This window comes from Cnephaeus nilssonii (genome assembly GCF_951640355.1).
Source record: "Cnephaeus nilssonii genome assembly, chromosome: 20".
In the NCBI taxonomy this organism is placed as follows: domain Eukaryota; kingdom Metazoa; phylum Chordata; class Mammalia; order Chiroptera; family Vespertilionidae; genus Cnephaeus; species Cnephaeus nilssonii.
Window position 1 is genome coordinate 20,458,911 of NC_137091.1, and position 248,307 is coordinate 20,707,217.

At 43.8% G+C, this 248,307-nt stretch overlaps 4 protein-coding genes and 2 pseudogenes across 9 annotated transcripts; 1 reads left to right on the plus strand and 5 right to left on the minus strand.

Annotated features, from left to right (window-relative positions):
• Positions 1–12,301: 12,301 nt before the first annotated feature.
• Positions 12,302–25,320, minus strand: CLEC18B (C-type lectin domain family 18 member B; the record flags this gene model as incomplete). The annotated part of the gene is made up of 12 exons (XM_079799312.1): positions 12,302–12,339; positions 12,832–12,923; positions 14,045–14,141; positions 14,409–14,538; positions 15,131–15,237; positions 15,598–15,690; positions 16,330–16,437; positions 16,610–16,731; positions 17,117–17,214; positions 21,979–22,218; positions 24,489–24,580; positions 25,182–25,320. The coding sequence occupies 12 exons, from the start codon at positions 25,318–25,320 to the stop codon at positions 12,302–12,304; spliced, it is 1,356 nt and encodes a 451-aa protein (XP_079655438.1).
• A 14,668-nt stretch (positions 25,321–39,988) lies between these two features.
• On the plus strand, positions 39,989–86,209 carry PDPR (pyruvate dehydrogenase phosphatase regulatory subunit). Of its 3 annotated transcripts, XM_079799560.1 has the most exons (19): positions 39,989–40,300; positions 53,737–54,023; positions 56,972–57,105; positions 59,210–59,343; positions 60,678–60,759; positions 60,852–61,015; positions 61,900–62,021; positions 62,799–62,916; positions 63,613–63,762; positions 64,982–65,174; positions 66,270–66,394; positions 68,787–68,942; positions 69,114–69,247; positions 69,587–69,735; positions 70,199–70,311; positions 71,590–71,684; positions 73,185–73,274; positions 79,238–79,420; positions 81,223–86,209. In XM_079799560.1, the coding sequence occupies exons 2-19, from the start codon at positions 53,850–53,852 to the stop codon at positions 81,625–81,627; spliced, it is 2,721 nt and encodes a 906-aa protein (XP_079655686.1). In that variant the 5' UTR covers positions 39,989–40,300; positions 53,737–53,849; the 3' UTR covers positions 81,628–86,209. The 3 variants fall into 3 exon arrangements, with proteins under 3 accessions (XP_079655686.1, XP_079655687.1, XP_079655688.1); XM_079799561.1 differs by lacking the exon at positions 59,210–59,343 and having other exon boundaries at positions 39,990–40,300; XM_079799562.1 differs by lacking the exons at positions 39,989–40,300; positions 53,737–54,023; positions 56,972–57,105; ... (2 more) ...; positions 62,799–62,916; positions 63,613–63,762 and having other exon boundaries at positions 60,878–61,015.
• Positions 84,106–106,047, minus strand: LOC307115978 (pyruvate dehydrogenase phosphatase regulatory subunit, mitochondrial-like). 2 transcript variants are annotated; one of them, XM_079799568.1, is made up of 6 exons: positions 105,728–106,047; positions 96,554–96,840; positions 92,077–92,210; positions 88,654–88,775; positions 86,991–87,183; positions 84,106–84,239 (listed from the first exon to the last, which is right to left on the minus strand). In XM_079799568.1, exons 2-5 carry the CDS (start codon positions 96,775–96,777, stop codon positions 87,172–87,174), a joined length of 492 nt encoding a protein of 163 aa, XP_079655694.1. In that variant the 5' UTR covers positions 96,778–96,840; positions 105,728–106,047; the 3' UTR covers positions 84,106–84,239; positions 86,991–87,171. The 2 variants fall into 2 exon arrangements, with proteins under 2 accessions (XP_079655694.1, XP_079655695.1); XM_079799569.1 differs by lacking the exons at positions 84,106–84,239; positions 86,991–87,183; positions 88,654–88,775 and adding an exon at positions 89,803–89,971.
• Positions 106,048–121,920: 15,873 nt separating this feature from the next.
• On the minus strand, positions 121,921–242,436 carry GLG1 (golgi glycoprotein 1). The gene is made up of 26 exons (XM_079799556.1): positions 241,951–242,436; positions 181,937–181,969; positions 179,176–179,262; positions 175,417–175,632; positions 168,541–168,744; positions 167,608–167,679; positions 165,403–165,586; positions 159,315–159,529; positions 154,540–154,661; positions 153,045–153,146; positions 150,617–150,770; positions 148,856–148,993; positions 146,692–146,778; positions 144,911–144,973; positions 143,884–143,997; positions 139,837–139,925; positions 138,800–138,917; positions 138,000–138,092; positions 135,763–135,900; positions 134,330–134,453; positions 133,492–133,634; positions 133,200–133,301; positions 132,166–132,273; positions 130,269–130,389; positions 129,581–129,687; positions 121,921–126,977 (listed from the first exon to the last, which is right to left on the minus strand). Exons 1-26 carry the CDS (start codon positions 242,416–242,418, stop codon positions 126,810–126,812), a joined length of 3,570 nt encoding a protein of 1,189 aa, XP_079655682.1. The 5' UTR covers positions 242,419–242,436; the 3' UTR covers positions 121,921–126,809.
• LOC307092407 (polyadenylate-binding protein 4-like) lies at positions 191,310–192,428 on the minus strand (annotated as a pseudogene). The gene has a single exon. The product of its transcript is annotated as a polyadenylate-binding protein 4-like (transcript).
• Positions 192,915–193,499, minus strand: LOC307092408 (polyadenylate-binding protein 4-like; annotated as a pseudogene). The gene has a single exon. The product of its transcript is annotated as a polyadenylate-binding protein 4-like (transcript).
• Positions 242,437–248,307: the final 5,871 nt, after the last annotated feature.

Below are 248,307 nucleotides of genomic sequence, written 5' to 3' on the forward strand. Positions count from 1 at the left end.
CCGATTGCCGGATACCCGGGACCCTCAGAAACGGCCCTGCAGCCCTGGATTGCGAGGACTAGCAGGTCATGGATGGTCAGAAGCCGCTTGCTCAGCGCCAGTGGAAAACCAGCGCCTGCCTAGAGCAGCGATGGACCCAGAGGAGTGGCTGCTCTCACCCACTTCCACTCGCCCTGTGATCCGTCTGCATGCCCAACCCAGCCGCCTCCCAGCTCAGCCCTCCTACACCCCTTTTCTCCTGTACCCCATCCCTGTCTCCCAGTGGCCCAACTCCAGCTCAAGCTTCTTCTATTTCTCAAAGGCCAGGGCGGAGGTGGGGAAAGAGAGGGAGAAACAACCTTCCTAGGTTGGGGCATCTGCGAGCCAGTGGAGGGTGGTCAGCAAAAACACCCTGTCCTGGGGGTGGGGGTGGGGATGGGAGTTGAGGCTAGAAAATCAAGAAGACAGGGAGCTGCCCACAATGCAGGGGCTCAAAAATGGGTACAGAAGGCTTAGTGGAAAGGCTGGGGGGACCCCAGATAGGACCCGGACCTCACACTTTTATTTCCTCTGTGTGTAGCCACAGGAGGACCCCGCCCCTGAGACTGAGAAACCTCTCTGCAGGCGGTCACCACTCAGCAAAGAGGACACCCGGTCCTTTGTGCCTGTGCCAGGCTCGGATCCCGGCTTCCCTTCTAGCTGCATGACCTCAGGCAAACCCCACCCACCCCACAGAGATGCCTGGAAAGCACTGGCATGGGCCTGGTGACTTATAGCTCCAGGTTGCCCTTCCCGAACGGAGGATGGTGTGCGCGCACCAGAGGTAGGAGCAGCCCTGGCTGGGAATGGCTGAGCCCACGTGGAGCCTGCAATGACTTTTTCTTCCTTTGTCACTACCCCAGTGACTGGATAGAGTGTCGGCCTGCGGCCTGGGACCCTCCCTCCAGTCCTCTCCCTCCTCTCCCTCATTCACGAACCACCGAGGCCCCGAGAGCTCCCACCTGGCCCTCAGCCTCTGCACTCCAGCCTGGGCCCAACTCGTGCCGTGAATAAAGCCTGGAGGCTCAGTTTCAAGTCCTAGCCCTTTGATAACAAGGGACCACAGCCTTTCTCTGCCCCTCTCAGGGCCTTAATTCTCCATCTGAAGCAGAGGTCTTTTTTTTTTTTTTTTTACTCTTTAATATTACAGTTTATTTATTTATTTTTCCAATTTTTTTTATTAAGGTATTATATGTGTACATATCTTACCATTGCCCCCCCACCCCACTCCCATATATGCCCTCACCCCCCAGAGTTTTGCGTCCATTGGTTATGCTTATATGCATGCATACAAGTCCTTTGATTGATCTCTTATCTTCCCCACCTCTCCCTAACCTTCCTGCTGTAATTTGACAGACTGTTTGATGCTTTACTGCCTCTGTATCTATCTTTTTGTTCAAGTTTATAATGTTCTTTATTATCCATAAATGAGTGAGATCATGTGGTATTTTTCTTTCATTGACTGGCTTATTTCACTTAACATAATGTTCTCCAATTCCATCCAGGTTGCTGCAAATGGTAAGAATTCCTTCTTTTTTATGGCAGCATAACATTCCATTGTGTAGATGTACCATAGTTTTCTGATCCAGTCATCTGCTGATGGGCACCTAGGCTGTTTCCAGATCTTAGCTATTGTAAATTGTGCTGCTATGAACATAGGGGTGTATATATCCTTTCTTATTGGTGTTCTCAGTTTCTTAGGATATATTCCTAGGAGTGGGATTACTGGGTCAAATGGGAGTTCCATTTTCAGTTTTTTGAGGAAACTCCATACTGTTCTCCACAGTGGCTGCACCAGTCTGCATTCCCACCAGCAGTGCAGGAGGGTTCCTTTTTCTCCGCATCCTCGCCAACACTTGTCGTTTGTTGACTTGTTCATGATAGCCATTCTGACAGGTGTGAGATGGTACCGCATTGTTGTTTTGATTTGCATCTCTCGGATAATTAGTGACGTTGAGCATGTTTTCATGTGTCTCTTGGCCTTCCTTCTGTCTTCTTTGGAAAAGATTCTATTTAGGTCCGTTGCCCTTTTTTTTATTTTCTTTTTTTTTATTACCGTTGCCCATTTTTTTATTGGATCATTTATCTTCCTTTTATTAAGTTGTATAAGCTGCCTGTAGATGTTGGAGATTAAACCTTTATCAGTGATGCCATTTGCAAATATGTTCTCCCATGCAGTGGGCTTTCTTGTTGTTTTGTTGATAGTTTCTTTTGCTGTAAAAAAGCTTTTTATTTTGATGTAGTCCCATTTGTTTATTTTCTCTTTAGCTTCCATTGACCTAGGGGCAGTATCGGTGAAGAAGTTCTTTTGGCATATGTCTGAGATTTTGCTGCCTGTGGATTCCTCTAGTATTTTTATGGTTTCCCGTCTTATGTTTAAGTCCTGTATCCATTTTGAGTTTATTTTTGTGTATGGCGTAAGTTGGTGATCTAGCTTCATTTTTTTGCATGTATCTGTCCAATTTTCCCAACACCATTTATTGAAGAGACTGTCTTTATTCCATTGTACGTTCATGCCTCCTTTGTCAAATATTAATTGAGCATAGTGGTTTGGGTCAATATCTGGATTCTCTATTCTGTTCCATTGATCTATATGTCTGTTCTTGTGCCAGTACCAGGCTGTTTTGAGAACAGTGGCTTTGTAATACAGCTTGAAATCTGGTATTGAGATCCCTCCTACTTTATTCTTCTTTCTCAGGATATCTGTGGCTATTCGGGGTCTTTTTTTATTCCAGATGAATTTTTGGAGAGTTCTTTCAAGGTCTGTGAAATATGCCGTTGGTATTTTAATGGGGAGTGCATTGAATCTATACATTGCTTTGGGTAGTATGGACATTTTAATGATATTGATTCTACCAATCCATGAACATGTATGTTCTTCCATCTGTTTACGTCTTCCTCTATCTCTTTTTTCAGTGTCCTGTAGTTTTTCGTGTATAGGTCTTTTACCTCCTTAGTTAAGTTTATTCCTAGGAATCTTAATTTTTTTGGAGCGATGGTAAATGGGATTGCCTTTTTAGACTCTGTGTCTGTAAGTTCACTATTGGTGTATAGAAAGGCCATAGATTTCTTGGCGTTAATTTTGTATCCTGCTACATTGCCGAATTCATTTATTAAGTCTATTAGTTTTTTGACGGAGTCTTTCGGATTTTTTATGTACAATATCATGTCGTCTGCAAATAAAGACAGCTTTACTTGTTCTTTTCCAATTTGGATGCCTTTTATTTCTTCTTCTTGTCTAATTGCAATGGCTAATACTTCCAGTACTATGTCAAACAGGAGTGGTGAGAGTGGGCATCCCTGTCTTGTTCCTGTTCTTAGGGGAAATGTTTTTAGTTTTTGTCCATTGAGCATGATGTTTGCTGTGGGTTTATCATATATAGCTTTTATTATGTTGAGGTATGAGCCTTCTATTCCCACCTTGTTGAGAGTTTTTATCAAGAAAGGGTGTTGGATTTTGTCAAATGCTTTTTCTGCATCAATTGATATGACTATGTGATTTTTATCTCTCAATTTATTTATGTGATGTATCACGTTTATTGATTTGCGGATATTGTACCATCCTTGCATTCTTGGGATAAATCCTACTTGGTCATGATGTATGATCTTTCTGATGTATTGCTGGAGCCGATTTGCTAGAATTTTGTTGAGGATTTTGGCATCTATGTTCATGAGGGATATTGGTCTGTAATTCTCTTTCATTGTGTTGTCTTTATCTGGTTTTGGTATTAGGGTGATGCTGGCTTCATAGAAGGAGCTTGGAAGTGTTCCATCCTCTTGAATTTTTTGGAATAGTCTGAGGAGGATAGGTTTTAGTTCTTCCTTGAATGTTTGGTAAAACTCTCCTGTGAAGCCGTCAGGCCCTGGGCTTTTGTTTGCCGGAAGCTTTTTGATGACTGCTTCAATTTCGTCCATAGTTATTGGCCTATTGAGCTGTTTAGATTCTTCTTGATTGATTTTTGGAAGGTTATATTTTTATAGGAATATGTCCATTTCCTCCAGGTTGTCCAGTTTGTTGGAATAGAGTTGTTCGTAGTATTTTGTAACAATCCTTTGTATCTCAGCGGGGTCTGTTGTTATTTCACCTCTTTCATTTCTGATTTTGTTTATTTGGGTCCTCTCTCTTTGCTTCTTGGTGAGCCTGGCTAGAGGTCCATCAATCTTGTTTATTCTTTCAAAGAACCAGCTCTTGGTTTTGTTGATCTTTTGTATTGTTTCTTTGGTCTCTATGTCATTTATCTCCGCTCTGATCTTTGTTATTTCCTTCCTTCTGGTTACACTGGGCTTTTCTTGCTGCTCTTTTTCTAGCTCTTTGAGTTGTAGGGTTAGGTAATTTATTACCATTTTTTCTTGTTTTTTGCAATAGGCTTGTAGAGCTATGAACTTCCCTCTCAAGACTGCTTTCGCTGTGTCCCATAGATTTTGGATTGTTGTGTTTTCAATTGTCATTTGTTGCCATGATGTTTTTTATTTCTTCCTTGATCTCTCTGGTGACCCAGTCCTTGTTTAATAGCATGCTGTTTAGTCTCCATGTGTTTGATTTCTTTGGATTGTATTTATTGTAGTTGATTTTCAGTTTTATGCCACTGTGATCTGAGAAGATGCTTGATATAATTTCTATCTTCTTGAATTTGAAGAGACTTTGCCTGTGACCCAGCATATGGTCTATCTTTGAAAATGACCCATGTGCACTTGAGAAGAATGTATATTCTGTGGCTTTGGGGTGAAATGTTCTGAAGATGTCAATTAATTCCATCTGGTCTAGTGAGTCATTTAGGATTGCTGTTTCTTTGCTGATTTTTTGTTTAGAGGATTTGTCCAATGGTGATAGTGGGGTATTAAAGTCTCCTACTATGATTGTATTGCTATTAATCTCTCCCTTGATATCCTCCAGGAGTTTTTTTTATGTATTTGGGTGCTCCTATATTGGGAGCGTATATGTTTACCGGAATTATTTCTTCTTGTTGGATTTCTCCTTTTAGTATTATGAAGTGGCCTTCCTTATCTCTTGTTATGGCATTTACTTTGAGATCTATTTTGTCAGATATAAGTATTGCTACCCCGGTTTTTTTTTTCATTTCCATTTGCCTGAAAGATATTTTTCCATCCCTTCACTTTCAATCTGTGTGAGTCTCTTGTTCTGAGGTGGGTCTCTTGTAGACAGCATATATATGGGTCATGTTTTTTTTATCCATTCAGCCACTCGATGTCTTTTGATTGGAGCATTTAGTCCATTTACATTTAAAGTTATTACTGAAAGGTATTTGTTTGTAGTCATATCTATTTTTGTGTCTGTATTTCTTCTTACCTGTTTATTTCTTCTTTTTACAGTATTCCCTTTAGCAATTCTTGCATTGCTGGTTTGGTGGTGATAAACTCCCTGAGCCTTTTTTTGTCTGCGAAGCTCCTGATTTCCCCTTCAATTTTGATTGATAGTCTTGCTGGATATAGTATTCTTGGATTCAGTCCTTTGCTTTACAACACTTTGTATACCTCCTTCCATTCACTTCTAGCTTGTTGTGTTTCTGTTGAGTAATCATTTGACAATCTGATGGGTGTTCCTTTGTAGGTAACTCTCTGTTTCTCTCTTGCCACCTTTAAGATTCTCTCTTTATCATTTATATTTGCCATTGAAATTATGACATGTCTTGGTGTGGGTCTTTTGGGGTTGATCCTGCTTGGGACTCTCTGTACTTGCGTAACTTTTATCTTTCCCATATCCGGGAAGTTTTCTGTCATTATTTCTTCAAATAGATTTTCTAATCCCTGCTGCTCTTCTTGTCCTTCTGGCAGCCCTATTATACGCATGTTACTTCGTTTCATGTTGTCCCGAAGCTCCCTTAGGCTTTCCTCCTGCTTTTTAATTTTTTTCTCCAATTGCTGTTCATATTGAGCTTGTTTCTGTACCTGATCTTCTAACTCACTAATTCGGTCCTCTGCTTCTTGTAGTCTACTGTTGAAACTTTCCATGGTGTTTTTGATTGTAGCTATATCACTTTTCATTTCTTCCTGATTCTTGCATAAGTTGTTGATTTTCTCATCCATCCGATGTATAAATTCCATGACCATTACTCTGAATTCCTTTTCGGTCATGTTGCAAGCTTCAGTTTCACTAATTTCCTTTCTTGGCGACTCCACTATTTCTTTCCTCTGTGAGTTATTTCGTTTCCCCATGCTGGCTATCACCAGAAAGCTCAAGCTTCCGTTTGCGTGGACCTGGGCCGTGTGCTGTGGGGACTTCGCTCCACCCGAGTTTCACTGAAGTGCTCTGACACTAGGACGTGTGGCTGCCTTTGGTTGGTGGGAACCAGACTTTCCCAGGGTCAGTGTCCCCTGTGTTCCGTGTGGTCTCGTGTGCACACTTAGAATCAGGGGCCCTGTCTGCACCACACTGTTGGTATGTGCCGAAAATGAGATCCTTAGCATGTGCCAGGAGTCAGAGTTTCCCTGTGTCTGCACCAAGAATCGAGTGTCAGAGTCTCTGTTGCCTTGTGCGGTTTCTTGTTGAGAATCAGGGTCCCTGTGTGTGCATGCACCAACAATTGGGGTCGCTGGCTCTTAGTGTGAATGCGCTGTGAGTCAGGGATCCCAGGCAGCTGTGTCCAGCGTGCCAAATTCCCTGAAGTGGAGCTGCGTCCTGTGTGTGCTCTCTCTACTGAGCCAAACTGGCTAGGGCGCACACTCTCAAATTCCTGAAGGTGAGCTGGCTCCGTGCACTCTCCCAGATTCCCCGAAGGGGGTCGGAGTCCGTCCTGCACGCCAAATTCCCCAAAGGGAAGCCCCTCTGTGCACGCTCTATGATTCCCGGAAGGGGGAGCTGTGACCCGCAAGCCAAATTCCCCCAAATTCCCCGAAGGGGAGCCCTCTGTGCGCACTGACAGATTTCTCCGACGGGGAGCTGCTTCTGTCCCACGCACCAACTTCCGTAAGGGGGAGCACGTCCCTGCGCAAAGCTCTGCAGCTTGGGTGAGGGGCGGGTCTATCAGTTACTTTGGCGCTATCCATGCGCCTGCAGGGAGGGGCATAGGCTCTTTGACTCACGGAAATCTGCCAGGAAGTCTGGATTCTTGTTGTTTGTTGGTCTGAAGCTGTGATAGCAGTTCTCTGTCCCCAGTGGCTGCAGGGTCCTGGTTTGTGTCAGAAGCCAGGATCCGAGTCTCAGGCAGCTCTGTTTCTCAAGATGGCGTGGTCTCCGCGTCCGCACCAGCCGCCAAGAAGTGTCCGCTTTGTGCGCGGGGCTCTGCCGTCTAGGACTGCCAGGTTAGGCAGCCCCTTGGAAGACCTGCAGAATCTAACTGACCCTAGCTCATACACACACACACACACCACACACGTCTACACTCTCCTGTATGGGTTCCTCACTCACACTCTCTCTTTCCCTACCTTCCTGCCGGTCGCCATCTTTTTTTCCGAAGCAGAGGTCTTGACCCCTGATCTCCAAAGGCCCTTAGAGACCTGAGGCTCTGATTCTGGGAAGGTGACAGGATCGATCCACATCTCCTTCTCCCTCCGCATCTCTCCTGGCCTCCAGCCTGCTGCCCTCCTGCCTCAGTCTGCGTTCTCTTGGTTGTAAGTGACAGGAACGGCACAAACTGGCTTACGCAGCTGCGCTATGCACCTGGCCACACACACAGGTACCTCTCTCACCTGTCCCATATCTGATGCGACTCTCCTTCTCTTAGAGCAGGGGTGGGGCATGTCCGGCCTGTGGGCCATATACGGCCTGGGAAACCATTTGGTCTGGCCCTGCCAAGGCAACTGCATGCGGGACTCAAAATTCAATAAATCTAGAAGGTTTCTTTCATAGCAACATAAATTTATATTAAGTGAATTACAGTAAGCAAATGGTGATATAAATATCCAAATGGCCCTCGGCAGACAGTGAAAATCCAGCTCGAATTAAGGGACAGACAGTGAAAATCCAGCTCGAATTAAGGGACAGAACGCCAGCAGCCCATGGGCTGCGTGGTGAGGCAGTTAATCCTGTGCCCCCAAACAGAGCACCCATCAAAGTCAAGGCTTTGAGGGCCTGGTGCCTCTTGCCATAGAAGAGGATAAAGATAACCCTGAAGTCAAGGGCTGTTGGGCAGGGTGTTGTGCTAATGGCACTGCACAGCTTAACGGACAGATAAAGTTCACCGTCCAAATTCTCAGCTCAAGGCACGGGTAGAAAACCAGGGGATTTTGCAACTTGCAACTAACTACAAGGCTGAGAGAGCAAACCAAACGTAAAGCTTGATCGGTGGTTATACAATGACACCATCAGGTGGCTTCACACCCTTGCTAGGTCTCTAGTCAGGAAAGAATGGAGAACAGAGGCCATCCAAATGGGGCTCTGTGGGAAGGTGTGGAGGACTTAGTTACCCGCTCCCTCACGGAGCTACCCTCTTGCTGGCCAGAGTGACTCCTCTTGGTCATTCTGAAGGTCCTGGTGGCAGAAACTCACCAGCTCTTTGTCAAGCCCACATCCCTTCCCTCCTGGGCACACATCTAGCTGGAGTTTCCCAACCTCCCTTGTAGTTAGTGTGCTGCACGGATGAGGGTTGGCCAATGGCTGTGGGTGGGCGGGATATGCACCACTTCCAGGCCCATAGCATCCTCTGAGCAGGCTTCCACCCTCCTGCCTCCCCAGTGACCACCTGAATGCGAATGCCCTGGGGAAGCAGGGAAGCCAGGTGCTGCAGGTGACAGGGCCTTGCTCGGCCTGGGCTGCCCTGTCCCCCATTGCACATGTGTGACCATGGCCAGCAGCTGGCATTCCCCTGGTGTACCCTGCCCCACCACCTTCCATTGTCTCCAGACTGAAATAACAGGTCAGATCCGCCAAAACCGGTTTGGCTCAGTGGATAGAGCGTCGGCCTGCGGACTGAAAGGTCCCAGGTTCGATTCCGGTCAAGGGCATGTACCTTGGTTGCGGGCACATCCCCCGTAGGGGGTGTGCAGGAGGCAGCTGGTCGATGTTTCTCTCTCATTGATGTTTCTAGCTTTCTATCCTTCTCCCTTCCTCTCTGTAAAAAAATCAATAAAATATATTTAAAAAAAAAAAAAAAAAAAAACAGGTCAGATCCCTGCAGGCTGCAGGGCTCCAGTGACTTCCAATCTGGGATGAGGATTGAATCGCCACAACAACTGTGAGATTTGGCAAAAACCTGGCAAAGTGACCCAGGAATGGATTCTGGGGAAGGAAGAAAATAACGTTAGTGGGGTTGACTGTATTGGTATTTAGGATTCCACAGAGCTGGCTCGAGTTGCTGGGATGGTTCTGTTGTTTGCTCTGACGGTTGCTTGAGACAGACTCAATTGTGATAAAATAATATTAGCTAATAGGTGATTATAAGAAGAATGAGAATAGTTAAGACGTACTGAGCATTTACTATCCACCAGGCACAGTTTTAAGCACTTTTCTTATTTAAAATGTGCTTAGTTAACAAATGACGTTTTGATGGATAATATTCATCAGTGTTGTCTCACTGTTCCAAACACTTTAATATACGAACTCATTTTCTTATCCTCATTTTACAGAACATGAGGCAGAGCGATGTTTTAGGGTGACCAACTGCCTTAGTTTGCTTGGGACGGAGGGGTTTCCCAGCATGTGGGACTTTGACTGCTCAAACTGGGACAGTTCCAGGCAAATTGAGACAACTGGTCCCCCTTGGTGTTAAGTAACTGGCCAAAGTCAGACAGTTAGCAAGTGGCAGAGCGTGGCCTCAAATTCAGGTGGTTTGACTTTAGCCTCAAGCTCTTTGCCTCTCTCTGCCAGTGGTTCTTGAGCCAGAGCCTGTGTTTGAAGTAGCTGAGGTCTTGTTAAAGCCCAGATAACCCTCCTCGCCATCAGTTTCCCCGGGACAAAGCTAGATTTGGGGCAGCTGAGAATTTGCTTTTCTCACGTGTTCCCAGGTGATGCCAATGCTACTGGTCAGTGGACAGACATGGAGAAGCACGGCATTATGCTAGCGTGCCCGAGGTTGCCACGGACTTTTCAGGTAGGACCAGCGGATGGCCACCCCCACCCACGAACCCTGAGATGGCCCCAAAGGCGAGTCCTTTGCCATGGCATTGAGGGACCTGTGGTTGTGGCTCCGAAGGGCACTGGACTGCCAGGGTCAGAGCCCCAGCAGAGGCGGGATTGCCAGAAGGTGGCGCCAGTGTCATGGCTGCTGGAGTACACTCAGCATTCCTGCGCCTGCGGCAGTGACCGGAGTCCCCAGACGGGCTGTGCAGCAGAATCTGGGCCACTATTTCCGGCCCCAGAGATGCCCAGCCTGGCTCTCTGACTCTCCCCGGGATCCCGGGACCAATCATTATCCCGTTTTGTTTTTAAATTGAGGTGAAATTTTTGTAACATGAAGTCAATCAATATGGTGGCGTTTAGTACATTCACAATGCTGAAATTTACCTAAGTTCTACAGCATTTTCATCATTCTAAAGTAAAATCTGTACCCATTAAGCAGCTAATCCCATTCTCTGGCTGCTTTATTTCAATGGATTTTCCTGTTCTGATTATGCCTGCCCAGGTCTTTGCACCACTGCAGGGAGAGGAGGGAGACAGGGCCACAATATTTCATTTTCACATATAAATGGAATAATGCAAGATGTGGCCTGTTGTGATTAGCTTCTTTCACTTAAAATACGTGTTTAAGGTTCATCCACCTGGGGTATGTGTCAGTACTTAATTCCTTTTCATGGCTGGATAGTATTTCATTATATGTATATGCGTATACGCCACAATTTTCTTTAAATATGTTTTTATTCGTTTTTAGAAAGAGAGGAAGGGAGTGGGATAGAGAGAGAGAAACATTGATGAGAAAGAATAATTGATCGGCTGCCTCTCGCACTGTAACTCGGGCATGTGCCCTGACTGGAACCGGCGACCTCTTGGTTCATGGGTTGATGCCCCACCACTGAGCCACACCAGCTGGGCCACAATTTTCTTATGTATTCATCCATTGGTGGACATTTGGGACATTTCTACCTTTTGGCTATTGTGAACAATGCTGCTATGAACTTTCTGTGTAGGGATTTCCTTGTTTTCAGTCCTCTTGTGTACATACCTATGAGTGGAATTGCTGTGTCATGGTAGTTGCGTGTAACTTTTGAGGAATTGCTGCGCTATTTTTCACAGTGGCTGCACCATGTGACCGTCCCACCAGCAGTGCATGAGGGTTCCAGTTGGTCCACATCTTCACTAACCCTTGTGATTGTCTATTTCTTTGGAAACATCCACCCTCATGGGCGTGAAGTTGAGTCTCCTTGTGGTTTTGGTTTGGATTTCCTAATGGCTAGTGATGTTGAACATCTTTGTCTATCATTTTGGAGAACTACCTATGCAAGTCCTGTACCCATTTCTAAATCACGGTCCTTAGGATAAATTACTTTTCTGCCATGATTAGCCAGAGCTGTTTCTATTGGTTGCAACTAAGAACTGTGACTGATACACTTCTCCCCATCCATGGTCCCAGGCCACACTTCGACCTCCTACCAACAAAGCAACTCAACGTGTGCACACGGCAGTGTGCCAGTGGGCCGTGGCACAGTCTGGACCCGAACGACAGTGCCTGCCTGGGTCTTTGCACCACTGCAGGGTGAGGAGCGAGACAGGGCCACCAGAGACCCCCGTGTAGACAATCACAAAGAAAAAAGAAACACGTGGCGCTGCAAAGAGACTAAAGGGAGAGGGTGTGATCGAAACACAAAGCCACAGAGGCCGTGATGAGAGGAGCTGGAGCAGGACATTAGGGACACACATGAGCCTTCCAAATCTAGGCGTCATTCAGGGACTAAGAGCCTGAAGACATCACTCGGGTGACAGGGAAGGGACCAGGCTGGGCGGGAGGCAGCGGCAGTGGAGCCTGGGGCTCTCTGGTCTCCCAGGGTCCTCCTGGCTCATCTGAATCCCCTCCCAAAGGAGCATTCACAAGTTTGGCTGTTTCATAACTTAGTTTAATCTCTTGTGGGGTGCATCCTGGGCAGCGAGGAGCCTCCCTCTGCCCCAGAGGGTCCAGCCCAGATGGAGAAGTGTGGTCTCATCGGACCCTTCTCCCGTTTCAGCACCTAATTAAGGCCCATCTCCCCAATCAAAAGCAGGCTGAGCGCCTCCCCTCCCCCTATGCCAGGCTTCCTGTGGGCCCTGCCCCACTTCCTGCAAGGTGTGGACCTCTTTGGGTGTTGGGCTTGAGGTCCTGACCTGGCCCGGGTTCCGGACCGATGGGCAGGCAGGCAGGCAGGCAGGCAGGGCTGGTGCGCCTCCAGGTAGTGGCAGGGGAGAGGCCTGGCAAGCGTCTCAGGGCCCTGGGTCCCACCGGGAAATGTGCTCCTGAGCTGGGAAGGAAGCAGAACAGAGCGAGGGTCCCTGGCCGCCCAGGGCACCCTGGGATGGGGACCCGCTGCACCTGGTCCAGAAGCACCCAGGGCCGTGGAACCCTGTGTAGTTCAGGACCCTTCCAGCAGGTGCTGCTGGGAGCCGATTCTGGGCTTGGCTTCACCTCTGCCCCCCACCACTGGGCTCTAGAGAATCAGGTAACATTGAGGAACCCGACAGGTCCCCCAACAGCAGCTTTAGTGACAGGAGGAAGGGACCTTGGAGAAACCTCCGCCAGGCTGTTCCTGGTCCTGCCCGTGTGGATGTGCTGTGTGAGGCTGGGCCCACCTTCCCCTGGGCTCTCCGCTGGGCGTCATGCAGGGCGTTCTCCAAGGCCCTGTGAGCTCAGACGCTCTCTAGGCCTGTGACCTGCGTGTCCAGGCGCCTGGATTGGGCCAGCAGCCACCCCCGGGGACAGGCACCACGGGAGGGGAGCCGGGGAGGGCCCTCACCAAACTGGCAGATGTAGCGGTTTCGGGTTTTACAGCGTTGGTCGTTCCAGTTGAAGGCGGCCGAGGCCTGCAGCTCCACGCAGTTGCCAAACCTGCTGGGCCAAGATGTCGGGTGCTCAGGTGGGATGACGTTAGGCGTCCGGGAGTTACAGATCCTCCTCCCCAGCAGGCCACCTGCATCTAAGAGGCCTCAGTGCCTCTAGCCTGTATATGGGGCTTCTGGCAGCCAGACCAAGCCAAGCTCCCATCCCTGCCCCAGACCACTGCAGCGTTCTCAGGGAAGCCGGGAAGTCCTGGCGCACCGCCTGCCTGGGGCAGCAGCTCCACCTACCCACTGCCGGCACTCAGCCTCACCAGCCAACGGGGGTGGGGAGCGGACCTGGAACAGGCATGCCCTCCCTCCCGGGAGGAAGCGTGTGTCTGGGAGCCCAACCAGGCTGCCTTCCTCTAGGTCAGTGGTCGGCAAACTCATTAGTCAACAGAGCCAAATATCAATAGTACAACGATTGAAATTTCTTTTGAGAGCCAGATTTTTTAAACTTAAACTTCTAATGCCACTTCTTCAAAATAGATTCGCCCAGGCCATGGAATTTTGTGGAAGAGCCACACTCAAGGGGCCAACGAGCCTCATGTGGCTCGTGAGCCGCAGTTTGCCGACCACGGCTCTAGGTGATGGGCCAGGGGCATAGGCCTGGCTGCCATCAAGGAGAGGGGCTGGGTGAGATAGTTGGAGCCCTGGGGGGGCCACACAGCCTGACCACCTCCACCCATGTCACCCCGCCCTGGGCATTCCTAGGCTCTGAAGACCAGGGCAGGGCCACATAACCAGAAGGCCCTTCGTACAGGCTGGCTGGTGGGTGGATGTTGTGTGAATGGATGCAGGTGGGTGGATGGCTACAGAATCCAGGAATCAGGGTACTGATACAGACACAGGGCTGGGGAAGGGGGATGGACAATAGATGGAGAGGACGATGGGGATGGGTGGATGGATAAAGCCTTCTTGGGTTCCCTGGAACATGCCTCATCTCACACCATGCCCACACCCGGCTGTGCCCTGACCTCCTGGGCACCCGGGTAGCAGGGGAGGCTCAGACCCTCAGAGGGCTCGGCCAGGCAGCAGGCTGGTGGAGGTTCTTCAGTGGCATCTCAAGGCTTAGTGAGCAGGCCCTGGGGAAAAGGTGGGCCCAGGGGAGGGAGGGCACCCCAGACTCACCCCTGGTTGTCAGGCTGCCCAAAGGCAAAGCTGGTGAAGGACTGGTGCTCCCCAGTGGTCCAGCGGAAGGCGTCCTTAGCGGTCTTGTAGGTGAGCCCTGGGCCGGGCAGTCAAGGTTGGCCCCATGACCCAAGAAAGGAGGGCTGGAGCCCAAGCCCACTGCCTCATGCCTGCCTGGTCCCAGCCCTTAAGCCCCTTCCCAGCTCTCGCTTTCCCCTGGTGGTTCTCTCTCACTGCAGCTCGAGCCAGCCTGACTGCTGGCCCCATTGGGCTCCAAGCCTTCACCCCAGCCTTACTGTCTGCTGGTGGGTGCTCCGGTTTCCACGGCCCACATTCCTGGGGGCATCCCAGCCCCGACACTTACCGATCCAGAAGTTCCTGGTCTCAAAGTCACTGTCAGTCACCTCGTTGGTAGTCTCTAGGCGGCCCAGGTAGAAGGCGAGGATGTCCTGTACTTTCTGGCTCTCAATCTGGGCGAGGACCCCGCCCTTTCCCTGTAACCCCCATTCTGGGTCATGCCGGCAGGGACCCAGAGCTCAGGCAGCCCTTGCTGTCACCCCACCAAGGCCATGAGTGACAAATACGTGTGCTGGCTGTGCTGTTGTCATCCCCCACCCCACAGCCTCCTGCTTCTTAGAGGAGGGGTCCCCATCCTCTCCCCCGCCTGCACCGGGGCCCAGCCTGGCAGGGTCCTGCCACTGGGAGGGTTTTGGTTTACTTGCTCAGTGCCTTAGATACACTTGAATTGGCTGCCAACATTAATAATTCTAGAGATGCCAATGAAAATTTGGATTTCTGGTTCTGAAAAATCCCGAGTTCTGGCCTCCCTGACTCGTATCCCTGTTGGCAGCCAGCAGCTGGAGCTGAGTCAGGACAGCTCCTTAGATGGGGGCTGGGTGGGCCTCGTTCTTGGTCCCTCAGCTCATTACGTGACCTCTTGGTTTCCATGGGCCTCTGAGTGGACCCCTGCTTTATGCTAACGATGAGAAGATGTCGAAGGAACCATCTCTTAGTCCCGGATCCCTCCTTAGTCCTTGAGACCCTAGAGGGGCGGGGCTTTCTGGGAAGGCAGGGGTCAGCTGTCACCTGGCATTTCATCTTGGCTCCGTAATAGGTGTCTGCCTCTGAAGACACCATGAAGCAGTCTCCATCGATCCTCAGGTCACAGGTGTGGAAGGGAAAGTGCACCTTGGCTGGGGACAGGGAGTGTGAGTTTGCGTGTAAGCATCTCCTGTCAAAATCGTCACCCCTCCCACCCTGCCAGGGAGCTGAGCTCAAGGTACCACCCACTGGAGAGTGGGTGGGGTCAGTGGTGTGCTGGTAAATGTATAACAGCCAGCTCTCTGCCTCAAAATCAATCAATCTATGATTTGTAGCATTTGCCAATTCCCATGGTGTAAATACCCATATCATGGCCCATTTCAAGCTACCAATATCACTGGGAAGAAATGTGTACAATAGGCAATTATGAGGTGGCCCGAGCCAGATCCAGCATCCTATTGAGGGGATTCTGGGAGGGCCCGACTTGTTGGGGGCCTTGGGTCAGAACTCACTGGCACATTGGGCTCCCCCATAGCCGACGTCACAGACACAGGAGCACTCCTCTTCCCGGAACCGGCCATGGACACACTGCATGCTGCACCGCACTGCAGGACGGGGCGGGAGGGGACTGCGCTCAGCCACAACCCTCGACCCCATGCTGCCCCTCACAGACCAGGCTGCGGACATGCAGGGACTGGCCAACCACAGAGAGATCCCCTCTCAGGGACTCAGGGACGAAAGCCACAGGGCTCCCAACTGCTGCCACTCTTGGCATCTTTGGTTTGATCTTGTAGAGAGAAGCAAATTGGGGTTGGGAAAGTGACCTGGCCATGGTCACAGAGCTGGGGAGGGGAGACAATGGGAGAAGAATCCACTTTGAATCCTAAATCTGTCTTCCACCACCTCAGGATGTATGGGGCCACTCCTGATTCTGTTTTGAACCCCCTGCACAGCTCAGGGTCTTCCAGATAGTCGGTGCTCAATGGATGCTTGTTGAATGACTATAGGCAGTGCTCAGATCAGCAAGCACCCCCTAGCACACTTGATACTCCCTCAAAACTCATTCACTGAGTGCAACACAGCCCCTGGACACACCACACGGCATTTGTGTGCACGCATGCGCCCACATGCATTGGGCTCAGCCCCTCCTCACCCCCAGGGGCTGCCTGAGTGTGCGCCAGGCCCAGACTCCACCTCGCTGGGTCCCTCAGGCCGTTGTGGTCTGCAGCTCCAGGGCTCCTCACCTTGGCAGAATCTGCCTGTGTAGCCAGGGGGACAGTGGCAGTGGCAGGTGCTGACGTTGAGCTGTCCGTCGTTCCGGCAGCTCATGCGACAAGGATTCCTGGGGACCTCTGGTCAGATAAGGAGGGACCTCTGAAAGGGGCTTCCCCCAGGCAGGTGCCTCCTGGGTGCCGGGCCCAGCCTTCTGGGACAGCCCCTCCGGACGCTGCCACTTCCTCTAATCACCCATCAAGCTCTCAGCTACCCACTCCCACAGGAGGAAGCAGGTAAGGGGGCACTTACCACAGAGCCCCCCTGCATGGTCCCAGGCTTTGAAGCAGCCCGAGACGCTGGCCGTGCAGAGAGAACACCAGGCGCCCTTCTTATAGGGGACGATTGGCTGCCCGTTGACCTCCCAATTGCCTCTGTGAGAACAAGCACCAGAGAGGGCTGGAAGGACGTGGCCATCGGCCTGCCCCATCCACCCCTCAACTCAGCCAGGGAGTCAAGGAGCTAGGTGAGACTGGGAGATTTCCTAGAAAAGAAGAGAGGACCTCCCAAGGAATACTGGGAAATCTCCTGCGAGCAGAGAGTGCTTCCAGGAGGAGGCATCCGAGGAGACTCCACATCCTGCCTGGCCAGGATCGTGGGTGCTGCCACCTCTGCACCCAACCCCTTACCCCCTTCTTCCCTCTCTCCCACAGGGTGGAGATCTAGTGGTAAAGGCCTTTTGGGTGAGTGGGTAGATGCCTCTCCCAGGGTGAAAGTGTCCTCACCCCAGCCTGACAGCCCAGGAGTGGCGGAGCTTACCCAGGAAAGTAGGCACAGACAAAGGCTTCCATCCCGGCCTGGTCCCCCGAGCAGGGATGATGCCCACAGCCCAGCTGGCTCGAGGTGGCCCACACGAGCTGTGGGAGACACAGTGGCTCAGAAGTCCTATTGGGCCACCCCCAGACTGGGGCCAGCCGCACAGGTGATGCTCACCTGGGAGGGAGAACATAGCTCTGGCCCCAAACAAGGCAGGCAGGCAGCTCCCTCACCTCCCTGGGGGCCTCAAGAGTAGCAGCTATGATGATCAGGGCTGTGAGGATGGGTGGGAATAGTGTAGGAAGGCTGTCTGGGTGTTCAGGGGAGTGGAGGGTGAGGGCAGGCAGATACCTGAAAGGAGGGGAGATGGTGGATGGGTGGAGGAGAGATGCTACAGAAAGACTTGGACGTGAAAACCTTGGGACAGATTGCAAAAACGGCCGCACTTCTCACTCCAGCTCCTTTTAAATGTGGCTTTGCATTTCTTTGTATCAAGAGAAGTACTCTCTTTCCCACACCCTGAGTCTGGCTGGCCCTGTGGCTTGCATCAGGGGTGATATTGAGCCAGTTTTGAACCTAGGCCTCAGGAGACCCTGCAATTTCTACTCACTCTCGTAACACCATGCTCAAGCCACTTCATGAACAAGCCTCCTGGAGGCTGAAAGACCTCCTAGGGCGGAGATGAGGCAGTTAGAGCCACTCTAGACAGCCAGCTTCTGCCAACCCCGCAGCTGATTGAGTTGCATGAGTGGGTCCAGCCAAGACCAGAAGAACCTCCCAGCTGATCCCAACCCAAATTGTCCACCTGCAGAACTGTAAGATGCTACATTCTGGGGGAGTGTGTGTGTATCAAAAGCTAATGGATACAGGTTGCTAACAGTATTCAAAACTTAGATTTAAAGTTTTAGAATCAGTGACAATGTGGAAATAGAACAAATGGTCAAAACACAGGAAGAGCTAAGCAAATTGGTAGCCATTAAAAATGACAGGTATGGCCCTAACTGGTTTGGCTCAGTGGAGAGAGCATTGGCCTGTGGACCAAAGGGTCCCGGGTTCGATTCTGGTCAAGGGCACGTGCCTTGATTGCAGGCTCCTCCCTGGCCTGGGCCCTGGTCAGGGCTCATGCGGGAGGCAACCAATCTATGTGTTTCTCTCACATCGGCGTTTCTGTCTGTCTTTCCCTCTCTCTTCCACTCTCCCTGAGAATCAATGAAAGAATATCCTTGAGTGAGGATTAACAAACAAACAAAAGACAGGTATGAGGCAGGGAGAGGTGAACATGTGGTCATACATATGTGTCCAACAATGAAAGAATATGCATTCTTAAAAAAATATATATTTAAAGAGGAAGGGAGAAGGAGAGAGAGAAACATCAATGATGAGAGAGAATCATTGATCTGCTGTCTCCTGCATGCCCCTGGATCGAGCCCACAACCTGGACTTGTGCCCTGACTGGGAATCCGATTATGACTTTCTGGTTCATAAATCAATGCTCAATTACTGAGCCATACTGGCTGGGTAGAATATGCATTCTTTTTAGGAATTCATGGAATTTTTCCAAACGTTGACCCCCTCAGTAAGCCACAAAGCAAGATTCATCCATTACCAAAGAACCAATATCCTATAGGCCATGTTCTATGACTTCCATGCAATAAAATCCAGAGTAAGTAATTTAGAAGTAAGTAAAGAAGAAAGTATAGTTTGGAAATTTAAATATACATTTTAAAATCAAAGGCAACATCATGATGGAAAATAGGAAACACTTAGAACTTAAATGACATTGAAAACACTATCAAACTTATAGAATGTGGTTAGCAAAGTTTAGGGGGAAATCTATAGCTTTAAATGCATAAAGCAGTAATGAAAAATACTTAAAATTAATGAGCTAAGAACCCATATCACGAATATAAAAAGAGATAATAGAGTAAGTTGAATAAAATAGAAGAAAAAAATAAAAATATAAACAGAAATGAACAAAAAATTTTAAATGAAGACAAAGAAAAAGCGGATTTGTTCAAATAGAGAAACCTCTGGGAAAATTGGTCAAGACTAAAAGAGAGAAGGCACAAATAAATGTGGGACTTTTAAAAGGACATTAGCTACACAGTAAATACTTTAAAATCTCTGTTTAACTCTAGTTTTAAAAAATCTCTGTTAAATAATGAACAACTATGAAGTATTTGTTTTCTCACTGTCACCATCCAACTGCCATTCTATTGTACAGACTCAAGGAGTTTATATTACCTTTAGAATTGGATGTTAATGAAAAGCAAACCACCAACTCACTTTTTTCTATTACCAATACATTTTTTAGAATCTGAAAGACTAGGAGTTCTAAAAGTCAAGATAATGAATGGCTATCTATTTATAACTAACTCATAAAATAAACTTTGCAACAAATTTTTTGAAAAGAACAATTATGACCAATAAATTGGAAAACACAGAATGGACAGTTTTCTGTGAAAGAGAACTTGGCAAAACTCTCTCAAGAAGAAACAGAAAATCTGAAATGATTTATGACCATTTCTTCCTTTTCCTCTTTTTTAATATATTTTTATTGATTTCAGAGACGAAGGGAGAGGGAGCGAAAGATAGAAACATCAATGATGAGAAAGAATCATTGATCGGCTGCTTCTTGCACTCCCCACACTGGGGATCAAGCCTGCAACCCGGGCATGTGCCCTTTACTGGAATCAAACCTGGCACCCTCCAGTCTGCAGGCTGACACTCTATCCACTGAGCCAAACCAGCTAGAGCTTAGGACCACTTCTAAAAATTGAATCAGTAGTTAAAAATCCACGCATATACACAAATACATACACAAAACAAACAACCAAAAACAAGAACAAGGCCCAAATCGTTTTACAGGAGAGTTATAGCAGATACTAGAGGCCCAGTGCATGACATTCGTGCACTGGGGGGTGGTCCGTCAGCCCGGCCTGTGCCCTTTCGCAGTCCAGGAGCCCTCAAGGGATGTCCAACTGACGACTTAGGCCCACTCCCGCCACTGCTGCTGCACTTGCCAGCCTTGAGCCGGCTTCTGGCTGAGCGGAGCTCCCCCTGTGGGAGCGCACTGACCACCAGGGGGCAGCTCTTGTGTTAAGCGTCCCCCCCCCCCTCCCCGCCCCCCGTAGTCAGTGCACATAATAGCAACTGGTCGTTCTGCTGTTAGGTTGATTTGCATATTACCCTTTTATTATATAGGATTACAGAAATTACTCCAGGAAATGAAAAATGAGGCTAAGCTTCCAGCTCATTTTATGAGGTCAGTATAACATTGCCATAACCCAGGTAAGGGCAGTAGAAGAAAAGAAAATCAGAAGACAATTTCACTATCAAATAATATTTAGCAAAGCAAATCCAGCAATGGGTTAAAAACAAAACAACACCCACACACACACACACTTATTTCACATCACGTGACATGCAAAGTAGGCAGATACTCAAGGTATTCAACAAACAGGAGGCATGGGTATTTGCCAATAGAAACAGACGCTGGGCTGGAGCAGGATTCTGTAGGCTCCCTACTGTGCCTGGCATTCATCCTTCTAGATCATAGTAGAGACCCCAGGGGTCCCAGGGAAGGGGCTAGGCCAGGTGCATTTTGGGAATTTGAGGTAGTAACTATTTACTAAAACCTAAGTGTTTTAGCATTTGAATTACTGTTATAACAGACTAAAGGCCCGGTGCATGAAATTCATGCACGGGGGAGGGGTCCCTCAGCCTGGCCTGCACCCTCTCCAACCTGGGACCCCTCGGGGTTTATCCAACTCGCAATCTAGGGTCGCTGGCTCCTAACGGCTCACCTGCCTGCCTGCCTGATCGCCCCTAACTGCTTCTGCCTGCCTGATTGCTCCTAACCCGTTGGCCTGCCAGCCTGATCGCCCCTAACTGCCTCTGCCTGCCAGTCTCATTGCCCCTAACTGCCCAACCCTGCCAGCCTGATTGCCCTTAGCCTCTGCCTTGGCCCCGCCACCGTGGCTTTGTCCGGAAGGAGGACTGGATGACCAGAAGATATCCTGTCAACCCAGTCTAATTAACATATTACCCTTTTATTAGTATAGATGGTGCACAGATAAATGACAGCCTTGCAAGTAGGAAGACAAGGAAGAATTCACATTTAAAAATACATATTAATGTTGGTATTGTGATTATGTTTTTAAAAGTCATCTGTTAGAGATATATACCTCTTTATAGATAAAATTATATGATGTGTGAAATTTGCTTAAAAATAATATGGGAGGAAAGGGAATTGGGTAAGGGTATAGATGAAAGAAGATGAGCGATGAAACCACGAGTTGATAATTGTTGAAGCTGGGCGACAGGCACATGGGGGTTCATTATATCATCTGACCATTTTGTATATGTTTGAAATTTTCTGTAATAAAACTTTTAATCCTCACCCGAGGATATCTTTTTACTGATTTTGAGAGAGACAGGAAGGGGGAGAGAGAGAGAGAGAGAGAGAGAGAGAGAGAGAGAGAATAAATCATCAATCAGTTGCCTCCTGTTCGCACCCCAACCAGGGGTCAAACCCACAACCTACGTATGTGCCCTGAAAAAAGTAAAACTGCCCTGCTGGTGTGGCTCAGTGGTTGTGAACCAGGAGGTCACGGTTTGATTCCCAGTCAGGGCACATGCCTGGGTGGCGGGCTTGATCCCCAATGTGGGGCGTTCAGGAGGCAGCCGATCCATGATTCTCTCTCATCGTTGATTTTTCTATCTTTCTCTCCCTCTCCCTTTCTCTCTGAAATCAATAAAAAAATATATTTTTTTAAAAAAGCAAAACCACACAAATTGGAGGAAAAGCAACCACTAATTTTAGGACAAACCCTAGCCCTTCTGAGCCAGTACCCTGGCCTCACCTGTGTGTAGTGGGTGCAGGTGGCATTGAGAGCACACTCCGCCGCCTCATGGCCGTACCGCTGGCCTTCTGCAAACCACAGGCCCACCACGTGGACGAAGGATGCCATGCCCACAGGCAGCAGCTGCACATTCCAGCCCACCTGTGAGGTGGCCCCCTGAGGGGGCACCCGGCTTGAGGCTGGGACGCCACAGAGGGCTGCCCTGGCCTGAGCCTGTCGGGCTAGGCTCTCACTCCAGTCCTGGGGGCAGTACAAACAGAAACATCAGCAGGGGGCCCTCCCTTGCCATCTCCCCCACATTCCCGGGGTTGCTAGTTGCAGAGAGCACTGGACCAGGTGACCTGCTTGGCTGCCTGACCACTCTGAGCGGGTTTTACCCAGTTCACCGGGCCGGGGAAGGTCCGATGGGACCGGCTCAGAGCTCTCCAATGTGTGCTGGGAAAGGCCTTGGTGTTGCCTGGACCCCCAGCCCAGAGCCTGCTCCACCCAGGACTGGGAGCCTCCATCCTCCTGACTCCTGTGGGCACCCGTAGGCCCTGATCATGGCACCACCAGCCTGGGGGGACAGGTGCCCCGGAGGGAGTAATGGCAGCCCAGGCGGAGGGATGGGTTTCTGCAGGAATCTTTCCCGCCTGGGAATGTGAGCCGGGCAGTGCCCAAGCCTTTCACACTGGTTCTGTGTTGGCCATTAGGTACACCTGGCCCTGGCCTTGCTCAGCTGCTCCCACGCGGCTTCCCTTCTGTGATGCCAAAAGCTGCAGCAGCCGCGCCTCTGTACCCTATTCCCCCACCCCGGCCTTGGCGTGTGAAGGGCACCCACAGGGAAGGGGGCCAGCGAGGGCGCTGGAGGTCTCCTGGTCCCAGCCAGGGCTTTGGTCCCAGAGAGCAGGGTTTTCTGGAGCAGTTGTAATCTGCTCTCCCTACCCAGGCACCAGCTGACCTCCCCGCACCCCCACCCTGCAGCACCCCCTCCTCTAAAACAAGGCCCTCTGCAGGCAGGATAACGTATATAATCCTGTCGCCATGCCCTGGTCCACCTAGACACCTCATCACAGCTATGTGACCTCCAGCAGTCCCCTAAATCTGCATAAGACTCAACATCCTCATCTGTAAAATGGGAACACGAAGGGACCTATAGGCTGAGATTGTCGTGAGGATTAAATGGATGCAGGGCCCAGCCGGCGTGGCTCAGTGGTTGAGCGTTGACCTATGAACCAGGAGGTCAGGGTTCGATTCCCAGTCAGGGCACATGCCCAGTTTGTGGGCTTGATCCCCAATAGGGGGTGTGCAGGAGGCAGCCGATCCATGATTCTCTCTCATCCTGGATGCTTCTCTCTTTCTCTCCCTTCCTCTTTGGAATCAATAAAAACATATTTTAAAAAATAAAGTAAAATAAATGGATGCAGGGAGGAGAGCGCATTGCTGAGGGCCTGACTTACAGCAGGCCCTGGGCCTGGGGCCATAGTGACTTTACTGCCGATGGGGGCTAGAGCTGGGAGCAACAGGGCCCACTGGGGCCCCTCTGCAGCCCTGAGCCACCCCCAGGGCCTAACCCCACGGGAAAAAGCTGTAGAAGCCCACGGGGGTGCCCAGGACCAAGCCATAGGGTAGGAGGGAGGCTGCGTGGGGGATTCTTTTTGCACCTTTTATGAAACGCTGTTTTCTAAGCGTTTGGCAAAGAGGGCATGAAAAGTGTAGAAACCGCTGATGAGGGGTGCCCTCACACCAGTGTGGGGAGGGGCGTGGGCGCCAGGACCTGGGCCTGAAGGAGGGGCAGAGCTGCTGCAGCGCAGGGAAAGGGGGAGAAGTGACCCCTCCCATCTCCCTGTCCCACTCCCACCTCCTGGGAAACTGACCCCGGAGCTCTCAAGGTCACCCGTGCTCAGCCAGCGGAGGAGGAGTTTGTGGGAGGCAGTCATGGGGAACCCTGCCCGCTCCCACCCTGCCCCTCCCTCGCTCCCAGGCCTGTTAGCGTGGGCTGGGGTAGCTGAGGTCCCACACCGTGGGGGCAGAGTTTCTGGGCCCCAGGATGACACCTCCAACCCCAGAGCCCCAGGCAGGGGTGATGGGAAACCCGGCACCACCGACCGCAGTCCCAGGGAACGAGCAGGGAACTGGGAGGGGCCCCTTTACCCAGACAAACCCGTGAGGAAGCAAGCACTGGGTCCCAGCCCCACACAAGCCCCTCCCCTGAGCAGGATGCTTCTCCCTCCATCCCTGCTGGGACTCCTTTGTGAAGCTCCTTCCATGCCTCCTGGTCTCCAGGACAACGGGATGGGATGTGAGGAAAGGCCAAAGGACTGCCCTTCTGGGAAGCTGGAAGCTGTGGAGCCCCCCCCCCCCCCCCCCCCGCCCCCAACCACCAGGCCCGGTCCCGCTATGGGCCAGGTGACTGGCTACCCCTTCTGCCCTGCTCAGGTGGAAGGCGCCTGGTGCCAGCAGGGCCTCCTGAGCCCTCTTCAGGACTTCCCCTCCAGCCGCCCCCTCTGTGAGCTGGGCCGGGCACTCACCAGTCTCTGCATGTTGGCCGCAGGGGGGTGCACCCGGCTGCGCAGGCGGTTGTGCAGGGAGAGGAGCAGGAAACCCTCCTTCCTGCTCAGGGCTGGGAGGGGAGACAAGGTTAGGGCCACCTGAGTGGCAGGGCCGTGCCCTGGCTGATGGGGTGGGGTCACCACGTCAAGATGAGAATGCAATCCTGCCCTTAGGGAACAAGACCTCAGGCGGGACAGGAGGACGGTGCGCATGTGTGGGAGGACCCGGAGCAGAGAGATGGGGGGACTAAGAGGTGGAGAAGAGTCGGGGGTGAGAGGGACAGGTGTAAAGGAGCTTGGCTGAGAGCCGGGCGTGACGAGATAGGGGCAATAGGGGCTGGGGGTTGGGTGTGGGGAGGACGCCGGCCCTGGGCTCGCAGAAGCCCCCTGGCTCGGGCTCCTCTTGGCCACTGGGGTTCTCCTAGGGCCCCAACTGCAAACTCTAGGCTGTATTCCCCCTTGACCCCCAAGCCTGGCCCCGCTCCCCTTCATTCTTCCTCCTCCCCGGCGCAGCCTCCCCCATTCATCTCGGCCCCTGGACTGGCCTAGGGTTGCTCTTTAGACCACATCAGCATGCCCAGGGCTCAGGCCTCGAACTAGCTTCTAGAAGCCCCCTGGAACCCCTGTGCCACATCATAGCTCCTCCATCTTGCCTCACCCAGGGCCCCTTACCTCCGGGCATTGGCGCCTGCTCCTCCCGCAGCTGGAGCGGCTGCACCTCTGCCCAGGCCACGCAAAGGAGAGCCAGGAGCATGGGCAGGAGGCCAGGCCCGTGGCCCCCCACCCCAGAGGAAGGCTCCAGCCAGAGCATGGGTCTGTAGGGCGATCTGGGAGCAGCCTGGCTCCGCCGACCAGCGTCCAGCTCGCTTCACAGGCTGGACAGAGCTATTCACAATCTCGAGGAGTCAGGCTGGGCTGGCAGACAAAAGGAGGAGGCTGGTGAGTAATCATTGTGTCCAAACAAGCCTCCCATCCAGGCTGGCATGAAAAGGATAGACAGCTGCAATCCCGGCCGCCCCCCAACAGCCGACCTACCAGCCAAGCGGTGTGCACTGACCCCGTGGCCCCTGCTAATCATTGCAGGGTTCTTAGAGCCCTCAGGAGCTCTTGCAGACCTTGCTGATTGGCCCACAGACATTCCAGGGCTGCGGATTAACAAGCGATGGCGGTGTCCTGGCCGGGACAGTGTCCTTCATCAGTGGCTTCCACTCCCTGCCCCAAGCCCAGGCAGGAGGCTGGGGCCTCAGCCATGTGCCCTGCGTGCGGGCAGGAACTGGGCAAGACCCCAGGGGAATTCTTTTATTTCTTGGGAAGCTAGTCCCAACCCCCATCCATGAATTAAACATGGGCAGGTGGTAACTGTACACCAGACAGGTGCCATCGGTGGGTGGGCACTGGGGCCGTAGGCTCGAGGGAAGTGGGCTGGGAGGAAAGGGTGCTGTAGGAGAGTCTGTCTGGGCAGTATGGGGGCTGGCCCCCCTCACCCCCCCTCCCACGGTCTCCCATGTGACTACTGGCCAGGAGCAGGCAAGGCAAGAGGCAGGAGAGCACATGACACCCTTGGCTGACCTGAGTCCTGCAGGGAACAATTTGGCCCCTAGACAAACAGCCGGTGTAGTTAGGGGGCAGCAAATTGCCATGATGCTCGGGGTCTGGCCACGGCTACACAATCCGACAAGATTATATTGAAGCAGATCTGCGCCATGGCTCACATTTCTTAGAAAATAAAAGGCTGTCTTGCAGGCCACAGGCAAATGTCCACATTCCCCACAGCGCGGATCAAAGGTTATTCAGCCATGCAAAGGACAGCCTTGCAGGCCAACTACCTCTTCCTTCTGGAGTTTGTGCGACCCCTGACCCCTGGGCTGGCACTCTCTGAGCCCGGTGTCAACTCCCTGGGAGCTTTGCTGAGATGCAAGTGGGCTTGGTTTTCCGGGGACGCTGATGGAACATGGATGTCATTGTGGGTACTGGGGAGTGAGGCCAGGCCAGGCACAAGGACCCCTAAGCCAGCCTGGGGTTGCAAGTCCCCCTGAATACCCAGAACCTCAGGAGCTTCTACTCCCGCAAAGCACGACCAGACCACCTCAACCGTACCCCGTTTAGATCCCAGCAACGCTTAATAACAGTAACCTTTCCTATGGAGCTGACAATGCATATTCACATGTGTGAGTTCATTCAACTGTCACAACCCTGTGAGATGTGGTGCCCAATGTTGTAGATGAGGAAGCTAGGCTCAGTGTGTCCAAGGGACTTGTCCAAGGTCACCTGGCAAGCGCGAGGTATGTGCCAGCTAACCAGAGTCTTTGTCTTCACATTCCCAGATGCTGGTGAAGATCTGATTTAATTCACATCTTGGCCCCATGAGTTCAGTTTCCCCTGCCCTGCTAGATGGTAACAAAGGACGCAATCCCTGCCTCCGGGCTTCGATGATCAATGTGGCTAGCTCTCTCGTAGCACAATGCAGGCACGTGGGACAGGTGGCAGGAAAGTATATTTTGGGGCCTGGGGTGGAGCGACTTTTGAGGGGCCCTGGCTCACTGCAAGAGGAGGTCAGGGTGGATAAAACAGCAGACCAGACATCCGAGGGCCTGGGTGCTAACTCAGACTCTGTATGACACTGGGATTGTCACTTCCAAGCCTGGGCCTCCTTGCCCAGTGGCGTGAAGCAGGGATGACAACCTCTGCCGGACTCCCTAACCAGGGCATTGCACTTCAGCTTACATGAGGTTTCCTCATGGATCCAGACTTTTCACAGGATCCTGCTGTGTGGTGGGGATGGGTTTTGAGAATGGGTATCCTCCGCCCTGCTTTTTTAAAAATATATTGTAAAGTATTTTTTATTTATTTATTTTATTATTTTTAGAGTTTAGTGCATTAACTTTTTTATTTTTAAAATAGTTCTTCATTGTTGCAAGTATTACCTATGTCCTCCTCCTCCCCCCATTGAACCCCTCCAGCCCCAGGCCTTCAGCATCCTATTGTCTGTGCCCATGGGCCATGCATATATGCATACAAGGTCTTTGGTTGATTACCTCCTACCCAACCACCTTCCCCCGCCTTCCCTCTGAGATTCCGCACTCTGTTTCATGCTTCTATATCTCTGGATCCACTCCGTTCATCAGTTTATTTTGTTACTTGATTCTGCATGTGAGTGAGATCATGTGATACTTGTCTTTCTCTGACTGGCTTATTTCACTTAGCACGATACTCTTCAGGTCCCTCCATGCTGTCTCAAAGGGTAAGAAATCCTTCTTTTTTACTGCTGCATAGTATTCCATGGAATAATTGTACCACAGCTTTTTGATCCACTCATCTACTGATGGGCACTTGGGTATCCCCTTTCTTGTAAGGTAAATTTCTCCAATAAGCAACCTCTATTTTTTTTTTGTCAGAATGTCCTTCCTTTTTAAAAAATGCTAAAATTCTTACATATTTATTTTATTTATTTTATTTATTTTAGAGAGAGAGACAGAAACAGACATTAATTTGTTATTCCACTTATTTATGCATTCATTGATTGATTAATTCTTGTATGTGCCCTTGTGCCCTGACTGGAGATCAAACTTGAATCCTTGGCATATCTGGACGATGCTCTAACCATCTGAGCTACCTGACCAGGGCAACAACCTCATTCTGATTTCTGTCAGCATAGATTTGCTTTATTTGTTCTGAATTTCATATACACGGACTCATAGAACATGCACACTTTTAGGCCCGGATTCCTTTGCTTCACATCATGTCAGTGAGATTCTTGCACGTTGTTTCCTGTATCAGTAGGTTGTTTTTGTTGTTATTTGTTTTTCATTGCTGGTAGTATTTCACACTTTCATTCTCCTAGTGATGGACATTTGAACTGTTTTAAGCTTTTATGATCAATAAAGTTGCTATGAGTGTACAACTTAAAATTTTCTCTTTTTTTTTAAATTTTTTATTGAGGTATTATATGTGTACATATCTTACCATTACCCCCCCCCACCCCACACCCACACTTGCCCTCACCCTCCAGAGTTTTGCGTCCATTGTTTATGCTTATATGCATGCATACAAGTCCTTCGTTTGATTTCTTATCTCCCCCCTCCCTAACTTTCCCCCTGTAATTTGAAAGTCTGTTTGTTGCTTTACTATCTCTGTATCTATCTTTTTGTTCAAGTTTATAATGTTCTTTATTATCCATAAATGAGTGAGATCATGTGGTATTTTTCTTTCATTGACTGGCTTATTTCACTTAACATAATGTTCTCCAATTCCATCCAGGTTGCTGCAAATGGTAAGAATTCCTTCTTTTTTATGGCAGCATAACATTCCATTGTGTAGATGTACCATAGTTTTCTGATCCAGTCATCTGCTGATGGGCACCTAGGCTGTTTCCAGATCTTAGCTATTGTAAATTGTGCTGCTATGAACATAGGGGTGCATATATCCTTTCTTATTGGTGTTCCCAGTTTCTTAGGATATATTCCCAGGAGTGGGATTACTGGGTCAAATGGGAGTTCCATTTTCAGTTTTTTGAGGAAACTCCATACTGTTCTCCACAGTGGCTGCACCAGTCTGCATTCCCACCAGCAGTGCACGAGGGTTCCTTTTTCTCCGCATCCTCGCCAACACTTGTCGTTTGTTGATTTGTTGATGATAGCCATTCTGACAGGTGTGAGATGGTACCGCATTGTTGTTTTGATTTGCATCTCTCGGATAATTAGTGACGTTGAGCATGTTTTCATGTGTCTCTTGGCCTTCCTTCTGTCTTCTTTGGAAAAGATTCTATTTAGGTCCGTTGCCCATTTTTTTATTGGATCATTTATCTTCCTTTTATTAAGTTGTATAAGCTGCCTGTAGATGTTGGAGATTAAACCTTTATCAGTGATGCCATTTGCAAATATGTTCTCCCATGCAGTGGGCTTTCTTGTTGTTTTGTTGATGGTTTCTTTTGCTGTAAAAAAGCTTTTTATTTTGATGTAGTCCCATTTGTTTATTTTCTCTTTAGCTTCCATTGCCCTAGGGGCAGTATCGGTGAAGAAGTTCTTTTGGCATATGTCTGAGATTTTGCTGCCTGTGGATTCCTCTAGTATTTTTATGGTTTCCCATCTTATGTTTAAGTCCTGTATCCATTTTGAGTTTATTTTTGTGTATGGCGTAAGTTGGTGAGCTAGCTTCATTTTTTTTGCATGTATCTGTCCAATTTTCCCAACACCATTTATTGAAGAGACTGTCTTTATTCCATTGTATGTTCATGCCTCCTTTGTCAAATATTAATTGAGCATAGTGGTTTGGGTCAATATCTGGATTCTCTATTCTGTTCCATTGATCTATATGTCTGTTCTTGTGCCAGTACCAGGCTGTTTTGAGAATAGTGGCTTTGTAATACAGCTTGAAATCTGGTATTGAGATCCCTCCTACTTTATTCTTCTTTCTCAGGATTGCTGTGGCTATTCGGGGTCTTTTTTTATTCCAGATGAATTTTTGGAGAGTTCTTTCTATGTCTGTGAAATATGCTGTTGGTATTTTGATGGGGAGTGCATTGAATCTGTAGATTGCTTTGGGTAGTATGGACATTTTAATGATGTTGATTCTACCAATCCATGAACATGGTATGTTCTTCCATCTGTTTACGTCTTCCTCTATCTCTTTTTTCAGTGTCCTGTAGTTTTCCGCGTATAGGTCTTTTACCTCCTTAGTTAAGTTTATTCCTAGGTATCTTAATTTTTTTGGTGCGATGGTAAATGGGATTGCTTTTTTAGTCTCTCTTTCTGTAAGTTCACTATTGGTGTATAGAAATGCCATAGATTTCTTGGCGTTAATTTTGTATCCCGCTACATTGCCGAATTCATTTATTAAGTCTATTAGTTTTTTGATGGAATCTTTTGGGTTTTTTACGTACAATATCATGTCATCTGCAAATAAGGACAGCTTCACTTCTTTTCCAATTTGGATGCCTCTTATTTCTTCTTCTTGCCTAATTGCGGTAGCTAATACTTCCAGTACTATGTCAAACAGGAGTGGTGAGAGTGGGCATCCCTGTCTTGTTCCTGTTCTTAGGGGAAATGGTTTTAGTTTTTGCCCATTGAGTATGATGTTTGCTGTGGGTTTATCATATATAGCTTTTATTATGTTGAGGTATGATCCTTCTATTCCCACCTTGTTGAGAGTTTTTATCAAGAAAGGGTGTTGGATTTTGTCAAATGCTTTTTCTGCATCAATTGATATGACTATGTGATTTTTATCTCTCAATTTGTTTATGTGATGTATCACGTTTATTGATTTGCGGATATTGTACCATCCTTGCATTCCTGGGATAAATCCTACTTGGTCATGGTGTATGATCTTTCTGATGTATTGCTGGAGCCGATTTGCTAGAATTTTGTTGAGGATTTTGGCATCTATGTTCATGAGGGATATTGGTCTGTAATTCTCTTTCATTGTGTTGTCTTTATCTGGTTTTGGTATTAGGGTGATGCTGGCTTCATAGAAGGAGCCTGGAAGTGTTCCTTCCTCTTGAATTTTTTGGAATAGTCTGAGGAGGATAGGTTTTAGTTCTTCCTTGAATGTTTGGTAAAACTCTCCTGTGAAGCCGTCTGGCCCCGGGATTTTGTTTGCCGGAAGCTTTTTGATGACTGCTTCAATTTCTTCCATAGTTACTGGGCTGTTGAGCTGTTTAGATTCTTCCTGATTGAGTTTTGGAAGGTTGTATTTGTCTAGGAATATGTCCATTTCCTCCAGGTTGTCCAGTTTGTTGGAATAGAGTTGTTCGTAGTATTTTGTAACAATCCTTTGTATTTCGTCAGGGTCTGTTGTTATTTCACCTCTTTCATTTCTGATTTTGTTTATTTGGGTCCTCTCTCTTTGCTTCTTGGTGAGCCTGGCTAGAGGTTCATCAATCTTGTTTATCCTTTCAAAGAACCAGCTCTTGGTTTTGTTGATTTTTTGTATTGTTTCTTTGGTCTCTATGTCGTTTATCTCCGCTCTGATCTTTATTATTTCTTTCCTTCTGCTTACACTGGGCTTTTCTTGTTGCTCTCTCTCTAACTCTTTGAGTTGTTTGGTTAGGTAATTTATTACCATTGTTTCTTGTTTTTTGCAGTAGGCTTGTAGAGCTATGAACTTCCCTCTCAGGACTGCTTTCGCTGTGTCCCATAGATTTTGGATTGTTGTGTTTTCATTGTCATTTGTTGCCATGATGTTTTTTATTTCTTCCTTGATGTCTTTGGTAACCCAGTCATGGTTTAATAGCATGCTGTTTAGTCTCCATGTATTTGATTTCTTTGGGTTGTTTTTATTGTAGTTGATTTCCAGTTTTATACCACTGTGATCTGAGAAGAAACTTGATATGATTTCTATCTTCTTGAATTTGGAGAGACTTTGCCTATGTCCTAACATATGGTCTATCTTTGAAAATGTCCCATGTGCACTTGAGAAGAATGTATATTCTGTGGCTTTGGGGTGAAATGTTCTGAAGATGTCGATTAATTCCATCTGGTCTAGTGAGTCATTTAGGATTGATGTTTCTTTGCTGATTTTTTGTTTAGAGGATTTGTCCAATGGTGATAGTGGGGTATTGAAGTCTCCTACTATAATTGTATTGCTGTCAATCTCTCCTTTGATATCTTCCAGGAGTTTTTTAATGTATCTTGGTGCTCCTGTGTTGGGTGCATATATGTTTACCAGAGTTATTTCTTCTTGTTGGATTTCTCCCTTTAGTATTATGAAGTGGCCTTCATTATCTCTTGTTATGTCCTTCACTTTGAGATCTAATTTGTCAGATATAAGTATTGCTACCCCAGCTTTTTTTTCATTTCCATTCGCCTGGAAAACCTTTTTCCATCCCTTTACTCTCAGTCTGTATGCGTCCTTTTTTTTGAGGTGGGTTTCCTGTAGACAGCAGATATATGGGTTTTGTTTTCTTATCCAATCTGTTACCCTGTGTCTTTTGATTGGGGCATTCAATCCATTTACATTTAAAGTTATTATTGATAGGCACTTATTTGTCGCCATTTTTATTCTATACTCCTGTGTTCCTTCTTTGCTTCCTATTTCTTTCTTTCTTTTTTTTCACACTTTCATTCTCCTAGTGATGGACATTTGAACTGTTTTAAGCTTTTATGATCAATAAAGTTGCTATGAGTGTACAACTTAAAATTTTCTCTTAAAAAAAGATTTCTTTATTGATTTTTAGGGAGCGGGAGAGTGGGAGAGAGAGAAACTTTGATGTGAAAGTGATAAATCCATCAGCTGATTCTTGCACATTCCCTACGGGGGATTGAGCCTGCAGCCCGGGCATGTGTATTGACTGGGAATGGAACCAGCAACCTTTCAGTGCAACCAACTTAGCCACACTAGCCGGGCTTCTTTTCTTTTAATAAACACCTAGAAAAGGAAGAAAAGACAAAATTACCCAAAATGGAAGGAAAGGGGGGACATCATCACAACTGATACTCCAGGAAACAAAAAGTTGTAAGAAAATGTCGACAAAATGAACAACGTAAGCACAATGGCCAAATTCCTAGAAAGATAAATTACCAAAATTGACTCAAGAAGAAATGGAAAATCATGATGGACATATCACGATAAAAGAAATTGAATGATTGATTAAAAGTCTTTCCACAAAGAAAAGCTTAGGTGTAAATCACTTCTCTGATGAATTCTATCAAATATTTAAGGAAGAAATAATGCCAATAACACATAGACAACAGGTGAATTTCATGGCATGTAAACTATATACCAGTGAAGCTGTTTAAAAAACAAACATAGGAAACACTAACCAACTCATTTTATGAGTCCAACAGTACACTGATACCAAAACCAAAAATATTCTAAGAAAAGAATTTAGGGTGAAGTATACTGATGTCTACAAAGTACTTTGAAATGAACCAAAACCAAGATAGATTCATGAATGAATATAGGAATTAATAGATGAATCAATTTGTGATAAAGGATGTTTAGTAAAATGATAAAATCCAGCATTAGGTGTTTGGGTGTTCACTGTAAAATTCAACTTTGCAGTATATTTAAAATCTTTAAAAATAAAATGAGAGAAATGTAATTATAGGGCATGACATGGTTCAGTTGAGAATAGCTTTTATGAAATCAGACAATGTAAATAATAATGATTTAATCCAAGAAGGAAAATAAAAACAAAGTTAAAAAATAGGTGGCAAGTGGGGAAAAAGAGGGAGTGTGGTATGAGAGCTCATTTTCCAGGTCAGTAGAGAATATCTGAATACTGAATACTTGAATGGTGGCATTCAGACCCAGGCCAGGTCAGCTCCAAAGTCATTCTCTTGACCAAACTCAACAAACCCTTCCATCTTGGACTCTGAGGGCCTTGAGTCCAAGGATGCTCCAGATCCAAGTGTCTGAGGGTCCCTAACTCCACAGAGCCTTGCTTGGGAAGGACAGTGGGAGGGGACAGGCCCTCCTTCAAGGCTTCACCAAAGGAGCGTCTTCTCAGTCCTTGCTGTGCACAGGAGCCACGCTGGGTTATCTCCTCTCCGGGGAGATTTGATTAGTCTGACATAGGTTTCTAACTAAACCGGACATCCTGCCCACCGTAGGAGGGGCCTGTGAATCCAGGAAACCTTAATTCATATGCCACAGCGCCACCTACTGGTCAGTTAATATGGCCAAAGGCAGTAAACTAATCATAGCACTACAGGATTAGCCCCATTTCACAGATGGGCAAACAGAGCTTTTGCTCTTCTCTTTTCCCAATTCATTTAATCATATATTAAATGCCAGGCATGAAGCTAGGTGTTGGGGCTTTAAAAACGCCAAGTCCTCATTAGAGGGATTTACGGAACCAGTAGGGGAGAAAAACGACATATGTGCCCGAAAAGGGTACAGTGGGGACACCAAAGGGAGGCAAACCATTGTGGGGAAGGAAAAGCTTCCCTGAGGAGGTGGTGGTGATATCGGGCTGAGTTTTTGAAATCCCGGAGGGGTCTGCCAGGCTGACGGGAGGGGCTGTGGGGGGTCATTTGATTCTAAATTCAGAACTATTCCACAAGCACAGCACAGTGGGTGCCAGAAAGGGCATCTTAGTGAGAAAAGGTGGGTATGGCAAGGATCTTAGTGCGACTGGAGATACAGCTACACGGGGGTGTTGGGTGTTGGGGGTGGGGGTGGAGAATGGCCCAGGATTCAGGCTCCAGCACAAAGCACAGCGTGGGCCATGATTAGCCTCCTCCAGTCCCACTGTGAAGACTTTTGTCTGCCATGATAAGGAGTCTGAACACTATCTCCCCAACAAGGGGTCACATGAGGGTGTTAAGCCAGTAAATTATCTGATGTGTTTTAGAAAAGTAACCCTGTAGATTGAGGACAGGGTGACCTGAGCATCAGGAAAATCATCTAAGAGATTGTCACCGAAGCAAGGGATGCTAACTCTGAACTCCAGCAACAAAAGTGGGGAAAGAGGTCAGGAGAGACAGGAGACATGGAGGAGACCAATTCTGTAGAGCTGGGGGAACTGGAGGTGCAGGGAGAAGCGAGTGGGGTGTCCAGTTGACTCCCAGGATTCTTGGCCATTCATACACTGGAAATAATAAAGGAGCAGATTTGGAAGATGAGGTTGTTCTTGACATGTGAGCCTGTGGGACTCCCAGATGTAGCTGTTCAAATATTAGTCAATGAAGACCATTGACTTCAAAGTTTGCCATAAGCGAAGAATTCCTTAAGGGGATGTAGGCCTTGGTTTTGTAATCTATATATATAAAAGGCTAAGCGACTGTCTGACCGGTAGCTATGACACGCACTGACCACCAGGGGGCAGACTCTCGATGCAGGAGCTGCTGAGCTGTGGTGACTTGGCAGCTGCGGTTCTCAGATGATGAACCCAGAACCAGAGAGGAGGGAGCCTGATTCCAGGGTGTATCACCCGAGAACAGCCCTCTCGCAATCCAGGACCCCTCGGGGGATGTCAGAGAGCCGGTTTCAACCCAATCCCCACAGGCCAGGCCAAGGGACCCCCCCACCTGTGCATGAATCCGTGCACCGGGCCTCTAGTTCCTATATAATGACACTATTCAAAGCTCCTTTATTTGAGGTGCAAAAAGGCTGCATAATAAAGCAGCCAAAACCACAGTGCCTTACAACAAGCATTTAGTCTCATGCTCATGAGCCTGCGGGGGACTGTGGTTTGGCGGGGATCTCTGTTTCAGGGTGTGGGTCAGTGGGCTTGGCTGAAGTGGGCAGCTCTCGGGTCTGTTTCACACATCTCTCATCCTTCATGATCCAGTGCCACGAGTATGATGCCTTCATCTTCTTATGGTGAATGGCAAGCGTCCACAAGGCCTAGTGAAAATGCACAATGCCTCGTAAGGCCTGGCTCCACACTTGTACACTATGGCTAATGCCCAGCTTAAAAAATGTCATAGGAATGGCTGAAGCCAACTGACATCAGTGGGACAAAAATATACTACAGCCCGGCCGGTGAGGCTCCGTGCTTGAGTGTCGACCTATGAACCAAGAGGTCACAGTTCAATTCGCAGTCAGGGCACATGCCTGGGCTCTGGGCTCGATCCCCAGTAGGAGGGGATCTAATCAATGATTCTCTCTCATCATTGATGTTTCTATCTTCCTCTCACCTCTCACTTCCTCTCTGAAGTCAGTACAAAAATATATTAAGAAATATATACTACGGCCTTACATGCGCTGCAAGGTCACATGGCAGATGGAATAAGCAATTGAAAACAATAGTCAATCTCTGTGTAAATACTTCTTGTTTCCAATGAGGCAGTTTCTGGTACTCCTATGCAATATTAATCAGCTTTTTTTATTGTAAAAAAAAAAAAAAGAATCAACCCACTGTTTAGTACTGAGAAGGGATTTTAGGCACCTGGGGCGGGGCCTCAAGGAGCTGCTGTGAGATCACCTCAATGCTCCTCCTCTGGGCTTTAAATCTGTGTTGAGATCCATTTTGGTGGTTGGTTTTTAACCCAAACTCAGTACATTTTTTATAATATAAATATAAGGTAAGTGTAAGGTTCAAGGTGCAGGAAACGAGAGTCGGAGACCAAGGCAAGTTAAAAGAGGAAGTTTATTCTGCACCAACGAGCAAGATAGAAAAACCAGGATTAGAGGAGAAGGAGGAGGAGCCAGCCGGGCTGTCTCGCTGGGAGAGAGGACAGCAACACGTGCAGAGGTGAACATGCCTTTTGAGGGGAGGAACGGGAAGGGGTGGTACCCAGGGCGCTCGGCACACGCTGATTGGTGGTTCAATGTCTCAGGAATGTTCTGGCGGCAGACGAAGGTTAGGTCATACTTCGCCCACCAGTTGGGGGAAGGGAGGATCTATCAGTAAGGAGACACTTTAACACAGAGAAGGGAGAAATGTGCCTAGTAATGGCTTGAGTCCAGTCTGCCTGTGGGCTGTCTCCCATCTGGAGCGTGCAGTGGGCCGAGCCAGCCACAATACATTCTGCATGGTCACTTACGGTGCCTGATTGGCTTTGTCTCGCTGGGTCATCTGCATCCCATAGCATTCGTGCTTGTACCTGTGCTCACACCACTGCCTATGGGGTGGGCTGGGGGCTGCGGCCACTACTCAGACCCCTTGGAAGGACCCCAGCCTTCCCTTCGGTCAGTGTGGGTCAGCGTAGGTGCTTTGGTGGGACCACTCTGGCTAGAACAGGAGACCCGCATGGTCCCTACACACACTCACTTGCTCCAGGTTGTCTGGGTCTCACCAGTAGGAACGCAGACAGGGGACCCGTCATCTTAGAGCCTAGCTCCTCAGAGCCCCCGTCCACACATGTGCTTTCACTCCCTCAGCCTGCAAGGGTCAGATTGACATCAAGAACAACCACCTCTACTTTTTTTCTTTTGTATTTTGATAAAACACTGAAGAAACTAGAGCTGTTAAAAGTTATCTTGGGGAAAACCTCAGAACTGGTTTATCTGGTGTCGTGCAACCTCTTACTGCTTTCAATACACGATTAGTAATAATAACAAAACAAAAAAATAGTCAACCTCTGACAGCCAGCCAAGCTCCTTACATTGATTGCTCTTTTCCGTCTCTCTGCTTCTAGTCATTGGGTCAACTCGGCCTTAAATGCCCTCCTAAAAGAGATTACTAGGTTTGTGAATGAATAAACAAGTTTAATTACTCTTACCATGTCCGTGAAATATCCTTTGTCTGTATGTGTTTGCCATCACCAAAGATAGACATCACACATAAAACCGTTGATTCCCATGTTACCAAGTGTAAAACAGAATGTGGAAACCGAGGTGCGGTAGATTGCTCTTACATTCAATTAAAGAGAACCTTCATTGACATCTGGCTTGATAGGAATACAGTGCACTTGTTCTACAGGAAACGGTAGAGGTCACTGGCTTCAGACATATAACCTTGGCTCCAGTCCCAGACCTTCCCACTAGCTGTGTGATCTTGAAAAAGTCGTGTTACAGCCCTAGCCGGTTTTTCCTCAGTGGATAGAGCATCGGCCTGTGGACTGAAGGGTCCGGGGTTTGATTCTGGTCAAGGGCACACGCCTGGGTTGCAGGCTCAATCCTCAGTACGGGAAGTGCAGGAGGCAGCCGATCAATGATTCTCTCTCATTATTGATGTTTCTATCTCTCTTCCTCTCCCTTCCTCTCTGAAATCAATAAAAATATTTGAAAAGAAAAAGTCATGGTACATCTGAGTCTACTAGTACATCATCTACTAAAAACTTACCTCATAAGATTGCCATAAAGATGAAATGGGACGCCGTATAAGATAAACCCTTTTCCCTTGTAAAGCACACTCTTAAAGAACCAGCTTCAGGCCTTTGCTGGATAGGCTCGGTGGATAGTGTTTTCCCATGCACTGAAGGGTCACAGGTTCGATTCCCAGTCAAGGGCAGGTTCAAGGGCATGTACCTGTGATGCACATTTGATCCTGGGTCTGGGGGCATGTAGGAAGCAACCAATCGATGTGGCTCTCTCACATCAATGTTTGTTTTTTCTCTCTCTCTCCCCTCCCTCCCTCATTTCTACTCTCTCTGAAAAAGCAATGGAAAAAAAATATCCTTGAGTGAGGATTAAAAAAAAAAAAAAAAAAGAAGCAGCAGCTCAAGTTCTCCCTCATCCACATAGCTTTACATAACTATCATTTCTTCTTCTAATTAGTTGGCACCCGAGCCTGCAGGGGAAGGCACTTCAGGCTTACTGGGCCAGTAGGAGAGGGCAGTTGGGGGCAATTGGGCCAGCAGGGGAGCAGTTAGGCGTCTATCAGGCTGGCAGGGGAGTGGTTAGGGGGTGATCAGGCTGGAGGCTGGCAGGCAGAAGTGGTTAGGGGCAATCAGGCAGGCAGGCGAGCGGTTGGGAGCCAGCAGTCCCAGATTGTGAGAGGGTGCAGGCTGGGCTGAGGGACACCCCCCCCCCAGTGCATCAATTTTGTGCACCAGGCCTCTAGTATAATAATAAAATCATAATATGCTAATTAGACTGGACATTCTCCCGGACGACCTTTGGGACGAAGTCACGACGGGGGGACGGGGCGGGGGGGGGGGGAGTCTCAGTGGCAGGGGCCGAGCTCCTTGCACGAATTTTGTGCATCAGGCCTCTAATATATATATATCTATATATCTATAGATATTGGCTTTTGTGGTGAGATGGGCTTGAATCCAAGAAATGGAACAGGAGAGTGTGGCCCAATACTCAGGGGCAGCTATACCATTAGATTGCTTTCATGCAAAGGAAGTTTTACTGAACGATTGTGCCAAACACTATTCTAAGTGCTGCGGATACAGCCATGCATTAGATTAAGGTTTTGTGTGAGGGCAGGGCTCACAACTAGTTGGTAAGGCAGTCAACAAACACTTTCCATAGTGATGAATTTTATAAAGGAAAGAAAACAGGGCAATGTGATAGTAAAGCGGGGAGGGGAGTGTTCTAAGATGATGGAGTGAATGATTCCTCTTTCCCAGGCTAGAAAAGTGCAGAGTAAGATCCTGCCTCCCAGGTGGCAGCAGGCCGGATTTGTTTGATTGACTGACTTGTAAATATACTTTTATTTATTTCAGAGAGGGAGAGGGAGAGATCGAAACATCAATGATGAGAGATAATCATTTATTGGCTGCCTCCTACACACTCCCTATGGGGATCAAGACCGCAATTCGGGCATGTGCCCTTGACTGGAATCGAACCTGGGACCCTTCAGTCACAGGCAGCAGACCCGATTTCTAATCTGCTGTGTTTGAGACTTGCCCAGAAAGAACGGAATGATTCCAAGAAACAAAGTGACTGTCAGTCCAAGAAGCCTTCTTTACGTCCTGAACAAGAGTGGCTTTCGGCTGCGGTCCCTCCCTGGGCCAGACCGATCCACACCTCCGAGAGCAGAAATAACCCCGCCTCCCCACACTCCAGCGGGGCTGCCGCCATCTCGGACGTCCTGGTTGCACCTGCAGAAATTAACAGCGTGTGAGGCTGCAGTTCCAAAGCGGCCTTGAGAGGAGATGCCTCCAAATCGCCTTCACCTTGGCTGAGGCAGAGGAGGGGCACAGCGAGGCCCCAACAAGCCCCACGTGCAGGGGCGGGGCCGCGGCGGTGACGTCATGGCGCGCGTGCGCGTGGGAGATCACGCGCGGCGTCCCCTTGCTCGGGGCCGTAAAGCGCGGAAGGTCGCGGCCCCCCCTTCCCAGGAGCCCTTCACTCTCTCTGCCCCACCCCCTCCCGTTCCCGGCCCCCCACTCCCTTCCCGGCCCCGGGACCCCAGGACCCCAGGACCCCCGGACCCCCGGACCCCCGTGACTGTGGAGGCTGCTGCCGGTCTCCCGCCGGGTGTTGCTGAGCGCGGAGCCCGCGGGGCCCGTGAGGTGAGGAGACGGCGGCGGGCGCTCTGACGTCCCCGTCCGCGCGGCCTTAGCGCCCCGGGACCCCTGCGCCCCTCTTTCCGCTTCGGCCTGGCTCAGGGGTGTTCCCCGCGGCCCCTCGTTTCCCGTCGGTTCTGCCTGGTTCTCCCGGGAAGGCGCGTCCTGGCGCCAGGACTCGGCGGGCCCGGGCGAGTCTCTGCGGCGGTGCCCGGGGCGGCGGAGGTTGTCCGGGCCCCGGGGACCCGTAAGCGGCTGCCGCGCACCCGCTCCCCAGCGCTCGCGGTGACCTCGCTTCTGGCTCCCCGCCTCGGGCTCGCCCAGCCCCGCAGCGCAGCTGAGGCGCGTCTAGCCCGGTCTTCCCTCTGCAGGTGGCGGTGTTTTCCCGCGTGGAAACGGGCGGTCCACCTGGGCTTGGCTCACGAGTCAGACTGCAGAGCCCTGCAGTGAGCCGCCTGGGAACGCCTAGGCCGGGCAGTGCCTCATGCTGGTCCCCTCGGGTCTGACGTGGATGACACGCAGATTTGATTCAGGAATCTTCAAGTCCATTTTGCCCAGGCCTGTGAGCCTGACGCTGGAGGATGCAGGCGGGGCTAGGAGGTGGGGTGAGTCGGCCCAAGGGGCACCCTTTTCCGGTGCAAGGGATTTATAATAATTTCTTACACTTGCCTGATCACCTGGCACACTTGTTTGAAAAACACAGCACCCTGAAGCAGGAGGATCAGACCCTCCAGAGAGGGAGCCGGGGAGGGAGTGAGAGAGTGCGTGCGTGTGTGTGTGTGTGTGTGTGTGTGTGTGTACAGAAGTGTCCCAGGTGGCTCTTATGCGGAGGCAGGTGTGGGAAATGCTCTCTTGATCTGTAGTCCTCAGTTTTCCTTGGGGCCCGCCGCCCATGAGTACACGAGGCTGTATCACACAGAGGAACAACTCAGAGGGAGTTAGAGCTATCCTCTTGCTCTTGGTGAGAGCAGATCTGAACCAGCCCAGTACTGAAGTTGTTTAGCAGAAATTATTCCTCTCAGCAGAGAATATTATACAGTTTATTATTTTTTTAATACAATGTATTTTGCCTTTGACATCTTAAGTGTCTTCCTTGCTGGTTTTCCTTCCGTTGCTATCAGTCCTTGCTTTGCTTTTGCTATCAAACCTACTAGAATAGACTCTAGTTCCTTCTTTTCCTTTGTTGTTTGCATCTGTTTTGAATCTGTCTTCCTTCCTTCCTCCCTACTTTCTTTTTCCTTTCTTCCTTTCTTTCTCCCCCTCGCATTTTACTGACTGTTGAAGGCCATGATAAACTCATTTGTTATTATGTTTCTTCTGTCATCTTTGCAATTCTCTTTTCTCTGTTGGGGATGTGCCATGTGTCCTCGTAGCTACCCTTTCTTTTACTCATCTGGTTTAATTTTATTTTTTTTAAAGTATATATGTTTTTATTGATTTCAGAGAAAGGAAATGAGAGGGATAGAAACATCAATAATGAGAGAGAATCATTGATAGGATGCCTCCTGCACGCCCCCTACGGGGATTGAACCCGTAAACTGGGCAGGTTCCTGGACAGGGAAGTGAACCTAGACCTCTTGGTTCATGGGTCCACACTCAACCACTGAACCACACTGGCTGGGCCAATTTTATTCTTTTTTCTTTTTTAATTAAAAAAATTTTTAGCCTTGGCCAGGTGGCTCAGTTAGTTGGAGCATTGTCATGTGCAAACATGTCCACACCGTTGCATGTTTGATTCCTGGTCAGGGCACATACCTAGGTTTTGGGTTGGCAACCAAAAGATGTTTCTCACATCAATGTTTTTCTCTCTCTCTCTCTCTCTCCCTTCCTCTCTCTAAAAATAAAAAATAAAATCAATGAGGACATATGCTCAGATGAGGATTTTTTAAAAAATTAAAAATTTTTCAAAATTATAGTTTGATATACAGTATTACATTACTTTCAGGTGTACAACATAGTGAGTAGACATTTATATAACTTATAAAGTGATCACCCCAATAAGTCTAGTACCCAATTGACACCATACATAATTATTACAATATTATTGACTATATTTCTATGCTGTACTTTACACCTCCATTACTGTCTTATAACTGTATATTTCTACTTTTTTGTACTTGCTGTTAATCCTCACTTGAGGATATTTTTTCCATTTATTTAATTTTTTTCCATTTTTTATTAAGGTATTATATGTGTACTTATCTTATCATTGTCCCCCCTCCATTTATTTTATTTTATTTCATATTTTTATTGATTTCAGAGAGGAAGGGAGAGGGAGATTAGAAACATCAGTGATGAGAAAGAATCATTGACTGGCTGCCTCCTGCACTCCCCCTAATGGGGATTGAGCGCAACCCAGGAATGTGCCCTTGACTGGAATCGAACCTGGGACCCTTCAGTCTGCAGGCTGACGCTCTATCCACTGAGCCTAACCGGCTAGGGCTCCTTCCATTTATTTTTATCTTTTCAGTTCTTTTTGATTTTGATTTTTTTTCTCTCTCTCCCTCTCTCTTTTTTCCAGCTGTGACTCCAGACAGGATCCAAAGAGTAATTTTACCAGCTCTTCTCTGAGTTTTATGGAGACTTACTTTACCCTTTTGTGTTAGCCTCTTTTTTAAAAAATATATTTTTATTGATTTCAGAGAGAAAGGGAGAGGGAGAGAGAGATAGAAATATCAATGATGAGAGAGAATCATTGATCAGCTGCCTCCTGCACACCCTACACTGGGGACCTAGCCCACAACCCGGGCATGTCCCATGACCGAGAATCAAACCATGACCTCCTTGTTCATAGGTCGCCACTTATCCACTGAGCCACTCTGGAGGGTTATGTTAGCATCTTAAGGCACTGTGTGAACCTTAAGAGAGCACAGGAAAGGGTGTTCAGTTTCTTTTTTCATTGTCTTATAGCTTTCCAAATACAAGTCTTTTAATTCCTTCATTAAAATATTCCTTGGGCCATAGCCAGTTTGGCTCAGTGGATAGAGCATCGGCCTGCATACTAACGGGTCCCAGGGTCAATTCTGGCCAAGGGCACATGCCCAGGTTGCAGCTCGACCTCCCCCTCCCCTGAGTAGAGGGTGTGCAGAAGGCAGCCAATCAATGATTTGCTCTCATCATTGATGTTTCTATCTCTCTCTCTCCCTTCCTCTCTGAAATCAATAAAAAGTATATACATATATATATATTTAAAAAATATTCCTTGGTATTTTGTTCTTTTTGATGCAGTTGTAAATGGTATTGTTTTCTTTAATTTCTCTTTCTGATAGTTCATTATTAGTGTCTAAAAATGCAACTGATCCCTGGCCCGTGTGGCTAAGTGATTAGAGCATTGGCCCAAGAGGGTTCAATTCCAGTCAAAGGCCGTCGGTTGGGACTGGTTGGGGCTCGTAGGGTGGGGACCAATTGCTATGCCTCTCACATTGATGTTTCTCTCTCTCTCTGTCTCCCTCTCCACCTCTCTATACGATATCATGCTAACTACAAGTAATTACAGTTTTACTTCTTTCTTTCCAATTTGGATGCCTTTTTTTTCTTCTTGTCTGTTTGCTCTGGCTAGGACTTCCAGTACTATCCTATCTAATAAAGAGGGAATATGCTAATTGACCCTCACGCCATTGCAAATATGGCGGTGCCCACAGCCAATAAGGAGGGAATATGCTAATTGCTGCCACACCCTCAAAGATCGCGGTGCCACAGCCACAAGATGGTGGTGCCCAGTCCGCTCAGCCCCGCCGGGGCAGCAGGCGTGCCGCTCTGCGCGCCTGCCTCCGGAGTCCCCCAGTCCCCTCAGCCCCCTAGTCACCCAGGGTCAGCCCAAGGCGCAGGCATGCCTCAGATGGCAGCTACCCAGCCGCCTAGGGCCACCCGAGGCTCAGGTAACCAGGGCCGGCAGTGGCAGCAGCAGAGGTGTGATGGGGCATCACCTTCCCCTGATCGCCGTGTCACCTTCTGCCCCTGAGGTTCCCGGACTGTGAGAGGGGGTAGGCTGACCTGAGGGACACCCCCTCCAGTGCGTGAATTTTCATGCACCGGGCCTCTAGTGTTGAATAAAAATGGTCAAAGTAGACCATCTTGTCTTGTTCCTGAACTTAAAGCTTTCAGCTTTTCACTCTTGAGTATGATGTTAGATGTGGGTTTGTCATATATGGTCTTTATTATGTTAAGGTATGGTTCCCTGTATTCCACTTTGCTGAGATTTTTAAAATATCTTTAATAGATAATGGATTGTGTTAAATGTGTTTTCTGAATCTGTTGATATGATTATATGATTTTTATCCTTTATTTTGCTTATGTGGTATGTCATGTTACTTGATTTTCAGATATTGAACCAAGCTTGCATCCTGGGAATAAATCCCACTTGATCATGGTGTATAATCTTTATATAATGTACTAGAGGCCCAGTGCACAAAATTCGTGCACAGGGGGAGGGGGTTCCCTCAGCCCAGCATGCACCCTCTCTAATCCGGGACCCCTCGGGGGATGTCCGACTGCCAGTTTTGGCCCTATCCCTGGGACCGCAGGCTCCCAACTGCTCACCTGCCTGCCTGCCTGATCACCCCTAACTGCACCCCTGCCAGCCTAATCACCCCTAACTGCCTCTGCCTGCCAGCCTGATCGCCCCTTAGTGCCCCCTCTGCCAGCCTGGTCACCCCCAACTCCCCCCCCCCCTGCCAGCCTGGTTGCCCCCAACTGCCTCCCCCCCGCTGGCCTGGTCACCCCTCACTGCCCCCCCTCTGCCAGCCTGGTTGCCCCATGCAGCCTGCTGGTCAGTCATTTGGTCATCCCTTGCTAACCCCCCTACCTGCCTGGTCGCCCCATGCAGCCTGCTGTTCGGTTGTTACTGTGAGGGCGTTGTGACCAATTTGCATATTACCCTTTTATTAGTATAGATTGCTGGATTTGGTTTGCTAATACTTTGTTGAGAAAATTTGTCTCAAGGTATCTTTTGATTTCTTCCTTAATTGTTTTTTCTTTTTATTATTGATTTTTTACAGAGAGGAAGGGAGAGAGAGAGTTAGAAACATTGATGAGACAGAAACATTGATCAGCTACCACCTGCACACTCCCCACTGGAGATGTGTCTACAACCAAGGTACATACCCTTGACTGGAATCGAACCTGGGACCCTTTAATCCACAGGCTTATGCTTTGTCCACTGAGCCAAACCAATTAGGGCTCTTCCTTGATCTTGTTAACCCATTCATTGTTTTAGCAGCATGTTATTTAGTCTTCATGTGTTTGTGTGTGTGTGTGTGTGTTTTTCCCCAGTTTTTTTCTTGTCATTGATTTCTACTTTTATACCATTGTGGTGAGAGAAAATGCTTGATATGATTTCAATCATCTTAGATTTATGGAGACTTGTGTTGTGGGCTAATATGTGGTCTATCCTAGAAAATGTTTCACGTGCACTTGAAAAGAATGTTTATCTGCTGCTTTTGGGTGAATTGTCCTAAAAATATCAATTATGCCTACCTGGTCTAATGTGTCATTTAAGGCTACTGTGTCCTTGTTAATTTTCTACCTGGATGACCTATCCATTGATATTAATGGGGTGTTAAGCCCCTATTATAGCCAAAACCGGTTTGGCTCAGTGGATAGAGCGTCGGCCTGCGGACTCAAGGGTCCCAGGTTCGATTCCGGTCAAGGGCATGTACCTTGGTTGTGGGCACATCCCCAGTAGGGGGTGTGCAAGAGGCAGCAGATCGATGTTTCTCTCTCATCGATGTTTCTCTCTATCCCTCTCTCTTCCTCTCTGTAAAAAATCAATAAAATATATTTTAAAAAAATACCCTATTATGACTATATTATTGTCAGTCTCTTTATCTGTGAATATTTGTTTTATATATTTAAATACACCCCACACACACACTAGTGGCCTGGTGTATGGATTCGTGCGCATTGAAAAGAAATTAATTAGAAAAAGTACTTTAATATCACTATTCTCCCATCCTCTATAATAGAAGTGTCAACCAAATTCACGATCAACAATGACAGATGGAAACACACACATATGCGAGTCAACTTAGCCTTTTATATATATAGAATAAACTTGCTTAATTAGACCTGCTTTGTGATGTAGCTAAACTTTTTCCAGCCCAGTGAAGCACCCCAACTTCTCTTTCAGGTAACTGTCAGCAACACAGCAGTAAATATCAACACGAAGCAGATTATTATTGTAGATCACGCAGGGAGAACAAAGGGTAAAATATTTAACTACAGCAGTGTTTGACTATATCCTGCACAGTGAGAAAACCTGAAGTCATTTTCAAGGTCCACCATTTCTTACTTCTTTTCAGTCAGGTCAAATTTATATATAAACTTTCTAAATCTTCGTTTTCCGGCTAATGAAAAGAAAATAGGATTTTACTGAGTTTCCTATCTACCTACTCCAGGATTTCTATGAGGATCAAATTAGATGAGGCATAGGGAAAATGCTTCACAGACATTTGTTTAAAGTGTAAAATGTTTGCACCTGGCTATAAAGCAAGTCGTATTCCTGGGCTGAAGAAACTGCAAGGAGGCTAGTCATCACCATTAACAGCAACCATTTCCTAGCTGGGCTGGGCTGGGCTGTGGGCTGCATTTTGCGCCATGGGGTCTCAGCAGCATTGGCTGCAATTTGTGTGCTCTGGGGTGTTGCCAGGGCCTGTGTCCCACCTGGGGGAAGCTGAGTGTTGCTTTGTGGGCACCAGGTCCGTGGTGCTGTTTCTCTGTAAATGGCCAGTGCAAATCATGGAAGCTCCTGCGTTGAACGTCTGCACCCTGGTGGTCAGTGCGCATCATAGCGACCAGTTGAATGGTCGGACACTTAGCATATTAGCCTTTTATATATGTAGATATATGTACACACATATACACATTGGGTGTGTAGATGTTTATGAGTTATATCATATTATTAGATTGATACCTTTATCATTATGGAATGCCCTTCTTTGTCTCTTGTTACATTCCTTGTTTGAAAGTCTATTTTTCCCAGCTGGTGTGGCTCAGTGATTGAGCATAGACCCATGAACCAAAAGGGCACAGTTCAGTTTCCAGTCAGGGCACATGCCCAGGGTTGCAGGCTCGATCCCCAGTAGGGAGTGTGCTGGAGGCAGCATATCAATGATTCTCTCTCATCACTAATGTTTCTATCTCTCTCCCTCTTCCTTCCTCTCTGAAATAAAAACATTTTTTAAAAGGAAGTCTCTTTTGCCCAATATAAGTATTGGTACTTCAGCTTTGTTTTTCATTTTCCATTTGCATGAAATATCTTTTCTATCCCTTTACTTTCAGTCTATGTATGTCTATCTGAATGGGTCTCTTCATGGCAGCATATATATGTACAGTTCTTGTTTGTTTGTTTTTTTCATTCAGCCACCCTATATCTTTTAAATGGAACATTTAGTCCATTGATATATAAAGTAATTACTTATAGGTAAGTAGTTATTGCCATTTTAATTGTTTTCTGATTGTTTTTTGTAGTCCTCTGTTCCTTTCTTATTTTCTTGCTCTCTTGTAGTTGGTGACTTTCTATAGTGTTGTGCTTGGATTCCTTTCTCTTTATTTCTTGTACTAGAGGCCTGGTGCACAAAATCCGTGCATGGGTAGGGTCTCTAGACCTGGCCGGTGACCAGGGCCAATCAGGTTCCCCACCTCCCCACCTTCTCCTTCCCTTGCCACACACGCACCGCCACCACACAGTTTACCGTTTCCCCACCTCCTCCTTCCCTCGCTTCTTCAGCACCAGCCGCCACTGGTCACCCACCATGTTCCACACCACCCTCTGGTGGTCAGCGCATGTCATAGCGAGCGATCGAACTCCCGTTTTCCCGGTTGAACTCCTGAGGGGACATTTTGCATATTAGCCATAGTTAGATAGATAGATAGAGATAGATAGATATATAGATAGATAGACTAGAGGCCCGGTGCACGAAATTCATGCACTCAGCGGGGGGTCCCTCAGTCTGGCCTGTGCCCTCTCTCAGTCCGGGTGCCCTTAGGGGATGTTGGACTGATGCGGAGGTGGGAGAGGCTCCCACCACCGCCACTGTGCTTGCCAGCCATGAACCTGGCTTCTGGCTGAGCGGCGCTCCTCCTGTGGGAGCACACTGACCACTAGGGGCAGCTCCTTTGTTGAGCGTCTGACCCCTGGTGGTCAGTGCACGTCCTAGCGACTGGTCGTTCTACCCTTTGTTCGATTTGCATATTAGCCTTTTATTATGTAGAATATCTCTAGTAGATTTTTGGTTTGTGGTTACCATATGCTTTATTTATACCAAATTATGTTTATTATAGTCTATTTTAAGTGGATGGTTGCTTAACTTTGAACACATTCTAAAATCACTACAATTTTTATTTATCCCCTCTCCGTTTTTTTTCATTACTTTTAACTTCTGGTATGTGTGTGTGTGTGTATCCCTTGATTTGTTGTTGGAAATATTAGAGGCCCAGCGTGCACAAAATTGTGTGTGAGTAGCTCACTTCCGCTTGCCTCAGCTGGCTGCCCTGCCCATTGCTGCTCATAGCTCGCACCCGGCCCTCCACCACTTGTAGCTCTCCGCTGCTAGCAGCTCGCTGCCCTCCGCGCTCGTAGCTCTCCGCCACCGCTAGTAGCTTGCACTCCGCCCTCCGCTGCTCGTAGCTCTTCACCTCTAGTAGCTCTCTGCCCCTAGTAGCTCACTCCCCACCCTCTGCCGCTCCTAGCTCTTCGCCGCTAGTAGCTCTCCACCACAAGTAGCTCACATCATTATGGCGTCACAACCACAGGCCTTTTATGATATAGACTAGAGGCCCGGTGCACGAAATTCATGCGCTTGTGTGGGGGGCGAGGTTCCCCAGCCTGACCTGTGCCCTCTCACAGTGCGGGAGCCCCGTGATCGATCTTCCCAAAGAGATAGGTCCCGCCCATCCATCCGGGGATCCTCGATGGATTGCCCCAAAGAGGTAGGCTGGAGTCGGGGGTCCCGCCTCCGTGCCGCTCAGAACTGCCGGGACTCCCGGTGTTGCCACACAGAGCCACCAGGACCTGCCTCCACGCAGAGCTGACTCCAAGCCATGCACGCAGTGTCAAGTCCTCGCCCACCCGTGCACACACCCGCTGCACACGCGGCTTCCTGGTGATGGATTGTTACAGCGTGAGGGCATCATGGTGTGAGGGCGTGATGGCCACATATGCTTTTATATACATACATATATATACACATACATACATACATACATATGTGTGTGTGTGCGCGCACGCGTGCATGCGTACACTAGAGGCCCGGTGCACGAAATTCATGTATGGGTAGGGTTCCTAGGCCTGGCCAGCAATTAGGGCCGATCAGGGCCTTCTGGCTGCAGACCAGGGCCTTCCTTCCCTGACTGCCGGCTGCCAGCCGAGGCGAGGCCTTTCTTCATTCCACACTGGCCCCTGGTCAGTGCATGTCATAGTGAGCAATCGAACTCCCAGTCTCTGGGTCAAACTCCTGAGTGGACACTTTGCATATTAGCCTTTTATATATATATAGACTAGGGGCCCGTTGCAGGAAGATTCCTGCAAGACTTCTGGCGGGCTTCCCTCCCGCCACTGCCACCTCTCCTGCCCCCGCACCTCTCCCGCTGTGGCGGGCGGGGCGGGGCAGGCAGGGTACACCCTGCCCCGCCATGCCAGCGGCCACCACCGCTGCTGCCGCCGCCACCTCCATGGCCACGCGCGCCGCTGCCGCCGCTGTGTGCCCTGACCCACCGCGCCCGCTGCCCGCAGCTGCCCGCCTCTGCGGCCGCAAGCGCTGCCCGTGCTTTCCCTCCAGCAGCCACCTTGCTTTTCACTTTCCCTCCCTCTTCCTTCTATGCTGTCTTCAGTCTTCACTCCTCCCTCCCTCAGCATATGCAAATTAACCGCCATCTTTGTTGGGTTAATTTGCATACTCGCTCTGATTGGCTGTGGGCATAGCGATGGTACGGTCAATTAGCATTTTCTCTTTTATTAGTGTAGATATGCTTCCTACTTTTACCTTTATATTTTATAGTTGGTTGATGGATTGCTTTTACTAAATGTTTGCCTTTTTCTGTAAGAATTTTTCTTTCCTATATTTTCTTCATATTTTTTTATCTTTTCTACTTACAGAAGTACCTTTAACATTTCTGGTAATGCTGGTAAAGTAGTGAGCTCCTTACCTTTATCTTCTCTAGGAAACTTTTTCTCTTTCCTATTCTAAATGATAGCCTTGCTGGGTGTGGTAATCTTGATTGTAGGTCTTTGCTTTTTTCATCACTTTGATTGTGCCAGTCCCTCTGGCCTGCTAAGTTTCTGTTGAGAAATCAGCTGATAGTCGTCTTATGGAAACTCCCTGGCATGTAACCAACTACTTTTCTCTTGCTACTTTCAAAGTTATTTCTTTGTTTTTAACCTTTGGTATTTTAATTATGATGTGTCTTGGTTTGGGCCTCTTTGGGTTCATCTTGTTTGGAACTCTTTGCACTTCTTGGACTTCTGTGTCTATTTCCTTCACCAGGTTAGGGAAGTTTTCTGTCATTAGTTTTTCAAATAGGTTTTCAATTTCTTGCTCTCTTTCTTATTCTGGCATCCCCATGATGAGAATGTTGGTACACGTGAAGTGGCCCCAGATTATAGCTTACAGGGAGACTAGCTGTGTGGAGAAGCAGCTATCTTAAGACAGTTTCACAGGGACCATGGATGGGAGACATGGTGGCAGTCACAAGGTGGTCAAAATAATTAGTCCCCAGTTGGATGGGATTTCTCTTGGGACACTGTCTCAGTTCTGGAAGTCCTCTCTGATGGATGAGTGTCAATACCTTGGCCTTAGACAGTTTGGGTTGATGTGGAGCCGACTGTGGGTGCTGAGGCTGGTATGGAAGGTGGTGGTGGTGAGTTTACTAGCCATGTGCTGCCCTGATGTCCACTTGTTTGCCCCCTGTCATCTTACATCCTCATCTCATACCTCAATGATTGCATAGTCCGCCAGTGGGTCTTACTTCAGTTCTGTTTTGCAGTTTTGTTCAAACCCTGCCTTTGTCCCATTCAGCCTGTAGTAATTCATTACGGTATAGTGGACCAAGTCGGACCAAGTATCCAGAGTCTTACATGGTCTGGGTCCACCTTACTCCAGACCCTGCTACCAGCATTCAGAGACCGAGGCCTCCAAGTCTGGTCCCTTACTCTCATCCACAAGTACCCGTGTCGGACTTGGCTGTAACAATTGTGTGTACTTCTTGTCCCTCTTTGTCCAGATCTTACCCCTTCAAGACTCAGCTTAAGTCCTACTTCTTATATGAATACTCTCCCTTCTCTAACTTCCATTTAGTGGTCTGTAGAAAGGTGTGCTTGGTTATAACCTGTGTCTCGTGTGTAACTGATCGGCCTGACTAATCATCCTGTGCTTTTCTGGAAGAAACATCTGCCTTAATTCTGCACCACATCACCCGTGGAAACACAAGGCAGGCCATCCTTCTCTTAGGCCTGAGCCCCAGTCTCTCTTTCCTTCTCCAGGACCTCAGTCTTCTAATTGACTCTGCTTTCTCACCCATCTCTTTCCCTGTACTGGGTCATCCCATAGCAGTGAAATATATTTTTTTAAATATGTTTTCATTTATTTTCTTTAGAAAGAGAGGAAGGGAGAGGGTGAGACGATAGAAACATCAGTGGTAGAGAAACAGTGACTAGCTGCCTCCTGCATGCCCCCTACTGGGGATGGAGCCCACAACCCAGGTATATAACCAGACTGGGAATTGAACCAGCGACCTCTGGGGCATGGGATGATGTTCAATCTATTAAGCCACATTGGCCGGCCCAGTGAAATATTCTTAACAACTCCCATCCTTAAAAACAATCAGCTAACCTTGCTCTACCCACATCCTTCCCTCACTTCTGACCCACTTTTCTGCTCCTTGTCAGAGCAAACTATCGGAGCTGTCCCCACTCCCACATCTTGCTTATCTTCAGTTTGCTCTTGTCCGTATTTCCTCCCTTCCTCTCCCCTGAAATGTTCTTGAGGACATCAGGACCTCCGTGCTGTCAGATCCCAGTGGACACTCCGCCACCTGCTCCACCCTCAGCACTGTCTGTAGTTAGCCACTTCGTGGAACCTGTGCCTGGTTTTCCTTCTACCTTACTAACCGCTCCTTCTTCGTCTCTTTAGCCACTTGCCTTTGTCTGTACACTCTGATTCTGCCACAGCGTCCAGTCCTGTCTCTAGTCTCGTCTTTCTCTGCCCAGTCTGAATGCTGGGGAGCCTCAGAGTTCTTGTTCCTCAAAATATTAGGGCTTTCAACATTGTGCATATGCTAATGACTCCCAGCGTCCTTCCCATTTCAGACTTGTGTATCCAACTGCTACTAGTGTTTCCACGTGGATGCAGATGGGTATATTGTACTTAACTCTAAAAGTTCAAATGTATACACACACACACACTCACGTACATACATGTACACACCCACCCTCAGCCTCCCAGGCTCACTTCTTGTTCCTTCCTGCTCCTTAGTGGCCCAGTTGCTTAACCCAGACACATAGGCATCGTCTTTAATTCTCCCTCTTTGCATGTTAACATCCATTTTGTTGGCAAGTAAGTTCTGTCATTTCTACTTCCAAAACAGTCCAGTCATGTCTCTGACTCCACTGCCCCCTCCTTGTCTCCGCCACCATGACGTCCCCCTGGAATACTGCTATAGCTTCCCAACCCATCCCTGCTATTCCTCTCATTCTGCAATGCAGTCTCCACCATGGAGCCAGACTGATCTTGGAAAATAGATCAGATCATTTCATTCTCTCCTTTAGTATTTTTCTGTGCACTTAGAATAAAATTCCCACATCCAAGGGTGGTGTGTAGTGGCTTTCTACCTGCCTCTCCAGTTTTCTCTTAGATCCTGGCTCCCTTGCTCCTCATGCTGGGGAGAGGCTGGCTTCCTCTCTGTGCTTGGGCTCATCAAGGTCTGTCTCACATCAGGGCCTTTGATAACACTTGTTCCAGCAACCTCTTGGTTCAATCCACTGAGCCACAGTTTCCTCACCTTCATACACACTCACCCTCAGCCTGCCAGGCACATTCTCTATTCCTGGGAAACCAGGCAGAGGTATCACAGAAGCCAAGAGAGGGACGATGTTCAATCTACTGGAACACTCGGATAGCTGGTTCCATTTCATCTATCACATCTTTTCACAATGTCACCTTCTTTCCTGATCACGGTATTAAAATTAGTTACTCTTTGTGACTTACTTTGTTTATAGCCGCCACTTTCGCATACACATTCACACAGACTCCCTTCCTCTCAAATGTAGCTTATTAAAGACTGGGACCTCTTTATTATTGCTCGCTGCTGAATCCAAGTTAGCTCAATGTATGGGACTCAGTCCTCACCTGCTTGCTAAATGAACAATGATGGTTTTTATTTCATCCTTTTCTCATGAATCGTATGCACTCAGCACAGTGGAATGAAATATGTTTGTTTTTTCTGTCTAGGTCAAGTGCTTGGGATCTCCTTCTGACTGAGTGAGCGCACACCTCTCATTGCTGACAGACGTGATGTTTTACCGGTTGTTATCGGTGGTCCAAAGACAAAGAACCAGCCGAGGATGGCAGAACTGGTCCTCAGCCAGAAGCGGTGCATCAGCGGCCGAGGCGCATTCTGTCGCCCTGCCTGCCCAGGCGCAGGTGGTCATCTGTGGCGGGGGAATCATGGGCACATCTGTGGCCTATCACCTGTCCAAGATGGGGTGGAAGGACATTGTCCTTTTGGAGCAGGGCAGGTAAGGATCCCCTGGGCATGAATTCCCTCCTGCCCTCTCCTCCTCCTCTTGGTGATGCTGTCCCACCACCAGCTGATCAGTGTTGCTAGGAGCATGAGAAGAATCACAGGTGGAAATCCTATACTGGGTTTTGTTTGTTGATGCCTAAAACTCATGTTTCCTGGTTTTGGAGAGCTGGCAGAGTCCAGCAAACTAAGTCTCTAAAGCATGTGTTTATTCACGTTCAGAGCACATCTTGCCATCTGTTCTCCTTCTTATACTAGTAGTCAGGCAGCAACACAAATCCTGGGGCCAAGAGTTCCCCCTAGGAGTCAGACTGAAATTGCCTGCATCCTGCTCTATTTGTTTGTTTTTAATATATATATATATATATATATATATATATATATATATATATCCTTTCTAATAATAGACAAATATGCAAATTGACCGCACCTTCGCTACGCCCAAACCACGCCACCAGCCAAGCCACGCCCACCAGCCAATCAGGACAAATATGCAAATTACCCAACAAAGATGGCAGCTGATTTGCATATCAAGACAGCGTAGAAAGAAGCCAAGAGCTGCAGAAGGGAGCAAAGCTGCGGAGAAGCAAGCAAGCCGGGGGGAGGAGAAGGGAGGAGCGGAGGCGGGGCCAGGGGAGAAGGAAGTTGAGCAGGCGGGCTGGCGGAGAAGGGAGGAGCGGAGGCGGGGCCGGGGGAGAAGGGAGGAGAGCGGCTGGCGGAGAACGCAGGGCAGGGGACAAGGGAGGAGAGCAGGCAGGGCGGGGTAGAGTGCAGCAGGAAACCCTATTGCAGGATTTTTCCTGCAACGGGAATGCTAGTATATATATATTATTATTTATTTATTTATTTTTAAAATATATTTTATTGATTTTTCACAGAGAGGAAGAGAGAGGGACAGAGAGCCACAAACATTCATGATAGAGAAACATCAATCAGCTGCCTCCTGCACAACCCCCACTGGGGATGTGCCCGCAACCAAGGTACATGCCCTTGACCGGAATCGAACCCGGGACCTTTCAGTCCGCAGGTCGACGCTCTATCCAGAGCCAAACCGGTCTCGGCTATATATATTATTGATTTCAGAGAAGAAAGGAGAGGGAGAGAGAAATAGAAACATCAGAGATGAGAGAGAATCATTGATTGGCTGCCTCCTGCATGCCCCACACTGGGGATTGAGCCCACAACCTGGGCATGAGCCCTGACTGGGGATCGAACCATGATCTGGTTTATAGGTTGACACTCATCCACTGAGCCATGCAGGCCAGGCTGCTCTATTTGTTTTTGTTTTTCATTTAAGTAACTTATTATGAAAGAATTTAGGATTTACAGAAAAATTGAGTATACAGGAGGGAGTTCCCATATAACTTACCCCCGACTTTCACTTGTTATTAACATCCTATATTAGTGATACCAACTCATTAATGAACCAACATTTATATGTTGTCATTAACTACTAGAGGCCCGGTGCATGAAATTCATGCCCGGGGGGAGGGGTTGTCCTTCAGCCCAGCCTGCACCCTCTCCAATCTGGGACCCCTCGAGGAATGTCCTACAGACAGTTGGACATCCCTCTCACAATCTAGGACTGCTGGCTCCCAACTGCTCGCCTGCCTGCCTGCCTGATTGCCCCTAACCGCTTCTGCCTGCCAGCCTGATCGCCCCCTAACCACTCCCCTGCCAGCCTGATCGACACCTAACTGCTCCCCTGCTGGCCCAATTGCCCCCAACTGCCCTCCTCTGGTCACTCCTAACTGCCCTCCCCTTCTGGCCTGGTCGCCCCCAATTGCCCTCTCCTACAGGCCTGATCCCCCCCAACTGCCCTCCCCTACAGGCCTGGTCCCCCCCAACTGCCATCCCCTGCAGGCCTGGTTGCCCCCAACTGCCCTCCTCTGCCGGCCCGGTCACCCCTAACTGCCCTCCCCTGCCGGCCTGGTCACCCCTAACTGCCCTCCTCTGCTGGCCTGGTTGCCCCCAACTTCCCTCTCCTGCCAGCCTGGTCCCCCCCAACTGCCCTCCCCAGCAGGCCTGGTTGCCCCCAACTGCCCTCCCCTTGAGGCCTGTTCGCCCCCAACTGCCCTCCCCTGCAGTCCTGATCGCCCCCAACTGCCCTCCCTTGCAGGCCTGGTCCCTCCCAACTGCCCTTCCCTGCAGTCCTGATCACCCCCAACTGCCCTCCCTTGCAGGCCTGGTCCCTCCCAACTGCCCTTCCCTGCTGGCCTGGTTGCTCACAATTGCCCTCCCCTGGCTGGCCATCTTGTGGCAGCCATCTTTGATCACATGGGGGTGGCCATCTTGTGTGTTAGAGTGATGGTCAATTTGCATATTACCTCATTATTATATAGGATAGTTCATAGTTTTTTTGAATTCTTCATTTTACCCCTAGTGTTCTTTATCTGTTTCCGGCTTTTGTTGTTCTTTTGCCTACAACAAATTGGACATTTTTAAAAAGTTTATTGTTTCTTAAAAGGCAATACATTGACATAAGTCAGAATAGAAAATTGTAGAAGAGTGTCCAGGGAAAGTGTCTCCCAATCCTGACCTCTGGCTTCATGTTTCTCTCACTGGAGGCAAGTTAAGTTTCTGGTGAATCGGTCCAGATCCTCTCTCTACATAGGAACCGATCTGTGTTTTTCAGTATATATTGGTGTAAATGGGTGTTCATTTATTTATTCCCTGTTTTATACAAGCAGTAGCAATCCTTACCATGCTTTTCTCAATAGGATTATTTCACATTGTGGGATAAAAGCTTTCTCATTCCTTTTTTATGGCTGTATAGTATCCCACCATGTAGGTGAACTCCAAAATGTGAAATCAGTGTCATGTCGATGGGCATGTAGGTGTTTCCATCTTTTGATATGACAGAACAGTGCTGTGGTTGGGACTTGAACGGGCTGCATTCACAAGTATGAGTCCACCTAACAGCCTTTGGGATCCATCCTGCAGGCTGGCTGCTGGCTCTACGAGGTTCTGTGCGGGCATCATAAGCACCGCCAGGCACTTGAGCATCGAGCAGAAGATGGCAGACTATTCAAACAAACTGTACCAGCAGTTAGAGCAGGAAACAGGGATCCAAACAGGTAAGCAGGGGGTCTGCCATTTCCTGGGGACTGTGTGTGGTCCCACAAGAGTTGGCCTGGCGAGTGGTAATTCAGACCGGAGTTGTAGTTTGGGCTCTGCCACTAGTCAGAGTATTACCTTGGGCAAGTCATTTTGCTTTTGAGCCGACTTTGTTTCCCTATTTTTATTTTATTTTATTTTAAAAATGCTTTTATTGATTTCAGAGAGGAAGGGAGTGGGAGAGAGAGAAACAGCAATGATGAGAGAGAATCATCAATGGGCTACCTCCTACACGCCCCCTACTAGGGATTGAGTCCACAACCAGGGCATGTGCCCAGACCAGAAATTGAACTTGACCTCTTGGTTCATGGGTTAACTGATCAACCACTGAGCTATGATGGCCAAGTTTGTTTCCCTATTTTTAAAAGGAGATTCAATCATCATTCCAGAACCTTTTCAGATGCTATAATTCTTGTGATATTAATTAAGGTTTTCCCGGACCATTTCCTGTATATTTCACTTGTTGAAGGGTAGTAAGTGGCAGCATTGGCTCCTTGAGGAGGAGGAGGAAGAAGAATTTAAGTTAGGTGCTTGGAAGTTAAGTCAGAGTTTGACCCATTGAAGTACACCAGTCGCTAGTAAGGATGTTCCTGACTACAGCATTCTCACGTTTCTCCTTACCTGTGTAATTGGGGGGGAAGGACGCAGGGGTTGTAAGCTAGCTAGCACTGGAGCTAGTAGGAACTGTCCCAGGAAGAGGAAGACCAATCTACACGATGGTCCATACGATCAAAGGCAGAAAGAATGGCCATCAGTTTGTTGTAAGGTGACGGATTAGCGGAAGCCCAGCCTGGAGCCTGCTCTGGTGGCTGATGAGACTGTGGTGAGCGCACTAATCAACCTGAGTGGGTAGCGAGGCCCAGTGATGAAATTCCAGACACTTGCATATGTCAGGGTCGTTCTTTTGAAGACACTGCACAAAATGAATCAGAGCTCATTGGAGACTAATCCTGACAGAGGGTGGTAGCTTTGTCTTTTGCCAGCTGCAGTGGCTCTGCCATGTGATCAGTAGCGGACTATTCAAACAATAGTCTAAGCACAGTGTGTGGTTTACCTCGCCAGCCCTTTTAGAAATCATGTGATCGCTGACAACATTTTCATTAAGGAAAGGGAGATTTGAAATTTTGATCACAAGTAAGGGTTTATCACAATTCCATTTTATATAGTTCATACTGTCATGAAGTAAACTGTAAACTGTAGAGGAAGACTGATTGTCTAGTAGATAGGATTTGATAGCTGTGGAGGGAGAGAGAGATGCCAGGAGAGGATCCAGAGGCCTGGAAGAAGAGGCTGTGTATTCTCGGGCACATGGCAGGGCCAGGACTGGGGTGAGACAAGTATGCATCCTGGGGTGACCCTGCAGTCACAGCGCTGAGTGGGTGCCTCCTTACACGGTGTGCCCCTGGCGCCTTGACCCCATGGTGTCATTGCACTTGGCCAGGCCTCCTGTTGAAGGGCAGGGCTCTCCAGTGAACGTGGAAAAAGTGCTTCCTGCTGCCGCAAGGTCTCTGGCTTTTACTAGGGAAGAGGCTGCTCCAGGCAGGACAGGTGGGAGCAGTCCCTTTGGTTGGGTTTAATGATGGCAACAAGGTACCTGAGTCAGATATTAACTGGGTTTGGTCAGAATAAGGTCCACAAAATGGGCCCCATTCCATTGGGCCAGAGACTAGTGCATTGCCCGGCCTTGCATCCCCCAGGTGGTGGGATCCACAGGAATCAGGGTTATAGGTTCTTTTCTGTAAAGTGAGGGAGCTTGGCTTGCTTTCTGGTTCACCATCTGGAACCCTTACAGGCCCGACTTCTCCTTGGTCCTGGTGGGCAGGGAGGAAGCCGGGTAAGCGAGAAGGGGATCAGCCTCAGTCTCACGCCCGTGGTCGTTCGCCAGTGGTGCAGGGAAAGGTGACAGGGCCCCGAGGAGGAGAGGCCTCCTGTCCCGCAGTTGTGCAGGTGCCTGCCGTGGTCACTTCACTCATGGACTGCTGTTGGGTCATGAAATAAGGATGAAGTGACATACGTGCACCTAGATTTAAGGGAAGATGTTATCTGCTTCTCCTCTGAAAACAGTCCGTTTACTCGAGATGTTGGTTCACTACCTGCTAATCGGACTCAGCAGATGACCCCCCGTCCTCATCCCCGACTGATGTTAGTGTCGGCAGTGCTTCAGTCTCAGTGTGACTTTTGTCAAGTGAATGAGAGAGGTAACGTAATAGCTTTTATAATCTTTGGAAAGTATTCCATAAAGTCCTTGATCTTACAATAAGGGTCATTCTTTTACAGCTGAAACCTAGATTCAGGGAGTTGAGTTGTTTTTCCAAGTCAGTGATAATGCATTTATAAAAAAAATATTTAGTGGGTTAAAAGGAACATATATACAGTGGTACTCTGCTATATATAATCTATGGTAGTGAGCAGAAAATGACTTTTGAGCTCTTTGTCTGAAATTCAGGCTGTATTAGCCACAAGTCATTGGACTACTCTGGTAAACAGACTATATTTAAACACCAATCTCTGAAATTGCAGTTCTCCAAACTGAGACATTCTTGTCATTGTCAGCGAAGGGTATATTTATATGATGATTTCTAAAGAAACTAAGAAAATAAATTATTCTCACTAATAATTCCTTTGAAATGATAACTGATTCAACTCTTTCTTCATAAGAACTAAGAGACATGGCATTTTAGGGCACTTGTAATTGACCCAAATGTAATAAGGTGGTGTCTGCTATGTTGATTTCAAACAACAGAAAATGACTCTGGCTGCAGTGGGCACAAGGAGTTTGTGGAAGGCTGTTGGGAGCCTTTAGATTTGTCAGGAGGTTGTCAGAGGCAGCATGGAGGCCAGGACATGGGTCCCCACAGCAGGCCGGGCCTCAGCTGGAACAGGAGCCATTTGGCCTGGATGCTCTGCATCTGAGATGAGTGACCTCCAGCCATTCACCTACTTGCTCAAGGCTGAATATTCTAGGGCAGGGGTCGGCAAACCGCGGCTTGCAAGCCAAGCCGCGGTTTGCCACTCTGTTGACTAATGAGTTTGCCGACCACTGTCACATACTACCCTTTATCTCTTTGCACACAATATGCCACAATTGCCTAATCCTCACAGCTTCCAACTACATGGTAACATTTAGTCTAGTCCAGTGGTCAGCAAACTCATTAGTCAACAAAGCGGCAAACCGCGGTTCACGAGCCACATGTGGCTCACGAGCCGCAGTTTGCCGACCACTGTTCTAGGGGGTTACACGCCACCAAAACTCCGGGGAGAAAATCTAAACAGAGTGAAGAATATGAGTCTGGGTTATCTCCACCCGCCCCCCAAGTGCTTTTTGCCGTGGCATCTTTAATTTTTACTTTATGAGTGATTTCATGTGTATTAAAATCTCATTTGATCTTTACAAAACTCTGAGCCAAGAATGTTTGGATGGTGGCAGTGCCGGGGCTCATCACAGCTCTTCTCACTTATAATTCCGGGGGCTTGCCTCTTTGCCACCCCACATTTGTCCTGGTTGGTCTCAGTCTGGCTGATTGTTTTACAGGTTACATACGGACAGGTTCCATCTTTCTGGCCCAGACTCAGGACCGGCTTATCTCCCTGAAGCGCATCAACTCCAGGCTGAAGTATGTGAGACTAGAAGCCTGTCCTGGCGTTACTGCCCCCTGCCCTCTGTCAGAGGCCAGTGATGTCATTGTCCCCTTGTGTTCCGTGGCAGTGTGATAGGCATCCCTTCTGAGATCATCTCCCCCAAGAAAGTGGCCGAACTGCACCCTCTGCTCAACGTGCATGACCTGGCGGGGGCCATGCACGTCCCCGAGGACGCGGTGGTGTCCTCTGCTGACGTGGCTCTCGCCCTGGCAAGTGCTGCCTCCCAAAATGGTAAGCAGGCTGGGGACAAGGGAGGAAGAGGTTGTTGAAGAAATTGTCTCACAATAGGCAACGACACCAACTCAGCTACTGTGTTGTACACTGGTTCTTTTATTTTTTAATAAATTTTATTGATTTCAGAGAAGAAGGGAGAGGGAGAGAGATAGAAACATCAATGATGAGAGAGAATCATTGATCGCCTGCGTCCTGCACGCCCCACACTGGGGGCCAAGCCCACAACCCAGGCATGTGTCCTGACTGGGAATAGAACCGGGACCTCCTGGTTCAAAGTCGATGCTCAATCACTGAGCGATGCCAGCTGGGCTATACTGGCTCTTTTTGTTTTAATACACTATCTGTTACTATTTTTTCCTTGGGGCCACATTTTTCTCATTAAAGTCCTGAGCAACCCTGTTTTAGTGCTGACTTAGTACACTTCAGACTTAAAGAACTCCTTTCCCTCCTGAACTGAGAGGCTCCAAGGTTAGTACACTCCTTGGGGACTTAATCCACAGCTTGGATCATGTCCCGGGTTTGAGTGAATGAGGTGAGGACACCTCAGTGTCCATGGTGTTGTGCACTTTGAATGAACTGATTCATGATGTGGGTAGATAAGATGTAAGTTGTCCTATTTGAACTTTTCTCCCCTGCCCCTTTTATGATTCCTGGAATTGAATTGTGCACTAAAGTTCCTTATTAAATTTGCCTGCCATTTTTAACCTTGGGAAATCTCATTTACAGTCTCAGGGTGTGGTCCCTAGGTGTATTTTGTTTTTTAAAATTAAAGCTTTGTCCTGGCCTTTTCAGTATTTCTTATGAGTTGAGAATCTACTTCAGATGCCTTAATTGTGGACCATCTGAGGATCAAAGGCCAACACTTTCTTTACCTTGAACAGGTGTTCAGATCTATGACCGGACAAGTGTTGTTCACGTGATGACCAAAAAAGGTGAAGTTACTGGTGTGGAGACAGATAAAGGACAGATCGAATGCCAGTATTTTGTCAACTGTGCTGGTCAGGTAAGTTAGCAACAATAGCGGGATCTCTGGTTTTCTTATTTACCTTTTATCTCCGAGACTTTTGGTGTAGAGACTTAAGATTATTTAGGGACAAATTAAAGAGATGCAGGGATCACAATGAGGGCTGGAACTCGGGGCTCTTGTGCTCGAACTCAGAAACCTGCACTGCTCCCCTGTGGAGCTGCAGTGCCTCCTCCTCCTCCCTGGTGAACTGGTGCTCCCTGTCCGGGCCCTGGAAGCACTTGCGCATTGACATAAATCCCTGGCACTGGATCTTCCTGTGGTGGTTTGTTTCATTCTACAACCTAGCAGGTAAAGTACTAGGCTGTACTATTGTGTCAGGAGCATAGATTCAGTTTCCAGATCACTAAGCTGCTTGTGCTTTGAAGACAAATTGGTCCTTTCTGTCCATTCTACAGTTTAAGGTGATCTAGGGATACTTCCTGTTCTGTATAGCTCATTTATGATGGTACTTGGGGTTTTTCTTGAAGCCAGGCATTTCGTTAGAAGGCCTCCTTTGCTCCCCATGAGCTCCTTTTACTATGGGGAAATCTGTCTTCTTTTGATCTAAAAGTTAGTTTTATTACTTAAAATGTCTAGTGTTGTTCCCCATCCAGATAATTAAACGAAAGCAGGCTGAATCTTGGCTTTCCACAGCTGACATTGTTGCAAGAGCACATACAGGCCACTTGAAATTAAACTCTTTTCAAGTGGCTGAACTTGCTCATTTGTCTTTCTGTTCCTCTTCCACCCACAAATCAATCTGTCCATTTGTAGTGGGCATACGAGCTGGGTCTGTCCAACGAGGAGCCGATTAGTATCCCGTTACATGCCTGCGAACACTTCTACCTCCTGACTCGCCCCTTGGAGACCCCTCTGCAGAGCAACACACCAAGTGAGGATCTGCACTTTGTTTTTAATCTTGTTTCCTTGCCACTGTTCTGTCCTCTGAAGGAAGACTCTCTGCGAAGGACAGACTGTGTCCGAAAGAGCCTTTTCTTTTCTAGAGCATGTTACAGGGAGGTGGCCCAGTTCTGACTTTTCTTTAAGAACTCTTTATGAAAGGATGGCCCAACGGGCATTCTACTGAAGCAGTTTTTTCTGCAAGCTAATTGTACTCCCAGACAGAGGTCTAAGTTGACAATATTTGGAAGATAACCTGGAGTTTTTTACTTGAATGCTGTAAACTCAGGGTATTCAGTGACCCCGAGTGCTGTGGAGAGGGCTGATTTCACTCCGAAGGTCTGAATCCCTGCAGTGGGCTCGGCAATGCCCCCTTTTCTTAGGCTTTATGTGGCACAGTGGCAATTACGTAGTTTGGTTGTGAGGACTAGTCAAAGCTTCTACGTAACTGATCGGGTAAAGGGTAATCAAAGAAAGTCTTCATTGTGAATCTGCGAGGGGAAACCTCCTGGATGGCCTAGAAAGGTATTTTAAAGCTGATGTGTTCATGAGATGCTGTTCCATTAACAAAGCCAACAGTGAGCAGGTGTTTCTGCTTTGCTTTTTTCTATCTATTTAGAAAACTGGCTTACATCTAACCCCTGCTCTTCTCTTCCACTCCCCACTCCTTTATTGTTTCTCTCCTCAGATATTGTGGACGCCGATGGCAGAATTTATATTCGCAACTGGCAGGGCGGCATCTTGTCTGGGGGCTTTGAGAAAACCCCGAAACCAATTTTCACTGAGGGCAAGAACCAGCTGGAGATTCACAACCTACAGGAAGACTGGGACCACTTTGGTGTGTGAACTGTATAATAATAAAAGCATAATATGATTATTAGACCGGACAGCCGAACAACCTTCTGGACGTCCTTCTGGATGAAGCCGCTATGGCAGGGGCCAAGTCAGAGGCGGTTAGGGGTGATCAGGCAGGCAGGAGAGTGGTTAGGGGCTATCAGGCAGGCGGGAGAGTAGTTAGGGGTGGTCAGGCAGGCAGGCCAGCAGTTAGGAGCCAGCAGTCCCAGCAGTTGGACATCCCCCAAGTGGTCCCGTATCACAAGAGGGTGCAGGCCAGGCTGAGGGACACCCCCCACCACCACCATGCACGAATTTTATGCACTGGGCCTTTAGTAGTAATAATAATGCCCTGAACTTATCTAAAATGTTACATTTTTCAAAGCATTTTCAAGAACAGCATCTCACTTGATCTTTGTAACAGCCCCGTGTGGAGGTTAGAGTTTGCTGGGTCTCAGGACAGTTACTTGGTAGTAGATTCAGGAGACTATTCTTGGTTGGTGGACTTTTAGCTTATTACTTACTCACCTAAAATTACTGCTGAAATTTAAGCTAGGAGGAAACCTTTTCTTAGGATTTCATAGAAGATTAAAGACATTTTTAGAAAGCAGAATTATTTTGTTAATGTCTGTTACTCAATTTTAAAATACTTTTTATTTATTGAATAGTTAATATATTCACATGGTTCCAAATATAAAAGATATGAAAAGGTCTATAATGAAGTTTCCTTCCTAGACGCAATGGATTTTTTTAAAGTAAACTTTTTATGGTAGAAAATGTCAAACCCCATGTACCTACCAGCCAGATCCACAGTCTGGTGTCATCTGTGACCACTGCCCCACTGGACTGCTCCAGGATGATGGACTCACTTTAAAACAGACTGAGCATCTGTCCTTGCAGCCATGCCAGCTTAGGGAACCTGCCCTTCATTGCATCTCCCTCGGGCGCCCCGGAGAGCTTTAGCACTGAGCCCTTTGAGATCCTCATCTGTAACGTGTTTGCTCTTCCACAGCATCTTCTTTGTTTGTCTGCATGCCAAGCACCTCATAGGTGTGTTCCATGATTCCAGCAAGGGTCTGCTCTGATAATGGCCCCGCTGCTCTTCTTAGAAAACCTCTTCTAAGAGATTTTATGAAAGGAGAGGGAGGAGTTAGAAAGAATGAGGAGTTGGAAGTTTGAATTCCCTGAGCTGAGGACTCTGTTTGGCTATTTTTATTGCTCAGAGCCCCTGTTGAGCTCCCTCCTGCGTAGGATGCCAGACCTGGAGACGCTGGAGATTGTGAAGTTGGTCAATTGCCCCGAGACCTTCACGCCAGACATGAGGTGCATCATGGGCGAGTCTCCTTTGGTTAAGGGCTACTATGTCCTGGCAGGAATGAACTCTGCTGGCCTTTCGTTTGGTGGAGGAGCTGGAAGGTAAGTCTTTGTCACTCACACTCAGTTCACTGGGCTTTTTCTTTCTAGAATGACTTGTTAAATTTCAAGTAATATATTTAATCTGGTATGTTATTATAGGAAGATACATGTAATTTTAAAGTCCTTTCAAAGTAATTACCATGGAAGGCTCTCCTGATGTTCCTGGAATGTGCAAAATGTTTTTGGAACCCCTATTTTGGAGTTAGTCACTAAGCCTGTGGGATGGATATACTTGTGTACTCTTTCAGCAGTAACAAATGTGGGTCCTTTGTATATTTAAATTTGGGAACATCCAAGTGTGGTGAGTGAGATAGATGATCATGCTGAGTATCACTAGTTTTTATTTAATTGGTAATAATAAACATTTAACAAGCTGATCATGAAAGGACAGATATTCACTCTACGAGGTAATCTAATTCATAACGGATGGCACAGACAGTAAAATGCTGGTTGCTAGGGGCTGGGGTAGGGAATGGAGAGTGATTGCTTAATAAAGAGTTTTAGTTTGGGAAGATGGAAGGTGGTGAAGGTTACACAATAATGTGAATGTCAGATGCCACTGAACCTTACACTTGAAAGTGGTTAAGATGGTCAGCTTATGCTATGTGTATTCACAATTTAAAAACTTTTAAAAAAATTAATGAGGCCATTTTTCTTGAGTGACTTGTAGAATGGCTCTGAAAACAGTTATGGAAGTGGAGTTACAAAAAACCTTTGGAGCAGAGGAGATGTGTTCAGATAACTATAACCTCCTGTTTTACAGAGACTGTTTTACAGACAAAAATAAACACATGGATGTATAAATTAGAGTACATTTGTATACCTTTTAGTCTTATTTCTTCCTAGATGTGCCCTTGTCTTAAACACTTTCTGGGGAATCTTATCATTAGAGCTAAAATCCTCATGGCGGTCTTGTGAACGCAGGAGATGGATCCATGTTTGTTTCTTCCAAAAAGTTAAGGAAATTGCCCAGAATTGCTCATCCATTCTCTGGCAAGACAGGATCTTTGATCATGTTGGTTCTTGATTCCTGGTACAGTGTTCAGAGTATCTGAGGCCCAACTACTAGTGCTCCCCTCCTCCCCCTCCCAACAGGTACCTCGCTGAGTGGATGGTGCATGGTTATCCCTCAGAAAACGTCTGGGAGCTGGACCTGAAGCGTTTTGGAGCCCTGCAGAGCAGCCGCACCTTTCTGCGCCACCGGGTCATGGAAGTCATGCGTAAGTGGAGCTTTATCCTGTCGCACCTGCTTGCAGGTGTCTTCTTTGGTGCCTGTTCTGTCATTCAGAGGGCAGGTTCTCCTCAGTTCTTCAGTAATTGCTTCAAGCTGAGCTCCTCATGTTTAACTGTTTCAGGCTTGTGTCGGGGACATGGTGTCCCTGTGATGTTAGTGGAACGTTTTCTCTCGCATCTTGTACCTGTTTACTTCACGGGCAGGACAGTGCACTGAGTTTCAGGTGGTAATTCCTGCCAGACTCGGGCAGCAGCTTCTAGTATGTTCCCAGCATTGCCTGCTTCCCACTGTGTCTGGAAAGCCGATGTCACAGTGAGTGCTCCGGCTCCCCACTTGGTCTTTGAGATCACGATTTGCTTTCCAATGCAGCGAACCTGCCAACTTATTCTTAAAGCTTCTCTGAGTGACTTCTGTCATTAACCCCTGATACTCTGGCAAGATAGAAAACCACTTCTCACGTGCATACAAAACATACGTCCCTGCTCTTTCTCCTTGTTTTTGCTTCCCTCCAACTTTGAAGGATCCAGCTCTTCATTTTAACTTAACTAGGTACTCTTCCTTGTCTTGCATTTGTTTTCTAACTTTTATTTAGGAATTAAACCAAATCAGGTTGTAATTTCATTTTTCTTATACTGGGGAACTATTTTCAGACTTTGCCAAAATATATTTAAACTAGAGGCCCGATCCATGCACCGGTGGGGTCCCTCGGCCTGGCCTGCGCCCTCTTGCAATCTGGGACCCCTCGGGGATGTCAGAGAGTCAGTTTCGGGCTAATCCCTGCAGGCCAGGCCCAGGGATGTGCACTGGGCCTAGTATGCATATAAGATCTTTGGTTAATCTCTTCCTGCCCTCCCCTCTTCCCCCTTCCCTCTGAGATTCATCAGTCTGTTCCATGTTTCCATGCCTATGCGTTGAGCGGCTACCCCCTGGTGGTCATTGTGCGTCATAGCTACTGGCCAGTTGGCTGGTCGGCAGGTTGCTTAGGCTTTTAGATAGGTAGGTAGGTAGGTAGGTAGGTAGGTAGATATTTGGGGCATATTTATGCATTGGCTGTGATCACTATTCTTGATTAAGAGTGAACTGCTCACCCTGGCCAGTGTGGCTCAGTTGGTTGAGCATTGTCTCGTGCACCAGAAGGTTCCCAGTTTGATTAAGGGTCAGGGCATGTGTCTGCGTTGTGGGCTTGATCCCCAGTAGGGGGCGTGCAGGAGGCAGCTGATCAGTGCTTCTCTTTCACATTGATTTTTCTTTTGTGCTTTCTCTCTTCCTTTCCCCTCTATCTAAAATCAGTAAAAACTTTTTTTTAAAGAATGAACTGCTGGTTCAGTAGCTGGTGGTTCCATTCATCGTGAGCATTTGGTGACCTTTAACACCTGTATGACCTGTGGCAGAGAACTCATATCTGGGGGAGATTTGGGACCTGGCAGCAGTATGTGTAATTGCTAAGCTTCCTTCTTTTTAGCAAATATTTTGGTTAAAATGTTGAACTATCATAAGTCCAGATTTCCCCATCCATAGTTACTTAGAACCTATGCAAATCATAACAGCTTGAATTTCTCCTTGATGACATGACATGTTAGATGGCATTTTCTGATTCTCATAAAATAGAAATTGTAGGCATGATAGAAAATGGGGAAAGTAGAACCTAAAATATCAGAGATGGACAAGTTGTCACAATATAAGAAAACCAGGGTTTTAGTTTCCTGATTTCTAGTTTCCCAACCTCCCCCACTACCCCCAAGGTACCTCCTGTGTGGAATGGTGTGAGGTCAGGTCTTCTCTTTGGAAGGAACTAGAGGTCACACTCTTTCTGGCTATTTTTACTCATTGCTGTTGCAGACTGGACATTAGGAGAAATGAATCCTGACCCTAACTTGTTATGTGGATAATGTCACTGGGACAATACTGTGCAAGCTGTCAAATGAGGCATGCTGTGACCTTTCACTTCAGAAGTGGGTTCAGCATTACAGAGGAAATGTCTGTAATGGGTCTGAGATCCCAATAGCACAGGCACTGTAAAGAATCAAGTGCCATTTTTTCACACTTTGTAACCACCTATGACCTTCGATACCTCCCATCTCTCGGACAGAGCTTAGCAAAGTTTAGATCTACTTACGGATTTGGAACCATAATTGCGAACAGGGATGTAGAATTGTCATGTGACTCACAGCTATATAACTATGAAGGGGTGACACCAGCTCTTGCAATATTTTTCTTTCTCCTGGAACATGCCTGTTATACTGGTGCCGTCTGGCAAGTTATGCTACGTTAGCCTGGAAAGGATGCTCTTTTGAATGGGAGCAACTCCAGAGTCTAGTGGGTAGTGTGCACTCAGCTCACTGGCTTGGGCTTTCATGGACTGTTCTCATCTGTTCTAGCTCTGCTGTACGATTTGAAGGTTCCTCGTTGGGACTTCCAGACAGGGAGGCAGTTACGCACATCCCCTCTCTATGACCGGCTGGACGCACAAGGAGCCAGGTGGATGGAAAAGCATGGATTCGAGAGGCCGAAGTACTTTGTGCCACCAGACAAGGGTAAAGAGGCACATTCTCACTTTTGTTCACTTTTTTTGCTTTTGAGAATTAATACAATGTATTTTAAACGTATATAGCTAGAATGTGTTCCTGGAAGAATAAATAATGAAACCTAACTATACAGGAGACACCCCAATATAAATCTTCTCCTTTTGTTTTTCTGGTCCACAGACCTCCTGGCTTTGGAGCAGAGCAAGACTTTCTATAAGCCGGACTGGTTTGACATTGTGGAGTCTGAAGTCAAGTGCTGTAAGGAAGCCGTATGTGTCATTGACATGTCCTCTTTCACAAAGTTTGAAATAACAGTAAGTAATTGGAAACCAATATAACAGATTAGGAGACGGTGCCTCCTTTTTTCATCTGTCTCTTTAAAGCGGATTCTGTAAGAATTCTGGTATATTTTAATATCATATCTTTATTGCAACATTTTTCTGAAATTTTAGCTCTGTTTCTGGTTTTTAATCTGCTTAAGAGGCCCATTTATCATTAGAATCAACAGCTAGCTTTCTCTGGTGCTTCCTACAGTGATGTAAATCTGAAAATATTGTTGCAGTGAATTTTTGTAGCAAGTCACATTGCTCATGAGGCCGTGTTACCAGCCAAATGTTCTTGTGCTTTCTCTGCTTTGTGTCTTAACTCTGCAGTCCACCGGAGATCAGGCATTAGAAATTCTGCAGTACCTCTTCTCCAATGACCTTGACGTGCCCGTGGGCCACATCGTGCATACCGGCATGCTCAATGAGGGCGGAGGATATGAAAATGACTGCAGCATAGCGCGCCTGAACAAGCGCAGGTGAGGTCAGCTGCCGCGCTGGCTCCCTCCAGCACTGGTCCCCGGGTACTGTGACTGAGCATAGCACCCAGCTCCCCCAGGAACCCTGAATCACACCAAGGACAGAAACACCTCACTACCTCATGGCCAGTCCATTAGCAGTCCAGTACAAAAAAAAAAAAAAATCACCAGAAAGAAAAAAAAAAAATTCATCAGATTATGCAAAACTCGATGTGGAAAATTAGTTACTCTACTGGGAGAAGACATCTTATCTTGTATTAGTAGGTCTGTATAGTGACAGAAGTCAGTCTTCCACTTGTCCTTACATAGTGTGTCCTCAAGTTCCATGCTCCTGGCCCTCTGAAGGCTAAGAGCTCATTGGCCAGTATTCTACCCAGTGCTTTGACACTAGCTCAGAACTTGATTGCTTCCCGATCCTCTTCTCTGCTGCCTGGTTTTGATTGCTTGTGGGTCTCACTTTCAGTTTCTTCATGATTTCTCCGACCGACCAGCAGGTCCACTGTTGGGCCTGGCTTAAGAAGCACATGCCGCTGGACAGCGACCTGCTCCTGGAGGACGTCACCTGGAAATACACGGGTACTTCTCTCCGGGTCCCCCAGGGAGCGGACCCAGATTTGTCAGAATTAGAAGCGTGGGAGAGGCTCGCTGGTTATAGAAAATTGGTCTCTGATACTTCCTGAGTTTTTTAAGGGAAATGTGAAATGAGTTCTTCAATTACTGTTTTGTTCACTGCCATGTCCCCTGCAGCCAGCATGTTAGGAGTGTGAATATTTGTTGAGTGAGTGAATAAATAATTTTTGTTTTCTCTAGTTTTCTAGAGTAAGTAATTTTAAAGCATTTTTATATTTATTATCTAAGTATTATTTTCCTCAAAAATTTTCCTTAGCTTTTTTTTAATGAGTGAGTAATTTTTAAAAATATGTTTTTATTGATTTCAGAGTGAGGGAGATGGGGAGAGAGAATCTTCGATCGGCTGCCTCTTGCATGCCCCCTACTGGGGTTTGAGCCCGAAACCCAGGCATGTGCCCTGACTGGGAATTGAACCCTGACTTCCTGGTTCATAGGTCGACGCTCAACCACGGAGCCACACCAGCTGGGCAATGAGTGAATAATTGTTAAGGATGACTTAAATTTCCTGACTATTTCAGTGGTTCAGTCGGGGGAGCATCCCTCCTCTAATGCCATCCCACCCCCATTCTAGGTGTAACTCCTCCCTCCCCCTACTTAACCTACTCCTGCCCTTCATTCCAGCAGGCCCTCATTCTCAATTCATTGTAGCAGCAAATATTACAAACTCTTGCTACCACATTGGCAAACTACAGAATCTTGTTGAACCAGAGTTGTTTTATGGCTGAATGAAGATAAAGTGTACTTAGCACAGGCTGCTGTCACAAACTGACAGATCCAGAGTGATTGGGCAGCTCTCCTGGTCCTGATTTGGGATTGGGGCTTTTCCCAACACATAGCCACACTGGAAAGATGAGGGAAATGGGAAGTATGCAGGAGAGTATGTCCAGTCCTAGAGTGGGCTCCTATCCCATTGGCCAGGACTTGGTCTCATGGTCCCATCTGACTGCAAAGGAGTCTATGGAATGTTGCCTTCCTGTGTCCCTAGGAAGAGGAAACACTCTAGTTAGTTCTTATGCCAGCAGTCAGTAGCTGCATTTAGTAGGCCTGTCGGGAGAGATGTATCTGTCAGAATCAGGTGCACCTTGGACCGCCTAAACAAAGGGATGCTCTTGTGGTCTTGCCACCCCGGCCTGGTTATATGTGAGCAAGTCCACAACAGACCTTTCCCATTGGCTCAGCTGTTTACCTGGAGCGGCCAGACATCGCTTGTTCTTTTCTGTTTAGCCCTCAATCTGATTGGTCCTCGAGCTGTGGATGTGCTGTCCGAGTTGTCCTATGCCCCGATAACTCCAGACCACTTCCCAAGCCTCTTTTGCAAGGTGAGTACCAGTAAGGTTCTAGTTCTTGAATGGGCAGGGAATATCTTTTTAAGAGATGGCAATTGCATGTTCTTACTAAGTCAACAAAATGTGTTGACTTATTAATAAAATGACAGAATAAATTCATTTATTTTTCACCCTTCAAGGTCTCCTTATTTAATAAGCATTAGGATATATTTGAAGTGGATTTAACTTCTCTGAATATCAGTTCTATATACTTACTGATTTCTATAACAGCAGATTCTACGTTATAGGATTATAAAACGCCGGTCAGGGTCAGGTCCCTTCTCTCCAGCAGCTCTTCTCTCTCCCATGCCCAGAGGCATAGCAGCTTCTGTGTATGTGGCATCTTCAGGTAACAAGTGGTGTAGGTGAATTCCTAAACAACTTACATACGGTTCTTTCTTATACTTGGCAACTATAGCTGAGTGAAACAAATTGTAACTGAACAAAAAAGAAATAACTGCGTCCTCTTGAAGTGGTTGATTTGCGGTCCAAATGGGAAATGTTTTTGTCAACCTGTAAAAAGCAGCTTGGGGACAGTTATTGAAGGAGGCTCTTTGATGTTCACACCAAAATTGGGATCCACCTACTAATTGATTTTAGTTTTCCTTTTCCTCTGGCAGAGTGAAAGCCACAGAAAACTCACTGTTAGCCATTACTAACTCCTTCAGTGTCTTTGCTTCTTTTTTAAATTTTTATTGATTTTAGAGAGGAAGGGAGAGGGAGATAGAAACATCAATGATGAGAATCACTGATCAGCTGCCTTCTGCATGCCCCCCACTGGGGATTGAGCCAGCAACCCTGCATGTGCCCTTGACCGTAATCAAACCCAGGATCCTTCAGTCTGCAGGCTGATGCTCTACACACTGAGCCAAACTGGCGAGGGTTGTCTTTGCTTCTTGACGAGTGATCCATCCGTGTATGCCTGCAGAGCACCATGTGATGCCGGACTTCCTGTGGAATGTTTGCTTTAGTGCCACCAGGGACTTAGCACTTTCCTTCGCAGGAACAGGAATTGAGACAGAGGTAACGGAGCTGCTGTGAACACGTTTTGAACATCAGACCCCAGGATAGCAGGTGAACCGTGTTCTCTGGGCACCAGACATCATCTTTTGTGGGCAGGTGCCTAGGACTGTCTGCCGAGTGCCCTGGAGGAGACTCCTGGTCTTCATTGCTCCCTATGCACCTAAAACAAATTTTTAGCAGGACTTTGCAAAAAGTACTATTTCCTGTTTGTCAAAGACTTTGCCTCCATTTCCCATCAGCAGCTTGGCTAGCACTCCTGATATTGATGATATTCAAAGAAAAGATATTGTAAAGGCTTTGTTCCATTCCTAATGACCTGGAGACCTGAAAACAGATCATTTTGAGGATGAAATTCTTTCATTCACATGTCTCTTTTAGGGTCAAGGGGTGCACAGCTAAGGAGAGGGGTTTGCCTCAGACACCCATCCTCTTCCCTTGGAGTTTTGACGCTATCTCCCTTTGTTTCCACAGGAGATGAGTGTGGGCTATGCCAATGGGATCCGGGTGATGAGCATGACTCACACGGGAGAGCCAGGCTTCATGCTTTACATCCCCATAGAGGTGAGAAGCAAGGAAGGTGTGCTGGTGTCCCACACCTGCTGAGCACTGGCAGGGTTAGAGCCCTGTTGTATCTGGGTAATTGAATAGGCTGCATTAAAGACATTTTAGCATGTTTAACTAAGGTATTTACTTTTTTAAAAAATAGATATGTTCACATGGTTTTTTAAAAAAAACAAAAAATTCAGTTCCATTTGACCAGTTTCTACTAACTATGTGATCTTAGTTTTTTGTCATGTCAGAAATTTTTGTGAATATGGAAGTTCAAAGACATATTTTAACCCTTTTATTTTTATTTTTTTTAATATATATTTTATTGATTTTTTACAGAGAGGAAGGGAGAGGGAGAGAGAGCTAGAAACATCGATGAGAGAGAAACATCGACCAGCTGCCTCCTGCACACCCCCTACCGGGGATGTGCCCGCAACCAAGGTACATGCCCTTGACCGGAATCGATCCTGGGACCTTTCAGTCCGCAGGCCGACGCTCTATACACTGAGCCAAACCGGTTTCGGCATATTTTAACCCTTTTAGACCAACAGAAGCATACTGTTGTTGTTGTTTTTTTTTAATATACCGTATGTATTTTTTATTGATTTCAGAGAGAAAGGGAGAGAGTTAGAAACATCAGTGATGAGAGAGAATCATCGATCCGCTGCCTCCTGCATGCCCCACATTGGGGATCCAGCCCACAACCCGGGCATGTGCCCTGACCGGGAATCGAACCGTGACCTCCTGGTTCATAGGTTGATGCTCAACCACTGAGGCACGCCAGCTGGGCATTCATTTTGTTTTTCTTAACAGTTTATCATAGAGATCTTTTTCCTATAAGTACTTAAAGAGAAAGAGCTTCCTCTTTCTTTTTTCCTTTCTTTTTTCATAGTGGCATATTATTCCATCATATAGTTGAGTCGTAATTTATTTAACCAGCCTGGTACTAATAGACATTTATGGTGTTTCTAGTCCTTTTACTATTATAAAAATTTGGCAGTGTACAAGAGTGTGCCAACATATGGAGGTGTCAAACTTTAGGCTGATAGGTGCAAAACAGTTGGTCAGTGCAGCTTTAGTTTTCTTGTGTGTGTGAGACTGAGCAACTTTTCAAAACCATCTCTAAGTAAAAGCCCACCCACCTGCAGGGCTTGCACAGGTCTCCCTGCCCATTTTCCACTCGTTCTCTTCTGATCTTATGCAACATGTCTTCTCTACCTCCCTCCCTCCCTCCCTGCTAGTCCCTGAACATGCCAGCTTGCTCCTGCCTCAGGGCTCTGACGTTTGCTGTTCTCCTTCCCTTGGCGCCCCTTCTATCAGACAGATACTCCCAACATCTTAGCCATACCCCCTTCAGGTCAGATTCACATGTCACCTTCTTGATGAGACCTTATTTAAAGTTGCAATCCCAAGCTGCTGGCATGGCTCAGTGGTTGAGTGTCGACCTATGAACCAGGAGGTCACAGTTCAATTCCCAATAGGCACATTCCCGGGTCATGGGCTCGATCCCCACTGTGGGTGTGCAGGAGGCAGTCATCGATTCTCTCTCATGATTGATGTTTCTCTCTCCCTTCCTCTCTGAAATCAGTAAAAATAAAAAAGTTGCAACCCCACCCTCAACCCCAGTTCTCCCTATCCACCTTTCCTGATTTATTTTTCTCCATAATGAAATATATATACATATATATATTTTATTCATTGGATTACCTGTTTAAATGTAAGTTTCCTGAGGGCAGGCATATTTGTCTTTTAAGTTTTATATTCTCAGCACTTTAGAGAGATACTTGGCATATAGTGAATGCTTAGTACATGCTGTATGAGTAAATGTTCTGGTCCTATCCTTTATCTATTTTTGTATTGAATTATTGGTACTTTTTACCAGTTTCTCGGCATTCTATGAATCAAACAGTCCTTGCTGTAGAGCTGTAAAATATTTTTGCCAATTTGCCATTTGTCTTTTGACTTGTGTTTTTGCATGTAGAAGGATTTTTTAAAATTTACTTTTTATTATGGAAAATGTTTCATATATTGCAGAAATTCTATTTTTATATAGTTGAATTGATCAGTCTTTGTGGAAGGGGCTTCCCCACTCCCGGGCTATAGAGTTTTTCCATTTTTCTTTTAGTGCCTTTATACTTTGTGTTAGTTGCAGTTTACGGGGTTGTGGTTTCTTTTATATATTTAAATGCTCATCCCCTCACAGTGTCTCTTGGTGCACTTTATGAGATACAGCTCAAACTATTTTTTTTCCACCTGGAAAACCAATTGATTTGAGATTCTACCTTTGACAGAGACTAAGTGCATTTGGGTTTATTTCTGGACTCTTACTCTGTTCTGTCGGTCTATTCAGATCCAGGATCACAGTTTTAATTATTCATTATTATATATTTTAATGTCTGTAAGTACTTATCCTCTCTCATAGCTTAGAAAACTCTGGAAAAGAAAAACAATTCCTGTTTCCTTATTTTCCCCTGTGAACTTAATAATCATGTAGTTAAAACACCACCCTATGGTTTGGATCGTGTTACATGAATTGGCATTTATTTTATTTTTCAGAGACAAAGAGAAACATTGATTTGTTGTTCCACTTATTTATGCAGTCATTGGTTGATTCTTTTTTTAAAATATATTTTTTATTGTTGATAGTATTACATTGTCTCCCATCCCCCCCACCATCTCCCTCTCAGCCCCTCCCCTCCCCCCAGGTCTCCACCACCCATTGGTTGATTCTTGTATGTGCCCTGACCAGGGATGGAACCCACAACCCTAGTGTATTGGGATGATGCTCTAACCAACTGAACTACCCGGCCAGGGCTGATAATTGACATTTCTTATGTGTTGAATCTTACAAAGTATGCTTTTTATTTTTTATTGGTTTTTTGTTTGGTTTTTGTAATCTTCAAAGGTATTTGACATTTTCTTCATGTAGATGTACATTTCTCAAGTTTATTTGGATAATATTTTTTTGTTGCTATGACTGGGAAGGGTATCTAAGTGATTATGACTTATGAAAGCTGTTTTTCCTGTATATTGATTCTTTAACCTAACTCCTTACTAAATTATTGTTTACAGTTGTTTTCAGTTGATTCTCTGAAATGTCAAAGGTTCAATCTTAACATATAAAGGTAGTAAGTTTTTCTTCTTAACAATTTTTAAAAAAAATATTTTTATTGATTTCAGAGAGGAAGGGAAAGGGAGAGAGATAGATAGAAACATCAGTGATAAGAGAGAATCATGACTTGGTTGCCTCCTGGATGCCCTCTACTGGGGATCGAGCCCACAACCCTGGCACATGCCCTTTACTGGAATCGAACCCAGGACCCTTCAATCCACAGGCCGACGCTCTATCCACTGAGCCAAACCAGATAGGGCTTCTTAACAGTTTTTATTCCTACAATTTCTTTCCCTACTCCATTGTGACAGGTAGCAGTGATCATAGGCATCCTTGTCCTGTTCTTAACATCAGTCATATTACTCGTAGTGTTAGGTTTTCTCAATTATTAAGTGAAACACAAAATTATCTGCCCATGAAATTTCATCTGCTTTTCCATGTTTAGAAGTATTATAAAAATATTAAGATGAGAGTACTATTCACTATTTAAGAAGAGATACAAATGTAGCTGATAGGTTTTGCCTATATGGACAGGGATTGATTCTGAAGTGTCATCAGGTCATTCAGGTGTTACCACCTGGGTGCACATGTCATTGATTAGCCAAACCCCATCAGGAGGGGGAGGCTCTGCAGTAGTGCAATTTAAAGAGCAACACACATTGCCAGGACAAAGAATATAACACCAGCAGCTTCATGACTCGGAGGCCCTGGTGTCTGCCTTCTGATTTTCCTGGACTGGTCCCACTCTGGTGGTTTCCCCAGCATTTAGTGAGGAAATGAGTCAATGATGGGGGACCCACTTTTCCCTTTGCTCTTCTCAACTAGCCCACGACTGGTCACCTGCTTTAGACCTTTCCTCCTTAGTCATCCTCTTAACTCCAGTACAGAGTATTCAGTTTGAGGCTGTAAAGCACCAAGCCGACCAGATATTGGCTCTTTATCCTCCTTTCCCTGCCAGTCTCTGTTGGTCTCCTCCCCCTACTTTGCTCATTCAGGTGTTTCACTCACACATTTCACAAGCTGTGTTCTCCTTTCCCACAGGCTGTTCAGCTGCAGTAGTGCAATTTAAAGAGCAACACACATTGCCAGGACAAAGAATATAACACCAGTGAAGCTGATATTTTTTGTTTTCAAGTTTTATTGAGATTCTAGAGGCCCGGTGAATGGATTCGTGTACCAGTGAGGTCCTCAGCCTGGCCTGCGCCCTCTTGCAATCCAGGACCCCTCAGGGGATGTTGGACTGCCAGTTTCAGCCTGATCCCTGCAGGCCAGGCCGAGGGACCCCATCGGTGCACGGATCCGTGCACCAGGCCTCTAGTATGCATATAAATCTTTGGTTAATCTCTTCCTGTCCTCTCCCTTTCCCCCTTCCCTCTGAGATTCATCAGTCTGTTCCATGTTTCCATGCCTGTGCATTGAGTGTCTGTCCCCTGGTGGTCAGTGTGCATCATCGTGAATGGTTGAACGGTCACTTAGGCTTTTATATATATAGATAGATTACTGGCATACATCACTGTATAAGTTTAAGGTGTACAGTGTAATGGATTGATTTACACATATTATAAAATTATTGCCATAAATTTATAGATACATTATTTTTTTTAATCCTCACTCGAGAATATTTTCCATTGATTTTTAGAGAGAGTAGAAGAGAGAGGGAAAGACAGAGAGAAATACAATGTGAGAGAAACACATTGATTGGTTGTTTCCACACACCCCGACCAGGGCCTAGGCCGGAGAGAAGCCTGTAAAAGAGGTACGTGCCCTTGGTCAGAATTGAACCCAGGACCCTTCAGTCCGCAGGCCTATGCTCTATCCACTGAGCCAAACCGGCTAAGGCAGATACATTACTTATAGATAAAAAAAAAAAAGCAAAAAATTTTTACTTGTGCTGAGATCTCTTAGTATTGACTCCACTCCATACTGCAGTGTTAACTAGAGTCATGAGGTTGTACATTGCGTTCCTACTATTTTTTAACTTACAACTGAAATCTTGCATCTTGACCACTTCCCTCCAATTCCTCCTCCTCCCACCCCTACTTCTGGTAACCATAAGTCTGATCACTTCTTCTAGGAGTTGCTTTTTTTTTTATTCCACATGTGAGATCATGTAGTATCTGCCTTATTTCTGTCTTTGTTTTGTCTTTTACTTTTTAGTTTTTAAAGCAAACAGTGTAGTCTGCTATTAGGCTTTAGACTTAACAGAGTATATTTATATAGGGATTGAATATTTTGCTTTCAATTTGGAAAACTGTTCATTTATTTGATACTTACACATTTTTGGAACAAAAAACCCCCAACAATGTGAGAGGCCGATGTTGTGGGGCAGGGAGGAGAGCTCTGCTTCCCTGGCTCCTTTCTCTGTGACTCATCCTGGATCTCTTAAAATATGCTGTAATCTGTGTGAAAAATTAGCTGTTATGGGCACATGGTAGAGTGATGTGTACCACGTTTCATAGCGGGGCTAGCTCATAGGGAATTGGGGCAGAGAACAAAGCCAGTGGAGGGTGAGCAGGCTATTTGAGAAGCAGCTGAGCTTAGTCATTTCTTGGAGCTGAGAGTGCTTCTGTGAGTTATTTAATAATTGCTATATACTAGTAAGTACTTAAGTTAGTCTCCTAGACATTTTAGAAGCATGAAAAGATATGAATGTTGCTTTCATGGAGCTTACATCTGCATTAAGGGTGACCCTGGCTCCTTACTCCTGGGCTGTAGCACTTTGGTTTGTTGATGAGACATCCTGAGAATTTTATACAAACCTCTCCCCTTCAGATTAATAGAGTCAGCCATCAGGCAAGGCAGACACACTCCAGGTTGAAATCTGAAGGTCTGCTGCTTACTACCCTTTCATCTTTCCCTCTAGTATGCCCTACATGTCTACAATGAAGTGATGAGTGTTGGGCAGAAATACGGAATCCGGAATGCTGGGTATTATGCTCTTCGTAGTCTCCGAATTGAGAAGTTTTTTGCCTTCTGGGGTCAGGATTTGAATACCCTCACCACCCCCCTGGAATGTGGACGAGAGTCTCGGGTGAAATTAGAGAAGGTACTGTGTCCGTGCGCACTCCTGTCACTCACCTGCCTGTGCAGGGCATCTGTGTTAGAGCAGGAAGCGGGCTGATGTGGAAGGAAAGGGTGGAAGTACTGAGACCTCAATGATAGCATCAGGTGAACTGTGATGATTAGGATGTCCTTAGAATGATTAGTATATCTATGGGATAAAACATCTTAATATGAGAACAAGAAACTGACAGCACCTGTTTTCAGCACTTTGCTCTCTTTTAGACTGAGTGCTTTCTGGGGAAGTTTTTCTGAGTAGAATGTAGTGATACATGAACATGCCATGAATATTTGTACAAATTAGTTATCTTCCATTCAACTGCCTAATTTTTGGTTTCTTTTCAAAGTAATATATGACCATGATTTTTAAAAATTCATAATTGAAGAGAATGTTGGGTGAGTTCTCTTCTCCACCTGTGAACGCCACCTGTCTCACTGCCACTTTTATCAGGAGCAGTTTCTTGTCTCTCCTTTAGAATTTGTGTGTTTCGAACCAATGAGTGTTTATTGACCACAGCAAAAATACACTTAGGAGGGTGAAACAAGGGCATAGAAGTAACAGGAGAGGCTGGGATGCCTTAGCCCAGGATGAGCTGCCGCTGCCTATTGCTCCCTTGGTTGCAAGTCTCCTGGAGTCCCTTAGAGGTTAGGGGATATGTGCCCGGGAGCGGGGTTGAGGAAGGGAATGGCACTGGTGTGCTCCCTTGCCACTTTTTAATCCTCACCCGAGGATATTTTTCCATTGATTTTTTTAGAGTGGAAGAGAGAGGGAAAGACAGAGAAACATTGATGTGAGAGAAGCACATTGATTGGTTGCCTCCTGCATGAACCCTGACCAGGGCCTGGGCCAGGGAGGAGCCTGAAACCGAGGTATGTGCCCTTGACCAGAATCAAACCCGGGACCCTTCGGTCCAAAGGCTGATGTTCTGTCCACTGAGCAAAACCGGCTAGGGCCCCTGGCCACTTTTTAAAAAAAAATACATTTTATTGATTTTTTACAGAGAGGAAGAGAGAGGGATAGAGGGTTAGAAACATAGATGAGAGAAACATCGATCAGCTGCCTCTTGCACACCCCCTACTGGGGATGTGCCCGCAACCAAGGTACATGCCCTTGACCGGAATCGAACCTGGGACCCTTCAGTCCGCAGGCCGACGCTCTATCCACTGAGCCAAACCGGTTTCGGCCCCTGGCCACTTTTCTAACCTAGATGGTTGGATACTACATCCTTGCTATATTAACAATCATTCCCTACCAGTATAGATTTACAGTATTCTTTTTGAGAAATTATAGATAACAATTTTTCTGATATAAAATGAATATTCATTGTAGAAAATAGAATATATCAAGAAAATTAAAGTCATTTATACTTTTATTTTATCCTGCTCTTGTTTTTGTACATTTGCATATATAAACATGTATGCATTGAATACAGATATATATATGCATGGACTTTTTGTTGGGATTATATAAAAATGCTTTTTTCCTAAAATATTCTAGCAAGTGTTTTTGGAATATTTATTTTTCTTCCTAAATATTTTGTTCTATGTGGTCTTGTCATTGAAATCCGTGTTTATAAAATAGAAAAAAGAAACATGGGTACCTGTGTTGTTACAAAAATTCTCTGAAGGCGTCTCTTCTGTTGTGAATGCAGTTTTTCACATGGTGGGCAAACACGTCCCCAAAGCCGCCCTGGGGTGGGGGAGGGCGCTGCCCTCCACCACAGTGACACAGGGCACCCTCCCTCTGTGCTGCTCGTGAGGAAGCTCAGTGTTGCCTTTCTTCCCTAGGGGGTGGATTTCATTGGTCGAGATGCCCTGCTGCAGCAGAAGCAGAACGGAGTGTACAAACGCCTGGCTATGTTCGTCCTGGACGACCATGACACAGACCTGGACCTCTGGCCTTGGTGGGGAGAGCCCATTTACCGAAACGGGCTGTACGCTGGCAAGACCACCAGCAGTGCCTATAGCTACACCCTGGAGCGCCACGTTTGCCTGGGCTTCGTGCACAATTTCTCTGAGGACACTGGGGAAGAGCAGGTGGTGACAGCAGATTTTGTCAACAGGGGAGAGTACGAGATTGACATCGCAGGACAGCGGTTCCAGGCCAAGGCCCGGCTCTACCCGGTCGCCTCCCTCTACACCCATAAGCGCCGAAAGGAAGACGTGGAGCTAAGTGACTTGCATGGGAAGTAATGCCAGGCAGTCTTACCGTCTTAGCCTCTGTCCTGATCCTGTCCCTCTTCTTGATTTAACCTTTCCCTTCCATCTCTTACCTCCTTGATATCATTTTAAACTTTGCTTTGCAGCCTCTCTTGTCCTTTCATCTCCTCACACTCAGTCTGGGCTGTTTGTCCCATCCGTCCACCCGTCTCAGATTCCCATGGGGACAGGAGCAAGCCCCACTTGTGGAAGTGGGTGTGGTGGCAGTCTGATGTCACATGCTGTGTCGGGAAGCTGGTGGTGAGCAGGCAAGAGTCCATCTCCATGGCGCCAGGTGTTCTCAGAGCCGCCTGTTGACGGTGATGAGTTGCTGTGTGCTTGTTACGGCCCTGAGGCAGTTTGTGCCTTCAGCCAGGCAGCTGCGCTCCTGTTCCACTGTGCTGTGGGTTGGCACCGTGATACCTCTAGCAAGATGACCATCTACCTCACTGATGAGAGGCATCAGGTGGACTGCAGAGAGAGAGTTAAGCTGGCATTATTCCCCGCCTCCCTAACAACTCGTTCTCGACCATAGGGCCAAGGGCCGCCTGCCTTTAATTTTCTTCATCGCTTGTTAATCTCTAATGAGGGGCTTTGCTTGTTTGGTTGAGTAAACAAGCCACAGTATTTGAAAGGGAAAAACCATGTTGCTTTTTCCAGATGAAGGGGTCTTAACCTCAGAACGTACCAACACCAAACAGTGCTGCTTTCTCTTCCTGTCCCTTCGGTAGTGGGCTCACTAGCTCAGCAAACATTTCTCCCCCTTAAGAAGAGGGAGGGGCAGCCACACACTGAGTTCAAGAGGACTGGACTGCCGAGTTCTGCTTCCTCGGGCACAGCACAGAGCCACAGCTGACCCACGTGGGTTCTGAGTGAGGAGGGAGGGGTATGTGTGTGAGCCTAGCAGATTGCTTTCCGCATCCTCTGGAATAGAAGTGACTTGGAGTGCCTCCAAGAGGGTCATGCACAGTTAAGAAGTGTCTCTCTTTTAAGGGTGAAAATTGAGTGACATCCGACTATACTATTCATCCCAACACTTAATTTTTTTTAACCCTTTGCACTCGCTGTTTTCTCGATTCCTTTATTCTACTCGGGATTTAATTTTTTAAATACCCCAGATTTTACAAAGCACGGCAGTAGAATAAAAAACTGGAGTTTCTTTTCATACAAACTTATTTGGATTTTTTTATATTTGGATTTTTTTTATATTTCAAATTATTGATACATTCAAAGAGTATAAAAAGAGCTGCTACCGATGCTAACCGTGTTGAGTCACACTCGACATCCGAGTGCAAAAGGTTAATGTTTTTATTTCAGAGAGGGAGAGAAAAAAACATCAATGATGAGAGAGAATCATTGATCAGCTGCCTCCTGGGGATTGAGCCCGGCATGTGCCCTTGACAGTAATCGAACCTGGGACCCTTCAGTCCACAGGTGGATGCTCTATCCACTGAGCCAAACCAGCTAGGGCCCAACACTAAATTCTTAATTTCCCCTTGCACCTAAGCTGATTTCCTAAAAGTATAAACTGTTGCTAGAGATGTAACTAACTGCAGCGTTTGTGGTATTGGCATCATAAATGCATTAGCTCTGTAAGTCTAATAAAGAAGGTGCTCAGGTGCCAACCTGCTCTGGCTACTATTTACCCCCTTAATCAGACTGACTATCTGCTTCTAGGCATGTCTTGCCATTTCCCCAGCGAGTGCCCACCTTTTTCCGTCTTAGTTGACTGATTAAGGGAGCATGTGATTAGAATTGCTTGAAAGGCCTTGCTATTCTGGTGCAAATGTGTATTTAATGGCTGAGAGATGTTGCTCCTAGGCACAGAGGTGAAAGGAGAGGTGTGCCTCCGAAACCGATTTGGCTCAGTGGATAGAGCGTCGGCCTGCGGACTAAGGGTCCCAGGTTCGATTCAGGTCAAGGGCATGTACCTTGGTTGCGGGCACATCCCCTGTGGGGGGTGTGCAGGAGGCAGCTGGTCGATGTTTCTCTCTCATCGATGTTTCTAGCTCTCTCTCCCTCTCCCTTCCTCTCTGTAAAAAATCAATAAAATATATTTTTAAAAAAAGGAGAGGTGTGCCAACGCAGGGTAACCAGCAGGGAGCTGACTGGCCCAAGAAGATGGAAACAGGTGCTAGAGGGCTACAGGCATTACACGCTCTGCACCATTCCAAAATCACCTTTTCTAGATACGCATAAATTTCACCCTGTCCATAGTAGAGGGCATCACTTGCTTATTGAGTGCCCTGAAGCACACATTAGTTTTGGGCACTTCTAAGTCCATCCTTGAAGTCTCTTTGTTCAAACGCAGGCAGTGTGAATTTGGTCCTAAATCTGAAGGGGTGGACTGACTCCTCCCTCTAGCATAACTGACAATCACAACACCTAATTTGTATGTCATTTCCATTTCTGGGGCAGTGAGGCCCAAGTGTTTCTTGTGTGACAACTTACCTCTCTAGGGATTCCAGGGGTTCTGGACTCCTGTGGATGGACTTTAAGGTGGTTGGCACTTTTCTTCTCTGAAACGATCCATCATCACCTCTTGGGGAGGGGCTCTGCACACTTCTATCTTGTCAGCATATTCAGTTGAGGGGATCTTTTTTAACCTAAAAACACAGGTGTGTGAGCCTGAGCCTCAAACAGATGAAGACCCAGGGGTTGCAAGTCTCCCCGTGTGCCTCCTCCTCCCTTGAGATAGCTTCCAAGCCTCTCCTACACACGTCCGTCCGGTTTCTTGGCACGGCCACGGTCGCTGACTTAAATTGAAGCATGTTATCAGAAAGGTTCCCATCTGTGATTCTGTCACTGAAGTCAGAAAAGCTCTAATTCAGAAAGTTTTAAGAACAAAAAGGGACAAAATGTTCCCGCTTGGATAACCTGTTTGATGCCCTTTACCTTGGGACGTAGTCTCACCTGCATGAGCAGGACATGCTCCAGGACACACAAGGGAACAACTCCCACCACAGTGCTCTTCTGGGGAGTCCCTGTACCCCCAAAGCTGGGCAATGCCATTCAGGCTCGGGCCAAAGACCACTTAGCCCAGTGATCAACCTGCTTCCCTTTGGCCCAAAGATCCCATTTCTGCAGGAGTAGAGCACAGCGATGAAGAGATGACTCACTGCCCTGATTTCTGACTCATGGACACTTGCTGGCATCTGAGTGTCTTCATCATCCTTTTAGAACCTGAGGCAGGTAAGAGGGGCTCTTCTGTGACCTGTGGTCCTAGTTCTGACCTGGAAGGCTGTGCCCAGTAGGACAGCTCACTGGCCTGCTTTCAGGGGTAAGCTGTGAGGTTCATTTTTATCTCTCTGGCTCCTCGTGCAGTGTAGGCAGCAAGGATCCTCCTTAGTATCTAAGGCAAAGGTTTGGTCAACAGTGCTTAATACTAAAGAATAGCCTTCTGGGGTTTTTCCCCTCTATTCCCACCCCCTTCCCCTGGTCCCTTACAAACTGATATAAGCAGCATTTTATCAACACAATATAGGGCCAATTTTCTTGTGAGGAAAGAATTTTCATCTCACATCATTTCCAGGCACATGGGTTAAAGAGAAGCACAGTTGAGTGGAAGAAATGGTAGGTGAAATAGTAAGATGTTTCCCGCATTAACTAGGACATCCAACTGTAAGTTGTAAGCTGTAGGTCTGCCAGTCAGCACCCCCGCCTCCACTGTAAGATGTGAGTTGCAAGGCTCCTTCGTCAGTGTGGGGCTCACATTTGCAGTCCCTCATCACTAACAAATGCACTATTTTCCAGAGGACTATTTTTGTATGTGTTTGCCTTCTCTTTGTCCATTACACACCAGGGTTGTTTCTTCATAATATGATTCTTCACTTCTCTGAACAGTGTCCTTGGAGAATTTCACATTTCTCATGGGCCATTTTCCCCATGGCATTTAGACGCAGCTATTTTTATCCTTTGCAGTCCTTTCCTGCCTGCTCTTGTCTGTCTCTCAGGACGGAAATTACGAGAGTGGGAAGGATATCTTTAGCACCTGCTTCACAAGATCTAAGCCAGGAATCCCTTCGCACACCAAGAACTGGGGCTTGGAGCACATCTTTTCTCCCCGCCAGTTCTCGTGCCTTACACTCCAGAGTGTCCCAGGGCGGGTGGGCAGAGGAGGGAGGCGAAGGGAACTCCGTTTCAGGCTGAGGGTTCCATCGCCGCTCACCTCTCCTTCCCCAGAACAGGTGGGTGTGGGGAGAGGCTGCCCCAGCTCATCTCAGTGAGGGGCTCACCAGCAGCACAGCTCACACCTTCCTCTCTGGTCACCTCTCGGGCTGTGTCAAAGCGCCGCTGTAATGACTGTAAAGAGCCATGGCTCAATATCCGCATCTGTAAACGTGCAGTTCTGTTCAGCCCCTTTCTGCCCCTTTGTTGTGTAGCGTTAGCATGTGGTCCTGAAGCCATTGGAGGAACTTAGGTAAATGGGATCTTCTCTCAAGGGCCCTGGTCACAGGCCCACAGGGTGACCGAGCCTTTCTGCCTCCATGAACATGGTATTATCAAGCCGGATTTCAGTTGTTTTTCCTTTTCATATTACCAGGTTTATAAATGAATAAACAGACATTTTAATTACTCTTACCGTGTCCATGAAATATTCTTCATCTGTGTTTGCCATCACAAAAGATAGACATCACACATAGAACTGTTGATTCCTGTGTTACCAAGTGTAAAACAGAATGTGGAAACGGAGGTGCAGTAGATACAGGCGTTCTGTCCCCTCCCTGCGGTGCTGGCCTGGCTGGAGAGAGAAAGCCTCCGTTCCTCCCGAGGTTACTGTCTGTCCTGGTTCGACATCCTGCCTTACAACTGACTTCATGTTAGAAACCTGGCACTTGATGTATCACTCATGTGCCTGTGAGCCCATGTTTATGTGGAAACGGTGTGTGTGGACGTTCTTGGTCACACCTTGGGAAGAGAAGAAGCCAGCGATCTTGTACTGTACTCAGCTACCATCAGAATTTAGTCACTGGACTTTAATCTGTTTATCCAACTATTCTCTGAGGAACCACATCTGGAAATCCATCGGTAAGGTAACAGGTCTGTAACAATTCCTCTTATATTCTAAACCTCCTCCTCTAATTTCCAGTTTCATTATTGACCAACATTTTTTTATAACACACAGAACATCCCACAGGCTAGGTGGCTGATTCCAAAAGAGGAGTTCCAGAAATAATTTGCACAGTGACATTTCTGGAATGTCGGAAAAGCCTCCCAAAGTGACTGCTTTGAGGGAAACACTCTCAAATTACATGTACCTTCTTACTCTGGTGTACAAGACACTTCATCTATTTCGTTAACAAGTCATTCTAGAAAGAAAAAGCCCAGTGAACTGAGTGTGAGTGACAAAGACTTACCTTCCAGCTCCTCCACCAAACGAAAGGCCAGCAGAGTTCATTCCTGCCAGGACGTAGTAGCCCTTAACCAAAGGAGACTCGCCCATGATGCACCTCATGTCTGGCGTGAAGGTCTCGGGGCAATTGACCAACTTCACAATCTCCAGCGTCTCCAGGTCTGGCATCCTACGCAGGAGGGAGCTCAACAGGGGCTCTGAGCAATAAAAATAGCCAAACAGAGTCCTCAGCTCAGGGAATTCAAACTTCCAACTCCTCATTCTTTCTAACTCCTCCCTCTCCTTTCATAAAATCTCTTGGAAGAGGTTTTCTAAGAAGAGCAGCGGGGCCATTATCAGAGCAGACCCTTGCTGGAATCATGGAACACACCTATGAGGTGCTTGGCATGCAGACAAACAAAGAAGATGCTGTGGAAGAGCAAACACGTTACAGATGAGGATCTCAAAGGGCTCAGTGCTAAAGCTCTCCGGGGCGCCCGAGGGAGATGCAATGAAGGGCAGGTTCCCTAAGCTGGCATGGCTGCAAGGACAGATGCTCAGTCTGTTTTAAAGTGAGTCCATCATCCTGGAGCAGTCCAGTGGGGTCACAGATGACACCAGACTGTGGAGCTGGCTGGTGGGTAAGTTTGATATTTCTCATAAGAAAGTAGGTTTACAGTTGTATGTAAAACACACAGTTTATTCTTATTTACTTACTAGTAGCCCATTTGCAGGAAGAATCCTGCAAGCAGCCGCCGCGCCTGCACCTGCGGGCCGCTGCCGCCCACCCCACTAAGCCCCGCTCCACCCAGCTCCACCCCGCCCGGGCTTTTCCTCTGGCAGCCACCTTGCTTTCCACTTTTCCTCCCTCTTCCAAGTTGTCTTCAGTCTTCACTCCTCCCTTGCTCAGCGTATGCAAATTAACCACCATCTTTGTTGGGTAATTTGCATACTCGCCCTGATTGGCTGGTGGGTGTGGCTTTGGCGTAGCTAAGGTGCGGTCAATTTGCATATTACTATTTTATTAGGTAGGACTAGAGGCCCGGTACACGAAATTTGTGCACTCAAGGGTCCCTCAGCCGGGCCAGCACCCTCTCACAGTCAGGGAGCCCTTGGGGGATGTCCGACTGCCGCAGAGGCGGGAGAGGCTCCCGCCACTGCTGCTGCATTCTGGCTTCTGGCTGAGCGGCGCTCCCCCTGTGGGAGCACACTGATCACCAGGGGGCGGCTCCTGCATTGAGCATCTGCCTCTGGTGGTCAGTGTACATCATAGCAACCGGTCGTTCCACCATTCGGTCGATTTGCATATTAGCCTTTTATTATATAAGATTTGAATTATAACTGTAAACCTACTTTTGCCCACACCTGTAATTTAAAAATATATTAAAGATGGAGGGAAACTCTTCATTAAAGACCTTTCATATCTTTTGTATTTGTAAATGCACAAGGGCTTCCAGGGCCAGGAGAGGGGGAAACCAGTTCACCTGGGAGGAGGAAGGAGGCCACCGAAGCTCCACAGGAGGAGCAGTGCAGGTTTCCGAGTTGGAGTGCTCCAGCCCACACGGGAAACAGTGTGCCCTGACATCGGTTTACTTTGTCCCTAAATAATCTTAAGTCTCTACACCAAAAGTCCCGGAGATAAAAGGTAAATAAGAAAACCAGAGATCCCGCTATTGTTGCTAACTTACCTGACCAGCACAGTTGACAAAATACTGGCATTCGATCTGTCCTTTATCTGTCTCCACACCAGTAACTTCACCTTTTTTGGTTATCACGTGAACAACACTTGTCCGGTCATAGATCTGAACACCTGTTCAGGGTAAAGAAAGAGTTGGCCTTTGATCCTCAGATGGTCCACAATTAAGGCATCTGCAGTAGATTCTCAACTCATAAGAAATACTGAAAAGGCCAGGACAAAGCTTTAATTTTAAAAAAACAAAACACTCCTAGGGACCACACCTTGAGACTGTAAATGAGATTTCCCAAGGTTAAAAATGGCAGGCAAATTTAATAAGGGACTTTAGTTCACAATTCAATTCCAGGAATCATAAAAGGGGCAGGGGAGAAAAGTTCAAATAGGACAGCTTACATCCTATCTACCCACATCATGAATCAGTTCACAGTGCACAACACCATGGACACTGAGGTGTCCTCCCCTCATTCACTCAAACCCGGGACATGATCCAAGCTGTGGATTAAGTCCCCAAGGAGTGTACTAACCTTGGAGCCCCTCAGTTCCAGGGGTGGGGGAAGGGGAGTCTCTGAAGTCTGAAGGGTACTAAGTCAGCACATTGAATGTCTATTTGGAGAATTGATATTTCAGAGTTTGGTGTTTAAATATAGTCTGTTTACCAGAGTAGTCCAATGACTTGTGGCTAATACAGCCTGAATTTCAGACAAAGGGTTCAGAAGTCATTTTCTGCTATCTACCACAGATTACATATCGCAGAGTACCACTATATATATGTTCCTTTTAATCCACTAAATAATTTTTTATAAATGCATTACCACTAACTTGGAAAAACAACTCAACTCCCTGAATCTAAGTTTCTTCAGCTGTAAAAGAATGACCCCTCACGCCGAAACCGGTTTGGCTCAGTGGATAGAGCGTCAGCCTGCGGACTCAAGGGTCCCAGGTCCGATTCCGGTCAGGGGCGTGTACCTTGGTTGCGGGCACATCTCCAGTGGCGGGTGTGCAAGAGGCAGCTGATTGATGTTTCTCTCTCATCGATGTTTCTGACTCTCTATCCCTCTCCCTTCTTCTCTGTAAAAAAATCAATAAAATATATTTTTTAAAAAAAGAATGACCCTTATTGTAAGATCGAGGACTTTATGGAATACTTTCCAAAGATTATAAAAGCTATTACGTTACCTCTCTCATTCACTTGACAAAAGTCACACTGAGACTGAAGCACTGCCGACACTAACATCAGTCAGGGATGAGGACGGGGGGTCATCTGCTGAGTCCGATTAGCAGGTAGTGAACCAACATCTCGAGTAAACGGACTGTTTTCAGAGGAGAAGCAGATAACATCTTCCCTTAAATCTAGGTGCACGTATGTCACTTCATCCTTATTTCATGACCCAACAGCAGTCCATGAGTGAAGCGACCACGGCAGGCACCTGCACAACTGCGGGACAGGAGGCCTCTCCTCCTCGGGGCCCTGTCACCTTTCCCTGCACCACTGGCAAACGACCACGGGCGTGAGACTGAGGCTGATCCCCTTCTCGCTTACCCGGCTTCCTCCCTGCCCACCAGGACCAAGGAGAAGTCGGGCCTGTAAGAGTTCCAGATGGTGAACCAGAAAGCAAGCCAAGCTCCCTCAATTTACAGAAAAGAACCTATAACCCTGATTCCTGTGGATCCCACCACCTGGGGGATGCAAGGCCGGGCAATGCACTAGTCTCTGGCCCAATGGAATGGGGCCCATTTAGTGGACCTTATTCTGACCAAACCCAGTTAATATCTGACTCAGGTACCTTGTTGCCATCATTAAACCCAACCAAAGAGACTGCTCCCACCTGTCCTGCCTGGAGCAGCCTCTTCCCTAGTAAAAGCCAGAGACCTTGCGGCAGCAGGAAGCACTTTTTCCACGTTCACTGGAGAGCCCTGCCCTTCAACAGGAGGCCTGGCCAAGTGCAATGACACCATGGGGTCAAGGCGCCAGGGGCACACCGTGTAAGGAGGCACCCACTCAGCGCTGTGACTGCAGGGTCACCCCAGGATGCATACTTGTCTCACCCCAGTCCTGGCCCTGCCATGTGCCCGAGAATACACAGCCTCTTCTTCCAGGCCTCTGGATCCTCTCCTGGCATCTCTCTCTCCCTCCACAGCTATCAAATCCTATCTACTAGACAATCAGTCTTCCTCTACAGTTTACAGTTTACTTCATGACAGTATGAACTATATAAAATGGAATTGTGATAAACCCTTACTTGTGATCAAAATTTCAAATCTCCCTTTCCTTAATGAAAATGTTGTCAGCGATCACATGATTTCTAAAAGGGCTGGCGAGGTAAACCACACACTGTGCTTAGACTATTGTTTGAATAGTCCGCTACTGATCACATGGCAGAGCCACTGCAGCTGGCAAAAGACAAAGCTACCACCCTCTGTCAGGATTAGTCTCCAATGAGCTCTGATTCATTTTGTGCAGTGTCTTCAAAAGAACGACCCTGACATATGCAAGTGTCTGGAATTTCATCACTGGGCCTCGCTACCCACTCAGGTTGATTAGTGCGCTCACCACAGTCTCATCAGCCACCAGAGCAGGCTCCAGGCTGGGCTTCCGCTAATCCGTCACCTTACAACAAACTGATGGCCATTCTTTCTGCCTTTGATCATATGGACCATCGTGTAGATTGGTCTTCCTCTTCCTGGGACAGTTCCTACTAGCTCCAGTGCTAGCTAGCTTACAACCCCTGCGTCCTTCCCCCCCAATTACACAGGTAAGGAGAAACGTGAGAATGCTGTAGTCAGGAACATCCTTACTAGCGACTGGTGTACTTCAATGGGTCAAACTCTGACTTAACTTCCAAGCACCTAACTTAAATTCTTCCTCCTCCTCCTCCTCAAGGAGCCAATGCTGCCACTTACTACCCTTCAACAAGTGAAATATACAGGAAATGGTCCAAGAAAACCTTAATTAATATCACAAGAATTATAGCATCTGAAAAGGTTCTGGAATGATGATTGAATCTCCTTTTAAAAATAGGGAAACAAACTTGGCCATCATGGCTCAGTGGTTGATCAGTTAGCCCATGAACTAAGAGGTCAAGGTTCAATTTCTGGTCTGGGCACATGCCCTGGTTGTGGACTCAATCCCTAGTAGGGGGCGTGTAGGAGGTAGCCCATTGATGATTCTCTCTCATCATTGCTGTTTCTCTCTCTCCCACTCCCTTCCTCTCTGAAATCAATAAAAGCATTTTTAAAATAAAATAAAATAAAAATAGGGAAACAAAGTCGGCTCAAAAGCAAAATGACTTGCCCAAGGTAATACTCTGACTAGTGGCAGAGCCCAAACTACAACTCCGGTCTGAATTACCACTCGCCAGGCCAACTCTTGTGGGACCACACACAGTCCCCAGGAAATGGCAGACCCCCTGCTTACCTGTTTGGATCCCTGTTTCCTGCTCTAACTGCTGGTACAGTTTGTTTGAATAGTCTGCCATCTTCTGCTCGATGCTCAAGTGCCTGGCGGTGCTTATGATGCCCGCACAGAACCTCGTAGAGCCAGCAGCCAGCCTGCAGGATGGATCCCAAAGGCTGTTAGGTGGACTCATACCTGTGAATGCAGCCCGTTCAAGTCCCAACCACAGCACTGTTCTGTCATATCAAAAGATGGAAACACCTACATGCCCATCGACATGACACTGATTTCACATTTTGGAGTTCACCTACATGGTGGGATACTATACAGCCATAAAAAAAGAATGAGAGCCCTAGCTGGTGTGGCTCAGTGCATAGAGAGTCAGCCTGCAGACCAAAGGGTTCCGGGTTCAATTTTGGTCAACAGCATGTACCTTGGTTGCAGGCTCCTCCCTGGCCTGGGGCCCTGATGCAGGAGGCAAACATTTGATGTATCTCTCTCACATAGATGTTTCTCTCTGTCTTTCCCTCTCTTCCACTCTCCCTAAAATCAATGGAAAAATATCCTCAGGTGAAGATTAACAACAAAAAAATAAAAAACGGAATGAGAAAGTCTATATGCTGCAATGTGGAATAATCCTATTGTGAAAAGCAAGGCAAGGAACAGTAATAATACTATCACTTGTATAAAACAGGGAATAAATAAACGAACACCCATTTACACCAGTACATACTGACGAACACACGTCTGTTTCTATGTGGAGAGAGCATCTGGATTGATACACCAGGAACTTAACTTGCCTCCAGCAAGGGACACTTGAGGACAGAGGTCAGAGATGGGAGAGAAACTTTCCCCAGACACTTCTAGAATTTTCTATTCTGACTCATGTGAATCTATTGTCTTTTAAGAAATAAATAATAGGGAGAAACCAAGATGGCGGCATAGGTAAAGACCTATACTGCTGCCTCGCACAACAATTTCAAAACTGCAACTGGAAGACAGAGTGGACATCGTCCAGAACCACCAGAAAGCTGACTGAGTGGAAATTCTACAACTAGAAGGAAAGATAAAAGGACACAAATTCAGGAACTGTGGAGGACAGAGGTGCGGAGACCCATGCGCGCGGAAAGGGCAGGCGGCTGGATATGCGTCTGGCTTACTCGCAGCGCGCGTGCGCAGAGAGGGCGGGCAGCAAGTGCGCGGCTAGCTTTCTCGTTCGGGAGGGAAATAAAACCTCCCGACTGCACTGAAATCCAGCTCCCGGTGAGACTTTGGGTACCCAGACTCATTCGGGGAGAAACTACTAGACCAGTGATGGGCAACCTTTTGAGCTTGGTGTGTCAAACTTCGCCAAAAAACTGAACATAACTCGGGTAGTGTGTCACTTTGAGGAAAAAACATTATTTTGCAAATGTTTCATCCTCAGGAGCAGCAAATGTTTTATCCTCGGCATGCGGCCGCCTCAGCGGCCACGTGTCATCAGAAATGGCTATGCATGTCAGTGCTGACACGCGTGTCATAGGTTCGCCATCTCTGTACTAGACTGTCTGGCAGCAGACGAAACTCGAGAGCAGCCTTCTCTCAGAGGTGTGGGCAGCCATTGCCGTGGGACACTGAGACACAGGGGCCTCTTAGGGAGGGGCTGACAGGAAACCAAGGCTGTCTGCTCCACCCTGAGATTCCGCCCCAACCAAGCTGAGCACAGAAGCTCTCCCAGCGGAGACACTGCTAATCCTCACAGCCAATTGGCCTGGAGGTCAATTCCTCCCAGTGATATCAACAACAATCAAGGCTTAACTACAACAAGACTGCACACACAGCCCACAAAGGGGTGCACCAAGAGTGTCCACCTCAGGAACTGGGGAGGCTGAGCCACTGGGCCCTATAGGACACCTAGCACACAAAGCCACTCCATCAACTCAGGGAAGCAGCTAAAATGCAGAGACAAAGAGGCAGGCCACAAATGAAAGAAATGGAGGAAAGCAAACAACTGGATATAGAGTTCAAAACCACGGTTTTAAGGTTTTTCAAGAATTTCCTAGAAAAGGCCAATAAATTTAATGAGACCCTTGAGGATATGAAAAAGGATCAACTAGCTGAAACTGGTTTGGCTCAGTGGATAGAGCATCAGCCTTCAGACTGGAAGGTCCCAGGTTCGATTCCAGTCAAGGGCATGTACCTTGGTTGCAGGCACATCCCCAGTAGGGGGTGTGCAGGAGGCAGCTGATCGATGTTTCTCTCTCTCATCGATGTTTCTAACTCTCTATCCCTCTCCCTTCCTCTCTGTAAAAAATCAATAAAATATATTTTAAAAAGAAAAAAGAAAAAGAATCAACTAGAAATTAAGCATACACTAACTGAAATAAAAAATATTATACAGAGACCTAAAGGCAGACTAGAGGATCGCAAGAATCAAGTCAAAGATTTGGAATACAAAGAAGCAAAAAACACTCCTCCAGAAAAGCAAAAAGAAAAAAGATCCAGCCAAAACCGGTTTGGCTCAGTGGATAGAGCGTCGGCCTGTGGACTCAAGGGTCCCAGGTTCGATTCCGGTCAAGGGCATGTACCTTGGTGGCGGGCACATCCCCAGTAGGGGGTGTGCAAGAAGCAGCTGATCGATGTTTCTCTCTCATCGATGTTTCTAACTCTCTATCCCTCTCTCTTCCTCTATGTAAAAAATCAATAAAATATATTTTTTAAAAAAAAGAAAGAAAAAAGATCCAAAAAGTTGAATATAGTGTAAGAAGCCTCTGGGACAACTTCAAGTATACCAACATCAGAATTATGGGGGTCCCAGAAGAAGAGAGAGAGCAAGACGCTGAAAACCTATTTGAAGAAATAGTGACAGAAACCTTCCCCCACCTGGGGAAAGAAATAGACTTACAAGTCCAGGAAGCGCACAGAACCCCAAACAAAAGGAATCCAAAGAGGCCCACACCAAGACACATCATAATTAAAATGCCAAGAGCAAAAGACAAAGAGAGAATATTAAAAGCAGCAAGAGAAAAACAGTTGCCTACAAGGGAGCACCTATATGATTGTCAGCTGATTTCTCAACAGAAACTATGCAGGCCAGACGGAATGGCAAGAAATATTCAAAGTGATGAATAGCAAAAACCTACAACCAAGATTACTCTACCCAGCAAAGGTATCATTCAGAATTGAAAGTCAGATAAAGAGCTTCACAGATAAGAAAAAGCTAAAGGAGTTCATCACCACCAAACCAGAATTATATGAAATGCTGAAAGGTATTCTTTAAGAAGAGGAAGAAGAAGAAAAAGATAAAGATAAAAATTATGAACAAATACGTATCTATCAACAAGTGAATCTAAAAAACAAGTGAATAAAAAATCTGATGAGTATTAACTGGTGAATATAATAGAATCAGGTGCATAGAAAGGGAGTGGACTGACAATTCTCGGGCGGAAAGGGGAGTGGGGGGTGCGGGAAGAGACTGGACAAAAAGCGTACACCTATGGATGAGGACAGTGGGGGGGGGCGTAAGGGCAGAGGGTGGGGTAGGAACCTGGTGGAGGGGAGCTATGGGGAGAAAAAAGAGGAAATATTGTAATAATCTGAACAATAAAGATTTATTAAATTAAAAAAAGAAAAAGAAAAATATCTGCAAGGTGAAAAAAAAAAGAAATAATAAATTCCTTTAAATGTCCAATTTGTTATAGGCAAAAGCCTGAAACAGGTAAGAACACTAGTAGTAAAATGAAGAATTTCAAAAAATCTATGAATTGCCCGGCTGACGTGGCTCAGTGGTTGAGCATCGACCTGTGAACCAAAAGGTCATGGTTCGATTCCCAGTCAGGGCACATCCCCAGGTTGCAGGCTCGATCTCCAGTGTGGGGTATGCAGGAGGCAGCCAAATAATGATTCTCTCTCATCACTGATGTTTCTATCTCTCTCTCCCTCTTCCTTCCTCAATCAAATCAATAAAGATATATTTTTAAAAATACATACAAAATCACTATGAACTATAGTTAATAATAACATGTTGATGTTGGTTCATTAGTGAGACAGTAACATTAATAGGTTAATAACAAGTGAAATTGGGGGTAAGTTATGGGAACTCCCTCCTGTTTTCTCAATTGTTCTGTAAATCTAAAACTCTTTCAAAACAGGTTACTTAAATGAAAAATAAAAACAAATAGAGCAGGATGCAGGCAATTTCAGTCTGACTCCTAGGGGGAACTCTTGGCCCCAGGATTTGTGTTGCTGCCTGACTACTAGTATAAGAAGGAGAACAGATGGCAAGATGTGCTCTGAACGTGAATAAACACATGCTTTAGAGACTTAGTTTGCTGGACTCTGCCAGCTCTCCAAAACCAGGAAACATGAGTTTTAGGCATCAACAAACAAAACCCAGTACAGGATTTCCACCTGTGATTCTTCTCATGCTCCTAGCAACACTGATCAGCTGGTGGTGGGACAGCATCACCAAGAGGAGGAGGAGAGGGCAGGAGGGAATTCATGCCCAGGGGATCCTTACCTGCCCTGCTCCAAAAGGACAATGTCCTTCCACCCCATCTTGGACAGGTGATAGGCCACAGATGTGCCCATGATCCCCCCGCCACAGATGACCACCTGCGCCTGGGCAGGCAGGGCAACAGAATGCGCCTCGGCCGCTGATGCACCGCTTCTGGCTGAGGACCAGTTCTGCCATCCTCGGCTGGTTCTTTGTCTTTGGACCACCGATAACAACCGGTAAAACATCACGTCTGTCAGCAATGAGAGGTGTACGCTCACTCAGTCAGAAGGAGATCCCAAGCACTTGACCTAGACAGAAAAAACAAACATATTTCATTCCACTGTGCTGAGTGCATACAATTCATGAGAAAAGGATGAAATAAAAACCATCATTGTTCATTTAGCAAGTAGGTGAGTACTGAGTCCCATACATTGCGCTAACTTGGATTCAGCAGCGAGCAATAATAAAGAAGTCCCAGCCTTTAGTAACTCACCTGTGAGAGAGGATGAGACTGTGTGTGAGTGTGTATGGGAGAGGGGCAACAACAAATGAAACAAATGACAAGGAGTAACTAATTTTAATGCCATGGTCAGGAAAGAGGTGACATTGGAAAAGACATAATGGACAAAATGGAAGCAGCTACCTGAGTGATCCAGACAGAGGAACAAGTGTCTAAGGCCCTGATGTGAGACAAACCTTGATGAGACCAAGCACAGAGAGGAAGCCAGCCTGTCCAAGATCATCTGGCTCCATGGTGGAGACTGCATTGCAGAATGAGAGGAATAGCAGGGATGGGTTGGGAAGCTATAGCAGTATTCCAGGGGGACGTCATGGTGGCGGAGACAAGGAGGGGGCAGTGGAGTCAGAGACATGACTGGACTGTTTGGAAGTAGAAATAACAGAACTTACTTGCCAACAAAATGGATGTTAACATGCAAAGAGGGAGAATTAAAGACGATGCCTATGTGTCTGGGTTAAGCAACTGGGCCACTAAGGAGCAGGAAGGAACAAGAAGTGAGCCTGGGAGGCTGAGGGTGGGTGTGTACATGTATGTACGTGAGTGTGTGTGTGTGTATACATTTGAACTTTTATTTATTTTTTTTAAATTTCTTTATTGATTAAGGTGTCACATATTTGTCCTCATCCCCCCATTCCCATCCCACACCCCTCCCCATGGATGCCCCAACCCTCTGTTGAACTTAAGCATTGGTTAGGCTCATATGCATGCACACAAGACCTTTGGTTGATCTCTCCCCCCTCCCCCCACCCTCCCCTATCCTCCCTCTGAGGCCCGATAGTCCGATCGATGCCTCCTTGTTTCTGGTTCTGTTCTTGTTCATCAGTCTATGTTGTTCATCATTTCCCCTAGATGAGCGAAATCATGTGTCACTAGAGATGTACTTATAAGAATTGAATGTGCGACGAGCAATAATAGTTATGCTGACAGGCAAATGAATCAGTCTGTAGTGAGTTTCTTTCTGGACCAACAGTTCTTTTGAGACCCAATATCAATGTCCACCAGTTCCTTATGTGTACATGTCGGCACTGACCCCTCAGCTCTGGATGGTGGACAAATGGTGGTAATGCAGGTCCGACTCCCTCTGGTTTGGTCTCGGCCGGATCCAGGGGCACGGCTTCACCCGGATCCAGGGGCACACGGCCTCGCCCAGACCCAGGATTCAGCTTCATCCAGACCCAGGGGCGCATGGCCTCACCCGGACCCAGGGGCGCGTGGCCTCTCCCAGACCCAGGGTCGCGTGGCCTCACCCAGATCCAGGGGCCCACGGCCTCACCCGGACCCGGGACCCAGGCTCACCCGGATCCAGGGGCCCACGGCCTCACCCGGACCCGGGGCCAGGCTCACCCGGATCCAGGGGCCCACGGCCTCATCCGGACCCGGGACCCAGGCTCACCCGGAACCAGGGGCCCACGGCCTCACCCGGACCCGGGGCCAGGCTCACCCGGATCCAGGGGCTACATTTGAACTTTTAGAGTTAAGTACAATATACCCATCTGCATCCACGTGGAAACACTAGTAGCAGTTGGATACACAAGTCTGAAATGGGAAGGACGCTGGGAGTCATTAGCATATGCACAATGTTGAAAGCCCTAATATTTTGAGGAACAAGAACTCTGAGGCTCCCCAGCATTCAGACTGGGCAGAGAAAGACGAGACTAGAGACAGGACTGGACGCTGTGGCAGAATCAGAGTGTACAGACAAAGGCAAGTGGCTAAAGAGACGAAGAAGGAGCGGTTAGTAAGGTAGAAGGAAAACCAGGCACAGGTTCCACGAAGTGGCTAACTACAGACAGTGCTGAGGGTGGAGCAGGTGGCGGAGTGTCCACTGGGATCTGACAGCACGGAGGTCCTGATGTCCTCAAGAAGAACATTTCAGGAGAGAGGAAGGGAGGAAATACGGACAAGAGCAAACTGAAGATAAGCAAGATGTGGGAGTAGGGACAACTCTGTTACAGTTTGCTCGTTTGGAGAGTAGAAAAGCAGGGCAGAAGCGTGGGAAGAATGTGGGGTACAGCAAGCTTAACTGGTTGTTTTGTTCTTTAAAGAATAGTTTACTGAGTTTTAGAGAGAGAGGAAGGGAAAAGCGAGAAACATGGATGTGAGAATGTAACAATGATCAGGTGCTTCTTGCACGCCTCTGCCTCCCCCCACCACAGTGCTTGGGGACACCACCCAAGCAACTGAATCACACTGGCCAGAGACGGCTAGCTGTGGTTTTTTACTTGTTTGTTTGTTAAAATATATTTTTATTGATTTCAGAGAGGAAGGGAGAGGGAGATAGATAGAAACATTAATGATGAGAATCACTGGCGGCCTCCTGCACGCCCCACACTGGGGATTGAGCCCACAACCCAGGCATGTGCCCTGACAGGGACTTCTGGTTCACAGGTGGATGCTCATCCACTGAGCCACACTGGCTGGGCTAGCTGGGTTTTTGTTGTTGTTGTTTTATTTTTTTAAATATATTTTTATTGATTTCAGAGAGGAAGGGCGAGGGAGAGACAGAAACATCAATGATGAGAGGGAATCATTGATCGGCTGCTTCCTGTGCACCCCCCAATGGGGATGGAGCCCACAACCTGAACATGTGCCCTTGACCAGAATCGAACCCTCAGTCCACAGGCTGATGCTCTAGCCACTGAGCCAAACCAGCTAGGGCCTAGCTGGTTGGTTTTTTTTTAAAGATGGGAGCTGTTAAGAATATATCACAACTAACACCTATCCTCTTCAAACTATTCCCAAAAATCCAAGAGGAAGGAACCCTTCCAAGTTCTTTTTATGAGGCCAGCATTATCCTAATTCCAAAACCAGATAAAGACACTACAAAGACAGAGAATTACAGGCCAATATCCTTGATGAACACAGATGCTAAAATCCTCAACAAAATATTAGCAAATCAGACCCAGCAATATATTAAAAATATCATACACCATGATCAAGAGGGATTTATTCCAGGGATGCAAAGCTTGTACAATATTCCCAAATCAATAAGCATGATATATCACATAAACAAATTGAAAGACAAAAATCACATGATCATATCAATAGACACAGAAAAAGCATTCAACAAAATCCAACACCCATTTTTAATAAAAACTCTCAGCAAAGTGGGAATAGAGGGATCATATTTCGACATAATAAAGGCCACATATGACAAACCTACAGCCAACATCATACTCAATGGGCAAAAACTAAAACTATTGCCCCTAAGAACAGGAACAAGACAGGGATACCCGCTTCCACCCCTTTCTCAACATAGATGTAGAATTAACATCATTAAAATGTCCATACTATCGAAAGCAATCTACAGATTCAATACAATCCCTATTAAAATACCAATGACAGTCCTAGCTGATTTGGCTCAGTGGATAGAGCGTCGGCCTGCGAACTAAAAGGTCCTGAGTTCGATTCTGGTCAAGGGCACATGCCTGAGTTGCGGCTCGATCCCCACTGTGGGGCATGCAGGAGGCAGCTGATCAATGATTCTCTCTCATCAGCAATGCTTCTATCTCTCTCTCTCCCTCTCCTTTCCTCTCTGAAATCAATAAAAATGTATTTAAAAAATAAAAAACCAATGACATATTTTACAGATCTAGAGCAAATACTCCAAAAATTTATATGGAATCAAAAAAGACTCTGAATAGCCGCAGCAATCTTGAGAAAGAACAACAAAGTTGGAGGGATCACAATACCAGATATCAAGTTTACTACAAAGCCACTGTTCTCAAAACTGCCTGGTACTGACACAAGAACACGCATATAGATCAATGGACCAGGACAGAGAACCCAGTAAATCGACCCAAGCCACTATGCTCAATTAATATTTGACAAAGGAGGCAAGAATATACAATGGAGCATAGACAGTCTCTTCCATAAATGGTGTTGGGAAAATTGGATAGATACATGCAAAAAATGAAACTAGACCACCAACTTACACCATACAAAGAATAAACCCAAAATGGATAAAAGTCTTAAACTTTTAAAACTCCTAGAAGAAACTATAGGCAGCAAAATCTCGGGCACCTCTTGAAACAATATATTTACGAATACATCTACTAGGGCAAAGGAAACTAGAGAGAAAATAAACAAAAGGCACTGCATCATAAAAGCTGCACAGCAAATGAAACCATCAACAAAATGAAAAGGGAGCCCACTGTATAGGACAGTGATGGCGAACCTATGACACGCGTGTCAGCACTGACACGCGTAGCCATTTCTGATGACACGCGGCCGCATGCCGAGAATGAAACATTTGCTGCTCCTGAGGATGAAACATTTGCAACTAGAGTCTTGGAGTTAGTTTTTTCCTCAAAGTGACACACTACCCGAGTTATGCTCAGTTTTTTGGCGAAGTTTGACACACCAAGCTCAAAAGGTTGCCCATCACTGGTATAGGAGAACATATTTGGCAATGACACATCTGATAAAGGGTTAATATCCAAAGTATATAAGGAACTCATACAACTTAACAAAAGGAAGATAAACAATTCAATTAAAAAACGGACAAAGTACCTACATAGACACTTCTCCAAAGTGAACATACAGATGGCCAAGACACATATGGAAAGTGCTCAAAGTCACTGATTGTCAGAGATGCAAATTAAAATGACAATGAGGTATCACCTCACACCTGTCAGAATGGCTACCATCAACAAATCAACAAATGACAACTGCTGGCGAGGATGTGGAGAAAAGGGAACCTTAATACACTGCAGGTGGGAATGCAGACTGGTGCAGCCATTATGGAAAACAGTATGGAGTTTCCTCAAAAAATTAAATATGGAACTGCCATTTGACCCAGTGATCCCACTTCTAGGAATATATCCTAAGAAACCCACAACACCAATCAGAAAGAATGTATGCACCCCTATGTTCATAGAAGCACAATTTACAATAGCTAAGGTCTGGAAACAGCCCAAGTGCCCATCAGTAGATCAGTGAATCAAAAAGCAGTGGTACATTTATACCATGAAATACTATGCAGCAGTAAAAAATAAGGATCTCTTACCCTTTCGAGGGACCTGGAGCATTTTTTGCTAAGCTAAATAAGCCCGTCAGAGAAAGACAAGTATCACATGATCTCACTCATATGTGGAATGTAATGAACAAAATAAACTGATGAACAAAATAGATCCAGAGACATAGAAGCATGGAACAGACTATGGAATCTCAGAGGTAAGGTGGAGGTGGGTGGGTGGGTGGGTAGGAAGAGATCAACCAAAGAACTTGTATGCATATATGCATAACCCATGGACACAGACAATAGGGTGGTGAAGGCCTGGGGTGGGGGGTAAGGGAGGGCTAAAAGGGATCAATGGGGGGAAAGGAGACATATGTAATACTTTCAACAATATAGATTTATTTTTAAAAATATGTTTTTATTGATTTCAGAGAGGAAGGGAGAGGGACAGAGAGTTAGAAACATCAATGATAACCATCGATCAGCTGCCTCCTGCACACCCCACCCTAGGGATTGAGCCCACAACCCAAGCATGTGCCCTTGACCTGAGTCGAACCCGGGAACCTTCAGTCTGCAGGCCGATGCTCTTATCCACTGAGTCAAACTGGCCAGGGCTTAATAGTATGTTTTAAAATATGTCTCATCCATCAGGCAAGGGAAATAAAAGAAAAAATAAACAAATGGAACTACTGCGAATTAAAATGTTTTAGCACAGCAAAAGAAACCAACAAAATGAAAAGACCCCCTACTGATTAAGAGAAGATATTTGTCTATGTTACATTCAAAATATATAAGGGACTTATACAACTTAACACCAAAAAGAACAAAACAAACAATCTGATTTAAAAATGGGCAGGGGACCTCAAGCTAGCTGGCCAACAGGCTTATGGAAAGATGCTCAACATCTCTAATCATCAGGGAAATGCAAATTAAAACCGCAATTAGATATCACTTCACACATCAGAAAGGCAATAATCAATAAAACAACAAACAAGTTTTGGCCAGGGTGTGGATAAAAGGGAACCCTCGTGCACTGTTGGTGGGCTTGTAACTTGGTGCAGCCACTGTAGAGAAGGTCCTCAAAATTTTGAAAATAGAATTACCACATTATCCAACAATTCCACTTCTGGGTATTTATACAAAGAAGTCCAAAGTACTAATTTGAAAAGCTATATGCCCCCCCCTCCCCATGTTCATTGCAGCATTATTTACAAAGGCCAAGATATGGAAGCAATCCAAGTGTCCATCGATAGGTGAATGGATTTAAAAAGCTGTGGTACACGTATACAATGATATGTTATCAACCATAAAAAAATAAAATAAAATCTTGTCATTGCAACAACATGAATGGACCTAGAGGATATTATGCTAAGTAAAATAAGTCAGACGGAAATCAAATATTATGATTTCACTTATATGTGGAATTAAAAAAAAATAAACAAAACAGAAACAAACTCATAGATACAAACTGATAGATGCCAGATGGCAGAAAGGTTGGGGGAGGGAGAGGAGGATGGGTAAAAAAGGGAAAGTGATTGCCCTGGCTGGTTTGGCTCAGTGGATAGACCATTGGCCTACTAACGGAAGGGGCCCAGGTTCAATTACAGTCAAGGGCACATGCCTGGGTTGCCAGCTCGATTCCCAGTGTGGGGCAGCCAATCAATGACTCCCTCTCATCATTAATTTTTCTCTCTCTCTCCCTGTCCCTTCCTCTCTGAAATCAATAAAAATGTATTAAAAAAAAACAGGAAAAGGCCGAAACCGGTTTGGCTCAGTGGATAGAGCGTCGGTCTGCGGACTGGAAGGTCCCAGGTTCGATTCCGGTCAAGGGCATGTACCTTGGTTGCGGGCACATCCCCAGTGGGGGGTGTGCAGGAGGCAGCTGGTCGATGTTTCTCTCTCATCGATGTTTCTGGCTCTCTATCCCTCTCCCTTCCTCTCTGTAAAAAATCAATAAAATATATATTAAAAAAACAACAAAAAAAAACAAACAGGAAAAGTGATTAAAGAAGTACAAATTGCCAATAAAAAAAATAGGCACAGGGAAGTAAAGTATAGCACAGGGAATACAGTCAATAATATTGTAATAATTATGTATGGTATCACATGGGTACTAGGCTTATTGGGGTGATCACTTAGTAAGTTACATGTCTAATCCGAAACTAATATAATATTTTATGTAAAAAAATGTTTAAATACTTATACTCAGTTAAAATAAAAAAAGTCAGTGCCCAGCCGGTGTGGCTCAGTGGTTGAGTGTTGACCTATGAACCAGGAAGTCAGGATTCCATTCCCGGTCAGGGTAAATGCCCAGGTGGCGGACTTGATCCCCAGTGTGGGACATACAGGAGGCAGCCCATCAATGATTCTGTCATCACTGCTGTTTCTATCTCTCTCTCCCTCTCCCCTCCTGTCTGAAATCAATAAAAATATGTTTAAAACAAAAAATTACAAAAACAGGTCCGTAAAGTAGTGAAGTGAAAATAAAAAATTGTTTAAAGTGGATACAACTGTGAGGAAAGGAAGGTACCAGAGTCTATTCTAGTAGGTTTGGTAGCAAAGCTTGATAGCAAAGGATGTAAGGCCAGTAGAGAAGAAACTGAAGGTAAATAAAACATATAATCACCTTTAAAATAAATTACATTAAAAAATATAAACTGACTTATAATATTCTCTGCTGAGAGGAATAATTTCTGCTAAACAACTTCAGTAATTGGCTGGTTCAGATCTGCTCTCACCAAGAGCAAGAGGATAGCTCTAACTGCCTCTGAGTTGTTCCTCTGTGTGATACAGCCTCGTGTACTCATGGGCGGCGGGCCCCAAGGAAAACTGAGGACTACAGATCAAGAGAGCATTTCCCACACCTGCCTCCGCATAAGAGCCGCCTGGGACACTTCTGTACACACACACACACACACACACACACACACACACACACGCACGCACTCTCTCCCTCCCTCCCAGGCTCCCTCTCTGGAGGGTCTGATCCTCCTGCTTCAGGGTGCTGTGTTTTTCAAACAAGTGTGCCAGGTGATCAGGCAAGTGTAAGAAATTATTATAAATCCCTTGCACCGGAAAAGGGTGCCCCTTGGGCCGACTCACCCCACCTCCTAGCCCCGCCTGCATCCTCCAGCGTCAGGCTCACAGGCCTGGGCAAAATGGACTTGAAGATTCCTGAATCAAATCTGCGTGTCATCCACGTCAGACCCGAGGGGACCAGCATGAGGCACTGCCCGGCCTAGGCGTTCCCAGGTGGCTCACTGCAGGGCTCTGCAGTCTGACTCGTGAGCCAAGCCCAGGTGGACCGCCCGTTTCCACGCGGGAAAACACCGCCACCTGCAGAGGGAAGACCGGGCTAGACGCGCCTCAGCTGCGCTGCGGGGCTGGGCGAGCCCGAGGCGGGGAGCCAGAAGCGAGGAGCCAGAAGCGAGGTCACCGCGAGCGCTGGGGAGCGGGTGCGCGGCAGCCGCTTACGGGTCCCCGGGGCCCGGACAACCTCCGCCGCCCCGGGCACCGCCGCAGAGACTCGCCCGGGCCCGCCGAGTCCTGGCGCCAGGACGCGCCTTCCCGGGAGAACCAGGCAGAACCGACGGGAAACGAGGGGCCGCGGGGAACACCCCTGAGCCAGGCCGAAGCGGAAAGAGGGGCGCAGGGGTCCCGGGGCGCTAAGGCCGCGCGGACGGGGACGTCAGAGCGCCCGCCGCCGTCTCCTCACCTCACGGGCCCCGCGGGCTCCGCGCTCAGCAACACCCGGCGGGAGACCGGCAGCAGCCTCCACAGTCACGGGGGTCCGGGGGTCCGGGGGTCCTGGGGTCCTGGGGTCCCGGGGCCGGGAAGGGAGTGGGGGGCCGGGAACGGGAGGGGGTGGGGCAGAGAGAGTGAAGGGCTCCTGGGAAGGGGGGGCCGCGACCTTCCGCGCTTTACGGCCCCGAGCAAGGGGACGCCGCGCGTGATCTCCCACGCGCACGCGCGCCATGACGTCACCGCCGCGGCCCCGCCCCTGCACGTGGGGCTTGTTGGGGCCTCGCTGTGCCCCTCCTCTGCCTCAGCCAAGGTGAAGGCGATTTGGAGGCATCTCCTCTCAAGGCCGCTTTGGAACTGCAGCCTCACACGCTGTTAATTTCTGCAGGTGCAACCAGGACGTCCGAGATGGCGAGATGGCGGCAGCCCCGCTGGAGTGTGGGGAGGCGGGGTTCTCTCTACCCTCGGAGGTGTGGTTCGGTCTTGCCCCTCGTGGGTCTGGAACACAAAACCACCCTAATCCAAGGCCTTATAAAGGCTTCTTGGTTTGACAGTCGCCTTTTTTCTTGGAAGTCTTTGGGGTCTTCCAGGGCGAGGCTCTAGCTGAGCTGATGGGAAATCTGGTTGGCTGTCCTGACTCCCGAGAAGGCAGGGTTAGAGGACCCCGAGTTCCAGGCCATATTTTACTCTGCACCCTTCTAGCTTGTCTGGGCCAGAGGAAAAGGGATCAATCACCACAGGATCTTCTGAGAAGTAGCCCACCTACCGCTCCCTTACTATCCCGTGGCCCTATTTCTTTCCTTTATAGAACTACTAGAGGCCCGGAGCACCCTCCCGCCCAGTCGGGAAGCTAACCTACCGATGGGAGTGTTTGTCCCCTTGTTGTCAGTGCATGTCATGGTGACTGGTCCAGCAGTTGGCCAATCAGTTAGACACTTAGCATATTATGTTTTTACTAGAGGCCCGGTGCACAAATTCATGCACGGGTGGGTCCCTCTCTGTGGCCTGCAGGGATCGGACCTAAACCTGCAGTCCAACGCTGCCTGCAGCTCCTACCTGCCGCTCCCGCGTATCCTGGCCCCACTGTGACCGCCTTGGCCCCACTGTGACTGCCGGGGGCTCTCACCCAATTAGTCCCGATTGGGAGAGGCTCGCTGCCACAGCAGCACTCGCCAGCCATGAGCCCTGCTTCTGGCGCCCTCCCAAGGGGAGTGGCCTGTGGGATCGGGCTGAAACTGGCTCTCCAAAAACCCCCAAGGCATCTTGGATTGCGAGAGGGCGCAGGCCAGGCTGAGGGACCCCACCAGTGCATGATGGGGCAGGGGAGGGACTGTGGGAGGGCTCCAGGGCATGTCTAGCTCATCTAACTCAGTCCCAATCTGCCGGACCCCAGCAGCAAGCTAACCTACCAGTGGGAGCATCTGCCCCCTGGTGGTCAGTGCTCAGTCATGGTGAGTGGTTGAGCAGCCTTAGCATATTATTAGCATATTACGCTTTGGTTGTTCAGTTGTTCTACCGTTCGGTCTATTTGCATATTACCCTTTTATTATATAGGATTATATAGGATGTAAAGTATCTGTGTTTGCTGATTGCATTTCCCACTGGGTGCAAGCCCTGCCCTCTCACGGTAGAACCTTAATTTAATGCACGGTAGTATTCTAAACATTTAGAACAGTGTTTGGACCATTGCTCAGTAAATATTTCTTGGAACGGATAGCATTTTTTGAAATATTTTTTAATTGATTTCAGAGAGGAAAGAAAGAGGGAGACAGAAACATCAGTGATGTGGGAGAATCCTGCACGCCCCCAATTAGGGATGGAGCCTGAAACCTGGGCTTGTGCCCTTGACCGGAATCAAACCCAGGACTCTTCAGTCTGCAGGCTGATGCTCTAATCCACTGAGCCAAACCAGCTTGACTGAATGGGTAGCATGTAAGGGTCACCTGCCCCTGGGTATTGGGCCATACACACAAGTTCTGTGCTTTGGAGTCAAAGCCCATCTCACCACACAAGTCAGTCTGGTTTTATCAATGTCATCTTGTGGCCAGGCGCTCTGTTGGGTGAGGGATTCAGCAGTGCACAAGAAACAGGGCTTCTGCCTTTAGGGAGTGGCAGTAAAGTTCCAGGGACCCCCGTGTACCGTGCCAGCCCACAGCCTGCATACTTTATATACACTTCAGCTAAAGACTTAAAGCTTGGCACCTACCTGTCCCCCCAAAAAAGAAGAGGTGCTAAACTTACAAATCTGAGGTATACTCTTGGGGAAGCCTTTCCTGATGCCCAGCTGTGGCCATTTCAGTAAAAAAGAACTTCACGAGTTTTCTTGATGAAGCAGTCATCTGGCCCATGCCATTTCCATGCATAGGAATCTGGGGAAAACCCGGTTGTAGGAAATGGTGGGTGAAATGAAGTGATATTTCATGTGCTCATTACATTCCGTTTGCATGCAGAAGGTTGTGAACAAGCTGTATAGATTTCTGACTGCTTCCTCACCTGTCACCTTTTGGGCCTCAGCTTTAAAATGCTAAGGCCGAGCCCGGCTGGTGTGGCTCAGTGGGTAGAGCGTCGGCCTGCAGGCTGAAGGGTCCAGAATTTGATTCCCAGTCGGGGCACATGCCCGAGTTGTGGCTGGATCCCCAGTGGGGGGCGTGCAGGAGGCATTGGATCCATGATTGACTCTCATCATGGATGTTTCTCCCTCCCTCCCTCTCCCTTCCTCTCTGAAATCAGTAAAATATGTTTAAAGTGCTAAGGCCGCAAGCTCCTTTCATTGTCAGCGTTGACTTGTACTTTGTAGGTTCTCATAAGCACCAGTGTTCTATTTTTTCAAGAAGATGAGTGTTTTAGGCTTTTCTTTTTCCATAAAATGTCAGAATTATTCCTTGCGTGATTCTTGACTTCCCAGAGCAAAATTTCACATTTCTCATGGGCCATTTTTCCCATGGCATTTAGACGCAGCTATTTTTATCCTTTGCAGTCCTTTTCTGCCTTCTCTGGTCTGTCTCTCAAGGACGGAAATTACGAGAGTGGGAAGGATATCTTTAGCACCTGCTTCACAAGATCTAAGCCAGGAATCCCTCTGCACACCAAGAACTGGGGCTTGGAGCACATCTTTTCTCCCCGCCAGTTCTCGTGCCTTACACTCCAGAGTGTCCCAGGGCGGCTGGGCAGAGGAGGGAGGCAAAGGGAACTCCGTTTCAGGCTGAGGGTTCCATCGCCGCTCCCCTCTTCTTCCCCAGAACAGGTGGGTGTGAGGAGAGGCTGCCCCAGCTCGTCTCAGTGAGGGGCTCGCCAGCAGCACAGCTCACACCTTCCTCTCTGGTCACCGCTCGGGCTGTGTCAAAGCGCCGCTGTAATGACTGTCAAGAGCCATGGCTCAATATCCGCATCTGTAAACGTGCAGTTCTGTTCGGCCCCTTTCTGCCCCTTTGTTGTGTAGCGTGAGCATGTGGTCCTGAAGCCATTGGAGGAACTTAGGTAAATGGGATCTTCTCTCAAGGGCCCTGGTCACAGGCCCACAGGGTGACCGAGCCTTTCTGCCTCCATGAACATGGTATGAAAAAGCCGGATTTCAGTTGTTTTTCCTTTTCATATTATCAGGTTTATAAATGAATAAACAGACACTTTAATTACTCGTACCATGTCCATGAAATATTCTTCATCTGTGTGTGTTTGCCATCACAAAAGATAGACATAATATAAAACTTGTGTTGCCCTGGTTCAGTGGTTGGCAAACTCATCAGTCAACAGAGCAGCAAACCGCGGCTCACGAGCCGCAGTTTGCCGACCACTGCCCTAGCTGGTTTGGCTCAGTGGAGAGAGCATCGACCTGCAGACTGAAGGGTCCCAGGTTCCATTAAGGTCAAGGGCATATGCCTGGGTTGCTGGCTCAATCCCCAGTAGGGGGCGTGCAGGAGGCAGCCAATCAGTGATTCTCTCTCATCATTGATGTTTCTGTTTCTCTCTCCTCCCTTCCTCTCTGAAATCAATAAAAATATATTTTTTGAAAAAACTTTTGTTACTGAGTGTAAAAGAGAATTTGGAAACCTAGATAAAGTAGATACAGGCATTATGCAGTGGTGGCCTGGGTGGAGAGAGCCTCCATTCCTTCTTCTTAAGTTACCACTGCTGCCACTGGATTTGACATCCTGTCATGCTAGAGGAACTACATGGCACGTCTTATGTCTCAAAGCTCAGTGTGGCTAGGTGGTTAGCATGTCAGCCCATGCACCAAAGGGTCACAGGTACAATTCCCAGTCAAGGGCATGTACCAGGGTTGCAGGTTTGATCCTGACCCTGGGGTACATGTGGGAGACAGCCAACCAATGTATCTCTCTCACATTAATGTTTCTCTCCCTCTCCTTTCCTCCCTCTCTTCCACTCTCTCTAAAAATCAATGGAAAAAAATATCCTCAGGTGAGGATTAAACAAAACAAAACTTTGGAATGTTAAAACAGGGCAAAATAACCTTTGGACTGGGCCTAAAGTAACCTTGTTTTCCAAAGAATTATTTTCAAACATAGTAAGAAAGCAGTTATTATGACTAGTGGACTGTAAATTTAAGACATTATTTAGAATGAATAGCACTATGTTATCTGAACCAAGAGAAATTTCTGTCTTCTACTGATGTAATTATTCCCCTTCCACTTCTCATAAATACACATTGCCTTTGCTTCCTAAATAGAAAACTGTTAGAGCGTCTGCCTGAATCAGTGTATCCCGAACAGTTATTCTTTTTTATTTAAAAATGTTTTATTTAAAAAAATTTTGTTGCCTCTCATTTTGAAAGGCATGATTTTGTTTTTGTTTTGTTGTTTTTTAGGTTATCAAATGAATTGGAAAAAGTGGAAAGCAAAAGCTCATCTGTGAAATGGGACTAAGGCCCTAGTATTTATTTACCGCCTTTGGCCATATTAACTGACCAGTAGGTGGCGCTGTGGCACATAAATTAAGGTTTCCTGGGTTCACAGCGCCCCTCCTAAGGAGTGCAAGGTGTCAGGATTAAATAGAAACCTATGTCAGACTAATCAAATCTCCCCTGAGAGGAGATAACCCAAAACTGCCTGCTTTTGTCCAGTCTCCAGAGCTCTCAGGTGGTTGTTTCCTGTATTTTATCCAAAGGGTATAATTGTTATTTGTGGAAAGATTCATGTTAGGCCCTTTCTTCTCCATAATGGAAGTTGACCACCACCACCCCTGCCCCCACCCCCCAACCAGCCCCAAATAATTCTGCTTATATAGCATTAGCTAGAGTTCGATGTTTATTTAAAGGTGTTTTTTCTCTTTTGGTAAAATTTACTTATAATGAAAAACATGCATGTGCCATTTCCTTTTTTATACAGTTTTTTGAGAACATAGTGACATATGTGTGCTTTATTATTTAAAAAAAAAAAATATATATATATATATATATATATATATATATATATGTTTTTTCATTATTGACTAGAGGCCTGATGCACAAAATTCCTGCAAGAGTAGGCCTTCCTTCCCCTGGCTGTCGGCACCGGCTTCCTCCCGAAGGACGTTCGGACTAATTAACATAGTGCGCTTTTATTATTATAGACTAGTAGCCTGTTTGCACGAAGATTCGTGCAATAGACCTTCATTCACCTGGCTGCCTGCACCAGTTTTCTGCCGGCACCAGGGACCCAGGCCTTGGCTGTGGCCACCGCCTTCTGCCTTTTTCAGGATCGGGGCTTGGCCCCGGGCAGCACCCAACATCCTTGCTAAGGATCGCAGGAGCCGACCCCCAGTGGTTTCCTGCGATCCATGCAGGCTGCCCACTGGTGCCCAAGGCCGGGAAAGCCTCCGCCCCAGGCTTTCCTGGCCTTGGGCTCGCTGCACCCAGCGTCCCTGCTACCGATCACAGGAGCTGACCCCCAGTGGTTTCCTGTGATCGGTGCAGGCTCCCCACTGGTGCCCAAGGCCCGGAAAGCCTCGGCCCCTGGGACCCCCGGGAGCGGCGGGAGGGGCGGGATGGGCACGGCCACACCCCCACAGGTGGCCGATCGCCCCCCGGGACCCCTGGGAGGGGCCGGCCACGCCCCCCCAGGTGTCCGATCGACACCCGGGACCCCCGGGAGGGGCGGGAGGGGCCTGGCCACGCCCCCCGGGGTGCTGATAGCCCCAGGCACCCCGGGGAGCGGCGGCATGGGTCCGGCCACCCCCCTGGGGTGCCGATGGGCCCGGCCACGCCCCCCCGGGGTGCCGATCGCCCCAGGCACCCCCGGGAGCGGCGGCATGGGCCCAGCCACGTCCCCCGGGGTGCCGATGGCCCCAGGCACCCCGGGGAGCGGCGGCATGGGCCCGGCCACACCCCCAGGGGGTGCCGATCGCCCCAGGCACCCCCGGGAGCGGCGGCATGGGCCCGGCCACTGGGCACCGCCATCTTGATCTTCTCAACGGCGGATATGCCACCCGGAGTCCCGCCCCCAGCCTCCTGCCGGCCCAATCATGGGCATAGCGGAGGTGCGGTCAATTTGCATGTTTCTCTATTATAAGGTAAGATTTCAGAGAGGAAGGGAGAGAGAGAGAGAAACATCAATGATTATCCACACTGGGATCGAGCCCGCAACCCGGGCATGTGTCAGGACTGGCAACTGAACCGTGGCCTCCTGATTCATAGGTCAACGCCCAACCACTGAGCCATGCCGGCCGGAGTGTGCTTTTTTTTTCTTTTTTCTTTTTTTCACACGAACATGGATTACACGTTTCATGCAGACCCAAAGCCGGACACTGGTGAGGGTGGGCTTTACTTCCATTACCGATTCTCTTCATGTCAGATCACAGTACAGTGCAACGGGAGGAGCCGAATTTAAAGATTACACACTGCAGCCCATGCTAACAGACTCCGTAGCGGGGCAGGGAAAGCTGATCCATCATCGCCGGGGCTCAGTGTGGGGGCAGAACAAGTGGGTGCAAGGGACACAGGAAACCGCACACCACACCTTACCCATCACTCAAGGTTGATTTGGTTGTTTCGATGACCACAGTGACCCACGTGAGCTATCCCAGGTGCCGCCGCTGCGTTGAGCCGTCTGGCCACCCAGCCCAGATGTGCTTTATTATTTAAAGCAATACTTCTCTTAAAGTTTGCCTTTTTAAAAACTAAAATCTCTTGCTTTTCTTCCCCGCCTTTCCTGTGGGTCGGGGTTGAAGCTCTCCGACAGCCTGTGATCAGGGTGCTGAGGTTAAGCCACCGGCTGTTGTCTGTGCTGGATCGGTTAGAACCGCCCTCCTGGATATGGTTTCCTGTGCCACACCCCGCAGTGGTCACTTCTCAGAATCTTCTTTTCCCTTCAAAGTGTAATCGAGTCCATTGCACGGCTGCTCCTGTGAGTACTTGGGGAGCTTTAAGGGTTATGTTGATGCCGTGTCATCAAACACAGTCTGTTCCGCCCTCACCAGGCAACCAGATGCCGCACACTGAGCTTTATTTTTTGGCTTAAAAAACAGCAGAAACTTATTTTTTCTCAGTTGCGGAAGCTAGATGTCCAAGAGCAAGGCGTTGTCAGGGCGGATCTGTGGCGAGGCCTCTCTCCTTAGCTTGTATGCGTTTGCTTCTTCACGGGGTCTCGTGGGAAGCCCACACTGAGCTCTGACATCAGAGGTAGAGGGGGATTCTTTCTTTGTTTCCCGTGCCTCTTACCATGCTCCGCTAAGTGGGCTAAGTGGCTACACTAACCTTTTCAGGAAGACTCAAATACCACCACAACACTCTCCCTTCCCTCACCACTGGCTCTCAGGCCTCACTGAGACCCAGGGAAAGTCTGCCCTGGTTGGTCAATTTCTGCTTAATTTCAGTTTAAAACAATTTAGATAATACAAAAAATTTTAAATTAAAAAAATATACATTGAAAAGTCACCCTCCACTCTTGTTCTTCCTGAGTAACCTGTTATTTTTAAACAATACATACATATTTTATTAATTTCAGAGAGGAATGGAGAGGGACAGACAGAAACATCAATGATGAGAGAGAGTCATTGATCGGCTGCCTCCTGGATGCCCCATACCAGGGATTGAGCCCATAACCAGGGCATTTGCCCCCACCTGGAATGGAACTGCCTGGTTCATAGGTCAATGCTCAACCACTGATGTTTCTATCTCTCTCTTCCTCTCCCTTCCTCTCTGAAATCAATAAAAATACATTTTTTAAAAATACTGATTTTCTAATGCATGCATATAGTAAATCCCTCCATTTATTTACATTTTCTTTAATTTGTTTCAATAATGATATGTAGATTTCAGTATGGAGGATTTCCATATATTTTGTTAGATTTATCTCTAACAGTTTTTGACAGGTATTTGACATTTTTTGATGCTATCATGAATGATATTTTTTCGTTTTGTCTATTTGTAGCTGATATGCAGAAATACAATTTATTTTCAATATCCAGTGAGCTTGCTAAACTCATTTATTAATTCTAATAGTTGATCCATTTTAAAATTTACTATACATACACCATCAGTCTATAAATAATGAAAGTTTTATTTCTTTCTAGTAGTATGTGTTTTTAAAAACTTTTTTTTTGAAATATAAAAGGCATACAAGAAATCTCTGGCATTTTTATACACCAATAGTGAACTTACAGAAAGAGAGATTAAAGAAACAATCCCATTTACCATTGCACCAAAAAAATTAAGATACCTAGGAATAAACTTAACTAAGGAAGTAAAAGACCTGTACTCAGAAAACTACAGGACACTGAAAAAAGAGATAGAGGAAGACATAAATAGATGGAAGAACATACCATGTTCGTGGATTGGTAGAATCAACATCATTAAAATGTCCATACTACCCAAAGCAATCTATAGATTCAATGCACTCCCCATTAAAATACCAGTGGCATATTTCACAGACCTAGAATGAACTCTCCAAAAATTCATTTGGAATAAAAAAAAGACCCCGAATAGCTGCAGCAATCATGAGAAAGAAGAACAAAGTAGGAGGGATCTCAATACCAGATATCAAGCTGTATTACAAAGCCACTGTTCTCAAAACAGCCTGGTACTGGCACAAGAACAGACATATATAGACCAATGGAATAGAATAGAGAACCCAGATATTGACCCACACCACTATGCTCAATTAGTATTTGACAAAAGAGGCAAGAACATACAATGGAGTCAGATAGTCTCTTCAATAAATGGTGTTGGGAAAATTGGACAGATTCATGCAAAGAAATGAAACTAGACCACCAACTTACACCATACACAAAAATAAACTCAAAATGGCTAACGGACTAACATGTAAGACGGGAAACCATAAAAATACTAGAGGAATCCACAGACAGCAAAATCTCAGACATATGCTGAAGCAATTTCTTCACCAATACAGCTCCTAGGGCAATGGAAACTAGAGAAAATAAACAAATGGGATTACATCAAAATAAAAAGCTTTTGCACAGCAAAAGAAACCATCAACAAAACAACAAGAAAGCCCACTGCATGGGAGAACATATTTGCCCATGTTATCTCCAATAAGGGTTTAATCTCCAACATTTACAGGGAACTCATACAACTTAACAAAAGGAAGATAAATAACCTAATTAAAAAAGTGGGCAACAGACCTAAATAATACTTTTTCGAAAGAGGACATAAGGAAGGTCAAGAGACATGTGAAAACATGCTCAAAGTCACCAATTATCCGAGAGATGCAAATCAAAACAACAACGAAGTACCATCTCACACCTGTCAGAATGGCAATCATCAACAAACGACGAGTGTTGGTGAGGATGCGGAGAAAAAGGAACCCTCGTGCACTGCTGGTGGGAATATAGACTGGTGCAGCCACTGTGGAGAACAGTATGGAGTTTCCTAAGAAAACTAAAAATGGAACTCCCATTTGACCCAGTGATCCCACTTCTAGGAATATATCACAAGAAACTAGAAACACCAATCAGAAAGGATATATGCACCACTATGTTCATAGCGGCACAATTCACCATAGCTAAGATTTGGAAACAGCCTAAGTGCCCATCAGCAGATGAGGGGATTAAAAAACTGTGGTACATCTACACAACGGAATACTACACTGCTATAAAAAAGAAGGAATTCTTACCATTTGCAACAGAATGGATGGAACTGGAGAGCATTATGCTAAGCGAAATAAGCCAGTCAGAGAAAGATAAATATCACATGATCTCACTCATTTGTGGAATATAATGAACAACATAAACTGATGGCAAAAAAAAGATCTGGAGACAGAGAAGCATCGATCAGACCATCAAACCTCAGAGAGAAGGCAGGGGAGGGTGGGGGTAAGGGGGAGAGATCAACCAAGGGACTTATATGCATGCATATAAGGCTAACCAATGGACACAGACACCAGGGGGGTGAGGGCATGAGTGGGAGGGGGTTGGGGGGCAATGGGAGGAATAAGTACACATATTAATACCTTAATAAAGAAAAAAATATATAAAGGCATAAAATTCACTAATTTTAAGTGTACAGTTTGGTTTTAGTAAATTTACCAAATTGTGCAACTATCACCATAATCTAGTTAGAACATTTTATCACCTGAATAATATCCCTTGTGCCTGTTTACAGTGACTGCTTCAGCAGCATCCACACATTTTTTGACATGCCGTCTTATTTTCATTCAGATCAAAATACTAATTTACTTCCCGATCGATTCTTTGGCCCATAGGCTATTTAGAAGTATGCTATTTATTTTCCAAATATCTTTGCTATTAACTTCTACTGTATTTTCTGGCATATAAGACGACTGGGCGTATAGAAGATTTTCCTGGGTTAAAAAGTCGTCTTATACGCCGGAAAATACGGTAATTTAATTTCATCGTAAACAAAGAACATAGTTGTGTGACTTGAATCTTTTCAAATGTATTGAGACTTGTTTCATGGCTTAGACTCTAAGCCTTAGAGTATTGTCTAAGTTGATAAATGTTCCATGACACTTGAAAAGCCCAGTATATTTGACCTTTTTTGGGTGGAGTGTTCTATAAATACCACTTAGTACAAATTGGTTAATAGTATTATTAAAGTCACCTGTATGCTCGGTGATTTTCTCTCTACTTCTATCAAATATTGAAAGATGGGTACTGAAATTGCTGGCTGTTATTGTAGATTAATCCGTTTTTTCACAGTTTTATTACTATGGCTTCTTTTATTTTGAAACTTGTCATGTACATAAATGTTTTGGATTATTACATTTTCTTGATGAATTGAACTCTTTTAACATTATGAAACAAAGCTTTTTACTGTCAGTAATATTCTTAGCCTTGAAATCTACTTTATTTGATTTTGATACTGCCATTTTAGTTTTTATTTTTTTAAATATAATTTATTGATTTTAGAGAGGAAGGGAGAGGGAGATAGAAACATCAATGATGAGAGAGAATCATTGATTGGCTGCCTCCTGCACGCCCCCTACTGGGGATCGAGCCTGCAACCCAGGCATGTGCCCTTGATGGGAATCGAACCTGGGACCCTTCAGTCCGCAGGCTGGCGCTCTATCCACTGAGCCAAACTGGTTAGGGCAAGTTGTTACATTTTAATCCATAGTCTAGTTCCTCATCTCCAAGGCTAATAAATAACTGCAGAATATATTTAAAATTTTAATCCATTCTAACTATCTTGGTCTTTTAATTATAGAATCCAGTCCACCTACATTTAGTGTAACTACTAATATATTTATACCTACTATATTACTTGTTTCTTGTTCCTTTTTCTCTTATTTCTTGTCTTCTTTTGGATTATTGAAAAAATGTTGCCCTAGCCAGTTTGGCTTAGTGGATAGAGCATCGGCCTACAGACTGAAGGGTCCTGGGTTCGATTCCGGTCAAGGGCACATGCTCAGGTTGCAGGCTCGATCCCCAATGGGGGGTGTGCAGGAGGCAGCCGATCAAGGATTCTCATCACTGATGTTTCTCTCTCTCCTTTTTTCTTTTCTTTTCTTTTGTATCTCTCCTTCCTTCCTCTCTGAAATCAATAAAATAAAAAATATATATATTAAAAAAAGACATTTCTATTTCTTTGTACAGATAATATTTATTTTTGTTTAACCACTACCCTTTCTAGTACTCTTCATGTATTTCTTGATGTATTTCCATACTTTAAACTAGGACAATTTTTCCTCTTCCTGGATTTTTGTTTAGGATTCTTTTTGTACAAGCCTGATGGTGACAAATTCTTCCAGCTCTTATCTGAAAGCACCTTTATTTTAAAGGCTATTTTCAGTAGGTAAAAAAATTCTACATTGGCAGCTTTTTCACACCAGAATATGTCTTTTCATCGTCTTCTGGCTTCCATCATTTCTGATGAGAAATCAAACCAACAGTCTTAGTTTAACACAGTACAATGATCAGAATCAGGAAGTGAACAATAAAGTATTATTTAATCTACAAATCTTATTCAAATTTCACCAATTCTCCCACCAATATTCTTTAGAGCAAGATTTAAAAAATTTTCTGGTCCAGGATCCAGTCCATGATCACACACTGCATTTAGTTATCATGTCTCTCTAAGTTTCCTTTCATCTGGAAAGTTTCATAGTCTTTATCTTTCATGATGGAACCCCCAGTTTGGGTTTGTCTAGTATTTCCTCATGATTAGATTCAGGCTGTGAATTTTTGACAGGATTACCACAAAAGGGATGTTGTTTCTTTAATGTATGTATTCTAGCACGAGGCACATAATATCTATTTGTCCCATTCTATATGGTTAAGCTGGGCCAGCCAGGTTTTTTTTTTTGTTTTGTTCTTTAAATTTTTTTTTAATTAAGGTGTTATATTTGTACATATCTTACCATTGGCCAGCCAGGTTTTTCCATAAGTTTATATATATATATATATATATATATATATATATATATATATATATATATATATATATATATATATAATATATATATACATACATACATACATACATACATATATATATATATAATTAATTTTGGGGGAGGTGCTTTGAGAATATTTGAGTACCCTATTCTCATAACACACACACACACACACAAAACACCAAAACGTTTACCGAGTTTTTATCGACTATTGATGCTTTTCTTTTTATTTTATTTTATTTTATTTTATTTTATTTATTTTTTTATTGATGCTTTTCTCCTGAGCAATTATTACTATGGTGGTTGTCAAATGGTTCCTAGGGTTTAGTTCTTTAGGGCTTTCAACTGAAATCCTGGTGTATCCACTAGGGAGTCTCCTTTTGAGCAGTCTTGAATTCTGATCTTTATCTTCTTGGCATTGATTCTGCAAAATTCTGGCCTGCTTCACAGAAGTTTGGGTTTAGCTTTTTAGGTTCCCATCTTGTAATACTTCAGACTTCAGTAAATGGAGGGAGACCTGAACCTATTTTTAAGGTCCCAGAAGCCTTCAGTTTTGTCACTCTAGGCTGCAAGACTTTAAAAAACTCGGTTAATTTCTCTTGTTCCACCTGAAGTCTTATGCCTGAGGAAAACCTGGATCCTCAGCCTCCTGCCAGAATTGGCAAATGCAAGTAGCTGCAGATTGTCAACTTGCCTCTCCATGGTTCTCCCCTCTCTGCAATCTTTTTTTTTTTAATCTTTATTGTTGAAAGTATTACATAGGTCCTCCTTTCCCCCACATTAACCTCTTCCAGCCCACTCCCGTTCACCCCCTTCGCCCCCCAGGCCCTCACCACCCCATTGTCTGTGCCCAGGGGTTATGTATCTATGCATTCAAGTTCATTGGTTGATCTCTTCCCACCCACCCTCCCCACCTTCCCTGTGAGGTTCAACAGTCTGTTCATGCTTCTATGTCTCTGGGTCTATTTTTGACCATCAGTTTATTTGGTTCATTAGATTCCGCATATAAGTGAAACCATGTGATACTTACCTTTCTCCGACTGGCTTATTTCGCTCAGCATAATACACTCCAGGCCCATCCATGCTGTGGCAAATGGTAAGAGTTCTTTGTTTTTATTGTCAAGTAGTATTCCATTGTGTAAAGGTACCACAGTTGTTTTTTTATCCACTCATCTGCTGATGAGCACTTAGGCTGTTTCCAGATCTTAGCTACTGTAAACTGCTATGAACATAGGGGTGCATATATTCTTTCTGATGAGTGTTTCGGGCTTCTTAGGATATATTCCTAGAAGTTGGACCACTGGGCCAAATGGCAGTTCCATACTTAATTTTTTAAGCAAACTCCATACTGTTTTCCACAGTAGCTGCACCAGCCTCTCTACAATCTTCACTTCCGTGGGTTACTGTTGCTTCTGCAACTCCCTTAAACCATAAAAATCACCTTTCACTAGCTTTTCTAGTTCTCACTGGGAGAATCTTTCAGCTACAAAATACTCCATTCTACCCGGAAAAGAAAGTCCTACACTTTCATTTTGGGGGGCTGCATAGTATTGCATGATATGGGTGTCACACTTTAAAATTTAACCTCTGCTCTATTTATAGTTTAGTTTCTCATTACTATAAAGATTATTATAATAACCCTGTAGGCATGCCAATATACGTGAGTTCAATTATTTTTATAGATTAAATTTATGAAAATAGAATTGCTAGATCAGTGGGTAGAATGAATTACAATTTTCACAGGTATTGCCAAGTGGTTCTCTAGAAAGCCCTCACACTCGTCTGAGCTGAGAGTAAATGATTCATAAATGACCATGAGTAATTTCGAGTGGTCACTATTCTCTCCGCCCCTTCAGGTGCCTCCAGCCTCAGCCTTCCGTGATGAGTGGAGGGAACCCGCAGATCTCGTGTGTGGTGCAGGGCGGCGCTGCCAGGGCCCACGTCTTGTCTTGGTATCAGCAACTAATGGGCCAGTTTCTGGCCGAGTCAGTGAGAAAGGGCTCCCCCGACTATGGTTTGGGTGTGAACCCTGCTTCCTGGCATAGACCCGGCCCAGAATGCCACATACATTACTGTGGGCAATGCCAGCCCTGCTGATGAGGGCACCTACTACTGTGCCGTGTTTTCAGGCCTGTATATCTTTGGGAAGGGACCCATTTGCCCTATCAGGGAGTCTGAGGGCCCCTGGTGAGTAGGACTGCAGTGGGGCAGGTGGCAGAGGGCTTGGGAAGAAAGGAGTCGATGGTGGAGCCCCTTGGAGGAAGCTTTGGTTGGTAGCGACGGGGAAGAAGAGAAGGAGGGCTCTGAAGAGTGGACTGCTGGCAGGGCAGGAGCTCAAGCATCTTCTACCAGAAAAATGAAACATGCAACGTTTGGGGTCGGGTGGCTGGTCCTGAGACGCTGAGGCTTCCGCTGGCAGCATGTTCCCTAGCGCCGCGGAGCATCTCTCTGAGGGGCCGAGGGCAGCTGGGCCAGGTGCGCCTTCTCCCTTGTGGGGCCTGGGACAGAGAGCCTGAACCCTGCATCTCAATTCCCACACTTACAGCAAAGCAGGCACTTCTCTAGGACACTGAAGAGCACCGGGTACTAGGCTGCTCCCATTCGGGGCTCCCTACAGGGAGGACTATCGATCTGCAGCTGGGACTCCTTTCTTCCACTCTTCACCTTCTCCCGGCCTCCACTCATCCCCAGGCCCACCACCTCCTCACTGACAGCTGCCGAAATGGATTGGAAGTTCCAAGAAGAAACCTTGCGTCCCAGGTCACCCATTCCTTTCTCACGGAACATCCCGTTACTCAAATCCCAGTATAGCCATTACGACTTTAAGAAATCTTTGCTACTGTGCAAATTCATTAAGCTATTACTTTTAAAACACTCAGATGCAAATCAGCTTTGCTGAATGAAGAGGTCAAAGAAAAGGCCTAGCAAGGATGACACAGAGGTCACTCACCCCAAAACTGGGCAGGGCACAGGAAACAAGGGCGGCCCAGCTCTGGACCTCACCTGGAAGGCGGCCACTAGGCCAGGCGGCATCCATGTGCCGTATCTGTAAGGAGAGGGTCCAGGCAGGTGCCCTTCCCAGGAAGGAGCCTCAGGCTACGGCTTAAACACATCAGTAGGATGAATAATTCTGAACACATCAGCCTGAGAGTCAGAAAAACCCAGATCTGCCTTCCATCTCTCCTCTAAACATCCCATGGTCTTACTCTGCTTGACTTAACCACGAATACTAAAACCTAACAGTAAGGTCTGTGAGCATCAGTGACAAGTTCACAGTTGGTGCTCATGGCTCCATAGGCTTCGACAAGTGGAGCAGGTGGTTGGAGAGTCTTCCCAGTCACCACAGAGAAGATTTAACAAGTAAAAACCTGCAAACTCTTTATTAAATTCTCCCATTTTATCTGTACAGGAAAAAAAATGCACATTATGTTCAGAATCTCAGTAACATCTCAAAATTACACAGCAAGAACATGTAAAAACAAGGAACCGCGGGGATTTTATACATAGAAAGGAAAACCATTTACAAAAGAGGCTTGTTCATTTTACTTTTCTTTCTTTCTTAAAAAAAAAAAAAGTTAAAGGCCTAAGATCTCATACAGCATGTGCTGCACAGTCTGTTTTCCTGCTCGGACTGACCTGGGAGCACTGTTGGGAGGAGCCGCTCCGTCCAGGGCACTGCAGTCTGACCTCAGCCCCCCAGCATGTCTGCCATAGGGCCTGCTGGGCTCTGGGTCCAGGTGTTAATTCTACGTTGGGGGAAGGCAAAAACAGAATATAGAGGCACTATCTGAATTTTCTCCTTGCCCAGGCAGAGTTCTCTACTGCATGTATCCCAACATCCCTACCTGTGCGACGCAATGGATTTTGGGAAAGGGAGGGGAGGAAACCACCGTCAGGATCCTGACACCACCAGCCCGAGCAGACCATCCACCTTTGTGCTCCAGATGCAAACAGTCCCTCACTGGATGGCTTGGGGCAGTGGTCGGCAAACTCATTGGTCAACAGAGCCAAATATCAACAGTACAACGATTGAAATTTCTTTTGAGAGCCAAATTTTTTAAACTTAAACTATATAGGTAGGTACATTGTTATTAACTTAATTAGGGTACTCCGAAGCTGGCTTAAGAGCCACACTCAAGGGGCCAAAGAGCCGCATGTGGCTCGGGAGCCGCAGTTTGCCGACCACGGGCTTGGGGGAACCGGTCACTGAAGAGTCATGACTTATCTGCTGACTTGGTTGCCCTAACATGTGATTCTCGGCTGCCGAGTGGAGACGAGGACTACGAGCAGTGCGGTTAGAGGGGCAGCCAACCAGACAAACGAGAGCCCGCGAGGCAGGCCCGAACGTCCGCTCCAGCCCAGGCCCAGGCCCAGGGGAGCCAAAGACCAGTGCGGAGGGAGGAGTGTCCCGGAAAGCCAGGGCACTGGAGTGCTGCATTTTACAAAACTGCTTTGGTGCTGCACACACGGTGAGAGATAGAAAAGGGATCCTTGAGGTTTTTCCAATTTACAAGAACCTGAAATACAAACATACCAAAATAAACATCCTTCAAAAGCCATATTCTTCTTTTGGTTCTATGGCCAAAATTTAGGTTGAATGTGTCCGACTGGGCTGGCTTGCTTCCAGGGGTACCTATTCTAGCTTCCTTCTCCACATCTGCTTACTTAGTGTAAGTTACATGTGAGGGAGAGGAAGAAATGGGAAGTGAAGGCCTTTTCTCAGAGCGACTTAGAGGTCAGCTAAGAAAGGAGGCCCAGGAAGCAATCTACCCTCCCTGGTGAATCACTGTCGTGGGGACTTGGGGCTAGAAGTAGTCCCACAGCCTAGGGGCAGGGAGGATGGGCGACAGTTCCAGAAGTCACACTCATATGAGTGACTCTTCCCTTGGGAAAAGGTAGGCAAGTCAGCACATAGCTGACAGAGCTGTAAATGGATGCTACGACCTGACCTGACCGTGAGGCCAGAACATCCACCCTTCTATTATGTGACCTCGGGATATGGGGAGAAATGGGATCTCAGGAATGTTCTGTCACATCCTCCAGGAAAGCAGCTCTCTCTCTCCCCCTGCCAACAGCACTGCTCTGTCCCCGAGAAAAGTGCAGGATGTGAGATGGCTGAAGGCTGGCAATGAAGTCAGTACCTGCTCACTAAACACTAGAACTGCCCTGGCTTCTAAGGATGCACAGGCTCCGAATGAGCTGACTGGACCCACAGCACTGGGGCTGGGAGTGTTGGCAGAGGGCATCCTGGGAAGGCAGAGACCTGGAGCCTTTGTGAGGACTCCCATCTCGGCGCACCTTGCTAGCAGGCTTCTCTTGGGTCAGCAGGAATAGTACAGGGCCAGGGGGCACCAGGTACAGTCTCCTCCTGGACCACCCTCTGCGGGAGACGCTCCAGTACAGGGAGCATTCGTCTTGTTCTTGACATTTTGCCCAGATTTCTGATTTCCGCCTGTACGCAGTGCCTCCAGCCCAGAGGCTGCCCTCCTGGTGTCTCTGGAATATCGTGGAGCACACTAGGTATGAGTCCCTGAGACACTGGAGTGAGCTAGTAAGGCCAGGAGAGTTATCTGGCTACTGTAATTTTCAACAGCTGCCAGGAGCCTTGGCCTTGGCCAAACCCCCACCTGCTCCTTATGTTATTGTTCATGGGCTGGACATCAGAAGAGATAAATGCCAAGGTCTGTCATCAGCTCCTCCACTAGGGCCATGGTTCCTTCTTCTTGACTAATTCTAGACTAGCTGATTTACTTACTAACTACTGACAGGAGGCCGACAATCAGAGGTGCCTGTATATCTGTTCTGTGACACCAAGTGCAGTGCAGAATAGATACAGAGGGCTGCAGGATCAGGTGGTGCTGAGCGTGGAAATCCGCCCGGCATCTCAGACTGTTCCAGGAGGCCGGGGGAATGCTTTCTTACAAGCCATTGCGGACAGAGGCAGAATATCCCTTCTATTCTGACCATCTCTAAAGGCAACAAAAGTTTCAAGAATCAAACTCCTCAGACTTCCAGATCTGCTGTAGACCATGAAGGAGATCATCTCAGCTCAGAAAGAACAGAAATATCCAGGCATTAAATTATGGAGATGTTTTACATGTATAGGGAGGGAGACTGCAGAGATGAGAATGGTACCAGCCCCTCCAAATGGTGAACATTAATCCCATCCTGTAAACAACATCAGACATGTCAGGGGGGGCCTGCATTTAGAGGACACCCCTACTTCTCGATCCCAAGCCTCAGCAACCTCCACCACCCAAGTGGGAACCCCTGGGGAAAGGGTTTGGGCCAGCTCAATTTGGTCCAACAGTGGAGGTGGTAGGGGTGTTGCTCAGATTCCAAGAGTTTCAAGTTTTATGAGACTGAAGAGTCTCAGTTGCTGAGCATCAGGAAGACCTAAGAGCAGGACTGAAGGAACCAAGCAGCTGAGTGGCTCCCTCAGTGACTTGTCTTAGCCTAGGCAGGGGCGATACACAGCTAGCTTCTGGAACCCACTGCCTCCAGGAAAGGTCGCAAGGAGAAATGAAAGAAAAAGAACACCACAGTATCAAATAGACGTCAGTCAGGTCAGACCAGGCGCAATGTGGACCAACTGACCCATAAAATGACCACTCTGTACTGAACATATCTCAGGGGAGACGAATGTGTAGGTCCCCGGCACACATGGACGGTGGCCAAGGGGGCGGGGGGAAGGGCGCCATGGTCTATGCAGACAGTTTTAGGCACATGATTTATAACACTTTGTGGACGTCTAACAGGTTAATAAAATATATATTATATAAATATATCTCCTACTGTACACGCCGCCCTCTGAGGCAGTCACTGTGACTCCATGCCCCGAGTCAAGCCAAGCCGTGCTGGGTAGAACCATGATGCCTGCATCCTCCCTCTGAACACTCCAACCTGTCACCTCCACACTACGGGGCGAGGGAGGATGGCCAGGAATATTGCTCCCATTAAGCTCAGATTCTGAAAAGACTGACGAATCACCAAAGTACAACCTTTCGCCAATGCCTTCTACCGTGGGTGTATGCAGCAAACGGACAGAAAGGAAAAAGAATGGAGAAAGTCTCCCATCTTTTAACGTAAGAACTTTCCACGCCCTCTCCAGGTAGAGGCATAAAGGAGCTGTCTAGGAAGGTGGCTCAGAGCCTGCAAAAAGGTCAGGCTGGACTGCAGTCACACCTGAGACCATGCTACATCTTTCTAAGCCATTGTCCTGATCTGCAATGTTGCCTGAAAAATAAAGCAAAGTGAACCAAGCCCTGGCTCCTCCTTCCTGCCCCGAGCCCCGTCCCCGCATGCGCTGCTTCCGGGCAGGACTTCTGGAGCACCTGCTGCCCCAGCAGGGCCAGTCCCAGGCAACCGAGTCCTGCACTAGCCTGGCGGAGGGAGGGCACTGGGATTCTGCTGTCAGGGGACCCAGGTCCAGCCTCTCAGTGCAGATCAGCATCACAGAGTTTTGATCTTCCCCCCAATCCATTTGCCTTTGGCCTAGGGAGGCTCCTGCTTTACTTCACTGAGGCGAGGAGATCGTAGGAATACGTAGGGCCATGGGGTCTTGACCAGAAGTGGCTCTGTTAGGGTGGAAACTGGAAGGCATCACTGTTTCAGCAGAAGAAAACAGGATCCGAAGTTGGCTGGTTAGTGGTTTCCCACCACTTGGTGAAGTCCATGGCCCTGACATGGCCCAAAGGTGCTTTTGAGAAATGAGCAAAACATCCCAGTTGTAGCATATTGGGTGGTGTGTTTCCCCTTTAACGTCCTGTCTTCATTATACACAGTCACACAGAAGGAAGAACCCATTGCCCAAATCAAGCTTGGAGGAGGTGTGTTACTATATACATTTTTTCCTTTCTTTAAAAATTTCTTTCCTTTTTTTTGGTGTTTTTTTTGTTTTTTTTGTTTTTTTAAAGAAATCATTTGAGTTGCAGGTCAGATGAGTTGGTTCTGGAAGTACCTGTGGTTCCACTGGTATGAGAGAGACTTGTCTACAGGTAAACCTAAGTCTGCCAACAACGGCGATAACCAAAGCGGCCAGCGGCTGATGCTGCACAGATGGTCAGGAGGAGGGACACCATGACACGGGTGAAGTCTGAGATGGGACAACGCAGTGGTACCTGCTGCTGCTCTAACACGGGTGTTTGTTGGTGGCACCTCTGAGAAGAACGAGGTGAGTGGGTACGCTATACAGGAGGGCTGTACAAACTAGGTACTGGACACGTAGTTCCTTTGGTGGTCAAGGTGGCTCTACCTGTCCTTGAGCTCTCGTGTCACTCGTTTAGTGATACGTCCACACATCAGGCCAATCAGGAATAATATACAGATGCTCCCACTGATCACGGAGAGAATGTAGTTCTTTGAGGGGGATGTCATCACTTGCATGGCGAGGTCAGAGAAGCCATCCGCGGGGGCCACCTGTAATAATATATGACAGCATCACCCTCTGAGAGAGAACAGGGCTGGGTGGTGCTAGCTCTAACTTGCCCTACCTTGATTCCTAGTTTACTTTATGTCATTTCTTTTGAGGAGCAAGGGCAAGGGACAAGAGCTACAACTCTTTTTTCTGATCATAATATTATATGTATCTACTATGTAAGGTTAGATGGACCTGGAGATTATTATGTAAGTGAAATAAGCCAGTCAGAGTAACACAAATACCATATGATCTCACTTATATGTGGACTCTAATGAACAAAATAAACTGACGAACAAAATAGAAACAGAGGGCTGGGGAACTGGATGAAAGAAGGTGGAGTGATTAAGCAAAAAAACACATATATATAACACACAGACACAGACAACAGTGTGGTAATAGCCAGAGGGAAAGGGAGGTGGGAGCAGGTGGAGGTGGATAGAGGGGGGATAAATGGGACAGAAAGAAGCACTACTTTGGGAATGGGTGTACGACGCAGTGTGCAGGTGATGTTTTGAGTTGAACACTTGAAATTTGTATGGTTTTGTGAACCAATGTCACCCCAATAAATTCAATTTAAAAATAAAGAAACTGTTAAGAAAATAAAACAAAAAAAATATTAGAAAATACAGCCAAATCCAAAGAGGGGTACCCCGTCTCATCTCAGCAATCACTACCCCCAACAAAATAACAGCCCCACTGAGGACTGGGCGATATGCTGGGCCTTGGAAAGGGCTCAACATGTTTATAAACAGCCCTCACATCACCTCACAAGTGGGTTTTGTTTTTTTTAAAAAAATATTTTGTTGACTTTTTACAGAAAGGAAGGGAGAAGGATAGTGAGTTAGGAACATCGATGAGAGAGAAACCTCGATCAGCTGCCTCCTGCACACCCCCTACTGGGGATGTGCCTGCAACCAAGGTACATGCCCTTGACTAGAATCAAACCTGGGACCCTTCAGTCCACAGGCTGAGCCAAACCGGTCAGGGCTCACAAGTGGGTTTTATTATCCCATATTACAGATGGAGACCCAGAGACCCAAGGACTAGGAGGTGGTTTAGTGACTTGCAAAAGGTCACAGGTTCTTATGTATTCTGATTCATTTTATTCATCATATCTGCTGCCTTTTAAAAAACAATTCAAATTATGTTATATGCTAATTCTTTACCTTGACTTGTTTGCACTCGTTATTATATCATAAGCACTCCCCTACATCAAAAGTAACATGCAAACATGATGGACAGGGACTGACTATACTTCCCGACTTCCTCATTGTGGACATTACCATGTAACCCATCTCCACCCTCAGTTTTCCTCACTGCTTTCTCACATGCGCCTCTCCAGGAGCTGCTATGGCAGAATCAGAACCGGAAGGCTCCCCAGGCACACACAAACCTGTGCTTTTGAGTCTCACCTTAGCTGGGTGCCTGAAAGGGCTGGCCCAGAGATGTCTGGGCTGCTTCTATGCTCAGCCCACGTACACAAAATAGAGCAGGAGGCTTCGGATTAATGCAATCTGAGCACCAACACTTGTCAACCCAAAGCAAGCAGTGGCAATTCTTAGCAGCTCAAAAGTGGAAACCAGCGAGGAAAGAAAAGGGTAACTTCATCTCTACTGCCTCAGCTAACCAAGGACGTCAAAGCTGACTTTGTTCCCTCGGGAGGAGGAGTAAGGGGTGCTTAATCCCTTGTTATTTTGACAGTTATAGTCCCTTATGTCTAGGTATGAAAACTTTCTGTGGTCTTTCCCGCTTGCCTGTTACCCTTGACCTTTAAGCACATGGGTGACGGGAAGAACTGGCCAAGGAGTCCTGTGTTCTCTCTCAATCTAAGGAATGTCTATCGCAGCACAGGGAGATGTAAAGAGCATGGATCTAGAAACCTGACTTTTTCGCCTTCGGCAAGTCATAATTTAGGAAGTCACAGTTTCCTCCACCATAAAGTGAGAGAATAATCATTCCACTTACCTCATAGGTTTCAAGTTTTAAATGAGGTAATATATCCATCAAAGTGATTTGTGAACTACAAGGCAATGTATACACGAGAAGAACTGTTATCATTCTTCTCAGAGTCTGAGTTTTTGTAGGAAAAATCCCCCCGGCCCAAGTCCACCTGGGTACCATACACTTTCACCAGTGTCCTAATTCTCTCTCCATCCTATGACTCTCTGTGTTCCAGGCTAGCTGAGGGCCAGTCTCACATACGTATTTTGCTCCTAATGACTGTGCAAAATTAGAAAAACAAGCTACAGCAGGAGTGGCTGGATATCTTTCCTTTCTCATGGGCATGATGTCTAGTTTCTCTTGCACAGTTGGCTTAAGTCACATCCTTCCTTTGGGTGACTCACTTTTCAGTGGTGGACTGTGGGCCCCTGAGGGCAGAAAGTAACAGCCCTGGCAAACCCTAGCAGACACAGCTCAATGCAAAGCAAGACGGTTCCAGGCTCATGAACAGCGAAGGAGGCTCAAAGGTACACTGACAGATTTTTCTAATACACTTACTGCCGGCCTCACAACAAAGACCAGAAAACCAGTGAAGTGCCTTGAAGAGACTGGGAAACTGACAGCACAGATGGCCACTTCAGCAGATGCTCTTGGTCATTACCTTCGCTGCGTAACTCCACATCTCAATCCGATCATTGAGGCGTTTTTTGCACTCTGGTTGTAACCTCACCCTCTTGTCCTCCAGGGCCTCCATGAGGCAGGACATTTCTGTAGAAGGAAAGGGGTAAGAACAGTCTGAAACCCTACAGAACAGAGAGATTTCAGTAAGGTTAGGGGGAAGGCTATCTAACCACCAGAGACTTCAGATCTGTTGGATGAACAAAGTTAAATCTATTCTAGGAAACTTGACCCAAGATGTCACATGGAGAATAATGATATTTCATTCCAACATGGACCGTCCAGTCTCTCCTAAAATCTCTCCTATATTTATTGGGCACACATGGCACAGAAACAACTCCCCACCTGCCCAGGTTCTACCTCACAGAAAACGTGTGCACTGAGCCTAACGTGGCCACTGGGGAAACTGAGGAAGCTGAAGCTGGACAAGATGGGAAAGAGATCCATGATGGCGGCCTGACTTATGCTTGCCCGAACTCAGCTTTCGCAGCTAGGTCAGTTCAAACTGCAGGGTCACTCCAAAGTTCATTTTGCCACAAAGGCTCCCAGAGGATGTTGTCTGTGGTTGAGCTGCAGCTACACAACAGAGTAGCTGAAACTAATGTCTCAGGGGGAGTCTTCGCTCCTCCCAAGACAATTCAGACAGGGTCAGCGTGAACACAGTGACTTACGACGCCCGCGGCCAGGGGTGATGGCTGCGCAGTGGTGTTTGATGTCCAGGGCACAAGCTGTATGAAGAACTGGGTCCACAAAGATGTCTGCTTTGCTTTCCTTCAGCATGTTTAACACCTCCTGGAAGGGAAGAGCATTGCAGAGACAGCTTTTATGGAGACAATGCATCATATCTGCTGTCTGCAAATACTTCAGGTACAAAGAAGTGAAGGAGAGAAAGCTGAGCGTTAACAACAGCCTGCTCTGAGACAGGCAGCAATGTGGTGATGATGCAAAGAGTACAGATTTTTAGTATCCAATTTTTTAAAAAGAATAGTTTATTGATTCTGAGAGAGAGGGAGAGAGAGAAACATCAATGTGAGAGTGTAACATCAATCTGCTTCCTCCTGCACACCCCTTACCAGGCGTCAAGCTCGCAACCTGGGCATATGCCCTGACAGGGAATTGAACCAACCACCTTCTGGTGGACAGGACAATGCCCAATCAAGCCACACTGCCAGGGCATTTTAGCTCCAACAAAACTTAATTTAACAAATATACTTGGGGACCTACCTAGTGAATGAAAAGCTATTTGCTAAACAAAGCAGGAGATTGTAAGATCAGATTTGTATTTTTGACATTATTATTAAATACTAAATGCTAGTATTCATACTGATATAATAATTATTTTGTTACTTTAAGAAGTCAGAAAATGTGAATTCTGAAAATCAGAGTAATATGCTATACGAAAATTCCCAAACAGAAGTAGATGTCTGCAAAATGTTTCACTTTACCTCCATTATCCTCAAAAGGAAAAAATTAATTCACAAAGCATAATGCTATTGCAACAATAATTCTTATTTGAGTTTAAAGAAGTTTTGAACAAGAGACATTTAAACATAATAGAAGTGAAATCAACTCTGCAAACCCTCCAATTAATATGATGAAATTATAGGAGGTAAAGACAGGCTGGAAATGATTTGTTAAATAAAAATTAGTTTGCTCTCAATAAAGACTGTAGTCCCTGTAAAACAACAATAAAAAGAAAAACCAAATTATAAAACTCAAATATTGCCGAAAAGTCCTCCTCAAAGTTAGATGAGACCAATTGATGACAAAGGAAAATATATACATTTAGCTATTAGTGAACTAAGACCATAAGAAATTGGAAATATTTCTAGTACCTGAAAATATTTGCAAACAATATTCACATGGACTCAATGACTTCATTGTAACACTTTTTAAAAAATATATTTTTTTGTTGCTTTCAGAGAGGAAGGGAGAGAGAGACAGAAACATAAATGATGAAAGAGAATCATTGATCGGCTGCCTCCTGCATGCCCCCACACTGGGGATCGAGGCCACAACCCAGGCATGTGCCCTTGACTGGAATTGAGCCTGGGACCCTTCAGTCCACAGGCCAACACTCTATCCACTGGGCCAAACCAGCTAGGCCACTGAAACACTTTTTAAAAAAGATAACGCTTTTTAAAAAGAAGGTCAAATTTTCAATTTTGTAATATACTGTAGGCTTAGTCATATTTTGATAAATTTGTTTTTATGTGCTGTTTCTGAAATGAATTAAATTTTTAGTTTAATTGATTTTTGTGAATGCAATGCACTTACTGACATATTGGAATTGACATTTTGCTTTGGTATTCCACTCAGAGTGCCCTTTAAACAATGGCCTAGTCATGGAAATGAGACATTCACAAATAATTAGTACATGTGACAGAATATTTAAGTTATAGGCCATTAATGGTCAAGAATCAAACTAAAGTTTGGTAAGAGAGAACAGCATAGCATTCTGGGAAGGAAGGTTTAGATTTTACCACTGAAACGTACAGAATACAGCATTCAAAGGAAAAAGGGGAAGAGGAGAGAAAAGCAAGTGGGGGACGTGATGGTGGCGGTTACCTTTTTGCACATGTCTGTTTTGATTTTGAGCAGGTTAACTTTGAGGCACTCCTCCACTTGACCCGTCTGCTCCTGGGCTGCTGCTTCCTCGGCACACAGATTGGAGATCTGTCCAGGAGACACAAAACACAAGGCCACCCCACTCTCACCAGAAACCTCCGTCTCTGAAATGTGCCGATCCTCCCACACATGTGCCCAGAGCTCCACTCAGATTCCTCCTCCTTCTCCTCCCTCCAGAATGAGATACCAAGCTCCGTTTTCCTTCACAAGGACTGGCACAGAGTCAAAAACCAGCAATGTGCATATCTCATGCCGTCAACCCTGAGACCTGAGACAGATTGTCCCAGGACTGCGCAAGGACTAGAATCAAAGATACTCCCTCATCCACAGGAGGAAGATTATGCAGCCAAGTAAAGCACTAAAAGCAAATGCTTCACATTTCCAGAGGTTCAGGGTCAAACCAGACTCACAACTCAAACACACACACACACACACACACACACACACACACACTCAGAGGGGTCCGGAAACATAGCCTGCAGCACAGACTAAAAACTTAGTCTTTTTTGGACAGCTCTGAGTAAGCTTGTTCGAAGTATTTTTAGCTACGACCCCCTCAAGTTCACATATGTTGAACAAAGTTCTCCACTCAGCCCTTTCTAGCTAGAAAGTCAAATGATTTCCAAGGACCACACTTCTTTAGAGCTATTCTAGGAGCATGTCTATCTTCCTGCCAAGTCTTGGGGTGTTCTGGGTTCACTATCAGAAGTAGAAGAAGGGAAGAATAAACTATATGTAGAGATATAATAGTAGAATGCTTCTGTTTAATAGAGAACTACAGAATCAGCCGTGTACAGTGACAGGACTAATTCTGACTTACAGAGAACCAGGAACTTGGACCATGGAGAGCCTAAAAGATGGCCCTTCTACTAACCCTGGAGTCAGGGCTCAGGGAAAGGGAGTAAAGAACTTTTCTCCAATGAAAACTTCTCTGACCAGCTCTGTTCACAGCCAGCTTCATACCCCAATCCTACCTCATCTGAGCAGTGCAGCTGGAGCTGAGGATCGAGTCGATAATCTAGAGCAGACTCCTGAATAATAATCCGGATCTGGTCTTCGCAGTCTGAAGAGAGGCGCTACATGTGACAAAGGGAGAACATGTCAGGCTATTAGACAACTTCAGCTTTTTACTTGGCCCCTGACCTGGGAAGGTATACAAAAGGTCCTGGGGCAGTAGGAGAGAGCTGAGGCCTTCTTCGAGAACAACTGCCAGGAATAGAGGCGGCTCCATGACCACACCTCTGTGGAGAGCCGAGGCCAATCTACCTGGTCAGCATATCTCAGCTTGAGGCAAGAGATGACTTGGCCTTCCAGTTCCGAATCCTCCTTGGCCTTAGTCAGGATACCGTGACAGAATTTAGGAATGTCGGCTTTACAGGCTTTCCTTAACACAGGGTTTAGGCGGTAATCTAGAGCAGAAAGTGTTAAGAACATGATAAAATATTCCAACTGGATTCACAAATTTTTAGAGAGCCACCTTCCAAAAAGGGACATATTCTATCAATGACCACAAATAAACCATTGATGTGTTTATTCAATAAATGTATATACACTGAGCTCTCACTATTTGTTTTTAGTCAGATATACAAGGATTCAGATATTCCTGAATCCTTCTACGGGGCAGCAGCTGCTCAGAGTCTGAGACTGATCTTCTGAGCAGTCCTCACAGAGATCAAGCAGACATCAACCTCCCCCATACAGTTAGTTTTGAAAATACTGAGAACAGAATATCCACCTCACCTTGGCCATTTAGTTACAAGGTAACTCAGAGATAAAATTTCTCTGCTCTAAAATAAATGACCCATATACTCACCTGCCACATGCATGAAGTTTTATTAAATCTCTAGACTTTTCAAGAAATCTAGCCCTGATTTCTTTTGTAAGCCCTTCAGAGGCAGTTTTCTATTTTTTCAGCCTCTTCTTTCCCATGGCTTTCATTCTGTTCTCCTGGATACTATTCAAGGGAGGATTAAGCCCTTTTGCTTACATCCAAGCTCTCCCTGAAAATTCCCCAGCAACAAAGCACCTACAGTTTTATGAGGCATGGACCCACCCACTCAGTTCCATTAAGTGCGGGGCCAGGAAAGCCAAGCCAAGATGTTACCTGTGTTCTGGGTGATCTGGCGCTTGGTTATCATCTGTTTGCATTTGGGATCCATCAATTCACTGTTTTTATTTTGTTTCAAGCACTGCAACATGGTTTTGGAATCTGCTTCTGGACAGAATCTCTGCAAAGAATCAGAGTTTTATAAAAAACAGCTATTCAAACACGGCAATTAACACCATCTGCATCACATGTATTACTCAAACATCTGTTGAGAAGCTTATGACAGAAGCAGCCTGAAGGTATCACTTGGTACAAGAGAAATGACTAGGCGTGAATAAGCATTCAGCCTCAAGACCCTATTCTTTACCTACTTTCCACTGTAGCTCTCACATTTCTTTCTCCTACCTCAGTGTTTTCTAGTTTACATAGGATTGATTCCCTACCCTCATGGCTGTTACATTACGTGGCATCTCATGAGCTTAAATATTATTAAGCATGAATTTAATTGTACCAGGTGGCCAAATATCTACCCAATTCCAATGGGAAACTCAGGAATTATCCACTAACCAATGTGAACAGGGACGTGTGGAAAGGACCCATCTGGTTTATCTCTTAATTACAGGCTAGTCCCTATACACTGGTTAGTGTCCTTGAAGTCATAGCTGCATTTTGGACTAGTAAAAAATTCCATCTCTACCTGCTAATTCTAGTATATTGACATCTGAATATGGGGATGTGAACTGGTGACTGATCTTTATAAAAGTAATATCAAGTTTCTGCAAACCCAACCCTGATATTTCCACTTTTACAGAGGACTCAGTTCTACCAGGCCCACCAAAAGAGACTTCTTTCACAATTCTCTTTGAAATTTATTTGATAGGTTGAAAAGTAGCATTTTATTTTAAAGGGAAGCAGAAATAAGTGGTCAGAACCTTAAGTTTAATCTCTGTATATATGGACAGATCCAGGATCTGATGTCTAGGTTCTCAAGTCAGCCCTGCTGTAGAGAATGTTCACTGCAGAAGTAAATGAACCAAAAAACTTTTAAAATGGGAAAGCCTTTCGATGGTGGTGGATTAATGATCAGGACATTTTGATGGTGGCTTTCTCAGTATACCACCACAAATTGCCCCCAAAACCGGTCATATATTCATTGGACCTCTAGTTACTTGTGGCTCAGGACTAAGTGAGGTCGGTTATCTTAGCTCAGGGGTTTTTTAACTTGACATACATCAGAATCGTCTGGAGAGCTTTAAACCAGACGCTCCACTCCCAGTTTCTGATTCAGCAGATCTGGGGTGGGGCCCAGGAATCTGCAGGTTCCCAGGGGATGCTGATGCTGCTGGTCTGGGACTAGACTTTGAGAACCATGTTTAGCTGTATAAACAATGAAAATGGGAAGATCATATGAATTTCCTCTGACATTTAAAGAGGTTTATGCTGTCATTTTTACTCACCCTGTGCTTAGTGCTTGGTTTTGGACCTCTTACCTTTATCATCTGCTTGCAGACCCTCATGAGCGTATAATCTAGTTCTGGGTCCATCATCTCTGTCTCCTGCAGCTTAAAAACTTTCTGGTGGCAACGGGTACTTAGCTGCTTCTTGTTTTCTTTCAGACATTCAATAATCTAGGGCGTAAGAGTAATGGTCAAGTTGAGGGGTATACCAGGATTGAAAATCCATGTCTTCTGACTGAAGCATTCAGATCTTAGTACATCCCCACTTTCTATCCAGTACCTTCCATTTCTAATTCCTAGGTAATAGGAATCAGGATTTCCTTAACAAGGAGAATTATATTTATAGATTTATAACTTCAGAGCTATAGTAAACCAACCATATAAAAATAATGGATGACTAGCAGGCTGCACTAAGCTCTAAAGGGAAGGAAACCCACTCAGGATTCCTGGATTCTTTTGCCTTCTCGAGCTGATCCTCGTCAAGATTCCTTCTGAAGCACACAGGAGGCTCTTTGGCTCTCTCTGGAGCAATAACCCTGACTAGACTGCAGGCACAAGCCAGGAGGTTCAGTTCAACTCGCCACTTACCACAAGAGAATATAGCATTAGATGCCAGGTATAAATTAAACCCAATCCTTACCCATCACAGTGCAAACTTCATATAAACAAACAAGCACAGTGGAAAATACGAGTGGATTAACATAAAAGCATAAAGTATATTATGCTAAGTGAAATAAGCCAGTCAGAGAAAGACAAATATGATCTCACTTATATGTGGAATCTAACAAACAAAATAAACTGACAAACAAACTAGAGTCAGAGGCATAACTACATGGAACACTGAAGATGTCCAAGGGGAGGGAGTGTCAGGGGGTGGGGGGGAGGAACTGAATGAAAGAAGGTGAAGAGATTAACCAAAGAACATATATGAGTAACCCATAGACACAAACAACAATGAGGTGATGGCCAGAGGGAAGAGGGGGTGTGGGCTGAGTGGAGGTGGGCAAAAGGGGAGGGGGGAAATGGGAACATCTGTAATAGTGTCAACAGTAAAGATTTTCACAAAAGCAGGGAGTAACACAGGATGGATTTACGGTAGTGAATTAAGTATATCCTGACTCTCCTATCCTCTGTGAATGATGCAGAAGAGAAGCAGATGGAAAGCTGCAGTAGCCAGGGCTGTAGCATAAAGTCACGAGACTTCGGTGAAATTCTCAAGGCACAACCAAGAATCATCAAATAGCTGAGGGAAAAGGTAACAGTGCAATAAAAACATATTGTTTAATAGCCTCAGAACAACACAGAAGGAAATGGTAAATGATAAGCAAGAACAGGTTATGAAAAGAATCAACTGCAGATCTTGGGAATGAAAACAGCAGAATGGCATGAATTCTGAGACTGAAAGAGCCAACCAGAATAAAGTAAAAAAAAGAATACCTAATTATATCACAGTGAAAATACAGATTATTAAAGATAAAGAGAAAACTCAGAGGCAGATTAACTACATAGAAATGAGACTCAGATTGCCCTAAGACTTTGCATCAACAACACTAGGGACAAGAAGACAATGAAGCCACTATCTCAAAGGAAAGCTCCATGGGAATGCCCTGAACTAGAAGGGGCAGTTGAGTTACTGGGAGAACATGAAAAAAAAAATCAGAGGGATTGAACAATAAAGAAAAAAGAGAGAGAGAGAGAGAGAGATAACTTAAGGACATGGACAACAGTGTGGTGATTGCAAGGAGCTGGGGGCAGAGGTGGAAGAGGGCATAAAGGGGAAAAATGGTGATGGAAAGAAAGAAAATAAATCCTTGGACTATTCTAAAAAAAATAATTATTTGCTTGCACTTCATTCCTGATGATTCTGGGTAGGTCCCTGTTTCGATGTATTTTTTAAAAAAGTTTCTTAGGTGATACTTGTGTGACCTTTAGTTAAGAACTGCAATGGGAACATAGGGAGGGAATAACTAATTATAGAGGTGCAGAGTGTTGGGAAAGCTATACAGAGGAGGAGGCATATGAAGGATCATTAAGAGATTATTAGGCAGACATGGAAACCGAAAGAGAAAAGAGAATAAATAGGAGACAAAGAGAAACTTTGGGAAAAGTCTGGCATAACTCGTGAGAGGATGATTAAGTTGGAACAGATGTGATGAGGCCTATCCCACCAAAGAATTAATTTTTAAAATGTCACCTTCACACACACACAAAATAAATAAAGTAACATGTCACCTTCACATTACTTCTGCAGTTAAAAAACAAGAAGCTACCTGGGCATTGCCATATTGCACCGTGGAACAGTAGTTCTTGATGTCACTCTTGCAGGCTTCATACAGATCTGGTTCTAGACGGATGTCCTCTGTCTACAGGAGCGGGAACCAGCATGGAAAAGGGAGGTTACTCTGAGCTGGAGACATCAAATGTTCTGCATATTTTTTGATTGGATCCTGTCTGGTAATCACAACTTCTACACAGTAGAGTGGCAGGAGAATGGAGATTTAGTTTGCCACTAACTAGCTGCATGGCCTTGGACATTCTTTGCACAATAGACTTTTCCTCTCATAGTGCACAGTGTGGCCGACTTCCACTTCACCTTCGTGATCAGTGCCTGGCACTCCCCTGGAGACTGCTGTTGGTCAGGGGTTGGGCACAGACCTCAAAGTGACAGGATCAAATTGAAGGGAAAGATCTTTTTTTCCTGCTGGGGGAGGTTTCTCTTGTTTTTATTTTCCTGCTGGAGATGAATTTGGGGCAGGCGGCCATCATAGGGAAAGCAGCCTTATGGCGAAGCTGGGGCAAGGACAGCAGAGTAAAAGGAGAGACCCTTGATCCCGTGGACAGTACTATGCAATGACTGTATTGCATGCTTACAACTCTGTCTTGCTCTGGACTTTCAGTTTCACACAGTAAAAATCTTTTCTCATTCAAATACGAAGTAAAACAAGAAGCTGTCATTCGGTAAATTTTAGCAAGACAGTGGCTAAAATCTTTCAATTAGCCCTCGCCCCTCACCCACTTCCTCTCCCCTGCCCCAGGGCTTCTGGGATTGCGGCTCTGGTTGAGGCATTACCATCTCCAGCTCCTCCACCCGCAGCTGCTTGCGGCATTTCAGGGACACCCTGTGTTCTTTGGCTTCCTGCAGAGTGTCGTTGCGCACGGTGGTGCTCAGGCAGATCACCACGTCCACCCTGCCAAGGAAAGGAGGAGGCCTGGGACTGGCTGGATCCACACAAGGGCAGGCGGCTGAGAGCTGGGCTAGGCCAGAGCAACACCCCCTCCCAGAACTCATGACCCTTTCACCATGTTTTGAATTCCTGTCCTTTAAGTCTGTGTTCTCAGAGCTCTAAAAGCAGCAATTTGACTGTATATGTCATAAAAGTTGGGCCACAGCCCAAATGCTGACTATATTCCTGACTGGCAGGGAGGCCACAGAGGCAAGGACAGTTCAACACTTGTTTTGTTAAAAACATGTGATCAGAGAGGTAGGCTGCTCTTAACTTGGACCATGCCTTTGATGTACATACTGTGAAACTCATTCCTGAAAAGGATAGAAACCTGAGCAAAATGGGAACTTGGTTTATATGAGGGGGAAATAGAAATGTGCCTTTGCAAAGAGTGACAGGGAAGGATTTAGGTGGTCATGCTCCACAAACTCATCACTCCCCTCATTAAAATGCAATTCCTAAATGAATAAGGTTTTGTTTTTCACTATATCTCTAACTCAGTAAAGCCACTCCTTCCCTGAAGAGATGACCGAGTGGAGTTATGTCGGGAGATAGTCAGCTAACATCGTCGTCACACTGCTACTTGATCCCAAGTACACAACCTCCATCTGTTCCACCAGTGACATAGCCCCAACTGGGAAAATTAAAAAATGCTTCTTTAGTCTATGGGGTTCCCACATCAGAACGACCACCACCAATGGTGGCTCAGCAGCTATAAAGATGATGCCCAGACAATGCAGTGTGTGGCCACACTTCCGGAGGAGCGTGCAGAAGACCCCCTGGGCTACCAGATAGCGGGAGGCCGCCTGACATCTTGGATATTCATTCAGGAGCTAAGAGGGATTTTAGAGAAGCAGAATGAATAAATTAAAAGCTACATTACTTCTTCTTTATGTTGGGGCAAAGTTTCAGCACATCCTCTTTGCAGGCCATTTTAAACTTGTAGGAGAACCGAAAATCCTTCATCTGCACCTAAAAACAACAATGAAAAAGAAAGTCAGAAGCTCTGAGGCAAGTCCTAACCAGCAGTGCTGGGTGACATTGTGTTCGTACAGTTTGCAGAAGCCAGCCTTCCGGACTCTGCATGACTTGTCCTTGTCTCCAAAGGCTCCGTGAACTGCTGACCTCTCCATTCCTCCCTCTGCTGCACGCACAGCAGTCCCCTGCCATTCCAATCACACACATGCTGTTCCCTCGGCCAAAAGGACCCTTCTCCCAGACCTCCCCCGGTTTTCTCTGTCTCTTCCTTGGCGTTTCTATTCAACTACCTCCTTCTGCAGTCCCTTGTCTCCTTCATCCTCCAACCCTTTCATGCACTATTTTTCTTCATAGGCTCACCTGATACTATCTGTGTCTTCCTCTTACTAGAACATAGTCCACACACAGGGCAGGGTTTGTTTGTTCTACCCCAGAGGCCCTGAACCCATCTGTCAAAGGCTATATGCCCCAGAAGAGGGGAATTTTACACAGATGCTTGGATTTCATCCTCCTGGCAAGGAAATGCTTGCTTTACCAGAAACACTTCCGTTAGACATGTGGTAACAAAGAAGAGCATTACTTAGCCTTCTTATTATGACAGATCTGGGTAACATGATTAAGTTAAAAAAAAAAAAGGCCTTGAGCCCAGTGTACTGATACATATTTGGGCTGCTGCAATGAACAGAGACCCAAAACAACAGGTCTCACTGATACTGTTCAAGGAAAGGCTAAAATATATCATGAAAGCAAGGGATGTGACTGAAGCAGGAAATGCCTCCTTACTGTCTCTATCCCCAATGGATTACATACTCCCTAAGGGTACCAACTATATACAGTCAAACCTCATTTCTGGAAATCCTTCCATCTCAGTTCTCTACCAAGTTGTTTATTAAAAAAATGTCTCACCCTTTTGTGCTGATACCTCCGCATGACAAAAAGCATCTCTCAGGCAACAAACAAAGGAGAGAATGCTTTTGTTGCTGAGGAAAGCAATGATTAGCACAGCTTTAAAGCATAAAGAGTCCATCAAGAGTGCTAATATTGCTAATGGTGTGAAAGAAACAATGATCACTGGAGAGGCAGAAAAACTGTTGTTGATTTTGATAAACAAAAAGCAGTTAGCCAGTGATAACCATTTCGGAGGCAGTAATATATGAACAAACAAAAATGCTGCATGCTGACCTGAAAGACACCACTGGAATGAATGCTAAAAGTGATTCATTTAAAGCTAATGGGGGGAAGAAACCAAGATGGCAGCATAAGTAAACACCTGAACTTGCTGCCACGCACAACCACTTCAAAACTACAACTAAAAGACAAAATGGACATCATCCAGAACCACAGGAAGGCTGGCTGAGTGGAAATTCTACAACTAGAAGGGAAGAGAAAAGCACACTGAGACTCAGAGGAGCTGCGGAAGTAAAGTGAAGAGGTACGGAGGCACACGCGTGGAGAGGGCTGGCAACTGAGTATGCGGCTGGCTTTTTCAATCCTCAGGGAGACACAAGCTCCCGGCTGCTCTGAACTCCAGTCCTGGGCGAGACTCTGGGGACCCAGACTCATACCGAGAGAAACTGGACTGTCTGGCAGCAGGCGGAACTCGAGGGCAGCTTTCTCTCAGAGGTGTTTACAGCGACTCCCAAGGGACACTGAGACCCGGGGGCCTCTTAGGGCAGGGCTGATGGGAAGCCATTGCTGTTAGCTCCGCCCTGAGACTCCGCCCCATCCAAGCTGTGTGCAGAGGCTTTTGCATATGAATGGCCTGGTCCTTTGAAATCTAAACTTACCTAACAAACTGCAGCTGGGTCAGAGAGCCCCAGAACATCCAAAAGAAGGCCCAAGGCCCCGCAGCAGCTTGCATTGCTTCATAGCTGGGCCTCACCTGGGCACCTCCAAAACCCAAACAAAGAAGAGGAATCTGCAGATCTCTCTGTAGCTCCTGCTGGGTGGCATCAGGCAGAGGCTAAATTAGCACCTCCTTGGAGATCCAAGAGCCAGTGTACCCAGGGATCAGAGTAGCACCATCCAGATTACAACTCCTCAGATCCATAAGGGACACAATCAGGGGGCATCAAAGCCCCACTGAAGCAAGTCTTGCCCCATAAGGGTGTCTCCAGCACAGATGTTCTCCCATCGTAGACGCAGCTGATCCTCACAGCCAACTGGCCTGGAGGTCAATTCCTCCCAGTGATACCAACAACAATCAAGGCTTAACTATAACAAGACTGTGCACATAACCCACAAAGGGGTGCACCAAGAGTGTCCACCTCAGGTAACTGGGGAGGCTGAGCCACTGGGCTCTATAGGACACCTAGCACACAAAGCCACTCTATCAACTCAGGGAAGGAGCCAAAATGCGGAGACAAAGAAACAGGTCACAGATGAAAGAAATGGAGGAAAGCAAACGACTGGATATAGAGTTCAAAACCACGGTTATAAGGTTTTTCAAGAATTTTCTAGAAAAGGCCAATAAACTTAGCAAGAACCTCGATGATATGAGAAAGGACCAACTAGAAATTAAGCATACACTGACTGAAATAAAAAGTAATATACAGAGACCCAACAGCAGACTAGAGGATCGCAAGAATCAAGTCAAAGATTTGAAATACAAAGAAGCAAAAAACACCCAACCAGAAAAGCAAAAAGCAAAAAGAACCCAAAAATATGAAGATAGTGTAAGGAGCCTCTGGGACAACTTCAAGCGTACCAACATCAGAATTATGGGGGTGCCAGAAGAAGAGAGAGAGCAAGATACTGAAAACTATTTGAAGAAATAATGACAGAAAACTTGCCCCACCTGGTAAAAGAAATAGACTTACAAGTCCAGGAAGCGCAGAGAACCTCAAACAAAAGGAATCCAAAGAGGCCCACATCAAGACACATCATAATTAAAATGCCAAGAGCAAAAGACAAAGAGAGAATATTAAAAGCAGCAAGAGAAAACAGTTAGTTACCTACAAGGGAGCACCCATACGATTGTCAGCTGATCTCTCAACAGAAACTATGCAGGCCAGACGGGAGTGGCAAGAAATATTCAAAGTGATGAATAGCAAGAACCTACAACCAAGATTACTCTACCCAGCAAAGCTATCATTCAGAATTGAAGGTCTGATAAAGAGCTTCACAGATAAGAAAAAGTTAATGGAGTTCATCACTGCCAAACCAGTATTATATGAAATGCTGAAGGGTATTCTGTAAGAAGAGGAATAAGAAGAAAAAGGTAAAGATAAAAATTATGAACAACAAATACATATCTATCAACAAGTGAATCTAAAAATCAAGTGAATTAAAAATCTGATGAACAGAATAAACTGGTGAATATAATAGAATCAGGGGCATAGAAAGGGAGTGGATTGACAATCCTCAGGGGGAAAGGGGTTTGGGGGGTGCAGGAAGAGACTGGACAAAAATCATACACCTATGGATGAGGACAGTGGGGGGGAGGGTAAGGGCATGGGGTGGGGTGGGAACCGGGTGGAGGGGAGCTAATGGGGGAAAAAAGAGGAACAATTGTAATAATCTCAACAATAAAGATTTTTTTAAAAAAGGGAAAAAAAAATAAAGCTAATGGGGTATGGTTTGATAAACTTAAGACGTGTGTTTTTTATAGATTAAACAGTACATTAGACATGTACTATATATAAGAAAGGTTAAAGCAGGGAATCGCTGGAGGGTCTGGAATGGATTAATTCAATTTACATTCATTCTACTGGGAGGAAATGATTTGGTTTTCGAACAAATCATTTCTCGAACAGCCTTCAGGAACGCATTAAGTTCGAGAACTGAGGTCCACTGTATTTATCACTGAATTTTCAGGAGCCTAACAAAGCATCTGGCCATAGCAGGAAAAAACCACATTTATTGAGAACAAGTCAAAATAGGGCATGTATTTGGAGAAAACAATTTTTCACAAGAGCAGTCAAGACAAAAGGCTCTGCCTGGTGTCACTGACCAGCTGGAAGTGGGTGACTCCAATGGCGCACTTCTCATTCATGTCCTTCTGGTGTTTGTTTTGTATCAGACACTCCATCAGGTCCCCAGAGTCTATCTGGTTATCTGCCACATCCTGAAAAGGCAGTGCACATTTACACTTCATTTGTAACAATTAAACACATCTTGTAGTCTAGTCCATAAAAAATGCAAACAAGGTATGTATTAAAGTATGTCAAAATAAGCCTGAGAGCCCTAGTTGGTTTGGCTCAGTGGGTAGAGTGTCGGCCTGCGGATTGAAGGGTCCCAGGTTCGAGTCCCAGTCAGGGCACATGCCCAGGTTGCGGGCTCGATCCTCACTAGGGGGTGTGCGGGAGGCAGCGGATCGGTGATTCTCTCTCATCATTGATGTTTCTCTATCTCCCTCTCCCTTCCTCTCTGAAATAAAAAAAAAAAAAGTCTCTTTAAAAAAAAAATAAGCCTGAGAAATTACAAGGGACAAACATCTAGGGAATAAAATTCACACAGCAAGCTGCCCTGCACGAAGCTCCAACAAGAACATGCATTATGCAGTCAGTGCTTCTACTCCTTTGCTTCCTGGATGTCAGATCCTCATGGTTCCTGGGTGTGTTTTGCTCCCACAATTAGGTAATCTAATACTTGAATAAAGTAATAAAGTAACAGAATTTGCTCAATATCCAGGTACAAGACGACAGTTGGAAGGGGAAGCCACTGATACTGTTAACAAGTCCTGCACTGACGTACTGGAAGCAATCAGCCATGCCCCTGGGGCCTCCCCTGGCCCTCTCTAAAGGGCATCTCAACATCTGCTGCGAAGCACATATCTGGACGCCTACAAAGGATGACCAAGTAAGGTTTCCCAGGATGGTGGCACGCCCTCTTGATTTTGTTTACATCTTCAATTTCTCAAAGTTGGCCACTCAGGAGTAACGAATGCTGAAGACAGAGATGATCCAACACACTTGGGGGCCAGAGTCCTAGTGAATTCAGTTCTGTTTCTAACCCTTTATTCTCCAGACATCACTTACGTGGCAAAAGTTCTGAATTATGGGCTCGCAGGCTCTCATCAGCAAGGCTTCTATTTGAATATCCTGTAGAAGATTAAACATATTAATTCTGCCTTAGGAAGAACCAAGGGTGGGAAAAGGAGCAGTTTCTTTCTCTGAATTTAGTAGCATCTAGTGGGCAAATAATCTGTTATGTACATTTGGAGACTATTTTAGTCTTTAAGTTAGAGAGCCCCAGCATAGATAGAACTAACTGTACCTCCATTATACGTTGAAAGGCAAGTTTTCTAGAAGCAGATGCAGAATTAAGAAAGAGGAGAAAAAAAGCATTTAATAATAATACTAGAGTATATAAAGCCTTTCAAGTTTTTCCAAAAAGCTAAGCAGTTCAAAATGAAAACAAGGGCAACTGACATCTATCTTTAGTTTATGACCTCCTAAACCAGATCACTGTCCTCAAACCAAATGATAAACCACTGCCTCTCGGAACACACACTCAATGCCTTTAAGCAGAGAGTAAGCACTGTATAGTACTAGCTGCTGAAATAACAGCTTCCTTTAAAGAGTTACACACCCCAGAATGTCCTCATACGCCCACAAGAACAACGTGAATGGGAGAGGAGTTGTCAGAACATGAAAGAAAGCAATAAACCTTTGAAAAATAGGAAGAAAAAAAGACTAGTTGAGAAATGTCTAATTTTATGTACTGACAATTTACATAGTTCTAAAAGGCTTCTATTTTTGCTTTTGTTTTTTAAAAAGCAGTTTTCACCCAGCCGGGTGTGGCTCAGCGGTTGAGCGTCGACCCAGGAACCAAAGGGTCACTGGTTTGATTCCCGGTTGGGGCACATGCCTGGGTTGCAGGCTCTATCTCCAGTGTGGGGTGTGAAAGAATGATTCTCTTTCATCACTGATGTTTCTATCTCTCTCTCCCTTCCTCTCTGAAGAAAAAAAAAAAAAAAAGCAGTTTTCTGTTCCCTGGGTCTCTGCCCCACAAAACAATTTAAACATTTTTAGATGCCTCCCTCCCCAATAATAAGCTCTGAATTTTAAATAATATACCTAAGCTTATGAGGTTTTACATTTTATTTTGTATATTTTAGTGGATTTCAGGATGGAAACATATGTATTCAATCCTACATGTTTAACTATAAATCCCAGGATTTAATTTTATTAAACACACAAACATTAGCAAATGACCTAATTGAAAGAGCTGAAGATAACAGGAATGCTTAGACTCTTGTTTAATGTAATTAAGAAATTTAAAGTATATTGCTGAAACCGGTTTGGCTCAATGGATAGAGCGTCGGTCTGCGGACTGAAGGGTCCCAGGTTCGATTCCGGTCAAGGGCATGTACATTGGCTGCGGGCACATCCCTGGTGAGGGGTGTGCAGGGGGCAACTGGTCGATGATTCTCTCTCATCGATGTTTCTAGCTCTCTATCCCTCTCCCTTCCTCTCTGTAAAAAAAATCAATAAAATATATTTAAAAAATAAATAAATAAAGTATAGCTGCTATCTTTTCTTAAAGGGGGGAAAAAAAATTGGTCTAATCACTGTGATAAATTGAATTTATGAAGTAAACCAAAGAGCTAAACAGATAGTTTTTTTGGAGAAATGAGGAAAGGGTGAAGTTCAGAAAGCATCACAATATTCTTCTTTATAAAGCAAACAGAAAGTGACCAGGTTTCTTTTGTTTTCCAGAGAATCTGTATTCTCAAGAATCTAGAGACAGTAGGACTAAGAACAAAGGAAAGGCTGCTGACAGGGCACTTTCCTTCTAAGAGCTGCAAACTGCTTACCTCCGATTCCAACTCGGTGAGGTTGCCGACTAGGTCTCTACACTCTACAGCCAAGTCATCAAGATGATCCTGGAGGCATTCAAGCTCCTGCACACAAAAAGGCAATCCCTTGGGGTTTATCAATTACATAACTGATCAAGGGAAGCTGAGATATCAGCGTCTACTTCCTTTTCAGTGGTCCTTCTTTTCTTTTCATTTTAAAACTACTTCACTGAACAGAACACTAAAGTTTTATTTATTTCCCAAATTGGGATGGTTGGAAAGATAACTACTTGATGTGACAGGGTGGTTAAGAGGGCTGAGCCATGTGAATCCTCCAGAAGGCCAAATCGAGACATCCAGCAAGAATCAATGTTCAGGTGTCCTCAGAGTCTAAAAATCTTACCAGGCCTTTATTTCATTCCATCAACACCCTGCCATTCCATTTATTTCTGTGTTTTGATAATGATCATTGGACAATAAATTCACAGTGAAAGACATGAAATATTCTAAGACTCTTTATGGGCAAAGTACGCTGGGACCCAGCATCTTAAACACAACAAAGAGCTGAAAGTTCCTGCAAGCCTGGATTCTAACTCTAGCCCCCATCAGGGACCCTCCCAGGGAAACTGCCAAGCAGGTGAGCACACTAGGGCTGGGGTCTCGAAGAGCTGTCTTGTCTGGGCTTTGGAAACTGAGCTGGAGCTACCTTGTAGCATCAGTCTGTTACCATTTCTCTTAGAAATGTAGAGGTTGTTAAGTGTAACACCAGCTCATTTTTTCAAATCCCACCAACAGCTATTTCTCAGTTAAAGGACCAAGTTTAACTTACTATTCTGTAAGAATCTCTATTTTGAAATTAGACTGGGAAGGAAGGAGAAGGGCTGTAGGAATAATACAACCCTAAAGGAAAATGCATAATACTTTTGGGAGTAAAATAAATGGCTGAGGGGAAAATCCCATTCATGGAACCCTGTCCTAAGTTCAGCTTCACAATGCAGCTTTCTCAATGTTACTTTACAGGCAGTATGAAAGGAAACTTTGCTGGGATTCGGTATAACTATATCCCTTGTTTCATTAGACAGAGGCAGCAGAAAGCAAAATAAAAGGCATTTTCCAACAATAAACTAGACAGAGCTATAGTAGGCCCAGAAAGCCAACTGCTAAAAATGATATTCCCAGGCTCAACAGATCTGCGTAAGCAGCCACTACTTCTTAAAAACGTCTAATTCCTGTTCCAATTTAATCCCAGGGAGTGTTTTGGAGTGGTACAAACAGAACCTGGAAACCTGGGTTCACGCCTTGTTCAAGTATCAATGGGGCTTTAAACAAGTAGCTATTCCTCACTGCTTGGTTTCCCTGCATTGAGATAGAAGACAAGCCACTTTCCCACTTAATTTGACAGAATATAATAATGTACCTCTTTTCTTTTCCCTTTTTTTTTTTAACTAGGCACAAAACCCTAAGGAACCATTTACAGCATGCATGTAATTCTTGGGGGCTGCTCCTTCTCTATACTTCCTGTATGGAAGGCGGTTATAATATAATGAAACAAATGCCTGGCTAGGAATAGACCTGAGTTTTTAGGTAAGGGAGTCAATATACTTCCACTTCTCTGAGCATCAATTTCAGCAATTACTAGATGGAAAAAGTCCATTCCTACATATCCTGTAGCACTGTTGTAGGGCATGCACACTATTCATGCATACAAATATTTACACATATTCCTCCCTCAAAAAGGCTTAATGTGGCTTATAAAAATGAGGGGGAAAAAACCCACAAAATAAAATGAATTAAAAAAATGAGTCAAAAAAGAGGAAATTATGTTAAAGAAAGTGGGATGAAGCAAGTAGTAAGTTAAGACATAAAACGCCTACCACAAAATCTTATATACTTGCTAGAGGCAGGCCATATCTTTCTTTGACTCTAGGTTTTTTAAGAGGCAACACAAAGAGGGAAAACAATTACAAAGTAATATAAAAACAAACTAAATGCTTAATAAAAGTATAATTATTCTTGATTACAGAGACCAAACAGAAAATTTTCCCAAGGATTTCTTATAGAGAGATCATCAAATAATATAACAAATTCTGTCCATGAAGTAAAGAGAAATGGATTTTATGGGGGTCTGTACTCTATATAACATTGTAATCATGAATATTATGATGATGATGGTGTCACCTACCTGTCCGGTCTCTGTTTTCTCACTGCACCATTTGCCCAGGTCAATCAGGCACTTATCCTGGAGCGCAGGATCCAGCTTAACATCCATGGCACGCTGGTGTAGGATCCTCTGGACTTCAGCTCGGCACTCCCGTGAGAGCTACATAAGAACAAGCAAAGCATTCTAAAGGTACCAAAACCAAAAGACACCTGATAATGCCAGGAAACTGACAAATAACTTTATATCTTGAATCTTTTCCAGAATAATAATTAAATGTTCTAGGTCTAGGAGGCTTCTAAAGACCCACCCTTTTTGGAATGAGATTATACGTTGGGCCTATTCTAATATATGAAACAACATCCTTTTTTCAGAATATCCTAATAAAAAGTGAACTGAATTTGTTCAGGTTACATCAGAAAGTTTCTGTTCAGCAAGATTAATTTGCTATTATACCAAGAATATAGAGTAGAATGTTGGGTCCAATTCAGGAGAGAAAACACACCGGTTAGGAGAACTGAGTTCAAATTTACCTAAACTCAGACAAGCAGACAACAGCAGAAGCAACAGTCACTACAGGTTAGAATCAGACTCTTCTAGATGCGTTAGAATTAGAAGAGGGTGAAACAGAAGAAAACTAGTGTTTTTGGAAAGGTTGTGAGAAAGCGGTCACTGACAGCTAGAGATATTCTCTCTTCCTAAATGGGCCATACGCCTGGGTGGCGGGGAGAGAGATGGAGAGTAACTGCTTAATGGGCATGGGGTATCTTTTTGGACATGGAAATGTTTTGGAATTAGATATTGTGGTTGCACAACTTTGTCAATATACTAAATACTACAAAGTTTTTCTCTTTACAATGGTTCATTTTATGTTAGATGAATTTCACCTCAATTTTTAAAAGAAATATATATTTTAAAAAGACAGCTTCCAACCCTTTGTTTGTTAAGACAGGAACCTCCGTCTATAGTGACTACCAAGATGCCAGCTCCTGGGATTAATGACAAGCTCATCATATGAAAAAAAAGGTAACAACAAATTCCCATATTTTCTTACACAGCAGTATAAAAGCTGGGTTAAGACTGCAGTACAACCTTTCTTTCGACCTGGGTCTCCTCATTCTGAATACTGCACTTAGTCAGACTTCTGCATTAAGCCCAGAAGGGGTATTTGCATGCATGTGAAATAATAGCATCTCTATTTTCTGTAACAAATGCAGGACTGGAATGCAATCAGTACCTCAGAAGGCTTTAAAAGGTCATCTGGGAGAGCAAGCAGCACGTCAAGTGGCACCAGAAGGCAGTAAACATTGCCTGAGAGCAAACCCACACAAATATCCCAACAAGAGGTGGCATCCAGGGCAGACATATACCCAGAGCCTGGGGTATGGCGGTTTCTGCTCCACACAACGAGTGTGCTATGAGAGAGGCCTGTGAATACAGGCGATATGTGTTCTGATGCCAAGAGCAGAAGACGAAAAACAATTTGTAACTTGGCTAAGAGCTTCTAATGGATCTTTAAAGCTAAATAATGTTGGAGGCAGCAGAACTTAGTGTGTATTTGTGATTTAGATTTCAGTAAAGAAAAAACTGGAAATATCCTGACTCGCTTTGTTAAAAACATAAACTCAGGCAGAAAGGAGCTGGTTGGTAGTGCAGCAACCCCGCCCCCCCCAGATACACTAATAACGAAGTTTTCCTAGGATGCCAGAAATCAGAACAATGTATAGCAAACTAATGAAAAAACAAATGACAATAAGAAGAAATGAAGTCAATAGTGATGCATACCCTCCTGCCCTGCTCCTCCGTGCGGTAGGCATGTCTGTACAGACAAGAGAACACAGCTCCAGGAGGCATAAATTCACTGGTTTCGTTCCAGCCGTGGGTGTGGCAGAGACGAGATGCATCTCCCTGGCACTTGCGGTATAAGACAGGGTCCAGTCTATAAAGTTAAGAGTTAAAAGATAACCACTCTTACTATACCCTTCCTTCTAACACATGCCAAGGCTTTTACAATGTGCTTGTATACTCTTTAATAATCACCTCCAGCCCTGGCCGGATGGCTCAGTTGGTTGGAGGGTTGTCCCATACACTGAAAGGTTGCAGGTTTGATCTTGGTCAGAGTGCATATGGGAGGCAACTGATCAATGTCTCTCTTATTTCCTCTCTGAAATTAATAAAAACATATCCTCGGGCGAGGACTTAAAAAATAGTAATTTTAATAATCATCTCCAGGCTAGCGGAGACAGCAGGTAAGCAAAAGTATATTCTTTTTTTTTCTTTTTTTAAAAAAATATTTTATTGATTTTTTACAGAGAGGAAGAGAGAGGGATAGAAAGTTAGAAAAATCGATCAGCTGCCTCTTGCACACCCCCTACTGAGGATGTGCCTGCAACCAAGGTACATGCCCTTGACCGGAATCGAACCTGGGACCCTTGAGTCCTCAGGCCGACGCTCTATCCACTGAGCCAAACCTGTTTCGGCAAAAGTATATTCTTGAATTTGTTCTTTGTGAACATACATTGGTCAATCTGCAGAAGTTTGTTAACCTTAGTACAGAAGATTTAAGTTCTACCTCAAAGAGATAAGTTATCTTGGCTATGTAAGGCACACTACATTTCAATAACAGACTCAGCACTAACATGCCCTGGCTAAAATGAGAAAATAAGGGTTGTAGCTATCAGCAGGCAATCCACAACTTTTTACTCAATACTTTTTTCTAAGCGTACATGAAGTTCAATCCTACCTGATACACTAGATTTGGTAAGAGCAGGAATCTCTCATTCAACTTCCTTTCTAGTAAAACTGTTCCTCTTCTATTCCCTATGCAAGGTAAGGCCATTACAATTTTAGTTTACCTGAATATGCTTATCAATTAAAAAAACTTGACATTTAATGTTGACTCTGGAGACGGTGCATTAGGCAATGAGACTGCTGCTTCTCTGACTGAGATCAATGAATGCTTAATTCTGTCCACGTCATAAAGTCAATTTTGAAGGAGTGCTACTTAATGGAAGGAAAAAGGCTAATAATATTTAATGAGCAGCTTTTATGACTATGAAGCATCTTTTGATCATGGCTGAAGGAATCACAAAAGAGGAAAAAACATGATTTTGTTAAGGTAGTAAACTCAGTAAACTCTGCTCTTTCAGTTTAGATGGCCTGAGTAAGCACAAGGAAATTCCCACCCAGCTTTCTGTAGTCTTTTCTAGAGCAAATTTCAGGAAACAGAAACACATCGAATTTTCAAGTAATCATTCTAGTAAAGCATGTGGGTAAAGCATCTATTAATCCCCAGAAAAAGTTAATGACCAAAGTACAGTGGCTTAAACAACTAGATCAGGAAGCAGCTGAATGTGGGAAGCAGGAACAGCCTGATCCTACTGGCTGCTTTGGAGGTAGGAAGGGAGAATAGGACCTGGAGAGAGGAGGGAATTGCAGCCAATAAATTACAGTGATTCTGATGGTAATAGTAGATCCTTCTTCTTTCTCATCTCCTCCCCCTATTTTTTGGCTAACAGAAGAGAATCAAGTTGTTACTTATTGATAAGAGCCTCTTAAGATAGAAGAAATTCAATAACTTTGAATAGTTAAAGAAATAAAAGCAAATTCCCATACCCGGTACAAATCAATAAAAATAAAAGCGTTACTATTGTCTACTTAGAAACGTATTTGAAGACACTTCTGCTGCCCCAAAGGTGCCCAAGTTCTCTCTAGATAGATGGTATCTGTGGTATCAAAAACATTTGATCCTGACTGCCCAAGTGGCAGTGAAGCCCAGCCAGCATGGCTCAGTGGTTGAGTGTCGACCTATGAGCCAGGAGGTCATGGTTTGATTCTCGATCAGGGCACAGGCTCAATCCCATGTGGGGCCTGCAGGAGACAGCCGATCAATGATTCCCTCTCATCATTGATGTTTCTATCTCTCTCTCCCGCTCCCTTCCTCTCTGAAATCAATAAAAATGTATTAAAAAAAAACAAAACACAAAGTAGCAGTGAATGGGGACACTTCGGGACAAACTGCAGGGGCTGCCTCTGTTTTGAGATACTGTTCTGAAAATAAGAAAGAGGTTTTTCGGGGATTAAAGTTGTTGGCTATCCCAGAAATTAACAAAAACAAATTCCTATTAATTATTTTTTTTTAAAATACAAGGGATATTGACTACACAGGAGAACAGGCTGAGATTTACACTTACACTGGTTTCAAAATACTCACTTCCAATCTCGGGAGATAAAATACTGTAGCTCTAACAGACGGTGTTCACAGTCTTCTACCATTTTCTCTGTGTATAAATGTTCCATCAGGCACGAGAGGATCCTGGGCATAAAACAGGGGTGAATTGTAACACAAGACAGAAGAGTTCTGAAAATATGTGCAGAATTCTCACATTAGTATTCCCTTGGTCTGTAGAAAAAGCCATTCTGCCATTTCCTAGGGCCATCAGGCACTTACTCGCCCTGACAGAGATTAAGCCTTCTATCAGCTTGAGAGTCACTTAGCACTTAGGACTCAGCTTGCACAAGATCCGTGTGCAGCTGCTTTATTTTTAACTGTTTATTATGAACACTTTCCAATACACACACCTTTCCTTCGCATAGCTTTATCTTCCTATGGCCCAGGTTGTTTAATTGTCCCCCCTTGCTGATATTTTGAAGCAAATCATTCCATTGTAAGTACTTTAGCATGTTTCTCTATAATGAGAATGTAATATCATTACCTACCAAAATAAATTAATTTTTTAAAATTTCCAATTATTTCATTCCTTTTTACATGTTCATACAAATCAGGATGCAGAAAAGGTCCACACATTGGATTTAATTGATAGTATCTTAAATCTATTTTAATCTGCAGTAGTTTACTTCTTCCTCCCTCTCCCTTGTCCCCTTTATAGTTAATGCAATTATTTTTATATTGTGTTAAGTGTGTTTGTCTTAAGTGTTAAGTGTGTTTGTCTATCTTCTCCAACCACACAAAAAGCTTTACGGAAGATTATCTTGTTTTAATCCCCTCCCACAGCATGAACAGCAGGAGTGCATGCACAGCAGAACAATGACAACAGGCCTACATTCATTTTCCTGTTGGGTACTGCCGGTTGTAGGGTATAAAGATTTTTTTACAATGGGAAACCTATTCTTACTTGCAACCTGCTTTTAAGAGCTCTTCCCATATCATATGGAAGAAAACGAATGCATGTGATTTAAATATTTCATTATAGAATTTTACAGCTTTCCTAGGTCTTGTATATAACTTCAGAGTTCATTTTGCCCATGATTCCCTTATCCAACCACCACATTTTGTTTTATATTTCAATGAAAATTAATTACTCTCTGATGGTGATCAAGTAGCCAAAAAATATGAGCCAATATACAAACAGGATGAAAAATATAAGAGTCAAAGCATGTGTCACTTTATCCTGAGATTTTCTCTCTCTCATTTTTATTTGACCATGAAATGGAATTATTCAGTGACCTAACGTATAGACCCACTATGCTCAGTCCCTGTCAACAATATCATCACAATGCTGGGTCTAGGGGCCTCCACATCACGGACGAGGCAGAGGTGATGCCTCAATTCCCATACTAGTTTTAACAAAGGTTGGTATGTGTTGCTATTTAACTAAATTCCAGTTATGATGTTGAGGGAATGTTCCCTGTGCTACACTGCCAAATAAAATACAATATGGATAAATACCACAAACCAGATAACCTACATTGGGTCTCCCGATCGTATGTGTTTGCAGGCTGTCTGTATTACAGATTCACAAGCTTCATTCAAAGCTCTATCAATGCGGTAATCTGCACCAGGGTCAGTCTCCTGAATCAGTGTTTGAAGCTGGATTAAAAAAAAACAATAAGAAGGAAGGAAGGAAGTCAGTTACACATCAGGGAAGAACAATGTTCCCTCTTCATACAATCAGTTACTAAGTCTGGCATATCACAAGGCACTACAAGTGTCACTGGCCAGGTAAAAGAGCTCTTGCCCAGTACGTTCCAACTGGTTTCTCTACCTTGTTGATGGAGTTTTCCTGTTTAAGCCATTGTGAGGATTACTACTTGCCTACCAGTCTAAAGCATCAATGGACATCTGCAAAACAAAAGGTCTTCACAATATAAAGGCTACCCCCTTCCCTTATATCTATCTGCCTATGTATTAATCAGATGACTAAATCTGACACTTAGGGGCCAAGCAAGAATTGAGTGGAGAAGAGTAAATAATTTCCAGTTAGAAACCTACTTTGGTACTAAGAATCTAAAATTTAAATTTTGCTGCAAAGACACTGGCATTACAACAAGCGTACTCTGCTTTATTAAAGACTAGAGGTCCAGCGCACGAAATCATGTGTGCATAACTCGCTGCCCTGCACGCCGTGAGCCACTGCTCATGGGTGGGGGGGGGGAGGGCGGGACACTGAGAAGTGGTCAATGCACCTCATGGCGACTGGTCGAGCCATCATTCCGGTCGTTACGCTTACGGTCCCTGGCTTTTTATTATATAGGATAGATGTGAGATTTCATTTAGCTTGCAAGAAATATTCATTACAAAAAAAAAAAAAGAATATAACACTTATAATCTCTTATTTTTCCTCAACTCTCTTTTATACAACCAAGGGATAATCCAGAGCTATTGAAAATGAGAGTATAGTCTTTAACATTTACTTTTGCTTGGTTCATGCTTCATCATGAAATAAAGCAAAAGTATGAGATGTGCCCTGGATTTTTCCCCTCTCTTTGAGGAAAAAGCAGTTGGGGCACAGAGGAAACAGTTCTAAATTAAGGAACAGAGACCTGAGTTCTATTAATAGCTCTGGCTCTGCCAGATATTAGTGTTGAGAACGTGGGCATGTTGATTAACCTTTAAGTTTCAGTTTATTTAACTGCAGAGTATTATAAGAATATATAGGTTATATAAACTGCAAGCATTTGACAGATATAAAAGATCATTATTACTACAGATGGGCAGCAGATGGTGTTTTGGGGTGGGAATCTTGAATAACAGAGAGCACATCTGAAAACTATAATCCTGGTTGGAGTTCTTTTTTTCCAAGTTGAAGACCTGGATCCCTTTTTGTGCCACAGATTTAGCCTTTCTCTGTAAGAGCTTTCTCTGATTCCCATACATTTGACCTACAATACCACAGGGGCTCTAGGAAAGTACTGACCCCATCACATATTGATCAGAACACAGAACAAAAGGAAATGAACAAAGAAAACCCCATTCCATCTATTCTAAAATAAGTCAATATTCAAGATGAGAGATATATGAAAGATTTCCAGTATTCTGGGATGAAAGTTATTTATACTAATTCTTGGTGGCAATTTAGAAAAGCTACAAAATGCTGTGGTTAGTTGGTAGGAAGATTACTGACAAAGGATTATCCATTTTAGTAATGACATTTATTGACAAAGAACAAATATTTCTATCTTTTTCTGAGGGAAATTATAAGCATCACGGGAATCTGAAAGTCTCTGTAAGAACTGTATTAGTTAAATATCCATGACTCATGACTGACTGGCATTTTGGAGAATTCACAATGAATGCACCAGATTGCAGCTACTAAAAGGAGGCAATGAATGCCCTACAGACTCTAGTAGACTAAGGACTCAAGGGATCACTGCCACTCTGGAATCCAGTGACAACAGTGTGGGAAATTAACGCTAAGAATGTAAACTGCTACATGATTATACATCTACTCCAGACCTGACTGTTTAGGAAAAACCTGGGGAAGTGCTCCTGGGAAATGATTAGTCTAGAGAATAGACTGGACAGTCACCTTCGGCCTGGGAGAGACTGGGCCCAGACTCATTCAGCCATAACCACAGAGAGTTTAGTAAGTTCATGCTTACAGTGCATTTGGCAAAGTATGTACTCATTAAGGTAACACTTGCTTTTATGCTTCACAGTTTACTATTTGTTAAGAGATCACTAAATCAAAGCACAGCCAAGCAAATAGGGAAAATCAATGGTCAACCACAGACAGGTATGAAAGTCTACTGTATCAGGGAAGAAAACTTTGAAAAAGAATGAAACCCACCCAAAATATATTATTTCAAATGAAACCCACCCAAAATATATTATTTCAAATCATTCCTCCCTATGACTAAGGATGGATAATGCAGTGGAAAACAAAAAATTATTCCTTTTCCTTCAATTCCTAAAAACCACGAGTCCATAAAAACCCAAATAAAGTGTTTGTTTCCCACTTGGCTAAACCTAATGTGGGCAAAGCCACATAACTCACTATTGAAGATTTGAGCGCTAGGTTTGGAAAGCACTTTTATTCTGGGCACAAGGACGAGGCAGGCGGTGCTTATTTCTCCTTCAGGTTGTTGAGTCACTAGCTCTTTCAATAAGCTAAATTTCAAAAATCCCTGGAGGTTAGCTAGATGCTTCTAAATAATGTCTAACCAATTTGTTTTATTTTTTCTGCACACCTCAGTACAAGTGTGGCCTCAGTAAAAATATGTAAGTTTATTCCTAAGCACCCCTCCCTTCCCATGCAGCATTAAGGATAAAATGCAAATACAGGGTCTCTTGATCAATTCTTGGTCTGGGGCCCAGGCACATATATTGTCACAGAGGTTTCTTTCCTCGGACAATCACCAGCAAGGACTGCTCCTGAGGAATTAGATACAGAAGCTTTCTGTCTTGCTAGGCTTGGTATTTTGGGGAAGAGACTACATTTGTCTATTTTTCCCACCATGGGAGGCATAATTACAGTCTACTCTGGGTCATGGTAATAGGAGCTGAGGTGAAATTTTATTCCAAATCAAAATTGTATGGAAAACTGGCGTTTTGGACTAAAAATTGTGATTTTACACGATTAGTAGAAAAATACAATTCAAGTAATATTCAATTTTTAATAAAAGTGCAAACAACAAAATAAAAGACTAATGAATTATGATTTTTTAAAGTTTCTCTGAGGACAAAGCCTCAACTTTCTAATTTAATGAAACAGAAACTGAGGCACTGTATCTATATTTTTGAACTTTATTATTATTTTTAAATTTTTTATTAATTTTAGAGAAACATCAATTTGTTGTCTCACTTATTTTGCACACATTTGATTTTTAAAAAATATTTTTATTGATTTCAGAGAGTAAGGGAGAGGTGAGAGGAAGGTAGAAACATCAATGATGAGAGAGAATCATTGAATGGCTGTCTCCTGCACGCCCCCCTGGGGATTGAGCCCGCAACCTGGGCAATATGCCCTTGACCAGAATCGAACCTGGGACCTTTCAGTCCACAGGCCGATGCTCTATCCACTCATTGGTTCATTCTTATATGTGCCCTGACCAGGAATCAGATCCACATCCTTGGCATATCGGGATGGCGCTCTAACTAACTGAGCTACTGGCCAGGGCTTAACTTTGTATTATGTACCGGAACTCTAGTTATTAACTGTTTATGAATCGTAGACAAAAATAACTTTATCTCAAGCCAAGTATGCTAATTTTTTCTAACTATCTTGACAGAACTGACTGTAGAGTTTAGAGGTAGAAAAGAAAAGAAAGGTCCTTCCACAGTTGCCCTAGTCCAGTGGTCGGCAAACTCATTAGTCAGCAGAGCCAAATATCAACAGTACAACGATTGAAATTTCTTTTGAGAGCCGAAAACCGACTTCTGCACAAGTTTCAATTGCACTGTACGTGCGCGCCCGCAAGTGGTATTTTGTGGAAGAGCCACACTCAAGGGGTCAAAGAGCCGCATGTGGCTCGCGAGCCACAGTTTGCCGACCACTGCCCTAGTCCAACAAGAAAAGGTAGTATAATTTGAAAACAACATGCTTTCTTGATCCTTAAGGCCTGGAATTCATCACTTGTCATACATCAGCAATAAAAAGAAACAGAAAATTCCAATTCATTTCAGATCTCTTTCAGCCTCAACTCACTCAAACACACTGAGACAGGAAAATTCCCTTTTGGTGGAGGACCTTTGCTGATGTACTACAAGTTGATTTGCCTTGATTATGAGTTTAGTCAATCCAATCTAGCAAGTTACCTTAAAAAAATTCTAGCAAACAATACATTTTATCTATTTCTTTAAGTATATAGCTTTATTGATTACTAGAGGCCCGATGCACAAAATTGGTGCAAGAGTAGGCCTTCCTTCCCCTGGCTGTCAGCACTGGCTTGGCACCGGCTTTTCTCCGGCATCCGGGACCCGGGCCTTTCTCCAGCCACCAGCAGTCACCCAGAACCCAGTCCTCCCTCCCTCACAGCCCCAGCTTCGTCCGGAAGGACGTCCAGCCTAATTAGCATATTATACTTTTATTATTATAGATGAGCTCAAACTTCTGCTCTGCAGCAAAACCTACATTCTTACTATGATATGCCTGGAGAGACAATATTCCATGTCTGCTTCTTAGTACCTGATATTCACTGTGATATCATCAACGATCCAGATACAGTTGGGACAGTGTCAGGAAGAGGCTCCTCAGCTGATAAAATGTGACATTCAAAATGCCAGTAGAAAAATTTTCCTTACCGCCTGCTGACAGTTAATTCCAAGGTTCCCTTTCTCCCCTCGAACTACTTTCATCAGACAATGGAGGGTTCGGCCTTTTCGATGTAATCCAGAACAGTGGTGTTCAATCTCCCCCCGACAGCTCAGGATGATTTCAGGGCTCAAAGAAAAGTCTTCCATCAACATGCGTCGGTAATCCAACATCTCCCCCTGGCACTCACTGCTCACTTGTCGCCCTAAGTTAGGATTTAAGCCATAACATTATGGTGGCATTAGGATCAATTATCACCACATATGAAAAGTACACGTTTCCCCCCAGAATATACCAGTCACATTATTATCTAGACTGAAAAGCTTAGAATTTAGCAAAAACTTTATCAGCATAAAATGAGTTTAAGACTCCAGAGACTAGGGTTTATCTTGTCAGTGTTCTGCATTATACAGATTTTATACTACTAAACTAATCATGCAAACGTTTTATCAACGAAAGTCTTATCAACAAGATAACTATTTGGGTAAAAACAAAAGCCAAGAACAATCTCTATTGGCCCACAGTAAAAGCTTGTGGAAAGACTACCATTTAAATATTCACTATAGCTTCCCACCTTCCTTCAGCTATAAATGCCAACTGGGAAAACTTAAGTAATGTTTTAAAACACAGCTCTATTGAGGTATAGTTGACATATAAGAAACTATACTTTTAAATTACACAACTAGATAAGTTTCATATACATATACATTGGTGAAATCATCACCACATCAAGATACTGATCACACCTATCAACTCCAAAAGTTTCCCTATGCTCTCTTGTAATCCCTCCCTCCCTTTCCTCTCCACACCCCCAACCCCAACCCCAACCCGTCAACCACTGATTTGCTTTCTGTGACTATAGATTAGTTTACTAGTTTCTAATTTTTAGAAGTCTATATAAATAGAACCATATCATATGGACTCTTTTTTGTTTGACTTCTACTCAGCATAACTATTTTAAGATTTATCCATGTATTGACAATTAATTCCTTTTTTTTTTTCAATTCATTCCTTTTTATTGCTAAGTAATATTATTCCATAATATAGATATGCTACAATTTGTTTATCCCTTTCAACTACTGATGAACATTTGGGTTATTTCCACTTTGGGGCTATTACATACAGAGTTATTATTAGTATTCATGTATAAGAGTTTACATGGACAGGAGAAACCAAGATGGCGGCATAGGTAAACACCTAAACTGCTGCCTCGCACAACAATTTCAAAACTACAACTAAAAGACAGAACGGACATCATCCAGAACCACAGGAAAGCTGGCTGAGTGGAAATTCTACAACTAGAAGGAAAGAAAAAAGCTCATGGAAAATCAGAGGAGCTGCAAAGGACTGAGGTACGGAGACATGCGTGCAGAGAGGAAGGGCGGCTGAGTGCCTGGCTGGCGTTCCCTGGCGGGAGAGGAAAGGAAGCCCCCGACTGCACTGAACCCCAATTCTGACTGCACTGAACCACAGTTCTGGGCGAAACACCGTGGACCCAGGCTCATACGGGGGTAGTTTGGACTGTCAGGAAGACAGAAAGGCACACGAAGACTTGGAGACTCGAGGAAACAGCGGCGGGCAGGGGTCTGGAGGAACGCACGCAGAGAAGACTGACTGCTGAGGTTGCCGCTAGCTCTCCCTAGCGGAAGGGAGTCAGAAGTTCCTCACTGCACTGAACCCCAGTTCCGACTGCACTGAACCCCAGTTCCGGGCGAGCCTGGGGGAATCTGGACTGTTAGGCGGAAACTCAGGGGAGGCGCAGAAGGCAGAGGTCTGGAGGCGCGCGCGCAAGGGCAGGGCTGATGGGAAGCCAAGACTGTCTGCTCAGCCCTGAGACTCCGCCCCATCCAAGCTGAGCGCAGAGGCTTTTGCAATTCTGCAAGTCTGGTCCGATAAGGCTGTCTCCAGCACAGGTCTCCCGGTGTAGACACAGCTGATACACATAGCCAATTGGCCTGGAGATCAATTCCTCCCAGTGATACCAACAACAATCAAGACTTAACTACAACAAGGCTGTACACACAGACCACAAAGGGGTGCACCAATAGTGTCCACCTCAGGTGACTGGGAGGCCAACCCACTGGGCCATATAGGAAACCTAGCACACAAAGCTACCCTACCAACTCAGGGAAGCAGCGAAAATGCGGAGACAAAGAAACAGATCACAAACAAAAGAAATGAAGGCAAAAAAAACGACTGGATATAGAATTCAAAACCACGGTTATAAGGTTTTTCAAGAATTTCCTAGAAAAGGCCAATAAGTTTAGCCAGACCTTCGAGGATATGAAAAAGGACCAACTAGAAATTAAACGTACACTGACTGAAATAAAAAAATATTATACAGAGACCTAACAGCAGACTAGAGGAACGCAAGAATCAAGTCAAAGATTTGAAATACAAAGAAGCAAAAAACACTCAACCAGAAAAGCAAAAAGAAAATGAATCCAAAAGTTGGAGATAGTGTAAGAAGCCTCTGGGACAACTTCAAGCGTACCAACATCAGAATTATGGGGGTGTCAGAAGAAGAGAGAGTGCAAGATACTGAAAAGCTACTTGAAGAAATAATGACTGAAAACTTCCCCTACCTGGTGAAAGAAATAGACTTACAAGTCCAGGAAGTGCACAGAACCCCAAACAAAAGGAATCCAAAGAGGACCACACCAAGACACATCATAATTAAAATGCCAAGAGCAAAAGACAAAGAGAGAATATTAAAAGCAGCAAGAGAAAAACAGTTAATTACCTACAAGGGAGCACCCATACAATTGACAGCTGATCTCTCAACAGAAACTATGCAGGCCAGACGGGAGTGGCAAGAAATATTCAAAGTGATGAATAGCAAGAACCTACAACCAAGATTACTCTACCCAGCAAAGCTATCATTCAGAATTGAAGGTCAGATAAAGAGCTTCACAGATAAGAAAAAGCTAAAGGAGTTCATCACCACCAAACCAGTATTATATGAAATGCTGAAAGGTATTCTTTAAGAAGAGGAAGAAGAAAAAGGTAAAGATAAAAATTATGAACAACAAATATGTATCAACAAGTGAACCTAAAAATCAAGTGAATTAAAAATCTGAGGAACAGAATAAACTGATGAAATAATAGAATCAGGGGCATAGAAAGGGTGTGGACTGATAATTCTCAGGAGGAAAGGGGTATGGGGGTGCAGGAAGAGACTGGACAAACATCATACACCTATGGATGAGGACAGTAGGGGGGAGGTAAGGGCAGAGGGTGGGGTGGAAACTGGGTGGAGGGGAGCTATGGGGGGGAAAAAGGAGAAACTACTGTAATAATCTGAACAATAAAGATTTATTAAATTTAAAAAAAAGAGTTTACATGGACATACGCTTTCATATGTCTTGGGCAAATACCTAGAAGTTACAAGGCTGGGTCATATGGGAAATGTATGTTTAACTTCTTAAGAAACAGGCAAACTATTTTCCCAAGTGGTTGTAGCACTTTAAATTCCCATCAGCAATGTACAATAGTTCCAGTTTTTCCATATCCTTGTCAATATGATCAGTCTTTTTTTTAGCAATCTGTATAACTTCTCTGAATTATCTGTTCATATCCTCTGGTCACTAATTTACTGAGTATTTTTTGTGTTTCTTGTCGATTTGCAGTTTAAGGACATTAACTCTCTATTTTTCAAATACTAAAATTAGATTACATTATGCATACTGTTTTATAATATGCCTTTACTAGTCAATAATCTCTACTTTTCATTTTAGGATTCACCTAACTGCAGACCATAATCAATATTCCCCAGTTGTCTCCAAAATGCCCTTTGTTTGGTATTCAGTCCAAGATCATAAATTGCCTCTAGCTGCTATTTCATTGCTTTCAAACATCCAGATATGAAAAAAATTTACCAAAAAGTTCAGAGTTTTCTTTAATGACTTATTTTTCCCCACTTAACTTTTTAATCACTAACCAACTCTCCCAGCACCATTTATTCAATGAGAGGTAGAAATTTCATTTTTGTAGTCTATAGCTAATATTCAAGACAACGCTGGCTTGGTGGGATAATCCTTTCATCTTTTAATTTCTTAACATCATCATTGTTATAATAATAATAATAATAACATTACCTATCATTTATTGTATACTAAGTGCTATGCCAAATAGCCTCATTCAATCCTCATATGAACTCCTCAACATAGGTAATATTATTTTTTTTATAGATAAGAAAAATGAGGTTTAGAGAAATTAAAAAATAGAAACAATGGACACTTAGCCAGTTAGTTTGGTGATAGAGCCATAACTTGAAGTCATCTTTGTCTGACCCAAGCTCATCTGCTAAAAATGTGGTATAGTACAGGGTGTGGCAAAAGTAGGTTTACAGTTGTGAGTATGCAAAACACAAGAGTTCATTCTTGTATTGTTATTTATTTATATTATTTTTTAATTCTCACCTGAGAATATGTTAATTAATTTTAGAGAGGAAGTAAGGGAGAGAGAAAGAGAGGGAGAAATATCAATGTGAGAGAGAAACGTCAACTGGTTGCCTCCCATGTGCACCCCAACGGGGGCTTGAACAAGCAAGCTGGATGTGTGCTCTGACTGGGAATCTACCAGGCAAGCTTTTGGTGTATGGTGCACCAAACCAACTGTGCCACACCAGCCAGGGCTTATTTATTAATTACTGTATTACTAGAGACCCGGTGCACGAAATTCGTGCGGGGAGGGGGGGTGTCCCTCAGCCCAGCCTGCACCCTCTCCAATCTGGGACCCCTTGAGGGATGTCCGACTGCCCATTTAGACCCGATCCTACCTGGATCGGGCCTAAATGGGCAGTCGGACATCCCTCTCACAATCCAGGACTGCTGGCTCCCAATTGCTCGCCTGCCTGCCTTCCTGATTGCCCCTAACCGCTTCTGTCTGCCAGCCTGATCACCCCCTAACCACTCCCCTGCCAGCCTGATTGATGCCTAACTGCTCCCCTGCCAGCCTGATTGTCCCTAACTGCCCTCCCCTGCAGGCCTGGTCACCCCTAACTGCCCGCCCCTGCAGACTTGATCACCCCCAACTGCCCTCCCTTGGAGGCTTGGTCCCTCCCACCTGCCCTCCCCTGCTGGCCTGATTGCCCACAACTGCCTCCCTTGCAGACCTGGTCCCTCCCAACTGCCCTCCCCTGCTGGCCATCTTGTGGCGGCCATCTTGTGTCCACATGGGGGCAGCCATCTTGTGTGTTGGAGTTACAGTCAATTTGCATATTATTCTTTGATTAGATAGGATAGAGGCCTGGTGCACGGGTGGGGGCCAGCTGGTTTGCCCTGAAGGGTGTCCCGGATCAGGGTGGGGGTTCCCTTGGGGCATGGGGTGGCCTGGGTGAGGTGCCTGTGGTGGTTTGCAGGCCGGCCACGCCCCCCAGCGGCCCAAGCGAAGGCCCTGATATCTGGGATTTTTTTATCTTCTATAATTAAAACTTTGTAGCCTTGAGCGAAGCCAAGCCTCTTGCCCGCTCCGTGGCCGCAGCCATTTTTGTTGGGATTTATTTATCTTCTATAACTGAAACTTTGTAGCCTTAAGCAGAGGCCAAGGCAGGCCAGGGCAGGCAGAAAGCTTGGCTTCCTCCATTGCCGGGGAAACCCAAGCCTCCTGCTTTCTCTGTGGCTGCAGCCATCTTGGGTTGTGTTAATTTGCATACTCACTCCTGATTGGCTGGTGGGTGTGGCTGGTGGGTATAGCTGAGGTGTGGTCAATTTGCATATTATGTTTTTATTAGATAGGATTTTTACATATGAACAACTGTAAACCTATATTTGCCACACCCTGTCAGTATTTTAAAATACTAAAATATTTGGATTTGAGAAATATTCTTTACCTTGTAAAAGGAAAAAAAGCAAGCAGAGATATAAAGGAAAACAAAATTGGAGATTACTGAGCTAAGAGAAAGGGCCTTCAACAAGGTGTAGGGATGCCAACCCTTCAATTCCTAAAAAAAGACTCTTAAATAACAAGGCACAGCTGTACTCAAAAGAGCAAATATAGGTGAAAAGTAACGGTACATGAAGCTTTAAAATGTAAATCCAAGAAGAAATAAAAAGGATAAAATAAATAAACTCTCACCTCTATGCACAGCTGACTCCAGACACATCAGAAGATAGGAGAGCCTGGCTTCCCGGGACCGGGGAAGGTTTTCCACATTGCACCGGTATTTTTTTAAGTCACTCTTACAGGATTTGGCCAATGAATAACTGACCTTATAATCTTGGGCAATCAGCTTCTGGCGGGTTGTTAGTGCTTCTCGACACTGAATAAAGAAGGCAGCGAGAGAGTTGTAAGACTGCTCAGGTGGTTCAGCTGTTCCCATGTATCTCTCATGGCCAAGTACATGTCAACAACAGCAGTTGTTACCAAGATGCTCTTTAAGCTTGGTTAAAACTTAACACAAGCATGCTAAACTAGTGTGACAAGAAGCAGAAGTAAATGGGTGGGGACCCTAGATTTCTAGTGAACTGCTGATGGTTGCTGCAATAGCTGTCCTAAACACATACATATTTGGTATTTAATACAAGATCTTGACAAAGTATTATTTTCCTATTTAACAATATTCCTACAGTAAATTTCACCAGAATCAAAGTGGAAACTAACATAATCTTTGGAAGTTTCATTCTATACTTTTTATTTTTATTTATTTATTTATTTTAATATATTTTTTCATTGATTTCAGAGAAGGAAGAGGGAGGGAGAGATAGAAACATCAATGATGAGAGAGAATCATTCATTGGCTGCCTCCTGCAAGCCCCAAATGGGGATTGAGCCCGCTATCCAGGCATGTGCCCTGACCGGGAGTCGAACCATGATCTCCAGGTTCATAGGTCGTTGCTCAACCACTGAGTCACGCCAGCCGGGCCTATACTTTTTAAATATAATTACTCAATAGTCAAGGAACTGAAAATGAAAAACATTTCTTCAGCTGCACAGAAAAGAAGATGACAGGATTAAAAAAACAACAAAAATAATTACTTTTAAAGGTAATAAAAATTTTTTTGCATTCATCCAAGAACAGAATACTAAGAGTAATGAGAATGCTTAATGAGACATCTGCTGATAAATTAAATAGCTAATTACCTATGAAGCACAATGGTTTGGTTAGCCTAAACTTCCTGAGTATGTAGGACTGACTTCAGTGTAATTCTGACCTAAAATTCACCATTTTGCCCTGGCCAGTGGGGCTCAGTTGGTTGGGCATTGCCCCATGCTCCAGAGGGTTGCTGGTTCAATTCCTGGTCAGGGCACATGCCTGGGTTTGGGGCTCAGTCTCCAATAGGGAGGGTGCAGGAAGCAGCCAATTGATGTTTTGTTCTCACATCAATGTTTCTCTCTCTGCCTCTCTAAAAAAAAAATCACTAAAAAAAACTTAAAAAAATTTTTTTTTCGATTTTACTCCCCAAACTGATTCCAAATTGGCTTCCCAATGTTCAGATATCACAAATAAAGCTTCATTTTCTTGGTTTAAGCAAAATATACTTTGGTTCCCTACTAAAAGCCAAGTGTCTCGCCTCTGAAAAGGATTAGCTTTACCAGTCATTTATTTTGGTATCGGTTTATAAGAATATTATTTGAGATGATGTGAGAAAGTTTTTAAGAAATGAATAAGCCCTAGCTAGTTTTGTTCAATGGATAGAGCATCTGCCTGCAGACTGATTCCCATCAAGGGCACATGCCCGAATTGCAGGCTCAATCCCCAGTAGGGGGCATGCAGGAAGCAGCCAATCAATGATTCTCCCTCATCATTCATGTTTCTCTCTCTCTCTCTCTCTCTCTCTCTCTCTCTCTCTCTCTCTCTCTCTCTCTCCTCCCCCCTTCCTCTCTGAAATCAATAAAAAATATCCTATATAATAAAAGCGTAATATGAAAATCGACCAAATGGCCCAACAGCAGAACGACCATCCAGGACCATGCTATGACACCCACTGGTGCCAGGCCAGCCAAGGCGGGTGCTATGCAATTGGTCGGGGGCCTAGCCACTGTCCCATGATCGTCCCACAGAGGGAAGCTCAAGCCACTGGCAGGCTGTGGTGGGTGGGCATGGCCTCCCCCTACGAGGGAAGCCCGGGTCCTGGGTGCTGGAGGGAAGCCGGTGCCGGCAGCCAGGGAAAGAAAGGCCTACTCTTGCATGAATTTTGTGCATCAGGCCTCTAGTATATATATGTATGTGTATGTATGAATGTATGTATGTGTATGTATGAATGTATGAATGTATATACATATATATATATATATATATATATAAATGAAAATATTGGTCTGTTTTAAAATAATACTTACCTTTTCACTCATGGATTCTTCAAATTTATGGTTGAAGAGGCACTTATATACTCTGCCTTCACCAGCTTGTGTCTACAAGGTGAAACATACCCATTATGATGATGATTATTAGATAAGTAGTTATGCTAGGCAGTATCCATAATCCTATATATAATAACTTTGTTAAATTAATATAATGTGAGGACATTTGAACAAATGGCTCAGCCATTTATAAAATTTAGCAGCATTTGAAAGAAAATAGTGCCTGCAGTAAAGATAAAAATTTGTTTCCTATATGTCTTGTCTATTGTCATTTAGTCCCAGATATACTGTTAATTAGGGAATCAAGAGAAGTGGCAATGAGCCTTCCTTTTTACTACATAAAACTCTTACAATTAATGGCTTTGATGGTGAAAGCTGTTATATTAAAACAGCAGGCAGAGTGGGAATATACACAAGTCATGCTCAGTTCTTCAAAGCAAAGATGGAGATTCTTCTATTTACAGTGTTAGAAAGTTGTTCTGTAGGGTCTGTGGGTAGTAATCAGGGATTTGGTTTTAACAGTTAGCCACCTGTGTAGTGTTTTGTTTTTTTTAAATCTTGGCCAAAAATATAAACATGTAATATGGCAAAGTTTTAGTCATGGAATAGATGTGAATGGGATTCCCTGATAAACTAGGATTCCTATAGATAAAATAAGATCCCCAAGAACTGATGAGAAGTTAGATAAAGTAGAAAAAATAAGTGTGGAGATTGTCAGAAGCCAAATGTTAACTGGATGTTAAATCAAAGCTGCGCATCCAGCATCATTTTCAGTTACCCTGAGACCAACTCCACTTTCCAGTTTTAGTAGCTTTTCTACATGTGATGTTTGTGTTAAGTTTTTGTTTGTTTCCTGAAATAGAGTATTTTAAAAAATTTAAAAAGAAAAGAACAGTTTCTGAACTGACTTACATTTTCACAAAAACGCTCCCGATCATCTCGGCAAGCAAAGTATAAATGCCGATCTAAATGGAAGTCATCTGAGGACAGCTCAGCCACGCGGAGAATGGCTTTCTTGCAGACTTCAGAGACTTGAATCTTGGGATCTCCTTCTTCTGCTTCTTTCACCAGGCCTTTCTCCAAACATGATACCACCTCACCTTGTGAATGTGCATCCTAAAATAGTGAGGATACTAACATTTTAAAACTCTCACCACAATGACTTTCAAATAAACATCATTTGGTTAAAAACAACAACACACTTGAACATATAGTTAGCTTATTGATGTTCTATTGAGAAATCAGGTGGGAACCAACCACATATTATAGAAAATGTCCTCAATAATCTTTGGTTCGAATGTAATACTTGCATGGTACAAATGGAAACAGAGGTCCTGGGAAATTAAGTATAGTTTAGTTAGCACTGGAAATAGAAACCTGAGTTTTTAAAGTTTAAAATGTCAGAAACATTTAAAAGAATCACATTAGCCCAATGCTCGATCATAGCTGATGTCCATACTGAACATTGCAGAAATCGCTGTTAATTTATCTCTGAAGGGTAAGTATTTCCCAAATAATAGTGCTTTTCATCAAGTTACTAAAACAAGTCACAGAATCCATTGAAAAAATATATTACAGAGACCGTTTCTCCTTTTTTCTATTCTACACTGCTCACAAAGACGAAAATATATACAACCTGTATATTCACTTTGATGTTTTGAATTTATCTTACTGCAATTTTAACAAGATTACCACCCTTTATACAAACTGCTTTTGAGAGCTTTCCTAAAGCCATCCAATTACCTTTAATTGTACATTGCATCCACAAGCATTCATTCATTCAAAATATGAGAAACTCCCCCTGAATATTTTCTATTCAAGTATCCTAATTTTCTATACTCAAAAGATATGCTTCAATAACTTGAGAGGTATAACCATTAATACAGTAAGTCAAAGCAGAAGAAAAATAGTGCTATCACTTACACATTCAAACACATAAAATCTTGTTATAGTAAGATACCAGGTCTATGAAATCATCTGTACATAATAAAAAGACTCCTTAAACCAAATAGGGAAACATCTACTTTAAGTAAAATTTCAATTCAACAAAAAAAAGTATAGTATTTTTTCTATTTTGTTTGAGTTTGTTCCAACTAGCTACATGAAAATGTTCATGTTCTCTCCTAACATGCCTGTGAAGTGGGGATAAGAGTGGTGTATCTATTGTGCAGATGAGCAAACAGAAGCTTAGAGGGTTTATCAACTCATTCGAGTTGCAGAATGTAAGGTGCCTAATTAAGACCTTGGGGTTCTATAGAACTTCCTATATGATTCTATCTAATGCTTACAAACCTGATATGATAAAAAAACACTTTTGGAGATTAATTCTTAACAGATAAAACTCTAAGGGACAAGAAACAAAAAGATGACAACAGAGAGAAAAATGAACACAAACCCCAGAAATTTGGAGTAAGGCTTATTTTCTCTCTCTCTCTCTCTCTTCCCCTCCCTCTCCCTCCCTCTAAAATCAATAGAAACATTTCCTTGGGTTAGGATTAAAAAGAAAAAGCAGGCAAGAACTCAGCTTTCATTTCTGCTATAAATTCTCTATTTCAATGTTTCTGGTGTCTTTTGTGATCTACATCACTACCCAAAGAGGAAAAGAATGTCTGAATTATCCAAGGTAATTGGTTAAAAGCAGGGAATGCTCAACTACTGAGTAAAAAGTATAAAAGTAGTAATAATATGGCACACATCTATATTAAGTTCCTGTATGCGATGCCACATTCTACTTTCTCTGCAGACAATGGAAATGATTTACACTTTACTTTTAGAGATCTGCACTTTCATTTTTACAATATTTATTTAGAAAATTCTAAAGATCATAATATACAGTCTTTGTTCTAAATTTTATATATATATTTTTTAAATATATTTTATTGATTTTTTACAGAGAGGAAGGGAGAGGGATAGAGAATTAGAAACATCGATCAGCTGCCTCCTGCACACCCCCTACTGGGGATGTGCCCGCAACCAAGGTACATGCCCTTGACCGGAATCGAACCTGGGACCTTTCAGTCCTCAGGCCGACGCTCTATCCACTGAGCCAAACAGGTTTCGGCTAAATTTTATATATATTAACATTTGAAAAAAATCACATAATTTGAAATCATGGCGTTTATATGTTCATACAAAGAAGGGTACAAACAGGTTAACCGTGACCTTTCTCTGACTTTTAGAGCAGGTCAGTCAGTTCAAAGCCAGTCACAGAGGACTTTGCAAGCTTCAGTGGCAACAAATTTGAAATTGATGAGCCTGTTCTCTTCTGTGGTCAGAAAATGACTCATTAATTTTCCAGGATAATTTTCATATCTAAATAATCAGCTACATAGAAGTAAACTATAGTTAGAAAAGGCAAAAAAGGGCTTTTTAAAACTTGGCTGTAGCACCAGAGTGGATTATATAGGAAGGAACATGTTTTCAGAAGGGCAGGCATGAGTCATCTTACTGTCCCCAAAATACAAGCAAGTTTTTGATGCCAGAGTTGGAGTGCCTGGTATAAAATTCAACTAACTGGTAGGTATAGCAAAATACAAAAATGACCAAAATATGCATGTTGATAGTACATAGAAACATCTTTTGTTATATTTTTTTAATAAATCTTTATTGTTCAGATTATTACAACTGTTCCTCTTTTCCCCCCCATAGCTCACCTCCACCCAGTTCCCACCCCACCCTCAGCCCTTACCCACCCCCGACTGTCCTCATCCATAGGTGTATGATTTTTGTCCAGTCTCTTCCTGCACCCCCCACACCCCTTCCCCCTGAGAATTGTCAGTCCACTCCCTTTCTATGCCCCTGATTCTATTATATTCATCAGTTTATTCTGTTCATCAGATTTTTTATTCACGTGATTTTTAGATTCACTTGTTGACAGATATGCATTTGTTGTTCATAATTTTTATCTTTACCTTCTTCTTCTTCTTCCTCTTCTTACAGAATACCTTTCAGCATTCCATATAATACGGGTTTGGCGGTGATAAACTCCTTTAGCTTTTTCTTATCTGTGAAGCTCTTTATCTGACCTTCAATTCTGAATGATAGCTTTGCTAGGTAGAGTAATCTTGGTTGTAGGTTCTTGCTGTTCATCACTTTGAATATTTCTTGCCACTCCCATCTGGCCTGTATAGTTTCTGTTGAGAGATCAGCTGTCAATCGTATGGGTGCTCCCTTGTAGGTAACTAACTGTTTTTCTCTTGCTGCTTTTAATATTCTTTGTCTTTTGCTCTTGGCATTTTAATTATGATGTGTCTTGATATGGTCCTCTTTGGATTCCTTTTCTTTGGGGTTCTCTGCGCTTCCTGGACTTATAAGTCTATTTCTTTCACCAGGTGGGGCAAGTTTTCAGTCATTATTTCTTCAAGTAGCTTTTCAGTATCTTGCTCTCTCTCTTCTTCTGGCACCCCCATATTTTGGATGTTGGTACGCTTGAAGTTGTCCCAGAGGCTCCTTACACTACCTTCATATTTTTGGATTCTTTTTGCTTTTTGCTTTTCTGGTTGGGTGTTTTTTGCTACTTTGTATTTCAAATCTTTGACTTGATTCTGCAATACTCTAGTCTGATGTTGGATCTCTGTATATTATTTTTAATTTCAGACAGTGTATGTTTAATTTCTAGTTGGTCCTTTTTCATATCCTCGAGGGTCTCACTTAATTTATCGGCCTTTTCTAGAAAATTCTTGAAAAACCTTATAACTATTGTTTTGAACTCTATATCCAGTCATTTGCTTTCCTCCATTTCTTTCATTTGTGAGCTGTTTCTTCGTCTCCACATTTTGGCTGTTTCCCTGAGTTGAAAGACTGGCTTTGTGTGCTAGGTGTCCTATAGGGCCCAGTGGCTCAGCCTCCCCAGTTACCTGAGGTGGACACTCTTGGTGCACCCCTTTGTGGGCTGTCTTGTTGTAGTTAAGCCTTGATTGTTGTTGGTATCACTGGGAGGAATTGACCTCCAGGCCAATTGGCTGTGAGGAACAGCTGTGTCTACGATGGGAGAACATCTGTGCTGGAGACACCCTTATGAGACAATACTTGCTTCAGTGGGGCTTTGGTGCTCACTGAGTCTGCCCCTGAGTGTGTCCCTTATGGATCTGAGGAGTTGTAATCTGGATGATGCCACTCTGACCCGTGGGTACATTGGCTCTTGGATCTCCAAGGAGGTGCTAATTTAGCCTCTGCCTGAGGCCACCCAGCAGGAGCTACAGAGAGATCTGCAGATTCCTCTTCTTTGTTTGGGTTTTGGAGGTGCCCAGATGAGGCCCAGCTGTGAAGCAATGCAAGCTGCTGTGGGGCCTTGGACCTTCTTTTGGATGATCTGGGTCTCACTGACTCAGCTGCAGTTTGTTAGGTAAGTTTAGAATTCAAAGGACCAGGTATCCATATGCAAAAGCTTGTGTGCTCAGCTTGGATGGGGCGGAGTCTCAGGGCGGAGCTAACAGCAATGGCTTCCCGTCAGCCCTGCCCTAAGAAGCCCCTGGGTCTCAGTGTCCCACGGTAATCACTGCAAGCACCTCTGAGAGAAAGCCGCCTTCGAGTTTCGCCCTCTGCCAGACAGTCAAGTTTCTCCCCGTATGAGTCTGGGTCCCCAGAGTCTCGCCCAGGACTGGAGTTCAGAGCAGTCGGGAGCTTTGGTCTCCCTCCCACTTGAAAAAGACAGCCGTGTACTCAGTTGCCAGCCCTCTCCCCACACGCCTCTGTACCTCTGCCTTCCGCAGCTCCTCTGAGTCTCAGTGTGCTTTTCTCTTTCCTTCTAGTTGTAGAATTTCCACTCAGCCAGCCGTCCTGTGGTTCTGGATGATGTCCGTTTTGTCTTTTAGTTGTAGTTTTGAAATTGTTGTGTGAGGCAGTTCAGGTGTTTACCTATGCCGCCATCTTTGGCCCTTACCACATCTTTTGTTATTTTAACAAAGCTGAATACAGCCTTCACTATCATGTCTTTGGGCTCTAGCATTTTCTGCAATCATTTCAGTCACTGCAGACTTAACTCGTACATGCCATTGAAAGTAGGTTTTATATTGACAATTCCGATTGCTAGTGGGAAGCCAACTAGTGATTATCTTGGCAGTCAACAGGGAAGAACTACAAAGAGAGGTGAATTGTAATGGTCCACCTTCCCTAATCACAAATATAAAGAAATGTCATCACTGATTCCTGAACAGTGTGTCTGGAACACGTAGGTGAAGATATTAAAGAGTGAGGGTTGGAACTGGATATAATCTCCAATACCCAATGTAAGTCAGAGGAGTTTCCTGAATTATCAGGGTGACTTAGTGCTTTTGTGCCATTTCTAGAATCTGCTGGGAAAGGAAAAAATATGCCTTCTTTATTAAACCTGCCTTTTTTTAGCTGCCTGCCAAGTTCACAGTGCTCTCAAGACAGACTCAGAGGTGCCCTGTGAAAGGGCCAGAGCCCTGTGTTGGTATGAAAGAAAGGTTACTCGGTGACAGTCAGACAATAACCAGCACTAAAACCTTCTGGCATACAATACTATGCCCTCATCCCTCCGTGAGAGAAGCCTGCAAGGCCTGGTGCACTAAACAAATAGGGGTAAAGAGACAAATGGATTTTATTTTTCTTAACATTTCCTAAAAAGCAGATTAATGAACAGTGGCAATTAATAGCTGATGACATACCAGCCCCAGACTACCTCTCCCACTGGCATCTGTTACTTTTCATGAGTTTCTTTCATTTTTTTCTGAGCAAACGAATTCAGAATAAACCTGGTCAAACCTCCATTTTGACCTTTTAGACAAGAGACTAATAAGGACAATAATAAGATCAGATATCATTAAGGAAGAAGAAACCAGCTAGGTAGTTTTCTTTCCTGTTTTTACTAAAACTAGTTCTTCTGAGAAGGTAATATATCACATTTGTAGAGTACCTTTCTTGTGACAAGCTAGAAGTACTTTCATAGATCTTAAAATTGTCTAATATTTAAATATTGTCTTTTAAAAATAAATAAATATTGTCTTTTGTACAGGTGTGCTGAGTGATTTTTTAAAAATGTTTTTACTGATTTTTAGAGAGAGAGGAAGGGAGAGGAACAGAGAGATAGAAACATCGATGAGACAAAAACATCGGTTGGCTGCCCCTGCACACCCTCACTGGGGATTGAGCCTGCAACCTGGAGATGTGCCCAAACAGGAATCAAACTGGTGACCTCTTGGTTCATGGATCAGAGCTCAACCACTGACCTACACTGGCTGGGCCTGAGTGATTTTTATGGCAACAGTGAGGTATATGCAGAGAAAGTTTTGAGAATTCAAGTCTCTCCTAACCCAACTACTATTCCCACAAGACTACAAAATGCTTTGCCAGAGAATGTTACAGGGAACCAGCAAGCAGATATTAGTTCCCCTACTTCTCCATACTTTTGGAACATTTTGTCACGAACAGATAAAATGCATTCACAGGTCAACTAGCCTTAGACCTTGAGGCTGTCTGGACTTCAACTTTAAGGCCACCTCTAGCCCTAAATTTTTTTTTTAATGTATTTTATTGATTTTTTACAGAGAGGAAGGGAGAGGGAGAGAGAGTTAGAAACATCGATGAGAGAGAAACATCAATCAGCCGCCTCCTGCACACCCCCCACTGGGGATGTGCCCGCAACCAAGGTACATGCCCTTGACCGTAATCGAACCTGGGACCCTTGAGTCCACAGGCCGACGCTCTATCCACTGAGCCACACCGGTTTGGGTCCTAAATTTTTTGCATACTTGTTATACAAAGCTTTTCATTTCTCAAGTTCCTAAGACCCCTCTGGTGAAACCAGTGTAGTAGGTAAGTACATACCTTTTCTCCAAGCCGAATGCTGCCGCATTTCAGAATGTTGATGTCATTTTTGCAGTCATCCATGAAGCCACAGATTAGACGGTAATCACTGAAAATGATGGCCGTCATCTTGGTGATGTATTGGTGACATTGGTACTCCGTGATGTTGCCTCTGTGATCCACCAAGCAGGAAACCAAGTAACCTTTTCCTACTGGTTCATCAGCACATTCTTTAATCTGCTCAAAATAAAGTGGCTGTTTTATTCTCACATCAAACAGCTTTTAAGAAAGAAAGAATGATATTTTCCTGTTGATAGTGTGTCATGCCTACTCATACTGTTTGTGCCCTCTAGAAAACACCTGATTAATGTGTTTTGTAAGAAAATACATACATATACAAATGCTAGATAGAACTCATGTCCAAATGGAGTAAAAAGAGCTGCTAAAATTTCAGCTTTATTGACATATAATTAAAAGGAGCTTTTAACATTCTAAATGGTTCTACTGCGAAATCCCTTTATGCATGCAAAGAATGCAATGGACGTAAGGAGATTAATCTAGAGAATAGGTCTGGAAAACAGGTGCAGAACTGAAGTCAGGTTGCATGTCCCAAGCCAAGCTACATAGCAAACTATTATCATTAAGTAAACCTAATGGCCAAAGGAAGGAGGAAAGGCATAATATTACTTCTTGACATGACATTAATGAGTTCTGAACTAACTACAAATATGGACATGTGTTTTTGAATTTAGTAAAATCTCAACTTTACCACTATGGCTGGACTAGAATCATGTTTAAAATATTCAGTGCAGTTTGGCAAGAAGTCTGGGAAGGGGAAGGCCAGTGTAAATTTAATGTGGGAGGTTTAGACATGTGATCTAGTGGATCAAGCACACAAGTGCATACCAAACCACAAATGCTACTAAAGCAAATTAGCAAAAAATGCTGAAATTCAGGCATAAAAAAGCGAAACCTACTTATAGGGCTACAAGCTTAAATTATAAAGCAAAGAAGGTTGCTTAGAAAAAGCCTATTATTATATTTAAAGAAATAAAAAAAAATGGTAGTTTTGACAAGAGGAAGGAGACAAATGTAAATATCTATTCTGAATATAAATGAGAAGGAATATTTTGGTTTTATTGGTTTTTTGAAACCAATGGAGACCATTCTCCACTATTACATCACTTACTGTAAATATGTACATAGGGCAAAACAAATACAATCTCTTTCCCAAAAGGTGCTGGGTGAAGGACATACCATACACTTATTATCCTATAGGCCACTGGGTCTCTTTATGTCTAACTCCAGAGCAAGTCAAAGACTCAGTTCAAGACAGAAAGTTGTATTTACTTTTAAAAAAGCAAACTTTGGCATTTAAGTAAACAGTCTCACACTGGCTTCAAGAGGCAGCATAGATCTTCAACAGTCAAGATGAATGCAATTCTTTCAGTCTAACCTTGAGTTTTTTTGTGATGCCTAAAAAGATGGCCATCAATATTATTCCCAGGAAAAGGATATTTTTGTGTAAGCAAAACAGTGTTCAGTTTCAAAAGTGAAAGGAGGAATAGCTCCTTGAAAATCTCACTGGGCTGGTGTAGTTCAGTGGTTAGGTGTACACCTATGAACCAGGAGGTCACATGTCCCACTTGCAGGGTTGATCCCCAGTAGAGGGGGTGCAGGAGGCAGCTGGTCAATGATTCTCTTGCATCAATAATGTTTCTATCTCTCTCACTCTCCCTTCCTGAAAAAAACAAAACATGTATTACAAAAAAAACAACACACACAACAGGGTAGTGGTAGACACCTGGGTTTATACATTTAATGAAGTATTCAGATAGGCTCTAATGCTGGGAAATCAGCAGTTTAAAAATCTGAAGAAAGAACAAGAGCACAGTTTGGATTGAACCCAAAGAAGAAATTAAATGTATTATTTACTTTTAATCACTTGAGATTTCAATGAAATACAGAGATGTAGTACCTGTTTGTATTTCAGTTCACTGCCAATTGCAATAGGATGTTTGGTATTTGAATTAGAAGTTTATACTTTTCTTCAACCATTGTACTGGATAAAAGTTTAATATGACAGAAGGAAAATGTCTAAGATTAACAGCAAAAAACAGCATTAAATCATCAATATATTTATGGGTGGGAGTAAACTCTAAAGAGGCTGGGGTGCAGATCCACTCTGTTTCTGATATGAAGGTTTGGGGAAAGCAAGCAGTATTTGGCTCAATCATGGGGGGAAGGGTATATTAAAAATTTGGTTTGTAATTTGCAGGTATTCTTGGGATATTGTTTTTCTCCTTGGAAGTAGGATTCCAAAAATTAAGAAAGACAGGAAGGAGATGTAGAATAAAATATTTAGTTGGCAACTATGTTTTTCCTGATATTTAATTTTCTTGACTCTGATATAATCTCCCTCAAGGAAGGGAGAAGTATCCATGTTACCTGAATCTTTTTCAGAATCAAAGCAGCCCCCAAAAGTTACAAGAGGGCCATCATTACATACACATTATAAGGAAGTGTGTGTGTGTGTGTGTGTGTGTGTGTGAGAGAGAGAGAGAGAGAGAGAGAGAGAGAGAGAGAGAGAGAGAGAGAGAGAGATTCCAGAGTCTAGTTTCCAGTTATCTTCTTCTTTTAAAACCTATGAATTTATATATAAAATAAGCAAGCAGAGTGAAATTATTCTGATGTACCTGCATATATTCTGAGCTAAATTTCCACATGGCAATCAAACTGGTATGTATAGCTAGTCATGTCGCCAGCTAAGGGAATGTGATAAGCAGAATACTGAAGCTAGAAGCTAAAGATCAATGTTTCAAAGATAGGTCATTCTATTCTGAAGCCCGAGAGTAAATATGAAGAAAGGTCACTGCTATAAAAGAATAAAACATATCTGATCCAAGATTAGAAGATTTGAGGAAGAAACAGGTTCTATGGGATCCCATAATGACTTAAGTGAGGAACACAAACTGAAGGCTTAATGGTTGGAGCAGGGTCTTCCTTAAAAGCTCAGGAGAAAATGGTCCCTACTTAAGCCACCAAATAGGGTAGTTTGAGGATAGATCTACATGTTGCAAGATCTATGATAATTACCTTTGAGGTGGAAAAATAGCAACTGTGTGCTCTGTATACAGAAATCGCTGACTTTCTGGAATTTCTATTACTGATTACAAAAAATAAAATAAGAATTTCTATATCACAATTTTCACTAATATTTGTTCACATTAAGCCAAGAGAATTGAAATTTTCCCCCAATTAACATCCATTCAATACTACACATTTTCATTATTTTTGTCATTAGTCTCAACATCCATTTATAACAATTGACATAATATTTTTATACATATTTTTAAGGCTAACTCCTATTATTTGAAGCATATGCCTCTGTGGTTCAATTGATCCAACTATATAGCCAAAATACTTAGGAATATTTATAAGCCTCCTGGGGAAAACATTTTGGTATGCCTCAGACATAAGCAGACTGTGAAAGTGTGAGAGCAGCGCTGAAGATAGAAGCAGTTGTATTCTCTGGGTACCAACAGAGCCTGATTATCAGCTTGCCTGAATCAACAGCATCCTACTGTAAGTGTAGGTGAACATTAACAAAAAGAAGTCTAATTATACTGGCCTTGGCCTATCTCTCAACCAATACAGATGTGAATTCCAAGAAAAGTAAAGTAACTGAATGAGTCATTCCTCCCTTAATGATTGGTCTGAAAGAGATGTAATTTTCTCTTCTATACCATTAAACACCCACAAAATTCTTTTACAACTTACCTCTGATATGGTAGATTTGCAAACCTCTCTGGCCACAGATTCAAATTTGGGATCTGTAGTTAGGTTCAGCTTATAATTCCACAACAACTAGGTACAAGAGAAGAAACAAACTTCAGTTAGACTTGTAGGAAATTTACCATCAATTTCATAAATATAAGTGATTTATGATAAATTATGACACAAATAAATGATAAAAGTTCCTTGTACAGAGTCAGATAAAGCATATTCATGCCTCAGTTAACGAACAGAAAAGAGAAACAAAATGCCATTGCATTTGTAGATAAAAGGGGAAAAGGTACAGACAAAATAAAACTACCATTCAGGTATACTTTTTTCTTTTTTTTTTTTTTTTTTACTAAAAAACATTTTTTTAAGTCAAGAAAAAAACTAAAACCAAAATTCCTGCTGTAGTTTTCAGAGAAAATATAAATAGGTAGTATAAGCTAAATTCTGCTTAAGCCCAAAAAGTCTAATCCAAAAGCTCAGATTTTGGGGTTTAGTCACAGATTTCACAATCAACAGAACTTTCATAAATCAGTTTTATGAAGGAGAGTCACCCAGAGTCTAGTTTCCAGGTATATCTGTCTTCATTCCTTTAAAACCCTTGACACTATAAGGTTGACTTTACACTCCTTTTATTACATTTTATTCCTAAATAGTATATTCTTTTTGATGCTATTATAAGTGAAATTGTTTTCTTAATTTCATTTTCAGTTATTCATTGCTGGTCAACAGAACATACAACTGATTTTTGTAAATTAACCTATCCATGAAATCTTGAGTCTAATTATGCATTTTAGAAAATTTCCCATAATAAAAGCTTAAAAAACTATTGAATTTAATCAAATGCTTTTTAATATGTCTATTGAAATATAAGATTTTTCTTCTTCACTGTGATTATTTTTCAAATATTAAATTTAACCTCAATTATAGAGTAAAACCAATTCAGTCTTGATGTATTTCCCTTCTTATATTTTACTGGATTCAGTATGCTACTAACTTGCATAGCATTTTCTCATCTACAATTCATGAGTGACATTGGCCTGTGCTTCCTTTCTTGATATATACTTGTTAGGCGATATTAAGGTTATGTTAGCCTCGTAACGAACAGGAAAATGTTTCCACGTTTTTACTGTTTGAAAGACTGGTGTTATTCTTCTTTAAATGTGTGTGAAAATTAACCAATAAATCCATCTAGTCCTGGAAGTTTCATTTTTGGGAAGATTTTTGTTTACAGATCCAATTTTTTTGTATCATAATTTTTTTCTTTATTCATTTAAAATAAACATTGGGTTATTCAGATTTTCAACTTATGTTAGTTTTAGTAAATTTGTTTTTCTAGGAATTTGTCCATTGCATCAACATTTTCAATTTCATTGGCCAAAAAAATTGCTCATAACTATCTTATCTCTTGCTTTAATGACATTAATTTATCCCTAAACTCTCTACTAGGTAGAAAGTTATTCCATTTTTAAAATGTGTTCCCATTACCTATAATGGGAAAAATTATAATGCCAACCCACATGTATTATTAGATTGCCAGGGCTGTCATAACACTATACTACAGATTGAGTGGCTTAAACACAGAAATTTATTTTTCTCAAAATTCTGGAGTCTAGAAGTCTGAGAACAAGGTGTCAATAGTACTGATTTTTTTCTGAGGCCTCTATACTCTTGTAGAAGGCCGGCCATCTTCTCCTTAAATATTCACATTCCTCCCTCTGTGTCTGGGTCCTAGTCTTCTCTTTTTATGACATCAATTCTCCTGTTTTCTGTACACTATTTGTCCCTATTTTCCTTTCATATACTTACTATTCTCCAGCCCTTGGGGTTCTATGGCACATATCAGCTTCTTTTTCGTCTTCTCCTCTGCCAGATGAGTCTACTGATGAATTTTGAGGTTTTTCCCCCTAATCTTTTGCTTTATAAATAATGCCATAACAAACAGCCTTTTATAAACACATTTTAATCCATTCTTTTAAGTATAACTACACATAAATCTTTAGAAGTTGAAATGCTGGAACAAAGTATATATGCATTTTAAGATGACTACTTTTATTTTTAAGTTTTTAAAATTTATATTTCTATCCATAAGGTCAGAGCAGAGTTTAGCAAACTTTTTCTGCAAAGAGCCAGAAAGTAAATATTTCAGGCTTTGAGGAACCTATAGTCACTTCTGCAACTACTAGATGACTTTATAATGACGAAAGGAAACAACTTTAAAATACAGAAATCTAACTTGTAAACTTGATAAACACAGAAACAATTATTTTATATGGTAGCTGTAAAAAATTATAAGCTCAAGTACAGAAATATTATTTGGCAGAACTTGCTGGTTTCTACAGAGGAGGGATATTTATAAATTTATCATGGCCCTTATACAAGATTTATCAGCCTCTTTTTAAGATTAAGATAATTTAAAAAAATATAATGCTTTTTTTAAAAAATATATTTTATTGATTTTTCACAGAGAGGAAGAGAGAGGGATAGAGAGTTAGAAACATCGATGATAGAGAAACATCGATCAGCTGCCTCTTGCACAACCCCTACTGGGGATGTGCCCGCAACCAAGGTACGTGCCCTTGACCGGAATCGAACCTGGGACCTTTCAGTCCGCAGGCCGACGCTCTATCCACTGAGCCAAACCGGTTTTGGCTAAAAAAACATAATGCTTTTTGAAACATCAGGGAAAGCATCCCAAATTTTCTCATCATATATATATATAAAGCACATATGGTGAATTATGAAAAGTCATACTTACATGATTACAATCTGAAGAAATTTCATTTTCAGGCTAAAAGGAAAAAAAGGAGAGATGATGTTTTAAAAAATCTCAAATCTCAAGTTTTCAAACACCACCAAAATAAACTCAAAACAAGAAGTTTGAATATTCAACTAAATATGTTTCTTTAAAATAAGAAGTAAAAGGGGGCTTTTACTGAAAAAATACACCAGAAAAGTAGGTGAGATATAATCCTTTCCCAACCAATGGTACAATCTGAAAACGGGGAAAATGAAGAAGAATGTACTAGAGATAAAGCAATAGTGACATAGGGTTCTTATGTGACACTTCATAATTCTGAAAGCTAGAGGATCAAGCACAATAAGGATGTCCTTTCTTTAAAGAAAATTAAAATATCTAAGAAAACAGGCTTATTTAAGAGAGCAAAAGTGGTCCATAAATTATTTAAAATTTAGTCTCCTGTCACTGTTAGGGGAAGCCAGGTGATGGGTACATGTGTACTATGTTTGTACCTTCTATAATCTTGTAATGTCTATAACCTTGCAAGTTTATAATTAAAAAATTTTAAAAACAGAAATTATATATATATTCCCATGAATATATCTGTTTGTAAAGCCAGGTACATGTACCAGAGATAAAATAAACTTTCAATTTCGTGACAAAAAAGCTGGACTAGGTTATACCTAATATTGCATAGCTTTGAAATACACATCTCCTTTATCTATTTTATTTTTAACTTAAAAAAATATACATATTTCAGAGAGGAAGGGACAGGGAGAGAGAAATAAAAACATCAATGATGAGAAAGAATCATCGATCGTCTGCCTCCTGCACGCCCCCCAACTGGGGATAAACCTGCAACCTGTGCATGTGTCCTGACCAGGAATCAAACCATGACCTCCTGGTTCATAGGTCGATGCTCAACCACTTAGCCACTCCGACCAGGCAAGAATGCTTTTTGTTTAGGCCGTTTTCTACTTTATCCCCCTTTAATCCCTCCTTTAGATTTTTCAACCAATCAGCAATCCTAGTTCTTTCTCAAACAAAGCATGGAAGGCAATTCATATCATTATAAATTTTTACTCATATTCATTTCTACTAAATAACTTTATATTAAAGGGGCAATCTTGAAAGAAACTCAGAGCATTGGGGAATTTTCAAAATAACCTAGTCAAATAACATGTAATTTACCATGGGGGAAAAAAGTGTTGTCACGTTTACAGTCCAAAGGAACCTATAATAGCAAATATATGATTGTTTCAATGACCTGCTTCCCTATAGAGGTAGACTGAATTATTTTCCTCAGTTGTCACTCTTTATAGGATTTGATATCTGGATTCTTTGCCCTGTAAATACACAGCCTCCTGCTAGGACTTGGCACACACCCCTTGCTCCACTGATGTTAGGCTAGGACTTGCTTTAGCTAAGGAGATTGTAGCAGACATATTATGAGCATAAACTTTAAATGTGCTTGGGTGGTTGACTTGTGCTCTCACATTCCTGAGAAGAACATGTCTAGGTTGCTGCCAGTACAAGGAGGCACGTGGAGCAGACCTAAATCCAACTAGGAGCCCGGAACAGAGCCATGCTAACTGACCCACATAGCCATGAGCAAGAAAAATAAATATTTGTCATTATAAGCCCTTGAAATTTTAAAGAAAAAAGTGACTAATATACCTATCAAGCAAATTCCAAAACCTTTAAATTGCAATTGGTGACAGTTAAGATGTAATTTAGTGAATTTCTTTGGTAATTACAGAGTACTGTACTTTTTATGAAGGAATGATATAATCCACAGAGACAAATGAACTGCAAATTTGGAGACCAGTGTTTGGCTTTCATCCTTTTGTTGCTTTGATTTGCAATCAACAATCAACTTTTCTTATTTTTCTTTCATTCTAGATTCAGAATGAGAAGATGACAATATAGAAATACCTTAAGAACAAGGTTATGATGTTAAGCCACTGATATTCATAGAACTGAAGAGCTATGAAGAATTTCTAAGTGTAATTGCAAATAATTAATTTTAGGAATTTAAAAGGGCTTTTACAATCCAAGGACATAATATTGGTTCAGAACAGCGATTTTCAAATTTTTCCATCTCATGGCACACATAAACTAATTACTAAAATTCTGCAGCACACCAAGAAATATATTATGTTTTTGCCCATCTGACAAAAGGGTATAATTTTGATTCATTCACACTGAATAGCTATTGTTTTAGGCTGTTGTCAATTTTTAACTTATTGATTGTGTTTAGAGAGAGAGAGGGGAAGGGAGAAAGGGAGACACCTGCCTAACTCCAATGAAGAATGTGATGGGTGTGGCAGGAAATAGTGAAAGCTGTCAACTATCTGAGCTAGGGGCTACATTTATTTCTTACAACATGACAGGCTGGGAGATAAGTGGTAATGCGTTCAATTTTACAGGTGAAGATATTGCAATACAGAGAAACTGAGTAATGTGATGAAAGGTGCACTCCTAGGAGATAAAACCGGATTTATGCTTTCAGTTTGGTACCTCCTCCAAAAGGCTCGGTAGGTCAGGTTAAGCACAGTGATGGGGAGCTGGGGCCTTTAGGAGGTGCAAGAAAAAGAAAGGCAGACATGATGAGTAAACAGAACTAGTGCTCTAGAACAGCAATTTCCAACCAGTGTACTGCAATAACTTTTAAAACATGTAATGCCTATTTAGTCAAGGGCCAACCTCTTTTCCCTTAGATTATCACATAAAAAATATGACAACAGGCAACACAATAGCTGACCAAGAATTTTAGTAATTAGTTTATGTGTGCCATGAGATGAAAAAGGTTGAAAATCGCTGCTCTGGAGTGATTTGACAGATATATGATGAATTTAGATATAGGTAGGCCAGGTAAGAAACTGGTGGAATAATTAGATCAACTAGGAATTCTGGATTAGCCTTTGAATAACCACAAGAAGTTATAAAAAAATTTTTTCCTAACCCTGGCCAGTCTGGCTCAGTTGGTTGGAGTGTTGTCCTGTAAATTGGAAGGTTTGGGGTTCAACTCCCAGTCAGGGCACATACATGGGTTGCGGGTTTGGTCCCCAGGAGGCAATCAATTGATGCTTTTATCTCCTTCTCTCCCTTCCTATCTCTCTAAAATCAGTAAAAACATACCCTTGGGTGAGAATTTTTTAAAAAGAACAATTTTGCTAACTTCATTTGGCTTTTCTAAATCAATGATTTAAATGTTTTGGGTATTACAGTACTTTAATTTCCTAGATGAGTAAGCCAAAGCTGAAACAGTTGATTTTAACGTTTAACACCCCCAGTCCTTCCTTTAAGTTTTGTAAATTCAGAATTGGTATTTTTGTTTTGTTTTTAAGATTTTAAATTGATTTTTTGGGGGGGCGGGGGGGAAGGGAAAGGGAGAGAGAGAAACATCTATGTGAATTGGCTACCTCGTGCACACAACCGGGGCATGTGCCCTACCAGGAACTGGCAACCTTTTGTTTCACAGGATTATGCCCAACAGCCAGGGACAGAATTGGTTTTAAGGAAAGGAACAGAATGGTGGGAGAACAACCAACTAACTGTAGAGAAGCAGTTTGATTTTGGGTGGGTCACTTAACTTCTCCAGACCCCTGAGGACAGGCTTTGGACTAGAAAAGGGATTTCTTCCACTTAAGATCTATTAACAGACTTTAGAAGAGATAATGTCTTAAATCTAAATATAAACTTTTATATGTGAGTACATTTTTTTCTTACAAGAGATCCACAGCCATCATCATAATCTCAAAAAATCTGTAAGACAAGAAAAGATGAAGAAATACTGGTTTAAAATGGTTGAGATTTTTTCTAGCTTTATGAGTCTACAAAATCTGAGATGTGGAATATAAAAGTAGAAATATTATTGAATTCCACATCCTTTAATGCTGATCATTTGCATATTATGATTTTGGTTTCCTTCTTCATCTTAATCATTCTCTGCTGGTCAAAGTCACAGCAAACAGGTTTCAGAATAAACGACTGAAAAATTCAAGTCTGAATGTTCACCATCACATTCATTTAAGAGGATGGTTTTTATAGAAAGTACAAGTCTGGAACTATGATTTCCCCAAGGTAAGCAGGGTGAGTTAATGAGTTTGGCAAGAGATATTAAAGATTCACAAAACTAACATGGATGTTGTCCGTTTCTGAAACATAATGCTTGGGAGTTAGATTGTGTCTAAAATATGGAACATTCTAAAGTTACATAGACTGAAGTTGAACTACCCAGCAGATCAGCCCTGGCAATAAATTAAGTGACAATAGACTCTTTATTAATCACCTGGGAGAAAACAAACCAAAAAAATGTTAATAGTGTCAGTGCTTTCATGGTCTTGACAAAATCTGAAGGCTAGGCAACAACCAGATGCCTCCTTCTGATGAGAGACATTCTACTGCAGTAGTAAATAAATTCTTCTGGGAGTTTATTTATAAGAAACCATATAAGCAATCCATTCATTAACTTGGTCCAAACCACCCATTCCTGTCCACCAATAAAGCAAATTCAATATAATATAGTTAGTAATGTTAAATAAACCCAGTCTTTTAGTCTTGATAAACTTTCACTGAGTAAGTATAAACTGAATCTTACTCAGATTCATAATTAAGTTCTTCTTAGTTCCTTATTCTGGGCTCAGGATTAATTTTTCTTATTTGTATCCAGGTATAGCTTTTTCCAAAATGACAGCGATCAACATAGGCTTTATGTTCTGATTCACTGAAGACTTGTTCTTTTGTATGATTCTTTAACATTCATCCATCTTTTCAAAAAGGATTTACTATCATGTCCAGTGGGAGATTAAAAAAAGGTTACAGACGCTAGTTCTCAAGTAAATTAGTTGGTAGAAGAGATGAAACACAAATCTGTACCTAACCATCATACAAAGCAGAGTGTGGAGTTTGTAGGGGTAGGGAAGGACCTGCTATTTTAAAGCATGAAAAAAGTTAACACCAACCCCCATGAGTAAGATAGAAAGGAAATCTAATGGAGGAGGGTACATCTGAGTTGAGCCTTAAAAGGAGGTTGTGATTTGATGCTGTGATGCTGCGTGTATGTTGAGGAAGATGAGACAGGAGCTGAGCGTTGGAAAGGCACATTCTGGGTAGAGAGCAGAGACTTGAATGAGATAGTGAGGAACCCTATGATGACCATTCTTAGGTTTACATATTTGGCATCTCCTAATATGTGATGGGGTATCTACAAAGTTTCAATAAAATCTGAACATTGGTCCAATAATGATTTCCCATAATCCAAATTAATGTTATGCTAAACATAGTATAGAGAGTGGTAATTTCATTTACTGTTATTTACCTGTGGGCTTCCCCAGTGAGTGGTGGGGTAACAGCTGAGAAATACTGTATAGTTACATCTTCTTTTTTAAAATCTTTAAATATTTATTAATTTAAGAAGGAATAAGAACAGCTACTTCAGAAACTATAAAGTACTGATCTACTCATACATCTTCTAAAGGCTGAAGAAATTTACATTAATTGGACCAAAAATAATACAAAATACCTAAACACAGAAAGATTTGGAAAAATCCATCTCTATAAAGCAGGACTCAAAGACCTCACTGAATGTAGAAGAATCAATGGGAAGCAATGTAAAGCTTTCTGCTGAGACATAAAGGTAGGAACCAGTCCTTGTAGTCAAGAAAAAGTCCCTTTTCCTCCTGATCTAAGTATTTGCCTCTGGTCTGGGTTCAGAGAAAGGTTCTGATCATTTCAACTGATTGTCAGTCAAGGTCCCCTGCATCTTTCTTGGTTCGTTTCAGCCAGCTCTTGCAGACTCCTTTTGCTCAAGCACCAGGACTATCTGCCTGCACAAACAGTAGTAGACATGGACTGGCTTCTTACTATTGTCATATTCCTCTCAGTCCCAGGTGCTGGAGCACACTACTGACTGGGATACTACTTTAGGCACAGCTCTGAGGAGCAGCCAGAAAACTCAATGCCAAGAATAATGTACGGTTACTTCTACAGGAACATATTGAGTTTTAAAGGGGTAAAAGATGATAGGCAAGACTCCCACAAACTAGGGCCCATTTATCCCTGGTTCTTAGTCTCAGATAAGAGCAGGGCAGGGATGGGGCTATACTTAAGTCAAGACTTACCTGTCTTATACCTTTAAAATGAAAATACCCTCACTGCCCTTTAATTCTAATAAAGTAAAAGGGTTAGTAAATAGTACTGTGCACATGTATATGTCTACTGAGTCATTTGTCTGCTGAGAACTCTTACAACATTATGAATGTGGGAGGCTAGCTATGCCATTGACAAAGAATTCAGAAGCATATATCCAAGTCAATGTAATTCCTGACAGATTTCTTAAAATAAAAATTCAGGACATAACTCACACAGATATTTTAGAATATTTTATCTAATTAAGTAACTTATTAAAAAAAACCTTAGCCAGATTTTTTTTTTTAAATCCTCACCCAAGGATATTTTCCCATTGATTTTTAGAGAGAGTAGAAGAGAGGGAATGACAGAGAAAAATATCAATGAGAGAGAAACACATCGATTGGTGCCTCCTACACATGCCCTGGTCCAAGGCCCAGGCTGGGGAGGAGCCTGCAACCAAGGTATGTGCCCTTGACCGGAATCAAACCTGGGACCCTTTGGTCTGCAGGTTGAAGCTCTATCCACTGAGTCAATCTGGCTAGGGCCAGATTTTCACTTTTAAACTTTATCTAAAAATTACCAAATATACATTTTAAAACATAAAAATAATATAGGGGAACTTTGGCCTAAGCGCAAGTGAATAAATTTTGTAAAGAAAGAGAAGTAAATATATTCCTTTCTAAAAGGTTTGAAACGGAAAATGGTTTCAATATCCATGACTTATAAAATAATTATTCAACTGGTTACTAAAAATTGTCCCTGCTTTCAGAACAAAGAAATAGTGTATAAGAAAGTTGACTTCACTGGTTTAAAACTGCCTCTTTATTAGTTCATTTAGGGGCTATTAAAAAGGTCTACGTTTTTCTAGTTTTATTTTGTCCCCTTGCCCCCTAGAGGTGGTGGTGCCTCAATTAAAAACAAAAGCAGCCCTAGCTGGTTTGGTTCAGTGGATAGAGTGTCAGCCTGTGAATTGGAGTCCCGGGCTCCATTCAAGTCGGGGGAGGGAGGCACATGCCTGGGTTGTGGGCTCCATCCCCAGTTGGGGGTGTGCAGGAGGCAGCCGATCAATGAGTCTCTGTCATCATTGATGTTTCTATTTCTCTCTCCCACTCCCTTCCTCTCTAAAATCAATAAAAATATATTTTTTTTAAAATGAAGTCCTAGCCATTTTGGCTCAGTAATATAGAGCATCAAACCACGGACTGAGGGGTCACAAGTTCGATTCCAGTCAAGGGCACATACTTCGGTTGCAAACTTAATCCCAGTCCTGGTCAGGGCATGGGCAGGAGGCAACCAATCAATGTTTCTCTCTTTCTGTCCCTTCCCATCCCTTCCTTGGGTGAGGATTAACAACAACAAAAAAACAAAAGCAATTCCTATAAATGTAAGTTTACCTCCTCAAGCTGTTCCCTATTTCACCAATAATTTAGTTATAATTATAATACTCTCTAAAAATATCAGAAAAACAGAAACAGGAAAAAATGAACAGAAGATTCTTTTCTAAAGATGACTAATCACCATTGCCTTAGAATTTAAGATTAAGTACATAGGGATTACATAATTAATTACCACCAAAATAGACAAGATACAACAAAAGTGTCTTGCATCTGTGTATTGACTTCAGGCTACTATTTCCATTTATGACAAAATTCAAACATTTTTTTCATAATTAGCTTTCTTTCTGCATAATGAAGAAAGCAACTAACTGACTGGGTAAGACTATGCAATTGTTAATCATAGTCAATCATGAATCCCATCCTCTGCCATTAGAATGAATGCTCTGCATTTGAACTATGATGAAAAGAGAAAAACATATTTTTTCAAAGCTTTTTCATAAAAATTAGAGCCATATCTTTCTGAAGCTCTCTGACAATTCCAATAGCATAATTACCAACTCACAATAATTTACATCTGTGAAAAATATCATTTTTAAATAGAGGGATCATTTAAATTGTCTCTGATACCAAAAGTTGTATCCTTGTGATACATATAAAGAATTTATTTAATCCATGGATGACAGCTTAAACTTGCATTTTCAGAACAGAAGAATAAATTCAGAATGAAAAATTCGAAGTTTGAAAGTTGATATTCAATACCAGTTTCTGAATGAGAACCTGACTCACACAGCAAGTCCTTTAGCAGTTCTACCATTCTAAAAATATCTCACAAGGGACACTTTATTCAACCTGAGATTGAGTAAGGATTTCAAATCTACGTTCTTAATTCTTAGTTGGGGCAAACATGACGTCACAGAACAGGCAATGGCACAACTAATTTTATTAACATAAATTTGGCTCTAATTTACATATATCTTGAAATTCTTCCTGAAAATATTAGAATACTAATGAAATAAATTCTTGGTAGATCGCAAGAACCCCACAGTCTCTGGGCGGAATTTTTCGTTGTATGGTACATTTAGGGAAGTTCCCAAAAGGCAGAAATCACAAGTTGGGCTATCACAATACAAGACACACACACTGGCATTCTATACACATTCGTTATTTGGTTGACATAAATTCTATCTGATCTCTAAGTTTCCAAAGGCAAATTGTCAGTCACTGGGGTCACAATGAAATAAACAGCTTCTCCTGAATTTTTCCTTTTAACATTATTTCTCTAAAATAGTCCCAAATTAAGATCAAAATTGTGCAATGACTTCAAGTTGATAGGACAAGAAATTACTAAATAAGGATGTCAAAGAGCACTAGTCTCAGAAAATTAAGTCCACTATTTTACATTTGATCATAGCCAAAGGGATGAGAAACAATCTACTATTTTGGTTTTTTTATGAAAAAGAACTAAGATGGAGAAAAGGATTATCAAGAATTATATATATTTTTTTAATATATTTTATTGATTTTCCACAGAGAGGAAGGGAGAGGAATAGAGTTAGAAACATCGATGAGAGAGAAACATCGATCAGCTGCCTTCTGCACACCCCCCACTGGGAATGTGCCTGCAACCAAGGTATGTGCCCTTGACTGGAATCGAACCTGAGACCCTTGAGTCCGAAGGCCGATACTCCTCCGAACACCTCTAAAGGAATTCATCACCATTATTTATTCAAATCCAATTCCCCCAGGAGAAACTGCTCACTACAAATAAGTACCAATAAATTAGATCTGAAGGGAAAAAGAGAGAGAGAGCTTCTGAATGAAGTTACAAGCCTAGATGTCTTATGAGAACAACTTTATCTCTTTTTTTAAATGAAGTTGTTTTTCTAAATTGAGAAACAGTAAGTCTTGGGTACATAAAATAAAACCAATTTCTGGGATGGGGAGACAATACCCACATAGAGAAAGTAAAACTTAAAACTGTCTGGGCCATAACAGAACCCAGAGAAGACAGTCTTTTAATTGAAAATTTCTAGGTGCTTTATAATTGACTTTTTGATACAAAATAACCTATTAAATTTGCAATTTGTGGTTCTTGGTGTTGTGGTCCACAGAGCAAGCTGGGAAACCTTCAAACCATGAGTTGAATTCCATGAGGGGTTGGTTATATGGCTTTTGAATCGGTTTTTCCTTGTCTGAGAGGTAGCAGCAGCAACAGCACCCACCTTCTGCACAGCTTTCTTGGCATGATGAGCCTGTAGAACCACATAGACAATTTTATCCACCACAGAACAGAGAGACTCAGGGAACTCTAACATGTGCAGCAGCCCAATGTTGTTGATCTCCAGCAGCATTCCCATAATATTTTCTGCCAGGTTCTAATGCATGGTTTTGATGAGCAGGAGCAAACCTTCTCCCAGCATCTGCCCCTGCACATAGAGAGCAAGCTGAGGTGCCTGCAGAGGCTGAATGGCAGGCAGAGTGAGAGCTTTGGACCTCGGAGGCATACTTGTAAGATGCAATAGCAGCATTAGATGCTAAATTCTGCATACCTGTGGGAGCACTGATTCTCTAAGAGGTAGTAGGGAAGCCACGAGAGGCCAGAGCATTACCAATTGGAGCCAGATGGTGAAGAGTTGGACAAGGCCCAGGCTGGCATATAGCACTTGGCATTCCTTGGAAGCTTTGAGGTCTCCCACCTTACTGGCAGCATGGAATAGGCCTCATCTGTGCTAACTAACTGGTTAGGTGTGTAATATGGTCTTCCCTAAGCCTGTGGAACTGCTGGCACAAAGTAGCCACCAGCTGCAGGCTGGGACTGATTTAAGATGGGCCTGGCAGGGAGTGCTCTTTTTCCGGCCACCCACTGCATATCCTGGTTGGTCAGGTATGCAGAGCCTTTCTTCCTTCCAATGGGCCAAGGCAACATAAAGAGGCTTGGAGCTCAGGATGCGTCTGTTCATCTCGGTGACTGCTTTGGTTGCTTCAGGAGATGAGAAGCAGACAAAGCCAAACCCCTTGCTTCTCCCATCCTCCAGCATTACCTTAGCACTGATGATGGATCCAAAAGGAGAAAACTCCTTGAGTTCTGATCATCAATGGTGTCATCCAAGTTCTTAATGTAGAGATTCTCTGCCTGGTATCAACTAATTCTCTCTTATTTCAGCTCTTCAAATTTCTTTTTTTTTTTTAATATATTTTATTGATTTTTTACAGAGAGGAAGAGAGAGGGATAGAGAGTTAGAAACATCGATGAGAGAGAAACATCGATCAGCTGCCTCCTGCACACCCCCTACTGGGGATGTGCCCGCAACCAAGGTACATGCCCTTGACCGGAATCGAACCCGGGACCCCTCAGTCCGCAGGCCGACGCTCTATCCACTGAGCCAAACCAGTTTCGGCTCACATTTTTGTTTTAACTTAGCCTATTGCTCCACTTTCTTCTGTGCATGGCCTACAAAAATGCCTTTCCCACTGGTTTTCTTTCCATTTGTCTCTTTCATGGCCTTATTGGCATCCTTGTGTTTTTAGTAACTCACAAAGCAAAAGCCTTTGGATTTCCCACTGGGATCTGTCATCACCTTGACACTTAAGACTCTGACCAAGCTGGCTAAACAGCTCTTTCAGATTCTCATCATCCACCTCTTTCCCGAAGTTTTTGATCTACACACTGGTGAACTTGGCTTTGGCTCCACACTCTTCCTGCTCTTTTGAGTCTTGAATCTGCCCACAAACACTTTGAGGTCGTTGAGGAGCATGCCATTCATCTTCTCCACGGCCTTGTCCGTAGCCTCTTTGGTCCTGAAGTGAATAAAGGCATAACCCCCAGCCATTCTCATCACATACCACGTTGAAGAACAGTATGTTTCCAAAAGCAGAAAAAGTCACAAAGTGCTTTGTTATCTATAGATTTGTCCAGGTTCTTGATGAAGATGTTTTCCACATCAGACTTTCTCAAAGGACTCCCTAATCACATCAAAGTTCATGGTATTCAAGGCCTGCTCAGCGTCAGCCAGCTGCTGGAAGTTGACATAGGTAAAGCCCAGGAGCTGCAGGGGATCCTGTCTCAGCTGACTGGGACAGCCAGCACAGGCTCTGCAGGACTGAACTTTTCATATCACATGGCCTCGGTGACATGGGAATGCAGGAAATGTGAAGAGACACTTGCTTATCATACTGACTTGGGAGGCCACATTGGCATTTAGAAGTCAATGTCTAAACTAAAATGTACTGCTTTTAAAAACAGTAAATCAGGCATACATACTGGTATTGACTTATACTTAATAAAAACTGCCTCAATATTATTGGGCCAAACAGTTGTAAGCAGGCATTTAACTTGTAAAGAACTGGCATCAAGGCCCTGCTGTGCATCATCCAGGTGGTGGACGCCAACTACCCCAAGACTGTGGACTCCCCAGGTGTTTCCCATCCTCTGGACACTGGTCTGTCCATTCACTGATGACAACACCAGAAGGAAATTCCTTATTTATGCGGGGGACGACTGTCAGGGTCCTGGAGGCCTGCTGGATTACACTGATAGAGATTATTCCCAATTTCCTGGGTGGAGAGTGCATGGTATGTACTTAGATTGTGAAAGCAACACGTTTATTATGGAAAGCACAAAAAATACAATAAAGAAACCAGGTCATCCATCACCCCACCCGGCCACAACACTGTGAAGCATCTGGTGGATCGCTTTCCAGAATTTATGTTTTTCCTTTAGTAGATGTTTTATGTGCCTACTTTCTACACAAATAAATTTTTTAGTACATAAAACAACAAAAAACAAACACAAAAAAGCTGGCTGTAGCGTTCATCTCATCAGTCCCCACCACCTGAGCCCGCCAGGAGGACTTCTTATAAGGGGCCACACAGGACAAAAGGGCTCTTCTCGGCACCAGGGCTCACAGGTGGCAGGGTGAAGATGAGAGAAGCGCCCTAGCTGGTTTGGCTCAGTGGGTAGAGCATCAGCCTGTGGACTGAAGGGTCCCAAGTTCGATCCCGGTCAAGGGCACATGTCTGGGTTGTGGGCTTGATCCCCAGCAGGGGGCGTGTAGGAGGCAGCCGATCAAGGATTCTCTCTCACCATCGATGTTTCTACCTGTCTCTCCCTCTCTGAAATCAATAAAAATTAAAAAATTAAAAATAAAAAAGGTGAGAGAAGCTGGCACAGACTCAGAGACAGAGGAGCACGCAGAGGAGTTCAGGGATAGCTTGTTCCAGACTGTAAGACGGTAGACAAAAGGTTCTCAAAAACAGTATGACTCTCCCTGGGAGTTTGTAATTTTCAGCTGTCCTGGTCTAAACCTCCAAATTTCCAAAAAATAAAAATTATTAAATGGGGACTCCCCTTCATATTAAATAATTCTTCAAAAAGCAACCAAACAGTACCCACACAGCCTCAGGACATGCGTTTCTCTATAAATACTGGCCACAGGCTTCTGGTGGTTTAAGATCACAGCAGCCAGGGGAAGAGAGAAATAGTCAGTATTTGTCAGTGCCGACTCTGTGAGCCCAGGGGGGGAGCACACGAGGAGGGTGCGGGGCTGCCACGCAGAGGGGCTCCCACAGCCAGAGAGGAGGTGTGTGGATGACGGGCAGCTCACCACATGACTGCTGGACCAACAGGACTGACAGACGCCCAAATGAGGCAGCAGTGGTGGCAGGCGAGGGAAGGCTGGAAGTTTTCAGAAGTGACTTCCCTGTGGGTTCTCTAAGGAGGATTCGCTTTTCCTTTTTTTTTTTTCTTTTCAGATTTTAAAGCATTTTTAGGTTTTAAAAAAAACTCAATCTTTTTTTCTTGTTTTCTTCAGTCTGTTGGGCCCCAAAGCGGAGAGAGGCGGCCGGGCAAGCTACCGCTCCATTTACACCCGTCCTCTCCAGGAGGCTGCTGGTGGAAGGGTGCCTTGAAACCTGGGACCAACTTTGTCTCTTTAAACAGCCCCTGCACCAAAGACAATCTTTAAAGAATTTCTAAAAATTAGATATAAGCTGGTTATAACATATATAAAGGTAACTCTCTGCTTCATAAATCAATCAGTTTCATGTGAAATCTCAGTCTGCTTCCTTTTTCTTTAAGCACCTATTTAGGAAAGTTAGAAGATAGGTATCCTGGGCAGTGGTGGTGACGCACATGGCAGTGACTATGGATGAGTATCAGTCAACTTCATATAAGGAGCACAAAGGACCTGCATTTTCCTTAGGTCTACTGGGAGGGAGGAAATGTTGAAAAGGGAAAGGAACTGAAAAAGTGAAGAAAAAGGAAAACAGAACAAAACAGCAAAAGGTGATTATGTCCCTAAAATAACAAATGAAAGTCTAATTCAACAAAGATTCTGTATAAAACTTAAATTTTCTCTATTCAACTAAAATTTGCGGCTAAATAAGTGAATAAAAAGAAATTTTACTCTTTCGTACAGGGAAAACACTTATTGGTTGCATTCTGAAAGGTACATACTTTCTTTTCTTGCAATAATCATTCAAAAGCTTCTTTCTGAGATTGTGTAAGAGACTCCATGAAATTCTGAATATGTGTTTTCATAATGTGGCTAAATGTTAAAGCTAGTAGGAAAAAGAGTTGTAAGACTCAACTGATAGGATAACGTGATATCCTAAAATCTTAATATATCTTGGTCAATATTTTGGCTTGAAAGGTTAAGCATATGAGGAGCAGTGGCTCTGCTTTACACCAGGCAATGTCTCCAAAGGGTGTGGGTTTCCTAATGTAACAGCAGTCATACCATATGGTGCTGCTTTCATTGGCATGAGCAGGACAGAAGCTGCCAAAAATCAAATGTGCTATTTTGGGCCATGAAACGTGATAAATCCCAAATTTAAAACATACAAATTTTCTAAATTAAAAAGGTCTTTTTTTAATTTTAAAGTTTCCAAAAGATTGTACTTTTATAACTCATGGCTCAACTGGGTAATAGTTCTGTCTTTGAGATAAGACAAAGATTTTTAAAAAGTCAAGAGATGGAGAATAAGCTTGGCAGCAATTCTCTGAAAAAAAAATTTAATATATTTTTATTGACTAGAGGCCCGGTGCACGAAATTTGTGCTCCAGGGGGTGGGGGTGGGTTTGGTCCCTCAGCCCAGCCTGCGCCCTCTCCAATCTGGGACCCCTCGGGGGATGTCTGACTGTCAGTTTAGCCAGCAGTCGGGACATCCCTCTCATAATATGGGACTGCTGGCTCCCAACTGCTCGACTGCCTGCCAGCCTGATCACCCCCTAACCACACCCCTGCCAGCCTGATCGACGCCTAACTGCTCCCCTGCTGGCCCGGTAACCCCAAACTGCTCTCCCCTGCTGGCCCAGTTGCCCCAAACTGCCCTCCCCTGCAGGCCCGGTCACCCCCAACTGCCCTCCCCTGCAGGCCTGGTCACCCCCAACTGCCTTCCCCTGCCAACCTGGTTGCCCCTAACTGCCCTCCCCTGCAGGCCTGGTCGCCCCCAACTGCCCTCCCCTGCTGGCCTGATCACCCCTAACTGCCTTCCCCTGCTGGCCTGTCACCCCTAACTGCCCTCCCCTGCCAGCCATCTTTGACCACATGGGGGCGGCCATCTTGTGCAAGGGCATGAGGGTCAATTTGCATATTACCTCTTTATTATATAGGATTTTAGTGAGAGGAAAGGAGAAGGAGGGAGAGAGAGAAACATGGATGTGAAAGACAAACACCAATTGGCTGCCTCTGCACACCCCCTACTGGGGGTGGAGCTCACAACGCGGGCATGTGCTCTGATCAGGAATCGAACTGGCAACCTCTTGATACACGTGCAGGAGGCAATCGATCGATGTTTCACTCTCACATTAATGTTTCTCTCTTTTCCTCTCCCTTTCTCCATTTTCCTGCCCACCCAATACCTTGTACAACAATAAACATAAATTATGTAGAATAAGATTAATTGTAAACTCAAATAACATTAAAATATGGAGGGCTTTGGCCTGGCCAAAACAAATATGTAAAAACATTCAGACAAGCTCCTGTGGTTCTCAAAGTGCATCAATATCAGCATCTGCAAATTCTTGGACCCCACACTTAACCTATTGATAATCTTGTGTTCTCACAAGGCTTCCAAGTGATCTGATGGATGCTCAAGTTCAAGAACCATTGAAGTAAGAGTACTTGGGCCTTTGGTACGAGAAAGACAAAGTATGCTAAATATAGACCATTATTGGAAGAGAAGGGACATGTTCCTGCCTTGGCCAGGTTACTACTTGTAGGCAGTGGTGTAAGCCATGTAAAGTCCTGCAGTAATAACCTTCAAAGCAGCTCACCTTGATGGCCAACACTGGTGCATTCACTCGCTAGCTATGTGCCCCAGAAGGCAAGAGACCTAAGTCACCAGCGGAAGGATTGATTTTACCAAGAACCAATCTGTAGGAAGGTGCACCTCAAATAAATTTGAACCTTATTTCTTTAATCTCCCGTTGGCCTGGAACAATGATATCATTAATCTATCATTTGGAGTATGTTATTTATTTATTGACTTATTAAGAGACATTTTCCTATATGCTATTGATTTGTAAATTATCATCCTATATAATCCTATATAATAAAAGCCGAATATGCTAAGTGTCCAGTCATCCAGTTGGCCGTTCATCCAATTAAAGCTTAATATGCTGATGATATCCTAAGGCCGTTCAACTGCTTGCTATGACGTGCACTGACCAGCAGGGGGGAAGACGCTCCAACCTGTAGGTTAGCTTGCTGCTGGGGTCTGACCGATTGGGACTGAGCAAAATGGGCCGGACACACCATGGAACCCTCCCACAGTCCCTCCCCAGATGGCCAACCTCCCACGTCCTTCCCTAGCTCCAATCATGCACCGGTGGGGTCCCTCGACCTGGCCTGCACCCTCTCGCAATCTGGGACCCCTCGGGGGATGTCAGAGAGCCGGTTTGGCCCGACGGAAGAACGACCAGTTAGTATGACACACACTAACCACCAGGGGGCAAGCACTCAAAGTAGGAGCTGCCCCCTGGTGGTCAGTGCACTCCCACAGGGGGAGCGCCACTCAACCAGAAGCCGGGCTCATGGCTGGCAAGTGCAGCAGCCATGGTGGGAGCCTCTCCTGCCTCCGCGGCAGCGCTAAGGAAGTCCGACTGACGGACATCCCCCGAGGGTTCCCGGACTGCGAGAGGACGCAGGCCAGCTGAGGGTCCCCCCTCTCCCAGTGCATGAATTTCGTACACCAGGCCTCTAGTAAATTATAAATCCCACAGTGAACCTGTGTTAAATAAATTACTGGCAAAGACAATTTCATTTTCTGAGCATAATTTGCCCCAAACAAAGCATTCTTTGTTTTTTGTTTGTGTTTATATTTTTATTGGTTTTAGAGAGGGAGAGGGAGAGATAGAAACACCAATAAAGAGAGAGAATCATTGATTGGCTGCCTCCTGCACACCCCCTATGGAGGATTGAACCCAAAACCCAGACATGTGCCCTTGACTGGAATCTAACCCAGGACCCTTCAGTCCACAGGCCGACGCTCTATCCACTGAGCCAAACCAACTAGGGCCAAAACACTCTTTGTGACATCAACTCTCAGATTCTCGTACACTAACTCAGTGTTAAACAATTTGTGGACAAAAAGCGGGAGCTTCAATAAATCATAAATTCCTAATTGGGCAGGTCATGTTATGTAGTCATGCTCCAGACGGATAACTTCTTCAGCAAAAGGTTTTTAAGCAAGCCCTGATAGATATCCAAATAAAGATGAGATGCTAATATAAAAAGAAAAAACTTCTGTTTATTTTATTAAATTTTTGTGGTAAAATGGAAAAAAATCAATAAAAACTTTTAAAAAATCAGTTGTAGCTTGCTTGAAAATACCAACTAGATGGACTACTCTCACAAAATGATCAAATGACCACTGTGGTGGTTTTTTAAATGTTCACAAATTGGCATTTTTCTTTCTTTGAAAACTGGATCAGGTCACCAAACTCCCCAAATCATAATCTTGTCTTTTTTTAGTGGCTTTGTTCTAGATTAACAAAACATAAAATAGACCAATTATTCCTCCTGTGAAAGGATCCACTATAAAAAAAAAAAAAAACCAAAAAGCTTAAACGTAACACAACTTTTATTTAAACTATCAACTCCATCAGTACATTTAAAATGTGATTTCAGATAGAGGGTGTGGCTCAGTGGTTGAGCGTGGACCTATGTACCAAGAGGTAACGATTCAATAGAGTACATGCCCGGGTTGCGGGTTCCAACCCCCGTAGGAGGCATTCAGGAGGCAGCTGATCAATTATTCTCTCATCATTGATGTTTCTAACTCTCTCTCCTTCTCCCTTCCTCTTTCTGAAATCAATAAAAAAAAATTTTTTTAAGTGATTCCATTCTCCAAAGAATGATTTCCAACTATTTTTGTGTTTCTGTGTGAAATAACCAGGCATAAAACACCAAGACAACTAACTGTTAATAACTGTGTGCTAATCAGTTTTTGTAATATAGTGCAGCAGTGACAACATTTTCACAGGCTGCAGAGGATGGCAGAAAAGAAGTCTCCTGCAAGCTCTTCCTTCAATGGCAAGAACCAGGGTCATTTCCAGGAGTTCTCTCACTTATTTCTGCTAACTAAGGAACTTGGTTTTGAATATATAAACCCATTCTTGAATTTTGCTTTGGAACATCAGATGTTCCAAAACATATGGATTGGCAACAGATTAACTTTATGTTTCCCTTGAGCTAATTACTAAACTGTGCTCCCATTCCTGAATACAAGTTGGCCAATGGCTCAGCAACAATTAGTCAAGGATTTAAAAGATTTATGTGGAAAAAAGTCACTAATGGACAGTGTTGATCAGGAGTTAGAGTGTCCGCCCACACATTGAAGGGTCGAGGGTTCTATTCCTGGTCAAGGGCATGTACCTGGGTTACAGGTTTGATCCCTGGCCCTGGTCGGGGCAGAGGCAACCAATCGATGTGTCTCTCTCTCATCGATATTTCTATGTGTCTCTTCCCCCTTTCTCCCTCCCTTCTACTTTCTAAAAAGCAATGGAAAAATATCCTTGGGTGATGATTAACAACAACAAAATAGCCACTAATTCATACAGGGACAATTATAAACTAGTGATAATTCACCTACTTAATTTTATATTATGATAAGAGTTAATTCTCCTAGCCCTAACCGGTTTGGCTCAGTGGATAGAGTGTCGGCCTACAGACTAAAAGGTCCCAGGTTCGATTCCGGTCAAGGGCATGTACCTTGGTTGCGGGCATATCCCCAACAGAAGGTGTGCAGGAGGCAGCTGATAGATATTTCTCTCTCATCGATGTTTCTAACTCTCTATCCCTCTTTCTTCCTCTCTGTAAAAAGTCAATAAAATATATATTTTTTAAAAAGTTAATTCTCCTAAATCACAAAAAATCCCTTTTGCTTTTGCTATGAGAAAGCAAAAGCAATCCAATAGGAGAAAAGCAAGATGGTGGAAACAAGCAACAATAAGAGCCTATTGATTATTTTATCATTTTATAAACCTTGATTTTGAATACTAGAAGTTCTTTTACTAGAAAGTTTAAAGTTTTTTACTAGGAGAAAAGGACTTCTCTCCACAAAATTTTTGGTCTTTTTGAACTTTTTATAGTAAAAAATCTTGACTATAACTTCATAGGTTATACCACAGAAATCCAATCCTGTCTCTCTTGATCTATGAGTAGGAGATACTGTGGTATAGCTTTTCCAACTATTTAACACTAGAGGCCCAATGCACAAAATTCATGCAAGAGTAGGCCTTCCTTCCCCCCGGGCTGCTGGCACCCGGGACCCAGGCTTCCCTTGCAGCCCCGGCTTCAAATGGAAGGATGTCTGATCTTATTAGCATATTACGCTTTTATTATTATAGGTAAGAAATAAAGAATGGTAGGACAGTGGCAAAAGGGGTGGGGGGCATATCTTACTTTGTTGAGGAAATAAAATATGAGTTTCCTAAATACCATTTACTTTTCTCTGCTTTTACAGAATGCTAATAACATTTCTGACTAGGAAAGGTTTAAAATCATTATTTTTTTATTAAAAAATTTTTATGTTGATATTATTGCAGAATTCCCCCCAACCAATGCCCACCTACACCTTCCCCCTCCTCCCCCGTTTCCTTGGTCTTTACCAAATTATTGTCCACAGATTCCATTTGTTAGTCCTCATCAATAACCTTGAGAACTTTATAATAATGAAGTTTTGTTTTGCCGATTAAACCTAAGGTTGAGAACTGTTTAAACCAGCAAAACTTGACTATTATAAAGTGGAATCTATAGTGCAGGCTATGAAACATGGGCACTGACCTCTAAGATGAGAAAGAGGGGGAGAGAGGGAGGGAGGGAGATCTCCTTTTGTTTTTGGTAGAAGGAACACATCAAGTTCAGTTACCTGTGTTGTGAACATTTCCCTCAGCTCTCGCCTGGCTCACAGTAGTTTCAGTGAAATTTGTGATGCCAGCTCTTTAGAATGTGAAATGAGCAAATTGACAGGTATGTCTTTACTCTAATGAAAGAAGTGGTGAACTTTTGTCTCTCCCCAGAGACAAAGTCTACTCTTAGTCCTATTCTTGGTTAAGTGCTTCAGGTGGGACTTCATTCCTCAGACAGGGGAACAGCAAATGACTCCAATCATACACATATAACATTCCTAAATGGTTCAGGGACTCTGACAATAGCAAACAAAACATTTACAAATAATGCTGGCACAATGGCTGCGTGGGGGTAAGAGCTACTTTGGCCACCTTGCCATCACATGGAGGCTCTGAAAGAAGTCAGCCAGAAGCAGATGTTAAGGAGAAATCATTCCAACTAAGAGGCTGAGCCCCCAATATCCAGCTAAGCCCAAAGCCATATGAAATAAATTCTCTTTTAGCTTAAGCTAGTTCGGATAGGACTTCAATAGAATCATATCTCCTAAATATAGCGAGGAACAATATACCTGTGCTTAAATCTCACTCTGATAAAACAAAGGTGAAAGAAACATTAGAATAATTTTACTCTTTAATCTAGCCCATGTTTAAGGTTCCAATAACACAGTAACTAGGTCTTTTTTCTTTTAAAGAAATCCAAGGTATTATGCACACTATATGCTAAATTCAATGAAGTCACCCAAATTTAAGGAGATATGGGAAAAGGGAACATATTTTTAAAACATCAAAGCTAATTTTATACTCTGGCAAACGGGCCTGTTTAATTCCAAAGCACATTCAACAGCAACTTCTAATATTCTCCACAAGTAACATGACACACTTTCATTTTCTATATTACCTAATCTCAATGGGATTTGTCAGCCTCCTAAATCCCATCTTTTAATAAGGCCTAGAAGAGTTACTAATTTTTCACTTCTTTATTTCACTTCGTTTTTTTAATGAGTAGATGGCAAACTGAGTTTATATCTCAGAATTAAATAAATTCTATTATCAGATCCCTGGCTGCAGCTACAGTATGCTGAAACCCCAAAGGGGATTTCAATGATGGTCTCACAACAGAACATGTCAAACAGGAGTTTTGTGGAACTATCCTATATAATAAAAGCCTAATATGCAAATCAACCAAACTGCGGAACAACTGGTTGGCGGGGGTCAGGGCCGGCGAGTGGGTGGTGCCAGGCCAGCCAAGGCGGGTGCCAGTGGGCAGAGGGAGGGGAAAGCGATAGGGAGGTGGTAGCGACTGGCAGCAGCAGCGGAGGGGCATTTGGGGGCACTGTCCTTCCCCCCCATCATCCCACTGGTCACCTCCCGTAGAGGAAAGCCACCGGAGGTGGCAGGACGATGGGCGCAGGGCCCGCCGCTCACCTGCTGGCACCGTCCCCGGCCCACTGGTCACCTCCCACAAAAGGAGGCCAGACTGTGGCTTAGACCCACTCTCTAAGCTATCAGTCGGACACCCCCCAAGGGTTCCCGGACTGCAAGAGGGAGCAGGCTGGGCTGAGGGACACCCTCCACCCCCGGAGTGCACAAATTTTCGTGTACTGGGCCTCTAGTTAAAAATAAAACACCTGCCTCTCTGGAAGACCCAGAAGCTGTTGGTGCCTTTAAGCAGTCCTGGAAAGAAGGCATCCTGTTTGTCATCTCAGAGACAGGTCTGAAACAAAACCAACCAAAAGAGTTTTGTGGCTGTTGATCCGTAGTAGTTGCTGCTACAATTACTACGAGGATACAAGAGTCAAGAGACAAGAGAAAAAGCAGCAAAAAAGAAAAAAAAGGGGGGGATTAAACAAAAAGACAAGTGTAGAAAGAGAATTTGCTCATGTTTTCATAACAAAGTGGCTAGATTGCTGATGTAAAAAGGTGGTAAATGGCCCTAGCCAGTTTGACTCAGTGGATAGAGCGTCAGCCTGGGAACTGAAAGGTCCCAGGTTCGATTCCAGTCAAGGGCACATGTCTGGGTTGTGGGCTCAATCCCCAGTGGGGGACTTGCAGGAGGCAGCCAATCATGATTCTCTCTCATCATGGATGTTTCTATCTTGCTCTCCCTCTTCCTTCCTCTCTGAAATCAATAAAAATATATTTTTTAAAAACGTGGTAAATGTTCACAGACTGGTAAATATTAACATGCTCAATTTTGCAATTCAAAGCATTGTGAACTATTTAATGCTTGGAATAACTCCAGTTTGACTTTATAATGACTATCTCAGATGATAATGATCCTAGACATAATTCACTGCACAAAATGTAAACATTAGTGCTGCTTTTAATGCATACTAAAAGGCAAACACAATTGTCAAATCACATAAGGGGCAAAAATTTCATTCTTTATGGCACATCTACATTTATTAATATATTTCTTCTTTTGCCTTATCCACTACAAGATTAAATATAAGTGGGAACAAAAGTACCACTTATTAGGCATTCATTCACCAACACACCAATTTGATTCACCTCTGCCGTGTCGCTGACACACTGCTCTAAAACATTTGTTTGCTGTTCAAGAAAAGACATACTAGTATCTAATTTGAAACGGCTAACCTCAAGACCCAAGAATCACAGCAACAGACTACCATAAATTATCAAAATATTTGATCTTCCTATAATACTTAAATACCTTCATTCCTAGTTTGTGTAGCCCAGAGAAACATAGTAAACCACATCCTTAAAGAAGACTGGCAAGCAAAGCCACTTATTAACTATTAAGAAAAACGATAATTTCCTTAGCTACAGCAGTGTGTAAATGTAATAAAAATAACTGGGTAAGAAATATTTGTTTTAGTGGAAGGAAAAAAAAATAGTTAGGAAACAAAATAGTTAGAGGATATCTTTTTATATCTCACCTGTAGATTTAAACTGGAGAATGTGAAATTACAATTGCTTTGCCACACACACATAAGGTAGCTTAGAAAAACAGCTCATTGTAAAAGAATTGAACCATAAAATAAATAAATTACTGGATTCCGCTACCTTAAGGCTGATGTAGAAGTTTTAACTTCCACTAGGCATGCCACAACTCATGAGTATGGAGTGGGTGATCTGTCATCCACGCACCACAGCAGCTGTCAGTAAGTATTTTGGTAACCACTTTTTTTTCATACTAAGCCTGATTTTTCCATACTGGTAAGCACTCAACCTTACTACAGCCACAATCAGATCTGGCCAACTCAAAAGCCCCAATGATAACAAAAATATTTTGTTCCATCCTTTTATTAACTTAAGAAAAGCAAATTTTTGTCTGATGTGTGTGTTTAAATTGAAATGAACAGTACCTATTGACTTTATTGACTCAGGTTCTACCTCCTAAAATGTGACTCTTCACCTATTTAATTTTTATAGTTCTACATATCATCTTCTATTTGCAAAGTGCTTAATCAATAGTATCCTAAATCTTGTATGCATGTGAAAAGAGAAGCCAAAAAAAATTTAAAAAAGTAGTAATCCATTTCTGGTAATGGTGGGTTAGATTATTGGAATAACCCTCAAACTATAAACAACTGAAAATGTTGAAAAATAAAAAGCCTCTTAAAAGCAACAAAGAGCTAACAATACTGTAGGCATTACCAAGCCAAAGCTGAAGGAAAGGGGTGCCCAGAGAATAGGAGAGCTCAAAGGTCACTTTTCCTTTGAAGGCCCTTGATAAACCCATAACAGACCCTCCTTTAAAAAACACACAAATATTTTTATTGATTTTTTTAGAGAGAGAGAAAGGGACAGGGAAAGAGATAGAAACACTGATGAGAGATTGGCAGCCTCCTGCACACCCCACATTGGGATCGAGCCCGCAACCCAGGCATGTGCCTTGAACGGGAATCATACCATGACCTCCTGGTCCATTGATCGACACTCAACCACTGAGTAATACCAGCCAGGATTTTCAAATTACTATTAATAAAAACCAACTGGAATAAATTCAAAGAATATTTTCATTTCTACATCACCTATTTCCTTCTAGTCACCTCTGTATACACACTTAACTTCAGTATTTATCCATTTGTTTAATAAATTTTGGTTCAAAAGCATCATATAAGATGTACAAACACTGTCACATATTTTCCTAGCAAAAGGAGATGTAGGTACTTATCACAAAATATTACATGACAAAACCGTTCTTGCTGAATGACTAATCAGATGAGAATAATGTTTCATTTTTATCGAGAGGTAATTTTTTCACCTATTGAATTTTGAGTTTCAGAAAATTCATCTAGGATACCGTCATCAGAAAACTCAGTCTAAAATGTTTCTTCTATGCTATTAGAGTATAGACCAGTGCTGCCCCAAAGAAATGTAAGATGAGCAACTATGTAATTTTACATTTCCTAGTAGCTACATTAAAAAGGTAAAAAGAAACAGGTGCAATTAACTTAAATATATTTTATTTAACCCAAAATGTACAATGTTATTTCAACAATGTAATCAAAATAAAAAATTGAGCTATTTTAAATTTCTTTTCTTGTTCCAAGTCTTTGAAACCCACATATACTTTATATTTACAGCACATAACAAGTGTACTTTTTAAGTGCTCCATAACCACAGGTGGATGATAGCTACCATACTGGAAAGCATTAAGACTAAGGTGCTGCTATTTGTCTCTTTACATTTATCTTCTAACCCATATCATCATGAAATATTTTCTTCTGTCAGTGTTCTTCTCTCTGCCATTATGGGCAGAAAATGAAAAATTTTGAATTTTCAACTATGTTCAATGAAAGCTTAAACTATAAAGATGGTCTCTTAGAATTACAAAAGGATTCAATGCATCCATATGGTAACTGTAAGACTAAAAAAGTAAGTTTTCTCTTTGTTGTTTGAGAAATTTCTAAAAAAGAATGATAGTCATGACATATTAATCTTCACAAATATTGTTCAAGAAACTCTAAAATTGAATCCAATGGTACAAAAGTTAAAAAATGAGACAAACTTGAAAAAAATCTTCAGGGAACAGGAAAATATAAAAAGTGATCTAGCAGATTAGAACTAGAAGAGCATAACAACTTTGAAAAAGAAAACTGGAAGATTCATACTTCCTTATTTCAAGACTTACTATTCAACAACACTAAGAGTGTGATATTGATGAAAGCATATAGATATATAGATAGATAGATAGATAGATAAATATAGATATAGATAGATAGATATAGATAAAAGGAATGAATCTTGAAAGGGTTAAAGAGAATAAAACGGGGCAGAGGAAACTTACTGTGTTTAGCAGATATCTTGCAGAAAGCTTGCAGCCTTGAGCACAGCATAGCTTAGATAACCAGAGGACCCTTATGCCAACAGAAACTGCCAGCAATTCTATCCTATCTAATAAAGAGGGAATATGCAAATTGACCATCACGCCATGACAAAGATGGAAGCATCCAGTCCCCTCAGCCGCGCCGGAGTCCCACAGTCCTTTCAGCCCAGCCCGGGGGGCGGGGAGGGAGGGGGCAGGCACATGGTGCAGCAGGACCCTCCCTCATCCCCCTACAGGTAACCAGGGCCGGCTGAGGCCTATGCTGCCTGCAGTGGCCACAGCAGAGGTGTGATGGGGTGTTGCCTTCTTCCCCTGAGGGCTCCCAGACTGTGAGAGGGGGCAGGCCGGGCTGAGGGACCCTTTCCCCCTCCAGTGCATGAATTTTCATGCACCAGGCCTTTAGTAGCTGATAAAAGCCTTTCCACCACTTCAGTCGATGCTGATTCCTTTTTCAGTCTCAGCCCATCTGCACCCAGACACCTGAAATAAAAATTTCTTTGGTACATTACAGCCTCATGTCATAGGTGCACAACCCTGGCCCACTCCAAACCTTTCAAATCTATGCATGTGTTAAAATTCATATACTACACACCAAGCAAAAAAAAAAAGCAAATTTTATTGCATGTAAATTGTACCTTAGTTCTAAAAAGGAAAAAATTATGATCTATGGTTAATTTGGTTAAAAAAGAAAGAAGAGCCAAAACCGGTTTGGCTCAGTGGATAGAGCGTCGGCCTGCGGACTCAAGGGTCCCAGGTTCGATTCCGGTCAAGGGCATGTACCTTGGTTGCGGGCACATCCCCAGTAGGGGGTGTGCAAGAGGCAGCTGATCGATGTTTCTCTCTCATCGATGTTTCTGACTCTCTATTCCCTCTCTCTTCCTCTCTGTAAAAATCAATAAAATATATTTTAAATTAAAAAAAAGAAAAAAGAAAGAAGAGTTAAGCAGCTGAGCATAACTGAATAGAAAATTAGTAAACTGAAAGATAAATAGAAATTACCCAGAATGTAGCATTTGGAAGAGGTTAATAGAAATGGAGCCTTCCAACGCAGTAACCAACGAAAAGCAGGAGCCACGGCTCTGTACTACCCCATGGCCACAGCCCTCAACAAGGGCCACAAAGTAACCAAGAACATGAGCAAGCTGAGCACTGTCGTGAATGCCTCACCAAGCACAGCAAGTTTGCGTAGGACATAATCTGAGAGGTATGCAGCTTTGCTTCATACAAGCACAGTGCTTTGGAGCTGCTCAAGGTCTCAAAGGACAAACAGGCCAAATTCATCAAGAAATGAAAGGGGACACACACATCCATGCCAAGAGGAAGCAAGAGGAGCTGAGTAATGCCCTGGCTGCCAAGAGGAAAGCAGTTGCCCAGAACTGAGTCCCCACCCTTCCCACTCTGTACATAATAAAACCTTTACAGAAAAAATATAGACATGGAAAAACAGCAAAAAAAATCTAACTTAATTGAAGTTCTAGAAGAAGAAGAGATAGAGTGGAGGCAGAGGTGGATAATGGCTGAGAATTTTCTTGAAAGGATAAAAGATAACAAGTCAAGGCTATTCAATAAAGCCCAAGCCAGACAAATAAAAGTAAGTTCATACCTAGACATATTGTAGTGAATGAGGGAACACAAAGACAGAAGATTTAAATGCAATAAGGATTTGCTAAGTACTCAACAGCATCAGTATAAATCAAAAGACAGTGGAAAGAAGAAAATGAGCTTGAAGAAAAAAATATTCCAACCTAAAATTTTATACTGTGATAAGATTTTTAAGGCTACAAATTCCCCCACTTCGTATGCACACCCCTCTGAATATGACATTGTCATTCTTCCATTCAACAGATGATGCCTCATTTCTCCACACGTTGGAATTTGAGGTTGGACAGCTGAAGTGCTTTGCAAATAGGATAGCAGAGTGTTTGTGCCCTGGGGCTTGGCATTTCTATACTGCTTTTTGAACCCAGTAACCATGTAAAGAAGTTTAAGCTGAATTATCACAGATTTGTTGCCCAGTTTCCTCCCTCACTCTAGTGAACCACCAGTAATATAAGTGAGGCCATCTGGGACTGCCCAGCCCCCTTTGACTTGACAAGTGGCTATAGATATATGAATGAGCCCAGCTGACACCACGCAGACCAGAGACAAGTAATTTCATTGAGCCTTGCCCAAATTGCTGACCCACAGATTCATGGGCACACAGTGTTTTTGTGTCACTAAGTGTGGGATGGTTTGTTACCCAGAAATAGGTAAGTGACACCTAGATCCAACAAAAGTATGTTTAAAAAATAGAATATAATAAAGACATTTCCAGACAAACAAAACCTGACAGCTAGCCACCAGGAGACCCTCACTAAAAGAAATTCTAGAGACTGTATTATAGACAGAAGGGGAATCCCACATGGAAGATCAAAGATGCAAGAAGGTATGAGGAGAAAAGAGCAAAGTATGTGGATAAATAAAAATAAAAATAAAAACATTGCTTTTGCAATATAATAATAATAGTACCTTAAATAAGTAAAAATATTCAATGCCAGCAACCACTCCCAGATATTCTGATTTAATTTACCTGAGACACCTAGGTATTGATGTTTTTAAAAAAATCACCCTACCTTGTCCAGCTGGCATGGCTCAGTGGTTGAGCATCGACCTATGAACCAGGAGGTCAGGGTTTGATTCCTGGCCAGGGCACATACCCGGGTTGTGGGCTCGATCCCCAATGCAGGGTGTGCCGGAAGCAGCCGATCCATGATTCTCTCTCATCACCGATATTTCTATCTCTCTCTCTCCATCTCCTTTCCTCTATGAAATCAACAAAAAATATATCCTATCTAATAAAGACGGAATATGCAAATTGACCATAACTCCGTGACAAAAGATGGAAGCGCCCACAGCCAATAAGGAGGGACTATGCAAATTGACTCGACAAGGCGAGAGGCAGAAGGTGGCTCTGGGCCGGAGTGAAGGCAGTACTGGCAGCCAGGGTAAGGAAGGCCTATTCTTGCATGAATCTTCATGCATTGGGCCTCTAGTATATATATAAATCACCCTACTTTGATACAACTAGGTTTAAACCACTGATTTAAATAAAAAACTTATGCCTGTATGTATGTATGTATATATATATATATATATATATATATATATATATATATATAAATAAAATTGGCATTAATCCCCATCTTCATTCCCCTTTTATTTGCTTGCCTTTTTTGAAGTTACTGACTTATGATTCTCCATTGAAATAAGCCTTAAAGAAAATTATTGTCGCTATAATGCAAAGTGGCTCACCTTGGGAGATACTAAGGTCTAAAAAACAATTATTATGTAATTTCTACTTATTTCCTGTCAACAGGATATAATTATAAATTCACAGGGAGTCCCCAGTTGCAAGCATCCAAGAAAATCTCAACTAAGGCTAAAGCTAAACAGTTTTTATGGTTAAATATTCTTCTATAGTATATTTAGCAAAACAGCAACTAATATAAAAGACTTTTGAACCAGTGATTCCACTTCTAGGACTATATCCTAAGAAACCAGAAACACCAATCAGAAAGAATATATGCACCCCTGTGTTCAAAGCAGCACAATTTACAATAGCTAAGATTTGGAAACAGACCAAGTGCCATCAGTAGATGAGTGGATTAAAAACCTGTGGTTTGCCCTAACTGGTTTGGCTCAGTGGATAGAGTGTCGGCCTGCGGACTGAAGGGTCCCAGGTTCGATTCCAGTCAAAGGCATGCACCTTGGTTGCAGGCACATCCCCGGTAGGGGGTGTGCAGGAGGCAGCTGATCGATGTTTCTCTCTCATCCATGTTTCTAACTCTCTATCCCTCTCCCTTCTTCTCTGTAAAAAATCAATAAAATATATATTTTTTAAAAACTGTGGTACATTTACACCATGGGATACTACACGGTGGTAAAAAAGAAGGAACTCTTGCCCTAGCTGGTCTGGCTCAGTGGCTAGAGGGTTGGCCTACAGACTGAAGGATCTCGGGTTCGATTCTGGTCAAGGGCACATACCCAGGTTGCAGGCTTGATCCCCAGTGTAGGGTGTGAAGCAGGCAGCCAATCAATGATTCCCTCTCATCATTGATATTACTATCTCTCCCCCTCCCTTTCTCTCTGAAATCAATAAAAATATATTTTTTTAAATAACACAATAAAAAACAAACACAAAAGACCCTGAAAATCAACAACTCTTCTTAGATCTATCAGAGAACTAAAGTCACAGGCAAACCCCTGTCCCAACATTGGAGAGACAGGCAAATACAGAGAATCCCAGCTTACTGAAAGTTGAGGCCCAGGGGCAAAAGCCCGCTGTTGGAGCAGTACCCGTAGAACCACTTAAATTGTAACTGACAACTGCTCCAGACTCAGTGTAGACAAGCTTGAGAGTTAAAAACTCCAGGGGGAATGAACAATCTGAAAAGAAAATTACATGAACAATTTCATCCATACTAGCATCAAAATGAAACAAATACTTAGGAATAATCTTAACCCAGGCCCTAACCGGTTTGGCTCAGTGGATAGAGCGTCGGCCTGTGGACTCAAGGGTCCCGGGTTCGATTCCGGTCAACGGCATATACCTTGGTTGTGGGCACATACCCAGTAGGGGGTGTGCAGGAGGCAGCTGATAGATGTTTCTCTCTCATCGATGTTTCTAACTCTCTATCCTTCTCCCTTCCTCTCTGTAAAAAAATCAATAAAATATAAAAACAAACAAACACTTAACCCAGGAGGAGAAAGATTTGCTCATAAAAACCATAATACGTTGTTAAAATAAAGACACAAATAAATGAAAAGACATCCCATATTCAAGAATGTTTAATACTGTCAATACAATCCCCTAAGACACCTACAGATTGAATGCAATATCTATCGAAGTCCCAAAGTCACTTTTTTGTAGAAACAGAAATAGCCATCCTGAAATTCAGATAGAATCTCAAGGGATTCTGAATAGACAAAACAATCTTAAACAATGTTTGAGGTCTCATATTTATTGATTTCAAAACTTATTACAAAGCTACAATAATGGTACTGGCATAAACACAAACATACAAGCAAATGATATACAATAAAAAGCCCAGAAATAAATGTTGGCATATGCAGGGTGGGGCAAAAGTAAGTTTACAGTTACGAGCACCCAAACAGGGGGAATTTATTAGAACTATAAACCTACTTTTGCCCCACCCTGTATATGGTCAAGTGATTTCTCACAAGGGTGCCAAGACCATTAAATGAAGAAAGAACAGTCTTTTCAACAAATAGTGCTGGAAAAATTGAATATACGCATGTAAAGGAATAAAGTTGGATCCTTAACTACAGCATGTACAAAATTAACTAAAAAATGGACCAATGGCCTAAAAGCCATTGGGGAAAACTTCATGACACTGAATTTTGGCAATAGTGTCTCGGATGTGACACCAAAAATACAGACAACGAAGGAAAAAAATAGGTAAAATGAACAAGATCAAAATTAAAAATTATGCGTCCTAGGACACAATCATCAGAGTGAAAAGCAACCCATGGAATGGGAGAAAATATCTACAAATCACTTATCTGATAAGAGGTTAATATCCAGAATATATTAAGAATGCCTACAATCCAACAATAACATCAAATACCACCTGATTAAAAAATGGGCAAAGGACTTAAATAGATATTTCTCCAAAGAAGGTTTACAAATGAGTAGTAATAAGCACATGAAAATTGATGCTCAACATCACTAGTCATTAGGGAAATGTAAATCAAAACCACAAGGAGATACCACTTACATCCATTTAAACAAAAAACACACAGAAAATAATAAGTGTTGGAGAAGATATGAAGAAATTGAGATTGTGTACTGTTGGTGGGAAGGTAAAATTGTGCAGCCGCTGTGGAAAACAGTATGGCGGGTCCTCAAAATTTTAAAATAGATCTACCATATGATCCAGCAATTCCACTTCTGAGTTTACCCAAAAGAATTAAAAGCAGGGTCTTAGATATTTGTACATCTATGTTCACAGGAGCAATATTCACAATAACCCAAAGGTACAAACAACCCAAATGTCCATATATGAATGAATAAACAAAAGGGGAGTATATCCTATCTGTAATGGTATATATTATTCAGCCTTTTAAAGGGATTAAATTCTGCTACATGCTACCACATGGATGAACCTTGAAGACATTACACTAAGTGACTATGCCAGACACAAAAGGACATACTGTATATAGTATGATTCCACTTATCTGAGGTAGTTGAGTAGTCAAAGTTAGAGGTATAAATTAGAATGGTGGTTGCTAGGAGCTGGGGAGAGGGGAATGGGGAGCTATTTTTATGTACGTAGAATTTCAGTTTGGGATCATGCGAATTTCTGGAGATGGTTGGTGGTGATGGTTTCACAACAATGTGAATGTACTCAATTCATTCCAAACTGTACACAAAGCATGTCAAACTCGCCGCATGCGGCCCACAATGAGTATTTTTGCAGCCTGGCCAATATAATGGTATGTAAGAAACATTTTAATAAAAATTTCATAACTTAATTTTTACAATGTCCTGTTATACATCATTAATAACGAACTACAACGTTCGCTAATGACTGATTACTATAATCGTGTTGCGTTCATTTCCCTTACATGCCTTACGTGCAGGCGCACCATTTCTCTCCACTAATACTAGCAGTGAATATTTTAGCAGCTGATTGCCTTCAGCATGTCTCTATTGCAGTGTTTCTCAACCTTTCTAATGCCGCGACCCTTTAATACAGTTCCTCATGTTGTGGTGACCCCCAACCATAAAATTATTTTCGTTGCTACTTCATAACTGTAATTTTGCTACTGTTATGAATCGTAATGTAAATATCTGTGTTTTCCGATGGTCTTAGGCGACCTTGCTAGCGGTTCTCAACCTGTGGGCCGCCTAAGACCATCGGAAAACATAGATATTTACATTACGATTCATAACAGTAGCAAAATTACAGTTATGAAGCAGCAACAAAAATAATTTTATTGTTGGGGGTCACCACAACATGAGGAACTGTATTAAAGGGTCGTGGCACTAGAAAGGTTGAGAACCACTGCTCTATGGAAATAAACCTACGTTTCTATGATAATTGAAGCTTTTGGGGTTTTTTGAGGTCCACAAAAAATTAAACCTTGTTTATTTGGACCGTGTTAGCCTTTGAGTTTGACATACTTGCTGTACACCTAAAAATGGTTAAAATAGACCTGGTTTGCATTGCTCTGTGGTTAGAGCATTGATTGGCCTGTGCACCAAAGGGTCAAGGGTTCGATTCCCTGTTAAGGGCACGCCGTACCTCCACTGTGGGTTCACTCCTGTCCCCGCAGCCACATGAGGGAGACAGCCTATTGATGTGTCTCTCTCACACGAATGTTTCTCTCTTTCTCTTTTTTTCTGCTTCCCCTCCCATACCCACTGGCCACTCGGTTTCTCCCTCCCACTCTCTCTAAAAACCAATGGAAAAAATATCCTCGGGTGAAAAATTTTTTTAAAAAGTTAAAATAGCAAATTCTATGTTATGCATATTTTACCACAATAAAAAAAATAAGAAAAATGGATGGCATAAGTCAACCAAAGGACTTGTATGATGCATGTAATCACAACCAATGGACACAAGGCACTGGGGAGGTGGGATGAGGGCATGCGACAGGGGTTAGAGGAGGCTGGGGGAAGGTCAATGGGGAAAAAAAGGGAGCTATATGTACTACTATATGTAATACTTTAAACAATAAAAAAAAAGCCCCCCCCCCAAAAAAAAAAAGGAGAAAAAAATTAAAAAATGGATGGCATAAGTTTTGTGTTGTTTTTTAACTTGTATGCTGCTGGTAATCTATACATATAAAAGGCTAATATGCAAAGTGTCCCACCGGAGTTTGACTGGGAGACCAGAAGTTCAATCGCTCACTATGACGTGTGCTGACCACCAGGGGGCGGTGCGGAACGAAGGAAGGCCCAGACTGGCCCTGATCACTGGCCAGGCCTAGGGACCCTACCCATGCATGAATGTCCTGCGCTGGGCCTCTAGAAAATAATAAAACAAAACAAAGAGTGGGGTAGATGCCACATTTGAAAACAAGCTTTACAAAACCAGATTCTCCTTGTTTGCGCTGGTAGCAGAGAAATTTAAAGTAATTAAATTTCTAATTAGTCAGTAGAAAGCTACTTTGTTTTTTTCATCAAGGATTTATTGAGCACATAAGAGGTGCTTGGTTAGGAACTAGAAATCTAATGTGTTGCTCTAAGCATGCTTATATACTCAGAGCCCAAGAGACAAGGTGTTCCTACACAAACACTATTAGATGACACAATGAATAAAGTTTAGGTATTACACAATTTTTTAAATTTATTTTTTATAAGATTATGCTAAGGTTTTTTTTTTTAATATATTTTATTCAGAAAGGAGGGGAGAGGGATAGAAAGTTAGAAACATCGATGAGAGAGAAACATCGATCAGCTGCCTCCTGCACACTCCCTATTGGGGATGTGCCCGCAACCAAGGTACATGCCCTTGACTGGAATTGAACCTGGGACCCTTCAGTCCTCAAGCTGACACTCTAGCCACTAAGCCAAACCTGTTAGGGCTAGGTATTACACAATTTATTGAAAAACTTCTAGCTGGATCCAAAATGTTCACTCTTTGTGATCTTGACATCCTGCATTATTAAAGCTAAATTCTTCTTTACAGTAGCTACTTATGGTGCTTTTCCTAACCATTTTGGATCTACTCCAGATTGGCATTTAAACAAACCATTTCTGGTCTACTTTCCTTGAGGCCTCCCAGGCTCAGTAAACATTATTTGGGGGGCACAAGGTCCTAAGGGTTTGGCTCTACCTCAAAAATAACCAACATGGTGACAATTTAGGCTAAACATCTATATTTACTTTTGCTGAAATTTAACTTCAGAAAAGGTTCTGAGGGAGGAAAAAAGAAAAGCAGCGCATCTTTACTCTGTGAATCATAAGTGAAACCTGAGATAACAAGCAACTCTCTTGGGAACGGAACAGATTAAAAACAACAACAACAAAAAATATATGGCTATGGCCTTAAAGTACGTAAAAAAATTATAAATCATATTTCTGACATGATTTGAATCTCCTCCTTCTTTCTTTCTTAATGAGCATTTATATTCACCCTATTCCTCCCAGCATCTCCAATCTTCCACCCTCTCCTGGATTGCTTTCTCTTTGCCTTTAAATTATAATAGATTTCCTTAATCTTGACAAACCTTTACCTGGGATGTGCTTCCTCCCAAATAGTCTTACCTCTTGACACTATCAAAAACTTCTGATAGTGACAAGTCACTAAAATAGTCTCAAATATTCCAAATCTGGATTCTATAAAAACTGTTCTACCACTAATTTACCAAAAACCATTCTTTTTACTCAGTCATTAACTTTAACTGTGTTATTCTATTTACCCTAGTGATCACTACCACCTCCTTTCAAATTTCCCTTTCCTGGGCTCCCACAGCTAAAATTTTCCTCCTTGGCTTCCACAACTAAACTCCTCTAAATCTTCTTTTAACTTTCAACCACTCCTGTTCCCTGTAATTTCCTCAACAAGCCTCTTTCCAACCCTTAATTTTGAGCATTCCCTAGGGCTCAATCCTTGGAATCATACTCTTCTATTTACACATTCTTTAAGAGGGCTCAACCATTTTCATACCTCCAACTATAGCCTCTTAAGCTGGATTACTCTAAAATTTAGATTCGGTTCAAGATTCAGTTCCAAATTTACACCTCCTTACGGGAAATTGCTCGAAGTGCCTGGCTGTCATTTAGAATTCCACACAAGTTAAGATTATATATGTCTAAAGATGCAGCCTAACAGTTCAACTTTGACTTCTCTTCACCTGGTTTAGTTCTACCATTCCTTCAGCTCAATCATCATTTTCTCAAGAAATTTCTGGACAATCTAATTAGCCAAATGCCATGCACCTCTCTTTCATAGCATTTATCAGAGCTATGATTTTCCATTTATTCTGTGATTCTTCAATGGCTGCCTTTTTCACTAGATGGATGGCAGGTTCAATGAGAGAACTGGGCATGTCCTTTAGTAGCGGGAGGTAAAGGGTATGATAATCACCATATCCCCAGCACCTACCATTAAGTTTTAGGCATGTATTAAATAATATTTACCCAAAATTTATCAAATGAATGAATAAAAGCATTCTAAATTTTTCCTAGGTAATGCATCTTCCACCAATCCCAATTCCATCTTCACTCCTACTAGTGCATTGTAGTTCAGGTGTTTGCTTCACAGTTTAATCACAAAAGCAGTTTCCTTAATGAGCTCCTTCAGATTTTCCTTACTTCATTCCACATTGCCACAAGAATAATTTCCTTATTTAGTTTACCATGCCATTCTCCTACCCAATAATCTTCAGTGACTTCCTATTTCCCCCCAAAATAAATCTAAGCTAACATTTAGACATTTCAATGAAGAACTCAATTTGCCAAGAACATTAATGTCAGCTACTCAAGGCAGCCTCTCCTTAGCCATGGCTTTGAAATACACTGAGTCTTCTCTTTGACTCTCCTTTTTCTAAGTTCCTTGAAGACCACCACCTGGTCAATGTTACTATTTATGCACCTTTACTTCATCAACAAATAAGGCACCACTAGCAGAACAGACATATCAGCCTGAATAAGCAGTAATTTTTTAAACTAGGTTGTATGACAACCAGAATTGGATATTAAGAGTCCATTTCAGAGAATAACTTTATGAACAATTATTCAATTTGCTGGGGAAAAAATAAAAAACACAAATACATATAAACACTAGATAATGTAGGCATCACCACTTTTAATATGTGCAAAAAGACCGAATTTTGCTGCAAAAAATATACACACAACTATTTCTAGAATAATCTGTTTCCGTGCCGATAGTAAAAATACACCTTGGTTGAATTTGCTTTCTTTTTTAAAAATATATATATTTTTTTATTGATTTCAGAGAGGAAAGGAGAGGGAGAGTGAGAAACATCAGTGATGAGAGAGAATCACTGATTGGCTGACTCCTTCACACCCTTTACTGGGGATGGAGCCCGCAACCCGGGCATGTGCTCTTGACTGGAATCAAACCCCAGACCCTTCAGTCTGCAGGCCAACGCTCTATCCACTGAGCCAAACTGGCGAGGGCTGCTTTCTTTTTTTATCTCTGCTAAAGATTTGATGAATTCTTAAGTGTTGTGAGGAAAAAAAAGTAACCATTCTGGGGGAAATATTATATGTTATATAGTGGGTTGAGCAAAAGTAGGTTTACAGTTTTTGTATGGAAAATTTATAATAATAAAAGCATAATTTGTTAATTAGATCCGACATCCTTTTGGATGACCTTCCGGATGAAGACGGGGCTGCGAGGGAAGCCCAGGTCCCGGGTGCCTGCCGGGGTGCCAGAGGGAAGCCAGTGCTGGCAGCTGGGGGAAGGAAGGCCTACTCTTGTATGAATTTCATGCATCGGGCCTCTAGTTAATAAATAATAATATAAGAATAAACTGTGTTTCACGGACTCACAACTGTAAACCTACTTTCACCCCACCCTGTATACCAATGAATATCTGCATCAATCAAGTGGCATTATTTCATAAATATTCTAGTTTGTCATCTAGCCACATAATAAAGAAAATATAAAAATCAGGATCCAATGTTTTAAATGCCCTTTTGGCAAAAAGTAGTCATTACCACCCGGCTGGTATGGCTCAGTGGTCGAGCCTTGACCTATGAATCAGGAGGTCATGGTTCGATTTCCAGCCAGGGCACTTGTCCAGGTTGTGGGCTCAATCCCCAATAGTCAGATGATCAATGATTTTCTCTTATACTAATGTTTCTCTCTCCCACTCTCCCTTCCTCTCTGAAATAAATAAAAATATATTTTAAAAAATTTTTAAAAGTCATTACCAATACCAACAGCATTTTAACATATATCCAATTATATTAACTTGACTCTTAGAAACCTGCAGCTAACAGTGATCTTCTATATCCAAGAAATAACCTATATCTAGATTTTAGTATGTTGATGGAATTAATTTGCCATCACAAAAGACTGATCTCCCAAACATCCATATTTTTTTGGAGAAACAAAATAATGGAATTTTTTAAAAAGTAAACTAAACAGAGACATTTCAAAATTATGACAACCTGCTATACAGGCTATTGTTATAACTAAATTATTAAACAATTATTTGGGGTGAGGGTGGATACAGGCATAGAATAACAATTCCGCATTCTGGCTACATTTTACTTGCTATGTTCTAATTAATTTAAAGAATAAAGAAATCTATTATTATCTCAATGCAATCTATAAATCACTATTATATGCCACTGCTAAACCCATAAGAAATAGCAAAAGTTCCAATATATATCAATTGGAACTGCCATGCCATGCTGCAGCGTCTGCCATTCAGGAGAAAGCTAAATTTCCCAAGCTTGGTGTATCTTGAATAATCTGAAATTCCTTTTGGGTTACATAGACTGATACTTATAATAATGGAAAGGACAGATCCAGAAACAAACAAATGAGAAAATAACCTCGTTAGAAACTGGGGGGAAAAGGAAAGTCTAAGGATATTGGCTCATCAGAATAGAATAAAGCTGACTTGCTTCAGAAAAGACACTTAAAAAAAAAAAAGAAAAGACACTTGTTTTCCCAACAGCTAAGAGGAGGGGGGAAAAAAAGATTGATACAAAATAAATGCAGTTGTATTCTAGGATACAAGTTTTTTTGTCAAGTTCTGACTTTACAAAGGAGGGTGTTTTATTTATAGTAAGCACAAGAAAAGCTATGAATGAAAATTGACATGGAATACAATTTTCCATATAGCTTACAGTAAGTGTTTAAAACTAACATCTTTATGAAATAAAGCAAGTACAGTTGACCCTCTAATAACACAGGGGTTAGGGGCACTGATCCTCCACCCCCCTACACAGTCGAAAATTTGAGTATAACTTTCGACTCCCCAAAATTTAATAATGTCCCTTCAGTATCTATGGGGGACTGGTTCCAGGACCCCCACAGAATACTAAATTCTGCAGATGCTCAAGTCCCTTATAGAAAATGGCATAGAACAATGCATTCAGCCAGTTCTCTGCACCTATGGATCAAAAATACTGTTTTCGCCGAAACCGGTTTGGCTCAGTGGATAGAGCGTCGGCCTGCGGACTCAAGGGTCCCAGGTTCGATTCTGGTCCAGGGCATGTACCTTGGTTGCGGGCACATCCCCAGTAGGGGGTGTGCAGGAGGCAGCTGATCGATGTTTCTCTCTCATCGATGTTTCTAACTCTCTATCCCTCTCTCTTCCTCTCTGTGAAAAATCAATAAAATATATTTTTTTAAAAATACTGTTTTCAAAAAATACACACACACACACACACACACACACACACACACACACACACACACTGTTTTCAATCCATGGTTAGTTAAATCCAAGGATACAAAACCTGGGCATATAGAGGGTTTGTTTTTATTTTATTTACTTATTGAAAAAAATCTATGTATAAGTGGGCCTGCACAGATAAAATACACATTGTTCAAGAGTCAACTGTATAGTAAAATACTAATGGTACAATTTCAGTGGTTGAGTATATGTGGGTATTCAATGTATGACTTTTTTAAAACTTTGAAATTTTTCACAACAAAATGGGGGCTAAAACGAAATCTATCTCTTAGAGTGACAGTGGTGATTAAACAGATAATGTACATGAGCACAAAGCAGTTGCCCGATAAATCTATTTCCTTGTCCCCTTTGAATGATGTTAGCCAAAGAATGGGTTGCCTCAAAAGTCAAGAACAGGCGTCCTCAAACTACGGCCCGCGGGCCACATGCGGGTGTTTTTGCTGTTTTGTTTTTTTTACTTCAAAATAAGATATGTGCAGTGTGCATAGGAATTTGTTCATAGTTTTTTTAAAACTACAGTCCGGCCCTCCAACGGTCTGAGGGACAGTGAACTGGCCCCTGTTTAAAAAGTTTGAGGACCCCTGGTCAAGAACTTCAGGTACCAGCAACACATGTGTTTTCCAGCAAAGAACAGAATCTGAAAAGCCTTCAACAATAAACATTTAAAAGATAATGAAAAAATAAAATGAAGAAGATATAAATAAGTGGAAGCATATACTATGTTCATGGATAGGAAGAATTAACATCTTAAAATGTCCATAATATCAAAGCAATCTATAGATTCAACGCAATTACTGTTCAAATACCAATATCACACAGAACTAGAACAAATATTCCAAAAATGTACAGTGTATGAAACCATGAAAGAGTCTGTATAGCCTCAGCAATCTTAAGAAGAACAAAGTTGGGGGTATCACGCTACCTGATATACTACAAGGCCATAGTAATCAAAACAACATGGTATTGGCATAAAAACAGGCATATAGGTCAATGGTACAGAATACAGTCCAGAAATAAATCCATGCCTTTATGGTCAATTAGTATTTGACAAAGGAGGCAAGAGCATACAATGGGACAGTCTCTTCAATAAATGGTGTTAGGAAAATTGGATACATGCAAAAAAATGAAATTAGATCACCAAATTACAACATACACAATAATAAGCTCAAAATTGATTAAAGACTTAAATGTAAGTCATAAAATCATAAAAACCCTAGAAGAAAATATAGGGAGTAAAATTCTTGTAGCAATACTTTTGCTGATATATCGCCTCGGGCAACAAAGGAAAAAATAAAATGGAACATCAAAATAAAAAGTTTTTGCACAGCCCTAACCGGTTTGGCTCAGTGGATAGAGCGTTGGCCTGCGGACTGAAGGGTCCCAGGTTCCATTCCAGTCAAGGGCATGTACCTTGGTTGCGAGCACATCCCCAGTAGGGGGCGTGCAGGAGGCAGCTGATGTTTCTCTCTCATTGATGTTTCTAACTCTATCCCTCTCCCTTCCTCTCTGTAAATAAATAAATAAATAGCCGAAACCGGTTTGGCTCAGTGGATAGCGCATCGGCCTGCGGACTGAAGGGTCCCGGGTTCGATTCCGGTCAAGGGCATGTACCTTGGTTGCGGGCACATCCCCGGTGGGAGGCGTGCAGGAGGCAGCTGATCGATGTTTCTCTCTCATCGATGTTTCTAACTCTCTATCCCTCTCTTTTCCTCACTATAATAAATCAATAAAATATATTTAAAAAATAGTATTTAACAAATATAAAAATAAATAGATAAATAAATAAATAATTTGAAAATTTAAAAATTTTAAAAATAAAAAGTTTTTGCACAGCAAAGGAAACCATCAACAAAATAAAAGGGGAACCTACTGAATAGGGGAACATATTTGCCAATGAGATATCTGGTAACGGGTTAATTTCTAAAATATATAAAGAACTTCTAAAAATAATAATAATAAAAAGAACTACAACTCAACACCAAAAAGACAACCCAATTAAAAAATGAGCAAAAGACTTGAATAGACACTTCTCCAAAGAGGGTATACAGACATCTAAAAAAATGCTCAACATCACTTATCATCAGAAAGACGCAGAATGGCAATCAACAATAAATAAACAAACAACTGCTGGCAAGGATGTGGAGAAAAGGGAACCCTCATGCACTGTTGGTGGAAATACAGACTGGTGCAACCACTGTAGAAAACAGTATTTAGTTTCCTCAAAAATTAAAAATGTAACTGTCTTTTGACCCAGAGATCCCACTTCTGGGAATATATCCACATTAATCTGAAACAATATATGCACCCCTATGTTCATGACAGCGTTATTTACAATAGCCAAGATATAGAAGCAGCCCAAGTGCCTATCAGTAGATGAATGATAATAAAAAACATGGTACATTTACACAGTGGAATACTACTCTGCCGTAAAAAAGAAGGAAATCTTACCTTTTGTGACAGCATGGATAGACCTGGAGAGTATCATGTAAGTGAAATAAGCCAGTCAGAGAAAGACAAATACTATATGATTTCACGTATATGTGGAATCTAATGAACAAAATAAACTAACCAACAAAATAGAAACAAGACTCACAGATGCAGAGAACAGACTGACAGCTGTCAGAGGGGAGGAGGTGGAGGGCTGGGTGAAAAAAGGTGGAGGGATTAAACAAACAAACAAACAAAACAAACAACAGACACAGACAACAGTATGGTGGTTACCAGAGGGAAAGGACAGTGGTAGTGGAAGGAAATAGAAGAGGGCCAAGGAGGGGATAAATGGTGAAGGAAGGAGACTGGACTTTGGGTGGTAAATACACAACGTAATATACTGATGATGTATTATGGAGTTGTACACTTGAAACCTGTACACTTTTATTAACCAATGTCATCCCAATAAATTCATTTTTAAAAAAGATAACCTTAAAATAAACTCCAAAAAATGTTAAATAGGTAACATACACATGTGGCTCATATATATATATTTTTTAAATATTTCTTTATTGATTTCAGAGAGGAAGGGAGGAGAGGTAGAAACAGCAGTGATGAGAGAGAATCATTGATAGGGCTGCCTCCTGCACACCTCCTACTGGGAATCAGGCCTCAATAGAGGCATGTGCCCATGGCCGGAATCGAACCCGGGACCCCTCAGTCCGCAGGCCGACGCTCCATCCACTAAGCCAAGCCGGCTAGGGCATATATTTTCTTTAAAAAATAAAAAATATAAAATGCATGAAAAATTTCCTACATATTTTCATTTTTTAAAAATTTGTTTTGTTTTTAAAGAGAAAGGGAGAGGGATAGAAGGTAGAAACATTGATGAGAGAGAAACATCATCGATCAGCTGCCTTCTGAATACCCCCTACTGAGGATCAAGCCCCCAACCAGGTCATGTGTCCTGACCAAGAATCAAACCAGCCTCTTCTTGGTTCATGGGTCAACGCTCAACCACTGCACCACACCAGCCGGGCCCCCACCTACTTTATTCCTCCATTATCCTAGTTTCTTCTGCAGCCATACAGAATATTCAATATTAAAAAGTATTTTTTTCTTATTCTTCCTCCTTGATTACACAAGACAGTATACTATATTGAGTGGGAACAACAGATCTTGAAGATCTTTCCATACCTGACACAAAGAGCTTCTTTTCCACAGCAATATAATAGTTCATTGTATAGATGCACTATAATTTATTTAACTATACAATAAGTGCATTGTATAGATGCACAATAATTTACTTACTCCCTTACTGAAGGATGTTGGGTTGCTTCCAATCATTTGCTATTACCAAAAAAATGCTTCAATAAAACACCTCCGATTCATTCATCATACTGTTATGTATACCTTTTCAGAAGTAGGACTATTGGGTCAAAGGATATATACATATATTTGCAATTTTCATAAATAATTCTCAATCTCATTTTCTAACAATTTCTCCCCAGTAATTTCCATTTGCTATGACAGAAGTTAAAATTCAAGGGATGGTGACTTCTACTCCACTTATGAAGGATTATTACAGAAATTGTCCTCGTAGTAATTAACTAGATAAAATATAAGAAATACTTTTCAGTCATTGGACAACAGGCAGCCTAGGACTATGAATCCTGAAGGAAGGGAAATAAACAAGGTGAACCTGATGGTTACCCCAGCCTGGAGGCAGGTTTCTAGGCTATAGCACAGGGAGGGAGAACCCAAACAGAAAATGGTGTTCTTGCAGAGTAGAAGAGAGAACTCAAAGTTCAGGGGATCCATGCTAAAATTTGCAAGACAGAGACCTGGAAAAGAGAGCTGCACAAAAATCTGGAGAGATTCCTTTGAGTCAAATCCTATCGTTATGTATGTGTAGTGGAAAATGAAACACAAATGCAAACAGGCCAAATAATTCCTGAAGCTCACACAAGGCAAGGAACAGTTCACTTTCACCAGCCATAATGGAGAGACCTCATATACCTTGGGACATTGGGTAGAGTTACCGAAGAGCCACATCTTAGCAGCAGAATTAAATTAGGTACAGATTGAAGGCTGCTCTGGAATTGCCCTTAAAAAGAGTTTTTAGCCAAAACCGGTTTGACTCAGTGGATGGACTGCCTGTTGTCGGCCTGCGGACTGAAGGGTCCTGGGTTCGGTTCCAGTCAAGTGCATGTGCCTTGGTTGCAGGCACATCCCCAGTGTGGGGTGTGCAGAAGGCAGCTGATTGGTGTTTCTCTCTCATCGGTGTTTCTGGTTCTCTGTCTCTCTCCCTTCCTCTCTGTGGAGGATCAATGAAATATATATTTTTTAAAGAGTTTTTAAAAAGTCTCAAAAGGATCAAACTGAACTGTGTACCAGACAAAATACAACACTCTAAAGGAATTCAAAATTTTCAGTACTCAAAAGATGTACTCAAAAAGTGAATGTGAGCACCAGAAGAAACATTAATCAGTAAGGGAAAAAGACAAGAAATGACCAATGAAAGAATTAGCAGATGAAGACCTTAAAACAGCTATTACAAATACATTTAAGGATAAAAAGGAAAATATGAACATAATGAAGAAAGAAATGCAATGTATTATTCAAATCAAACTTCTAGCGCTCGCCAGTTTGGCTCAGTGGATAGAGCATTGGCCTGCGGACTGATTCTGGTCAAAGGCACATGCCTGTGTTGCAGGCTCAATCTCCAGAAGGGGGCGTGCAGGAGGCAGCCAATCAATGATTCTCTCTCATCATTGATGTTTCTATCTCTCCCTCTCCCTTCCTCTCTGAAATCAATAAAAATATATATTTTAAAAAATCAAACTTCTACAGATGAAAAAACAGAATATCTAAAAATACACTGGATGGCATTAATAGCAGACTGAAAACTACAGAGAAAAGATCAGTGAACATAAAGATATAGCAGTGGTAATTATCCAAAATGAAATGTGGATGGGGTGGGGGTGGGGCAACTACTTTTAGGAGGAGAGAAGAGTGAAGAACAGAGCCTCATGACTTTTGAGTCCATAGCAAGCAACTTAATCTATGTAAGATTAGAGCCCAGGAGAGAAGAAACAAAAAAAATTTTTTTTTAAGAAATGATAGACACACAGTTCAAATCTGTGTTCAAATATCTGCTGACAGATTTATCTAAAAATGCAAAAGGGGCCCTGGCCGATGCAGCTCAGTGGTTAGAGCGTTGCCCTAGCACGGAAGGGTCTCAGGTTCGATTCCCAGCCAAGAACAAGTACCTGGGATGCAAGTTCAATCCCAGGCCCCAGGGTGCATGTGGGAGGCAACCAATCAATGTGTCTCTCTCACATCAATGTTTTTACTTCCCTCCTTCTTCTTCCCTCCCTCCCTCACTCCCACTCTCTCCAAAAAGCAATGGAAAAAATGTCCTAGGCCCTAGCTGATTTGGCTCAGTAGTTATGAGTGTCGGCCTGCAGACTGAAGTCTCGAGTCCAATTCCAGTCAAGGGCACCTTCCTCGGTTGCAGGCTCAATCTCGCGCCCGGTTGAGGGTGTGTGCTGGAGGCAATCAATCCATGTGTTTCTCTCTCTCTCTCCTCTGTCTCCCCCACTCCCTTCCATTCTCTTAAAAAATCAATGGGAAAAATATCCTCGGGTAAAGATTAACAATAAAATATTCTGCACCCAGCTGGCAGGGCTCAGTGGTTGAGCGTCAACCTATGAACCAGAAGGTTACAGCTGGATTCCTGGTCAGGGTATATGCCTGAGTTAAGGGATCGATTCCCAGCATGAGGCAGCTGTTTGATAATTCTCTCTCATCATTGATGTTTCTCTCTCTCTCTCCCCCTCTCCTTTCCTCTCTGAAATTAACAAACAAAAGCTAAAGATATGAAAATATTAAAAACAGTAAGAAATATCTGTATATATATATATACACATACACAATCCTCTCTAATAAAATGGTAATATGCAAATTAACCATCACTCCGCTACATAAGCCACGCCCACCGGCCAATCAGGGCAAGGATGCAAATTAACCCCAATCCAAGATGGCTACAGCCACAGAGAGCAAGGTTTCCCAGGTAACAGAGGAAGCCAAGCTTTCCATAGCCGTTGCAGGCCTAAGCCTCCACTCAAGCTACAAAGTTTCAATTATAGAAGGTAAACAAATTCAAACGAATGGCGGCAGAATGGAGCTTGAGAGAGCAGGCCAGGGTTGCCGGCGGCAACAGGGGAAGCAAAGCTTTCCACACACCCTGGCCGGGCTCACCCGCTTAAGGCTACAAAGTTTCAATTGTAGAAGGTGAATTAACTGCCACAGAAATGGCTGCCGCCCCAGGCTACAAAGTTTCAATTGTAGAAGGAAAATAAATTCCAGATACCAGGGCCTCCCCTTGGGTTGCCAGGGGGAGTGGCCGGCCTGCAAACTATCACAGGCCCCTCGCTCAGGCCGCCCCACACCCCAAGGGAACCCCCACCCTTATCTGTGACACCCTTCAGGGCAAACCAGCTGGCCCCCACCTGTGCACCAGGCCTCTATCCTATCTAATAAAAGAGTAATATACAGATTGATCATCACTGCAACACACAATATAGCTGCCCCCATGTGGTCAAAGATCCTGCCCCCATGTGGACACAAGATGGCCACTACAAGATGGCCAGCAGGAGAGGGCAGTTGGGAGGCACCCGGCCTGCAAGGGAGGGCAGTTGTGAGGGACCAGGCCTGCAAGGGAGGGCGGTTGGAGGTGATCAACCCTGCAGGAGAGGGCAGTTAGGGGTGACCAGGCTGGCAGAGGAGGGAAGTTGGGGGCAAACAGGCTGGCAGGGGAGCAGTTAAGCATCAACTAGGCTGGCAGCGGAGTGTTTAGGGGGTGATCAGGCTGGCAGGCAGAAGCGGTTAGGGGCCATCAGGAAGGCAGGCAGGCAAGCAGTTGGGAGCCAGCAGTCCTGGATGGTGGTAGGGATGTCCGACTGCCCTCCAGGATTCCCAGATTGGAGAGGGTACAGGCTGGGCTGAGGGACAACCCCCCGCCGTGCACGAATTTCGTGCACCAGGCTTCTAGTATATAATAAAAAAAGAAACTGCATTATACATACAAATGTAAAAGTTATAAGAAAAGAAATTTGGGACATGGAATGACTGAGGCTTTGAATTTAAAAAGACTTGGGATGGAGTCTAAACTGTTTCTTTTTATGCAAATCACAGCACATCTGATTCATTTTTTTAAATCTGTGAAATAAGGCTGTATCTGTCCTATCTACTACATACCAATATCAAGAGCTGCCAATGAGATACAAAGGGTTCCACTGGTGAGTTTCTCTCTGATATTTACACCTGGTCCTACATTTTCCCAATTGTAAAAGAGTTAAGTAAAAAGTATAGAAGTAACTGCTTCTCTTCTTTTGGTCCTGAGGACAAATAAACCACATGAGAAACTAGAAAAAAATTTTCAGGAAGACCCCCAAGGTGAGAAACCCACACTAAAATGACTAATTTCTCCTATCTGCTAGTTTATAACTGTAGATTTCAAGATGATACACAAGGAAGCAATACAATTGCTGGAAAGGAGATACTATTTATTCTGAATCTGAACAATCAGGTTGAACCATATGAAACTGCTGCTTTTATAAGTCAAACATAATCAAATATTGGTAACTTCTTATGGTTCAATTTAATAAAAGCAATAAAGCCTGAAAACAATGCTTAAAGGATAGTGGGGAGAGGGGCAGTGGGCTGTGCAAAGGGAAAGCTATTGAACAATATTTTGGTGCAGAAATTTCTCAAATTTAAAATCTTTACCAACAACTACTATTTACATATAAACCCTGTAAACTCAAATGCTGCAACTCGGTACTCTCTGGAAGCCCACACCACTACACTATGTATCTGTGGGTGTGGGAAAGCCGGATGTTGTGTAAAGAGCTAGTGGGAAGTACTGCAGAGTTGGAGATGTAGGCTTAAAAATGTGGAACTGTTTCCATAAGAGGAAGAGAACCACACCAATCTACTCTGACATCTGCTTTCACTGCCCTGATTTCTCCTATTTTAGGTACACTATAAGGATGAAAATCAATACACAATAGGCCTGGCCAGCGTGGCTCAGTGTTTGAGCATTGACTTATGAATCAGGAGGTCTGTTCGATTCCCAGGATTGTGGGCTCAATTCCCAATGGGGGGCTTGCAGGAGGCAGCCAATCAATGATTCTCTCTCATCACTGATGCTTCTATCTCTCTCTCCCTTTCCCTTCCTCTCTGAAATCAATAAAAATACACACACACACACATAAAAATCCTTGAAACTTCTCATAATGATAAAAAACAAAAACAACCAGACAAAAGTTCTTATCTACATACATAATAGCCAGATCCTAATAAATCTATCAAATTTAAGATTTAATATGATTATAGGATTTTAACTGTTTCAAAACTGTTAAAAACTAACTTTGCTACCCAATTACCTCAGAAACAAGGCTTACATGCTGAAAATATTTTGTACTGTCCTTAATACATAAACTTATGTATTTATACTTTGATATAGACTGTTTCATAAGACAGAACATGTCCCAATCTTAGCAATATAATAAAAATCCTGCCGAAACCGGTTTGGCTCAGTGGATAGAGCGTCGGCCTGCGGACTCAAGCGTCCCAGGTTCGATTCCGGTCATGGGCATGTACCTTGGTTGCGGGCACATCCCCAGTAGGGGGTGTACAAGAGGCAGCTGATCGATGTTTCTCTCTCATCGATGTTTCTAATTCTCTATCCCTCTCTCTTCCTCTCTGTAAAAAATCAATAAAATATATATTTTTTAAAAAAGAATAAAAATCCTTACACATTACTTTTTCTCTGAAACCTGACAAGTTCAAGGGAGGCCTGCATGGCAGGCCCTACAAACTCAGAGACCAAAGTAACAACATAGGATTGTCTGAACATAAAAATTCCTAAGTAAAAGTGGGTCATGGCAGGTAGTCACATCCCAGGTCTGTAGCTTCCTTGACAAAAGTCAATCTTTAACTTAAGAATCTGTGTATTGTCTTTTGCCTCTAAGATAACATACCTTGGAATGTCAGAGTAATCCCCCTTTTCTGGATCCCACTGGGTACACCTCCCACCAGAGCATGAAATCTCAGAACCCTCATTGTTACTTTGTTTCCCATGTGCTGCAAATGTTAACTATTCCATACCCACCAATGTAAAAGAAGTATGTGTCTCTTCCTTATACTCCTTCTACAATCTCAGAGATACCCCTCTCTCTAGTCTACCACCAATGAATTTCATGTAAAACAGGGCACACTCTTAAAGAATTCCATTCTTTGGAGCATTTTCTGAAATGACTGAGATTTTGATTCTCTGCAATTAATAAACCTAAAAAATCTCTACAGGTTTGGACATTTCTTACATCAACCATTTTTAGATTTATCTGGTTTTACAAAGGGCAAAAAATATACAATCAATGTCTGCTCTTTCTCAGCTGATAAAATAGCTATGTTCTTAGTCATTGCATTCACTGGAGGGAGGATCTGTTTTAAGTAGTGCCGTCCCCAGAATGTAAGAACTATTTTTTCCCTCTTATACGAGAAAATGGGAGTTTCCCTTTGTGTGACAGGCAGTGTATCCTAAATTTAGGCATTATGTAGGCCAAAAGAACTAAAAAACATTTGGTAGAACTGAATTCTTTTAACCAGAGAATTCACCCCATTATACTCCACTAGTGGCCTGGTGCACGATATTCATGCACATTAAAAGGGGATTAATTAGAGGAAATAATTTAATATTGCTATTTGCCCTTTCTCTATAATAGAAGTGTCAGAGATGAAAGAAAATTAGTAAAATGTATATGAAAACTTTCCTCCTGTCAGAGTCTGGGGTGCACCACGGGACCCAGAGTCAAGTCCCCGCCCACCCACATGCGCCTCAAAATTGCGTGAGACCCAGACCCGGCTGGCTGCTGCCCCCATTGGGCTAGATCCAGACCTGGCCAGTCCCACCCTTCTCAAGCCCCATAAGGCAGGGGATGTAGCTTCAGGTCCCCTGGCCCAGCGCCAGGATGGGGGGCATGGCCTGAGGTCCCCCAGCCCAGACCGGGGCGGGGGGCATGCCTTGAGGTCCCCTGTCAAGCCCCGCCAGGTGGGGGACATGGCCTGAGATCCCGTCAAGCCCTGCTGGGTGGGGGGCATGGCCTCAGGTCCCCCATCAAGCCTCGCCAGGCAGGGGCATGGCCTCAGGTCCCCTGGCCTGCTGCTGGGGCGGTGGCGTAGCCTGAGGTCCCCCACCCTGACGCCAGAGCGGGGACGGGGGGGGGGGGGGGTGGGGGGGGGGGGAACCACGGCCTGAGGTCCCCTGTCAAGCCCTCGGAGGGGGGGGGAGGGCATAGCCTCAGGTCCCTGTTGATTGCTCGTTAAGGCTCCTTATGGGAACTTGGCTTCAGCTGTGGGTGCAGCCATCTTTGTGATGGAGTGATGGTCAATTAACAGATTCCCTATTTATTAGATAGGATAATCTGAAAGTATACACATTTTAAATACGTGGTAAAATTATATGAATGTTTTTCATCTTACTCTTTGAGTAAATTCAACTAAAGTTTTCTTGAAGGAGCCTTGGAAAGACTGTATTAAATACGCAGCATTTCAATTCACATTTCTCTTACGACAGTGAACATAACCCTGGCAGATGTGGCTCAGTTGCTTGAAGTGTCTGCACACCCAAAGGTTGTGGGGTTCTTTCGATTCCCATCAAGGCACATACCTAGGCTGAGGGTTCTGGTCGGTTAGGGCATGTACGAGAGGCAACAAATTGATGTTTCTCTCTCACATCAATTTTTCTCTCTCTCTCACTCCCTTCCTCTCTCTAAAATCAATAAACATATCCTTGGGTGAGGATTAAAAAAAAAAAAGACAATGAACATAAAGCCTTATCTTTAATGATTCCATCTGCAACAACAAAGGGAAAGGAAAGACCATTTATGGGCAAATACAGGGTCTAAAAAAATGTATACACAGGTTAACAGCTGATTCTATTACATTTTGAAAATGAAATGTACTTTATTAACACTGCCTATATAATTATTCAAAGTGTGTATACATCTTCATATATTTGGGACACCGTGTATTTTAAAATGTTTTTATCCACACCCTATATTTTAAAATGTTTTCATCCACTCCATAACCCTGCTGGGAGTAGGTTTCATACCTCAATTTTATAAATAAGAAAATTCAAGAGATTAATTTGTGCAAGATCACAGTAAGTAGTAAGTGAGCTAGGATTTAATCTACACATAGATTTTTATCTATGCACGTTATAGCTCCAAAGCCCATTCTATTTTCCCACTCACCACTCCACATGACTATAGGACCTTACCTCTTCTGATTTTTATTTCATAGTAATAGGTGTGCTCAGTAGATGACACTAATTAACAGGTGGCAGGTTTTGTTCATGATTAAAACTCTGTTACATCCCCTCCCAGCTCACTGTAGGTTTTGTCCACTTCATGTTGTTTATCATATTACAGAGCTAATTTGGTCAGTGCAGGAACTTTGGAAGTTCTGTTAAAAGACTTGCAGGCTAATTTAAACTTAATTTATAAATGAAACCTTCCTAGATACCAGAGCATTTCTTTAAATATGATTTTCTTTGGTTCTTTTCTTTTGTGTAACTTTGCATTTGAATTGACTTATAACTTATATTCACATTCACGTCACTATTTATTTTATTATTTTAAATATGTCACATTTGTTATTTTTTCAAAGAAACCCCAAACCAGCCGAAACCAGTTTGGCTCAGTGAATAGAGCGTCGGCCTGCGGACTGGAGGGTCCGAGGTTCGATTCCGGTCAAGGGCACGTACCTTGGTTGTGGGCACATCCCCGGTGGGGGTTGTGCAGGAGGCAGCTGATCGATGTTTCTCTCTCATCGATGTTCCTAACTATCTCTCTCCCTTCCTCTCTGTAAGGAATCAATAAATATATATATATATATATATATATATATATATATATATATATATATACATATATATATATATATATATATATATATATATATATGAAACCCCAAACCATTTTAAGAGTGTGGTCCTGGTTTTACAAGTGTACAAATACAGGAATTTAAGTCAGCACCTATTTCTACCAGGACTCTCCCTAAAAAGAGTTATACATGTTATTCAAGCCTTCAATGGGAGAATTTATATTCTATTCAATCTAACATAATTTTCTAATTTCAGCAGTTATTAAAGGTGAATTAAAACAAATGCTTGGTTCTTTTAATCCATTGTTTTTAGATTCTAGTCCACACTGCTTGTTCCTCCACAATCTATTTTAATGCAGATACAAGGGTTAGTACTGGCACAGTTCTGAAGGTCATCCTTGAGATTCTTTCTTAAGTTTCAAATTTATCTAATTCAACCAAATAAAGATGAGTCGCTTATGACTTCCAGTTTCATAAGAATATTGCTCCTCTCAAGTTGAAAGAGCGAGCTACAGCATCCATTACACCTCATAAATTAGGCATGCTGAAGATGAAATCCATGCATTAACCAGGTTGGGAGGCATTTTAAGGTAACTAAATTAGGAAATTCATATGAACCACCAACTTAAGAATAAAAAGTACTAAAGAGCTTTTATTTCTAATCCTCCCAACCATTTCCTCTACCGTATGCTCATAGCATTTAATTTGTCCTTCTATTATAGTACTTACTATTTTATAACTTGTATTATGGTTTTTATTTTTTTTAATATATTTTTATTGATTTCAGAGAGGAAGGAAGAGGGAGAGAGAGATAGAAACATCCATGGATCGGCTGCCTCCTACAAGTCCCCCACTGGGGATTGAGCCCACAACCCAGGCATGTGCCCTTGACCAGAATCGAACCTGGGACCTTTCAGTTCGCAGGCCGACGCTCTATCAACTGAGCCAAACCAGCTAGGGCTGTATTATGGTTTTTAGTTAAAATATCTTTTTCTTTTTCTAGGCCATTGCTGTCCAACACAGAAATATAATGTGAGCCACATATATTATTTTATGTTTCCTAGTAGTCACATTAACAAATAAAACCTAATATATCCAAAATATTGGCATTTAAACATGTAATCAATATAAAAATTAATGAGATACTTTGCATTTGCATGGGAGGAATGCTAAGTCTTCCCAATCATGTGCATATTTTGCACTTACAGCACATCTCAATTCAGATAACCTGTTTTTAACTGTTTAATAGCTACATCTAGCTGGTGACTACCACATTGGACGACTACAGGAATAGGGAGAGGGGGAATGTCCAGCTATTTTACAGCTGGACAGACTTACTTTTGAATCTTAATTCCACTATTTATTGGCCCTCGGAAAACTCCTCATGAAAATAAATATGTCAAAAATAATAGTAAAATTAAATCTCATAAGATTAAATACAATACCTACAAAACATCTGATCTCTTATGAAAAGGCAGAGACAGCTATTATCATATATTTGTATCCTCTAACACTAAACAGTGTTTTGAAAATAGTAGTTATTTAATAAATGTTTGCTGAAGGAAGAAAAATTAATTTGAATGACATCCTATAAGTCATTTTAACCTATTCTTTTTTTAAAAAAAATACATTTTATTGATTTTTTACAGAGAGGAAGAGAGAGGGATAGAGTTAGAAACATCAATGAGAGAGAAACATCCATCAGCTGCCTCTTGCACACCCCCTACTGGGGATGTGCCCGCAACCAAGGTACATGTCCTTGACCAGAATCGAACCTGGGACCCTTGAGTCCGCAGGCCGACGCTCTATCCACTGAGCCAAACTGGTTTTGGCATTAACCTATTCTTTTAAAAATACTATATAATATCTCAAAAAGAAGATCTTTTTGGATTGTTGCTGACTAAATTTGTTTTGAACATATTAGGAGAAATGTACAAAAGAATAATGTACCATTTCATCTTTAGGACTGTTCAAGTGTTTTATTTTCTTCCAAAGAACAATGAATTATTAAGCAACTATATGCTGTAAAGCACTTTTTATCAAGCGGATTCTTAAAAAGTACTTGCCATAAATGGCAGCACTATTTTATAAGTAACTCTCAATTATCTGCAGGAATATTTTTATCTCAGGTTGGGATAAAAACATATTCTATCTCTGGGCTTTATGTAAAGAACCAGCCAGTGGTGCATATAAGACCCTTTAATCTGGACTCTGAAAAAATTCTCAAACTCTACTTTAGTCAGTATAGCCCCCTTAACTTCATCACACTTAATCATAAGCATCTTCCTCTTACACTTGCACCTATGATTCCATTGCAATGTTTCGTATTTCTACAGGTCACAGAATCACAAAGTACCAGAGCTGGAAACATCTTAAGAGGTAATCCAGCCCTGGCCGCTGTGGCTCAGTTGGTTGAGCATCTCCCCATGCACCAGTTTGATTCCCAGTCAGGGCACATGCCCAGGTTGCAGGTTTGATCCCCGCTCTGGGTGCATGCAGGAGGCAAACCGATGTTTCTCTCTCTCTTCCTCTTCCCTCCCTCTCTCTCCCTCTCCCTTCCACTCTCTCTAAAAATAATATTTTTTTAAAAGAGATAATCAATCCAGCCTTAGTATTTTCCAAAGCATGTACCATAGGTGGTAAACAAGATGATTTCAGATGGTATGCTTTAGAATTGTGCACTTCAATAGCCATATATTTTATTTAATATACATTAGAAAAACATAATACATCACCCTCAAGAATTCATGGATATCTTCACTTACAACAGGACTATAGTAGACAGTCCCTATGTAAGAATGAAAAAGTGATATGATTTTCAAGCTGAGTGGTAGAGCTGAGTTCCACCCATGTCTAACTCTTAACTTGGTGCTATTTTCATTGCTCTAAAGCAGCAGTCACCAACCTTTCGGACCTCACGGACCAGCAGTGGTCCGCAGACCACTGGTTAGTGACCGCTGCTCTAAAGAACTTACTGTTTGTATGACACCAAGTGATTAATACGCTATTACATAACTGTTTCTTGATCACAGTCTCATTTATCAAACCAACTGTAAGCAATGGTGGTGTCTTAAAGTGTTCTTCCACAATAATAGGTGCAGAATCGGAGATCAATAATGCCTTGATTATGTGGTTAGACTGTTTCCAACCACTGAGAGATAGTTAGCATAGGAGGAAATTCCTATGGCTCAAACAAAACGATCATAACATATCCTGAAGCCAAACAATGTTTGGATTAATTGCTGTTTGCATTATTCATATCACTTATTTCCCCCCATGAATGAATAAGGAATCAGAAGATGGTACACACATAAATCCTAGAAACTATAGACACCTCATTTTACTGCATTTCACAAATGTTGCATTTTTTACAAATTGAGAACAAGACCCTCCACAAGCAAAAAGATTACCATTCTCTTTATTGTGGTAGTCTGGAACCAAACCCGCAATACCTCCGAGGTACGTACAGAGAATATAATACAAGGAAAGAAATAACAGGGATCTTAAAATTGTACTCTTACCCAAATCTCTCATTTAACACAAGGGAAACCGAGACTCAGAGTAATAAAATGACTTGCCACAGTCACACAATTAGTTAAGGACAGTGCCGGCCCCAGTTCTCATTCACTCTGTGCCGTTCCATGGATTCAATACCGAGTAGAAGGACATATCTCAATTCTTACATTATACTAGCACAAATCCTGCTTAAGGCAAGATGGAATTTAAAAATCTTTTCATTAAGCAGAAAGTCTGCTCATCATAGACTCAGACTAGTAATTGAATTAGCTTTGTCTAATAATGCTGGCCTATCTGCCTGAGAACTCCACAATAATTCAATGCATAGGAGCTATTGCAACCCAACTGTTTTTGGTAGTGAAGAAAAGAAGATTCTAATTTCAGGTGACCCTTTTTATTCTGTGTCCATTTATGAACACTTGGCATTCTCATACTAATTTTCCCAGCTGCAACCAACCATGGTAGATTGGAAAAAGGATGGTCTTTGAAGTTACAAAGAACTTCCTGAATACAAGCTCTACCACTCAGGATGTAATGTTGGACAAGTTACTTCATCTCTCTGAGCCTTGTTTTTCAACCAAGATAATACTATCCACCTCGCAGGGCTCCCAAAAGTATTAAATGAGATAACACAGATCGTGTGGTATACTATCTTAGGACATAGTTAAGTGGATGGTTAAGAATAGTGTAAGAAAATGTTCATCTATGAGTCTGAAAGTGAGTTTATAGTTTATAATTTTGTTGAAATGTTAACTCCTGTTCAATATCAAATAGTTCATCTCCAATAAATATTTACAAAGCATTCACTCTGTGCATAAGTTAGACATAGTGGTCCACAAATTTATAATCTAAAATTGATATATCAAGGGAAGATACCAAGAAATTCAGAAGAAATACTTCATAATGCGCTCCCTCTCTCTTCTTTTTTTTTTTTTTTTTTTTTTTTTTGCTAATCCTCACCCGAGAATATTTTTTCCATTGCTTTTCAGAGAGAGTGGGAGTGAGGCAAGGAGGGAGAGGGATCGTGAGAGAGAAAGAGAAAGAGAGAGACATTGATGTAAGAGAGATACATCAACTGGTTGCCTCCTGCACACACCTGATAGGGGGTAAGGGGGGGGGGGCGGTGAGGAGCCAACCGGAAATCCAGGTATGTGCCCTTGACCTGGAATAGAACTTGAAACCCTTTTGTGCCAGGCTGATGTTCTAACCACTGAACAACATGGGCCAGGGCACATTTTGCTTTTTAAAAAAATAATACATTTTTATTTATTTCAGAGAGGAAGGGCGAGGGAGAGGGAGAGGGAGAGAAACATCAATGATGACAGAGAATAATTGATCAGCTGCCTCTTGCATGCCCCACACTGGGAATCAAGCCCACAACCTGGGCATTTGCCCTGACCAGGAATCGAACCATGACCTCCTCGTTCATAGGTCATTGCTCAACCACTGAGCCACACTGGCTGGGCATGATGCTTTTTACTACTAAAAATAACACTTAGGTTCTAGGTTTTCTTTCTTTCTTTCTTTTTTTAATCCTTACCTGAGGATATTTTTCCCATTGATTTCTAGAGAGAGTACAATTGAAGTAGGAGGGGGGGAAGGAGAGAGAAACATCAATTGGGTGCGTCCTGCACACGCCCCTACTGGAGCTGGGGAACCTGCAACGGTAAGTGCCCTTGACAAGGAATCGAACCCATGGCCCTTTAACCCATGGGCCGACACTCTACTGTGCAACACTGGCAGGGCCACTAGTTGATTCTTGTATGTGCCCTGACCGAGGATCAAACCAGCAACCTTGGTGTATTGGGAAGATGCTCTAACCAACTGGGCCTCTAGTTTTATTTTATTTTTTTATAGTTTTAAGTCCTTATCAGAGACATACATTGAAGTATTAAAGAAAAATGACATAGTGTCTGGGATTTGCTAAAATATGCCAATATCCCAAACCCTGTGACACACACCCCCCCAAAAGAAAGTTGAAGCTGGGTGATCATACATGGGGAGTCATCATACTAGTCTCTCTACTTCTGTACACGTTTGAAATTTCACAATTTAGAAAGTTTTTTTTTAACTTATAATAACAACAAAACTAAGAAAAACGATGCACAGCACTAGTAAACTCCTAAGGAACCAATGTCTTCATCTAAAACTTCTAAATACTACATTTCAGTCAAAAATACATCAAGTATTTTAAAATTACTCTCAAAAGTCATGGGTTCGATTCCCCGTCAAGGGCACATACCATGGTTGCATGTCTTATCTCTTTAAATACTAACTAGAGAGCAGTACCTTCTCTTGCTTTGGTATTACTACTCCTCCACCTGTTAAAACAGTCCACAGTGTATTTTTCCTTTCCTATATAGTTATTTTTTTCCATTAAGTAGAACTACTAAATTACACCCACATAAACATACCCACACACACACACCAAGACTCTACTATCCCACCATTACTACTATTACACCTACTATTTAATAGTGGACCTACTAGGTACTTGACCTTTTAAAAAAACATGACTCATCTGAGAGTGTTAAAAAGAAGGAAAAATCCCCCACAGAACACTCACCGTCAAAATAATGGCCAAATTGATTAAGAAAAAGCTGTGAACTAATCCATAGTCTGTACCTTGTTTTACTACAGTTTCTACATAGATTTTTAATTTGTTGGCATATGATGGAGTAGTTACATTGAAAATATCAGTTGAAATTATCTAAAGGTAACTATAATGCCTTTAAGAACATTCTGTAAGTGAACTGCTACAAAACTGCTACAGAGAACCTTAACATATTTAAATTTAAGGCTTAAGCTGGTAACCTATATGAATGTGTATCCGCTGTGCTGTACATCTGAAACACAAAAAATGTTGAATGCAAACTATAATCGAAAAATAAATTTAAAAATAGACTTAACCTAACACTATATATTCCAAAATAAAAAATGTGGTTTACTATACAGCACCGTTTAAATACTCACATGCTTTGCCTTTTCATAATTCTAATCGCAAGTACACAGAGAAAAATCTTCCTCAAATTTGTATCCAAAAGGATAAAGATGTACATGTCTACTTTACCATCAGAGTCCTATTCACTGAACAGCAAATACAAAGCATATTCCATAATTTCACTTCAAATCTGCCTAGCTAGTTTATTTCTTTAAGTTATGCTCTTTCAAACACATAAATCAGATTAAACTAATTCTCAAACTAAGTGTAATAAAATTTCCTCTGCTGTCTTTTTTTAAAAAATATATTTTATTGATTTTTCACAGAGAGAAAGGGAGAGGGAGAGAGAGTGAGAGAGAGTGAGAAACATCGATGAGAGAGAAACATCCATCAGCTGCCTCCTGCACACCCCCACCTGGGGATGTGCCCGCAACCAAGGTACATGCCCTTGACTGGAATCGAACCTGGGACCCTTGAGTCCGCAGGCCGACGCTCTATCCATTGAGCCAAACCAGCCAGGGCCTCTACTGTCTTTTTTTAAAAAGCAGTTTAAAAATAGCTCCACCTTCTGAAGACTATACACTGTTGTTCACGGTACTCTTCTTTATTTTTATGTATATAAAGTTAGAGGAAAATTAATTAAGTTGGAAATTTAGATTTCCTCTTACCACCAAAATACCCCCACCTTCAATTTACAGGACACCTTTTCTTCCTCTGGAGCATAAAACTGAATCCATTAGTTTACACATCCTCAATCAGTCCACAATGTTAACTGCCTTAGCACTGAATTGGGTACTCTAGAAAGTTACAAAGGAAATACAGGACCCAGGAACTACCCTCAAAGAGTTTGTATATCATCCCATAAAGGAAGAAAAATGTAGTTACTGAAACAATATCCTTGTTGAGAATCTTACGGGCAAATGGAGCAAGGACTCCATTTTCAGGCCAGGTTCTTTAAAGTAAGTAATGCCAGGAAGATGGTACCTACTAAGTTAAACAGACTCCAAAAGTGGTCCGATCTATTTATGGATTATATATACTGCTACACAGTTCTACGTGCATGACATAGGAAGGCTGTGCCTGTAAGTAGATGTTTCCATATGTCCCTGATGCACACACAAAAAGATACATACATGTCTTCCTTGGATGGGCCACGTTTTACCATTTTCCCTGATAACGTCCTGTTTTGCCACAAACCAACAGCAGGATGATGCTAGTCTGAGGGAACTTCTATTATACGTATATCGTCAATGACCAAACAAATATCCAGAAAGCTTCACAAGAGTTAAGAGCCTTAGCTCTGCCTACCTAGAGGAATGGCTGAAGAATAAAGACTAACAAGAGATGACCATCCTTCTAGTTATGCAAATTGTGGCCGAGAAGTACCTGAAGGCCCCACATTTCTGGCGGCTCTGGAAACTTCCTTTCCTCTCTGTCTCCTGATTATGTATGTCTTTTCCTCTCATGTATTATTGTGTATATAACATATAGATCCAATATCCCCGTGGGATTAGAGAGTGGAGGTGGAAACCACTGCCAAAAGTGGCGCCTTTCTACAAACCAGTGATCTTCCCAGGACCATGAACACCTCAGGCAACTCTGATGATACAATGTGCCAAACAAACCTGTATCAAACCGCAACTTCATTCTCCTTGTCCACTTTTGGGCCTAAGACTATACACCTAAACCTTTTTTTTTTTTTTTTAAGTATCCCTACCAGATTTGCTCTCAAAACTTTGAGAATTGTCATAGATGTCTGCAGCATGAAATCTAGGAGAAGAGATGTTCTGTCGCTTAACTGGATCACACCAAATAACATCAAGTCTAGATTGCATTGAGAGGTGCTGTTAGAATCTAACCCAGACGTCAGAAAGACAGGACCCCACAACCCAATCACAAACACTGCATGTGTATTACAGCTTCAAATGCTGCCCCAACTTTCCAAGCTCTGGACTCTCAATCACTTGGGAGTAAGAGCTTCAGCTTGAGATACAGTCCAAAAAAAAAAAAAAAAAAAAAAAGACCTAAAGGAGAAGGGGGGGAGCATACATTAGTTTCAGTTCCTGGCAGAGAGCAGGAATTTTCGAATTACAAAAGAATGGGGTGAAGAGTAAATTCGGCTACTGACAACAATGCACACCAGAGAGAACGCAAGTTCCCTAAACCAATACGACCTTTCTGGCAACCAACAGTCCCTTCTCGAACGGCGTAAGAGCGCCAACCATTTTCAGGTTAAAAGAGGGTTGCTAACCAATTGTCAAATCCAAACGGATGGCAAAACCGTGAGCAGGTCTTCCGCGAGGAGCCACGGCGCTGAGAGCATCACACAAAAGACCGGACCGAACACACACACGCTCCGGGGCTCCGGGGCTCCGCGGACCGTGGCCGCGAGCCGGGGGTCGGCGTCCCACGTCCCCGCACCGGGAGGGAGCGAGGCTGGGGGAGGAGCCGGCTTCTCGGAAGGCGCCCGAGAGAGAGAGAGAGAGAGAGAGAGAGAGAGAGAGAGAGAGAGAGAGAGAGAGAGAGGCTGGGAGGGAAGGCGCGAGCGCAGCGCCGAGGAGGCGAGCGGAGCAGCGGACCAGCGTCAGCCGCTCCCCAGGCTGGCGACACCCACCGGCCCACACCAGGCCTGGCCCGCCCGGCCCCGGGCCGCCTCCTCACCTCCCTCACGTCCTGCAGGCACTCGAGCACCGCCAGGTTGTTGCTCCAGGTGTGCTTGGGACACACTCGGGTCACGTCCTCCCTGCAGAACTCTTCCTCCGCCAGCTTCCAGCCCCCGCCGGCCCCGCCGGGCCCCGCTCCGCCCCGCCGGGCCGGAGGCCCACCCGCCGGGAAAGGTGGCTGCGGCGGCTGAGGCGGTTGTTGCTGTTGCTGCTGCTGCTGCTGCTGCTGCTGCTGCTGTGGCTGCTGCTGCTGCTGCTGTGGCTGCACCTGGAGCAGCTGCTGCCCTGCCGGTCCGCCGCCTCCACCCTGCCCCCCAGGGAGCACAAAGTTGGGCACCGGGCCCTGGCCCTGGCCGTGGGCGGCCTGGCCCGGTAGTTTCTCGGCCCGGGCCGCCCCGAGCAGCAGCAGCAGCTGCAGCGCCGCCGACAAGCGGAACATCCTCCGTACACGTCCACACGCCGCCATCTTGGGTCCGCGGCGAGCTCGACGCAGCCGCCGGCGCCGCGTACTTAAATGAGGGGGCGTGGCCATGGCGGAGGGGCGGGGCCGAGGGAGGGGGCCGGCGGACCGCACGAGCCCCTCCTGGGCAGGCGCCGACAGTGAATGGGGGGGAGCGGAGCCCGCGAGGAGGCCGTGCTCGGAACCGCCGCGCGCGGGACTCGGTCGGGCCCGAAAGCCGCGCTCCGTGCCGGGGGAGTTGCTGGTGTTCCTTTCATGAAAAAGGCTGAGCGGCTTGGCCTTAGTCCCTTGGTTGTCGTCGCAGAAAAATAAAGAGGAATTGGGGTTGCCACAACCAAGATGGCCGGTAGAGTATGTTGCCTGTTCGGGATAGAGGTGAACTTAACACCATCAGGTGTACCCCCAGCACCGAAGAGCCTCCTCTTTGCCTCTCTCCCTGCTTCCTCCCACCTGCCTGCAAAGTCTTTCTTACGCCGAGAAGGCGGCATGGAATCAGGGTTAGGCGCACAGGTTCCGGGGTGAGAAGAGACCCCCTAACCATCCTTACTCTTGGGCGGGCCAGGCCAGTCCTGGAACTTGTCCGAGCCTCGCTGTTCTCGTCTGCGGAGGAAGAGGAGGGGGCGCTCTAAGGTGAGGAACAATTGTGAAGAGTGCCTGGCCCACACTATACAATTCAAAGCCATAACCGGCATCATAAATAAACTGTGAGGCACTCTGTGTCTGAATCCTGGTTTTAAGTCAGGACTGAAACTCATGTGTAAAAGAGGAAAAGAGCCCTGGCCGGTGTGGCTCGATTGGCGTTGTCCCGTGCACTGAAAGGTTGCAGTTTTTTTTTTGTTTTTTTTGTTTTGTTTTGTTTTTTTTGCAGGTTTGATTCTGAGTCAGAGCACAAGCCCAGGTTGCAGACTTGGACACCCCTCCCACCCCACCCCCACCCCCACCTCCCATGGGTATGCAAGAGGTAGCCAATCCATGTTTTTATCTCTCTCCCCCTCTCCTACCTACCCCTCTCTCTAAAAATCAACTTTAGCCCTGGCCGGCTTGGCTCAGTGGATAGAGCGTCAGCCTGCGGACGGAAGGGTCCTGGGTTCGATTCCAGCCAAGGAGGGCACATGCCTGGGTTTCGGGCTCGGTCCCCAGTGGGGGGCGTGCAGGAGGAGGCCAATGGATGATTCTCTCTCATCATTGATGTTTCTATCTCTCTCTCCTTCTCCCTTCCTCTCTGAAATCAATAAAGAAATATATTTTTAAAAAATCAATTTTAAAATCTTTTTTTAAAAGAGTAAAATAAAACATCTTTGAGGCCTCAGGTTAAGTCTGTGCCTGAGTAACTGTTCTTTTTTTTTTTTTTAATATATTTTATTGATTTTTTTACAGAGAGGAAGGGAGAGGGATAGAGTTAGAAACATCGATCAGCTGCCTCCTGCACACCTCCCACTGGGGATCCAGGCCAACGCTCCAGGGCGACGCTCTAACCACTGAGCCAAACAGGTCAGGGCCTGAGTAACTGTACTTGCTGGCTGACTTGTATGCAGCACTTTACGCAGGTATTGGTTGTTTCACCTCACACCAGGGTCCCTTCCTCTCCTTAGGAGAGATATCTTCACAAAGCCTTTTCACATTCATTGTGCCATTTGGACTGGGTTGGGTTCTAATTAGACTGAGGAATGGCATAGAAATGGCAACAGTTCTGCATAGCAGGATTAAATGATCTGCCCAAGACAAACTCTGCCACCCTGGGACCAGACTCCCTGTGGCTTCCCATTGCCCTGGTGCACTCTTATCCCACTCTGACAACCCAGCATGTTGGGGAAAAATACCAACTTGAAGCATGTGATACCAACTGGTTAAACATGCTCAAAAGTGCAGCTTTGGCTGTGCTGACCCACATCTCAGACATAACTAGAGCCTGAGATGTCAGCTGCCTGAGATAGGATATTATGGGGGATACAAACTGCCCACTGAAGCTGACTCCAGGTCTTGATCTCTGAAAAGGTCATGTTGGCATCTCCACCAAACTCTCAGCTGCTACTTCCATAAAATGGTCCTGAGACTTCTGCTAACCTTGAGGATTGCCTAAGGCTGCCCAGGGAGGCCAGATAAGTGTACATATTCAATAATAGATACATGGCATGGGTAAGTCTTAATCAGGCATAGAAAATACATCACCAGAAGTTCTTTAAAAGTCACCAGGGGCCATTAATTTTTAATGATGGATCTGCATGTACTCAGAGAAAAGTGGGAGATTAGCCAGACTGGCATGGCTCTGTGGTTGAGCATCCACCTATGACATATACCTGGGTTGCAGGCTTGATCCCCAGTGCGGAGTGTGCAGGAGGCAGCCAATGAATGATTCTCTCTCATTGATGTTTCTCTCTCTCTCTCCCTCTCTCAAATCAATAAAAAAATATATATTTTTAAAAGTGGGAGATTATTTCAAGCTAGTTTAAGGCTAGAAATGGACAATCTGCTAAGAGAAGCCAACAGTTGCTTATCTCTCAGTCTGCAATGAGGAAACCCTACGCCCAGCCACAGACTGCCTTGGGAGATAGGGAGGGGTATATGAGCCTATCTTGAAATTACAAATGACCAAGAAGCAAGAAATCATGAGAAATCTGGGAACCTGGCCAGCTCAAGCTGTGACTGCAAGCCTAGATCTTCCATAAGGCACAAACCCCCAAGTTAGTGGAAAGAGGGGTGACCTCGCGCCCCGGGATCCAGGTAAGGCCACGCGCCCCTGGGTCCGGGTGAAGCTGGATCCCGGGTCCGGGTGAGGCCGTGCGCCCCTGGATCTGGGTGAGGCTGGGTCCTGGGTCCGGGTGAGGCCGCATGCCCCCGGGTCCAGGTGAAGCTGGATCCTGGGTCCGGGTGAGGCCGTGTGCCCCTGGATCCAGGTGAGGCTGGGTCCCGGGTCCGGGTGAAGCTGGATCCCGGGTCTGGGTGAGGCCGTGTGCGCCTGGATTTGGGTGAGGCTGGATCCCGGGTCCAGGTGAGGCTGCATGCCCCCGGGTCCGGGCGAGGCCGCACGCCCCTGGGTCTGGGTGAGGCTGGGTCCCGGGTCCGGGTGAGGCCGTGCCCCTGGGTCTGGGAGAGGCCACGCGCCCCTGGGTCCGGGTGAGGCCACGCGCCCCTGGGTCCGGGTGAGGCTGGATCCCGGGACTGGGTGAGGCCGCACACACCTGGGTCTGGGTGAGGCCGTGCATCCCTGGATCCGGGTGATACTGGGTCCCGGGTCCAGGTGAGGCCACGTGCCCCAGGGTCCGGGTGAGGCCACGCGCCCCTGGGTCCGGGTGAGGCCACGCACCCCTGAGTCCGGGTGAAGCCGTGCCCCTGGGTCCGGCCGAGACCAAACCAGAGGGAGTCGGACCTGCATTACCACCATTTGTCCACCATCCAGAGCTGAAAAGTCAATGCTGACATGTACACATAAGGAACTGGTGGACATTGAAATTGGGTCTCAAAAGAACTGTTGGTCCAGAAAGAAACTCACTACAGACTGATTCATTTGCCTGTCAGCATAACTATTATTGCTCGTCTCACATTCGGTTCTTATAAGTATATTTCTAGTAACACATGATCTCACTCATCTAGGGGAAATGATGAACAACATAGACTGATGAACAAGAACAGACCCAGAAACAAGGAGGCATCGATCGGACTGTCGGGCCTCAGAGGGAGAGGAGGGGAGGGTGGGGGTAGATGGGAGAGATCAACCAAAGGACTTGTGTGCATGCATACAAGCCTAACCAATGGTTAAGGACAACAGGGGGGTGGGGGCATCCGTGGGGAGGGGTGGGGGATGGGAATGGGGGGATGAGGACAAATATGTGACACCTTAATCAATAAAGAAATTTAAAAAAAAAAAAGAAAGAAAGAGGGGTGACCTAATCTGGATCTTGTGGCCTTGTTGACTTTTCAAGATAAAATATACTGCCTCTGTCACAGACTGGGAATTCATTTTAACCTTTATTGTACCTTTAGTTTTTTTTATCTTCACATTTCTAATACATTCAATAGGTATCTGTTGAGCATTTTTTTTTTTTTTTACACACTAAGGCATTGCTTAAGAACTGGCTTATATGATAAACAACAAGACAGTAGACAAAGAGCGAGTAATTTCAGACAGTGTTAAGGGCTATGAAGAAAATAAAACATTTTATTTTCTTTTATTGGCTGGGGAGGGGCTTTTATATGAAGGCAGCGAGGGAAAGGCTCTATGAGCCTATGAGCGAGTCATCAGTGAGCCAATGAGCATAAAGGTGTGTAAAGAACTAGATCTAAAATTGTTTCAGTCTGTTTAGGCTGCTGTAACAAAAATACCACAGACCGGATGGCTTATAAACAATATAAACATTTCTCACAATTCTGGAGGCTGAACGTCTGAGCTCAGGGTGCTAGCTTGGTAGGTTTGTGGCAAAGACCCTCTTCCAGGTTGCAGACTGCCAGCTTCTCACTGTGTCCTCGTATGGTGGAAGGGGCCACGGAGCTCTGTGGGGTCTCTTCTAAGAACGATCATCCCATTCATGAGAGCTCCACGCTCATGACCTAAGCACCTCCCAAAGGCCCCATCTCCTACTAATACCATCACATTGAGCATAAGTATTTCAACATATGAATTTGGGGTGGGGGGACAAAAAATATTCAGACCCTAGCAAAAGTGTTCCAGAAACAGAGGCTAACAAAAAAGTTCAAGGCCCTTGCCTAAACCGGTTTGGCTCGGTGGATAGAGCGTCGGCCTGCGGACTGAGGGGTCCCAGGTTCGATTCCGGTCAAGGGCATGTACTTTGGTTGTGGGCACATCCCCAGGAGGGGGTGTGCAGGAGGCAGCTGATCAATGTTTCTAACTCTCTCTCTCTCTCCCTTCCTCTCTGTAAAAAATAAATAAAAATAAAAAGTTCAAGGCCTTGACGTGGGAATAAGCATTCAACATGAAGGTCTATGTGGCTGAATTGAAATGAGAAAAGAGGGTACTAGGAGTCAGAGAACTGGTCAAGGGTCAGACCATATCGGGCCTTGGAGGCCCTAGATATACATGTCATTAGGGAGGTTTCTGATTCTAACCCTGACTAAGAATTTTCATTTCCACTAAAATAAAACCACAAAAGCTAGATAAGAGCCGAAGCCGGTTTGCCTCAGTGGATGGAGCGTCGGCCTGCGGACTGAGGGGTCCCGGGTTCGATTCCGGTCAAGGGCATGTACCTTGGTTGCAGGCACATCCCCAGTAGGGGGTGTGCAAGAGGCAGCTGATCGATGTTTCTTTCTCATTGATGTTTCTGACTCTCTATCCCTCTCCCTTCCTCTCTGTAAAAAATTCAATAAAATATATATATTTTTTTAAAAATCTAGATACATAAAATATCTTTGGAAGGGATTAGAAAGTAACCAATGCAGTCAGGAAATGAGGGGCTACATATAATTTTTAAGAAAGGAAAAGTATACAGGGCAGCTCCAGTCCAGATTTTTTTCTGAGTGTACTTTCCAAATTGGGGCTCAGAAGAACTGAACCCATGCAGTTAGCAACAATCTTACTGAGCTTTAAATACACAGGCAGGAGTTCAAGAGCCCCCAAAGTGGCTGGGATTTAAGGGTCAAAATACTGGAGAAAGAAACCACGGAGAAAGAGCCAAAAATCTGAACAAAGTTCTCTCAAGTCACTGGCTGACTCATAAGCTGTGCATATACAGGGTGAGACGCCAACAGATCCGGAAGAAAATAATAGCTGACAGAGCAATAATTTCAAAGAGGTTTCAGTGGCCCCACAAGTATTGGGGAAATACAAGTTAGAATTAAACCCTGCTGAGGTGCAGAGGCTTGGGGAAATACCTGGGTTTTTAACTGAGTCCTCAGAAGGTTTACACCCTAGTAATAAAGGCCAAACTCTAGGAGAAAGGAAAA

Excerpts from the sequence above, each read along its gene's own strand:
- LOC307115978 (XM_079799568.1), bottom strand. The coding sequence starts at position 96,777 with ATGTTTTACCGGTTGTTATCGGTGGTCCAAAGACAAAGAACCAGCCGA. Across the intron at positions 92,211-96,553 it reads GTCCTTTTGGAGCAGGGCAG|GCTGGCTGCTGGCTCTACGA; the intron begins GTAAGGATCCCC and ends TCCATCCTGCAG. Across the intron at positions 88,776-92,076 it reads GGAAACAGGGATCCAAACAG|GTGTTCAGATCTATGACCGG; the intron begins GTAAGCAGGGGG and ends TACCCTGAACAG.
- PDPR (XM_079799560.1), top strand. The coding sequence starts at position 53,850 with ATGGCAGAACTGGTCCTCAGCCAGAAGCGGTGCATCAGCGGCCGAGGC. Across the intron at positions 70,312-71,589 it reads CGTCACCTGGAAATACACGG|CCCTCAATCTGATTGGTCCT; the intron begins GTACTTCTCTCC and ends TTTTCTGTTTAG. Across the intron at positions 73,275-79,237 it reads TGCTTTACATCCCCATAGAG|TATGCCCTACATGTCTACAA; the intron begins GTGAGAAGCAAG and ends CTTTCCCTCTAG.
- GLG1 (XM_079799556.1), bottom strand. The coding sequence starts at position 242,418 with ATGGCGGCGTGTGGACGTGTACGGAGGATGTTCCGCTTGTCGGCGGCG. Across the intron at positions 165,587-167,607 it reads AAGAATCCATGAGTGAAAAG|TGTCGAGAAGCACTAACAAC; the intron begins GTAAGTATTATT and ends TTCTTTATTCAG. Across the intron at positions 144,974-146,691 it reads TCACCGAGTTGGAATCGGAG|GATATTCAAATAGAAGCCTT; the intron begins GTAAGCAGTTTG and ends AATCTTCTACAG.